Here is a 288,358-nt window from a genome sequence, read left to right on the forward strand (position 1 = left end):
CATTAACATCGAGAGGGAGGAGGTATTGGCGGTTTTAGCAGGCCTAAAAATGGATAAATCCCCAGGCCCGGACGAAATGTATCCCAGGCTGCTGTGTGAGGCAAAGGAAGAGATTGCGGGGGCTCTAACACACATATTCAGAACCTCTCTGGCCACAGGGGATGTGCCAGAGGACTGGAGAACCGCTAATGTAGTTCCATTATTCAAGAAGGGGAGTAGGGAAAAACCGGGGAACTACAGGCCAGTGAGCCTAACATCAGTGGTGGGAAAATTATTGGAAAAAATTCTGAGGGACAAAATTAGTCTCCACTTGGAGAGGCAAGGATTAATCAGGGATAGTCAACATGGCTTTGTCAAGGGAAGATCATGTCTGACTAATTTGATTGAATTTTTTGAGGGGGTGACTAGGTGTGTGGATGAGGGCAACGCAGTGGATGTGGTATACATGGATTTCAGTAAGGCCTTCGATAAAGTCCCGCACAGGAGACTGGTCAAGAAGGTAAGAGCCCATGGAATCCAGGGTGCCTTGGCACGTTGGATAAAAAACTGGCTTAGTGGCAGAAGGCAGAGGGTGATGGTCGAAGGTTGTTTTTGTGACTGGAAGCCTGTGGCCAGTGGGGTACCACAGGGATCGGTGCTGGGTCCCTTGCTGTTTGTGGTCTATATTAATGACTTGGATATGAATGTAAAAGGTATGATCAGTAAGTTCGCGGATGATACAAAAATTGGTAGGGTGGTAAATAGCGAGGAGGGTAGTCTCAGTCTGCAGGACGATATCGATGGGTTGGTCAGATGGGCGGAACAGTGGCAAATGGAATTTAACCCGGAAAAGTGCGAGGTGATGCACTTTGGGGGGACTAACAAGGCAAGGGAGTACACAATGAATGGTAAGACCCTAGGCAAGACGGAGGGTCAGAGGGATCTGGGTGTGCAAGTACACAGATCCCTGAAGGCAGCGGAACAGGTGGATAAGGTGGTAAAAAAGGCATATGGGATACTTGCCTTCATTAGCCGAGGCATAGAATATAAGAGCAAGGAGGTTATGATGGAGCTGTATAAAACACTGGTTAGGCCACAGCTGGAATACTGTGTGCAGTTCTGGTCGCCACACTACAGGAAGGATGTGATAGCTTTGGAGAGGGTGCAGAGGAGATTCACCAGGATGCTACCAGGGCTGGAACGCTTCAGCTATGAAGAGAGACTGGGCAGATTGGGTTTGTTTTCCTTGGAGCAGAGGAGGCTGAGGGGGACATGATTGAGGTGTACAAAATTATGAGGGGCATAGATAGGATGGATACTAAGGAGCTTTTTCCCTTAGTAGAAGGGTCAATAGCTAGGGGGCATAGATTCAAGGTAAAGGGCGGGAGGTTTAGAGGGATTTGAGAAAGAACTTTTTCACCCAGAGGGTGGTTGGAGTCTGGAACTCACTGCCCGAAAGGGTAGTGGAGGCTGGAACCCTCACAACATTCAAGAAGCATTTGGATGAGCACTTGAAATGCCATAGCATACAAGGCTACGGACCAAATGCTGGAATATGGGATTAGATTAGACAGGGCGTGATGGCCGGCGCGGACACGATGGGCCGAAGGGCCTCCATCCGTGTTGTATAACTCTATGACTCTATGACTCTATGACACGCTTCATTCTTTTTTGCAAATAGCCACATTGACTAAATAGCAGGTGGTCCCAATACTACTCCAAGTGATGTATTTTTCAGGACTAGCTGACTCCCAATGAAATGTACCTTCTGGGAGAGATAAATTCCTTGTTAGCAGCTTATTCTGAATTGCAGATGGCTATTAGAATACATTGATGAGAACAAGCAGAATAACTAAGTGGGATAAAACAAGTTCAAAGAACAGTTATTTGGAAATTTAGTTCTGATAAATGAAAACTGAAGAATTGTATTTGACACAAGAAAACACAATGCAGGAACAACAGAGCATCGGAAGCACCTTCCACACCAGTGTCTACTTTTTCCTCAACCAAGGATTCCCCTCCACTGTGGGTGACAGGGCCATCTACCATGTCCATCCCATTTATTGCACTTCTGCTCTCATCCCTTCCCTTCCTTCCCAAACCACAATAGGGTTCCCCTGGTGCTCAACTTCCACCCCACCAGCCATCACATTCAATGGATCATCCTCCGCCATTTCCACCACCTCCAGCAGGATGCCACCACCAAACACATCTTCCCCTCCCCTTTCAGCATTATGGAAGGACCGTTCCTTCCGCAACACACTGGCCCACTCTTCCATCACCCCCAACACCCACTCCCCTTCTCACAGCACCTTATTTTGCAAGCGCAGGAGATGCAACACCTGCCCTTTCACCTCTTTCCTTCCCACTGTCCAAGGCCCCAAACATTCCTTCCAGTACTTCTTTCAATTTAGTATACTGTATTCGCTGCTCGCAATGCAAGCGGTGCTTTGAGTGTAAGCAGAGTTTGGTAAGTGGGAGAAAAAGTCATTTAAATTGTGTATTTACTGAATTTTAGTGAGTGAAAAAGTTAATTATTTGAAGTAAGTTAAATTTTTTAGAGTAAATTAAGCTGTTGGGGAGTTTAAACTGGAAGTAGAATCCGGGTATAAAAAGGGGCGGGCTTAGTGCGGCTGCACTGAGTGTAAGCAGAGTTTGGTAAGTGGGAGAAAAAGTCATTTAAGTGTATTTACTGAATTTTAGTGAGTGAAAAAGTTAATTATTTGAAGTAAGTTAAATTTTTTAGAGTAAATTAAGCTGTTGAGGAGTTTAAACTGGAAGTAGAATCCGGGTATAAAAAGGGGCGGGCTTAGTGTGGTGCATTGAGTGTAAGCAGAGTTTGGTAAGTGGGAGAGTTCGGGCAAGTGGGAGGTGAGGGGGTGTTTGTGCTCTGTTTTGTTTCCCACTCTCAGGCTAATCCAGCATTGTGGAAGCGGAGCAGCGAGACAATTCAACCGGACAGGCCCCACAGACAGCATTCAAAAGGGAGGTTGGTAATCAGCTGGTTGGTAGGTCCTTTTCCTTCTCTTCTATACCTTTAATTTGGTAAGTCCTATTAAATAGTGGTGTAATATTATCATCTATTTCGGGGCAGAGGGCCTTCATAACTAATAATAAGAAATTTAACTAATTACATAGATATGGGTGAACAGGTGATGTGTTACTGTTGCGAAATGTGGGAGCTGGTGGACCCCTTGAGGCACACGGTGATTACATTTGCAATAAGTGTTTGCTGCTAGAGGAACTCAGACTCCGTGTTAAAGAGCTTGAGACCGAGCTTCAGACACTGCGACGCATCAGGGAGGGGGAGAAGTTCCTGGACTCTATGTTTCAGGAGGTAGTCACACCTATGAAATTAATTAATGCAGATGTAGTCCATGGTCAGGGACAGGACAGAGTGACTACGAGTGAGGCAGGTACAGGGATCCAGGAGGTAGTGTTGACGGAGACGCAGCCCTTGCTCTTGTCAAGCAGGTTCGAGGTTCTTACTCCCTGTGAGGGCGGGAGCGGGGACTGCAGGGAGGATGAGCAACCTGGCCACAGCACCATGGAACAGGGGGCCATTCAAGTGGAGGGAGTAAAAACAAATGTTGTAGTGGTTGGGGATAGTATCATTAGGGGGATAGATAGGGTTCTCTGCAGTCAAGAGCGGGAGTCCCGAAGGCTGTGTTGCCTGCCTGGTGCCAGGGTTAATGACATCTCTTCTGGGCTGGAAAGAAACTTGGAGTGGGAGGGGGAGGATCCAGTTGTCATGGTCCATGTTGGTACAAATGACGTAGATAGGACAAGGAAAAAGGTTCTGTTAAAGGAGTATGAGCAGCTAGGGGTCAAATTAAAAAACAGAACCTCAAGGGTAATAATCTGGATTATTACCTGAGCCACGAGCGAATTTGGCTAGGATAAATAAAATTAAAGAGTTAAATGCGTGGCTCAAAGACTGGTGTGGGAAAAATGGGTTTTGCTTCTTGGGACACTGGCACCAGTACTGGGACAGGAGGGAACTATTCCGTTGGGACGGACTTCACTTGGCCAGTGCTGGGACTAAAGTCCTGGCGAATCATATAACTAGGGCTGTAGAGAGGGCTTTAAACTAATTAGTTGGGGGGAGGTTTCTAGAGAGCAAATAATAAAAATGACAACGGAGAAGGTCATAGACTTAGGTAGCAGTGGGGGAATTAAAAAACAGAACGTGTCAGGAGGGGACAGAAGGTATGGAGTAAAAGGTAAAGTAGTAAAAGGGGAAAAAACAGGAACTAAGTGTCACAAAACATATTTGAAAGTTCTTTATCTGAATGCATGTAGCATTCGCAACAAAATGGATGAGTTAACGGCACAAATAACTACATATGGGTATGATCTTGTGGCCATTACAGAAACATGGCTGCAGGGTGACCACGACTGGGAATTAAACATACCAGGTTATTTAACAATCAGGAAGGACAGGCAGGAAGGAAGGGGAGGTGGGGTGGCTATGTTAATAAAGGAAGGAATCACTATAATACAGAGAAATGATATTGGGTCAAAGGAGCAGGATAGTGAAACAGTTTGGGTGGAGATAAGGAATAATAAGGGGAAAAAAACACTAGTGGGCGTAGTCTATAGGCCTCTGAACAGTTGCAACTCTGTTGGACGGAGCATTAATCAGGAAATAGTTGAGGCTTGTAATAAGGGAACAGCTATAATTATGGGGGATTTTAACTATCATATTAACTGGACAAATCAAATTGGGCAGGGCAGCCTTGAGGATGAGTTCATTGAGTGTATTAGGGATGGGTTTCTTGAGCAGTATGTAACTAAACTGACCAGGGGGCAAGCAACCTTAGATTTGGTCCTGTGTAATGAGACAGGATTAATTAAAAATGTCCTAGTAAAGGATCCCCTTGGAATGAGTGACCATAACATGGTTGAATTCCATATTCAATTAGAGGGTGAGAAGATTGGATCTCAAACAAGCGTGCTGAGCTTGAATACAGGAGACTATGAAGGTATGAGGGTGGAATTGATTAGAGTGGACTGGGAAAATAGATTAAAGGGTAAGACGGTACATGATCAGTGGTGTACATTTAAGGAGTTATTTTACAACTTCCAAAAAATATATATTCCACTGAAGAAAAAAGGGTGCAAAAGAAAAGATAGCCATCCGTGGCTAAGTAAAGTAATTAAGGATAGTATCTGACCAAAAACAAGGGCATATAAGGTAGCCAAATCTAGTGGGAGGATAGAAGATTGGGAAGTCTTTAAAAGACAGCAAAAAATAACTAAAAGATTGATTAAAGGGAAGATAGATTATGAAAGTAAATTAGCAAAAAATATAAAAACAGATAGCAAAAGTTTCTATAGTTATATAAAAAGAAAAAGGGTGGCTAAAGTAAATGTTGGTCCCTTAGAGGATGAGACCGGGAAATTAATGGTGGGAAGCATGGAGATGGCAAAAGCACTGAACATATATTTTGTATAAGTCTTTACGGTAGAGGATACTAAGAATATCCCAACACTGGACAAACAGGGGGCTCTAGGGGGGGAGGAGCTAAATACGATTAAAATCACTAAGGAAGTGGTACTTGGTAAAATAATGGGACTCAAGATGGATAAATCCACTGGACCTGATGGCTTACATCCTAGGGTCTTGAGGGAAGTGGCGGTAGGGATTGTGGATGCATTGGTAATAATTTCCCAAAACTCCCTGGACTCAGCAAAGGTCCTGGCAGATTGGAAAACTGCTAATGTAACACCCTTATTTAAAAAGGGTAGTAGGCAGAAGGCTGGAAAGTATAGACCTGTTAGCCTAACATCTGTGGTTGGTAAAATTTTAGAGTCCATTATTAAGGAGACAGTAACGGGACATTTGGATAAACATAATTTAATAGGACAAACTCAGCATGGTTTCATGAAGGGGAAGTCATGTTTGACAAATTTGCTTGAGTTCTTTGAGGAAGTAACATGCAGGGTGGATAAAGGGGAACCAGTGGACGTAGTGTATTTAGACTTCCAAAAGGCATTTGACAAGGTGCCACACAAAAATTATTGCTCAAGATAAAAAATCACGGGATTGGGGGTAATATTCTGGCGTGGGTGGAGGACTGACTCTCTAACAGAAAGCAGAGAGTTGGGATAAATGGTTCATTCTCAGACTGGCAATCAGTAACTAGTGGTGTTCCGCAGGGGTCAGTGCTAGGTCCCCAACTCTTTACAATCTATATTAACGATTTGGAGGAGAGGACCGAGTAACATATCAAAGTTTGCAGATGATACAAAGATGGGAGGGAAAGTAGTGAGTGAGGAATACATAAAAAACCTGCAAAGGGATATAGACAGGCTAAGTAAGTGGGCAGAGATTTGGCAGATGGAATACAATACTGGAAAGTGTGAGGTTATGCACTTTGGCGGGAAAAATCATAGAGCAAGTTATTATCTTAATGGCAAGAAACTGGAAAGTTCTGTAGTACAAAGGGATCTGGAGGTCCTGGTGCACGAAACTCAAAAAGTTAGTATGTAGGTGCAGCAAGTAATCAAGAAGGCCAATGGAATGTTGGCTTTTATTGCTAGGGGGATAGAATATAAAAACAGGGAGGTATTGCTGCAGTTGTACAAGGTATTGGTGAGACCGCACCTGGTATACTGCATACAGTTTTGGTGTCCATACTTAAGAAAAGACATACTTGCGCTCGAGTCAGTACAAAGAAGGTTCACTTGGTTAATTCCGGGGATGAGGGGGTGGACATATGATGAGAGGTTGAGTAGATTGGGACTCTACTCATTGGAGTTCAGAAGAATGAGCGGCGATCTTATTGAAACATATAAGATTGTGAAGGGGCTTGATCGGGTGGATGCGGTGAGAATGTTCCCAATGATGGGTGAAACTAGAAATAGGGGGCATAATCTTAGAATAAGGGGCTGCTCCTTCAAAACTAGATGAGGAGAAACTTCTTCACTCAGAGGGTGGTAGGTTTGTGGAATTTGCTGCCCCAGAAAGCTGTGGAAGCTACATCATTAAATAAATTTAAAACAGAAATAGATAGCTTCCTAGAAGTAAAGGGAATTAAGGGTTACGGGGAGCGGGCAGGAAATTGGACGAGTCTAGGTTCAGAATGGTCGTGGCCCTGTGGGTAGTGGAGCGGGCCCAGTGGTCGTGTAGCCTGGTTCTGCTCCTACTTCTTGTGTTCTAATTCTGTTAGATTTCAGGAGATGGTTTTATTGCTGTTCCTGGCTGGGGTGGAGATCGCCTTTACAGAAGGTAAGTACTGTAGAAAATATAGGGACAGAGTGATCTCCTGGACGAGTTTCGATCGCCTAGATGGGTCGGAGAGTAATTTCCCAGATTTTTTCTCCCAAATTGGCCATTGTTTTTTTTTTAAATCTGGTTTTTCACCTCTCCCGGGAGATCATATGGGTTCGGGTGGGATGGAGAGCGATAGTATATTTGAGGTTAGGATCAGATCAGCCATGATCTTATTGAATGGTGGAGCAGGCTCGAGGGGCCGATTGGCCTACTCCTGCTCCTATTTCTTATGTTCTTATGTAATGCAGTCTCCTCTCTATTGGGGAGACCAAATGCAGATTGGATGATCACTTTTCTGAACACCTCCATTCAGTCTGCAAGCGTTGTAAGATTCTGAAAATTGTAATAAAACCACTGCTACCATGTGGAGATCGAAGTTCAGAATGAATTGTGAAATGGCTACAGACAGATTCAAAATGTAGGAAATCAGCATGTGTTCTTTGTTTGTGAAGACACAGAATGGTGGAAGTCAGCAGGGGTTCCTTTGCCTGGTGGTCAGCATTTCGTCCTTTGTTTGAGAGGCCACTTGGACAGGAAGGAGGTACATGATTGACAAGGAAGTCCCGCCCCCACACACCTCACAGGAACATGAACGTGTCATGCAGAAGGAACTCCAATCAGGGAAGGTTTAGAGTGAAACTGACATCTCAGAGGGAGGCAGGCAGTGATATACGAGTGGGGCCGGCAGAAAGACCCTATAACAGAAGTAACCCAGGGGCGGGATATTCAGAACGCAGAAGGGACAAAGAAGACTGAACGGAAGAACAGACGAAGCTGGCCAGTCTACATTTCAACTTACAACTTCTCTGGATTGATCACCCAGAGATAAAAGAAATGTATGAAAGTTAGACATAGAGCTTAGATACTGTTAAAAGGGGTACTTTTATGTATGGTTGACTTGGAATATAAATTGCCCAGAGGTACTGTGTAAATTGCTGGGAAATACTTTAATGTACGGGTAAATTGGGCGCATATTGATTGCGACGTACACTTGAATTTTGAACTATAGTGTGAATAAAGACCAATTTTATTGATCACAAACTTCTCTGTTATTGATCACAAACTTGTCTGTCATTGTTACGTTTATTTGTAATTCTCATGTAGTAAGAGAAAGGTTTACAGTGTGACCCTAAGCTCCGGTCGCTTGCCATTTTATTCCTCTGTCCCACGTGCACTCTGACCTCTCCGTCCTCAGCCTCCTCCACTGTTCCAATGAAGTTCAACAGAAGCTTGAGGAACAGCATCTTATCTTTCAATTAGGCACTTTACAACCTTTCCGACTAAACATTGAGTTCAATAACTTCAGATCATAACCACTGCTCCCATTTTTACGGACAGCAAGTGCTGGTCATGGTTCTGCTGATGCCATTTACAACTCCTCCAGACCCATCTTTTATTTCTTTACTTGTCCCACTATTACCCCCTTTTTCCTTGCACCATCATCCCTTTTGTCATTTAATCTCTCCTGCCTTCCACCCTATCACAGACCATCTATATTCTTCCCTCCCCTCCCCCCTTTACTCTGGCTCTGTACTTGCTTATAAACTGTTAAATTTCTGTCTTCTCCCAGTTCTGACAAAAGGTCATCGACCTGAAATGTTAACTTTGTTTCTCTCTCCATAGATGCTACCTGACCTCCACAGAAGATATTTGCTGAGTATTTCCAGCATTTTCTGTTTTCCTTTCAGATTTCCAGCATCTACAGTATTTTGCTTTTGTGAGAGCCTCAGGAATTGAAGTGTACCCTGTGGAAAAATATTTGCTCATCCAGTAGCTTAGTGGGTTTGGTACCCGGTGTATCATCTGGTGTAGTACTGAGCCATGCAGATAGGAAGTTTCTTGGTTAAATTCCCAGTCTGTACTCGGCTAACTGATCTCGACTAGGGTGGTAGTAGGGATATTAAAATTGGCCTTTGCTCTCGAGGCTAGAAAGTGGAAAAATCAACTTAACTTCTTACCCTTAATCACCATCAAGCTACTGCGGCTACAGTAAAAATTGGGTGGGTGAGGTTAGTGCCCGTGGAGCCATACGCCAGAAGGACATATTGCTTTCAGGAGACAAATTAGGAAAATAAAAGATAAATGTGTTTGCAAGAGTCTAAACAGACTGAAAATCAAGAGCTTAAAGTTAATACTGTCCTAGAAGTGGTTTGCCTGTCTGATGACACACAGCAACCAGGAAGTAGGAGAAACAAAAAAATCTTAGGGAAAAATTTGTATTCAAAAGGCAACTTCAGCAGCTTAGGTATTTATAAGAAGTATAGGAAGAGATAAGCATACATAATATGGCAAACTCAAATGAAATGAATGCTTTGATCTGAAAGAATGATCAACTGATGATTAAATGAACATAAGGCTAAGGTGATGGCTATGTGACAATACAAAATGACAAACTGGATGGGAGAAGATAGACATGATGAGAAGAAATGATATGATGTGAATTGAAAGAGTAACTTTACAATTCAAGAAGATTGATGAGGTACAATACTATAAACCAACTAATGAGTTATGTAACTGAGAAATCAATTGTTATGACACACGAACTGTATTATCAAATGAAACTAATGACATATGGAAATGTAATACGTCACTAGTGCGATACAATGCACTGTGATTGACAGTGCACAAAATGAACAATGAGATCACAAGATTGTAAGAAATAATCTCACATAAAGCTATGAATGAGGTGTGCTGCCATGAAAATTGACCTACAAGATGGAACAAAAGGATTGAAACGATTACATACAAATATGATCAGATGGAACAAATCCAGGAGCATATTTTCTTTATTCAGAAATAAGTACTAAAGTTCACTTATTTCTGGTCATATGCAGCAACTGTCAATCAAAGTGGGTGTTGGCTCTGGGTTTTGTCCTGTCAAATTCATGCCTCACAGTGCATTGTATCCCAGCAAAAATTAGACAACTAATGTGTATCTTCGCTACTGATCATTTTCATTCTTCTCAAGCACTTACCCAGCTGCTTAATCACCACTTCTTGTGAAGGAATGGAAATACCGTTGTACAGTGCAGAAATCAGAATGCTCCAGAGATGGCTATGTGTACTATTCATAAACTATAGTATGTGACCTGACCATTCTTCTTGAGTTACTCAATGAAAAGCAAGGCAACCCTTCCAGGTCTCGAGGGTGGCCTAATAATCAAGCTTATTGTCAGCCTCCTTACACTGAAAAGCGTCAAGGTAATTTAAAATGCTGCAGGTTTTAATATGAACTGTGAACACATACTTAGTGTGGCAGTTGAAGGTAGTCAAATATATTTCAAAAAGATAGTCCTGCACTTGCACAGATATAATTAAGCAAAGAATGTCCTAATGAAGGTGTAAGTTTACAAAAAAGGGCGAGGGGGGTCTCACCAAATTTACATTGTAACCTTTAATTTAAGAATCCTTAGCAAGGACACATTTTGACTCACTTTTGTCAATGTGTTTCAGAGCAAGAGAAAGACGCAGAGTAATGGTAAAATGGGCTAAATGTCTGTCACATTTTGGGATCTGTCCAAACCTTTTTACGCTATCTTATTTTGGCTCATATTTCAGACCACTTTCATTGGAGAGTCCCCACCCCTGCCCCAGCCTTCAAGAGTGTCTATCTTTGCGTGGAACTCTAGGAAAGTGTTTTGGTAATGTGCCTGGGTTAACCAACAGAGAACTCAGTTTAATCATTGCTGTTAGTTCCTGGACTATTTACTGCTGCCATAAGATTTCCATTCACAAAGTGAATTTACCTTATAAATGAACAAAAGAATAATCTATCTGTAGGATTATTATTTAAACACCTCTGAATGAGTCATTACAAAACTGTACTACAAAGCTACACCTTATTAACATGTGCTGAAATTACTGGGGAGAAATTGGCGTAGTGTTGCATAATGGCGCGAAATAGGCATCGTGATTGGAACACACACCTGAAGATGCGGCCTGAGGTTCATTGGGAATTGGGCCTTGGGCCTCATCTGCATAAATCGAATATTTTGATGCAGCTTGCCAGTCGGGGCCTTAGGAAATTCATTCGGCTCCAACATCAAACCAGCCTGTAGGTAGGTCCTGGGGTTGGGGAGGCAAACTGAACAGGGGTAGGGAGGTGCCCGGACCATCAGGGTCTCGCGGTATTGTTGCGAAGCCAGCAGGAGCACTTACCTTTTTGTAGGCACCCTAAAGTCGTCCATTCCAGGACCGCTGGTTAGGCAGCTAGAGACCAGAAACAACTGAGCAGAGCATGTCTGGGGGTAAGCTCCACCTAGTTGATGCCGAATTTGGAGTGGGGTCTTGATTTGCATTCGGAAGGCGCCGAATGCCTGTTTCAAGTGGACACCTGCGCACTTCAAAGTCACCGACTTCCAATTTGGCAGCTGTCCACTACTGGGGGAGATCAGGCGCGAGAGATCATGATGTGAAATTGGTTCTCCCAACATTACTTTTTGACCCATCAAACGGGCATAACGATGAGCAGTTTCTCCCCCTTCGGATCAGAAGCCGATCTGGTCATCGAAGCAGTCACAGTCAGCCCAATCCTGCCCTCACCAGACATCCTCACATAAGAACTTTCCAGCAAGAGCAAATTAATAGCAACAAAGAGCAGGAATCCAGGCTGATTTTCTCCTTTCCCAGTCCAGGAGTGTTTAGACCAATTGTAGTACCCCAGCTGCTGTTCAAGTTCAAATCAACTAACACAGCACAGAATTAATCTGCGCCTTTAGACTAGTACGACTAATATTACAGCAGGGCATATCATTACAATGTTTTTAGCACAAGTCATTTTTAAATGCATCTAGCTGTCTTCTATTTGGTTGCAAGTGCATCCCAATTTATTGTTCACAATGCCTTTAGGTTACATGACAGGAAGAGGAATTAATCTGCAATTGTCTTGAAATTGTTTTTCACTCTTCAGCCTTATTATTTCATTTTATGGTCATATACCAGGCACTCAATAGATTATCAGCTATGTAAACATGTCTGCTCTGTACTTTACATTCCTTGTCTGGCACAAATGGCTTGATAAACAAATGAAAACGAGTGCACCAAGATAGCAGCAATCTGATTTTTATAATAACGATGTTCATTATTGTTTGATCTACAGAATCCTTTTTTCAGTTTGGTTTTAGGGGGTAATTTTCCACTTTGCTGCCTGGAGCAGTAAGGATTGCTCAACGAGATGAACATCGGGTGGGTTCTACAATGGGTGGGTGATCTGCTTTGTCAGATTATTGCTCAGGAGGTGAAGGTTGGTGGGTTTGATGCTAGCCTTCGCCCCCCAGCCCACTCAAAACCTGCTCCCAGTTAAAATCCCTCCTGCAATTAAACTGGAATAATGTAACATCTCTGTTAAAATAGTTCACAGAGGAACTTTATAAAAACCTCCCAAGCACTCGTACAATAATAAAACAAAATGCAATTTCCAGCCATTTTTCTATATTACAACAGTGACTACCTTTCAAAAGTACTTCATTAGCTGTAAATCACTTTGGGATATCCTGAGGTCATGAAAGGCGTTATATGAATGAAAGTTCTTTCTTTCTTTCTTTGCTGCTGGAAAACTCAAATGCAAGGGATAAGAAAGGTCCTAAAAATGAAAATGCAATACCAAAAGAAGCTCTGGCAGTGTGTGATCCCAGCAGCAGATGCACCTAAATGCTCGCTATAGATTTTCTGCTTACCTTCAGTATCCTCATTCATCACATTAAACCTTAGCCGTGGCCCATGGGGACAAGTAAGCAAAAAATGAAAACGTAAAATACACATCAGGCTTTCAAGTGTCTTGTACAGCAACAAAATACAATGGGAACATGGCATGCCTTGTTCTTTAGCCACGCTATACATAAATGCTGCTAGAAAAGAACAGATTGTTTTTGGAACATTGATAAATCTGCTGCTATTCTGAGTCATGTTCTCTGTCTCTTGAAGCCCCAGTGCAGTATTCTGTAAATGCTTGTTTCAGTTTTCATTGTTTTGCAATCTATTCAGGTGTTACATTTAATCTAGGTAGGATTTCACCCTTTTAAATGAAAAGTTGTATCAAAGTTAAAATAGTTTCTTACAATGGTGCCTCTTGCTCTGATGCTCTGTGTAGGTTGCAAGTGAATATAATAAATTAAAAGTTCACAGTCATTGATTATGTCGGACTAAGCAATATCAAAGATTAAATTTAGCTTCAAACAGTTCTGGCTAATAAATATATCTTAATGTCAATTGCAAATGAATTCAATGAGTACAAACAAGTTAATGACCTGTATACGTTATATTGATAAAATGAGCAATTATAATATTGAGAATTGTGAAGTGGGTCATACATGGGAAACATCGGATCAATCTTAATAAACCTCTGCACTGAATCTGATGCAGCGAAATGTAAACATGCAATAAATAGAGGCTCCCTGACTAATGGTGGAAAGTTATGGATGATTTTTTTTCCCCACAAGTCTGTAAAGAATAATAACTCACAACTGGGACAGGCTAAGTGAATTGTCATCATTCATATGTGAAAGACTGTTTGGAAATTGTCAATCGCTAGTGAGATGTAGATGTGTTCTGAACAGTAGTGAGGTATTATAAACATTTGGATCAAAAAGGGTGACAGGGAAAACTCACAAACCAAAAAATTGCAAAGGAGCTAATGGCATTTTCAATTCTGGAAATATCATATTTCACTAGTGACTAGGATATATTCTGCTTATACCACACTTAAACTAATATTTTAAATGCCATGCTTTTATAATATTTTGCTGCAATGATGTTAGAAACTGTTTAGTATAACCATTATATAACCTTCACTCAACTTTCTGCACAAGCATTTGACCCCTTTAAAATCGCACTTAGCAATTCTGGTGCAGAGCTTCATGCAAGAGGAACTCGGCATCTAAACTCCTGCTACGTGTTTCAGCCCTGCAAAGCACTGCATCTGGGGCACTGCATAATAAAGTCTAGCCCAAATCCTGAATATCTAAAAAAAAGAGGATTTCTAACAGATTAATCAGGTGGCTGTGGAGAAGCTGATTCATAAAATCTGTAGGGACAGGTGTAGGTGCAAATGATAGGCTGAGGAAAGCACAGCTCAGTTTTCCAGCCATTAAGTAAAGTGCACAACTTGGGGAAATGGGATAGGTTTTGCTGTATTGGGGCCTCTAACAGTGCCTGCCGTTAGTTAGATCCTGCACCCTTCAGCTCAAAACATTTTTTTCCCACAAAGTTGCTGAAAGTATGAGTTGATAACAGGACAGTGAAAGAAACAGGGCATCTGGGACCTGAGTGAACAGGGAAACCAACAGGGTATCTCCTTCACCAATCAGATTTAAGGATTGAGAAATAAACAGTGGAAGGACTGAGAAGGAGCGTGAATTAAAGGGGGGGTGAATTCAATGTCAAATCAGGTACAGAAAGTGAAATAAAGAGAGGGAAAGAAAGATTAGATTAAGAGAGACAGAAAAAAAGAGAAAGATTTGACGTTTTTAAAAACTCCCCAAAAAATTCAAAACCTGAAGGAATGAGACTCCACACTTGTAATAGTTAATTTTCAGTGCCAAAGAGGTTGATTCGCAGTCATTCACAAATATCACATCGATAAAAGAATACTTACACTTGTGAGTATTAGCCCTAAATATCTGTGCTGGGCTTAGTTCTTATCTACTGCGCAAATACAGCAACTTCATGACATTCAATGTGAGGCAGACAGTGAAATGCCGTTGTAGCAAAGCCAACAGCAGTGCGGCGCAACTTGGACAGCAATTTTTGGATATTCGCATTTTGCTCCTTGTCTGAAGTTGCTGTACCATTTACGCATAAATAACAGTGAGCGCCATGGGTTATTTTGACAGCAAACTCTGGCCCAATAGCTATTCCAGTAGCGCTATCACCTGGTTACTCATCCACATTAAGACACTCGCAATTTTCATTGCCTGTGTATAGCCATGGAAGAGAGTGAAAAGTATATAAAACTCTACTTCAAATGAGCAGGTTTTTTTTCATGCACAATGTGCACACAGTAGTACTCCACTGAGCTGAAGACCCATTGGACTTTACTGACAAGGGCAAGCTTTGTTGATGACAGGGAGTGGGCTTTTGATACATATATTTAGAATATTCCAAATATTAAATAATTTAACAAATGTAGCATAGATTCAATTTAAATTTTGATTCATAAATATATTACAGTCACACTGACAAGTTACCGAGGTCAGTTGTAGTCACAAGGGCTGACAGAAGAATAACAATGTAATCCTCAGCTGATAATGTCACAAATGAGTAGATATGAAAATAATCTCTACAAATCCCTTACCACACATAGGGAATACATTCTGTTTGGTCTGCAGATGTGCAATGCAGGTCTTGAGTAGGTCATTAAACAGCTCTTTAAATAAATTCTCAGCCATCTAACTATCAGCCACTGAGTGACATTTCCCATTTATGAGTTATCTTTTTGATTGCTATACTAGTTAATCTTTCATGACTTGGCTCACAAGTACATTGCTGGAGCACCGTTGCGATGGTTAGCTGCCCAAATAGAGCAGTGTTTAAAATGGCCTGTCTCTTTAAGGACACTGCTCAAGTACTCCCCATGGGGAAGTGGTTTAAATAGGCAAATCCAGGTAATTGCAGTTGCTTATGAACTGCTGACATGAATCAGAGGGGACTTGTAGAAGCTTATAAATTTCTGGCTCTGGGTCAGAAGAACCCATTATGAAATGACTGTATTTCTTTCTCTTTATATTATACGTGTGTAAGATAGCATTTCTGCAGACACCAAAATTACGACTAATTCCTAAAGAATAATTAAACATGTCTTGAGTATTTCAGTGTTACTCAGCGACCATTATATCATGGATGATAAATCCCTTTTAATTGTCTCAACTTGGCTGTGACTTATATGGAGCTAATTGTGGGGCACCACTATTCCCTGAGTAACATCATTAGCATTGAACTAATGCAGTCCATTTGTAGCACAACAGCTAGTAACTCTGTTCCATGACAGCAGTCATAACATGTAATATATTTTATTGACTATTTTATTGCAATATAAAGTCATCATTTGGGGGAAATACTTTACATGCTAAAGCAATGTTTCCAATATCCTTGCTCATCACATAAATTCATGTATTGGCCCAGAGGGACACATAAGTCTTTGTATTTCCTTTTATCCTCTGATGTTATCTTCATCTTTTTGTTAAACAAAGTAATAAAAATTGAAGACAGAAAGAACAGGGATGCAAACAGTGGAACAAAAGGGAAAGTCATTTTTTAAAGTATTTACTTTAATGCTACATTAATGAAACTACTGCAGCCACCAAGAAACATTATTACTGTGTTTAATGAACCCTACCGCGCTTGATTCAACTTTCACCGACTAAGGATCCACGATGAATTTTTCAGGGATAATCGGAGTTCCCGATGCAGAGCCTCACTTGCCAGGAGCACCTATTGTGAATTTGGGCAGCTCCCTACAATTTTCCATCCATTAAAATTAACAATAAGAAAATCATGGGGAGCACACGCTCAAATTCCCAAAATGCACGCCTGATGGATAGTGCTCTGCGGCAAGAACAGACATTCTTAAAATTGGCCCTTTTGTTCACTTCCATTGGGAAAAAAAAATTCTCCAAGATACAGCCATCTTGCCAGTTCTTCACCTATTAATTAACTCCAAAATAAATGTCAAATGATTAATGCTTCAAAATACAACAATTCACAACAATAATTTAAAGCTATAAACTTTTACTTCCCACCATCCAATTGCTTGAATGTTCCCTGCCCATCCCCTCCAAAATTAACAGTTTTAACCCCTTGTAAAACTCGGTCCATATTCCAGTACTCCAGTGCTTGGCTCCCTTCAGGCTTTATATGTACTAAGATCTCAAAGTGAAAAATGCATGCACATGTGTAGCAGATTGAAGGCATGTGTATGCTGACTACTCTGTCCCTTCCGACCCTCCATTGCTGGCTTCAGTTGCCACGCACTGTGCTTTTCATCCCACACTGCAGTGCTGTAGGATTTGTATTAACCTATTTACACTGGTTTATGGTAAAAACAACATTTAGTAACCTCACACATACCAATTGAACATTTAAAATAATTAATGTATCTCTGCATATTTACCATCCAATTTATATCTTGCTTAGAATTGCTATTATATAATTAACTAGGCTTTCCTTGGGGAAATATTTTAATTGTGTTATGGAATCTTAAGAATGTAAGCCAAACAATGTATTTCAGTGACAGTTGGAGTCATAATTAAAAAAATGTAATTCATGATCATATTTTTGATTATTTGACCGCCTAGCTGTCCAACACCAGATCTGACTGGACCATCTCAAACTGTACTAATGATCCCTCACCTTTAGCAAACCTGCTTCCTACTCCAAGATCATTCTAGAAAGTAGAAACCACTCCAAACTACTCTTCTCCATTACTAACCACTTCCTCCACAGCCCTCCCCACACATCCTCACCTCAGACACTTAGGTGCAAGAAACCTAGGGACTTCTTTGTATCCTAAATTGAGGCCAGGCAACTGTTGCTACCTCCTCTAATTGTTCCTCAATTTGCTCTTCCTCCTCAACTCCCAGTTCTTCATCCTATTTTCCTCCCAACTGATCCATCACCCATTCTATTCACTCATATTTGTCCTCCATTTCCCAACAGACTTATGCAATTTGTGAAACCTACCACCTGCTCGTTCAATCATCTCCAGTATCTCTTGACCACCCAACTACACTGCCTGAGCCCTATGCTAACAGACATCATCAGGCTGTCTCTATTTTCCAGCATTCTCCATCTCCTTCAGGACTGCCATCCTCACCTCTGTCCTCAAGGAAGACAACCTTAACCCTTCCACTCTCTCCAGCTACCACCCTACCTCCAACCCTGCCCTTTCTCTCCAAAATCTAGGAAATTATCATTGCCTCACAATTATCCATTCGGCATTCTTTATTCAAAATCATCCAAATTTGCTGCTGCTCCCATAGCAGTGAGATAGCATTAGCCAAAATCATAAATGACATCTAGGCCGCGATTTCGCCAGCGGAGGTGGGATCGGGGAGAGAGCTGGTTGGCGGTTTCCAGTCCTGCTCCCGGCTGCAGCCGCTCTGTGAAAGGGATTTTCTGTTAATAGGGCTTGTTAAGCCCGCCCCTGCGGGGCTCCCAACCAATTAAAAGGAAGTGGGTCTGATGATGTCATTTGATGACGCGCCATCAGCCGGTTTCCTTAAAGGGGCCATGTCCAAATTGATTTTGACAGTTGTGCTGTCAGTGTTCTACAGCATTGAGGTGCTGCAAACACTGACAAGCACTGCACAAAGGTGCACGTCTGCACCCAGGCTCTCGCATGACTCCCTCCATATGCTTATGGATGGAATCACTGCACGCAGGGAGGTCTCTTCCCTTCCCATGGGCGGAAGAGACCTCCCCAGGACACCATCGCAGCCTGGTTGCACATTGCACTGGAGGGCAAAAGCAGGGATGTCGTCAGGAGCACCTGGCTGCAGTAGATCATGAAACGTTACTGCAAAGCTACACTCAACCTTATCCTGCTGTGCCACTCATTACACCCTCATCACTCTGCCTTCCCTATCCTACTCCTGCACATCCTTACCCACACCAACTTACCTTGCACCTCCACCCATCCCTCTCTATCTACATTATCACTTCCCCATCTCACTAGTCACCCCTCACACTCACCCTCATCCTAGTTCAATCATACCAACTAACAACACACAATGTTCATTTTCGGTTAATGTGATGTCAAACATTGAAATCTTTATTTTCAACACTTTGCCTTATTGTACAGGTCTGTGCTCACCTTTGGAAATGTCTTAGTGAATTGCAGTGAAAGTTGAGACATAACGGTATCCCCCACAATGGTGATGAGTGTGAAAGTAATGGCTTGGTCATTGTAGGAATGCTTTATGATGCTGGTGTGGGGTGGTGCCAACCTGGCGCATCATGTGGAAGCCATATAGGTGTACAGCGTTAAGTGAAGTAAATCTGGCCATGGTGATGCCATCGCTGGGCTCCCGGTCAACAATGTGATTGGGTGCTGATGCCCTGTGTCCTGTGCAGCTTCAGGTGATTGCAGAGAAGGCTGGTGTTGTTGTTGTTGATGTTGATGTGCTTGGTAATGTTGGTGTTGGGGCTGATCGTGGTGGGATTCAGAGGACCAAGGTGAGATTTTTTCAAGGGCACCGATGTTGCTGGAATAGATGGCAGCTGAAGTTGAGATGACCGAAGCGATCTGTCAATGGTGAGAGAGCTTGCTCCAAGGAGGTGACAGTGGATAGACAGTTTACTCCAAACACTTCCAAACTGCATACAGCTCAAAAGTGTCTTCCAAGTCCTGAAGGTTCAAGCTTCTGACATTGGAATGTGACCAGCTGTGAAATGATAGCGTTCATACCATTTTTGCAGCTGTCACCTATTCACAGCAATGGGGAGACAGAGAACCCGACCTACTTAACTGACGTGATCTCCGAACGACATGAACCCCATTAGAAATGTGAGAAAATAGAGAAAGGCTGGCAAAATAGTAGTTAACAATCACTTAAGTCATGGGGCTAGATTTTCAGTTGCTTGCGCCAGCAGTTAGCGCCTTAAGAGAAGTGATTTCCGGGCGCTATGCGTGTAGCGCCCGGGCGCAGCGCAGTTTGCGCCCCGCCCCAAATTAAGTTGCCCGTTAGCGCCGGCGCAAAGTTTAGCGCCCGCCCGGATGCGCGCGCAGAAAATGACGTCACATCCTCGTGCAACGCCCTTTGGCCGCCCCGATTGCAAACTTCAGTCGGACCGCCCCATTGTGCGGCGGGCGGCCGGAGCGTTTGGAAAAAGGAACGCAACACAACCAGCGCGGGCCCCGGGGGGCGCTAATTAAAGGGAACGTCCTCTCCAGTATAAAGGCCATCCATTATTTCAGAAAACAGTCTTGTGCCACGCATTTCTGGAGACACAACAAGGAGGATAGCTAACTGGTTTCAAGCAGCAAGAGCCAGGTATTTTTGGACTCAGGCAACAGCGCTGCAAGTGGCCATTTGGAAATTAGAGTGTTTGCCAGGATTTGATGGGGGTTGCATGGGGTGCCAACGCGGAGCTGCAGCTCCATGTCCGTAGGGCTCGCAGACGTATTGTGAGAGGGGCAGCCCTGGCTAGAGGCAGAGGGGGCTACAGGCGTCGGCCACGTAGGCCTTACCCAGTCAGGCTATACCGCCAGCAGCGCTCCTACCTAAACATGAGTGCCGCGCGATGTGTTAAAAGGCTCCGATTCCGGAAGGGGATGATTGCAGAGATCTGCCACCTGCTTCGCCGAGATCTGCGGCCAAAGCTCAGGTGCAGGACGTCTCTGTCGGTGGAAGTGAAGGTGACAGTGGCATTGAACTTCTATGCCACCGGCTCCTTCCAATACGCTGCTGGGGACATAGCAAACATCTCCCAGTACGGCGCGCATCGCTGCATCCGCCAGGTGACCGAAGCACTGTTCAGAAGGAGAAGCCAATTCATTTCCTTCCCCATGGCCCTGGAGAGCCAGCATCAGCGCGCATTGGGATTTTCCAGACTCGGGGAATTCCCCTTGGTGCAGGGCGCCATTGACTGTACGCATGTGGCTTTGCGGGCCCCTCTGGAGCATGGCGAGCAGTATCGCAACAGGAAGGGCTACCATTCTCTGAATGTGCAGCTGGTCTGTGACCACAAGCAGCGCATCATGGCAGTCAATGCCAGCTTCCCAGGCAGCAGCCACGATGCCTTTATCCTGCGGCAGAGTACTGTGCATGACATGTTCCAGGCACAGCCTCCCCCAAGAGGATGGCTACTCGGGGAAAAAGGCTATCCTTTGTGCACCTGGCTCATGACCCCGCTCCGCGCGCCCAGGACAGCTGCTGAAGAGGCCTACAACGAGAGCCATCAAACCACCCGCAACATCATCGAGCTAACTATTGGGGTCCTCAAGCAGCGGTTCCGCTGCCTTGATCGCTCCGGAGGAGCTCTCCAGTATTCGCCGGACCGGGTCTCCCAATTTGTGGTGGTTTGCTGCATGCTACACAACCTGGCTATCCGCAGGACTCAGGCACTGCCACCTGACGTTGGACCAGCACCTCAGGAGGAGGAGCAGGAGGAGCATGAGGAGGAGGAGGAGGAGGAGGAGGAGGAGCAGGAGTACGTTCCCAGGAGGGAGCGACCAGGGCCAAGGGCCGCACGACGCCACCTTATTACACGGTACTTCTAAGCCCCCTGTCAGGGAATGGCCAGGGGCCATGAGGGAAGATGAATGCAGCCGCTCCGCAAGCCCTCAGCCGGCGAAGCCAACAAACACGAAGAAGAACAACCATGGAGACTGCATGAATAAAGATAATTTTTTATTAAACAAAAATGAAAAGCCCTTCCCACATGAATCCCCAAAAACAATAAACGGGCCCCACAAAAAGCCCAACAAACGACTCACTCCCACAAACTGGGGAGGAGCCACTCCACCTTTATTGAAACCGGGCCTCAACGTCGGCCTAACGCAAAAAAAAAGCCCTCCAAAAGCACAACCATGGGCAAAATAAAGATGGCCACCGCCATATTAAAGGAAAGCTGGCCACACCCTCTACTGAGTGGCCCACGAGGGCGAGACCTTGGCCAGCATTTTGCCTCCCCTGCCCTGCCTGCTGCTCCTTCGCAAGCTCTGCCCAGTGGCTGCTGCGAGGCTGGGGGAAGGCGCCTGAGGCTCAGAAGCCCTTCCGCCAGATGCCGCTGGGGGGCGGCCTACACGGCGTTTGGGCCTCGAGGGGCCGTCTCCTGAGTGGCGCGCCTGAGCCTGGCCACCATCAGCTGCAGCCGCTTGCCCTTGACGCCCCAGAGGGGGAATGGCGGCGACGGATGGTGCAATGTGGGCCAGCTGGCGTCTGGGATGCGCTGGCTGGTGCTGTGGCGCGGTGGCACTCGGCCGGGCCCGCACTGCAGGATCCGCAGCAATCAGCCGACGGCCGGCTTGCTGGGATGGTCCAGCGCGGCGCCTGCCCTGGCGATGCCTGCCTGAGACAGCGCGTGTGGCAGCAGTGAGTGGCCCTGTGGTCCTGGTGTGCGCGCGCATCACATCCGCCAGGGTCTTGACGGCATCAGTTAGCATGCGGCCAGTCGCGGCAGTTGCTGCCCCGAACTCGCGCACACTGGTCGCCAGCGACTCGATGGCCTCAGGCATGCGCCCCACCACGCTCATGAGCTCCGTGTGGCGCCGGTCCGAGTCGTCGGCCATCTGATCGAGCTTCCGCACCTCCTCCGAAGTGAAGGTGTCCGGACTGGAGTCGCGACTCTCCCGCTGGGGAGGAGGGGGCCGAACTAGGGGACCCTTGCCGCGTTGGTGACGGCGAGTGTGCCGAGCAGCAGCACTCCCCTCTGATCCTTCCCCCCTTTGGGGGGAAGGCCGCGGGCCACGCGCACGGCTGCTGGGTGGCTGGACGCCACTGGTCCCAGAAGCTGCATTGCCCTGCGACAGTTCCTCCAGGCACTCGTCCAGTGAGGAGGTGTCGAGCATTTCCTCCTCTCCTGCGGGACGTGACTGTTCCCCCGAAGGTCCGGCTTGCTCCTCCTCCTCCTCCTGGTTGGAGGTGCTGTCACTGGCAGCCTCAGGGTCCTGGTCGTCACCAGCTGAAAGCAGGAATGCACACGAGTAGCTTCAGAGTGAGGAGACGGCGTCAGCGAGGGAGTTAGGACTGGTGGGATTCAGCGCATTGGTGGGACAGTGGCAAAGGAGGTAGCTCGGATGGGCCAGTGCGACGCGAGAGGGCCAAAAGGCGAGGTCCTTACCATTGCCGGGCAGTGGAGGGTCGGATACACCGCACGCTGTGGGGACAATCACACGTGCTCCCATGAGCACACACACGCGCTCCTCCAGCCGAGTGAGCTTCTGCAGCTTGGCGCGGCCACCCCTGGCACGGGCCTGGCGATTAAACGCTACTTTAGCCTGCAAGAGAAAGGACGGGCTGTAAGTGCGCAGTGAAGCCCTGATGTAGTGTGCACTGCCTCCCATGGTGGAATAGCTTGGACAGAGTGAAGCCCTGATGTAGTGAGCACTGCCTCCCATGGTGGAATAGCTTGGACAGAGTGAAGCCCTGATGTAGTGAGCACTGCCTCCCATGGTGGAATAGCTTGGACAGAGTGAAGCCCTGATGTAGTGTGCACTGCCTCCCATGGTGGAATAGCTTGGCCAAAGTGTAGAGTGCCGAATGGCCATTTGATGCTCATGACTGTCCCAATGCTGCTGGCTGAGGGCTGGCCAAAAGGACTTTCAGGTCCCTTTGCCCATCATGTCAGGTGTACATGCAAGAATGAGGAGGAGACTGGAAAGGCTACTCACCCTCACAATCCTGGTCAGATCGTTGTACTTCTTACGGCATTGTGTGTGGGTCCTGGGGGCCTCGCCGGTGAACGTCACCCTCTGGGCGATCTGCTTCCAGGCTTTGGTGTAGTCGTGGTGGGTTGGATTCCTCCCACTGTCTGGAAACAAGATCTTGCGCCTCACCTCCAGAGCTGTGAGCATGATGTCCAGATCACCCTCTGAGAAGCGCAGGGCACGCTGACGGGCCTTCTCTGGCGTTGCCATGACTCCCTGGGGCTGAGCAGTAGTGTTGAGGCCTCTTTGCAAGGCTGCAGTGTGCAGGGCGTGGCAGCAGACCAATTCGTCCCTTCCCCCTTTAAGAGCTGGTCGGCACCACGGGGTCTGCTGTCAGTGCAAAAATGACCGCACCCGTGCTGCGCCCCGCCTGGGCGCTATCCCTCTGGACCGCCGGCTTAGCGCCTAAAGAGAGTAGTGGAACGCCTCTTTTAGCGCTCCACCAACCTCTTAGGGCGAAGCCACTGAATTCCCGGCAACGGGGCGGTACTTTGGGGCGGGCGCTAACTTCGGGCGGGCGCTAAAGCTAGCGCCCCAAAACTGCCTAAACTGAAAATCTAGCCCATAGAGTCATAGAGTCATAGGGCTAGATTTTCAGTATAGACAGTTTTGGGGCGCTAACCTTAGCGCCCGCCCGAAGTTAGCGCCCGCCCCAAAGTAGCGCCCCGTTGCCGGAAATTCAGTGGCTTCGCCCTAAGAGATTGGTGGAGCGCTAAAAGAGGCGTTCCACTCCTATCTTTAGGCGCTAAGCCGGCGGTCCAGAGGGATAGCGCCCAGGCGGGGCGCAGCGCGGGTGCGGTCATTTTTGGACTGACAGCAGACCCCGTGGCGCCGACCAGCTCTTAAAGGGGGAAGGGACGAATTGGTCTGCTGCCACGCCCTGCACACTGCAGCCTTGCAAAGAGGCCTCAACACTGCTGCTCAGCCCCAGGGAGTCATGGCAACGCCAGAGAAGGCCCGTCAGCGTGCCCTGCGCTTCTCAGAGGGTGATCTGGACATAATGGTCACAGCTCTGGAGGTGAGGCGCAAGATCTTGTTCCCAGAGAGTGGGAGGAATCCAACCCACCACGACTACACCAAAGCCTGGAAGCAGATCGCCCAGAGGGTGACGTTCACCGGCGATGCCCCCAGGACCCACAAACAATGTCGTAAAAAATACAACGATCTGACCACGATTGTGAAGGTGAGTAGCCTTTCCAGTCTCCTCCTCATTCTTGCATGTACACCTGACATGATGGGCAAAGGGAGCTGAAAGTCCTATTGGCCAGCCCTCAGCCAGCAGCATTGGGAAAGTCATGAGCATCACATGGCCATTCGGCACTCTACACTTTGTCCAAGCTATTCCACCATGGGAGGCAGTGCACACTACATCAGGGCTTCACTCTGTCCACGCTATTCCACCATGGGAGGCAGTGCACACTACATCAGGGCTTCACTCTGTCCACGCTATTCCTCCATGGGAAGCAGTGCACACTACATCAGGGCTTCACTCTGTCCACGCTATTCCACCATGGGAGGCAGTGCACACTACATCAGGGCTTCACTCTGTCCACGCTATTCCACCATGGGAGGCAGTGCACACTACATCAGGGCTTCACTCTGTCCAAGCTATTCCACCATGGGAGGCAGTCCACACTACATCAGGGCTTCACTCTGTCCACGCTATTCCACCATGGGAGGCAGTGCACACTACATCAGGGCTTCACTCTGTCCACGCTATTCCACCATGGGAGGCAGTGCTCACTACATCAGGGCTTCACTCTGTCCACGCTATTCCACCATGGGAGGCAGTGCACACTACATCAGGGCTTCACTCTGTCCAAGCTATTCCACCATGGGAGGCAGTGCACACTACATCAGGGCTTCACTGCGCACTTACAGCCCGTCCATTCTCTTGCAAGCTAAAGTAGCGTTTAATCGCCAGGCGCGTGCCAGGGGTGGCTGCGCCAAACTGCAGAAGCTCACTCGGCTGGAGGAGCACGTGTGTGTGCTCATGGGAGCCCGTGTGATTGTCCCAACAGCGTGTGGAGTATCCGACCCTCCACTGCCCGGCAATGGTAAGGACCTCGCCTTTTGGCCCTCTCGCATCGCACTGGCCCATCCGAGCTACCTCCTTTGCCACTGTCCCACCAATGCGCTGAATGCCACCAGTCCTAACTCCCTCGCTGACGCCGTCTCCTCACTCTGAAGCTACTCTTGTGCATTCCTGCTTTCAGCTGGTGACGACCAGGACCCTGAAGCTGCCAGTGACAGCACCTCCGACCAGGAGGAGGAGGAGGAGCAAGCCGGACCTTCGGGGGAACAGTCACGTCCCGCAGGAGAGGAGGAAATGCTTGACACCTCCTCACTGGATGAGTGCCTGGAGGAACTGTCGCAGGGCAATGCAGCTTCTGGGACCAGTGGCGTCCAGCCACCCAGGAGCCGTGCACGTGGCCCGCGGCCTTCCCCCCAAAGGGGGGAAGGATCAGAGGGGAGTGCTGCTGATCGGCACACTCGCCGCCACCAACGCGGCAAGGGTCCCCTAGTTCGGCCCCCTCCTCCCCAGCGGGAGAGTCGCGACTCCAGTCCGGACACCTTCACCTCGGAGGAGGTGCGGAAGCTGGATAAGATGGCCGAGGATTCGGACCGGCGCCACACGGAGCTCATGAGCGTGGTGGGGCGCATGCCTGAGGCCATCGAGTCGCTGGCGACCAGTGTGCGCGAGTTCGGGGCAGCAACTGCCGCGAGTGGCCGCATGCTGACTGATGCCGTCAAGACCCTGGCGGCTGTGATGCGCGCGCACACCAAGACCACAGGGGCACTCACTGCTGCCACACGCGCTGTCTCAGGCAGGCATCGCCAGGGCAGCCGCCGCGCTGGACCATCCCAGCAAGCCGCCCCTCGGCTGATTGTTGCGGATCCTGCAGTGCGGGCCCGGCCGAGTGCCACCGCGCCACAGCACCAGCCAGCGCATCCCAGACGCCAGCTGGCCCACATTGCGCCATCCGTCGCCGCCATTCCCCCACTGGGGCGTCAAGGGCAAGCGGCTGCAGCTGATGGTGGCCAGGCTCAGGTGCGCCACTCAGCAGACGGCCCCTCGAGGCCCAAACGCCGTGTAGGCCGCCCCCCAGCGGCATCTGGCGGAAGGGCATCTGAGCCTCAGGCGCCTTCCCCCAGCCTCGCAGCAGCCACTGGGCAGAGCTTGCGAAGGAGCAGCAGGCCGGGCAGGGGAGGCAAAAGGCTGGGCAAGGTCTCGCCCTCGCGGGCCACTCAGTAGAGGGTGTGGGCAGCTTTCCTTTTATATGGCGGTGGCCATCTTTATTTTGCCCATGGTTGTGTTGTTGGAGGGCTTATTTTTTGCGTTAGGCCGACGTTGAGGCCCGGTTTGAAGAAAGGTGGAGTGACTCCTCCCCAGTTTGTGGGAGTGAGTCGTTTGTTGGGCTTTTTGTGGGGCCCGTTTATTGTTTTTGGGGATTCATGTGGGAAGGGCTTTTCATTTTTGTGTAATAAAAAATTATCTTTATTCATGCAGTCTCCATGGTTGTTCTTCTGAGTGTTTGTTGGCTTCGCCGGCTGAGGGCTTGCGGAGCGGCTGCATTCATCTTCCCTCATGGCCCCTGGCCATTCCCTGACAGGGGGCTTAGAAGTACCGTGTAATAAGGTGGCGTCATGCGGCCCTTGGCCCTGGTCGCTCCCTCCTGGGAACGTACTCCTGCTCCTCCTCCTCCTCCTCCTCATGCTCCTCCTGCTCCTCCTCCTGAGGTGCTGGTCCAACGTCAGGTGGCAGTGCCTGAGTCCTGCGGATAGCCAGGTTGTGTAGCATGCAGCAAACCACCACAAATTGGGAGACCCGGTCCGGCGAATACTGGAGAGCTCCTCCGGAGCGATCAAGGCAGCGGAACCGCTGCTTGAGGACCCCAATAGTTAGCTCGATGATGTTGCGGGTGGTTTGATGGCTCTCGTTGTAGGCCTCTTCAGCAGCGGTCCTGGGCGCGCGGAGCGGGGTCATGAGCCAGGTGCACAAAGGATAGCCTTTGTCCCCGAGTAGCCATCCTCTTGGGGGAGGCTGTGCCTGGAACATGTCATGCACAGTACTCTGCCGCAGGATAAAGGCATCGTGGCTGCTGCCTGGGAAGCTGGCATTGACTGCCATGATGCGCTGCTTGTGGTCACAGACCAGCTGCACATTCAGAGAATGGTAGCCCTTCTTGTTGCGATACTGCTCGCCATGCTCCAGAGGGGCCCGCAAAGCCACATGCGTACAGTCAATGGCGCCCTGCACCAAGGGGAATTCCCTGAGTCTGGAAAATCCCAATGCGCGCTGATGCTGGCTCTCCAGGGCCATGGGGAAGGAGATGAATTGGCTTCTCCTTCTGAACAGTGCTTCGGTCACCTGGCGGATGCAGCGATGCGCGCCGTACTGGGGGATGTTTGCTATGTCCCCAGCAGCGTATTGGAAGGAGCCGGTGGCATAGAAGTTCAATGCCACCGTCACCTTCACTTCTACCGACAGAGACGTCCTGCACCTGAGCTTTGGCCGCAGATCTCGGCGAAGCAGGTGGCAGATCTCTGCAATCACCTCCTTTCGGAATCGGAGCCTTTTAACACATCGCGCGGCATTCATGTTTAGGTAGGAGCGCTGCTGGCGGTATAGCCTGACTGGGTAAGGCCTACGTGGCCGACGCCTGTAGCCCCCTCTGCCTCTAGCCAGGGTTGCCCCTCTCACAATGCGTCTGCGAGCCCTACGGACATGGAGCTGCAGCTCCACGTTGGCACCCCATGCAACCCCCATCAAATCCTGGCAAACACTCTAATTTCCAAAAGGCCACTTGCAGCGCTCTGGCCTGAGTCCAAAAATACCTGGCTCTTGCTGCTTGAAACCAGTTAGCTATCCTCCTTGTTGTGTCTCCAGAAATGCGTTGCACAAGAGTGTTTTCTGAAAAAAGGCTGGCCTTTATACTGGAGAGTACGTCCCCTTTAATTTGTGCCCCCCGGGGCCCGCGCTGGTTGTGTTGCGTTCCTTTTTCCAAACGCTCCGGCTGCCAGCCGCACAATGGGGCGGTCCGACTGAAGTTTGGAATCGGGGCGCACAAAGGGCGTTGCACGAGGATGTGACGTCATTTTCTGCGCGCGCATCCGGGTGGGCGCTAAACTTTGCGCCGGCGCTAACGGGCAACTTAATTTGGGGCAGGGCGCAAACTGCGCTGCGCCCGGGCGCTACACGCATAGCGCCCGAAAATCACTTCTCTTAAGGCGCTAACTGCTGGCGCAAGCGACTGAAAATCTAGCCCATAGAGTTTTACAGCACAGAAAGAGGCCCTTCGGCCCATCGTGTCTGCGCCGCCCATCCATCCCTGTCCAGTCTAATCCCATTTTCCAGCATTTGGTCCATAGCCTTGTATGCAATGGCATTTCAAGTGCTCATCCAAATGCTTCTTGAATGTTGTGAGGGTTCCTGCCTCTACCACCCTTTTAGGCATTGAGTTCCGCATTCCAACCACCCTCTGGGTGAAAAAGTTCCTCCTCAAATCCCCTCTAAATCTCCTGCCCCTTACCCTGAATCTATGCCCCCTTGTTATTGACCCCCTTACTAAGGGGAAAAGTTCCTCTTTGTCTACCCTATCTATGCCCCTCATCATTTTGTACACCTCAATCAGGTCCCCCCTCAGCCTTCTTTGCTCCAAGGAAAACAACCCCAGCCTGTTTAGTCTTTCTTCATAGCTGAGGCGCTCCATCCCAGGTAACATCCTGGTGAATCTTCTCTGCACCCTCTCCAAAGCAATCACATCCTTCCTATAGTGAGGCGACCAGAACTGCACACAGTACTCCAGCTGTGGCCTCACCAGCGTTTTGTACAGCTCCATCATAACCTCCCTGCTCTTATATTCTATGCCTCAGCTAATGAAGGCAAGTATCCCATATGCCTTTTTAACCACCTTATCTACCTGTTCCGCTGCCTTCAGGGATCTATGTACATGTACACCAAGGTCCCTCTGACCCTCTGTACTTCCTAGGGTCCTACCACTCATTGTGTACTCCCTTGCCTTATTTGTCCGTCCAAAATGCATCACCTCGCACTTTTCAGGGTTAAATTCCATTGCCACTTTTCCACCCATCTGACCAACCCATTTATATCGTCCTGTAGCCTGAGGCTTTCCTCCTCGCAATTTACCACCCCACCAATTTTTGTGTCATCTGCGAACTTACTGATCATACCTTTTACATTCTCATCCAAATCATTTATGTAGATCACAAACAACAAGGGACCCAGCACCGATCCCTGAGGTACCCCACTGGACACAGGCTTCCAGTCACAAAAGCAACCTTCGACCATCACCCTCTGCCTCCTGCCACTCAGCCAGTTTAGGATCCAACGCGCCAAGGCACCCTGGATCCCATGGGCTCTTACCTTCTTGACCAGTCTCCTATGCGGGACTTTGTCAAAAGCTTTACTGAAGTCCATGTAAACCACATCCACTGCATTTCCCTCATCCACCCCCCTAGTCACCCCCTCGAAAAATTCAATCAGATTTGTCAGACATGATTTACCCTTGACAAAGTTATGCTGACTATCCCCGATTAATCCTTGCCTCTCCAAGTTGAGACTAATTTTGTCCCTCAGAATTTTTTCCAATAATTTCCCTACCACAGATGTTAGGCTCACTGGCCTGTAATTCCCTGGTTTATCCCTGCTACCCTTCTTGTATAATGGTACTACATTAGCTGTTCTCCAGTCCTCTGGTACATCCCCTGTGGCCAGAGAGGTTCTGAAAATTTGTGTCAGAGCCCCTGCAACCTCCTCCTTTGCCTCCCACAGCAGCCTGGGATACATCGCGTCCGGGCCTGGGGATTTATCCACTTTTTGGCCTGCTAAAACCGCTAGCACCTCCTCCCTCTCGATGCTAATATGTTCAAGTATGTCACAGTCCCCTTGCCCGATTTCTATGTCTGCATCGTCTTTCTCCATAGTGAACACAGATGTAAAAAATTCATTTAAAACCCCGCCTACATCATCTGGCTCTACACACAGATTGCCACTTTGGTCCCTAATGGGCCCTACCCTTTCCCTGGTTATCCTCTTGCCCTTAATATACTTATAAAACATCTTAGGATTTTCCTTTATTTTGCTCGCCAGTGTTATTTCATGGCCCCTCCTCGCCCTCCTAATTTCTTTTTTAAGTATGCCCCTGCACTTTTTATACTCCTCTAGGGCTTCTTCCGTCTTTAGTCTTTTGTAACTGCCAAAAGCCCCCCTTTTATTTCTAATGCATTTTTGTATATCCCTTGTCATCCAAGGTTCCCTTTGCTTGTTGGCCCCACCCTTGACCTTCACAGGAACATGTTGGCGTTGTACTCTCTCTATTTCCCTTCTGAAAGTCTCCCACTGTTTTGATGTGGATTTTCCTATAAGTAGCTGCTTCCAGTCCACTTTGGCCAGATCCTGCCTTATCATATTAAAATCGGCCTTCCCCCAATTTAGAACCCTTATTTCCGGGCCGTCTTTGTCTTTTTCCATGACCACCTTAAATCTCACCGAATTATGGTCACTGTCGCCAAAATGCTCTCCTACTGATACTTCCACCACTTGCCCGGCTACATTCCCCAGAATTAGGTCCAGTACCACCCCCTCTCCTGTAGGACTTTCTACATGTTGGCTCAAAAAGCTCTCCTGGATGCACTTTAAGAATTCTGCACCCTCTAAGCCTTTCACACTCTGACTATCCCAATTAATATTGGGGAAGTTGAAATCCCCCACTATTATTACCCTATTATTTTCACACTTCTCTGAGATTTGCCTACATATCTGTTCCTCTATCTCCCCCTGACTGTTTGGGGGCCTATAGTACACTCCCAGCAAAGTGCTTGCCCCCTTTTTGTTTTTAAGTTCTACCCATATGGCCTCATTAGAGGAACCCGCTAATATATCATCCCTCCTTACAGCAGTAATTGACTCCTTAATTAATATTGCAACACCCCCCTCCCCTTTTACACCCCCCTCTGTCTCGCCTGAAGATTCTATACCCCGGAATATTGAGCTGCCAGTCCTGACCCTCCCTCAACCATGTCTCCGTGATAGCAACAATATTGTACTCCCATGTGTTCAACAACAACTTCAGTTCATCCACCTTATTCGCAAGACTCCTTGCATTAAAATAAATGCCTTCCAGCCCTGCCATATTCCCTTTTGCCTTCACATATTTGCTCTGCCTTCCCAGCTGACTTGTTTTTTCCTCTGTATTTGGCTGTAAATCACCCCCTACTATAGCTCCACTCTGTACCCCATCCCCCTGCCAAGTTAGTTTAAACCCCCCCCAGCAATGCTAGCAAACCTCCCCGCAAGGATATTGGCTCCCCTCTGGTTCAGGTGTGAACCGTCCGACTTGTACAAGTCCCACCTTTCCCAGAAGCAGACCCAGTGATCCAGGAAACTAAAGCCCTCCCCCCTGCACCATCCCTTTAGCCATGCATTCATCTGTTCTATCTTCCTATTCCTATACCCACTAGCACGTGGCACCGGCAGTAATCCAGAGATTACAACCTTTGAGGTCCTGCTCTTTAATCCTTCACCTAGCTCCCTAAATTCTTGCTGCAGGACCTCATCCCTCTTTTTACCTATGTCGTTGGTACCAATGTGGACCACGACCTCTGGCTGTTCACCCTCCCCCTCCAGAATGCCCTGCAGCCGCTCAGTGATATCCTTGACCCTGGCACCAGGGAGGCAACAAACCATCCTGGATTCACGTCTACGGCCACAGAAACACCTATCTGTTCCCCTTACTATAGAATCCCCTACCACTATTGCTCTCCCACTCTTTTTCCCCCCTTCCTGGGCAGCAGGAGCACCCCCAGTGCCAGGAAGTTGGCTGCTGCTGCCTTCCCCTGGTGAGTCATCCCCCTCAACAGTATCCAAAGCGGTATACTTGTTTGAGAGGGGAACTGGTTAACAAGCAGTTAACTATCTTAAATGCCTCCCCTGCTGCTTGGTGTCGGGTCTGTTCTGAAATCGCAGACCTGGCACTTTGGAAACTTACTTGGAGGTGGGTTCAGAGCAGGTTCTCAATCACTTCAATTTTGACAGCGAACCCGCTTCCAAACCCGTACTCTGAGCACCGGCAAAATTCAGCCCCTTGTGTCACTTTGACCATAGATTTTGTCACTCCTCATCCTCTCTGGCCTCTCTTCTGTCTCTGATACCATTACTAATTCCTACTCTACTTCATTCCTCTGCAGTTCATTTCTGTGGTATGGCTCTCTACTGACTTGGCTTATGACCCACTACACAATCATTTCATTGCCTCCAACAGCTTTTTTTCTTTTGCATGTACAATTACCTCTAGACTCGGTCCCTTCTCTTCACCATGCTATCCCTGGGCAACGTCATCTGGAAGCATCAGGTCAGCTTCCACATTAATGCTGATGTCCACATCTCTCTCTTTGCCTCCACCATTGATCCAAAGGCTGTCATTACGCTCTCCACTCCCTGCTCAACACCAAGACCTGGGTGAGCCAAAATATCCTCCCGATCAATGTTGGTTGAACTGAAACCTTGAAGTGACTGGACGCATTAACCTCCCCCAGCTTCTAACTGAAACTGAGTCAGCCACGAGCTTATCTTCCTCCACCATATCCATTCCAGTACCAAGACTGCTGTCCTTCACCTCAGCAACATTGCTGGTCTCTGGCTCTAAATCTTCTCACATTGCAAAAACCTTAGACCATTGCTTCAACATATTAAGGCTTTTTAAATGTTTTACCAACCGACATCTCTACCTCAGCCCTCCACAAGCTATGATGTGGAGATGCCGGTGTTGGACTGGGGTGGACAAATGTGAGAAGTCACACAACACCAGGTTATAGTCCAACAGCTTTATTTGAAATCACAAGCTTTCGGAGCGCTGCTCCTTCGTCTACAACTCATTCAAAATACATCCTCACCCACATGATGTTCTGCACTTCCATCATCCTTGTCCTCCCCAAGCTCCCCTTTCCCTACCAATTTGACATCAAAATTTTTGCCCTCATTTTCAAATCCCTCCTCCCTTATATCCTTGCATGCATCCTTCATTCCTCTAATACAGGGCATCACCTTGTCCCTCACTTCCTCTAGTCTACCAATAGTGGTTGCCTGTTCAATTGCTACACTCCTGTCCTCTGGAACTCACTGACCAGTCCCCTGCGCCTTGATACCTCCCTCCCTACTTTTAAAAATCTCCTCAAAACCCTTTTCTTCAATCATGTCTTTTGTTCTACAACCCTGTCTATTTTTCTCTTTCCACATCCCCTTACGCTCAACATCCATTGTTTTGTCCTCATAGTGTTAGATACTTTGAGATATTTTCCTGCATGTTAAGAGTACTATCAGTGCTAATGATGGCAAATAAGGTTACATTTTCTACTTCTGTTCTCCTGGATGAAAATCACAAGCTGGAGGCATATAGTTTCCTGGTGTTCACCCACAATTTGTGCAGTAGCTTCAAAGCAGAACATATCTTCTATTATTCTACTTTTGGACACTACGCCACCATCAGAAACCCTCAATGCATTTAAAAAGTACTTGGATATATACTTGCAGTGCCGTAACCTACAAGGCTACGGATCAGGAGCTGGAAAGTGGGATTAGGCTGGATAGCTCTTTTTCAGTCGGCTCAGACACGATGGGCTGAATGTCATTCTTTTGTGCCATAAGTTTCTATGATTCTACGAAAACTGCCATTGTACAATATCTATCAGCCTCAGACTATAGCTTGTGAAATAGATCCCACAGACCAGAATTGTACTGCTGACTGTGAATTGTTGGGGTCTTGGACTGATCTCTGCGCAAGGAAATGTGTCGTGAGAGCATGGAGGGACAGTCCAGATTATCATAACATTAAAAAGACTGCAGAATTTTGGTAAGTACCCAAGCTGCCCTGTGAACTGCCTGGACACGTTTTAAAATCATCTTCACATCAGACGTGAGTTATACATGGATTCAGTGCAGTGACAGAGGGATCTGAAACCACCTACTGGAAATAGTTTTACTCTCAAATCAAAATTGACTGATTGGACTCTTCAATTATACTACTGATTTTGCATAAATGCAAAATGATACTTTAGCACCAGCCAAGTCTTACAGTGTATTAGGTATGTAGATATTATTTAATACACAAAATACTGAAATTGAGTTTAAAAATGCCTTATATACATATATGACAAAATGGAGGAAAATATTATGATACATATATCTGTTTGGGGAAAAATGTATTTCCAAATATCTGTTCTGTTTAAATATAATGAAAACGTTACTTGAATTTTCATTTTTTCCTGACGATTAAAAATGCCAACTATTTTGCTGTCAAACACCATGTCAGTTAATCTCACTGCTGTCAGTGACAATTATCTACACTAGAGATGGTTTCTAGTGCTGACATTGAGCACAAGTAACTGAAATGAACAATACATGTGCTGCTGACAGATTAATACAATGCCTGGAAGCTAGAACATATAGACAGAAAGACCTTTATGCTCAACTGAAAGATACTGCTACAAGTAGCAATAAACCTACAGCAAAGTTAAGCCACAGGCGTTCCAAATGGGTATATCCATACATGCGCTGACATTTGTTCTGCCACAGTCACTGACATTCATTCAATCGAGTGATGTCAACAGAAATAGCAAGAGAAAACCTTCAGCATAAACATGTTATCAATGCACATGTATTGGACAATAAAACGTGAAACATAGAAACATAGAAACATAGAAGATAGGAGCAGGAGTAGGCCATTCAGCCCCTCGAGCCTGTTCCACCATTTAATGAGATCATGGCTGATCATCCAAATTCAGTACCCTGTCCCTGCCTTCTCCCCATATCCCTTGATCCCTTTAGCCTTAAGAAATATATCTAACTCCTTCTTGAATATATTTAATGAATTGGCCTCTACTGCCTTCTGTGGTAGAGAATCCACAGGTTCACCACTCTCTGGATGAAGAAATTCCCCCTCATCTCTGTCCTAAATGGCTTACCCCTTATCCTTAGACTGTGACCCCTGGTTCTGGTCTCCCCGGCCATTGGGAACATTCTTCCTGCATCTAGTCTGTCTAGTCCTGTTCGAATTTTATAAGTTTCAATGGCAGCACGGTGGCATAGTGGTTAGCACTGTTGCCTCACAGCACCAGGGACCCGGGTTCGAATCCGACCTCGGGTGACTGTCTGTGTGGAGTTTGCACATTCTCCCCGTGTTTGCATGGGTTTTCTCCGGGTGCTCTGGTTTCCTCCCACAGCCCAAAGATGTGCGGGTTAGGTTGATTGGCTATGATAAATTGACCCTTAGTGTTCGGGGGATTAAATACATGGAGTTACGGGGATACAGTGGGATATGTGTTGGTGTAGGGGTTACGGGAATCGGGTGGGATATGTGTCGGTGCAGACTCGATGGGCCGAAATGGCCTCTATCTGCACTGTGGGGTTTCTGTGATTCTGTGTGAGATCCCCTCTCATTCTTCTAAACTCCAGTGAGTATAAGCCCAATCGACCCAATCTCTCCTCATACATCATTCCTGCCTTCCCAGGTATCAGCCTGGTGAATCTTTGCTGCACTCCCTCCATGGCAAGAACATCCTTCCTCAGATAAGACGACCAAAATTGCACACAATACTCAAGATGTGGTCTCACCAAGGCCCTGTACAGTTGCAGCAAGACATCCTTGTTCCTGTACTCGAACTCTCTCACTATGAAGGCCAACATACCATTTGCCTTCTTAACCGCCTGCTGCACCTGCATGCTTACCTTCAGCGACTGGTGCACAAGGACACCCAGGTCTCGTTGCACTTCCCCTTCTCCCAATCTATTGCCATTCAGATAATAATCTGCCTTCCTGTTTTTGCCACCAAAGTGGATAACCTCGCATTTATCCACGTTAAATTGCACCTGCCATGCTTCTGCCCAATCACCCAACCTGTGTCTCCCTCTGCAGATGCTGTCCGACCTGCTGAGTGTTTCCAGTATTTCTGTTTCTATTTGTAAATTTCCTGCCTGGTTTGTCACAGCACACTTCAGGTATTATAGGGCAGGGGTCCCCAAACTGTAGCCTGCGGCTCACATAGAAACCTTGACCCCTGGCAGCTCAGTCTTATTTACTTGTATTTCTTAGGCTGGTTTGTTCTGTTTGGGTCTTTAGGGCCTGAAGATTTGCAAAGCACAGTTCTGGGTGTTGCTGTTTCAGTGGTGGATGAATCCCAAATCAGAGCAACAAGATTTTGCTTCAAATCTGTTATATCACTAAAATTTTACAGTTCTGATGAAAGGTCATCGACCTGAAACGTTGACTCTGTTTCGGTCTCCACAGATGCTGCCTGACCCACTGAGTATTTCCAGAATTTTCTGGTTTGTTTCAAATTTCGAGCATCCACAGTGTTTTGCTTTTGTATTACAATATCTTTACCTACATTCTTACGAACAGATCTAAATTTTATTTCTCCTTATTACTAAAATAAAGCTGTACACCATAAAATCTCCTGAATTATCATAATGCCAGGAAGCATGCAATGAGAAAAGGCCATTTAGCACACTGAGCCCAAGACTCCCACAGCCCATGTACACTCTCCCCATCACAGACTCTAACCACCCATTTAATCTCCTCCCACAGCCCATGTACACTCTCCCCATCACAGACTCTAACCACCCATTTAATCTCCTCCCACAGCCCATGTAACCTCTCCCCATCACAGACTCTACCCACCCATTTAATCTCCTCCCACAGCCCATGTACACTCTCCCTATCACAGACTCTAACCACCCATTTAATCTCCTCCCACAGCCCATGTACACTCTCCCTATCACAGACTCTACCCACCCATTTAATCTCCTCCCACAGCCCATGTACACTCTCCCCATCATAGACTCTAACCACCCATTTAATCTCCTCCCACAGCCCATGTACACTCTCCCCTATCATAGACTCTAACCACCCATTTAATCTTCTCCCACAGCCCATGTACACTCTCCCATATCACAGACTCTACCCACCCATTTAATCTCCTCCCACAGCCCATGTACACTCTCCCCTATCACAGACTCTACCCACCATTTAATCTCCTCCCACAGCCCATGTACACTCTCCCCTATCACAGACTCTAAGCACCCATTTAATCTCCTCCCACAGCCCATGTACACGCTCCCATATCACAGACTCTACCCATCCATTTAATCTCCTCCCACAGCCCATGTACACTCTCCCCATCACAGACTCTACCCACCATTTCACCCAGTGGTAATCAATAATAATTTGACGAACTTGGATAAAACTTTCCTTCTGTCTAATTGGTTTCACAGCTTTTGTTCACAGTCTATCCCAGGTTAACATGACGTAGTCCAGTTGTGTCAGGGACACAGCAGTGCAAGACTGCAGTTTTAAAAAGTGAGGCGAGTGCACTCGATTCCAGAAGAAATACTCCTGATAACACCTTTTTATTCGAATACTGGAGAAATTAGGGTAAGGAATATTAAAATAAATGACGGTCCAAATTTCCAGCACATAGAAACATAGAAGATAGGAGCAGGAGTAGGCCATTCGGCCCCTCGAGCCTGCTCCGCCATCTAATGAGATCATGGCTGATCATCCAAATTCAGTACCCTGTCCCTGCTTTCTCCCCATATCCCTTGATCCCTTTAGCCTTAAGAAATATATCTAACTCCTTCTTGAATATATTTAATAAGTTGGCCTCAACTGCCTTCTGTGGTAGAGAATTCCACAGGTTCACCACTCTCTGGGTGAAGAAATTCCTCCTCATCTCAGCCCTAAATGGCGTGCCCCTTATCCTTAGGCTGTAACCCCTGGTTCTGGACTCCCCGCCATCGGGAACATCCTTCCTGCATCTAGTCTGTGTAGTCCTGTTAGAATTTTATAAGTTTCAATGAGATCCCCTCTCATTCGTCTAAACTCTAACGAATATAAGCCTAATCGACCCAATCCCTCTTCATACGTCATTCCTGCCATCAGTCTGGTGAATCTTCGCTGCACTGTCTCCATGTCAAGAACATCTTTCCTCAGATAAGGCGACCAAAACTGCACACAATACTCAAGGTTTGGTCTCACCAAGGCCCTGTACAACTGCAGCAAGACATCCTTGCTCCTGTACTCGAATCCTCTCGCTATGAAGGCCAATATACCATTTGCCTTCTTAACCGCTTGCTGCACCTGCATGCTAACCTTTAGCGACTGGTGCACAAGGACACCCAGGTCTCGTTGCACTTCCCCTTTTCCAAATCTATGGCCATTCAGATAATAATCTGTCTTCCTGTTTTTGCCACCAAAGTGGATAACCTCGCATTTATCCACATTATACTGTATCTGCCATGCATCTGCCCAATCACCTAACCTGTCCAAATCATACTGGAGTTTCTCTGCATCCTCCTCACAGCACACACGCCCACCCAGCTTTGTGTCATCTGCAAACTTGGAGATATTACATCTAGTTCCCTCACCTAGATCATTAATATATATATTGTGAATAGCTGTGGTCCTAGCACTGATCCTTGCGGTACCCCACTAGTCACTGCCTGCCACTTGGAAAAAGACCCATTTCTTCCAACTCTTTGCTTCCTGTCTGCCAACCAGTTCTCTATCCAAGTCAGTACCTTACCCGCAATTCCATGTGCTTTAAACCTGCACGCCAATCTCTTATACGGGACCTTATCAAAAGCCTGCTGAAAGTCCAAATACACCACATCTACTGGTTCTCCCTAATCTATTCTACCAGTTACATCCTCAAAAAATTCTAGCAGATTAGTCAAGCACGATTTACCTTTTGTAAATCCATGTTGACTTTGTCTGATCCTGTCACTGTTTTCCAACTGCTCTGCTATTACATCTTTTATAATGGACTCTAGCATTTTCCCCACTACCGATGTCAGGCTTACTGGTCTATAATTCCCTGTTTTCTCTCTACCACCTTTTTTAAATAGTGGGTTTACATTAGCTACCCTACAATCCATGGGACCTATTCCAGAGTCTATAGAAATTTGGAAGATGACTAGCAATACAGCTACTATTTCTAGGGCCACTTCCTTAAGTACCCTAGAATGTAGATTATCAGGCGCTGGGGATTTATCAGCCTTCAATGCCATTAATTTCCCTAACACCATTTCCCTACAAATACTGATTTCATTCAATTCCTCCCTCTCATGAGACCCTATGATCCCCGACATCTCTGGAAGGTTATTTGCATCCTCCTTTGTGAAGACAGAACCAAAGTATGCATTTAATTGGTCTGCCATTTCTTTGTTCCCCATTATAAAGTCCCCTGATTCTGACTGCAAGGGACCTACGCTTGACTTCACCAATCTTTTTCTCTTCATATATCTATAGAAGCTTTTACAGTCAGTTTTTATGTTCCCTGCAAGCTTACTCTCATATTCTATTGTCCCCCTCTTAATTAATCCCTTTGTCCTCCCTTGCTGAATCCTAAACAGCTCCCAATCCTCAGGTTTGCTGCTTTTTCTGGCCAATTTATATGTCCCTTCCTTGGATCTTTTGCTATCCCTAATTTCCCTTGTTAGCCATGGTTGAGTCACCTTTTTTGTTTTATTTTTATACCAAACAGGGATGTAGTTCATGCATGCGATCTTTAAATGTTTGCCATTGCCTATCCACTGTCAACCCTTTAAGTAATGTTCCCTAATCCATCCTAGCCAACTCGCGCTTCATACCATCGTAGTTTCCTTTATTTAAATTCATGACCCTAGTCTCTGAGTCAACTTCTTCATTCTCCATCTTAATGAAGAATGCTATCATATTATGATCGCTCCTCCCCAAGGGGCCTTGCACAACAAGATTGCTAATTAATCCTTTCTCATTACATAATAGACAGTCTAAGATTGCCTGATCTCTAGTTGGTTCCTTGACATATTGGTAAACCATCCTGTATACACTCTAGGAATTCCTCCTCTACAGTATTGTTACTAATTTGGTTAGCCCAATCTACATGTAGATTAAAGTCACCCATGATAACTGTTGTGCCCCTGTTGCATGCATCTCTAATTTCCCATTTAATGCCATCCCCAACCTCAGCATTACTGTTTGGGGGTCTGTAAACAACTCCCACTAACTTTTTCTGCCCCTTGGTATTTCTCAGCTCTACCCATACAGATTCCATAACATCAGAGCTAATATCCTTCCTTATCATTGTGTTAATCTCCTCTTTAACCAGCAATGCTACCCCACCTCCTTTTCCTTTTTGCCTGTCCTTCCTGAAAATTGAATACCCCTGGATGTTGAATTCCCAGCCTTGGTCACCCTGGAGCCATGTCTCCTTAATTCCAATTACATCATATGCATTTACATCTATTTGTGCAGCTAATTCATCCACCTTATTACGAATGCTCCTCGCATTAAGACACAACGGGCTGGATTTTGATTCTGGAGATGTGTAGGAGGCGGGATTACAACTTTCGGGGTTGTAGTCCCGCCTCCATCGAGTTGTGGCCAACCCACGCGATTTTCACTTGATTGACCTTGTTGAGCCTGCCCAGTGGGCTCAGCAGGCCAATTAAGGGCCATCCGGCAACAGGTGACGTCACAGATTGACATTTCATCTGTCAAGAGCTTTTGACAGATGAAATATCAGCGTTTGACAGCTCTTTGAAGTTATCAAACACAGACAATCTGTACAGTAAATTAATTCCTTCCTCTCAGGATGATTTAGAGATATCTCCAGAACAGAAAGCTATATGCTGCAACTTTTGATAGCTTGCGGCCATTCTGCTTTCTGTGCCGGTGAGATGAGGGACTCCCAAGACCTGAAGGAAGGAAGGCTGTAAAGGTAAGTAAAACTTCTTTAAACACTTTACACACACCAAACACACTTACCTCTTCACTCATGCTCCCATCACTCACCTGAACACCGGACATCTCGAACCCTCCAAGTCCTTCAGCCCGACGGCCCACCTCGCTAACTTAGTGTGGTTTGGAGTTGTCGGGAATCCCACACTTCAGGAATAAAAATAGGGATTAGGCTAAAAACTGCCTGTTAACTCCCTGTTAACAGGCAGTTAATTGGCACAAATCCCCTTCCCGCCTCGGGGAGACGGCTCCCAGTACAGGTCGGGTATCCACCTCCTTTGAAACTGGCATGGAGGCGGGTTGGGGGCTGGATGGGTTCGTGCCCCCCCGATTTTGAGATTTTAACCCCCCACATGCCTCCAATCCCGCTCCACTGCCCAATGAAAATCCTGCCCAAAGCCTTCAGGCTTTTTTTTTAACACTCTTAGTACTTTTAGAATTATTATGTATTGTAGCCATGTTTGATTTACACCCTTGATTTCTCTGCCTTCCACTTTTGCTTTTCTCCTTCCTGTCATTTGTTTCTATCCTTGCTTCCCTTTCCTCTGTCTCCGTGCACAGGTTCCCAACCCCCTGCCATTTTAGTTTAAACCCTCCCCAACAGCACTAGCAAAAACTCCCTCAGGACATTGCTCCTGGTCCCGCCCAGGTGCAAACCGTCCAGTTTGTACTGGTCCCACCTCCCCCAGAACTGATTCCAATGTCCCAGGAATTTGAATCCCTCCCCCTTGCACCATTCCTCTAGCCATGTATTCATCTGAAATATCCTTCTATTTCTACTCTGAATAGCATGTGGCACTGGTAGCAATCCTGAGATTACTACCTTTGAGGTTCTATTTTTAAATTTACCTCCTAACTCCCTATATTCTGCTTTTAGGATCTCATTCCATTTTTTACCTATATCATTGGTACCTATATACACCACGACAACTGGTTGTTCACCCTCCCCCTCCAGAATGCCCTGCAGCCACCCCAAGACATCCTTGACCCTTGCACCAGGGAGGCAACATACTATCCTGGAGTCTTGTTTGCAGCCGCAGAAACACCTATCTATTCTCCTTACAATAGAATCCCCTATCACTATAGCTCTCCCACTCTTTTTCCTCCCGTCCTGTGCAGCAGAGCCACCCATGGTGCCAGGAAGTTGGCTGCTGCTGCCTTCCCCCGATAAGCCATCTCCCTCAACAATATCCAAAGTGGTACATCTGTTTGAGAGGGGGATAGCCACAGGGGACCCCTGCACTACCTGCCTGCGCCTACTACTCTGCCTGGTGGTCACCCATTCCCTTCCTGCCTGTGCAGCCTTTACCTGTGGTGTGACCAACTCCCTAAATGTGCTATCCACGATGTCCTCAGCATCGCAAATGCTCCAGTATGTATCCATTCGCAGCTCCAGCGCCGCAATGCGGTCTATCAGTAGCTGCAGCTGGACACACTTCCCGCACATATGGTCATCAGGGACACAGGAAGTGTCCCTGATTTCCCACATAGCGTAGGAGGAGCTTGCCACAGGGCCGAGCTGTCCTGCCATGACTTACCCTTTAATTAATTTAAATTAAATTAAATCAAATCAATACCACTAATTACACTACGATTAAATGATATACTCAAGGGCCCTTGGTTACTAGCACGCCCCGCTACACAGCAGAGACCTTAGAAACTATAACCACAAAAATTAAGACCGTCTAAATTTTATAAACTATTAATCTTAACTGTCAAATTATAGAGTAGCATAAATTCTCACCTGGCCGTACTCACCCAATCAGCTGCTTCCTCTTGCCCGCGTCACTTTTTGAATCGTGACGTGGCTCCGGAACGCCGCCGCTGGTCTGTGAGATTGGTAAGCCTCTGTAAAAAAGCCCACGAAAGTGAGTTTAAGTACTCACTGTAAATCCGCTCTCTGCTCCTCCCGACACTGGCCTCTGTAAAAAAGCCCACGAAAGTGAGTTTAAGTACTCACTGTACCGCCACTCTCTGCTCCTCCTGACACTGGCCTCTGTAAAAAAGCCCACGAAAGTGAGTTTAAGTACTCACTGTACCGCCGCTCTCTGTTCCTCCCAAGACTGAACCGCTAAGTACTAGCACCACATTGTATTCTTTTTAACCTTTTATTTTAATATATTTCAATTAAACTATGAACAAAATTAATTTAAAAAACTTTTTTCTCAATGATTTAAGAGTATTTTTGTAATCTAGCAATGAGTTAATTATTGATCTTTAGCTTCTGGGACAATAGGAAAATACTGCGGATGCTGGAAATCAGAAATAACAACAGAAAATGCTGGAAATACTCAGCAGGTCAGGCAGCATCGTGGAGAGAGAAACAGAGTTAACGTTTCAGGTCAATGACCCTTCATCAGAACTGGAAAAGGTTAGAGAAGTAACAGATTTTTAAGCAAGTGTGGGGCAGGGAAAGGGGGTAGGGGGAGGAAGAACAAAGGGAAGGTCTGTGATAGGATGGAAGACAGGAGAGATTAAAAGGCAAAAGGGATGATGGTGCAAGGCAAAAGGAAATGGTAATGGGACAAGTTAAGAAACAAAAGATGACTCTAGATGAGATGTAAATGGCAATGGCAGAATTATCAACAGCTGCCATGTGAGAGAAAAAATAGACCAAACGCAGATTAGGTGACCAATTTGCGGAACCCCTGCATTCAGTCCTTAAGCGTGATGCCGAGCTTCTGGTCACCTGTCACTTTAATTCTCCACTCCACTCCCACTCTGATCTCCCCGTCCTTGGCCTCTTACACTATTCCAATGAAGCTCAACGTAAGCTCGAGGAACAGCACCTCATCTTTTGATTAGGCACTTTACAGCCTTCTGGACTCAACATCGAGTTCAACAATTTCCTCGGGCCCTATAATTTTTTACTTTTTTTTTCTTTTTTCTTTTTTTCTGTTACTTCTCCAACCTTTTCCAGTTTTGATGAAGGATCAGCATTTTCTGTTGTTATTTTTAACTTCTGGGACTTGGGTTCAACTTCAGCCTAGTCTTATGAGATGGAAATTTCCTCTGTCTACTGGATGTAATGGTCTTATATGAATGAATTTGGACTATTTTAACTGCCTATTTGGCATGCGTCCACAGCACAAAACCACCCTAATGCAGCACTAATTGGCAATACTGGGCAAGAGCTCCATTCTGCACTCCTGACATATACCAAGAGTACATATTACAAAACTGTACACTTCTAGCCCATGATTTTTCATCCATTAATTTTGTGTTATGCATTGCCAGTGACAAGGTGGAACTTTTATCCCTTAATTGGCAATCTCAATCAGAGAGGGTTTTGTGACAATCCGACAGCTTCATAATACCAGCAGAGTTTTGGATGAGCTGAGGTTTATGGAGAGTGCCAGAACTGCATTAAAATAGTCGACAAAGGCATGGGTGAGGATTTCAGCAGCAGTTAGGCTGAAAAAGGGGCAGAGACGGGCAATGTTACAGGTTGTAGAGTGGGCAAGGAGGACAAGGAGGGATAATGGTCACAGTCACGGAGAATATCATTCATGACTTTGATTAAGCCAGTTTTGATGCTGTGAGGGGATGGAAACCTAATTGGAGAGATTCAAACAGGCAACATGTCAAGGACTTGAAAGGAAAGAGAAATTGGAAATGGGGTGTTCATTTTCAAGCACAGAGGGGTTAAGAGTGGGTTTTTTAAGTGGGGGTGGAAATTGATGGTGTTTTTCAGAAGGATGAGGACAATGTATGAAGAGCGAGAACCATTTACAATATAATTTAGCTTGGGAGCCAGGAAGACAAGTTGAATGATTATCAAATTACTGGGAATGGGGTCAAGGGAGAATAAAGTGAGTCTAATAGATGAGATGAGACATGCTCGGAGAGGAGGGCATGGAGGGAGATGGGAGAGAAACAAGAGAGACACAGGGTTTCAGTGCTAGATTGGTGGATGATTTGGCTTGGTAGGCAACAAGAACAGGGAAACAGCAGATGCAGCTGTTGGTGACAAAGAAGTCCATGAGCTCCTCATACTTGCTGCATGAGGTGAGAGTGGAGGGGACTTGGGGAAGAGGCTTAAGGAGGCAGTTGATAGTGGAGAAGACAGGGGTTATCTTCGCTCTCAAGGTTGATCCTAGCGTAGTGGGTGGTTTTGACAGAGGAGAGTGAGGTCCAGCAGACCTTGATGTGGAGATGAATGGTTAAGCCAATTGTGCACCAGATATACTCAGATCTCCACCTCTTGGACTTGAAGGAGTGATGATGGGTGCCGTACCAGTGAGAAATAATCTAGATGGGAGACAGGGAAGGTTTCTCTGAGAACTAGGGCATCAAAGGTGAAGGTATAGGAGTGGTGACCACTCAGCAGCTGCAAGGCATTGCGGTGAATGGAGGGCCAAAGTACCAGCAGTTGGAAGTTTGAAAGTGCAGTTGTAAATGACTTGGGGGAGAGTTTTTGAACACTTTGTCAGAGATATGCAAGGCCCTTTTCTGTTTTTGTTTCTATTTTTATGTTTGATATGATGTTCTTTTAGAACTGTGATTCTAATCAAATAGATTAGTGTTAACAAATGTTGGCATTTTGATCAAATGGATAATGTTTCAAATTTGTGGCTGAATGGTTGTTCCACTGAAATATTCAACAGTGACAGTAACTTAAATTTCAGTTTGGGGTGCTTACCTAAGTATGGGCTATTCTAAGTACAAAAGATTTGGTTATGAGAACTTTATGATATTGACAACCCTTTAGTGGATGCATGTTGCTATCAGGGTACTTTGAATCCAACTGTTAAAGTACCTTTATAATTGTGAGGACCACATCATATTAAACTACATTTCTAAAGGAAAGACATGTACAGGCAAAAAACATAGATATATTACTGAAGTGTGATCACGTCTGGTTTCTACCACAATAAATGAAACAAATAAACCTTACACATCACTTTCTCATAATGCTGCAACCAGACATATTGCTCCAAGCTGTTGAACAGTTCTGTCGTGATAACCCTGCTGAGTAAATGATTGATTCTACCAATCTTCAGATTAAATTGGGAGACCATTAATTTAGGAATGCTCTCTATTTGGTGACTCCCTTGTAAGGTGCAGGAGTTATGAACAAGAAGGCTGACAGAGATGCTGATGAAACTGTTCAGATTGAATTTCTCTTCCCTGACAACAGGATGTCTGTCCAATAATAACCATTATTTTAAGCTGTCAATGGAAGCCTGCAGCAAATGAAGATACTTCATTCAATATCCTTTTCTTTTTTTCTTGCACAACTATTGTAGTGTCTGTCTGAGACACCAGTTGTAAGCCTACTGCACAAAGCAGTCCCTAGAGGACAAGGAGAAAGATTGCTGGGAGGACAGCCACAATGCAGACCAAGGCAACATGGCTCAGTAGGCTGTCCAAGGTTGGTGGGGCGGGGGGGCGGTGGGGAGGAGAGCAGAATAGAAATGTGGTAGTGATAGAGGATTCTGTAATTAGGGGGATAGCTAGCATCCATTTGGAAAGGGAGGGGGTAAATCCTGGTCCATGTCGGAACAAACAACATAGGTAGGAACAGGGAGGAGATCCTGCTGAGGGAGTATCAGGAGTTAGAAGTGAAATTAAAAAGCAGGACCTCAAGGGTAATAATCTCTGGATTAATGCCTGAGCCACATGCAAATTAGCCTAGAAGCAGTCAGATCAGAAGAATTAACACGTGGCTAAAGGGCTGGTGTGGGAAAGACAGATTCCTTATCATGGAACACTGGCACCAGTACTGGGACAGGAAGGAGCTGTACCGATGGGATGGGCTCCACCTGAACCGGGATGGGACCCGTGTCCTAGCGGAAAGGGTAAATAGGTGTCAAAGGCTTTAAACTAGTAAGACGAAGGGCGGGATCTACAAGAAATTAAACCAGCCTAAATATTTTTAAAAACAGGAAAGGAGAGCATAGGAAAGAATAAAGTAAGGGAGGACATTGATGGCCAGGGAATAAATAGAGTTATAGAACAGGAGTTTAAAAAGATGGTTAAAAATAAAGTGAGAGGAACTGCTATTAAAAATGAGTTAAACTGTCTGTACAACAATGCATACAGTGCCCACAATAAAACAGGGGAGCTGGAGGCAACCATGCATTGCGAGGTACCAGACATAGTAGGGATTACTGAGACATGGCTATAGGCAATTGAACATTGCAGGGTAAAATATATTTAGAAAAGATAGAGAGGGAAAAGGGGGAGGGGGAGTAGCTGTACTTAATAGGGATAACATAATGGTAGTAGAAAAAAGTGACGCAGCTATCAGCAAAACAAAAATAGAATCCATGTGGATAGAGATAAAAGATAATAAAGGATCAAACACGCTAATAGGGATAGTCTACAGACCACCTAATAGTGGAAGGGAGGTGGAGGAAGAAATATGCAAACAAATTAGGGAAATGAGTAAAAGACATAATCATGGGAGATTTCAACTACCCTGATATTAATTGGACAGAAGAGGTAGGTAAAGGGAATAAGGGAATAGAGTTCCTACAACGTATACAGGACTCCTTTCGAACCCAATATGTAAGAAGCCCAACAAGGGTGGTTTCGCTATTGGATCTAGTAATGGGGAATGAACTAGAGCAGATAAGAGAAGTAAACGTAGGAGAACATATAGGCAATAGGCATATAGGCAATAGTGACCATAATATAATACGATAGCTAACTGGCTTCAAGACAGAAAGCAGAGAGTAGGGGTAAAGGGTAACTATTCAGAGTGGCAGAAGGTGGGAAGTGGTGTTCCACAAGGATCAGTGCTGGGACCACCATTGTTCACAATTTATATTAACCATTTAGACTTTGGAATCAAAAACACAATTTCTAAATTGGGGGAGATAGTCAATACTGAGGAGGACTGCAACAAATTACAGGAAGACATTAATAAACTTGCAGAATGGGCATATAATTGGCAAATGAAATTCAACACAGATAAATGTGAGGTATTACATTTTGGTAGGAAGAATAGGGAAGTCACTTATTACTTGGAGGGTGCGAGTCTGGGTGGGGTAGAGGAACAAAGGGATCTCGGAGTACAAATACACAAATCACTAAAAGTAGTGACACAGGTTAGCAAGGCCATAAAAAAGCAAACTAAGCACTAGGGCTTATTTCTAGAGGGATAGAATTGAAAAGTTGTGAAGTTATGCTAAACCTGTATCGAACCTTGGTTAGACCACACTTGGAGTGCTACATGCAATTCTGGTCGCCATATTATAAGAAGGATATAGAGGCACTGGAGAGGGAGTTACAAGGATGATACCAGAAATGTAAGGGTTTACCTATCAGGAAAGGATGAGCAGGCTGGGTCTTTTTTCTCTTGAAAAGAGAAGGCTGAGGGGTGACCTAATAGAGGTCTTTAAAATTATGAAAGGTTTTGATAGAGTAGAGACAGAGAGTGTGTTTCCTCTTGTAGGGAAGAGCATAACTAGAGGCCATCAATATAAGATAGTCACCAGTAAATCAAATAGGGAATTCAGAAGAAACTTCTTTACCTAGAGTGTGGTGAGAACGTGGAGCTCGCCACCACAGGGAGTGGTTGAAGCGAATAATATAGATGCGTTTAAGTGGAGGTTAGATAAGCGTATGAGGGAGAAGGGAATAGAGGGTTATGCTGATAGATTTAGATGAGGAAAGACGGGAGGAGGCTCATGTGGAGCATAAACATCAGCATGGGCTGGTTGGGCCGAATGGCCTGTTTCTGTGCTGTATATCCTATGTAATCCTGTGTAATCATTGTGGAATGAAATACAGCACATATGAGGTATCAGCTTCTGCACAAACCAATTGAACATCTAGATATGATATATCATATAATGTAATAAACAACTTCAATCTTCGCATTTATTTTTTTTAAATCAGAAGTTTGCTAGCTGAAGATTATGTTTAACAAAGCTTTTATTTTCTGTCCATTCAGCGAATTGTGAGCAGTTAGCAACTGTTGTAGTCCACTCTTTAGAACAGTTTCTATTGTTTTACCCTATATTGACTGTTCTGGAATTATTACATGCAGATAGCACCCGCTAGTGGTAGTTATTGTATAGCAGTGTTAGTGTATAGCAGTATGTTATTTGACCTTCTTCCTGTTTGACCCAGAAGTAGTATTGCAGGGAGTGTTTCTGCTGAGTTATGAAGACAGCCACATGAGGGATTCTCAATCCTGTTGCATCCCTTCTTATACGCTAGGCAAGACGCAATGTCTGTGAGTATCCTTGTTTAGTAACATGATAACAACCTTGTCAGTGTAGTATTTTGACAATACTTTGTCTATAAGAAGTTATTAGCTGTTAGTTACCGAGGTTTAGCTTCAGTGCTATTTAGTTATACAATTAGTCTATTCTGTTGTCATAAACATGTTTATATCTTATGTAACATCTAATGTATAGTACTCAGTTCTATGTACAAAACATACTTTGTCTTTGTTTACAGTTTCACAAATTTGTTCAAGTAAAGCTTCAAAACAGCAACCTGCTTCTCGGAGGAATTATTTGAATGACTGTTTAGCTGGCTGGTAACTAGATAGGAGCACGTCTAGCAAGACCAGTACAGTGAAAAGACAGCATTACGGCTAGCTGTGAAGAGAGGAGATCCTCCACGTGGAGCAGCAAGGACTCAGAGTTAAGTGGCTGTCATCAAGGCGCAGAGTAAGCCATCACGACAGAGCCAGCTTAATCTTCACCTTGTACACCACACTTACCTCACATCAACATGGCAGAAGGTAATACCGAAAACACTACTCAGCGAGTAGAAGACCTTAAACAGTTAGATGAAATTGAAGAAAGTGACAATCTGTCTATAAGCTCTCGTTACTACAGATCGCCAGCTGGTTCTAGATCGTCAGCTGGTTCTAGGTCATCAGTCGGTTCACGGTCGTCAGGTGGTTCTAGGGTAAGCATGGCCATCGCCAAAGCACGGGCTAGGCTAGAAGCAGCCTAAGCCAGAGCTGCTTATGCCAACAAAGAAATAGAAATCAAAGTTGACCAGGCCCGTCTCCAAGCTGAACACCAAGTTGAACAGGCCCGTCTCCAAGCTGAACACCAAGTTGAACAGGCCCGTCTCCAAGCCACATTAGACGCTCTGCAGGAAGAAAAAGAGATAGATGCTGCATTAGCTGAGGCACAAGTATTGGAGGCAGTTTTGGTGGAAGCTGATCCTGAGGCAGCTAACAAACTTTTAATTCCCGTTCCGCGGCAGAGTCGACTACAGCGCACCAGAGATTACGTGAGCAACCAAGCCGACACACAGTTTACGAGAGAGAGAGATGAAGACCCGCACATCTCTACAGAATCAAGCACTTCATATAACATGCCCCATGTCACCAACCAAGGTCAAAATGGACAGCGTGCCTCAAGTCACAGGATCCTCCCCTGCAAAACAGAGGACACGGTGCAGAGGAATGGGGCATTGAAGAGAGAAAGTCAGCAGCAAACCCCCCTCTCGTTTCCTTGAGACCCCCAACAGAGCCCCTACTCAAGGCAACCCTGGCACAGGTCCCACCACCTACGACCTTGCCAAATACCTTGCACGCAGCCAGCTGGTGACTACAGGGTTAACCACGTTTGATGATAGACCAGAGAATTATTGGGCTTGGAAGTCCTCCTTCCACGGTGCCATATCGGGCTTAGACCTGTCAGCAGGAGAAGAGCTCAACCTCCTTATCAAATGGCTCGGCCCAGAGTCCGCCGGACAGGCACGCAGGATAAAAGCAGTCAATGTGGGACATCCGCCAGCTGGGTTGAAGATGGCTTGGGCGAGGCTGGAAGAAAGCTACGGCTCGCCTGAAGCCATTGAAAGGGCTCTCTTTGCCAGGTTGGAGAACTTTCCGAAGTTGACAAATAAGGAACCCCAGAAGCTCCGTGACCTTGGAGATCTGCTGTCGGAACTCGAAGCCGCAAAGCAGGATTGCAACCTACCCGGCCTATCGTACTTAGACACTTCCAGAGGGGTAAGTCCAATCATTGAGAAGCTTCCATTTAACCAGCAGGAGAAGTGGATATCGTTCGGGTCAGAGTTCAAGCTAAAGCACAACGTTACCTTCCCACCATTCTCTGTGTTTGCCAACTTCATCTGTAAAGAAGCCAAAGCCAGGACCGACCCCAGCTTCAACCTCTTCTCCTCCCACACAGCACTTGCCAGGAGAGACAAGTTTGACAGACATGGAAAGACACCAATATCTGTCCACAAAATGCAAGTGTCTTCAACCGAGAACACGAAGGATCAGAAGAAATCTGAGGATATGAGCAAACAGTGCCCCATCCACAACAAGCCCCATCCATCAAAGAAGTGCAGAGGCTTCAGAGAGATGTCCCTGGAAGACCGCAAACAGTATCTTAAAGAGAACTCTATATTTTTCAAATGCTGCTCTTCCACGAACCATCTCGCCAAGAACTGCAAGGTGGATGCAAAATGCACAGAATGTGAAAGTGATCGGCACATTTCAGCACTCCACCCAGGCCCAGCTCCTTGGAAGTCAGAGTCGTCTCCTCCCGCCTCAGAGCACGGCGGGGAGAGAGAGGGAGCTGCCGGTCCGGAGATTACATCCAAGTGCACTGAGGTGTGTGGAGAAGGAGTGAGCGCAAGAGCATGCTCCAAGATATGCCTCGTTAATGTGTACTCTGTAGGACGTTGCCAGGAATCTGAAAAGATGTATGCCATACAAGACAAACAAAGCAATCGTTCTCTAGCAAGATCCGAGTTCTTCGACATCTTCAAGGTCAAAGGAAGTCCATCGCCTTACACGCTGAAGACGTGTGCTGGACTTTCAGAGACAGCTGGCAGGAGGGCCTGTGGTTATGTTGTTGAGTCAGCCGACGGGAAGATTAGTCTCCTCCTTCCTACACTCATCGAATGTAATCAAGCCCCCGACAACCATTCTGAGATTCCCACTCTGAATGCAGCTCATCACCACCGTCATCTGAGACACATTGCAGACGAGATCCCACCTCTTGATCCAGACGCAGACATACTTCTGTTGTTGGGAAGGGACATCCTGAGGGTACATAAGATAAGGAAACAGATTAACGGTCCACATTACGCCCCTTTCGCCCAAAGGCTAGACCTCGGCTGGGTCGTTGTTGGAGATGTGTGCCTCAGGGGTGTTCACATGCCATCTCAGGTGAGCACACTCAAGACTTCCATCTTGGAGAACGGTCGTCAAAGCTACCTTACCCCATGCAGTAGTCAGATCCGAGTGACAGAGAAGTTCAGTCATACGGCCCAGCCTCAGAAACCCCCAGCGCTGATCTCCGCAGACAGCACACAGATGATGCTCACTGGAGAGAACCCGGGTCAGTCAGTCTTCTGTCGCACCGCCAATGACCACAAACTTGCTCCATCGATCGACGACATGAGGTTCCTCCAGATTATGGACAATGAGGTCTCTCGTGACAGCTCCAACAGCTGGGTTGCACCCTTACCCTTCCAGGACCCCAGACGATGGCTGCCGAACAACAGGGAGTATGCCTATAATCGTCTTAACTCACTCTGTCGCACACTAGAGAAGAAGCCAAAGATGAAAGCACACTTCCTAGAGTTTGTCAGGAAAATGCTTGTCAATGATCATGCAGAGCTAGCTCCTCCACTTCAGGAAGGCCAAGAGTGTTGGTACCTCCCCTCCTTCGGAGTCTATCACCCCAAAAAGCCGGATCAGATCCGCGTGGTGTTTGACTCCAGTGCACCATATCAGGGAGTCTCTCTCAACGATGTGCTCCTCACAGGGCCCGATCTCAACAACAGCCTCTTGGGGGTACTCATGAGATTCAGGAAAGAGCCCGTCGCCATCACTGCCGATATCCAGCACATGTTTCACTGCTTTGTGGTGAGGGAAGACCACAGAGACTTCCTCCGCTTCCTGTGGTATCGCAACAATGACACCAACAGAGACATTGTGGACTACAGAATGTGTGTCCATGTCTTCGGGAATAGCCCATCCCCTGCTGTCGCCACATACGGACTAAGGAGGGCTGCCAAGGAAGACGAAGATGACTTTGGTAGTGATGTGAGAAGGTTCATCGAATGAGAGTTCTATGTCGACGATGCACTGAGGTCATTCCCGACCGAAGCAGAGGCCATCAGTACCCTTGGACGAGCTCAGGAACTACTTGCACTATCCAACCTCAGGCTACATAAGATAGCCTCTAACAGACCAGCAGTGATGGAGGCATTCCCCCCTGAAGATCGTGCTAAGAATTTCAAGGATCTAGACCTCTTCACTGATGATCTCCCCCTACAGCGTAGCCTAGGAGTGTCTTGGAACATAGCAACAGACACGTTCACGTTCCAAGCCTTAGATGACAAGAAATCCTTCACACGTAGAGGAGTGCTCTCTACAGTCAACAGCCTATACGACCCTCTCAGCTTCTTAGCCCCTGTCACCATACAAGGCAGGCTGCTGCTCAGGGAACTCTCCACACGCACTGAAGAGTGGGATTCACCCCTCCCTGAAGAGATGGAAGCAGAGTGGGACAGATGGAGAGACTCACTTCAAGACTTACAGGAGATCCGAATACTTCGCTCCTATATGTTCTTCTCTCCCTCAAATGCCCAATTCAAAGAACTTTGTGTCTTTGCAGACGCATCCGCTAAGGCCATTGCAGGTGTGGCTTATCTGAAGGTCACCACTCAAGATGGACAAAGCAAAGTCGGCTTCGTCTTTGGTAAGGCCAAGTTGGCACCCCAGCCAGACCTCACCATACCCAGATTGGAACTGTGCGCAGCAGTATTAGCAGTTAAGATTGCAGAGTTCATAGTAGAGGAGATTGATCTGAAGTTCGACAGCATCACGTATTATATAGACAGCAAAGTGGTGCTAGGATACATCCATAACCAAAGCAGATGGTTCCACGTATACATGAACAACAGGGTCCAACGTATTCGACAGTCCACATCCCCCGACCAGTGGAGGTACGTCCCTACAGACCTGAACCCAGCTGACCATGGGTCTAGATCTGTAACAGCGTCCCTTCACAGCAGCACGACTTGGCTGTCAGGACCTGCTTTTCTTCAGGATCAGTCCCTGCACTCCTCTGAACTCAATGAGTCATTCGACCTCCTCAACCCTGTTTCTGACTCCGCGATACACCCACAAGTCACAACAAATGTTATTCAAATCTTTAAGGACCTGATGAGCACCAAATGCTTTGAGCATTTCTCCAAATGGAACATTCTCATAAAGACTATAGCACGCCTAACCCACATAGCTCATACCTTCTCCCAGCCATGGGTGGCACATCTGTCGTAAGAGTCCCTCTGAAGAGGAGCTCAAGAGAGCCAAAATCCTTGTGATGAAGAGCGTCCAACATGGCTGTTACTCAGAAGAGTTGAAGTGCATAGCAGCAGAACGCAACCTACCCGCTCACAGCAGTCTACGGAAGCTGCATCCTATCGTCGACACCGACGGACTTCTCTGAGGTGGTCCTTCTTTTGTTGTCAGAGGACTCCAGTGACAAGTAGAGTTAGGATTATGTGGGGTCGTCGACCCCAGACGGGGAGTGTTCTGGACTTATTACATGCAGATAGCACCCTCGAGCGGTAGTTATTGTATAGCAGTGGTAGTGTATAGCAGTATGTTATTTGACCTTCTGCCTGTTTGACCCGGAAGTAGTATTCCAGGGAGTGTTTCTGCTGACCCGGAGGTAGTATTCCAGGGAGTGTTTCTGCTGAGTTATGAAGAAAGCCACATGAGGGATTCTCAATCCTGTTGCATCCCTTCTTATACGCTAGGCAAGACGCAATGTCTGTGAGTATCCTTGTTTAGTAACATGATAACAACCTTGTCAGTGTAGTATTTTGAAAATACTTTGTCTATAAGAAGTTATTAGCTGTTAGTTACCGAGGTTTAGCTTCAGTGCTATTTAGTTATACAATTAGTCTATTCTGTTGTCATAAACATGCTTATATCTTATGTAACATCTAATGTATAGTACTCAGTTCTATGTACAAAACATACTTTGGCCTAGAAATTCAGTTGGCTGCGCCAGCCGTTAGCGCCTTAGGAGGAGCAGATCTCGAGCGCTAGGCGCTTAGCGCCCGGGCGCAGCGTGATCTGCGCCTCGCCCCAGCTTCAGTAGACATTTAGTGCCGGCGCAAAGTCTTTGCGCGCGCTCATTTGCGCGCGCAGCTCATGACGTCATTTCGTCGTGCAACGCCCTTTGTGCGCCCGGAACCGGAACTTCACTCGCGCCGCCCCATTGTGCGCCGGGCGGCCCTAACGACTGTTGAGTGGAACAGTACAGAGCCGAGGCGGGCCGCGGGGAGCGCAAATTAAAGGGCACTTACCCTGCACTATAAAGGGCAGCCATTTTGCAGCATTCACTCTTGTGCAACGGATTTTTGGAGAGAGACCAAGGAAGAGAGCTTACTGCTTTGGCCCAACATTAGGACAGGTATTTTTGGCTTCAGGCCAGAGCTTTGCAATTCTCTTTGCCTTCATTGAGATCTCAGTGTTTGCCAGCATATTATGGGGGCTGCATTGGGTGCCAACGCTGAGTTTCAGCCTTATGTCGGAAGGGCTTACAGACGCCGTGAGAGAGTGGCAGCCCTGGCTAGACGCAGAGGGGGCAACAGGCGTCGCCAAGTGAGGCCTTACCCACCCAGGGTATACCGCCAGCAGTTCTCCTATCTCAACATGTCTGCCGTGCAGTGTGTTAGGAGGCTGCGATTCAGAAGGGAGGTGGTTGCGGACATCTGCCAGCTGCTTCACAAAGATCTGCGTCCACAGCTGATGCGCAGGACGTCTCTGTCGGTGGCAGTGAAGGTGACGGTGGCTCTCAACTTCTATGCCACCGGCTCCTTCCAATCCGCTGCTGGGGACATCGCTAACATCTCCCAGTTCGCCGTGTATTGCTGCATCCGCCAGGTGACCAATGCCCTTTTCAGAAGGAGACGTCAATTCGTCTCCTTCCCCATGACCCTGGACAAGCAGCAGCAGCGTGCAGTGGGATTTGCAAGAATAGTGGGCTTCCCCATGGTGCAGGGCGCCATTGACTGCACGCATGTGGCTTTGCGGGCACCTCTGGAGCATGCCGAGGATTACCGCAACCGGAAGGGCTACCATTCCCTCAACGTACAGCTGGTGTGTGACCACAGGCAGCGCATCCTAGCTGTCAATGCCCGCTTTCCAGGCAGCAGCCACGATGCCTTTATCCTGCGACAGAGAACTGTGGCTGACATGTTCCAGGCACAGCCTCACCCAAGAGGATGGCTTATCGGGGACAAAGGCTATCCTTTGTGTACCTGGCTCATGACCCCGCTCCGCACGCCCATGACCCCTGCTGAAGAGGCATACAACGAGAGCCATCAAGAGACCAGGAACCTCATCGAACAAACAATCGGCGTCCTGAAGCAATGGTTCCGCTGTCTGGATCACTCCGGGGGAGCCCTCCAGTATTCGCAGGAGCGAGTCTCCCAATTCGTCGTCGTTTGCTGCATGCTGCACAACCTGGCTATCCGCAGGACTCAGGCACTGCCACCTCACGTTGGACCACCACCTCAGGAGGAGGAGCAGGAGGAGCATGAGGAGGAGGAGGAGGAGGAGTACCAGCCCAGGAGCGAGGCAGAAGGTCTAAGGGCCGCCCGTCGGCGGCTTATTGAACGTCACTTCTAGGCCCCCTGTCAGGGAATGGCTTGTGCCAATGAAAGAACAGGATTGCAGCCGCTCCGCAAGACCTCAGCCGGTTAAGGCAACAAACACTTCAAATATCAAACATGGACAATGTGAGTAAATAAAATTGTTTATTGTACAAACTCAGGGCCCTTCCCACATGAAAACCAAAAACACACGAAACCCCCAAAAAACACTCACACACATGACTCACTCCCACAACCTGGGGAGGATTAACAAAAGATGTAAACAAAAATGGCCTTCATCCTCGGCCTTCACAAAACACCCATTCCAAAAAACAAAACATTTGGACACACCCTCTACTTTGTGGCCCGCGAGGGTGATGCCTTCTGCAAACTTTGGCGGCCCCTGCACGCCCTGCTGCTCCTCCTCAAAGTGAGGCCAGTGGCTGCTGCAAGGCTGGGGGAAGGCTCCTGAGGGGCACATGTCGTGACGGCAGATGCCCTTGGGGGTCGGCCTAGACGAGGTCTGGCCCTCGAGGGGCCGGCTGGTGAATGCTGCAGCTGTGGCTGGGCAGCATCATTCGCTGCAGCAGCTCGTGGCAGCTCCACTGGGGGAGTGGCAGTGGCGGCTGGAGGAATGGGGACAAGCTGGCGGATGGCAGGCGCTCGCTGGTCGCCTGAGACACTGGCACTCGCCCGGGCCAGCACTGCAGCATGCGCAGCAATCTGCCGAGGGACAGACCGCTGTGCTGCTGCAGCGCACCGGGTGCCCTGGCGATGTCTGGCTGACACAGCGAGTGTGGCAGCAGTGAGTGCCCGTGTTCCCCTGTTCTGTGACCGCATCACAGCAGCCAGTGACTGCACGGCACCACTGATCACCTGGCCAGTCGCTGCCTGAGCTGCCCCGAATTCCGCCAAACTGGTGGCCTGTGAGGCCCCGAATTCGGTCACACTCCGAGACAGGGACTCGATGGCCTCAGGCATCCGTGCCACTACCCCCATGAGCTCCGTGTGCCGGCGCTCCGAGTCCGCGGACATGTCCTCGAGGCGGCGCATCTCCTCGGCGTTGACCGTCTCTGGACTGGAGGCCGGACCCTCCCTCTGGGGAGAAGGCCGCCGAGCTGGCCGACCCTTCCTGCGTTGCTGGACGCCACTGGGCCCAGCAATTGGACTCCCCTCCGACCCTTCCCCCCTCTGGGGAGAAGGCCGCTGAGCTTCCACCCCCCTCCCGCGTTTCTGCAGGCCGCTGGTCCCAGGAGCTACACTCCCCTCCGACACTTCCCCCAGGCTCCCCTCCAGGGAAGACGTCTCCCCTACATTGGCATGGTTTGCCACGGCTGAGGGTTCCCCTGATGGGCCGCCTTCCTCTTGCTCCTCCTCCTCCTCCTCTTCTGAGGGGCTGTCACTGGCAACTTCAGGGACCTCCTCCTCACCATCTGAAAGCAGGAAGGCACAAGAGTAGCTTTAGAGTGAGGAGAGGGCATCAGCGAGGGATGCATGAGTGGTGGCATTCAGCGCATTGGTCGGACAGTGGCAAAGGATGTAGATCTGATGCGCAAGTGGGACGAGAGAGGTCCAAAAGGTGATGTCCTTACCATTGGTGCCCAGAACAGGGTCGGCATCTCCAGATGCAACGGGGCCAATCACCCGGGCACCCATGATGCGCTCCACGCGCTGTTGCAGCTCGGTGAGCGGCTGGATCTGGGGTCCGCCTCCCCCGGTCTCAGTCCGGCTCCTCTTATTATTGGCCAGCTTGGCCTGCCAGAGAAAGGACGGCCTCTAAGTACAGTGTGTAGCCCTGATCTTGTGTGCACTGCCTCCCATGGTCGAATAGCCTGGCCAGTGTGTTAAGTGCACAATGTGCAATTGATGTTCATGACTGTCCCATAGCTGCTGCATGAGGGCTGGCCATTAGGGCTTTCAGGTCCCTTTGCTCATAATGTGAGGTGCACATGCAAGGATGAGGAGGACACTGGAAAGGGTACTCACCCTGACAATCCTGGCGAGGTCATTTAGCTTTTTGCGGCATTGTACAGCGCTCCTGGGGACCTCACTGTTGGATGTCACCCTGGTGGCGACATGCCTCCAGGCTTTCTGGTAGACACGGGCCGCCGGCTTCTTCCCATTGTCCGGAAACAAAATATGGCGTCTCTTCTCCACAGCGCCAACCAGCACCCTCAGATCATGCTCTGAGAAGCGCTGCGCTCGTTCACGGGCCTTCTCCATCCTTTCAGGCGCTATTTGGGTCCAGCAGCAGTGTTCAGGCCTAGCTGGAGGGCTGCAGTGTCCAGGGCGTGGCAGCAGACCAACTCGACCCTTCCCCCTTAAGAGCTGGCTGGCGCCAGGGTGTCTGCTGTCAATCAAGAAATGGCCACACCTGCGCTGCGCCCGGCCTCGGCGGTATCGCTCAGCACCTCCGGCTTAGCGCCTAAAGAGAGCCGTGCATCGCCAGTTTTAGCGCTCGAGCAAACTCTTAGGGCGAAGCTAATGAATATCGGCGAAGTGGCCTCGAATTTGCGCCGGGCGCAAACTTTAGCGGCCGCCCGACTTTACCGCCCCAAAAGTGGCTATAATGAATTTCTAGGCCTAAGTGTATCTATACTTTATTTATATAGATCCTGCTTAAACTGTGCTTTTTGAAGTTGTATTTGATGCATCATTAGTTATTGTAGTTTACAATGTCTAATAGTAATCAGTCACAATCTATTACCGTGAGGTAACTACTGAAGAGTTTCAGAAAGTCTTTTTACCCACTCCTTTAGAGTGTGGTGGTTATTTCTAATCTTTCTATTTAAACAATACACGTTAAAATAATATTTTTTAGGTTGTGTTAAGGTGCTGAAGGAACTAGAGTGGAATATTATGATGCCTTCTGAAAGACTCTTTGGTACTAGAGAGATATTATAACAATGGAAACAAACAAACATGGAACTGTTTTTAAAAAGGGGAAACAAATCTGATTCAAGAGATGTCAATGTACTGGTCTCGCTAGACGTGCTCCTATCTAGTTATCCAGCCAGCTAAACAGTCATTCAAATAATTCCTCCGAGAAGCAGGTTGCTGTTTTGAAGCTTTACTTGAACAAATTTGTGAAACTGTAAACAAAGACAAAGGCCTAGAAATTCATTATAGCCACTTTTGGGGCGGTAAAGTCGGGCGGCCGCTAAAGTTTGCGCCCGGCGCAAATTCGAGGCCACTTCGCCGATATTCATTAGCTTCGCCCTAAGAGTTTGCTCGAGCGCTAAAACTGGCGATGCACGGCTCTCTTTAGGCGCTAAGCCGGAGGTGCTGAGCGATACCGCCGAGGCCGGGCGCAGCGCAGGTGTGGCCATTTCTTGATTGACAGCAGACACCCTGGCGCCGGCCAGCTCTTAAGGGGGAAGGGTCGAGTTGGTCTGCTGCCACGCCCTGGACACTGCAGCCCTCCAGCTAGGCCTGAACACTGCTGCTGGACCCAAATAGCGCCTGAAAGGATGGAGAAGGCCCGTGAACGAGCGCAGCGCTTCTCAGAGCATGATCTGAGGGTGCTGGTTGGCGCTGTGGAGAAGAGACGCCATATTTTGTTTCCGGACAATGGGAAGAAGCCGGCGGTCTGTGTCTACCGGAAAGCCTGGAGGCATGTCGCCACCAGGGTGACATCCAACAGTGAGGTCCCCAGGAGCGCTGTACAATGCCGCAAAAAGCTAAATGACCTCGCCAGGGTTGTCAGGGTGAGTACCCTTTCCAGTGTCCTCCTCATCCTTGCATGTGCACCTCACATTATGGGCAAAGGGACCTGAAAGCCCTAATGGCCAGCCCTCATGCAGCAGCTATGGGACAGTCATGAACATCAATTGCACATTGTGCACTTAACACACTGGCCAGGCTATTCGACCATGGGAGGCAGTGCACACAAGATCAGGGCTACACACTGTAATTAGAGGCCGTCCTTTCTCTTGCAGGCCAAGCTGGCCAATAATAAGAGGAGCAGGACTGAGACCGGGGGAGGCGGACCCCAGATCCAGCCGCTCACCGAGCTGCAACAGCGCGTGGAGCGCATCATGGGTGCCCGGGTGATTGGCCCCGTTGCATCTGGAGATGCCGACCCTGTTCTGGGCACCAATGGTAAGGACATCCACGTTTGGACCTCTCTCGTCCCACTTGCGCATCAGATCTACATCCTTTGCCACTGTCCGACCAATGCGCTGAATGCCACCACTCATGCATCCCTCGCTGATGCCCTCTCCTCACTCTAAAGCTACTCTTGTGCCTTCCTGCTTTCAGATGGTGAGGAGGAGGTCCCTGAAGTTGCCAGTGACAGCCCCTCAGAAGAGGAGGGGGAGGAGGAGCAAGAGGAAGGCGGCCCATCAGGGGAACCCTCAGCCGCGGCAAGCCATGCTAATGTAGGGGAGACGTCTTCCCTGGAGGGGAGCCTGGGGGAAGTGTCGGAGGGGAGTGTAGCTCCTGGGACCAGCGGCCTGCAGAAACGCAGGAGGGGGGTGGACGCTCAGCGGCCTTCTCCACAGAGGGGGGAAGGGTCGGAGGGGAGTCCAATTGCTGGGCCCAGCGGCGTCCAGCAACGCAGGAAGGGTCGGCCAGCTCGGCGGCCTTCTCCCCAGAAGGAGAGTCCGGCCTCCAGTCCAGAGACGGTCAACGCCGAGGAGATGCGCCGCCTCGAGGACATGTCCGCGGACTCGGAGCGCCGGCACACGGAGCTCATGGGGGTAGTGGCATGGATGCCTGAGGCCATCGAGTCCCTGTCTCGGAGTGTGACCGAATTCGGGGCCTCACAGGCCACCAGTTTGGCGGAATTCGGGGCAGCTCAGGCAGCGACTGGCCAGGTGATCAGTGGTGCCGTGCAGTCACTGGCTGCTCTGATGCGGTCACCGAACAGGGCAACAAGGGCACTCACTGCTGCCACACTCGCTGTGTCAGCCAGGCATCACCAGGGCACCCGGCGCGCTGCAGCAGCACAGCGGTCTGTCCCTCGGCAGATTGCTGCACATGCTGCAGTGTTGGCCCGGGCGAGTGCCAGTGTCTCAGGCGACCAGCGAGCGCCTGCCATCCGCCAGCTTGCCCCCATCCCTCCAGCCGCCACTGCCACTCCCCCAGTGGAGCTGCCACAAGCTGCTGCAGCGACTGATGCTGCCCAGCCACAGCTGCAGCATTCACCAGCCGGCCCCTCGAGGGCCAGACCTCGTCTAGGCCGACCCCCAAGGGCATCTGCCGTCACGACATGTGCCCCTCAGGAGCCTTCCCCCAGCCTTGCAGCAGCCACTGGCCTCACTTTGAGGAGGAGCAGCAGGGCGTGCAGGGGCCGCCAAAGTTTGCAGAAGGCATCGCCCTCGCGGGCCACAAAGTAGAGGGTGTGTCCAAATGTTTTCTTTTTTGGAATGGGTGTTTTGTGAAGGCCGAGGATGAAGGCCATTTTTGTTTACATCTTTTGTTAATCCTCCCCAGGTTGTGGGAGTGAGTCATGTGTGTGAGTGTTTTTTGGGGGTTTCGTGTGTTTTTGGTTTTCATGTGGGAAGGGCCCTGAGTTTGTACAATAAACAATTTTATTTATTCACATTGTCCATGTTTGATATTTGAAGTGTTTGTTGCCTTAACCGGCTGAGGTCTTGCGGAGCGGCTGCAATCCTGTTCTTTCATTGGCACAAGCCATTCCCTGACAGGGGGCCTAGAAGTGACGTTCAATAAGCCGCCGACGGGCGCCCCTTGGACCTTCTGCCTCCCTCCTGGGCTGGTACTCCTCCTCTTCCTCCTCCTCATGCTCCTCCTGCTCCTCCTCCTGAGGTGGTGGTCCAACGTGAGGTGGCAGTGCCTGAGTCCTGCGGATAGCCAGGTTGTGCAGCATGCAGCAAACGATGACAAATTGGGAGACTCGCTCCTGCGAATACTGGAGGGCTCCCCCGGAGCGATCCAGACAGCGGAACCATTGCTTCAGGATGCCGATTGTTTGTTCGATGAGGTTCCTGGTCGCTTGATGGCTCTCGTTGTATGCCTCTTCAGCAGGGGTCGTGGGCGCGCGGAGCGGGGTCATGAGCCAGGTACACAAAGGATAGCCTTTGTCCCCAATAAGCCATCCTCTTGGGTCAGGCTGTGCCTGGAACATGTCAGCCACAGTTGTCTGTCACAGGATAAAGGCATCGTGGCTGCTGCCTGGAAAGCGGGCATTGACAGCTAGGATGCGCTGCCTGTGGTCACACACCAACTGTACATTGAGGGAATGGTAGCCCTTCCGGTTGTGGTAATCCTCGGCATGCTCCAGAGGTGCCCGCAAAGCCACATGCGTGCAGTCAATGACTCCCTGCACCATGGGGAAGCCCGCTATTCTTGCAAATCCCACTGCACGCTGCTGCTGCTTGTCCAGGGTCATGGGGAAGGAGAGGAATTGACGTCTCCTTCTGAAAAGGGCATTGGTCACCTGGCGGATGCAGCAATGCACGGCGAACTGGGAGATGTTAGCGATGTCCCCAGCAGCGGATTGGAAGGAGCCGGTGGCATAGAAGTTGAGAGCCACCGTCACCTTCACTGCCACTGACAGAGACGTCCTGCGCATCAGCTGTGGACGCAGATCTCTGTGAAGCAGCTGGCAGATGTCTGCAACCACCTCCCTTCTGAATCGCAGCCTCCTAACACACTGCGCGGCAGACATGTTGAGATAGGAGAACTGCTGGCGGTATACACTGGGTGGGTAAGGCCTCACTTGGCAACGCCTGTTGCCCCCTCTGCGTCTAGCCAGGGCTGCCACTCTCTCACGGCGTCTGTAAGCCCTTCCGACATAAGGCTGAAACTCAGCGTTGGCACCCAATGCAGCCCCCATAATATGCTGGCAAACACTGAGATCTCAATGAAGGCAAAGAGAATTGCAAAGCTCTGGCCTGAAGCCAAAAATACCTGTCCTAATGTTGGGCCAAAGCAGTAAGCTCTCTTCCTTGGTCTCTCTCCAAAATTCCGTTGCACAAGAGTGAATGCTGCAAAATGGCTGCCCTTTATAGTGCAGGGTAAGTGCCCTTTAATTTGCGCTCCCCGCGGCCCGCCTCGGCTGTATACCGTTCCACTGAACAGTCGTTAGGGCCGCCCGGCGCACAATGGGGCGGCGCGAGTGAAGTTCCGGTTCCGGGCGCACAAAGGGCGTTGCACGACGAAATGACGTCATGAGCTGCGCGCGCAGATGAGCGCGCGCAAAGACTTTGCGTCGGCGCTAAATGTCTACTGAAGTTGGGGCGAGGCGCAGATCGCGCTGCGCCCGGGCGCTAAGCGCCTAGCGCTCGAGATCTGCTCCTCCTAAGGCGCTAACGGCTGGCGCAGCCAACTGAATTTCTAGGCCTTAAAATCTTACTGCTCCTATTGCCAAGTGTGGTAAGAAAGGGATTGCAAAAACTATATCAGAACTAGCTCTGTTGAAAAGATGGAACAAAAGGGGTGATTTTACCCTGCCCGCCTGTCAGATACTGAGCATGCAGTTAAACTTGCCTGTAGGACTTACCTGCTCTCTTCCCTCAGGTTCTGATTTTATCCTTCTCTTTTAAGCAGGCGGGAAGGACGCCTGTTGGAAACTAGCGGGGTCTTTCTTTAAATATGCAGATTGGGCACCGATAACGTCATTGAGGTCGACTGTTATTTTAACCAAAGGCCTTTGTGCCTTTCCTGCCAGGCCAAACTAATTGGAAGAGGAGTTGGTGCCAAAAGACCAGTGAAGCATTTTATTAAAACCATCTGTTATGAAGAAATTTGAGTTTTTATAGTGGCACCCAACTTAGGAAGGTATACTTTTTGTAATCTTATTGTAGACTGTTGCTCTTTGACCTTATGATTGTTGATTGGAAAAAAATTAAAAGCAAAGAACAGAAGTTAGTCACTTAAGAACACAATCCACGCCTTCCTTGAATTGAAATCTACTGTGAACATTTGGATATCTTTATGATGGATGGCACTACAAGGAGCATTTTTAACAGGTAGGCTCGATTACCTCCTGCCTATATATTGAGGGAAATCATTTTCAGACATCTGCTAAGGTTTAATCTAACTGTGTATAAGGTGATCTGAATTCATCATCTATATCCTGTGGGAAATTGTATTCTTGGAGCCATTTTTCAATTGCAACCAACACAGTGCCTTTATTTTGTTAAGCTGTGTGAAATTAATGAAACAAAAAAAATGATTTCCTGGAAAAGACTACATAATTATTTGATTATTTTTAAACTTATTATAAAGATTATATTTAATCTTAATTCATCTCATAATCAACCAAGTGATTCAGCCAATGCCTGACAGCATTGAAAGTGATAAGACAAAATCAAGGGACAGTCACTAAACGTCAATTAATATATTTGTAACTAAAGGGACTTTATTTGTGTGTGTACATCAGTGTATGAATGCATATATGTATTCACATCTGTAAAACAAAAACTAATCAACAGAAGTTTTATATATACTATTGCACTTAAACAGATTGATTGCCTTAATGTGCATCTGTTACCTAAATTATAACAACAATAACTTGCATTTATATAGCACCTTCAACATAGTAAAACATCACAAGCTGCTTCACAGGAGCATTATCAAACAAAATTTGACACCGAATCACATAAGGAGATATATGGGCAGATGACCAAAAGCTTGGTCAAAGAGGTAGGTTTTAAGGATCATCTTAAAGGAAGAGAGAGAAGTAGAGAGATGGAGAGATTTAGGGAGAGAATTCCAGAGCCGAGGCAGATGAAGGCACGGCCCCCAATGGAAGAGCAATTGAAATCGGGGATTGAAATGAGCGATTGAAATCTAACCCGTGCTGTACCTGCCCTGGGACTGTTTGTTGGGAAGCATTGCTGGACCAGAAGCCAATGTAGGTCAGCGAGCACAGGGGTGATGGGTGAACAGGTCTTGGTGCGAGTTAGGATATGGGCAGCAGAGTTTTGGATGATCTCAAGTTTATGGAGGGTGCAAGTTGGGAGACCGGCCAGGAGAATAGCCAAATCTAGAGGCAACAAAGACATGGATGAGGGTTTCAGCAGCAGATGAGCTGAGGCAGGGGCGGAGACAGGCAATGTTAAGGAGCTGGAAGTAGGCAGTCTTCATGATGGAGCAGATATGGGGTCAGAAGATCATCTCAGGGTTAAATAGTTTGCCAAGGTTGCGAACGGTCTGGTTCAGCCTCAGACAGTGGCCAGGGAGAAGGATGTAGTCAGTGGCTAGGGAATGGAGTTTGTGGTAGGGACCAAAGCCACGGGGGGTAATTTTCTGGGGGGTCAGTGGGCACAATCAGTGGAAGGTCAGGTAGGAGCCCGCCGCCACATGCCTTTGCCAAATGTTGGATCTGTCAGCGCAGACCCGACATGCAACGGCGGGGGAGGCAATTAAGGTCATTATGACCTTGTTAACAGAGCATTAAGAACCATTTTCAGCTCACCTTCAGAATTTACCAGGTTGCCCACGGTTTCCACGCTGCTCGGGGATCACATCAAGTAAGCAGGGCGGGAGTTGTATGACCATGGAATCATCTCATTACTTGACAGCTGCAAATGTGCTATAAAAGCTTCCATCTCACAGCTGTTCACTTTCCAAGCTCAGAAGCTGTTGCTTACTGCATTTGGAAGACAGATTGAGCTTTATGCAGGTTGCAACTGTTTGGAGCAAACTCTCTATCCAGTGACACCTCATTGGAACAACCTCTCTTACCATTGACAGATCGCTTCTGTCATCTCAAGTTCACCTGCCATCTATTCCATCAGCATGGTTATATTGTTTCACCTTGGTCCTCAGAATCTGACCACGATCAGCTGCAACACCAGCATTACCAGGCACACCAGCAGCACCAACAACCACACCAACCATCTCCGCAATCACCTGATGCTACACAGGACACAGGGCATCAGCACCCAACCACATTGCTGCCCGGGATGCCAGGGATGGCCTCACCATGGCCACATTTACTTAACTTGATGCTGCACATGCTGACTGCCACATGATGTGCTAGGTTGGCACCACCCCACACTAACAACATAAATAATCCCTACAATACCCAAGCCATTCCTTTCACATTCATCACCATTGTGAGAGGTGCCGTTATGTCTCACCATTCACTGCAACTCACTAAACCACTTCCAAAGGTGCACACAAATCTATCCAAGAACGCAAAGTGTTGAAAATAAAGATTTCAATGTTTGACAACACATTAACAGAACTTCACATGAACATTGGCTAAAGCACACAAGTGCATACACTTGTGTGATGTTAGTTGGTATGATTGGACAAGGATGAGGGTGAGTCTGAGGGGTGGCTAGTGAGATGGAAAAGTGATAATGTAGATAGAGAGGGATGGGTGGAGGTGCAAGGTAAGTTGGTGTGAGTAAGGATGTGCAGGAGTAGGGTAGGGAAGGCAGAGTGATGGGGATGTGATGAGTGGCACAGCAGGATGAGGGCGAGTGTGGCTTTGCAGTAACGTTTCATGATCTACTGAGATCATTGAAAGGTTTATGCCACTGCAGTCTGGTTCTCCTGACACCATCCCTGCTTGTGCCCTCCTCTGCAATGCTCAACCAGGCTGCGTTGGTCTCCTGGGAGATCTCTTCTGCCCATGGGAAGAGGACCTCCCTGTGTGCTGTGATATAAGCCTTTCTCTTACTACTGTTCGAACTTTGAGAATTACGAATAAGCATAACAATGACAGATAAGTATGTGATCAATAAAATTGGTCTTTATTCATACTACAGTTCAAAATTCAAGTGTACATTGCAATCAATATGCACTTAATTTACCCGTACATAAAAGTACCCCCCCAGCAATTTATATGCTACCTCCTGGCGATTTATATCCCAAGTCAACCGTACATAAAAGTACCCTTTAACAATATCTAAACTCTATGTTCGACTTTTATACATCCTCCTTTATGGCTGGGTGATCAGTCCAGAAAAGTCGTAAGTGAAAACATAGACTGGCCAGCTTTCTTTATTCCGCTATTCTTCCACTTCTGCCTTCTTTCTTTCAGAATTTTCCACCTCTGGGTCACTGCTTTTATAGGGCCTTTCTGCCGGCCCCACCATCTGCCTACCCCTGATAGGTCAGTTTCACTCCAAACCTTCCCTGATTGGAGTTCCTTCTGCATGACACGTTCATGTTCCTATGAGGTGTCTGGGGGCAGGACTTCCTCGTCACTCGTGTTTCTCCTTCCTATCCATGTGGTCTTATAAACAAAGGACCATGCTGACCACCAGGCAAAGGACCCCCCTGCTGACTTCCACCATTTTGTGTCTTCACAAACAAAGGAACATGCTGATTTCCTAGTATTCCATAACCATTTCACAATTCGTTCTGAACTTCGATCTCCACACAGTAGCAGTGGGTTTATTAATTTTTTTTAGAATTTTACAGTGACTCCCTCCATAAGCATATGGAGGGAGCCATGAGAGAGCCTGGATGCAGTCGTGCACCTCTGTGCAGTGCTTGTCAGGCCCGCTTCCTTCAATTGGCCGGCAAACACACTGGGCGGGCTTAACAAGCCCAATCATGGGAAATCCATTCTACAGAGTGGGCTGGAGCCAGCAGCGGGGTCGGGACCCGCCACCGACATCGCCCGCCACGGACCCTCCAAGGTAGGGGAAATCGCAGCCCATGTCTTTGGTCTTCTCAATATTTAGTAGGAGGAAGTTTCTGCACATCCAGCACTGGATGTCGGACAAGCAACATGACAAATCAGAGGCAGTGGTGGGGTCGAGAGAGATGGTGGTGAGGTAGAGCTGGGTGTCGTCAACGTACATGTGGAACCTGACGTCGTGTTTTTGGATGATGTTGCCAAGGGCCAGCAGGTAGATGAAAACTAGGAAACACCAGATAATAAGAAGCAGAGAGCAGGAGCGTATTTCAACCTGAATAATTAAATAGATTACACAGAATCCTGCAGACCATTTCTTTTTCTGACAAACAAATAATGAAGTTCTGCAATGTTATTGCGTGTGTATTCGTGCTCAGGTTCCCATACCGGCAGCTAACTAAGTCTCCGAATAAACCTGACTGTATTCAGTTCACAGAGAAATGAATCTGTACACAAATGACACAATGATTTTGGTATTTTGTAAATGAATGGATCTCTTACTAATTAACTGGTGATTAAAATTGACTAGTGAATATTAATCACAGCCCAGAGAAATCATTGTCCTTGATGTGCTTCATGAGGACACTCTGTGGCCTTCAAGAGAAAGGTAGATTTCAGCCTCTTAATGCATAAATCTTGAAGGATGTGTTTGATATTTAAACTTATTATTGTATGAGGTTACTCAATATTATAGTACTATTTTTGATCATCTGCTATACATGGCTTCATCATTGCTTGTTGGTTCTAGTAGTAAGTACACAACTTGCATTTAACAAAAAAAAACTTAACGGTAGTGTAATCAAATAAACTGGATGCTGAGCCAAAGAAGGAGATTTTAGAAAGATTACCAAAGGCTTGGTAAAAGAGTATTCTAAAGAGGGTTTTCAAAGAGGAGAAGGAGTTGGAGGGAATTCCAGAATGAGGCACAGCTACCAATGGTCGGGCAATGGGAGAGGGATCTGCAAGATGCCAGAATCAGATGAACTGAGAGTTCAGGAGAGGGTCATATAGCTAGAGGAAGTTACAGAGATAGTGCAATGTCATAGAGAGAGTCATAGGGCTCGATTTTGCCATTGGGGGCGGGCTGGGGCGTGTCAGGTGGTTTACGTGTCAGGACCCCAACTCCAATGTGAAGTGGGAAAAAAGTGCGATTTTGCCCTAATTGGGCACTTGATTTCCAGCGTGTGGAAACCCCTGGCCCAATGAGTCTTTTCATACAGAAAGTCACCTCTGATGATGTCATCAATGCTGCTGGATTTAAGGCCTGCAAGCAGCCTTGCTTCTTCTGGAGACTTTAAACTTAATGCCCATTGTTGTGATTGCTTCATTCAGCAACTATGTCCAGCAGTAGGCCAAAGTGTGCTCCAAGGTTCGATGAGGCCTCACTCCAAGCTCTGGTGGAGGGAGCAAGATCAAATAAGGAGGTGCTCTTCCCTTCCTCAGGGAGGAAAAAGCCTCCCCAGCAGACTAAAGCTGTGTGGCTGCAAGTGGCCCAGGAGGTGAACTCAATCTCTATGTGCCGCAGAACCTGGCTGCAGTGCAGAAAGAAGTTTCATGACCTTCTCCGCACAGGAAAAGTGAGTATTACTTTCCCATCACCCTCAATCTGATCCCCATCACCTCACCTCACCAGCACTCTGCTTTGCCAACCTCTTCCTCCACATCCCACTTGACACTTACATCCCTGCACCCTTTCCCATTCCCTATCTCTATCACTGTGATGCAATGACAACAACTTACAACACACAGGGAGGGCCCTTTGTCTCCTTCTAAGCATCTATGCTATGGATTCTCTACACTCACTCCTTCATTCTCACTCAAACTCCACTTATGTCCCTCATTGCAGGAAAAGAGAGCCCACAATAAGAGGGAAAGAGCGAGGACAGGAGAAGGGCCACCCTCAGTAGCCCAGCTCACCACCTCGGAGGAGGCGGCCCTGGAAATCGCCGGTGTCGAAGAATATTCGCAAGTGGGGGATGGACAGACGGGCGCATCACAGCAAGCTGGTGACAGAATAGTTTGGCATCTCATTGACATTGCATGAGTGACTGATAATGATTCTGATGCTGTAACAGATTGACTTACGATCATATGCACAATTAAATGTGCATGCAATCTTTACCTCACATCTCTAACTCTTTCCTTTACTCCCCCACAGGACCATCGACAGCCCCCGTCCCCACTGTCCAGGAGGAACAGCCTGAGCTTCAAGATTCCTCAGAGGAAGCTGCAACATCTGAGGGCGCAGCGTCAGCAGAATTCAACGCACACAGCACCAGCACAGACACTCACACCTCGGTGGGACCTTCCCGAGATAAAGTGGTGTTGTCACCTGGTGTATCACAGCTCACAAGTGAGCATCAGCAGATGATGGCGACAGGGACAGCAGTGGAGAGTCTTCGTTGGAGGGCGCAGGACTCTGCCAGCTTGGCTCAACTGCATGTCGACCCTGGGCCTCCAGGTCCATCCAGAAGGAGAGTGGTGCTGGAACTCCAGGAACAGGTGTAGAAATCCTTGGCTGGCTTTGTCTCCAGGGTCACTGCGAGTGTGGAGCGAATGGAGGAGACCAACACGAACATGAGCAGAGCCTTTGTGGAAGCATTGGCGCATGAACGCATCACCACGGAAAGGATGGCAACCTCCGTGGAAAGGATGGATACGGTAGAGGAGAGGATGGCTATGGCCATGGAGGAGCTAAGTCGCCAGAGTGTTGAAAACATGGTCATTGTTCAGAATAGACTGGCATCTCTTGAGGAGCGATGGTCAGCTATTGAGCATAGAAACCAGACCTTCATGGAAGTCCTCTGGAGTAGGACATCCAGTGCAGAAATGGGTCCTCATGGCCCCCCTGAAGTGCAACAAGGTGCTGTCAAGCCACTTGCTAGCTCTGAGGTGAGGCTGACCCATGCGAGGGATGTTGGTGGCAGACAACAAGGAAGTGGAGGCTCCTCTCCAAGCGCTCACACGACCATGCCACTGCAAAGCCCTCGGTCAGAGCCCTACCAGAGTCCTCACTCAACTGAGATCGGCGTCTTATCCCCTGCACAGCTGTAGGAGCAGCAGACAGTTGCTGAGCCCTCACAAGTTCGCAACCCCAGAGGACAGCCACCAAAGGCGTCGAGACAAGAGCAGCAAGAAAGTGAGCCAGGGGCCTCCACATCTGCTGAAGCCACAGGGGAAGTACCACGTAGGAGCACACATAAGAGGAAGATAATGCACAAGTAGTCACAAGGGTAGTAACTTGGGTGTTACATTGTGCTTATTTTTGAAATGCCATCAGTTGCTTGTTGTGATAAAAAAATTCTGATGGCAAACTGTTGAAGTTGTGGCCTGTGTCATCTCGCAAATGAGACTTCCACATTGAGGGCTTAGAGTGACTTGCAATTGTCAATATGTTGGTCAGAGTGATAGGAATACGCAGGTTCTTGTCCATTGTCGATGCTCTGGTAAGAAGGTGCGAGGCAAAAGTGTTTGATTGTGCAGGCTAAGCAAATCTGGCCAACATGAGTGCATCCCTTGCATCCCGGGCAGCAATGTGGTCGTGCCCTGGTGCCTTCTCTCCTGTGCAGCTTCAGGTGGGTGAGCAGCAGCTTAGCGCTCCTGTTGTTGCTGCTGCTATTGATGCTGCTGTTGTTCATGGTTCTGCTGCTGCCACAGCTGGTCTTTGTCCGAATCTGATGTCCAGGAGGAAAGGAAATAAATGGTTCCCATGCTTCTGGTATATGTCTCAGTTGAGGAAGCGCTCAGTCAAGGTGAGGAGAGGGGTTTCCCAGGAGGTCACACTGGAGATGGGTGTCAGGCTCCAAACTTCCACAACAATGAGTAGGCCTGCTAAAAGTTCCCCCAGACCTGGGACAACAAAGTTCTGTCACCTGCAAATGATGATTGGTGAAAACTCCATTTTAATGGTGGAACTGTCAGCAATCCACTTGTAAGGCCACCAGGATTAACTGATATGTTCCAGAGGAGGCATGCAGGACGGGGGGAAATGTTAAAACCAGAAAAGCCTCTCAAAATGGGATTATAGAGGCAATTAACTGGTTGTTAAGGGCCTATCCCACCTCTTGGAACCCCGATTCTGGGAAAATTGCTCGGAGATGGGCTGGAGGCGGAATCAGAGCCGCCCGCCATTTTTTGTGATTATAACACCTCATGCGCCTCCAATCTCGCCTCCTCGGGCCTGGCAAATTGAGCCCTCAGAATCATCGGCCGGAGTTTACCAGCGCTCAGGGGGCGGGTTTGGAGGTGGGACATCTGGCAAAATCGCAAAGAACGAAAGTGGGTAGGAAACCCGCTGTCAACCTGCCTCGATTCAACCTTCCCAAGTGTCGGGTCCCCGATTTGCACATGGACTCGACACCTCGCGGCGGGAAGAGGATTATAGCTACTTAACTGCTTGTTAACTGGTTGTTACCAGGCAGTTAAAAGGCTTTTTCCAATTTTGACACTTTTACTGCCAGCTTCCTGACATCCGGACACCACGCCAGGGTAAGTGTGGTGTGTTGTGAGTCTGGGTAATGTTTATGCATTGATGACAACTGCAGAAGTGGTGTGAAGGATCCAATCATGCACTGGTAAGTTTCAGAGGTAAGAAAATGTTGGGAAATTCATGCATTTAGACTTTTCTGTAGGTAACAAGTTTTAAATTGTATGTGTAGTCCCACCTCATTGGGAGAACCACTCTCAACAGTGACAGATCGCTTCTGTAGCCTCACCTGCAGCTGCCATCTGTTCTAGCCTAAGGAGGGAGTCACTGGAGAGCCTGGGTGCAAGAGCTCACCTTTGTACAGTGATTGTCAGTGTTTGCAGCACCTCAATGCTGTCAAACACTGAAAAATCAACTGTCAAAAAAAATTGTGCGTGGTCCCTTTAAGAAAACTGGCAGATGACGCGTCATCAAATGATGTCATCTGACACCGGCTTCCTCTTAATTGGCCGGCAAGCCCGCAGGGTAGGATTAACAAGGCCAATTGACGTAAAATTACGTCTGTGGGCCGGATGTAGTTGGGGCGTGACAGGAACCCGGAAGGCAGTTGACCCAAGCCCAAGCCGCCTCAAAGCAGAAAATCATGGACAAAGAGTTATAACAGCACAGAAGGAGGCCATTCGGCCCATTGCGTCTGTGCCGGCTCTCTGTAGAGCAATCCAGTCAGTCCCATTCTCCCCCTCTATCCCTATAGCCCTGCAAGTTTATTTTCCTCCAGTGCCTACCCAGTCTCCACTTGAAAAGATTGAGTGTCTCCGCTTCCACCACTTCCATTGGCAACGAATTCCAGGTCATCACCACTCGCTGTGTAAAAAGGTTTTTCCTCACATCCCCCTGCATCTCTTGCCCAAAACCTTAAATCTGTGTCTCCTAGTCCTTGTACCATCAACTAGTGGGAATAGCCTTTCTCTGTCTAGCCTATCCAAACCCGTCATAATCTTGTATACCTCTATCAAATCACCACTCAACCTCCTTTGCTCTAATATAAACACATCCAGCTTCTTCAACCCATCCTTGTAGCTATGATCCCTCATCCCCGGTACCATTCTGATAAATCTCCTCTGCACCCTCTCAAGGGCCTTCACATTCTTCCTAAAGTGTGATGGCCAGAACTGGATGCAATACTCCAGTTGTGTACTAACTAGCACTTTATAAAGGTTCAGCATAACTTCTCTACTTTTGTACTCAATACCTCTATTTATGAAGCCCAAGATCCCATATGCTTTGCTAACCACTCTCTCAATATGTCCTTCCACCTTCAGGGACCTAGGCACATAACTCCCAGGTCCCTCTGTCCCTGCACACTCTTTAAAACTGTGCCATTAAGTGTATATTGCCTCTCCCTGTTCCTTCTGCCAAAATGAATCACCTCACACTTCTTTATATTAAATTCCATCTGCCACTTGTCTCCCCATTCTGCTAGCCTTTCTATGTCCTGTTGCAGTCTCTTGATATCATCATCACTGTTTGCCATACCCCCAAATTTGGTGTCATTGGCAAATTTAGAAATTCTACTCTGCATTCCAATATCCAGGTCATTTATATATATCAAAAAAAGCAGTGACCCCAGCACTGATATAGGGGGGCATCTTTTCTGTGGTTTACGGTAATTTACCTGGTCAAGCAGCTTTTTGCTGCTGCACTCTGACCAATCCCAAACAGTGGTTTCGAATCGCTAAACCACCCCTTCCAGTTCTGACTGGAGGAACTTATAATTCATGATATATTAAAATGGACAAATGATCTGGATGCGAGAAAGTCAAACTTTATTAACTAAATAAACTACACCACACGATCAAAGCAATAAAGAAACTACACCACACGATCAATGTAAAATTGCTTAACAGGGGAAGGCAGACGGCAAAAATGAGGGATAAATGGCTACAATGTAAGTCTTACAATCTTAGCAATTTCCCTTAAATTACCACCCCTCTAACTCCTTACTAGATTGCCTTGTTGAGGAGTCAGAAACCTGCTCACCTGTGGTCCAAAGAGAGAGAAGAGCTCGCCTGCAGTCCAAGGAAATAAGAGAGAGATGCTTCTGAGAAGCTATCTTTATATCCTGGGAGCTCCTGCTGTTTTGGCGCTGAAAGTGTCTGTGTGCAAATTTGCGCCAAAAAGTTCGAATACACAAGAGAAAGGCCATGATTGGCTGATTCAAACGGGCTATTTCCCAGTGGCCAAACTGCTCCCATTGTCTGGAATGGGTTTTGAAAAAAGCTTGGAGTGGTTTGAATGTGTCTACATTCTGGGGCTGAAATGTTCCTGCCCAAATCCACGTTCATCTGGGCTAAAACAAAAGGATCCAACTGCCCTATTGTCTGGGTATTGGGTGATTCAAACCCATTAAGTTTAAACTGTTCCCTTCCTCAGTTTGAGCTGAGCCTTCGAACCATCTCCATTCAGCCTGATGGGTTTTGAATGGGGTTGGATTACTATGTAAACAGAAACCCATTCATTGTGGTCACTGAAACTGCAGTCTCAAGTGGTTTAATCCTTGTGTCAACATCCTGCAGCAGTTTCTGTAAACAAACATAGATTGCTTCTGTAGGGAAGGGAAACTCCTTTTTTTGATTGACAGAATTTGACTGCCATTGCTTGATCCTCCCCTTTTCACAGACATCCTCAAGCTGCTTTCTTTTGTCCTTGGCCATGCTTTTCTGACGGCCATTTTTAAACCCCTTTGCAATTTACACAGTTCAAAACTCAAGAGTACAATTATTTTTAATACAATGTGCTGTCTTAAAGTGTGTGAATTTTTCCACGAAATTCCTCGATTCCGGTGTTGTCTACATGCTGCCCAACTCAACGCAGCCCCCCTGCGATTCAGGGTATGTTTAAAACATTGTCCAACCCAGAGGCAATTTCCATGATGTAGATTAATATTTCCCGATCTTCGGGGACTGAGGATTTTTTTGCGAACCCCAACATTCTTGCTGACCCCCCCCACAAGCAATCATCCCCTGTATTTACCTATAGCTACCTAGCACTGATCCCCCGACCCATCTATTTACCTCAAATCCGAGAAAGGCCGTGGCACGGTAGGCATCTACAGATACATCAGTTACAAAATGTTACAATAAGGGTCTCATACCCCTGCACCACTTGTTACATTATAACGTATTACAAAATGTTGCAATCTTGGTTATACAATGTAACCAAAATTATTCCAAGCACGGAGAGGGTCCTACGCCTCTGCACCACTTGGAACTGTAAAACAAGATACAAAAATCTCCATTAAACATTTGAAACAAAATGCTGAAACATTTGAAACAAAGTGCTGAAATAAACCCCGGCCATCACGTGCCAATGATGGGTCGCGAAATTTGAGTGGGTATTGCTCCTCCCACCCGGGCAGTAAATGTTCCTTCCACCCCACTTTAATGGTCTTAAACTTTTAAAACATGCAGAATGGATTTTTCAGAACAGTCTGCTCCGCCAGCCCCGAGCCGTTCCCTTGTCCCTTTGTGGAGGCGGGGTACCCCTTATGTTTTGCAGACTGAGACCGGAGAGTATGGGATCGCGACTCCCAGTCCCTCCCCCTCCCGTCTACCCTCGACTGACTGCAGAAAATGATGGGCGCCTGTGTGGCTGCTCTCACTGGCCCCACACTCAAACTTGGATCCCAGATCTGGCCACCCACTCATCCTCCCCAGCCACACTTACACTCTAACTTTGCCCATGGGCCCCGGGTGAGTTCCTCCCTTCCCCGAACACACCCACGCAACTCTTGGGTCTCCCCCTCCCCTTTACAATCATTCCTGGGCCATCACCACCCACTCCCGGGGAACGCGTCCCTATCTGACAAGGCGCCCGCGCTTCCCCACCATGACTCCTCAATAGCGAGGTCTCCCGCAAGTGAACTTCAGTCAGGATAGTGCTGGGTGGGACCATCTGTTCCACATAGGATGAGTAGGCAAGTTCCTCTGGACCCTGTCCAGTTTCTCCCGAAGGTTGCTGCGGGGTCTCCCCCTGAATTTGTCCAGTGGCAAGGTGATCCCCAACATTCTGTATCCATATCTTCTTTCGATGCCCAGCTCGGGCTGGGCGAACAGGGCTGCTCCTTGGTCCACTCTCCTGTAAAAAAACTTAAAAGGACATGCAGCCAGGTCTCTCACTGACCTGCTGCCTTAAGTGGAGGCATGGTCAGGTCCCTCGACCTCAGGCCAAAATACAAACACTTGGCACACTTCCAAACTTAAACTTTACACTGAAACTCAAAACTACTAGTTATATCAAAACATACAATTTAAACACCTTAAAAGCAAGCTATAAACATTGGTTACTTAACACAAAGCTATAATACAAATGCCGCCCATCTCCGGACGGCCAGGCTAATCTCTGGTGTCACTGTCACAGATTACTGCTGCCTGCAGCGAAGCTGGACTGATTCCAGCTTCTGGTCCCTCGCAGCTTATGGCTGCTGATTGGGGACCTCTGCCCTTTGGCTTCTCCCTGGTTCGGGAGACCGCCCTACTCCACTGTAAAGTGGGTGACCATGCTTTCTTGGGCTGGGGCACCCGAAGAGACCTTCTGAGGGGCTTCTCTGTGGGGGAAACTTTGGCTGACGGACCCTGAGCCTGGGTCACAGCCCTAGCTGGCTGGGAACCTTCTCCCTCTGGTGCAAACAGCCCGGACTGTACAATATACCTGGCAGCCTGCCGGTACTCCGGGTTTGTCTCCTTTTCCCTATCCACTCCTGTACTGGGGGCAGGTATCCGCTCACCACCCGCTGCTGATGGCTGAAAATCTTCCTCTCCAGGCCCAAAACCTGGTACCAGCTCCCCTGCAAGAGGGATTGCTATCCCTTCCTCCCCAGAGTCCCACACCATGGGGGGAACCAGTCTAGAAGTGGGCTGGGAAGCTTGTCCCTTTAAACAGGCGCCTGTGCCTGCGTGAACATCCTCCCCAGAGTCCCCCGGCAGAGGCTGTGAAACCTCTGTATTCAAGCAGGCGACTGTGCCTGCGTGAGAAAACTGAAAAAGAGCTGCTGTGGTCCCGCAGGCAATTGTGACTGCACGAGCAATCTCTTCACAGGGCTGGGGAATCGCTACACGATCACAGGCAACCGCGCCTGCACGTTCGATTTCTTTGAAAAGGGTAGGAAGAACCGTTGGGTCTTCCAAGCAGGCTACTGCACCTGCGCGTTTAGACTGAGAAGCAGGGACCTTTAAGCGGCCGACTGCACCTGCGCGCGTGGCCTCACGGTGAACAGGAGCTGCTGGGGGCTCCAAGTCCACGACTGCGCCTGCGCGAACCCGGTGTTGGGAAACCTCTCCGCTCAGGCACGCGACTGCGCCTGCGCGGGAAAACTGAAGAAGAGCCGCTTGGGTCATGGGCTGGGGAACTGCGCCTGCGTGAACCTCTTGTTCAAAAGACTGGGAAATTTCTGTCTCCAGACCAGCGACTGCGCATGCGCGGGCAGTCTCTTCTGTGAATGAACTCGCAGCAGCCTGCAGATTTCTACTCTCAGGCAGCTGTTTCTCTGTTTCTGAGCCAAATAACGGGTTCAAATTTAAACTTTGGTCAAAACTTAGGTCCCATTGGGGCAGGGAAGTGTCCCAATTGGGGGGCCGGACAACTTTTCCCTTGGAACAAGCCACAGTGCCTGTCTTTACGGCCTGTGAACTTGAACTTGTAGGGTCAGATTTATACAATTTTCCCTGTGTCCCATCCCTGCCTGTAATCACTGCCACTGGCCCGGACATAAAAGGGTCCCAGAAAGTGCTTGCACGTACACCCTCCTTGGCCAGCATATCAGCCAGTCATTGTGGGGAGGCAGAGGTGGGCGAGGGGGCTGCAGCACCACTGATGGTTGCTACCTTTCCCTGATTGGCCCTGAGGAAAGATTTTATCGACTCCATGATGGACTCGACTGTATCGGGAGGAGATTCTGTCTCTGCCTTCTGAGTTGGGGCTGCGGGGGCCCTGGCTTTATCGTCTCTCCCAGGCTTTTTACAATCACTGCGCCAGTGGCCATCTCCCTGCACCTGTAACAAGTGACCTTGTTCTGGGAGGGACAGCTCCCCTCCTGGCGCCACTCTTTCTTGTATTGAGCCCCAGGCTTAACCTCGTGGACCTTACCCTTTTGCTGGGGGGTCCCACTATTCCTACCATTCCTATATGCTACTGTGAGCTGCCGGATTACAGTCTCTTCGGTTGCTAGGGGGTCTCGGTGGTCAAACCAAGTATCAGCCTTTGCTCTTATCTGGGGCAGGCAATTGGACACCAGGCAACGAAGCCATTGGGTCCGCTGCTGCTGGTTCAGTTGTGCCCTATTTTGTCCCCCTGTACACGCGCTGTTGTAAACTGGCCACAGCCTGTCTGCAAATGTCTGTGGGGTCTCCCCTTCCTTCTGCAGTGTTTTCCCTATGCGATCGAACGGATTGCCGTCGTTCGCACCCATGGCTTCCAGTATTTCCTCCTTTAGGTCCTCAAAACCCTTCTGCCCTCTCTTAGCCTCATCTGAAAGGGTTTGATGGAGCTTACTATCTACAGAGAAAAGCAACATTTTGGCTTTCTCTTCGTCATCACAGCCGTTAACACAGGCTGCCTGTTCTATCCCCTGGAAGTGCACTGAGTGGTCTCCCTTTTCAGAGAGCAGGGGAATATGTTTCACCAGGCCTCTGAGCTGTTGGGTATCATAGGCTACCAGATAGGTATGCTGAACAGCCCCATGGTCATTATCGTTCACGGGCAGACCGTACCTCCGTTGTCAGAGGGGGTACACTGGTCCTGGTCCCCGCCTGCCTAGCAGGACCTGCTGGTGTTCTCCTACCACCCCATTGTCCACCCCTTCTTGATGCCAGAGCTCCTTAAAACCCGGAGCTGTGGGCTGCGGTCTTGTGATCTCTAATTCCCTAGCCAGCCTTTCCCTGGGTGTTGCCTGTGGGACGGTTTGATTTGGGCTGCTGGTACTGTCCGACGGACTCCCCTTCAAACTTATGAGACATACCATCCCCTTAGTCCTCCTTAACTCCATACCCAAACTCTCTATCTTTCGGTTACATGAGGTATGATCTGCTCCACTAAACCTTTGGTCGCAGGCCAGCTTATAAGCTGCCTTTACCTCCCTAACCATTTCCTCCTGCTCTGTTACTTCTGAGGCGAGGCGGGCATTCTCTTCCCACAGTCTCATCTCGTTACTCCTTGCTTCTGTAAACTGGCACTTTAGGAACTCTATCTTGTGCCTCGCATGGCTTTTGCCCTCACTAGCTTCTTGGGTGAGGTGTGTGTTTTCCTCCTGTAGCCTCATCTCACTGTCCCTAGCCTCTGTGACTTCGTGCACAAGGCGCTCTATCTCTGCCTGGCATTTTGTGACCTCTAGTGTGGGGCATGCATTTTCTTCCCGCACACTCATCCCACTATCTCTGGCCTCATTCACCTCTCTTATGAGGCATTCTACCTCCGCCTGGCATTTTTCCAACTCGGAATCCTGATTCTTGGCCTCTGTAACCTCCTCCCGCACCCTCATCTCACCCTTCTTAACCCAGCCACCTATACCATAATAGGTCAGCTTACACGCTGCCGCTAACTTCTGCAGGGCTACCCACAGACTAAAAACAAGAAAAGCAAAAGCTGATGCTTTCTCCAGATCCAGACCACTTATCATATCAAAAACTGCCTCCAGTCCTGTCGCGGTCGTCAATTTGAAGGGGGGCATCTTTATTGTGGTTTACGGTAATTTACCTTCCTTTACCTGGTTTACGGTAATTTACCTGGTCAAGCGGCTTTTGCTGCTGCACTCTGACCAATCCCAAACAGCGGTTTCGAATCGCTAAACCACCCCTTCCAGTTCTGACTGGAGGAACTTATAATTCATGATATATTAAAATGGACAAATGATCTGGATGCGAGAAAGTCAAACTTTATTAACTAAATAAACTACACCACATGATCAAAGCAATAAAGAAACTACACCACACGATCAATGTAAAATTGCTTAACAGGGGAAGGCAGATGGCAAAAATGAGGGATAAATGGCTACAATGTAAGTCTTACAATCTTAGCAATTTCCCTTAAATTACCACCCCTCTAACTCCTTACTAGATTGCCTTGTTGAGGAGTCAGAAACCTGCTCACCTGTGGTCCAAAGAGAGAGAAGAGCTCACCTGCAGTCCAAGGAAAATAAGAGTGAGATGTTTCTGAGAAGCTATCTTTATATCCTGTGAGCTCCTGCTGTTTTGGCGCTGAAAGGGCCTGTGTGCAAATTTGCGCCGAAAAGTTCAAATACACAAGAGAAAGGCCATGATTGGCTGATTCAAACGGGCTATTTCCCAGTGGCCAAATTGCTCCCATTGTCTGGAATGGGTCTCGAATAAAGCTTGGAGTGGTTTGAATGTGTCTACATTCTGGGGCCGAAATGTTCCCGCCCACATCCAAGTTCATCTGGGCTAAAACAAAAGGATCCAACTGCCCTATTGTCTGGGTAATGGGTGATTCAAACGCATTGGCCTAGAAATTCAGTTGGGCGCGCCAGCCGTTAGCGCCTTAGGGGGAGTAGATCTCGAGCGCTAGGCGCTTATCGCCCGGGCGCAGCGCGATCTGCGCCTCTCCCCAACTTCAGGACACATTTAGCGCCGGCGCAAAGTCTTAGCGCGCGCCCTGCTGCGCGCGCAGATCATGACGTCATTTAATAGTGCAACGCCCTTTGTGCGCCCCAAACCGGAACTTCACTCGCGCCGGCCCATTGTGCGCCGGGCGTCCCGAGCGACTGTGAAGTGGAACGGTACACAGGCCAGCCGGGCCGGGGGGAGCGCTAATTAAAGGGCACTTACCCAGCAGTATAAAGGCCAGCCATTTTGCAGCATTCACTCTTGTGCAACGGTTTTTTGGACAGAGACCAAGGAGGAGAGTTTACTGGTTTGGACCAACACTTGGACAGGTATTTTTGGCTCAGGCCAGAGCTTACCAATTATCTTAGCCTTCATTCAGAGCTCAGTGTTTGCCAGCATATAATGGGGGCTGCATTGGATGGCAACGCTGAATTTCAGCCTTATGCCAGAAGGGCTTACAGACGCCGTGAGAGAGTGGCAGCCCTGGCTAGACGCAGAGGGGGCAACAGGCGTCACCAACTGAGGCCTTACCCACGCAGGGTATACCGCCAGCAGACCTCCTATCTGACCATGTCTGCCGCGATGTGTGTTAGGAGGCTGCGATTCCGAAGGGAGGTGGTTACAGACATCTGCCGGCTGCTTCAGAGAGATCTGCAGCCACAGCTGATGCACAGGACGTCTCTGTCGGTGGCAGTGAAGGTGACGGTGGCTCTCAACTTCTATGCCTCCGGCTCCTTCCAATCCGCTACTGGGGACATCGCTAACATCTCCCAGTTCGCCATGCATTGCTGCATCCGCCAGGTGACCGAAGCCCTTTTCAGAAGGAGACATCAATTCATCTCCTTCCCCATGACCCTGGACAAGCAGCAGCAGCGTGCAGTGGGGTTTGCAAGAATAGCGGGCTTCCCCATGGTGCAGGGCGCCATTGACTGCACGCATGTGGCTTTGCGGGCACCTCTTGAGCATGCCGAGGATTACTGCAACCGGAAGGGCTACCATTCCCTCAATGTACAGCTGGTGTGTGACCACAGGCAGCGCATCCTAGCTGTCAATGCCCGCTTTCCAGGCAGCAGCCACGATGCCTTTATCCTGCGACAGACAACTGTGGCTGACATGTTCCAGGCACAGCCTCCCCCAAGAGGATGGCTTATTGGGGACAAAGGCTATCCTTTGTGTACCTGGCTCATGACCCCGCTCCGCGCGCCCACGACCCCTGCTGAAGAGGCATACAACGAGAGCCATCAAGCGACGAGGAGCCTCATAGAACAAACAATCGGCGTGCTCAAGCAACGGTTCCGCTGTCTCGACCGCTCCGGGGGAGCCCTCCAGTATTCGCAGGATCGAGTCTCCCAATTCGTCGTTGTTTGCTGCATGCTGCACAACCTGGCTATCCGCAGGACTCAGGCACTGCCACCTCACGTTGGACCACCACCTCAGGAGGAGGAGCAGGAGGAGCATGAGGACGACGAGTACCAGCCCAGGAGGGACGCACAAGGTCCAAGGGCCGCCCGTCGTCGGCTTATTGAACATCACTTCTAGGCCCCCTGTCAGGGAATGGCTTGTGCCAATGATAGAACATGATTGCAGCCAGTCCGCAAGCCCTCAGCCGGTTAAGGCAACAAACACTTCAAAGATCAAACATGGACAATGTGAATAAATAAAATGCTTTATTGTACAAACTCTGGGCCCTTCCCACATGAAAACCAAAAACAGAGGAAACCCCCAAAAAACACTCAAACACATTACTCGCTCCGACAACCTGGGGAGGATTAACAAAATAGGGCAACTAAAATGGCCGTCATTCTCGGCCTTCGTCCAAAACAAACATCACATCATCGGCCTTCAAAAAACAAACATCCAATTCTCGGCCTCAAGAAACAAACACAAATGAAGGATTAAAGAGCAGGACCTCAAGGGTTGTAATCTCTGGATTACTCCCGGTGCCACGTGCTAGTAAGTATAGGAATAGGAAGATAGAACAGATGAATGCGTGGCTAAAGGGATGGTGCAGGGGGGAGGGCTTTAGTTTCCTGGATCACTGGGTCTGCTTCTGGGAAAGGTGGGACTTGTACAAGTCGGACGGTTTACACCTGAACCAGAGGGGAACCAATATCCTTGCGGGGAGGTTTGCTAGCACTGCTGGGGGGGGTTTAAACTAACTTGGCAGGGGGATGGGGTACAGAGTGGCGCTATAGTAGGGGGTGATTTACAGCCAAATACAGAGGGAAAAACAAGTCAGCTGGGAAGGCAAAGCAAATATGTGAAGGCAAAAGAGAATATGGCAGGGCTGGAAGGCATTTATTTTAATGCAAGGAGTCTTGCAAATAAGGTGGATGAACTGAAGTTGTTGTTGAACACATGGGAGTACGATATTGTTGCTATCACGGAGACATGGTTGAGGGAGGGTCAGGACTGGCAGCTCAATATTCCGGGGTATAGAATCTTCAGGCGAGACAGAGGGGGGTGTAAAAGGGGAGGGGGTGTTGCAATATTAATTAAGGAGTCAATTACTGCTGTAAGGAGGGATGATATATTAGCGGGTTCCTCTAATGAGGCCATATGGGTAGAACTTAAAAACAAAAAGGGGGCAAGCACTTTGTTGGGAGTGTACTATAGGCCCCCAAACAGTCAGGGGGAGATAGAGGAACAGATATGTAGGCAAATCTCAGAAAAGTGCGAAAATAATAGGGTAATAATAGTGGGGGATTTCAACTTCCCCAATATAAATTGGGATAGTCAGAGTGTGAAAGGCTTAGAGGGTGCAGAATTCTTAAAGTGCATCCAGGAGATCTTTTTGAGCCAACATGTAGAAAGTCCTACAAGAGAGGGGGCGGTACTGGATCTAATTCTGGGGAATGTAGCCGGGCAAGTGGTGGAAGTGTCAGTAGGGGAGCATTTTGGCGACAGTGACCACAATTCGGTGAGATTTAAGGTGGTCATGGAAAAAGACAAAGACGGCCCGGAAATAAGGGTTCTAAATTGGGGGAAGGCCGATTTTAATATGATAAGGCAGGATCTGGCCAAATTGGACTGGGAGCAGCTACTTATAGGAAAATCCGCATCAAAACAGTGGGAGACTTTCAGAAGGGAAATAGAGAGAGTACAACGCCAACATGTTCCTGTAAAGGTCAAGGGTGGGACCAACAAGCAAAGGGAACCTTGGATGACAAGGGATATACAAAAATGCATTAGAAATAAAAGGGGGGCTTTTGGCAGTTACAAAAGACTAAAGACGGAAGAAGCCCTAGAGGAGTATAAAAAATGCAGGGGCATACTTAAAAAAGAAATTAGGAGGGCGAGGAGGGGCCATGAAATAACACTGGCGAGCAAAATAAAGGAAAATCCTAAGATGTTTTATAAGTATATTAAGGGCAAGAGGATAACCAGGGAAAGGGTAGGGCCCATTAGGGACCAAGGTGGCAATCTGTGTGTAGAGCCAGATGATGTAGGCGGGGTTTTAAATGAATTTTTTGCATCTGTGTTCACTATGGAGAAAGACGATGCAGACATAGAAATCGGGCAAGGGGGCTGTGACATACTTGAACATATTAGCATCGAGAGGGAGGAGGTGCTAGCGGTTTTAGCAGGCCAAAAAGTGGATAAATCCCCAGGCCCGGACGAGATGTATCCCAGGCTGCTGTGGGAGGCAAAGGAGGAGATTGCAGGGGCTCTGACACAAATTTTCAGAACCTCTCTGGCCACAGGGGATGTACCAGAGGACTGGAGAACAGCTAACGTAGTACCATTATTCAAGAAGGGTAGCAGGGATAAACCAGGGAATTACAGGCCAGTGAGCCTAACATCTGTGGTAGGGAAATTATTGGAAAAAATTCTGAGGGACAAAATTAGTCTCCACTTGGAGAGGCAAGGATTAATCGGGGATAGTCAGCATGGCTTTGTCAAGGGTAAATCATGTCTGACAAATCTGATTGAATTTTTTGAGGGGGTGACTAGGGGGGTGGATGAGGGAAATGCTGTGGATGTGGTTTACATGGACTTCAGTAAAGCTTTTGACAAAGTCCCGCATAGGAGACTGGTCAAGAAGGTAAGAGCCCATGGGATCCAGGGTGCCTTGGCGTGTTGGATCCTAAACTGGCTGAGTGGCAGGAGGCAGAGGGTGATGGTCGAAGGTTGCTTTTGTGACTGGAAGCCTGTGTCCAGTGGGGTACCTCAGGGATCGGTGCTGGGTCCCTTGTTGTTTGTGATCTACATAAATGATTTGGATGAGAATGTAAAAGGTATGATCAGTAAGTTCGCAGATGACACGAAAATTGGTGGGGTGGTAAATTGTGAGGAGGAAAGCCTCAGGCTACAGGACGATATAAACGGGTTGGTCAGATGGGCGGAAAAGTGGCAAATGGAATTTAACCCTGAAAAGTGCGAGGTGATGCATTTTGGACGGACAAATAAGGCAAGGGAATACACAATGAGTGGTAGGACCCTAGGAAGCACAGAGGGTCAGAGGGACCTTGGTGTACATGTACATAGATCCCTGAAGGCAGCGGAACAGGTAGATAAGGTGGTTAAAAAGGCATATGGGATACTTGCCTTCATTAGCCGAGGCATAGAATATAAGAGCAGGGAGGTTATGATGGAGCTGTACAAAACACTGGTGAGGCCACAGCTGGAGTACTGTGTGCAGTTCTGGTCGCCTCACTATAGGAAGGATGTGATTGCTTTGGAGAGGGTGCAGAGAAGATTCACCAGGATGTTACCTGGGATGGAGCGCCTCAGCTATGAAGAGAGGCTGGACAGGCTGGAGTTGTTTTCCTTGGAGCAAAGAAGGCTGAGGGGGGACCTGATTGAGGTGTACAAAATGATGAGGGGCATAGATAGGGTAGATAAAGAGGAACTTTTCCCCTTAGTAAGGGGGTCAATAACAAGGGGGCATAGATTCAGGGTAAGGGGCAGGAGATTTAGAGGGGATTTTAAGGAGGAACTTTTTCACCCAGAGGGTGGTTGGAATGTGGAACTCAATGCCTGAAAGGGTGGTAGAGGCAGGAAACCTCACAACATTCAAGAAGCATTTGGATGAGCACTTGAAATGCCATTGCATACAAGGCTATGGACCAAATGCTGGAAAATGGGATTAGACTGGACAGGGATGGATGGGCGGCGCAGACACGATGGGCCGAAGGGCCTCTTTCTGTGCTGTAAAACTCTATGGCCTAGAAATTGGGTTTTGGCGCAGCGACGGCTTTAGCGCCGGAGGTTAGTGCCGGAGCTAAGTCGCGCTGGGCGGGCCAAAAATTCACTAGTTCTGCGCCCAAACGGCTGCCGGCGCTGCTGAAAGCTGTTTGCGCCTGAAAACTGGCGCTACGCGCTGAATTGCGGCGCTATTCCGGCGCTGCGGCGCCCGCTGCGGTGCGGCAGGTTCAGGAAGTGCAGGCTTCCTCCTTCCCTTAAGGAGGAGCTGCCTGCACCCGGCCGCGGCCCGCGAAAATCATTGTAAAAATGAGCCCGGCACCTCGGACAAGTGCCGGGCTTGCATCTGTCCCGGGGGGGGGGGCGGGGGAGAAGTCCGGGGAGGGAGCTGCGGCCAGGCGGCCGGCGGGAAAGCGGCCGGCCGCCGCGGGGCCTTTAACGCGCCGGCGCAAAGTCCAGTAAGGCACCTCTGCCAGAACGTTGCTTGCGGCTGCCACGGGCGAGGCGGCCACAAGTCAATTTCGGAGTTCGGGCGGGTTACCATGGCAACCGGGACGCTGCGCACACCAATGACGTCATCGGTGCCGGCGCAGCGCTAACGGCCTAACGCCGATTTAGGGACCCACTCAATTTCCAAACTGGCCATAACTCCGGCGCTAGGCCCTCTAGCGCCTCAAAAGCGGCGCTAAGCCTACCGAATTTCTAGGCCTATGACTCTATGACTATGACAAATGGCCACACATTCGACTATTTGGCCCGCTAGGGCGATGCCTTGGCCATCTTTGGGTGGCCCCTGCCCACCCTGCTGCTCCGCCTCAAAGTAAGGCCATTGGCTGCTGCAAGGCTGGGGGCAGGCTCCTGAGGGGCACATGTCGTGACGGCAGATGCCCTTGGGGGTCGGCCTAGTCGAGGTCTGGGCGTCGAGCGGCCGGCTGTTGATTGCTGCAGCTGTGGCTGGCCAGCATCAGTCGCTGCAGCAGCTCCTGGCAGCTCCACTGGGGGAGTGGCAGTGGCGGCTGGAGGAATGGCGGCAAGCTGGCGGATGGCAGGCGCTCGCTGGTCGCCTGAGACACTGGCACTCGCCCGGGCCAGCACTGCAGCATGCGCACCAATCTGCCGAGGGACAGACCGATGTGCTGCTGCAGCGCGCCGGGTGCCCTGGCGATGCCTGGCTGACACAGTGAGTGTGGCAGCAGTGAGTGCCCGTGTTGACCTGTTCACTGACCGCAGCAGAGCAGCCAGTGACTGGACGGCACCACTAATCACCTGGCCAGTCGCTGAAAGATCTGCCCGGTATTCCGCCTGACTGGTGGCCTCCGAGGGCCCGAACTCGGCCACACTCCGAGAGAGGGAATCGATGGACTCAGGCAACCGTCCCACTGCTGCCATGAGCTCCGTGTGCCGGCGCTCCGAGTCCGCGGACAAGTCTTCGAGGCGTTCCATCTCCTCGGCGAAGAACATCTCCTGACTGGAGGCCGGACTCTCCCTCTGGGGAGAAGGCCGCCGAGCTGGCCGACCCTTCCTGCGTTGCTGGAGGCCGCTGGGCCCAGCAATTGGACTCCCCTCTGACGCATCCCCCCTCTGGGGAGAAGGCCGCCGAGCTTCCACCCCCCTCCCGCCTTTCTGCAGCACGCAGGTCCCAGGAGCTCCCCTCCCCTTCGACACTTCCGCCACGCTGCCCTCCAGGGAAGACGTGTCCCCTACATTGGCCTGGGTGGCCGCGGCTGAGGGTTCCCCTGATGGGCCGCCTTCCTCTTGCTCCTCCTCCTGCTCCTCCTCGGAGGGTCTGTCACTGGCAAGTTGAGGGACCTCCTCTTGACCATCTGAAAGCAGGAAGGCACAAGAGTAGCTTTAGAGTGAGGAGAGGGCGTCAGTGTGGGATGCATGAGTGGTGGCATTCAGCGCATTGGTCGGACAGTGGCAAAGGATGTAGATCTGATGCACAAGTGGGACGAGAGAGGTGCAAAAGGTGATGTCCTTACCATTGCTTCCCAGAACAGGGTCGGCATCTCCACATGCAACGGGCCCAATCACCCGGCCACCCATGAGGCGCTCCACGCGATGTTGCAGGTCGGTGAGTGGCTGGATATGGGGTCGTCCTCCACCGGTCGCAGTCCGGCTCTTGCGATTATTCGCCAGCTTGGCCTGCAAGAGAAAGGACGGCCTCTAAGTACAGTGTGTCACCGTGATCTTGTGTGCACTGCCTCCCATGGTGGAATAGCCTGGCCAGTGTGTCGCCATGATCTGGTGTGCACTGCCTCCCATGGTGGAATAGCTTGGCCAGTGTGTTCAGTGCAGAATGTGCAATTGATGCTCATGCCTGTGCCATAGCTGCTGGATGAAGGCTGGCCATTAGAGCTTTCAGGTCCCTTTGCCCATAATGTGAGGTGCACATGCAAGGATGAGGAGGTCATTGGAAAGGGTACTCACCCTGACAATGCGTGTGAGGTCATTTAACTTTTTGCGGCATTGGGCACTGGTCCTGGGGACGTCGCTGTTGGCTGACAGCTTGCTGGCGACATGCCTGCAGGCTCTCCTGTAGACGCGGACCGTCGCCTTCTTGCCATTGTCCGGGTACAAAACATGGTGCCTCTTCTCCACAGCAGCAAGCAGCACACTCAGATCATGCTCTGAGAAGCACTGCGCACGTACAAGGGCCTTCTCCATGTCTTCAGGCGCTATTTGGGTCCAGCAGCAGTGTTCAGGCCTAGCTGGAGGGCTCCACTATCCAGGGCGTGGCAGCAGACACAGTCGACCCTTCCCCCTTAAGAGCTGGCCGGCGCCAGGGTGTCTGCTGTCAGTCATGAGATGGCCGCACCTGCGCTGCGCCCGGCCTCGGCGCTATCGATCACCACCTCCGGCTTAGCGCCCAAAGAGAGGCGTCCAACAGCAGTTTTAGCGCTCGCCCGAACTAGTAGGGCGAAGCTAATGAATATCGGAGAAGTGGCCTAGATTTGGCGGCGGCCGCAAACTTTAGCGGACGCCCCACTTTAGCGCCCCAAAAGTGGCGTCAATGAATTTCTAGGCCATTAAGTTTAAACTGTTCCCTTCCTCAGTTTGAGCTGAGCCTTCGAACCATCTCCATTCACCCTGATGGGTTTTGAATGGGGTTGGAATTACTATGTTATCAGAAACCCATTCATTGTGGTCACTGAAACTGCAGTCTCAAGTGGTTTAATCCTTGTGTCAACATCCTGCAGCAGTTTCTGTAAACAAACATAGATTGCTTCTGTAGGGAAGGGAAACTCCTTTTTTTGATTGAGAGTTTGACTGCCATTGCTTGATCCTTCCCTTTTCACAGACATCCTCATGCTGCTTTCTTTTGTACTTGGCCATGCTTCTCTGACGGCCATTTTTAAACCCCTTTGCAATTTACACAGTTCAAAACTCAAGAGTACCATTTTTTTTAATACAATGTGCTGTCTTAAAGTGTGCGAATTTTTCCATGAAGTTCCCCGATTCCGGTGTTGTCCACGTGCTGCCCAACTCAATGCAGCCCCCCTGCGATTCTGGGTATGTTTAAAACATTGTCCAACCCAGAGGCAATTTCCACGATGTAGATTAATATTTCCCGATCTTTGGGGATTGAGGATTCTGTCCTTAAGCCGATTCCTTATCCAAGCTGCCACTGACCCATCTATTCCATGAGTCTCAATTTTTTTAGCCAGCCTTCTATGTGGTACTTTGTCAAACGCCTTCTGAAAATTCATGTGGACAACATCCATTGCATTCCATTCATCAATCCTTTCTGCTACTTCATCAAAAAATTCAATTAGATTAGTCAAACACGATCTTCCTTTTACAAACCCATGTTGGCTCTCCTTAATTAGCTTAAACCTCTTCAAATGCCCGTTAACTTTTTCCTTGATTATCATTTCTAAAACTTGACCGGCCTGTAGTTACTAGGATTGTCCTTACATCCTTTCTTGAACAATGGTGTCACATTTGCCACTTTCCAATCCCCAGGCACCTCCCCCGCATCTAGGGAAGATTGGAAAATTCAATGAAAAATGAACAATGTATCTATTGTTAGAAGATTTCAAGAGAGCGATGCATAGCCAAAGATATATGGTCTCCTGGTAATGATAACAAAGGTTCCTGAAATGCTGAGTAATATTAGTTTTTGTATCTAGCTGAAGAGGAGTTATCAAAATAATGGGTTAGAATTCATTAATAACTGTTCAAAGGCAGGCATAATTTTGAAAGGGACAAATTTAATTTGACTCAGTATGGGGTTAAGAAGTTGGAACAGATTTAAAACAACATTTATTAGGAATTTAGGGGGAAAAATTGGCTGGTTTGCACCTCTCATTAGCACCCCCGGCGCAAATCTCCTAGCAGCCAGGGGCACTAACGAAATTCAGTGGGAACTTAGCGGCGGCGGTAGCCGATAGCATCCCATGGTACTGCACTGCCGGCGATGATGTCATTGCCGTGCGAAGCATTCCTGCTTGCGCCCCAGCCGCAAACTTCCCTTGCGCCCCCTGACCTATCGCCGGACGATATGTCCGACAGGATCAGGGGGCGTATTTGCAGCGGCGGCTGCGCTACTTAAAGGGCAGGTGTCGGGCGGACATTTTTATTTTGGCTGACTGCCAGCACCTGAGGTAATGACCAGATAATCTGCTTTAGTGATGTTGGTTGAGGGATAGATATTGTGGAAATCAGATGGTAGTTACTTGAGTTGAGGAGTATTGACTGGATGAGTTCCACAGAGATCAAGTCTGAGACCTCTGGCCTCTGGGCTGGAGAGCTACATCGGGATGTCAGTATGGTGCTGCAGCCCTCTGCATATATGTTAATGAGGCCTGGGCTGCGATGCTGGGTGGTTGTTCAGCACACTCCATCGGTTGCCCGCCCAACATTTGATGCATAACCCTTGGTCTGGATAAGGCGTGACCCCCGACAAGGTACTTCTGCCAAAACCCCACTTAGCTCAATAACATAGCATGTCCCCATACAACACTAATTTTCTGTATTTACATCCAAAAATTTCAGCGCAGTGCAGCCCAAGTTGGTGTAACTAAGATTTCTGGAGTTTGATAGCAATTTTCTGCACCATTTATTTTGAATTTTGAAGAGGAGCAGCAGAGACAGGAGGCTTGGGATGTGAGGCGTTGTGACAGAATACAGCACACTTGATTTTATACTCACGCTATTACCCCTATTGGCGGTGCTGCATTTGCAATTGTTTTATGCCAGTTTTTACATTCAGGCATAAGCAAGTAAGATCCAATGAAAATTTGGACGCAAGTTTCCTTCATCAAGATTGGTGCAGAAATTGATGTAAATTTTGGCAGAATTTCAGTTCAAATGGAATTGAGGAAATTCTGGGCCTTAAAATAATAGGCTGTATTTTGCGGGCCCTACGGGTGTGTAGGAGGTGCGCATGCACCCATAGGGGCTGTGCAAGTTCTGGGTTTAAGCATGTGAAGCGCATGCGCTAAAACCCAGAACTTGCGATCTGTCAAGAATTCTCTTGACATACCCTCCGCATCCCCGGGAGATGGGCCTCTGTTGCGCTATTTACCCAACTTCTGCCCACTGAATGCCTGTGAAATTCTTACGCCTGCGTAAGGCCTGCTTTTACCAGCATAAGAGTTTTAAAATTTTATCACTCATTTATACATTAAAAACCCTTATCCAATAAGGCAAGTTTATTTTTAGCCCCGTTAAAACATATAAATTATTTTTTCAAAAAATTAAATTTTCATTTAAAATATTTAATTCAATGGCATTTTAATTCATTTGAAATCTGTAATTTAAAAAAGAAATTCATTTGTGTTGGTGTATATTTTTTAAGTGATCCCCATTCATACTTATGGGAGTTCCATACGTACGGAATTCCCCTAAGTATGAATGGGGATTCCCTTCTTTTATTGGTTGGGCCCGCCCACGTGATCCCAGGGGCGCTTGCGAACTGCCTGCGCCCCTGGGATATGCGGGCCTCTGACCGCGGGTACCTGGAGAGGCCCAGGATCGCAAGCCTCCGTATCTCCTGGGCCACCAGGTAAATCTGTAGATTTTTTACAGGTTGGAGGCATCCACCCACGGGAAGCCTCCGATTGTAAATGTTGGGCCCTTATGTAGTGATGTGTCACGTAATTCGATGCCATTCATTGTGAATAAGTACTGGCCTGGATTTTCCGGGGCCTATGACCTGTGTACGGGGCCGCAAGTGCCCCGCAAGTTCCGGGTTTCCGCATACGCTGCGCATGCTCAAAAACCCTGAACCCTCATCCTCATGCGTAGGAAATGGACATTCACTGGCAGAGAGTTGGGCTATTTGCTGAACTACTGCCCAGCAAATGCCCACAAAACATTTACGCCTGGTAAAAGCAGGCATAAGACCTTCTTCTACCAGTGTATGGGTTTAAATAAATATTGAAATAAAAATTTTAAAATCATTTAAACATTATACAAACTGTAAAATTAGTTTAGGCCCCTTTAAAAATGTTTACATTGACTTTTCAAAAAATTAATTTTTTTAAAAAATGTTTAATAAATTGCGAACCGCATGCGTCCTGGGATATGTGGGCATTTACGGAGGTGAAAGCCTGCAGGCCCAGGACCACAAGAGTCCGAAGATACGGAGGCACCAGGTAGGTGGGAACTTTTCTTGCAGATCGGAGCCATTCACTCGCGGGAAGCCTCCGACCACAATTTCAGGTCCACTTGTCTTTTACTGGGTTGAATACTAATCTTAAATGTTGTGTCCAACAGCAGCTCTCTGCACCTGCTAAATAAGATTTACATTCACTAGGTTACTGTAGTAATATAAAGTATTCAGGATTTGATAGAAGAGAAAATAAAAGAAGGAAAAACCATAACCGTGAAAACAAGGTCTTAAATACAAGCAGGTGCTGATTTAAATTAGGAATCAGTGCAACCACGGGGAAATAAAACCAAGCCAAGTATACTCGCCTTCCCATACCTTTTCTTTAATATTTATTACCCATGACTTAATTTCACATTAAATTCACTGCTTGTTTCTCACCTTAATTCCTTTTCTTTCCCCCTCCTTCATATATTTTGTACTTTTATGTTACTTTTACTTAATTCATTATTATAAATCACATTGGAAGCCACAACCATTGAGGTCATTGTAAAGTCTGTGGGTTGTGCAGTTAATAAATACACAGACTTCAGAAGTAACAAACAAACAGGTCTTTACTATTCGAAGGTCCGGGCGAATCTGCCCCAGCAATCCTGCTACAACACTTATATACTGGTGTGGTCACTATCGGTATTACAGTATACAGAAGCCAAACAAATAGTGCCACACCTAAAGTAGTTCCCTTAAAGGTGAACGGTTACATTCAATAGTTCCCTTAAAGATAGACGGGTACATACACTACAATCCTCCTTTTTTAGCTTATTACTTACAGAGTCCCCGTTAAACATACATATCTTCAACTTCCTATAAAACAAATTACAGTTATAATCTCGGTGGAGTCAATGTCATATAAAACAATTTACAAATATAATCTCGGTGGAAACAGTTCACAGGTTCAGTCTCTGCGGAAACAGTTCATAGATTCAGTCTCTGATCTTGACTCGTTTCGAACAACATTTCTTTGGTGTAGCCGGTTCACCTGGCTAGCGTGACTCCTCCATAGCCTTTTCTTGACGTAACAGCTTGAACTTTCGTCCTGTTGAACCAGCAGTGCGGACTTTTACAACCAACTGGCTGTCTTGACATTTTCCAGTTTTCCAACTGATTTAGCTCCTTTCATAATGTCCCGCCTGGAATGGTAGATGTGCTAATATTTTAGACAGTTATTATCTTCTGCTTCTTCTTTTTCTTTTCTGCCTTTTTGAAACTCTCGGAGCTGCTTTCTCGGCTGCCAGCTGTAGCGCCACCAATTCTCTATGTTCCTTAGACCTTAAGTGCTTCATCCGGATTTCAGCACTTTGAGAGTTTTCATCACAAGCTGGGCAGACCACATCCTCGTAATATTCAGTGTCACTCAACAGGTCATGGTAATATTCGGGTTCGTCCTGAGTTAGGCCCGCTAGAGAGACTTCTTCTTCCTCCTCACCCGTCTGGACGTTAGCTGACGGTGGTTCCTTCCCTAAACATCTTTCTTGAAAAGCCTTCTGCATGCATTCATATTCATCCCGCTCTTCCTGGGTTATCTGCCATTCCTTCACGACGGACCTCATTTGTGAGTTCAATACCCTCCTTTCCATCGGTAATTGCGTTATCAGGCTATTTAACCCTTCTACTGCAGTAACGGTTTCCACATTCTTCTGTTCACCTTGACGTGATTCAACGTACTTTTGGCATCCTTGTAAAATTTGTGTTGCCACCTCAGCTATCTCCGTGACTTTTGAGAGCTCCGAACTCGTTCCCCTTGAAGAGTGAAGCTCGTGTTCAGATTGTTCCCCTTGCAGAGTCTTGTCCTGCAGCATATGAAGGAGTTGGCTGACCGTTAACTCTTCCCTGGGAACACGGTGGATCAGAGTCTTCTCCATTTCATCCACCTCTTTCTCCAATACTTCCACCTTACGTTCCTCTTGAACTTTGGCTTCCAGCGCTCGGAAAAATTGCGCCCTGATGCTCTCTAGTTCATGTTCAGGGACCATTCTTACAGTGTCCTGTTCTTCCACTGAAAGGGTTCCCAGTTGAATCTGTTCTTCAAGTTGTTGAACCTCGGTCATTGCCGCCTCATATTTGTCTTGGGTGTCCTTCAATGTTTTTATAAGTTCTTGGACATCCTGTCTTTCATGCTCTGCCATGATTTTCACCTCTAATTGCTCATCTATGGATGGAGCTTTTATCGATGAGTCTGTCTTGGCCTTGAGCTCATCAAGAATTTCCTGCAGCCTTTGGACTTCTTGCTCATGTTCAGCCTTTAGTTGTTCATAAGCTTCTACTGGAACTAGCTTTTCGGAGGCTGCCGAGTTAACCCCCTCCAGAATTGTAGCCTGGGCCTGTTCATACTGTTCTTTCAACTTCTCACACTCTGCTTGTAAGGAGTCGTAGAGAAGAACTGGAATAAAATCCTGGCTCCCTGAAGATTCCTCTTCCTTTGGTTCATTCTGTAAATATTCTGGTTCCTGAACAGCATCAGGGGAATGTGATTGGTATTTGACCACGATGGCTCTATGGTCGCTCTCTGCTTGAGCTAGCTGTCTCTGTAGTCTTTCCAGGTTCTCCCATTCGGTGTCCCAGAACTTTTCCATATTTTTCATCTCTTGTACAAGACGGTCACTCAACTGCTCTAATTGTTGTCGTACTTTGACATAAGTTTGCGTCCGAGCTCGGTGTTCTTCCGTCCTGGATGAATCCTTTGCTTGAACAGGCTCAGAATTCTCTGTCAACCTGGAGTTCTGCTCTGCAGCTTTATTCTTCTTGGTAACATAAGTCCTTCTGCATGTCTTCGTTTTCTTTCCCATCGTCGGCAAGTCCCTTTTTGCCTTGTCTTCCATATTCGACTTGGTCTTATCATCATCCATTTCAGAATCTGAGCTAATAGCTTGCACCGAGTCCTCCCTCATTATGGCTTTTAGGTAATGCCATTCCATGTCTATTTTCTTAATCCACTCCCGTCCTAGAAGTGGTGGTCCTCCCTCAGGTAATACGTACAAGTTCATTCTTGGGTGTTCTGTACCCCTATCTCTCACCTTGACTCTTATTTTCCCCACGGGGTATACGTTATGCCCTGTGTATGTCTGTAATACGAACTTGGTATTTCTTAAAGGTATGTGAGAGAATAGCCGGTGGTAGTCCCTTCGGTTGACGACTGATAGAGCTGATCCAGTGTCCAGCTCCATTCTTACTTGGACTCCAGCTATTTTTAGTATGACCCAGATGGTCTGTAGATCCGTTTCTTTACCCACATTGTGGATTCTCAGACTACCCAGCTCCTGGTTGTTTGGGTCTGAGTCTGAATTCTGTTCGTCTGAACTCTTCTCAGCCACCTTGTGTACCTTGTTGTACTTTTCTTGGGGTGGCTTCCTTTGATTATTGGTCTTTTTCCCGGACCGGCATACCTTCGCGATGTGACCCAGTTTGCCACATTTCCTACACTCTTGGTTCTTAAACCAGCATTGATTCTGGTCATGCGTTGTCTGCCCACAACGGTAGCATTTTGTTGTGCTTGAAGTAATTTGGTCCACCCCGAGTGCCGCCGCCTTTAGTTGCATTTCCGCCGTTCCTTTCGCTGCGGCTTCGTGCGATGCAGCTATAAGGACAGGCCTGTCCAGTGTGAGGTCGTTCTCTTCCAGTAGTCGCTTCTGCGTCCCTTCTTTGGACAATCCGCATACGAACTTGTCCCGCAGCGCTTCTGTCAGATTCCCTCCGAACTGGCAGTATTTCGCTAGCCTACGCAGTTCGACCAAGTATTCCGCATTGCTTTCGTCTTTCTTCTGCGTTCTTGCGTAGAACTTGAATCGTTCAGCCAGCATCAGCGGTGTGGGGTTCAAGTGGTCCTTCAGCACAGCCACAATCTCTTCGAAGGTCTGATCCGCTGGTTTATTTGGTGCTATTAGATGCTTCAAGAGCCCGTATGTTTTTGCCCCCATCGAGTTTAGCAATGTTATCGCCTTGTCGTCTTCCTCTATTTTGTTGGCTTCGCAATAGATCTCTATGCGTTCCACGTACGTGGCCCAGTCTTCTATTTCAGAATTAAAGTCGTTAATATTCCCTCGCTTAGGCATCTTTCTTCCCTTGGGAGCAGCGCCAGTATTTCTTTAAGTATTCTTATTTACTTGTTTGTTTCTAAGATGGCGGTTTTCCTGCGAAATCGGCGGTTTCCCGCTCTTTCCTTCTCTCCCCGCCCCTTCAATGGCGGTATGTCAATCAAGATGGCGGTTTTCTCGCGAAAATGGCGGTTTCCCGCTCTTCCTTTCTCGCCCCGCCCCCTTCAATGGCGGTTTCCCGCTTCTGGCGTCTTCTCCGCCTAATGGCGGCTTCCCGCGTTTCTTCCCGGTGGAAGGGGTACGCTTCCCCCACAGCGGACAGGTTCAGCCGCTGGCTGGCTACCGCACAGCTCCCCTTACTCGGCTATGTCTTTTCCTCCCGCCCGCACGGCTCTACCGGCGCTGGGTACACCCCGTTAACGGAGGACAGTTCAGCCGCTGGACTGGCTCTCGCGCAGTCTCTCTCTCCGTACCCGGCTCTGTCGCTCTCTCACCCGCATGTTCGGTGTTACCGGCCCTGGGTACCCCGTTGGTGGAGAACAGCTCAGCCGCTGGACTGGCTCTCGCGCAGTCTCTCACCCCGTTTTCGGCTGTGTCTCTCACCCACTCCCGCACGTTCGGTTTTGCCGGCTCTGAGTACCCCGTTGGTGGAGAACAGCTCAGCCGCTGGACTGGCTCCTCGCAGTCTCTCTCTCCGCACCCGGCTCTCACCCGCACGGTTCCCGTTCGCCTCCCCAGCCCTCTCGCAGACCGGTGTTTCCCTCCCCGGCTGCGGCTGGGTTTCTCTTCCCGCGCCTACTCGCAGGCTCAGCGCTTCGTGGCTGCGGTCGCTGCCCGGATTTTTTTTTTCCGCCGATCGCGGTCCGGCTGTCACCCGACGCCGTTGGACCCGACTTTTGGCCGGCACAGCTCCCCCTCGACCGAGGTCGAGTGCTCTGCCCTTATCCTTCGGATACTTCTACACCTTCCCCTACTCACAGTCTCTTCGGCCACCTTGTTTCCTGCTGGTCGGCTCACTCCGCACCGTGGCAGAAGGGTAGTCAGTGCCTGTTGCTGATGCAGCTTTTGTTGTTAGTCTTCCTGCTTTCTGTTGTTGCAGCCTCGTGTTTTCTTTTGGTAGCACGACGAGGGCGGTTGTCTCTCTTCGACGCTCTTCGTTGCTTTTGGTAATCTTGCCGCAGGGTACGATCGGACTCGTCGCCACTGTAAAGTCTGTGGGTTGTGCAGTTAATAAATACACAGACTTCAGAAGTAACAAACAAACAGGTCTTTACTATTCGAAGGTCCGGGCGAATCTGCCCCAGCAATCCTGCTACAACACTTATATACTGGTGTGGTCACTATCAGTATTACAGTATACAGAAGCCAAACAAATAGGGCCACACCTAAAGTAGTTCCCTTAAAGGTGAACGGTTACATTCAATAGTTCCCTTAAAGATAGACGGGTACATACACTACAGTCATAGCATTGGCTGATGTGGGCTTACATCTTATAATGAAAGGAAGGGGGGTATTCCACAGCTGATCATTCAGTTTTGATTCAAACAACTGAAGCAATAGCATGATCCTATTTTGACTCTTGCTAAATGCAATCGCACCAAATTAACTGTTAAAGGTTTTAGCTTATCTTATCTATCTATATTTGTATTATTTATATTATCTATCAAAATATTAGTTTATGCCATAAGCTGAGAACTTATTAATGGAAATAACATTTGTAAAATACTAACAACAATTTTAAAAAAGTACAACATTTTCAAGCAAGTAGTTAAATGTACTTATGCAATAGTGTTTGAGATACCTGTAATGCAACCCTCAGTAATTCATTTCTGGGACCTGGATTCAAATCCAGCCCAGACTGATGGAATGAAAGCCTCCTCTGATGGCTGTAAAATTTCTATATGAGACGAGTTTGGCAGTCTCAATTCAGTTCCGAGTGTGAGTATGTCTACAGTACAAAACTGATGCTAATTCACCACTCATTGCCAATGTCACTCAGACAGGCCTGGGATGGTCGGTGAGGAAAATGGAGAAAATACAACACTGCTGCAGTAAAGGCTGCTCTGCTGAGGTTAAAGTTGAAGCACACTGGTGGGTTGGGTGAAGGCAGCTTTGCTCAACACCGAGCTGTGCAATGCTTGACCTGCGGTGCTTCATGCTGACACTTACACCCCAGTTTTAACTGAGGGCTGGAATCAGGTGGGTGGGAGTTTAATTCCCGGGCCTCATCTGCATGGTCAGCTTTCTGCCCAAAACCAGCACATTGTCGGGCGATAGGAAACCGTCACCAGGGACAAAAAGAATGGCCCATGTCACGGGGAGGGGGGAGCCTGAACCAGAGGAGGTCTCAACTTTCCTTGTGGGGCCTGGAGGAACAGGAGTGCCCCACCTAGACCCAGAGGGAAAGTAAAAAAAAAAGTTAAAAAGACTTGCTTCTTTGGGTCGCCTCTGACTCCTCTTCCCACTAGGTTGACCTGGTGGTTAAGCCACAATAACTTCCCCACTCAGGCCCATGGTTAAAATAGCAGTCACATCCCAATGATGTCATCTGAGCCTGACCTGTATATTTAAAGAAGGACCCCGCCAGTTTCTGACGAGTGTTCTTCTCGCCTGCTCAAAAGAACAGTTTGAAATCGAAGACTGCGGGAACAGAACAGGGAGTCGGCAGTTAAGTCCCCTGGGTGATTTTAACTGCCCACCCACATGGTTTCCATTTCCTCTCTTGCATCTCTCCCCAGTAGGAACACTGGAATTGGAACTCTAGTAAACCTTGAAAGAAATACTTATCAAAGGATAACAGATGAATCATTTGGAAATTCACCGTTCCTGCCTAGGCAGTGTTAGATGCCTCAATTCAGCTCACAAAATTGTCTTACATCAATCAGTTCAGATTATACTAACATTTACACTACCAACCCAATCCCCACATTAGGATACATACAAGCTACTGAGCGAACAAATTAACCCTTTTCTTGCCAAACCATCAAAGAAGTCAGACCATAAAGTCATTAACTAATATTTCTTTATTATCACCCTTATCACAAATAACAGCATTTAAATTTTGAACATTAAGTATGCAAATTCTTTAGTAGATATCATTAACTGACAGAATGAGTAATGAATAATGGAGGTTACAAAGGCAGTTCAGCTATGCCACAGTAATTCATCATTAACCAGCTTTGCTGATTATAAGTTGATTTTTAAACTCAGTGTCTGAGATTAATCGTAAACTAATGTCACCAATTTATATCAAACTCCTCGTATAACTGACAAGTGAATAGCATTAGATACAAATGTATTGGATATCTTAAAGTCTTAATTAGTTCAACTTCTTATTGATATTTTCACAATTTTAGCAATGATTCCAGGAACCTAAAGGACCTTGTCCTTCTGAGTTAACAAGATGGAGTTGGTTGCCTCCCCTTCCTCTGGACTGATGTTGTTTGCCGCCTAAGATTGAAAATGATGTAACTCCATTTTGTAACTATGATGCTCATTCCCTCTGGAGCCTCTGCTCCTGGGCAGCTCCTCCTTATGTGGTGGCAGATGTATTTGAACCAGCTGGCTCAAATCTCACACCTCTTTATCTCAGGTAAACATCTCATACATCTTATTGACATGCTAAATGTCTGCCTATATCTGGCTGATACAGCCATAATCTTTTGACTTCCACCTTCTTCACAAATGTGGAATGTTTCAATTAAAACATGAAACTAAAGTTTAGCTTTTTCTTGGCCTTCACAATAAAACTCCATGCACTAAATAGATGAATAGTAAAGAATTGCTCCCTATATTACTGGGAATTTACTTATGTATTTATCTATGTACAGTACTTATTGTATTATTATAGTACTACATATATCCCAGAAACAAATCAAAATATCACTCTGGGGATATCTCTTGCAGACTCTGATTTAAATTCTTTCACGGCAGCACCTCCCAAACCCGCGACCTCTTTCCCCTAGAAGGACAAGGGCAGCAGGCGCATGGGAACACCACCACCTCCAAGCTCCCCTCTAAGTTACACATCATCCTGACTTAGAAGTATATTGCCAATCCTTCATTGTCGCTGGGTCAAAATCCTGGAACTCCCTCCCTAACAGTACTGTGGGTGTACCTTCACCACACGGACTGCAGCGGTTCAAGAAGGTGACTCACCACCACCTTCTCAAGGACAACTAGGGATGGGCAATAAATGCTGGCCTTGCCAGCGACGCCAACATCCCATAAAAATGAATATAAAAAAATATATATCCCCCCCTCCCCTCAACAGTCTAATCTCTAGCACTCCGTGACTAAGAGAGATCTGCAAGTGTGTATAAAAGTTTTGAGACATGTCCATCACACTTTAGATATGACATTGGTATAAAATGTCAACAAAAATCAAACATAAAGATTATTTTAAAACAAATTATACAACAAGAGAAAGAAAGCCAAACATTCTCAATCTGGCTTTTCTAAACCTCATGGGCGAGTAATTCAACTACTTACTGCCACTCCGTAGCACCATGAAATGGTGAAAACATTTTCCTTCCTCCCTTTGCGCTGCCGGTAACTTGGCAGTGCCCTGGGAAAGAAAGGACGGTGTGGTGACGTCAATCGGCGTGCAACGCTGACTTAACGTCACCACTCCGAACTTCGACCCTAGCGCTGAATTCACCGCTGGGTCCTAAACACTTCAGGTAAACCTAATGTACAAGCAGGCTGACAATGGCGGTGTCAGCACCTCTTAAAGGGACACACACATCTTTCAGGTAAGTTTGGATTTACGCTTTTGTATTGGGTTTTTAGATTTTATTGAAGTAGTGACTTGCTGCAAAAGATGTTAAAAGTTTTTTAAGTGTGATCGGAATGCTGTTGGATGCTTGCAAGACCTCGGATGGTAAAGGAAGGCCTCTGAGAAGACAAAAAAATGCTGCAAATACTCAGCAGGTCAGGCAACATCCATGGAGAGAGAAACAGAGTTCACGTCTCAGGTTGAGATGCTACCTGACCAGCTTATGCTAGCATTTCAGATTTACAGCATCCACTTGCAGAGGGAAGAGGAAGACACAGAAGAGGAAGAAGCCGAAGAGGAGGAAGGAGAAGGAAGGATGCGACCCAGACAGCCCCTTTCTGGCCGGGATAGCCGGGATTGAATCATCCGCCTACGGTAACAATGATGACAACCCCAATTCCCCTTTCCACATTAGTCCCACACCTTACCTTCACTCTGTTACTGGCCATCACAGCATCCTCTTGGTCAAAATGCTGGAATAAAAGCCACTACAAAGCAAACCTTCCAATCCAACTTTATACATCTATCCATTCAATATGACATCAAGAAATCAACTCATCATCCTTATGCATTCTGTTAGCGATTGTCTTGTGTGTGCCTTTGCCTATCCTACTGGTATCACGCAGTGCTATCCCAGTGGCTGCAGCATGGATGGTGGAAGTTTGTTAACTTTCAGTGGGGGACACTGCAAATGGCCTTACTGGCCAACCTTGAGGAGCTGGTAGCTGGGAGTGTCAAATCAAGTGATGGTGTTTCTTCATCTTCTTCTTCTTCAGTCTCCTCTCCTTTTCCTTGGTCAACCACTGGCTGGGCAGGCTGCATTTCTTGGGTATGTGAAATGAGGAAGGCACAAGGGTGGAGTTGTGGTAAGGGGAGGGCAGGAAAGCAAGAGGTGCATGCCAGAAGGAGGATAACGTATGAGGTTACCAGCATCTTGTATCCTTTCAGCCCCACCGCTGGCCAAGGGCTCAGCCATGCCCCTGCCAAAAATGGCCAGCACTGTCTCCTCCAAGGGGGTGAGGTGAGGCTAGGAATGGGAGATGTGCCTCATGATTGGTGTAGATTGTTGGTAGGTGAGTGATTGGGGATGGGGATCATACATTGAGCAGTGTGTGAGGCTAGTGTTGCAGTTGGTAGGAGACAGCTTTTGAAGATGCATTCACTGACCCTGACCAGTGATTTGAGGTCATGAAGCTTCTTTGGGCACTGGAGCCAGGTGGCGGGGGTAACACTGCTGATAGTGACGGCCTTGGTGGTCCCACATCGTTCTTTCTGGAGGGCCAGTCTTGCAGTGTTGACCCCCCTGCACAAAGCTGGTGTAAGATTCAAAATTTTCAGCAAAAATCACGCAAGAAAACCGGATAAAATAAGACTGTTTATTGACCAAAGTAAGCTTGCACAGAAAAACCTTTGATAAAAGGGCATACAAAATGGCCGCCGGGCCCCGTGATCAGTTTCTGAACCATTTTATTTCTGTTACTGCAAGCCAGACAGGCTTGTGGATTGAAGACAGTAAGCCCGCGAAAACCAGTATCTGGGAACCGAAACTCAGAGAAACAGCATACATATTCAATGAATTCTAAGTACAGGATGGGGCCCATCAAGATATGGGCGGACAATGCAAAAACACTTATACCCATTTATTGTACAAAGGAAAAACCGTTTAGCAGCCATCAAGGAAAATCTCCGGACCGATCAATATGCGAACCGAGTCGCGATGACAATGTAAAAGACATTAAAAGACATTATCGGCCAGGAAGGCCAGTTTAAGTTACCACCGGCTCCGTTACAAGACAAAGCGCCCCTGCAGAGATTTCTGCCCGCCAAAATTAATACAAAGACAGGACTATGATTTGGCGGGAGATAAGGCTGTCCCAAAAGAGTATAACTATGGATTGAAAGTCCATCTAAGGTACTTCACTTCTACTTGAACAACTTCGGACTTCGGACTTCTTCTTCGACTTCTGCTACGTTGAACAACTTCAGACTTCTACTTTCTTCAAGGACTTCTTCTACAAGGAACGAACGAAGGACGGACGGTGCCAGGCTAGGCGCCTCTTCCACTTCGGCAGATGCGGAATCGATGAAGACGTTTTCGTCTTTTTAAAGACGGACGACTTCGGTGAAAAGACAACGTGGTCGGTGTTCAGCCGAACAAGGCTCGGCCACGACGAGAAGACGACGAGGGTGGCCCGGGTACTGGGGTCGGGAGATCATCGACGACCCAGGCCGACGGAGAAGAAACCCTCTGGAGAACCGGCGATCCAGGCCGGAAAGATTCTTCCATGTACATGCACTTCTTCAACAGCCTGCATCTGAGGTCTGCTCCATGAACCCAAATCCACGATAGTGGATCTCAACCTTGACGAGCGCTCATCGAGGCTGTGTCTACCCCACCGCCTCGAGGGAGAGAGAATATCGACTGCGCCAGAAGCTTCCAAATCCACGTGACGACGGAAAGCGGTGCCAAAAGGCTGCGAACCCCCTTTTTCGCGATTACAAGAGTGGTGAGCATGATTCCAAGTTCCCCAGGTCGAAACTTAGTTTAGGTATAGGGGAGGGAGTTAAGGGTAATCGTAATGTGTTTCCCCTTTTACGATGTGCCGTGTGTTCCCCATTTCCATAGAGTTAAGTTCATAAATTTGTGTATGATTGTAGTAACTTTAATCTGTGCCTATGACATGTATTTTGTAATGCTTCAAACTGTTTAAAAATAAAAGCATCCATTTCGTGCTATTCAACCTGGTCTACTGAGTTCTTTCTCTGCACTACTGTTCTCTGCATCTAAGTCCAAGGTCTAGAACCGTAGGGGGAGTGGGTCGAACCACTCAAGGGTAATTATTGCACGAAGCCTGGCAGGAGACCAGAACGAGCAAGAGAAACCCCCTACACTGGAGTGCTGCATGTGAGACCCTGGGTGCCGCTTCCCTGGCTTGCTGAGCCATTTGTGTTAGTGCTGAAGTAGTTTGTCCATTTTTTGAGGTTCGGAAGGGAATTCAGGTTTAAGAGCTGAATATTTACATTTGGGACTTACTTTTAAAATTAATTATTTTTTGAAAGGCAGTAAGGGCTGAAAACGATAGTTTTTCACTGCATTTTAATTTGTATTACTTCTGAGTGCATTGCCCTTTAATTCATAGCCCTTTTAATTGCCCTCCATTCCCTGCAAGCTCCACAGCCTCGCTCCCAGAGGCTGTGCGAAGCTCGAACACCACTTCAGGATGGGAACTGCACCTCGGAGGTCTCCACTAACACCAACAGGAGGGCGTTGCAAGGAAGGTTAGCGCTGCACCACCAATCTCCAGGCCCCCCCAGACGCATTTATTCTCCTTAGCATTGCGGCCATTTTCAGCGGCCATTAACTTCACCGGCAACATTTGTGGCAAACACAAATTTCTAGCCCAAAATATCTTGGGCTTTCCCCACAGAGAACAGCTGCCAAACTGGAGCAAGTTCCAACGGCAATATTAATTAGCCTCTAATTACCTCTCGATGTATGTAGTTAGTCAATATTTCCACAGCAAGCACCTGAGAACTGGCATTAAAATGACAGGCCAGGCTAAACATCGGGGGCCAGAAATTCGGGTCTCCATGGGTGAGTACGCGCTGTGTACTCACGCGTAGGGCCAACGAAAGTGCCGGTTTCGTGCATGCACTGCGCATGCGCTGGAAACCGGAACTTCCGTTCCCTTGAAGGAAGGGGTTCACAGGTCGAACGCGTGCGCCGGAGAGGCAGCGCGTACGCCTGGTACTTCTGTTTTTTTTACAGGTTTCTCCGGGATGGTAAGTCTCTAGCAACTACGCCTTTACAAAGCAGTCGCAAGGTCTGCTTTTAACAAGGTAAGTGGTGAATTAAGTAAATTTAAAACATTTTTTCCACAGGTTTATTATTTTTAAATACTTTAAAGAAAGGTAAGTTTATTTTTAGCCCTGTTAAAAACTGTAATTAATTTTTTCAAAAATTTAAATTATTGTTTAAAATAGTTATTTTATGTAATTTATAGTTATTTTAAAAATGTGATTTTTAAAAAATTAATTTGAAGTTTTAGTTAGGTTTTGGGGCCAATTTCTATTCATAGATTTGACAGGTCTTCCTGTCAAATCTATGAATAGAGATTCCCTGCTACCATTGGCTCTCCATGGCCCACATGATCCCAGGGGACGCGTCGAACTAACTGCGCCCCTGGGATACGCGAGCACTGCGTGCCGGCAGCTGGAGCAGGCCCAGGATCGGAATCCCACACGGGCCCACAGCACAATGGCCGGCACGCTAGGTAAGTGCAGGTCGGGGGCTTGCACCCACGGGAAGCCGCCGACCTGAATTTCTGGCCCCATAACACTCCAAATCCCAGACTACCCCTACAGATAAGCTATATGTGTGTATGTGTCTGCAAGTATGTGTGCGTGGATTAGTCTTGCAACATGTGTAAATCTATATGGCAAAGAACTGTATGTAGGACTTGGGTTTGGAAAGATGCTTCTGTCCCAGAAAATCATGATTGGTTCAAATTTCCCATTAATTAAAAAAAATCGCTCAACTAAACCAGACTGATTCACAAAAATGTCCCATTCCCTAAATATACACCATTCAAGCTACTCGGCATTCATCAAATCTTTTTACAGGCATTTGCATTAATTTAAAAGCAATAATAAAAAACTGAAAAAGCTACTATCAACTATATCAAATCACTCAAACAACTTTTGCATCAGGTCTTATTTTAGGGATCTGCTGGTATTTCTAATATAACGCCTTGGGCTAGAAGTTCATTATAGGAATGGGCGGTAAAATTAGAAAAGTTGGAGAATTAGCGCCAGGCACTAATGCTTTAGACTGCACGCAAAATTCATTCTCACTGCTCAAAGAAATGATTGGGGCACTAAATCAAGTCTTAAAGCCCTAGCTCAGTGGCGTTACACTCAAAGGATGGACCAATATGTCGGGTGCAGTCTAATCTCAACTCATCATTGCCACAGGCTTTTCGCAGTACTTAAAGGGGAGGTTCATTGATACTGCAGCACCTCCTCAGCATTGCTGGCAGTGCAGCTGCCTCAGCCAGGAGAAGCACAACAAGGAGAAGGAGCCGGAGGACTGAAGCAGGTTTGCTCATGGCAGATCCACCTCAGTCAGGTGGTCAGGGTGATTGAATACTTCAACAAATGTTACATACCACCATCTGTACCACAAGCTTCACACACTGCCTAAAGCACCACTCCCCCAGCGCTCACCCACCAACAATCTCTACCTACCAACACTCACATCTCATGCCTTGCACACAATGACAGCTATTCAATTACGGCAGGCACAAGGGTCATTAGTTATTAAAATGAATGTGATCTGTGTGATATGTTTATGCATAAATGTATTAATGGAGTTTGCAATATTTTCTGGTCTCTCTCATTTCACCTTTGCACCCAGGAGGGCACTGTGATATGGCACGACACAGGGAAGGTATGATGGGCAAAAGGGATCTGGGGTTTAAGTCATCCTGCTGTGAGGCTGGAGGTCTGTATGGAGGAGGTGGCAGAGTTTTGTGACCACCTCCTTGGTGATGTGGAGCCTTCTAATACACTGCTCCTCGCTTAATTGCAGGTAGGAGAAGTGGTCTCGGAATATCCTCGGAGGGTAAGGCCTCCTGTTGAGAGCCTTGATGGCCCTCCTCCTCCCTCTGGCCACATGTTCTTTCTCGCTGCCTCCGCCCCCTCTACTGTAGATTCAGGAGGGCCAGGTAGACTGCCAGTACAGCCCCCATTAATGTAAGCTAAGTGTAGCACTTTCATATTTTTAAAGAAAAAATGTAACTACTTTTTAGTTACCACAATTCTCCTGATACAAAAGAACCTTTAAATTACTGAATTAAACAGTTGCACAATGTCAAACTGACAAGAAAGCACTGAAACTCCACTAACCTGACAGCTGCGACTCATTACTCATGATCTCTTTAAATACCATCCCTGGAGCCGGCATCCGCCTGCATGATGCCTCCTCTCCCTGTCGCTGTCAGGGCGAGGCGCTAAGGTAGGTAGTGAAAATTAATTTTGCAGATCGGGCGCCCTCACTGACATCACGATCCGCCTGGCGTTGAAGTCCCCGGTGGTACCTCGTACCGGCGGCGCAGTGGGGGGGAGTGGATTTGCCATGCGTCGCTGGATTCGCCTCGCCCCGGCGCGACTGTATCAGCGCCTCGTTAATGCCAGCTGCTGGAACTAACGGGAGGCGCTAACCAACTGAACTTTTCCCCCATATTCTTGTACAATTTCTCTTGCAGAGGGGACAGGAACTAATGGCTGGTTTTAATGACAGGCCAACTGGTGAAGCACTGTATGGGGAAGGAAGTCACAGGAACAGCCCTTCCATTTCCTGGGAATAAACAGGAAAAAGGCAAGAAGTGAATCAGCCAGTCTGCAAGCTCTGGGGAAGAAACTTGGCTCAGTGAGAGAAAATGTATTTACCTTAAGGCAAGAGCCAATCAGAATCGGAACGCTGATCAGGAAATGGTAAAGCAAGCCCACAATTAGGTATAGTGAGGCTTATTTTGATGATTTTTCTTGTTTTGAAGAAGGGCTCTGTAATTAGTTGAATCAAAGCAAGTTGGCCTGACATTTCCACTCGATCGCGCTCGTCTTTTTGGCACAATTTCTCCGATATCGGCATAACCAGTGCAAAAGCTTGCGGAACTTTAAGTGCAAATTGCATTCGGTGCAACTCAAGTTTCCATGATCTTTTGCGCTGGTTTTAAAAACATCACGCTGGAAGCAGGCCCCGCCCACAAATCTGGCCATGCCCCCAGGGTGGATTAATCAGCATTGGGAGTTTTCGCTAATTGTGCTCATTTGCAGGCTTTTGAGGAGACTCAAAGTTAAGCTGGATCTTTTGGGTGCAAGGACACTAATAGGTACGTTTTCAAAGGTTTTGAATTTTTTTTTTCATTTACAAAGCAACTCACTGCTGTACCCCAATCTAACTAGAAATTGGTTTTGTATACTTTATAAAAGTCGCTTACAGTCATTTAAAATCAGGGTACTCCCTGGTGGTGGATTGACATTGTGATTAAAAATGCATATTTTTTTGTGACAAACCCATTTTCAGCTATTTTACTCAAACTGCACCAAGTTACCATCTTAAATATATCAAGGAATACTTTTTAAAGCAATTTTTTTTATCACATTTTTAAATGCTGCCCGATTGCGCTGGTTCATGGCAGATTTTGTGTTCGGTGATAAGCAAACTCGGGGGAAAAAACACTTTTCAAAACAGGCGCCACTTTACGAGCAATTTGTGCCAGAATCGCTGATTGCATCCAATGCGGAAACTCTACCCCCTTATGTTCACTTGCTGTCTGTAAAATAAAGCAGTTTAATAAATCATACCTGGCTCTATCTCGCTTACTGTTCCAGTCCACCTTCGGAAAGATAGGCGAAATGCACATGAAAGCACATGCAAAGCATACAATATCAGATCACAGGGGTCCCATTGTTACACACTTGGTTGCATTATTCTATAACTAGATATTGGGCTGTATGGACACACTCTTGAACACAAGCCTTGGCCGGAATTTTCGGAAGAATGGCGGGTTGGGGGTGGGGGTGCTCCGATGCGGTCGGGAAACCCAGAAGACCGGGTATCCCGCAGGCCCTGTCAACTATAACGGCAGGGCCTGATTGGAGGCTGGCAAGCTGTGGGTGGGTCGGCCTGCGGCAGCACGGAACAATGATGAGGTGTTCACATGAGGGCCGGGCCAGGCCGGGCAATAGATCGGGGAGGGTGCGGGGAGAGAGGATCCGGGGCCAGACAATGGATTGGGGTGAGGGAGGTAGGATCGGGCCGGGGAAGTATCGGGCGTGAGGTCGGGCAGAGATTGGGGGGGGGTGCGGAAAGAGATCAGGGCCAGCCACCGGAGGATCATGGTCAGCCTCAGCATCATTGGGGGGGGGAAGGCCTGGGGGAGGCCTGGGGAGGTGATCAGAGGCCTGGGAGGGGGGGGCAGGACCCTGGATCCAGGAGGTAGGTATAAAGCCATTTACCTCCTGAATCCAGCAGGCCCCGTCTTGCTTTAACTGCCAGGTTTCACGAATTGCGTGAAACCGAGCCACATGCAGTTAAAAACAAAATGGAGGTTAGAAAAGAGGCTTCCAGCCTAATTATAATATTTAAATTGACGTTCTGGCCTGGGTGCGGGTTGGTCGCCCGGCCCCTATCCCACCACGTCCCGCCTCTGTTAAAATCAGAAGTGGGCGGGACGTGACGAGATCAGGTCGGGAATCTCATTTTTAACAATTTAACTAACTCCACGCTCCAAACATGTTGTGTCTGTATAATAAGACACAGACTGCAGGAGAAACGGTACAACAGGTGTTTACTGAATGAGGGTTACTCTAGAACTAACTGTACAGATCATTACTCAGGGTTTATATACAGGTGTGGTCACTGCCGGTACTACAGTATACAGGAGCTGTAAAAAGTAGCTCTCTCCCTTAAAGGTACATACATTACAATTCCTCCCCTTTTAGATTAACAGTACCATAACACTCATTTTACAATTAAATATCAAACTAATTACAATTAACACTTTTAACATGCAACATTAGCTGAAAATAGTCTATTTATAAATTCAGTCTTTGGGCAGTCTTTGGGGAGGCTTCCTGATTCTTTCTGGATAACGCCTTTCCCGAGTGTCTCGCTCTTGGTGCGGAGGCGATTCTAGCACCCTGTCGTCAGTTGATTCATCAGCTTCCAATGCTATTGTTTCTGAGGTAGATGCGACCTGTACGTCGGGTTCCTCACCAGGTACGTATGGCCGAGACATGGGGTTCACTCGTTCCTGTGACTCTGGGATCTGGTCAGCATGGCGTCTCACAATGTTCTCCCCAACATCCACTGTGTACATTAGTGGCCCCTGCCGTGTGCATATCGTTCCTGGTTGCCATTTCTCTGTTCGGTAGTCGCGGGCCAAGACTGGTTGCCCTACATTGAAGCTCCTTGTCGGCTTCTCATTGATGTGCTGGAATTGCTTACTCTCAACATCTCTTCGTACATTTGGTCTGAGCAAATCCAGATGAGATCTCAACCTTCGGTTAAAGAACATCATGGCCGGGGCCTGGTTGGTGACTGCATGTGTCGCATTTCTGTAGGCTAACAGGAAATTGTCCACCTTATGCTGCAGTGGAATGTCGTCATCGCACATGGCCTTTACTGCTTTTTTAAAGGTTTGTACGAACCTCTCAGCCAATCCATTTGTGGCTGGATGATATGGGACAGATGTGTAATGCCTTACCCCATTCCTTTTCATAAATCTTCGAAACTCTTCGGACACAAACTGTGGTCCGTTATCAGAGCAAATCTGCTCTGGCAAGCCGTTCCTGGCAAAAATGGTCCGTAGGACTGCAATAGTTTTCTCCGTGGTGGTGGAGGACATTTTGATCACCTCAGGCCATTTCGAGTGCGCATCCACGGCTATTAAAATCATTGAGTCCATGAATGGACCAGCAAAATCAATATGCACCCGTTGCCATGGAGATGAGGGCCACTCCCATGGGTGTAGAGGGGCATGTGGTGGTGCATTTTGGACCTTCTGGCATCCTGAGCAGCTCTTTGTCAGCTCCTTGATTTGCTGATCGATCCCCGGCCACCACACACTAGCCCTAGCAAGGCTTTTCATTTTCACCCTCCCAGATGACCTTCGTGAAGCTCATTGAGCACTCTCTCCCTTAACTTGGGTGGAATTACCACTCGGGATCCACACATCACTGTCCCCTGGCATACTGACAGCTGTTCTCTTCTGGATGAGAATGCTGGCAACAGTGAGTCGCCATGTGCTGGCCATCCCTTCACCGTCAAATCATATACCCGAGACAGTGTCGGGTCATTTCGGGTCTCCTTCTCTATACCAACGTTAGTTACTGGCAAGCATTCAATTATAGTCGAAATAAATATTTCGACAGGATCCACTGCTGGTGCTTCCTCTGCAGTAGGCAGTGGCAGGCATGATAGCCCATCAGCATTTCCATGCTGCTTCGTGCCCTTACACTCGATTTCATATTGGTGCGCCCCGAGAAAAGGGACCATCTTTGTAGCCGTTGCGCAGTCATCACCGGAACGCCCTTCTTTGGATTAAAGATAGAGACAAGTGGTTGGTGGTCAGTCAGCAAGGTGAACTTCTGCCCGTGCAGATAGTGATTGAACTTTTTCACTCCCCACACTAGGCTGAGGACCTCCCTGTCAATCTGGGCATAGTTACGCTCAGCTGAGGTTAGTGACCGAGACGCAAAGGCTACTGGCCTCTCCGAGCCATCTGGGAATTTGTGCGACAGCACCACTCCAATGCCATAGGGTGATGCATCACACGCCAACCGAATTGGTAGTGCTGGGTTGAAATGAGCCAACACCTCTTTTGATGTGATGAATGCTTTGCTCTTCTGGAAAGCTCGTTTACATTTGTCACTCCACTTCCATGGTACCCCCGTTTGCAGTAGGGTGTTCAGTGGGTGTAGTACTGTAGACAAATTCGGCAAGAACTTATGGTAGTAGTTCACCAGCCCGAGGAACGACCTCAGTTGTGACACATTTTCCCGTGCTGGAGCCTTGACTACTGCCTCAATCTTTTCAGGGGACTTATGTAACCCCTCTTTATCAATAACGTGGCCACAATACGAGATCTGCTTCTGGAAAAACTCGCATTTGTGGCGATTAGCTCGGAGCCCATATTCCTTCAATCTAGTGAGCACCTGCTCCAGGTTGGCGAGCTGATCACTGTCCTTTTTGCCCGTGACCAGGATGTCGTCCAAATAACACTGGGTCCCTGGAATCCCTTGCAGGACTTGTTCCATTGCCCTTTGCCAAATAGCCGGAGCTGATGCTACCCCGAACACCAGCCGATTGTATTGGTAGAGACCTTTATGAGTGTTGATCGTGAGGTACTGTTTCGAGGCTTCTTCTACCTCCATTTGCAGGTACGCCTGGGCCAGATCAATCTTAGTGAAGCGTTTCCCTCCAGATAGCGAGGCGAAAATATCTTCAATCCGCGGAAGCGGATATTGTACAGTGTGAAGGACTGGGTTCACTGTCGCCTTAAAGTCCCCACAGATGCGAACCTTCTTTGGTTCCCCAGGCATATTACTCAACGACCTCTTCATTACAGGAACGATGGGTGCAGCCCACTCGCTCCAGTCCACTTTGGACAGTACTCCTGAACGTTCCAAACCTTCCAGCTCTGCTTCGACGGCTGGGCGGATTGCATAAGGTACCGGTCTGGCCTTAAAAAACTTTGGGCTTGCATTTTCCTCTATTTTGATCGTCGCTGTTATGCCTTTTAGTGTTCCGAGTCCCTGCTGGAACGCTTCTTGTGCGTCAGTTAGCATTTTTGACAGTCGTCCAGGTGTGACGTCGTCATCCTTTTTGGCATCTACAGTCAGTGCTTGTATGGAATGCCAATCTAGCTGTATCTTCCGGATCCATTCACGTCCTAGTAGTGGTGGTCCTCCATCTGGCAATACATATAGGTCCATTTTTGGTGTTTCCTTGCCGTTATATATAACGTTCACCCTTATTTTTCCTTTGGGGTAGACTTTTTGCCCCGTGTACGTCTTCAAGACAATCTTTGTATCTCTCAAGGGTATATGTGAGAATAGCCGCTTGTAGTCCCTTCGGTTTATGACTGCTAGGGCTGATCCTGTGTCCAATTCCATTTTCACTTGGACTCCTGCTATCTTGAGCGTGACCCAGATAGTTTGGTGATCCTCCATTTTGATCACATTATGTAGTTTCAGACAACCCAGCTCCTTGCTTCTGGAGTCTGTATCACTTTTCTGTTCGTCTGAACTACTCCCCGTCACCTTATGTACCTTCTTGTACTTCTCCTGTGGAGATTTCTTGCTGCTGGTTTTCTTTCCTGACCTGCAGACTCTTGCTATTTGTCCTACTTTTCCACACTGTCTGCACACTTTGTCCTTGAACCAGCAATCATTATGGTCGTGTGTTGTTCTGCCGCAGCGATAGCACTTCACTGTTCCGTATGACATTTCATTTGTGCCATATTCTTGCGGTCTCCGTTGTATCTCTGCAGCGCCCCGTGCTGCTGCTTCATGTGATACTGCAATGCTGAAAACCTTGTCCAGCGTAAGATCCTTTTCTGATAGAAGCCGTTTCTGGGTTCCTTCACTTTGAAGCCCACGCACAAACTTGTCCCTTAAAGTATCTGCTAGTCCCGTTCCAAACTGACAGCGTTTCGATAGCTTGCGCAGTTCCGTTAAATACTCAGCATTACTTTCATCTTTATGCTGGTTCCTTTTGTGAAACTTAAATCTTTCTGCTATCAGCAGCGGTGTGGGGTTTAAGTGGTGCTGTAGGATTGACACTATTTTTTCAAAATCCTTTTCTACTGGCTTCTCTGGGGTTACTATGTTTCGTAGTAAGCCATACGTTTTTGCACCCATTGAATTCAACAATACCAGCGCTTTCTTGTCATCTGGCACTTCATTCGCCTTGCAGTATACTTCTATGCGTTCGACATATGTCATCCAATCTTCGACTTCATTGTGGAACGCTATGATACTGCCACTCTTCGGCATTTTTGGGTGTGGTTAGACTGGCTTAAAATGGCGTCTCCCGCGCATTCCTTTCTTCCCCGCTGCGGCTTAAAATGGCGTCTCCCGCACTTTCCTTTCTTCCCCGCTGCGACTTAAAATGGCGTCTCCCGCGCTGCTGCCAACACCGCTCTCGGCGGTCCTCATGGCAAATGGCGATGCCCTGTGGGTTTTGTGCGCTGCTCCTGCGCTGCTGCCAATGCCGCTCTCTGCGGTCCTCGTGGCAATGGCAGCGCCTCGCGTTTTCATGCACGCCTTTCTCCCCCGTTGACACTGCTCGGCCCTTGAACACCGGCTGCGCTCTGCTCTCTCTCGTCTTTCTCCCCCGTTGACGCTGCTCGGCCCTTGAACACCGGCTGCGCGCTCTGCTCTCTCTTGCCTCTCTCCCCCGTTGACGCCGCTCAGTCCTACACACCGGCTGCGCCCTGTGCGCTCTGCCCTCTCTCTCTCCCCCATCGACGCTGCTTGGCCTTTTTCTGTGCCGCTCGGTCAACTCTAGCCGCCGCTGTCCGGGAAGGGTCTGCGCAGTACCTGTTGCCAGCCCGTTTTGCTGGACCACGGTGACTGGAAAGCCAAGCCTGGCTCTCGACAGCCTCCCCGGCAATGCTCAAATCTCCGCTGGATGACTGGGCGGTTGCCCGTGGTCGACGCCTGTGCTTCTGGACTCGACCTACTTCCACTGTTCTCCAGGAGCGAATCCCTGGGAGGTGATGCAGAGTTGCAGGTAGGTTCGAATCTGCTCATCGCCAATGTTGTGTCTGTGTATAATAAGACACAGACTGCAGGAGAAACGGTACAACAGGTGTTTACTGAATGAGGGTTACTCTAGAACTAACTATACAGATCACGACTCAGGGTTTATATACAGGTGTGGTCACTGCCGGTACTACAGTATACAGGAGCTGTAAAAAGTAGTTCTCTCCCTTAAAGGTACATACATTACAAAACCCACCCATTTTTTTAGGTTAAAATTCCTCCTTACAGCACCACTGTACCCGAAAGAATGCCTAAGACAGACCTGAAACTTGTAACAGTGCATTAGCACAAATGCAGTCTGTAACTTGTAGAGTCCTATATCGCTGAAAAAATCCTATGGTTGATATTTAAAAGTCCATGCATATTTAACAATGATTCTAGAACCAGCAGAGAATCCATTCACATTCAATTGGTACATAGTAATTCATTTAAAATTCTGAAATAAATTTACAATTTTGTTTAACCTTTTTATTTTTGTATGTAACCATTCTTCAATTGTAGCATTATGCTACTTCACATTGTTGGTATACAGTGCATTCGACAGTACCACAAGAAATAGCATTATGCAGTCATGACCCTGACAGCTTAGTGTTTCTATACTGCTATTTTTTTTAATGCTTGCTCAAGCTCCTCTCCCATTTTTGAAGAAAGCATCCTTGTCATGTTTCATTAGTTGGGTGCCTTGCTCTGCATTTGGGCTGCGCTGATGATAAAGAGTTTTATTGTTATTGACAATCAACCAGGAACACTGATCAGATTTTGAAGCATAACTCAAAGTTCAGTTAATATGTGATTTATTTTCAGACCAAGTGTTTTGATCCAGTTTGGCTTTGGAAAAGGACCATGTGAAGGGCGGGAGAGGCGTGGGTTGGTCTCCTATTTGTTGTCGCTTCAGTGAGTTGCACCGTCCAGCAGTGATTGGGAGAACTTTTTCCAGCTCAAAACTAGCAAGACTGAAACATCCTGTTTGATTTCCACGAGCAACTTTGCATCATAGTCCTTGATTTGACCCTCCGTCCCAGCTACTTGACTCCAATGGTGTGCAACCTACATATCCCAATTGACCCTGACCTTGAACTTAAAGACTCACCAAAAATCTGCTTATGTTTCTCCATAACAGAGCTTACCAATTTGTTCAAGGCTCAAGCAGTAAAACAAACTTTTCACAATTCTCATTCAGCTATTTTCTTCTAATATTGTTAATTAATGACCTTTGCATCTACAGTGGTTAATTAGCTCATTAGCTGCTTGACAAATGTTAAAGTATCATTATTGCAAGTATAACCTGATTGGTTGATATTTTCATGTAGTCATGGATAAATTGCATTTTGGGGGAATTTCACATTTCAAAACCCACATGTTGTGTAATTTTATTATTAGATAGCAAATTAAAACAAAATAAAAAGGATGTTTCTTCTGTTTCTCAGAAAGTGAGGAAAATGTAGCACAAAGCAACTAAGTAAAAGGAAACATCACAACGGTAACGAGACAGGAAAGTTGTTTAACTATATAATTCAATAAACACTTATGACACCCTTTAGAAGGTGATATATTTACTAAAAATCAATTAAAGAGCAAAGAGAGCAATATTCTAAATACAGTGAACAAGTAGTTAATTGCCGCCACATGTACGACTCTGAATTGCATTTAAAAACATGAAAACGGAAAACGTGAAGCAAAACGTTGTCGAACTGAATGCTCAGATGCATTTTTTTTGCAGAAATGGTATTTTGAAATAAAGGAAAGGTGAATGCAAAAATAGCCTAGTAATCCATACATGAATGGCTCTTAATCAATGACTTGTGTTTTTATTCATGTTCACTGCAAGCAAGTGACAATGCAAAATTCTTAGGACATGAAAAATCTCCTCATGGAGAAATATAAACTCCTCCAGGGAGAAATTTTCCTTTTATTAAGTAATTCCTATTAGGAAAGTAAAATATACAGGAATTAATTGGTGTGAGGATATAGCTTCCCTTTAAATGAATATTCCCCTTAACAATGAGCTAGTAATATGTACTTGTGGTGCAATAGCCAGCTTGCCTTTGCTATATTTGTTACATAAGTTAAGGACATTTTTTTTTTAATAGGAAAGATGTCCAGTGTTGTGAAAACACAAATATACCAAAAGAAAGCTTGTCTAGGAAAACCCATTTTGTTAAAAAAAAAGATGCCTACTTTATAATGATTACCTGCAACCAAAAAGCATCCTTAATGAATCACATCAATTCAGACTTTAATAGTGCGATCCTCCTGGAACAAGGTCATTGATGACATTTAGAATTTCAAGTCTGCAGGGGCTTTGCTTTATTTTTTAGTTTGTCTTGCAAATTAGATGACGTAAATAATTAACGGCCTTTCCTTAAAGATGCCCAGATGCATTTGAGTTAGTGAAAATTTCTCTGCAAATTCAATCTGGGTTCAAGTCACTATTCGTTATTCTATCCATGTTCCCAATTCATTCTTCTTCTTCTCCACACAGCATTGATTTTTTCACAGCATTCTGGAAAAATCTATTGCGGTCAACTACGATAATTTCACAACTGCGCGCTCTCTACATAGGTTAATCTGACAAAAAAATCTTGGCAAGCAGATTAACGATTATTAGTCAGACTATTATACACTGTTTACTGAATATTAGGAATAGTTTCAGATAAAACAGTGTGTAAAATAGGAGAGATTCTTAAAATATAACAAATACATTACTGAAAAACAAGAATATAAGAAAATGCACAGGCAAAAAAAAGCCCATTTGGCCCTTCAGAGTATATTCCTCATGTCTAAATGGTTGCCTATGGTAACGAGGGGCCAAATACCTGTTTCGCATCCCCAATCTGATAGTTGGCAGGACTGGGCGGGATATGCGCATGATGTGAACATCAATAATCAGAAGTGGAATGTTATATTTTACACAATATTTAAGGCCTTTGTTAGATGTTGGCCCAATTATAGAGGCACTTTGTTTTGATACAGCCAATGTATTTTGTGGACCGAGACCAAAATCCTGTATGACCAAAGGCCAGCTGAGGCCTAGGGAGTGGCTTTCTGCAGGGTTTGCCTGCTCTTCTGCCGTAATGTCAGAGGAGAAGGTGCAGAAATCCCTGAAAAATGACTGGTTTTCCAAGGTTTCCACGGCTTTTCCACCAAGGTTACGGCAGAGATTATAGAATTTCACACCCAAACAGTCTGTATTGAATAAAAGGTTCCAACTTGTGCCTTAACCCCTTGTAGAAACATAAAAGATAGGAGCAGGAGTAGGCCATCCGGCCCCTCGAGCCTGCTCTGCCATTCAATGAGATCATAGCTGATCATCCAAATTCAGTACCCTGTCCCTGCTTTCTCCCCATATCCCTTGATCCCTTTAGCCTTAAGAAATATATCTATCTCCTTCTAACTCTAGTGCTCCTGTTTTCTCTCTTGTGTTATCATATGATGTAAAAAACTTAGGGGGAAAAATTTGATACCTTAGCGCCACCCATTAGCACCAGCAGACAGTGCTAACGGGGCGCATGAGCATTATCACCGGGGCGAGGCAAATCAAATGGTGCACGCCAAATCCCGCCCGCCTGCAGTGCCACCAATAACAGTTATTGCTGGGAGCCTCAACACCAGGTGGATTATGATGTCAGTGAGTGAGCAATGCTCACTGACCACCCGATCTGTGAAATTGATTGTCACCACCTACCTTAGCACCTGGAGTAAACAGCGACAGGGAGAGCTGGCATGAAGCAGCAGGAAGCCGACTCCAGGGATGTTATTTAAAGGGGTCATCAGTAATCAGTAATCACTTACAACTGTCAGGTTAGTGGAGTTTCAGTGATTTTTTATCAGTTTCACATAGTCCAAAGGTTTAATTCAGTCATTTCAAGGTTATTTTGTATGAGGAGTGCTGTGGCAACTAAAAAAGTAGCTACATTTATTCTTAAAAAAATCAAACTGCTACACTTGGTTACGTTAATGGGGGCTGTACTAGCAGTCAACCTCGCTCTCCAGGATCTACGCCGGAGGGAGCGGAGGCAGTGAGAAAGACTAGAACATGTGGCCAGAGGGAAGAGGGCCATCAGGACTCTCAACAGGAGGCCTTACCCTCCGAGGGTATTCTGAGAGAACTTCTGCGACCTCCAATTAAGCGAGGAGCAGTGTATTAGAAGGCTCAGCTTCACCAAGGTGGTTGTAACAGAACTCTGCCACCTCCTGCAACCAGACCTCCAGCCTCAGATCAGGGCGATCATGGCTCTCTCAGTGGCAGGTAAGGTCACCGTTGCCCTCAATTTCTTCACCAGTGGATCCTTCCCATCTGCAATAGGAGACATAGCTAACATCTCACAGTTTGCCATCCATCACTGCATCTGGGAGGTCATAGAGACTCTCTACAGTAGGAGAAGGAACTACATTTTCTTCCCCATCACCAGAGAGAAGCAGGACAAGCGTGCGTGTGGCTTTGCCAGGATAGTGGGATTCCCCATGGTGCAGGGTGCCATTGACTGCATCCACATGACTTTGCGGGCGCCACATAACAATCCTGACATCTTTAGTAACTGCTAAGGCTGCCACTCACTTAATGTGCAGTTGGTGTGTGACCACAGACAGTGAATCCTCAATGTGAATGCCCGCTATCCTGGCAGCAGCCATAATGCCTTCATCCTGCGCCAGACCAGTGTGCCAGCACTCTTCCAGCCACCACGTCATGCTTGTGCTTGCTGGTCAGAGACAAGGGCTATTCCCCTCTCCACCTGGCTCATGACTCCCCTCCGCAGCACCAGCACTCCTGCTCAGCTCTCATATAATGACAGCCATGGTGTCACCAGGAACATCATTGAGTAGACCATCGGAGTGCCCAAGCAATGGTTCCACTGCCTTGACCACGCGGGAGGAGCCCTCCAGCACTTGGCTGAGCGGGTCTCCCATTTTGTGGTGGTCTGCTGCATGCTCCACAACTTGGCCATCATGAGGGCCCAGCCCTTGCCACCAGGGATTGTGGGATCACAGGAGGAGGAAGAGGGAGAGGAGGAGGAGGACGAGGAGGAAGAGGAAGATGAGGATGAGAAGGAGGAGGAAGAGGAGCGAGGGAGGAGGCAGCAACTCAATTGGTCTTCTGGAAGGGCAGTCCGTGATCGCCTCATCAGACTGCTGTTAAAAATGAATAAACCCCAGATCCCCATTGCTCACCGCATCCCCATCATTCCATACCTGTCGCAGGCCATATCACAGCGCAAAGCTGAAATGAGGCACACCACAAAAGAATCCAAGCTGATTTAATAAATTTATCAAATATCAATAAACACATATTTACAACAACAATATTAACTATTCACCCTTGTGCAACCCCTTAGTGCCTCTCGTTACTATGCCTTTGCCTACACTGGTGCTCCAATGAAGTGGCTACAGCAGGGCTGGTGGAAGACTGCTGAGTGTCAGTGCGGGAGACTTCAGATGGCCTTGTAGGATGCCCTCGACCAGCTCTGGGCCTGGAAGGCCCGGCTGTAGATTGCACCACCTCAGCATGGGCAGCAGCAGTCTGGGCTGGCTGGATGACAGGCAGCGACACGGGCAATGGCAGCGAGGCAGTGGTTGGAGCAGGAATGCTGTCATCCTGAGAGATGACAGTAGGTTCCTGCTCCACTGACCCACTGCCACTCCCCCAGGGCAGCACCTCAGTATCCCTACCAATCTGCTGGAGCACAGATTGCTGGCCTGCTGCGACACAGTGAAAGCCCCGGTCAACGGTGAGAGACCCAGCAATGACGGCAGCAGTCAGAGCTTGTGTGGCATCAAGCTGAGACTGCATAAGAGCAGTCTGAGATTGGATGCCACCGAGCATAGACTGCATCACAGCACTAAGACGTTGCATCGCTTCTGCCTGCGCCGCAATGGAAGCTGCCAGATCGCCCATCACACGTGGCGTCAGGTCTGAGAATGAGGTTCTGCAGCATCAATGAACCACCCCTTTAAGTACTGAAAAAAGCCTGTGGCAATCATGAATTACAATTAGACTGCAACTGATATTTGTCCACCCTTTGAATGTGACGCCAATGAGCTTGGGCTCAAAGAATTGAATTAGGACTCCAATCATTTCTTTGAGCAGTGAACACAAATTTTGCATGCAGTCTAAAGCATTAGCACCTGGTGCTAATTCTCCAACTTTTCTAATGAATTTCTAGCCCATAGCCTTTTTTTGGTATGATTGCCCTTAAGCTCCTGGGAAAATTGAAAAAGAAACAGAAAACCCCAGACAAGCCAGGTTAATATATAGAATGGGAGAAGTTAAATCATTGCCCCCACCTGCCCTTCCAGCTGGATCGCATGGCACTATTCAGAGAAGAGCAGGAAGTTCTCCCTGTGCCCTGGCCAATATTTATCCCTCAAGCAACACCACCAAAAGCAAATTTTCTGGTCATTATCTCGTTGCTGTTTGTGGGACCTTGCTGGGTGCATATTGGCTGCCGTGGCTCCCTACGTTATGATAGTGATTATACAGTACTTCAAAAGTACTTCATTGGCTGTGAGCACTTTGGGATGTCCTGAGGTCATGAAATATCCTATGTATATGCAGCTTCTTTCTTTACTATGTCAGTTTAATCTAACCGGGTCTTGTGAAGATGCTGAGAACTTTGCTTTTGATGTCAAGATATCGGACACGTGGAGCATAGAGGGTAAAAATGAACTGGTGCAGGTATTTGTGTTTGTCTGTAACATTATGATGATATATTCATGTGCATGCTTAACGCATTGTCAAGCTAGGCTGTGCGCCTATAATCTGTGAAGAATGTTGAAGGAAGAAGTACAGTACCTTCTTATTTTAAGTGATGTTTCAATGCACGGAGAATAGCATTCATAAAAATGTAAAAACAAAATGATCAAAGAACATGAATGAAATAAAATGTTATATTTTTTCCAGATAAAATATTAATGCTCGCCTTGCACGAATAATCAATATCCAGTATACACCAAAAACCTTCTTAAACAGGAGGAGGTGTCCCATTAAACATTTGAGTAGAATTTAGGACTTTTTACACTAATCCTAACAAGTTAATGAAGAAGATCCTGTAAGTGTAAAGGGTATAACAGTTGTACGCCAATGTAATAATAAATGTTGTATTGCTGTAGAGAGAGTGCTTTGGAAGAAACTGTAAATGCTGAGGAGAGGATATATGTTACCATGTTACACGAAAATTAACCTGAGCACATATTGTAACAAATGGCCAATTCATTATACTATTTATGATGTGAAAGCACTAACAAATGTAACTATTTTCTTAAATAAAGGATCTGGCTCAGTATTGATAAAAAGGGAAAAAAAGTACTTCTCAAACTTTGAACAGATCCGCAAACAATAAATTGTGGTATACAGCTTTCTTACGCGTAGAGAGCAAAAATTCAAATTTCATGAGCGACCAAAAAATGGTATCAACCAACCACAATACACGTACAGTCATGATATTTTCAGGCTTTTGAAGCAGCTAACATCAGACCAATATAAACTTGGAAAAGACTAACTTCGTCCTCGTGTTGTGCAAAGTAGCTGTGAAAATAGCACAACAGGGGCAACGTAAGGGCAATTTCATCAGGAGAGGCTCTGTAAGTGCTGGTGGCTGTAGTTATAGGTAGACCAGGGCACATTTGTGATGGGGAAGAGAACTCCCGGCATGCAGAGAAAGCACCAAGTGTGGTACATTTGTCAGCCATGGCTTAGTGGTGGCACTCTTGCCTCTGAAGGCTATGGGAGTACTGAGGGAGTGTTGCACTGTTAGAGGTGCCGTAATTCAGATGAGACATTAAACAGAGGCCCCCAACTGCCTTCTCAGGTGGATGCAAAAGATCCCATGGCACTATTTCAAAAAAGAGCGGGGTAGTTTTCCCAAGTGTCCTGGCCAAATTTATCCCTCAACAACATTAAAACAGATTATCTGGTCATTATCATATTGAGGTCTGTGGGATCTTACTGTGCGCCAATTGGCTGCTGCTTTTCCTACATCACAACAGTGGCTTCGCCTCATTGGCTATAAAGTGCTTTGGGATATCCTGAAGTTGTGAAAGGTGTTATATAAATGCATGTCTTTCTTTCAATATGTCAGGGCTGGTCTCCTCCACTTGGAGACAATGCAAGAGTTCAAGAAAAAGATGCTTGATTTAAAGAAAATCACAAGGGCAAGGCACAAATATTACTGTGAGGTAAGAACAGGAGGCATTCATGGAGATGAGGGAAAGCCATAGCAGTAGAAGGTATAAACAAATAATTCTCTACTGATGGAGCACAGTGATAATAAGAATGTAACAATTCTTAAAGGTCTCAAAATTGCATTATGTACTGTCAATTATAGAATTATTTGACAATGATAAAAGAAAGTCAAAAGATAGAAAACGGATTTTAAAAAAACTACATCTGGATGTTTCACTGCTCTTGCTTGCAGTCGCTTCACAAGTGACAAAACTATTGAGGTAAGACGTTAAAATAATAACAAGAGCAGAGCTGCTAAAACACCAACTGCGATAACAGATTGTAAGTGAACAAAAATCATTACGCTTAGGTAACCCCAATTAAAGGCAGCCAGAAATCAACAAGTTAACAAAAATCTTCAAGCTGTTGGGTAGGTAATTTTAATTATAGGGGAGCAGATATCACTAATGAAGAGTTTATCTTTGGAATTAATAACTACATTCTCTCCAGACTGAATTTCCATGGCTTCTCACAGTTTCCACTGCAATTCATATTGAGTAGGAACAATCAATCTGGCTGCATCGAACTTCAGCTTATGACCTTTTTCAACTGATCAATAAAGCTGTCAACCAGTCAGCTTCACAGCCTACAAAATTGTCTTTGGTACTGCAAGAAGTCATCTTATTCTGTTAGTATTAGTATGGTGTTGGGGCCTCTGTAATCATATTGATCTCTTTTACATTGTGTCCATGGTTTTCTTAGATTTTGCCCTCAGGATTCATAGCTAACAGCCACATAATTATGTGCAGTGTGGTCCTAATAGTGACATATGGTCACACTACAAGTTGCACAAATTGCATACAAAATTACCTGAAATATTACCCGACATGTCAAAAATATGTCAAAAAGAGGACAGTATTGTGGTGGCTGGTTCTATTTAGAGTCAGCCATATTAACATAATGCAGAGGATAGAGATCAATTAAAGAGGGTAGTTTTGACTTTGCAATAGTGTAACACCAGATGATAGTGAATTGGTCGCCCATTTTACATCTCTCCTGGTTTCAATGGGAATAAAATTCGAGAGAGATGTAAAAGGGGCTGCCGATTCACTGTCACCAATATAACACTATAGCACAAAGTCAAAATTACCCCCAAAGATTTTTCACTAAGCTGTCATATTTAGAGTTACATGTAATGACATTTTTGTCTTAAAGTGACCAAAACATGGTCTATGCGTTTTCTGGGGAATTTCACCTGAAGAATCCATTAATCTCATAAAATGTTATAACTATATGTTAGTTATGCCCATATGCTGCTCCAGAGCTTCCTGATGCATGCTTCGTTGTGACTGCAATTGGTTCTTTTTATTTCACCCAGTGGTAATCAATAATAATTTGACGAACTTGGATAAAACTTTCCTTCTGTCTAATTGGTTTCACAGCTTTTGTTCACAGTCTATCCCAGGTTAACATGACGTAGTCCAGTTGTGTCAGGGAAACAGCAGTGCAAGACTGCAGTTTTAAAAAGTGAGGCGAGTGCACTCGATTCCAGAAGAAATGCTCCTGATAACACCTTTTTATTCGAATACTGGAGAAATTAGGTTAAGGAATATTAAAATAAATGACTGTCCAAATTTCCAGCACATAGAAACATAGAAGATAGGAGCAGGAGTAGGCCATTCGGCCCCTCGAGCCTGCTCCGCCATTCAATGCGATCATGGCTGATCATCCAAACCCTAGCACCCGGTCCCTGCTTTCTCCCCATATCCCTTGATCCCTTTAGCCTTAAGAAATATATTTAACTCCTTCTTGAATATATTTAATAAGTTGGCCTCAACTGCCTTCTGTGGTAGAGAATTCCACAGGTTTACCACTCTCTGGGTGAAGAAATTCCTCCTCATCGCAGTCCTAAATGGCTTACCCCTTATCCTTAGACTGTGACCCCTGGTTCTGGACTCCCCCGCCATCGGGAACATCCTTCCTGCATCTAGTCTGTCTAGACCTGTTAGAATTTTATAAGTTTCAATGAGATCCCCTCTCATTCTTCTAAACACTAGCGAAGATAAACCTAATCGACTCAATCTCTCTTCATACGCCATTCCTGCCATCCCAGGTATCAGTCTGGTGAATCTTCGCTGCACTCCCTCCATGGCAAGAACATCCTTCCTCAGATAAGGCGACCAAAACTGCACACAATACTCAAGGTGTGGTCACACCAAGGCCCTGTACAACTGCAGCAAGACATCCTTGCTCCTGTACTCGAATCCTTTCGCTATGAAGGCCAACATACCATTTGCCTTTTTAACCACCTGCTGCACCTGCATGCTTACCTTCAGCGACTGGTGCACAAGGACACCCAGGTCTTGTTGCACTTCCCCTTTTCCCAATCTATTGTCGTTCAGATAATAATCTGTCTTCCTGTTTTTGCCACCAAAGTGGATAACCTCGCATTTATCCACATTATACCGCATCTGCCCAATCACCCAAACTGTCCAAATCATACTGGAGTGTCTCTGCATCATCCTCACAGCACACACGCCCACCCAGCTTTGTGTTGTCTGCAAACTTGGAGATATTACATCTAGTTCCCTCGTCCAGATCATTAATATATATTGTGAATAGCTAGGGTCCTAGCACCGATCCCTGCGGTACCCCCTAGTCACTGCCTGCCGCTCGGAAAAAGACCCGTTTATTCCAACTCTTTGCTTCCTGTCTGCCAACCAGTTCTCTATTCAAGTCAGTGCCTTACCCCCAATCCCATGTGCTTTAACTTTGCATGCCAATCTCTTATGCGGGACCTTATTGAAGCCTTCTGAAAGTCCAAATACTCCACATCCACTGGTTCTCCCTTATCTATTCTACCAGTTACATCCTCAAAAAATTCCAGTAGATTAATCAAGCATGATTTACCTTTTGTAAATCCATGTTGACTTTGCCTGATCCTGTCACTGTTTTCCAAGTGCTCTGCTATTACATCTTTTATAATGGACTCTAGCATTTTCCCCACTACCGATGTCAGGCTTACCGGTCTATAATTCCCCGTTTTCTCTCTACCACCTTTTTTAAATAGTGGGGTTACATTAGCTACCCTCCAATCCATGGGAACTAGTCCAGAACACTTCCCGTTGGAAAGCATCTCGGGGCTGATTTCAACATTTGGCACAGAATGGTCCATGGGTGGGTGGAGCTTGTTCACAAATTGTCGTCGCCAGGGAGCCTGAGGCAATTGGAAGTCTGAATATTTTAGCTTGCATCATCTGAGTTTCAGTCTTGTTAGCTATACAAGGGACAGAGCCAACCTTCTCATAGTTGAAAATCAGCACCAAATATCTGTTCAATTCATCTGCTATGCCCTTGTCATCATTTATAATCCTCCCCAAATCAGCTTGCAATGATGCTATTTGCTGTTACTGGCCTCTGACTCCCAACGTAAGCAAAATTGCTTTTTCATTATTTTGACTATTTTCTACTCTCCAGATTCATTTTAGCATGCCTAATACTTTTTCTTTGTTGGCATTAGTCGCTTTTTACACCTTTTTCCTATCTGAAAGACTATTATTACTGTTGTATAGGTCTCCAAATACCTCTTTTTGAGCTCAGTTTGCCAAACTAATTCCCCACAAAGCAATTGTGCCTTTCTCTCTTTATTTACTGTTCCCCTTCGCAGAGGGTTATATAAGGTTTCGTAACCTTTCAAGATTTTTTTTTAAGTATCCTTTTTTTTGCGTTTTAGTCCTCTGTAGCTAGCTCCCTCTCCCACTGAATTACCACTAAGGGGGTCATCGTAACCTATCCCGCCCGGCAGGAAACTGGTGGGATTGGGTCGGGCGCCTTTATTACACCGCCCTCCAGCCCCCACCCCGGCTTTTACTTTCCATTGACAGGGTGTAAAACACGAGGTCAACTCGATCTGCTCAGGTTCCTGCCAAGTGGGTTAAAATGACCTCCACCACCCACCCCCCCACTACCCACACAAGTCTTTCTTCCTTTCTGTAAACTGAGAAAAGAAAGAACTTCCATTTATATAACACCTTCCATAACCTCAGCATGTCCCAAAGCGCTTCAGAGCCAGTTAAGTTCTTTTTGAAATGCAATCACTGCTGCAATTTAGGGAAACAGGCAGCCACTTTTGTGCAGAGCAAAGCCCCACAGATGGCAATGCGATAAGGACCAGATAATCCATTTCAGTGGTCTTGGTTGAGGGAGACATGTTGGTCAGGAGCTTTTTAAATTATAGCACCCTAAACTTACTACAGCCTCATATTTTAAATCTTATCTAGGTTTGATCCATGATACATGCTAACCTAACCAATTTCAGCTGACATGGCATTGGCTCCTGCATTCCTGGATTAGGGAGAGAAAAATCAGCCATGATTTGCACTCCCATCCAGTAACTGCCAGAAATGTCTGTGTGTGGGCATCTGATAGGGATAGAGACTTCCAAAAAGCATTCAACAAAGTGCCACATAATAGGCTTGCCAGCAAAGTTGAAGCCCATGGAATAAAAGGGACTATGGCAGCATGGATACAAAATTGGCTAAGTGACAGGAAACAGAGAGTAGTAGTGAACGGTTGTTTTTCGGTCTGGAGGATACAGTGGTATTCCCCAGGGGTCAGTACTAGGACCACTGCTTTTCTTGATATATATTAATGACATGGATGTGGTGAGAATCACAGAATCACAGAATCACAGAAACCCCACAGTGCAGATAGAGGCCATTTCAGCCCATCGAGCCTGCACCGACACATATCCCACCCGATCCCCGTAACCCCTACACCAACACATATCCCACCCTATCCCCGTAACCCCACGTATTTAATCCCCCTAACACTAAGGGTCAATTTATCATAGCCAATCAACCTAACCCGCACATCTTTGGACTGTGGGAGGAAACCGGAGCACCCGGAGGAAACCCACGCAAACACGGGGAGAATGTGCAAACTCCACACAGACAGTCGCCCGAGGCCGGATTCGAACCCGGGTCCCTGGCGCTGTGAGGCAACAGTGCTAACCACTATGCCACCGTGCTGCCCTCGCTACCACAGGGCGTGGTTGAAGCGACTAGTATAGATGCATTTAAGGGGAGGCTTGACAAGCTTTTGAGGGAGAAGGGAATAGAGCGTTATGCTGATAGATTTAGATGAGGAAAGACAGGAGGAGGCTCGAGTGGAGCTAAAACCCGGCATGGACTGGTTGGGCCGAATGGCCGGTTTCTTTGCCATATATCCTATGTAATCCTATGTGGGTGAAAAGGCACAATTTCAAAATTTGCAGATGACACTAAACTTGGAAGTATAGTGAACAGTGAGGAGGATAGTGATAAACTTCAAAAGGACATAGACAGGCTGGTGGAATGGGAGGACATGTGGCAGATGAAATTTAATGCAGAAAAAAGTGCGAAGTGATACATTTTGGTAGGAAGAACGAGGGGAGGCAATATAAACTAAAGGGTACAATTCTAAAGTGGGTGCATGAACAGAGAGACCTGGGGATATATGTTGAAGGTGGTAGGGCAGGTTGAGAAAGCAGTTAAAAAAGCATACGCGATACTGGGTTTCATAAATAGAGGAATAGGGGCAAGAAATTGGCCATGTTAGTGCCTCCCGTTATCGCCTCCGGGGGGGCACTAACTGGGCGCTAAGCACTTACTGACCAGGTGCAATAAGAAGATTGACTCCCGTTATATTTGGCGGGAGGTTTGTGGTGGCGGTATGACGTTGCGCCTCGATCTCCTTCACCCAGAGATCATGACGTCATCGCCGTGCGCATCGCCCCGGTAGCGCCTCAGACCCGAACTTTGGTTCCGCCCCCCTGCAGCATCACCAGGTGAAAACACCGGCAGCTGCAGGAGGCGTTAATTGGGAGGCTGGGCGATTCGGGGGGCGAGGTAAGTGGAAAAAATTCTCAACTGGTCTTTCAGGTTTTTTTTAATTTTTCTTCGCCAAAGATCAATCAGACCAGCACTCTGCTGCAGTGCATCGGGCTGATCGGGCCAGATCACGGCTGCCATCGGGGACCAGGTAAATTTTTTCCTTGCAGAGCCTGCAGCGATGGCCCTTCCTTTTAAGGGAGGGAAGGAGCCTTCCAACATGGCAGCGCTTCACACCTACCGCCCCGTCTGCTGCCTGTTGCGCTTGATTTAGTGCTCCACTTCCTTCCTGGAGCACAAAACCGAATTTTTAAAAGTTGAAAAACATTAGCGCCTGGTGCTAACTTTTTCAACTTTTAAAAGTTAGTGCACCAAACGGGGCTGTAATTAATTTCTTCCCCATAGAATACAAAAGCATGGAAATTATGATGAACCTTTTTTAAAACACTGGTTCAGCCTCAACTGGAGTATTGGGTCCAATTCTGGGCACCGCACTTTAGGAAGTATGTGAAGGCCTTAGAGAGGGTGCAGAAAAGATTTACAAGAATGCTTCCAGGGATGAGGGACTTCAGTTACGTGGATAGACTGGAGAAGCTGGGGTTGTTCTCCTTAGAACAGAGAAGGTTGAGAGGAAATTTGATAGAGGTGTTCAAAATAATGAGGGGTCTAGACAGAGTAGATAGAGAGAAACTGTTCCCATTGGTGGAAGGGTCAACAACCAGAGGACATAGATTTAAGGTGATTGGCAGAAGAACCAAAGGCGACATGAGGAAAAACTTTTTTACGCAGTGAGTGGTTAGGATTTGGACTGCACTGCCTGAGAGGGTGGTAGAGGCAGATTCACTCATGGCTTTCAAAAGGGAATTGGACAAGCAACTGAAGGAAAAAAAATTGCAGGGCTGTGGGGAAAGGGCAGGGAAGTGGGACTAGCTGAATTGCTCATGCAGGGAGCTCGATGGGCCGAATGGCCTCCTTCTGTGCTGTAACGATTCTATGATTCAGTGGGTGAGAAATTGATGTCCTTACCGCCACCTGGTAGCACCAGCGATGCGAGAAAAAATGGCTGCCGCTGCTCTTGCACCAGGTGGAGGCAGTCCCGGTGGCCGCTGCCATATTGGTCACCCCCTTTGCGGTGCTGGTAACTGGTAGTGCCCTGAAAAATAAATGGCAGCATGGAGACATCAGTCAGCGTGCAATGCCGACTTAACGTTACCTACGGGAACTTCGACTCTAGTGCTCAAGTCAGCGCTGTGTCCTAAGCACACCAGATTAACCTGGCGTGCAAGCAGGCTGACAGGGGTGATATCTGCAGCTGTTAAAGGGACACACCAATCAATCAGGTAAGTTGGAATGGAAGGGTTTGGACTGTTTTATTTTATTTTATTGAAGTGGTGGTGAAGGGATAATTACAAGTCCTAGCCCTTTTCGGGCTACCCCAGATCAGGCTTATTCCCCAGACGTTCACCTTCAACTAAAGTTGGAGATAGCCGAATTCTATAAGATGCTTAATTGGGTCTAAAGGTCCAGGCTATCTCTCCCTAAAGGAAAGGAATGACCTGAAGATATTACCATCCTCCAGATAGCACTTTTAATAAGTTTAACTAGACTGTAACCTTCCGGATATTATGAGGGTCCAGAATACCCCCCTGAACTCTGCAACTCTTCACCAAAGAATGTAGAAATTTGAGATCGTGAGTTTGATACAGAAATATTAATTTGAGACAATTCTAAAAATATATAAATTTATTAAAGAACCTACATGTAGTTAACAGCTGGTGAGTCCATCGCAACATTACAGTTCAAAAACAAATAGCTTACATTTCTTATTTCTCTGAGATCCTTATTTTCAAATCTTAACTTCATTACATTTCTACATTTCTTACTTATTTCTAAATCCAGAACATCCACCAAAATCAAATACCTCGATTACCCGAGACTCAAAGTTAAAAACTTACAGAGCGTGCCTATGAAGTTGAGAATTGCTTGGCCCATTCAGCAACTTCTGACTTTTCATCTGAAAAGCTTTATCTTTTGTACTTTTCTTTAGTGGTTTATTCTTTGAAGTTTCTTGCTGATGTAAGCTAATTGTCTTATTCATTCTCTCTGTTGAATTCTTACTGATATTATTGTCAATTTAGCTGCTGCATGCATAATTATGTCTCTACCTTTAGGTGTTCAATAGTTTCTGTTTGATGCCATTTTTACAAAATTCTTTCATTCAATTCTTAATATTGGCTTAACTGGTTTTAGCAGATGTTGTGACTCCGTGGTGTTCCAAGTTCAATACAAAAACAATGTAATTGTTTGGTGTATCTATTGAAGTCATATCTTCAAAGTGTTCTATAGGTATCATATTTACAATATGTAAATTAAAACCACTTTAACCAGGGTGTTTCATGCATTTCTTGTCAAGGTTGCTGTCACGGGGCCATGTAGACACGGGGCCGTGCTACCCGGGCGAGGTAGGTTCTGGACCCAAGTGCAGACAGACGAGGCGAGAAGCAGATACGCAGTCTTAAATAACAGTACTTTACTAGGATCCCACAGGTAAACAGTTACAAAACATAGGAGCTCTAGACAAGCTACCACATAGGCAAATGGCTAGTCAAGATAGGAACTCAAGACAAGCTACCGTGAGGCAACCGGCTTGTCCAGATGGAGCTCAAGACAAGCTACCCCAGGGCATCCGGCTTGTCAAGATAGGAACTCAAGACAAGCTACCGTGAGGTAACCGGCTTGTCAAGACTGAGCTCAAGACAAGCTGCCACAGGGCAACTGGCTTGTTCAAACTGAGCACCTTATCAAGACTGAGCAACTTGTCAGCACCTTGTCAAGACCAAGAACAAAGGGAAGAACCACAGAACTTAAATACAAGCAGAAACATAACACAGATAAACAGTTATAGACATAGGAGCTCAAGACAAGCAACCGCTAAGGCAACCGGCTTGTCAAGGCAAGCTACCACATAGGCAAATGGCTTGTCAAAAGAGAGCACCTTGTCAAGACTAACTCCCTTATCAGGACTGAGCCCCGAGAGAAGAAACCACAGAACTTAAATACAAGCAAAAACAGGTGAAACCAATAAACCAGATAAAAGGCAGTTAAGTAATAAACAGGAGAAACAAGTAACAATTAACAAAGGGAAACCAACCAGTGAAGGTGCCATCTAGGGGTTACTGAAGGAACTGACCGGCACCCTCACATTTCTAGCTATCGCAATTGGTTGCATATCAGACTTCGGGACTCCATATTTCAAGCTTAACATAAAAACTATTTGACCAGCAGGTGTTTCTTTTACTTGATGTCATCTTTTCAAAGGCACAAGGTTTTTTAATATTCTGTTCCTGTTTCCCTGAGTGTTAGCTTATAACACTTTAAACTGGGTCTTTTCATTGTGTTGGTTGCAAACCGCAGACCTTTCGGAAGCAAGCCTTTGCTATTTCAATAGGGCCTTTGTATTAGCATTAACAATCAATTCCCATTTCAAAGCTTGTGGTGTTTACAACTTTGTTATCAACTGATCTTTATCTCAGAAACCTGTATTTCTGTTTACAGCTTGTGTCTCTGAGGTTTCTTAGATTTTTAAACCCAGTTTCATGTATTAATGTCAGAAATCATAGGATGGTGTATTTTTCTGAAATATGGCTTATTCCTTCACAGTGGCTTGCTGCAATAGATGTGAAAAGTTTTTAAAGTGTTTTAGGAGTGCTGCTGGATTCTTTCAAGAGCTTGGATGGTAAATGAATGCCTTTCAGAAGACAGAACATGCTGCAAATACTCTGTGACCTCCTGGATACAGCGACGGAGGGCGAACTGCGAGTTGTTAGGTATGTCTCCTGTTGCAGACTGGAAGGATCTGCTGGCGAAGAAATTGAGGGCAATAGTGACCTTGGCTGTCACTGAGAGAGCCGTGGTCGCCCCAATCTGAGGCTGGAGATCTGGTTGCAGGAGGTGGCTAAGTTCTGTGACCACCTCCTTGGTGATGCAGAGCCATCTAATACATTGCTCCTCGCTTAATTGGAGGTAGAAGAAGTGCACTCAGAATACTCTCGGAGGGTAAGGCCTCCTGTTGGAAGCCCTGATGGCCCTCCTCCTCCCTCTGGCCACATGTGCCACTATTTCTCGCTGCCTCCGCTCCCTCTGCCATCGATCCTGGAGGGACAGGTCGACTGCCAGTACAGCGCCCATTAATGTAGCCAAGTGTAGCAGCTTGATATTTTGTAAGAATAAATGTAATAACTTTTTAGTTATCACAGCACTCCTGATACAAAAGATCATTTAAATTACTGAATTAAACTGTTGCACAGTGTCAAAACTGACACGAAAGCAATGAAACTCCAATAACCTGACAGCTGCAACTCATTACTCATGATCTCTTTAAATAATGTCCCTGGAGCCAGCTTCCACCTGCATGATGTCTCCTCTCCGTCACTGTTGGGGCGAGGCGCTAAGGTAGGTGGCGAAAATCAGTTTTGCAGATCAGGTGCTCACTGACGTCACGATCTGCCTGGTGTTGAAGTCCCTGGTGGTACCTCGTACTGGCGGCACGATGGGGGAACAAATTTGCCGTGCATTGCTGGACTCGCCTTGCCCCGGCGCTACTGCATCAGCACCCTGTTACCGCCCTCTGCAGGCGTTAATGTGAGGTGCTAACCAACAGAGTTTTTCCCCCCTGATGTTGAAGAACTAAGTGTCTACATTATCTATGCCACTAGCAGCAACACCAGCAGCCGTGAGAAAGGTATTCGTACAAAACTTATGATCAATGACCAATATATTGATATGTGTATCGACACGGCGGCGGACTGCTCTATCATGAGTAAGGACAGATATGAGAGTAAGTTTAATCAAATACCACTTACAAAGAGTACCGTAGATTTAAAAACCTACTCCGGAGAAATCCTAGCGACATGTGGACAAATGGAATGTACAGTTTAACACAATGGCCAGTCAGTAAAGCTGTCTATTATTGTAATGAGCTACCACAACAGGCCAACTCTCATGGCCAAAGACTGGTTGTGAAAGTTAAAACTAGACTGGAAAAATGTCTTCAGTGTAGATGCTTCAAAGAAGCGACTCAACACAATGCTGAAGAAGTACGAAAGCATGTTCTCAGGCAGTTATGAGGGCATCACTGGGTATGTTGCGCATATCCACATCAAGTCCAACGTGAAGCCTGTCTATTGCAAAGCAAGGCGTTGAAAAGTCAGGTGGAGGAAGAGCTAGTGAAGCTGAGAGAGAATGGAGTGCTAGTAAAAACTGACAAAAGTGAATGGGCTACCCCGATTGTGGTAGTGCCCAAAGCAGACAAAACTGTACGCTTGTGCGGTGACTACAAAGTTACTATCAACCAAGCGATTGACGATGAGCAGTACCCATTACCTACATCGCAAGATTTGTACACAGCACTCTCTGGCTCAAAGGTTTTCTCCAACTTGACCTGTCGCACGCTTACGCTCAGCTGAATGTTGACAAAAAGAGTCAATAGTATCTCACTATCAACACACACAAGGGACTGCACTCATACACCAATCAGCCATATGGTGTAAAGTCCTCCCACAAAATCTTCCAGGCTACGATGGATATGATTTTGCAAGGAATTCCAAATTGCTTATGCAATCAAGACGATGTGCTCATCGCAACAAGCAGCGAGGATGAAAATCTAGCAGTGTTAGATTTAGTGCTTCAAAGGTTGAATTCCCACAATGTCAAATTGAAAAGGAGCAAATGTATTTTTGTGCAGCCTGAGGTTGTGTACCTTGGCCTGAAAGTTGATGCAAATTGCTTGCAACCAGTTAAGGAAAAGGTTGATGCTGTCATCAATGCTCCAAAGCCACAGAACGGGCTGGATTTTAATTCAGGGGCAGGCTGGGGTCGTGTAATCTGCACTTCGTGTTATCCACACAAATCTAAATTGATGTGGGCGATTGATGCAAATTTAACTTCATTGGCCAATTGAGTTCCAGCGTGTGGGAACCCATGGCAAATGAGTTTTCCAGTCTGAAAGTCGCCTCCGATTACGTCATCATTGCTGCTGCATTTAAGGTCTGCAACAAGCCTTGCTTCTTCCGCAGACTGCCAACCTTTTGGCCTTTCATGCTACAGGGACCTGGAGGCAGAATGGCCAGTGAAAGACCTAGGTCTGCTCCAAGGTTAGACGACGTTGCCCTGCAGGCTTTAGTTGAGGGAGCAAGAGCTCATAAAGAGGTGCTCTTCCCTTCTTCAGGGAGGAAGAAGCCTCCCCAGCAGACCAAGGCTGTGTGGATCCAGGTGGCAGACGAGGTCAACTCCTACCTCCTACCTCCACCTGGACCATGACCCCACTACCGAACATCAAACCACCGTTTCCAAGACTGTCACTGACCTCATCTCCTCTGGAGATCTTCCCCCCGCTGCCACCAACCTCATAGTTCCCCAACCCCGCACAGCCCGCTTCTACCTCCTTCCCAAGATCCACAAACAGGACTGCCCTGGTAGACCCATCGTTTCAGCCTGTTCTTGCCCTACGGAACTTATCTCTTCCTATCTTGACTCTATCTTTTCTCCCCTTGTCCAGTCTCTTCCCACCTACATCCGCGACTCTTCGGACGCCCTCCGCCACTTTAACAGTTTCCAGTTTCCTGGCCCCAACCGCTTCCTTTTCACCATGGACGTACAATCCCTCTACACCTCCATCCCCCACCCGGATGGCCTGAGGGCACTCCGCTTCTTCCTTGAACAGAGGCCCGACCAGTCCCCATCCACCACGACCCTCCTCCGCCTGGCTGAACTTGTTCTCACATTGAACAACTTCTCCTTTAACTCCACTCATTTCCTCCAAATCAAAGGTGTTGCCATGGGTACCCGCATGGGTCCTAGCTATGCCTGCCTTTTCGTGGGCTATGTGGAACAATCTTTGTTCCAGTCCTACTCGGGTCCCCTCCCTCACCTCTTTTTCCGATACATTGATGACTGTATCGGTGCCGTTTCCTGCTCTCGCCCCGAACTTGACAATTTCATTCACTTTGCCTCCAATTTCCACCCTTCCCTCACCTTCACATGGTCCATCTCTGACTCTTCCCTTCCCTTCCTCGACTTCTCCATCTCCATCTCTGGGGATAGGTTATCGACCAATATTTACTACAAGCCCACTGACTCCCACAGCTACCTGGACTACACTTCCTCCCACCCCGCTTCCTGTAAGGACTCTATTCCATTCTCCCAGTTTCTCCGCCTCCGCCGTATCTGCTCCGACGATGCCACCTTCCACACCAGTGCTTCAGACATGTCTTCCTTTTTCCGCAACCGAGGATTCCCCTCTACCGTGGTGGACACTGCCCTCGACCGTGTCAGTTCTATCTCCCGCACCTCTGCCCTCACCCCTGCCCCTCCCTCCCGGAACCACGATAGGGTTCCCCTTGTCCTCACCTTTCACCCCACCAGCCTCCACATTCAACGGATCATCCTCCGGCATTTCCGCTACCTCCAAAGTGATCCCACCACCAAACGTATCTACCCCTCCCCTCCCCTTTCAGCATTCCGCAGGGACCGCTCTCTCCGAGACACCCTAGTCCACTCCTCTATCACCCCAAACAGCCCTTCCCCTTCGCCTGGCACCTTCCCGTGCAAGCGGAGGAGATGTAACACCTGCCCCTATACCTCCCCCCTCCCCACTGTCCAGGGCCCCAAACACCCCTTCCAGGTGAAACAGCGATTTACTTGTACTTCTCGCAATCTAGTATACTGTATTCGCTGCTCACGATGCGGTCTCCTCTACATTGGGGAGACCAAACGCAGATTGGGTGACCGCTTTGCGGAACACCTCCGTTCAGTCCGTAAGGGTGACCCCGAGCTTCCGGTCGCCTGTCATTTCAATTCACCGCTCCATTCCCACTCGGACCTCACCGTCCTTGGCCTCTTGTACTGTTCCATGGAAGCTCAACGTAAACTCGAGGAACAGCACCTCATCTTCCGATTAGGCAGTCTGCAGCCTTCCGGTCTCAATATCGAGTTCAACAATTTCAGATCATAACCTCGGCCCCCATTTCATTTTTACTTATATTTTTCCACTCCTTTCCTCCCCCCCCCTTTCCTTTTGTTTCTCTCTCACACCTGGCAGCTATCTTTTGCCCTGCCAGTACACTTTACACCTAATCCCAGCCTATTACCATCTCGTCTAGCTTCTAATCTCTTTTACTTCTTTTGGTTCTTTTATTCTTTTGTCCGATCGCAGCCCTGCCTTCGATCTAGTTCCTTTTCTCTCCAGTTTTGAAGAAGGGTCAAACCCGAAACGTCAACTCAAATTTCTCTCCACGGATGTTGCCTGACCTGCTGAGTTTTTCCAGCATTTTCTGTTGTTATTTCGAGGTCAACTCATTATCAGTAACCCGCAGAACCTGGATTCAATGCAGGAAGAGATTTTATGATCTTCTGTGCACTGGAAAAGTGAGTATGAATTTCCCATCACACTCAATCTGATCCCATTGCCTTTACTCACCAGCACTCAGCTTTAGCAATCTCTTCCTCCACATCCCACTTGACACTGGCATCCATGCACCCTTACCCATTCCCTCTCTCTCTATGATCACATTCACCTAACTATTCGACTAAGCAGCCCTCACACTCCCAATCACTGGGATGCTATGAAAACAACTGACAACACACAGGGAGGGCCCTGGATCCTACCACCTCACTTCCTCTTTATCTCCTTCTAAGTATCTATGCTATGGAATTTCCACACTCACTCCTTCATTCTCACTCAACCTCCACTTGTCACCCTCATTGCAGGAAAAGAAAGCTCACAATAAGCGAGAAAGAGCGAGGACAGGAGGAGGGCCACCCTCAGTAGCCCACCTCACCCCCTGGGAGGAGGCGGCCCTGGAGATCGTAGGAGTGGAGGAAGATGCGCAAGTGGGGGACGGACAGAGGGGTGCATCACAGCAAGCTGGTGACAGAATAGTTTTCCATCTCATTGACATTGCATGAGTCACTGATAATGTTTCTGAAGCTCTAACAGATGGACTAATGATCATCTGCAATATGCAATGTGCATGTAACCTTGGCATCACATCTCTGACTTTTTCCTTTACTCCCCCACAGGACCATCGCAAGCACCCGTCCCCACTAGCCAGGAGGAACAGCATGAGGCTCAATACTCCTCAGAGGAAGCTACAACTTCTGAGGGCGCAGCGTCAGCAGAATTCAGCGCTCCCAGCACCAGCGCAGACACTCACACCTTTGGGCCATGGAGTAGTGTTGTCACCTGGTGTATCAAAGCTCACAAGTGAGCATCAGCAGATTGTGGAGACAGGGATAGCAGTGGAGAGTGCTAGTCGGAGGGTGCAGGACTCTGCCAGCTCGGCTCAGCTGCATGTCAACCCTCTGTCTCTGGGTCCATCCATAAGATCAGCGGTGCTGGAACTCCAGGAACAGATGCAGGAGTCTCTGGCAGGGTTTGTCTCCAGGGTCGCTGCAAGTGTGGAGCGAATGGAGGAGTCCATTGCGACCATGAGCAGAGCCTTTGTGGAGTCAGTGGCGCATGAACGCATCACCATGGGAAGATTGGCAACCTCCATGGAGGTGATAAGTCGCCAGAGTGCATAAAACATGGTGAGTGTTCAGAATAGAATGACATCTCTGGAGGAGCGATGGTCATTGTTATGTATTGTGTGTTCTCCTCCCACCTGTGGTGGCGCTGTCACAGCAGATAAATGGTTGGGTGTTCTCTTGGTTAAGTTTAGCTCTCGTTGTTCGGAACTTTCCAGAACTTTGTTTCCTTCCTGAATAAAGCACTTCATGTTTGAATCTCTGAGTTCTGAGTCCTAAATTGTGTCCAGGTGGAAAGGTACCGACACAACAAGTGGCGACGAGGATCAGATGAATCTGCGTTGTGGGAACTTTCTTGTTTTCGACTACAAAACACTCGGAACAGAGATTGCAGCATCACATTAACGTTACGGCAGTGAGTAAACAGAAATTTTAATTTGAAACGTGAGATGGCTACTATATTAGGAAACATCGGTGATTTTGATGAAAATGTGGAGCAATGGAGCGCATATACAGAACGTTTTGACTATTTTGTATTGGCGAATGCGGTGGCAAATGAAAAGGTCGTGCCTACCTTTTTGAGTGTAATGGGGCCGAAGACATTCAATTTACTTCGCAGCCTCGTGCAGCCAGATAAGCCAGGGACTAAAACATATAAGCAACTAATGGAAACTCTTGGAGCACATTTTTCACCAAAACCTCTGGTTATTGCTGAGAGATTTAGATTTCACAAACAGAATCAAGAGGAGGGGGAATCAGTGACGATGTTTATTGTTGCTTTAAAAAGGTTGTCAGAACACTGCGAGTTCAAGGAGGTGCTGAAGGACACCATTAGAGACAGACTCGTGTGTGGTCTGCAAAATGCAGCCACACAGAAGCGCCTTCTTACTGAGGACAACCTTACTCTTGAAAAGGCCATTGAAGTTAGTGTCTCCATGGAGATGGTGGAAAAGGAGGCTAACCAGTTGAGTTCAACAGGGAGAGTTCATAAGGTGTCGTCTGAGCCTAAAGGTGCGTGGAACGGCACATGTTACCATTGTGGGAAAACGGGCCATCACGCTAATGACTGCTGGTGTACAGAGCTGGAATGCCGAAATTGTGGCAAAAAGGGTCACATTGAACGCGCCTGTAGAGGTAAAAAAAAGAACAGACAGAGCTGGGAAGCATGAAAGCAAAATGTCTGTATTTGGACAAGAGAGGAAAAGGAGTGTTCATTCAGTGCAGTATGATGGAACAAGCAAAACAGAGGGGAGCGACACCTCTGAGGAGGAAGAGCTGCACATACTGATGGTTGCAGGTGGTTCAAATGGCTACTGGGTATCACCACTGGTGGAGGGACAATCAGTGCGGATGGAGGTGGACACAGGCGCAGCTGTGTCCCTTGTTTCAGACACTGTCTACAACAAAATGCTAAAGTGTTATGTTCATTAATAAATTGACATTCTTATTATGAACACAGATAGCTTTTGCTAGACACTTTTATTGAGCACATGTGGATTTGTACAGCATCTTGTAGAGGCTTCCAACTTGACTGCTGCCTTGTGGGTAGCCTAGCCTCATGGGTAATGTAGTCTTAATATAATATATAGCTGGGTAGTGTAGTCCTATACATACAGCTATATACAGCTCTACTGCTCCACCTAGTGTCCACCACAGAATGACATGTTATTGATCACTACATCCTCCTTTCTTTGAGGTTTAACAAAATCAATATCAATCAACTTTCAAGAAAACAATAAAGATAATATCAGTAACACTTTTGTTAGTGCTCTATAAACATAAACATTTTCAAAACAGTCAACACATTTTCAAAGCTTTACATTGTACTCAAAGATTAAGTCTATCAGGCTCTTTTACTTCACGTGTGGATCTTCTCTACACGGGTAAGTCTGATGTGTCTTCATGAGATTGTTCTGACGGTGAATGACAAGATGCTGTTGCGGCATTGTCATCGATCTGCTCTTGTATAGATCGAGGTCTCCTTGCGATCTTTGCTTGGAGAGGGTTTCAGTATTTCCTTCACTCTTCATGCCATAACTCTCAATGTAGTCAATGCACTCTCGAAAAACTGCTGGCAGTTGGATCCCATCATACAGCATAGTCCTCTCAGCAGCCTCGGCTAATGGAACACCAAAGATTGGCCTGAGGGAAGAAGGAGTATCCACTGGAACTGCTTCCTGCTCTGGTGCAGGCTTCTTCTTTTTCTTTTTCTCTTTCCACTGCTTAACAACATCTGCTGCGGTTATATCTTTGGACTTTTTCTCCTTGTGTTTTTTCTCTTTGTGCTTTTCTTCCTTTGGCTTCTCTTTGACCTTAAAGTCTTTTTCTTTCTTCTTGGAGAAACTAGGCTTTTTGAAGACATGGATACCCTTTGGCCTTTTCATCCTTGATGGGCTCTCTGATTCATCACCTGAGTCATCTGGTCAGCTTATGGCACAGTTTATACGGTAGACTCTCTTGACCAGTTCTAAGTCTTCACAAGCTTTGTCACCTAGTATCGAATCAAGTCGTTCAGCCACAACAGAAAACATGAGATGATGCACTTTGTCTTTGACTGTCACTTTAAGTCTGCATACACCTAAGCTATCTATTTTCTGTCCATTATAGTCCTTCAGTAGTACTGACTTTTTCTGTATTTTGGGCTTTTCTTTCATATTGTTAATGTCACTCATACTGATTAAGTTTGCTTTTGCCCCAGTGTCCAGTTTCAATGTAACTAATGCTCCATTTATCTGCAGTGGGATCATCCATTTGTCCTCTTTTACTGCATTAACTTTATGTTCAGCATTGTCTATTTCTGAGTGCTGCACATTTTCTGTATCATTTTTGATATCGTCCCATGACACCATTCCTACAAAAAATGTCTCACTTAAATCAGTGTCCTCAATCACATTAACTTGTTGACCTTTCATCGTTTTTACTTTTGAAAAGCATTGTTTGGCAAAGTGATTCTTTCCATTACACTTTGTGCACATTTTTCCAAACGCTGGGCATTGTCTTAACTGGTGTTTGTAACCACAGCGTTTACAATTAAAAATGTCATCCTCCGATTGCTTTTCATTTCTGTTCTGCCCACGTTTCTTCCCCTTGTAGGACACAGCACCGACAGCAGCATTATCACTCATTACATTCGCATCATTATTGATTTCACTGAAAGTCTTTGCGTGATTTCGAGCTAGCTCGCTGGCTTGGCATATTTTCACCGCATTTTCCAAATTTAGTTCGGTTTCTCTCAACAGACGTTCCCTGACTTTTTTATCATGAATACCAAACACAATCTGGTCACGAATCATGGATGCTTTGAGCTCAGAGAAATTACATGTCTGTGCTTTCAGTTTCAGATCAGTTATAAAGCTATCAAAAATCTCATTTTGTTGCTGTGTCTGAGAACGGAAGGTGTATCTTTCATACGTCTCATTCTTTTTGGGAGAGCAATGTGCATCAAATTTTTTTAGCACATCTTCTAATTTTTCTCTGTTCTCCGCTGGATTAAATACAAATGTATTAAATACCTCTATCACCTGTGGGCCTGCAACTGTAAGCAGCAACGCTATCTTCCTTGCATCTGGCTTCGTACCAAATCCGATGGCTGCAATGTAGAGTTCGAATTGCTGTTTAAAAGTCTGCCAATTGTAGTCGATTTTTTTCTGTGAGATTCAAACGCTCTGGTGGCTTCAAATTCTCCATTTCGCTTTTCACAATTTTCAGCAGATCTTCACCACCCTGCTACCATGTTATGTTCATTAATAAATTGACATTCTTATTATGAACAAAGCTAGCTTTTGCTAGACACTTTTATTGAGCACATGTGGACTTGTACAGCATCTTGTAGAGGCTTCCATCTTGACTGCTGCCTTGTGGGTAGCCTAGCCTCATGGGTAATGTAGTCTTAATATAATATATAGCTGGGTAGTGTTGACTGCTGGTGTACGGAGCTGGAATGCCGAAATTGTGGCAAAAAGGGTCACATTGAACGCGCCTGTAGAGGTAAAAAAAGAACAGACAGAGCTGGGAAGCATGAAAGCAAAATGTCTGTATTTGGACAAGAGAGGAAAAGGAGTGTTCATTCAGTGCAGTATGATGGAACAAGCAAAACAGAGGGGAGCGACACCTCTGAGGAGGAAGAGGTGCACATACTGACGGTTGCAGGTGGTTCAAATGGCTACTGGGTATCACCACTGGTGGAGGGACAATCAGTGCAGATGGAGGTGGACACAGGCGCAGCTGTGTCCCTTGTTTCAGACACTGTCTACAACAAAATGCTAAAGCATCTTACCCTCCAGCCAACAAATATTGTACTAAAGACGTATACTGGCGAACCTGTGGCCATGAGAGGCACCATTGAGGTGACAGTTAAATTGAATGAACAGACTGCGAAACTGCCACTATATGTGGTAAAGGGAAATTACCCATCACTACTGGGACGTGCGTGGCTAGAGAAAATCACGCTGGACTGGCCTGCAGTCCGCATGATGTCAAAAGGGGAGTCAGGTCTGACTGCAGTGTTAAACAAACATGCAGAACTCTTCAATGGGGAACTTGGGAGCATGAAAAAGATCAGCGTGAGACTGGACATTAAACCTGACAGCAAGCCGAAGTTTCACAAAGCCCGACCTGTACCCTATGCAATTAGGCCAAAAGTTGAGGCTAACTTGGAGGCCTTAGTCGAGAATGGAGTCCTGGAGCCTGTGAGCGTGAGCAAATGGGCCACACCCATTGTTCCTGTCCTGAAAAAGGATGGATCTGTTCGAATCTGCGGGAATTTTAAAGTGACTACTAACCCGGTGCTGTCTGCGGAACAGTACCCTCTTCCCCTCATTGATGATCTTTTTACGGGCCTGGCCGGAGGGCAAAAGTTCAGCAAAATAGACTTATGCCAGGCTTATCTACAAATGCATGTCGATGACAAATCAAAGGAGCTGCTGACAATTGTGACACACAAGGGGCTATACAGGTACTGCCGCCTTCCGTTTGGAATTACGTCGGCCCCTGCTCTATTCCAAAGGGCAATGGATCAGAGTTTCAGTGGACTGCCAGGAGTCAGTGCTACCTGGACGACATCCTTGTCACTGGGACAAATGAGGAGGATCATCTTCTGAACTTGGATGCAACACTACAACGACTGAAAGATTACGGACTCAGAGTTCGTAAGGACAAATGTGAATTCTTGCAGTCTTCAGTTGAGTACCTGGGGCATGTGATTGACGCTAATGGCCTGCATAAGGCGCCGTCAAAGGTCAAGGCGATCGTGGAGGCCCCAGCACCCCAGAATGTGAGCCAGTTACGTTCATTTCTGGGGCTACTGTAAGGGGCTTTCCTCGAGAGGTTTCCCTGAGGTTTCTCTCTCTAGAGGCCTCTCTCTCTTACACAGTAAACCTTGAGTGGTTCGACCCACTCGCCCCTTAGATTCTGTACTCTGGGCATCGGCGCAGGAACTACAATGTAGAGATAACTCGTGTAGACCAAGTTTGATGAAACAAAATGAAATTTTATTGCATAAGGAAAAATATCAAATCAAATGCAAGCAGATAAGGGAGTACATGGGAGGGAAAAACACACAAACAAATCATAATGACACAGTACTAACTAAAGCAAATACAGGCATCTTATACTCTGCAAAGATTATCATGAAATAAGGAAACACACGGAACATCGAGGGACAACAACTCATGTTAATTGTACCCTTAAATCCACCCCCTTATTAAACCTATCTAGATCTGATTGTGAAGGGCCAGAAACATGCTCACCAATCCCACTAGGAAGTGTAAGGTTTTGAAATCGAGTCTGTGTTTGGTCCTTTCAGGCGTCTCGTCTCCACGTGGATCGTGGAGCCCCTGCAAGCTGCACCACACCTCTCTCCTGAGGTGGGGGTCAGGGGCAGCTGGACACCGGCGGGCCTGGATGTCGGCGGGGTCGATGATCGTCGGCTCGACCCTGGTTAGAGGAGCCTTGGGCTGGCTCCCATCGCTTCTTCAGGTTCCTTTCCTCTCTTCTCCCGAGCCGGGGTGGCTGGAAGGTTTCTTCGTTTGGGACCTTTATTTTTTGTTTCTTCTCCCAATTTGGGTCGATGGCCTCTTGTTCCGGCAACGGCCCGGGGATGGTCGATGATCTCCCGATGTGCTTCCCTGGGGCGGAACGCCGGTTTCGAGACGGCCTTCTCGATGTTGGCTTTCTTCTTCCTCCTGCGATTGACTGCTCCTTCTTCTGGGTATCCGGATTCAAGCTGCGTGTTTCCAGCTCTCCAACCCGGCGTGTCTGTGTGTCAACCTGCGTGTCCTCCAGCTGCCAGCTTGTTCGGAGTGCCTTCTGCTGAAAAAGTCTCCCAGATATACCTTTCTTCCAGTGGTTCACTTCCCGCCCAAAATCAGGTTAGTCTTTGTTTTAATTTTGGCGGGCCGCGAGCACAGTGGGGTAGCCATTATATTTTAAAATGTCTTAAACGGCTGGTAACAGGCCCATCTCTGGTCTGGAATTACCTCCATTGTTTTTAATGGCCTGCTGATCTCGTTATCTAGTCCTGGGTGCTGTTCTCATGAATATGAAATTGTCCCCTTTTGTCTGGGTCAACATTTAGATGGCCTCTGTCTCCAGGCCAATCTTGACTAGATCTGCATCTAATCCATATGCATACCTGTGGGTCTGGTTTCGTTCTCTCAGAAACGGCTTCCAGAACTTACTGTGGGTTGAATCCACAAATCTGACTGAGGTTGCGCAGGAACCATTTTAAAGTGTCCCAATAAGCTGATCACATGGTATGGCAGCCATTTTGTATGCCCCTTTTTCTGGGCTTCTTTTAAAACAGTCTTTAAAATCACGGCCTCTTCTGCCATTTGACCCTTATAAATATAAAATCCAATTTTGCGAATCCTACACTACTTAACTACTATGGGAAGTTTATTCCAGACTTAGCAACATTGCTGAAGCCGTTACATCAGTTGCTATGTCAAGGCAAAACATGGAAATGGACTGAACTGTGCAACGAAGCTTTCGCCCAAGCAAAGAAAGCATTGCTGAAATCGGAGGTCCTGACACACTTCGACCCAAAGCTACCCGTGCAGCTAGCATGTGATGCATCACCATATGGTGTGGGGGCAGTCATATCCCACACCATGCCTTCTGGTGAAGAGAAACCTATCGCCTTCGCATCACGCACCTTGAACAAGGCCGAGAGTAACTATGCACAGATTGAGCGCGAGGCCTTGAGAAACGTTTTTGGAATTCGAAAATTTCATCAGTACCTGTTTGGGAGAAGGTTCACATTCCTGATGGACCACCGTCCATTGATTTCAATCTTCGGGCCCCACACCGGAATTCCGTGGACACACATACCACATCAAATATCGCAAATCAGATTTGCACGGCAACGCAGATGGTCTCTCGAGGCTACCCTTGCCTGTTACTCCCCCAGAGCCTCATCAGATAGACATCTTCTACTTTCGACAAGTGGAGGGAGCACCTGTCACGGCAGTTCAGGTGCGAAGGTACACCCGCAACGATCCAGTCCTGTCTGAGGTAATGGACAATGTCATTCGAGGGAGAGCTATAGGAGATTCTTCTAGTTTGAAACCTTACATTTCAAAAAGAAATGAGCTCTCCGTCCAGGCAGGTTGTCTTCTTTGGGAACGCCGTGTCATAATTCCGCCACCTCTGAGGGAACCTATACTGCAACAATTTCATACAGGCCACAGTGGGATGGTTCGGATGAAGGAAATGGCAAGAAGCTACTTCTGGTGGCCAGGTCTTGATGGAAATATTGAGGAGAAAGCCAAAACATGTTCCCCATGTCAATGTTCCACAGCTGGCAACCCTACACTCCTGGGATTGGCCTGCAGAAGTGTGGCAGCGAATACATATGGACTTCGCCAGTCCTTTCGAAGAGAAGATGTTTATGGTGGTTGTGGACGCTCGTAGCAAGTGGCCGGAGGTTGCTGTGATGAGGTCTACCACGGCAGAGAAAACAATTGAGAAACTTGGTGAGATGTTCAGCCGTTATGGCTCACCGGAACAACTCGTAAGTGACAACGGTCCACAATTTGTATCACAGGAGTTTGCAATCTTCCTGCATGTGAATGGTGTCCAACACATCAGGTCTGCGCCCTATCATCTCTCTACTAACGGCCTGGCAGAAAGGTTCGTGCAAACTTTGAAGCACACCTTGAAGGCATCGCAAGGTCAGGGCTCCATCCACCAACGTCTGAACAGCTTCCTGTTGTCCTACAGGAACGAGCCGCATGCCACAACCAAAACTTCCCCCGCTTCGCTTATGATGAAGAGGCAGTTGCGGACAAGTTTTGACTTACTCAAACCTCCAAGGGCAGAACAGGTTGTCCATTGTCAACAACAAGCTCAAGTTGAAAAGAGAGAGAAAAGAGCCAAGGAGAGACGGTTTCACCCTGGAGAGCACGTCCTAGCTCGAAACTACAACACTGGACTGAAATGGGTTCCTGCTACGGTGATTGCGCAGACGGGCCCTGTGTCTTACACGGTTGAGACTGCCGAGGACGTCGTCTGGAGAAGACACACAGATCAACTGTTGCTAGGAGCAGAGACAGACACAGAGGCTCAAATGGCTGGTTGGCCTGAACTGTTTCCGGATGATACCGCAAACCAGCATCCTTTGCCACAGTGCTCTTCTCCAACACAGGAAGTCATAGAGACTGTTCCACCTGTGCAAACTCCTGACTTTCAACTGACACAGGCACCTTCTCCATCCAGGCCTGTGTCAATGCCTACTGCTGTGGAAGCCAGCGATGACCGCCGGTATCCTGTCAGGGAGCGGCGGCCTCCAAGACGCTTGGATCTGTAGGCTTAGTGACTTACCCACAAGACTGGGGCAGAATAAACCCCAGGGTAAAGTCAGGGTTTGAGGCAGTCTACCTCTACCCTTGGTTAGTGAGTGCATTGAAAGTAACTTACCTGCTGTGGAATCATGTGGACCTTTCATTTAAGAGGGGAGGAATATATTATGTATTGTGTGTTCTCCTCCCACCTGTGGTGGCACTGTCACGGCAGATAAATGGTTGGGTGTTCTCTTGGTTAAGTTTAGCCCTCTTTGTTCGGAACTTTCCAGAACTTCCTTTCCTTCCTGAATAAAGCACTTCATGTTTGAATCTCTGAGTTCTGAGTCCTAAATTGTGTCTAGGTAGAAAGGTACCGACACAACAGTCATCTATTGAACAGAGAAACCAGACCTTCATGGAAGTCCTTCTGAGTAGGACTGCCAGTGCACTTGGCACAAACATGCAAAATTTCCTTCTTGTGATCACACACCAGCTGAACGTTAAGGGAGTGGGAGCCCTTGCGGTTGACAAAAATACCTGGATTGCGGTGGGGTGCCTTAAGGGCCACATGTATGCAGTCAACGACGCCCTGCACCCTTGGAAAGCCTGGCAGATTAGCTAATCCAACCACACGCGCCATGACACTTGCTTGATCCTTGGTGAAATGGATGTGATTGTGTGCGATGGCAAAGAGGGCATCGGTTACCTGCGTGATGCAAATGTGTGCGGCCGCCTGGGAGATGTCGCTGATGTCTGCTGCTGATCACTGGAATGAGCCTGAGGCAAAAAAGTTGAGTGCGGTGGTGACTTTGACGGCCACTGGTAAGGGTTGTCCACCTGGTCCTCTGGCCTGCATGTGTTGTTGCAGCATTGCGCAGATGTCACCCACTACCTCTCGCGAAAGTCAGAGCCGCCTTTGGCACTGCTACTCAGACATGTTCAGGTAGCTGACCCTGTGTCTGTAGACCCTGTTTGGGGTATTTCTCCTGCGCCGACGGGCTTCCAGGTGCTGGCCCCTTCTGGCCTGTGCAGCTTCAGATGGGTGAGCAGCAGCTTGGCGCACCTGTTGTTGCTGCTGCTGTTGGTGCTGCTGCTGATTTTGGTGCTGCTGTTGTTCCTGGTACTGCTGGTGCCACGGCTGGTCTTCGTCCCAATCTAATGTCCAGAAGGGAAGGAAATAAATGGCTCCCATGCTTCTGGTATATGCCTCAGTTGAGGAAGCGCTCAGTGAAGGTGGCGAGAGGGGTTTCCCAGGAGGTCACACTGGAGATGGGTGTCAAGCTCCAAACTTCCACAGCTGTGGTTATGCCTTCTAAAAGTTCCCCCAGACCTGAGACAACAAAGTCCTGCCACCTGCAAATGATGACTGATCAAACCTCCTCTTTAATGGTTGAGCTGCAGCTGTTAGTCAGCAATCAAATTGTGCTACCGCCAGGTTTCACCGACGTATTTCAGGACAGGCGTGTTTCACATGGGAAAAGGGTTAAAATTGCAAAGGCCTTTCAAAATGCATTGTAGAGGCAATTTAGTGCTTGTTAAGGGCCTTAACGGCCTATCCCGCCTCTTGGAGGCGGGACGGAGACGGGACCATTGGACTCGAATTAATGAAAATTGCTTGGAAGTGGGATGGAGGCGGGGTTGGGCCCGCACAGCAGTTTTTGCAATTTTAACCACCCACACGCCTCCAATCCCGCCTCCACGGCCCAATGAAAATCCTGCCCAACATGTCTGAGTTAAGATTTTTCCTTGGAATGGTCCAGTACTACGCAAGTTTCTTACCTGAGTTAGTAACCATGTTAGCTCCATTACACAAACTCCTCAAGAAGGATGTCCAGTGGAAGTAGACAAAAGCGCAACAGCAAGCTTACAACGCTTGTAAGAGAAGTCTCTCTCGCAATGCTCTACTTGTGCACTACGACACAGAGCTAGCGTGTGATGCTTCCAGCTATGGTGTGGGCACTGTCATAAGCCACGTAATGGATGACGGCCAAGAGAAACCAATCGAGTTTGTTATGTCCGTGTATCTTAATGTTGTGTCCTTCAATAATCAGACAACAGACTGCAGGGAATGATTCAACAGGTGTTTACTGAATGAGGGTTACACTAGAACTAATTATACAGATCACTACTCAGGGTTTATATACAGGTGTGGTCACTGCCAGTACTACAGTATACAGGAGCTGTAAAAAGTAGTTCTCTCCCTTAAGGTATATATACATTACATACATTACAATTCCTCCCCTTTTAGATAAACAGTACCATAATACTCATTTAACAATTAACATTTTTAATATACAATGTGATATGAAAATAGTCCATTCATATATTCAGTCTCTGGGGAGGCTTCCTGATTCTTTCTGGATAACGCCTTTCCCGAGTGTCTCGCTCTTGGTGCGGAGGCGATTCTAGCACCCTGTCAGTTGATTCATCAGATTCCAATGCTATTGTTTCTGAAGTAGATGCGACCTGTACGTCGGGTTCCTCACCAGGTACGTATGGCCGAGACATGGGGTTGACTCGTTCCTGTGACTCTAGGATCTGGTCAGCATGGCGTCTCACAATGTTCTCCCCAACATCCACTGTGTACATTAGTGGCCCCTGCCGTGTGCATATCGTTCCTGGTTGCCATTTCTCTGTTCGGTAGTCGCGGGCCAAGACTGGTTGCCCTACATTGAAGCTCCTTGTCGGCTTCTCATTGATGTGCTGGAATTGCTTACTCTCAACATCTCTTCGTACATTTGGTCTGAGCAAATCCAGACGAGATCTCAACCTTCGGTTAAAGAACATCATGGCCGGGGCCTGGTTGGTGACTGCATGTGTCGCATTTCTGTAGGCTAACAGGAAATTGTCCACCTTATGCTGCAGTGGAATGTCATCATCGCACATGGCCTTTACTGCTTTTTTAAAGGTTTGTACGAACCTCTCAGCCAATCCATTTGTGGCTGGATGATACGGGACGGATGTGTAATGCCTTACCCCATTCCTTTTCATAAATCTTCCAAACTCTTCGGACACAAACTGTGGTCCGTTATCAGAGCAAATCTGCTCTGGCAAGCCGTTCCTGGCAAAAATGGTCCGTAGGACTGCAATAGTTTTCTCCGTGGTGGTGGAGGACATTTTGATCACCTCAGGCCATTTCGAGTGCGCATCCACGGCTATTAAAATCATTGAGTCCATGAATGGACCAGCAAAATCAATATGCACCCGTTGCCATGGAGATGAGGGCCACTCCCATGGGTGTAGAGGGGCACGTGGTGGTGCATTTTGGACCTTCCGGCATCCTGAGCAGCTCTTTGTCAGGTCCTTGATTTGCTGATCGATCCCCGGCCACCACACACAAGCCCTAGCAAGGCTTTTCATTTTCACCCTCCCAGATGACCTTTGTGAAGCTCATTGAGCACTCTCTTCCTTAACTTGGGTGGAATTACCACTCGGGATCCACACATCAAGGTCCCCTGGCATACTGACAGCTGTTCTCTTCTGGATGAGAATGCTGGCAACAGTGAGTCGCCATGTGCTGGCCATCCCTTCACCGTCAAATCATATACCCGAGACAGTGTCGGGTCATTTCGTGTCTCCTTCTCTATACCAGCGTTAGTTACTGGCAAGCATTCAATTATAGTCGAAATAAATATTTCAGCAGGATCCACTGCTGGTGCTTCCTCCGCAGTAGGCAGTGGCAGGCGTGATAGCCCATCAGCGTTTCCATGCTGTTTCGTGCCCTTACACTCGATTTCATATTGGTGCGCCCCTAGAAAAGGGACCATCTTTGTAGCCGTTGCGCAGTCATCACCGGAACGCCCTTCTTTGGATTAAAGATGGAGACAAGTGGTTAGTGGTCAGTCAGCAAGGTGAACTTCTGCCCGTGCAGATAGTGATTGAACTTTTTCACTCCCCACACTAGGCTGAGGACCTCCCTGTCAATCTGGGCGTAGTTACGCTCAGCTGAGGTTAGTGACCGAGACGCAAAGGCTACTGGCCTCTCCGAGCCGTCTGGGAATTTGTGCGACAGCACCGCTCCAATGCCATAGGGTGATGCATCACACGCCAACCGAATTGGTAGTGCTGGGTTGAAATGAGCCAACACCTCTTTTGATGTGATGAATGCTTTGCTCTTCTGGAAAGCTCATTTACATTTGTCACTCCACTTCCATGGTACCCCCGTTTGCAGTAGGGTGTTCAGTGGGTGTAGTACGGTAGACAAATTCGGCAAGAACTTATGGTAGTAGTTCACCAGCCCGAGGAACGACCTCAGTTGTGACACATTTTCCCGTGCTGGAGCCTTGACTACTGCCTCAATCTTTTCAGGGGACTTATGTAACCCCTCTTTATCAATAACGTGGCCACAATACGAGATCTGCTTCTGGAAAAACTCGCATTTGTGGCGATTAGCTCAGAGCCCATATTCCTTCAATCTAGTGAGCACATGCTCCAGGTTGGCGAGGTGATCACTGTCATTTTCGCCCGTGACCAGGATGTCGTCCAAATAACACTGGGGCCTAGAAATTCAGTTGGTTGCGCCAGCCGTTAGCGCCTTAGGAGGAGTAGATTCCGGGCGCTAGGCGGCTTGCGCCCGGGCGAAGCGCGAACTGCGCCTCGCCCCAACTTCACTAGAGATTTAGCGGCGGCGCAAAGTCTTTGCGCGCGCTCAGCCGCGCACGCAGATCATGACGTCATTTCCTCGTGCAACGCCCTTTGTGCGCTCCCAACCGGAACTTCAGTCGCGCCGCCCCATTGTGCGCCTGGCGCCCCTAGCGACTGTTAAGTGGAACGGTGCTCAGCCGATGCAGGGCACGGGGGGCGCAAATTAAAGGGCACTCATCCTGCAATATAAAAGGCTGCCATTTTGCAGCACACCTTCTTGCGAAACGGATCTTTGGAGAGAGACCAAGGTAGATAGCTTTCTGCTTTGGCCCAACACTCGGACAGGTACTTCTGGCTTCAGACCACAGCTTTCAAAAAGTTTTTGCCTTCATTGACATCTCATTGTTTGCCAGCATATTATGGGGGCTGCAATGGGTGTAAACGCTGGCTTTCTCAATTACTTCCAAAGGGCTCAGAGACGCCATGAGAGACTGGCAGCCCTGGCTAGACGGAGAGGGGGCAACAGGCGTCGGCAAAGGAGGCCTTACCCACCCAGGGTATACCGCCAGCAGTTCTCCTATCTCAACATATCTGAGGAGCAGTGTGTTCGGAGGCTGCGATTCAGAAGGGACGTGGCCACAGAGATCTGCCAGCTGCTTGCCGGTGATCTGCAGCCACAGCTGAGGTGCAGGACGTCTCTGTCGGTGGCAGTGAAGGTGACGGTGGCTCTCAACTTTTATACCACTGGCTCCTTCCAATCCGCTACTGGCGACATTGCCAACATCTCCCAGTTCGCCGTGCATTGCTGCATCCGCCAGGTGACCAATGCCCTTTTCAAAAGGAGACGTCAGTTCATCTCCTTCTCCATGGCCCTTGACAAGCAGCAACAGCGTGCAATGGGCTTTGCAGCATTCGCGGGCTTCCCCATGGTGCAGGGCGCCATTGACTGTACGCATGTGGCTTTGCGGGCACCTCTGGAGAATGCCGAGGATTACCGCAACCGGAAGGGCTACCATTCGCTGAACGTACAGCTGGTGTGTGACCACAGGTAGCTCATCCTAGCTGTCAATGCCCACTTTCCAGGCAGCAGCCACAATGCCTTCATCCTCCGACAGACTTCTGTGGCAGACATGTTCCAGGCCCAGCCTCACCCGCGAGGATGGCTTATCGGGGACAAAGGCTATCCTTTGTGTACCTGGCTGATGACCCCGCTCCGTGCGCCCAGCACCTCTGCTGAAGAGCGATACAATGAGAGCCATCAAGCGACGAGGAACATCATCGAACAAACAATCGGCGTCCTGAAGCAATGGTTCCGCTGTCTCGATCGTTCCGGGGGAGCACTGCAGTATTCGCCGGAGCGAGTCTCCCATTTCGTCGTCGTTTGCTGCATGCTGCACAACCTGGCTATCCGCAGGACTCAGCCACTGCCACCACACATTGGAGGACCACCTGAGGAGGAGGAGCAGGAGGAGGAGGAGGAGGACCAGCACAGGAGGGAGGCACAATGTGCAAGGGCCGCCCGTCGCCGGCTTATTGAACATCGGTTCTAGGCCCCCTCTCAGGGACTGGCTTGTGCCAATGTCAGCAGATGAATGTAGCGGCTCCACAAGCCCTCAGCCGAGCAGGCCAACCAGGACTTAACCAAAAAACCATGCACACTGCAATTTAACAACAAAAATTTATTGAAAACCTCTGCCCTTCCCACATTACATGCTCATGTGGAGAAGCCCCCTCCAAAAACACAAAACTACCAGTCTCGGCCTTACAAAAATAAAGAAAGACACCAGTCTCGGCCTTACACAAATAAAGAAAGACACCAGTCTCGGCCTTACACAAATAAAGAAAAACACCAGTCTCGGCCTTACACAAATAAAGAAAGACACCAGTCTCGGCCTTACACAAATCAAGATATACACCAGTCTCGGCCTTACACAAAAACAGATGGACACCAGTCTCGGCCTTACACCAAAACAACTGCACAAGTGTCGGCCTTCCAACAAGCACCAGGCATTTGTGCATACCTCTACTTTTTGCCCTGCGAGGGCGATGCCTTGCGCATCCTTGCCTGGCCTCTGCCCGCCCTGCTGCAGGCACAAGCCAGTCCCTGAGAGGGGGCCTAGAACTGACGTTCAATGGGAGCCCAGTGGCTGCAGCAAGGCTGGGGGAAGGCTGCTGAGGGGCAGATGGCGAGACGACAGATGCCCTTGGGGGTCGGCCTGCACCAGCTCTGGCCTTGGAGGGGCCGGCTGCTGACTGCTCCAACTCTGGCTGGGCGGCAGCAGTGTGTCCAGCAGCTCGTGGCAGCTGCAATGGCAGAGTGGCAGTGTCGGCTGCAGGAATGGTGGCAACCTGGCAGATCGCAGGTGCTCGCTGGTCGCCTGACACATTGGCACTCACACGGGCCAGCACTGCAGCATGCGCAGCAACCAGCTGAAGGACAGATTGCTGGGCTGCTGCTGTGCGGCGAGTGCCCTGGCGAGACCTGGCTGATCCAGCGAGGGTGGCAGCAGTTAGTGCCCGTGTGGCCCTGGTCTGTGTCCGCAATACACCAGCCAGTGAATGGACGGCACGACTGAGCACTTGGCTAGATGCCGACTGTGCTGCCGTGAAGTCCTGCAGACTCGTGGCCTGTGCTGCCACGATGTCCTGCAGACTCCTGGCCTGTGCTGCATTGATGTCCTGCACACTCCTGGCCTGTGCTACATTCACAGAATCACAGAATCACAGAAACCCCACAGTGCAGATAGAGGCCATTTCGGCCCATCGAGCCTGCACTGACACATATCCCACCCGATCCCCGTAACCCCTACACCAACACATATCCCACCCTATCCCTGTAACCCCACGTATTTAATCCCCCTAACACTAAGGGTCAATTTATCATAGCCAATCAACCTAACCCGCACATCTTTGGACTGTGGGAGGAAACCGGAGCACCCGGAGAAAACCCACGCAAACACGGGGAGAATGTGCAAACTCCACACAGACAGTCGCCCGAGGCCGGATTCGAACCCGGGTCTCTGGTGCTGTGAGGCAACAGTGCTAACCACTATGCCACCGTGCTGCAGACTCCTGGCCTGTGCTGCACTGAATTGTTGCAGACTCCTGGCCTGTGCCTGTGCTGACCCGAATTCCTGCACACTCCTTGCCAGTGACTCTATGGAGTCAGGCATCCTTGCCACTGCAGCCATGAGCTCAGTGTGCCTGCGCTCAGCCTGGACGGCCATTTCCTCTAGGAGGCGCACCTCCTCTGCGCTGACCGTCGCAGGACTGGAGGCCGCACTCACCCTCTGGGGAGAAGTCCGCCGAGCTTCCCCACCCCTCCCACGTTGCTGCAGGCCGCTGGGCCCCGGAGCTTCACTCTCCTCCGACCCTTCCCCCCGGCTCCCCTCCAGGGAAGATGTGTCCCCTACATCGGCATGGGCTGGCGCGGCTGAGGGTGGCACTGATGGGCCGGCTTCCTCTTCCTCCTCCTCGTCTTCCGAAGGGCTGACAGTGGCAGCTTGAGGGCCCGCCTCCTCACCTGGTGATTCACCATCTGAAAGCAGGAAGGCACAAGAGTAGCTTTAGAGTGAGGACAGGGCGGCAGCGAGGGAGGCATGAGTGGTGCCATTCACCGCATTGGTCGGACAGTGGCAAAGGATGCTGATCTGATGCGCAAGTGGAACGAGAGAGGTCCAAAAGGTCATGCCCTTACCATTGGTGCCCAGAACAGGGTTGGCATCTCCAGTGGCGACGGGGCCAATCAGCCGGCCTCCCATAATGCGCTCCACACGCTGGTCGAGGTCGGAGAGCTCTTTGATGTCAGGACGGCCTACCCCGGTCTCAGTTTGGTTGCGCCGGTTGTGCGCAACCTTGGCCTGCAAGAGAAAGGACGGCCTCTAAGTACAGTGTGAAGCCCTGATCTTGTCTGCACTGCCTCCCATGGTCGAATAGCTTGTACAGTGTGTAGCCCTGATCTTGTCTGCACTGCCTCCCATGGTCGAATAGCTTGTACAGTGTGTAGCCCTGATCATGTCTGCACTGCCTCCCATGGTCGAATAGCTTGGACAGTGTGTAGCCCTGATCTTGTCTGCACTGCCTCCCATGGTGGAATAGCTTGGACAGTGTGTAGCCCTGATCTTGCCTGCACTGCCTCCCATGGTCGAATAGCTTGCACAGTGTGTAAAGTGCTGAATGTGCAAGTGATTTTCATGCCAGTCCCATAGCTGCTGGATGAGGGCTGGCCATTAGGGCTTTCAGGTCCCTTTGCCCATAATGTGAGGTGCACATGCAAGGATGAGGAGGACACTGGAAAGGGTACTCCACCTGACAACCTGAGTGAGGTCGTTAAACTTCTTCCGGCATTGCACAGCAGTCCTGGCAACCACGCTGTTGGAAGACACCCTGTTGGACACCTCCCTCCAGGCTTTCCGGTAGGCGCTGGGCAGCAGCCTCTTGCCACCTTCTGGGTACAAAACATGGCGCCTGCGCTCCACTCCGCCAACCAGTACCCTCAGGTCACCGTCGCTGAAGCGCTGCGCTCTCTCCCTGGCCTTCTCCACAGTCCTGGGCGTTGTACAGGTGAAGCTGAAGTGGTCAGGCCTAGGTTGAGGGCTGCAGTGTGCAGGGCGTGGCAGGCAAACAAATCGACCCTCCCCCTTTAAGAGCTGACCGGCGCCAGAGTGTCTGCCGTCAATCAAAGACTCGCCGCACTTGCGCTGCGCCCGGTCTCGGGGGTATCGCTCAGCACCGCCAGCTTAGCGCCTAAAGATAGTCGTGCATCGCCTGTTTTAGCGCAGCAGCAACCTCTTGGGGCGATGCGACTGAATATCGGCGAAGGGGGCGCGACTTTGCGCCGGGCGCAAACTTTAGCGGCCGCCCGACTTTACCACCCCAAAAGTGGCTATACTGAATTTCTAGGCCTGGGTCCCTGGAATCCCTTGCAGAACTTGTTCCATTGCTCTTTGCCAAATAGCCGGAGCTGATGCTACCCCGAACACCAGCCGGTTGTATTGGTAGAGACCTTTATGAGTGTTGATCGTGAGGTACTGTTTCGAGGCTTCTTCTACCTCCATTTGCAGGTACGCCTGGGCCAGATCAATCTTAGTGAAGCGTTTCCCTCCAGATAGCGAGGCAAAAATATCTTCAATCCGCAGAAGCGGATATTGTACAGTGTGATGGACTGGGTTCACTGTCACCTTAAAGTCCCCACAGATGCGAACCTTCTTTGGTTCCCCAGGCGTATTACTCAACGACCTCTTCATTACAGAAACGATGGGTGTAGCCCACTCACTCCAGTCCACTTTGGACAGTACTCCTGAACATTCCAAACCTTCCAGCTCTGCTTCGACGGCTGGGCGGATCGCATAAGGTACCGGTCTGGCCTTAAAAAACTTTGGGCTTGCATTTTCCTCTATTTTGATCGTCACTGTTATGCCTTTTAGTGTTCCGAGTCCTTGCTGGAACACTTCTTGTGCGTCAGTTAACATTTTTGACAGTCGTCCAGGTATGACGTCATCATCCTTTTTGGCATCTACAGTCAGTGCTTGTATGGAATGCCAATCTAGCTGTATCTTCCGGATCCATTCACGTCCTAGTAGTGGTGGTCCTCCACCTGGCAATACATATAGGTCCATTTTTGGTGTTTCCTTGCCGTTATATATAACATTCACCCTTATTTTTCCTTTGGGGTAGACTTTTTGCCCCGTGTACGTCTTCAAGACAATCTTTGTATCTCTCAAGGGTATATGTGAGAATAGCCGCTTGTAGTCCCTTCGGTTTCTGACTGTTAGGGCTGATCCTGTGTCCAATTCCATTTTCACTTGGACTCCTGCGATCTTGGGCATGACCCAGATAGTTTGGTGATCCTCCGTTTTGATCACATTATGTAGTTTCAGACAACCCAGCTCCTTGCTTCCGGAGTCTATATCACTCCTCTGTTCGTCTGAACTACTCTCCGTCACCTTATGTACCTTCTTGTACTTCTCCTGTGGAGATTTCTTGCTGCTGGTTTTCTTTCCCGACCTGCAGACTCTTGCTATGTGTTCTACTTTTCCACACTGTCTGCACATTCTGTCCTTGAACCAGCAATCATTATGGTCGTGTGTTGTTCTGCCGCAGCGATAGCACTTCACTGTTCCGTATGACATTTCATTTGTGCCATATTCTTGCGGTCTCCGTTGTATCTCTGCAGCGCCCCGTGCTGCTGCTTCGTGTGATACTGCAATGCTGAAAGCCTTCTCCAGCGTAAGATCCTTTTCTGATAGAAGCCGTTTCTGAGTTCCTTCACTTTGAAGCCCACACACAAACTTGTCCCTTAAAGTATCTGCTAGTCCCGTTCCAAACTGGCAGTGTTTCGACAGCTTACGCAGTTCCGTTAAATACTCAGCATTACTTTCATCTTTATGCTGGTTCCTTTTGTGAAACTTAAATTTTTCTGCTATCAGCAGCGGTGTTGGATTTAAGTGGTCCTGTAGGATTGACACTATGTTTTCAAAATCCTTTTCTACTGGCTTCTCTGAGGTTACTAGGTTTCGTCGTAAGCCATACATTTTTGCACCCATTGAATTCAACAATACCAGCGCTTTCTTGTCATCTGGCACTTCATTCGCCTTGCAGTATACTTCTATGCGTTCGACATGTGTCGTCCAATCTTCGACTTCATTGTCGAACGCTGTGATACTGCCACTCTTCGGCATTTTTGGGTGTGGTTAGACTGGCTTAAAATGGCGTCTCCCGCACTTTCCTTTCTTCCCCGCTGCGGCTGAAAATGGCGTCTCCCGCGCTTTCCTTTCTTCCCCGCTGCGGCTTAAAATGGCGTCTACCGCGCTTTCCTTTCTTCCCCGCTGCGGCTTAAAATGGCGTCTCCCGCGCTGCTGCCAACGCCGCTCTCGGCGGTCCTCGTGGCAAATGGAGATGCCCTGTGGATTTCATGCGCTGCTCCTCCACTGCTGCCAATGCCGTTCTCTGCGGTCCTCGTGGCAATGGCAGCGCCTCGCGTTTTCCTTCGCGCCTCTCTCCCCCGTTGACGCTGCTCGGCCCTTGACCACCGGCTGCACTCTGCTCTCTCTCGTCTCTCTCCCCCGTTGACGCCGCTCGGTCCTGAACACCGGCTGCGCACTGTGCGCTCTGCCCTCTCTCTCTCCCCCGTCGACGCTGCTCGGCCTTTTTCTGTGCCGCTTGGTCGGGCTCTAGCCCACCGCTGTCCGGGAAGGGTCTGCGCAGTACCTGATGCCAGCCCGTTTCGCTGGACCACCGTGACTGGAAAGCCAAGCCTGGCTCTTGACAGCTTCCCCTGCGATGCTCAAATCTCCGCTGGATGACTGGGCGGTTGCCCGTGATCGACGCCCATGCTTCTGGACTCGACCTCCTTCCACTGTTCTCCAGGAACGAATCCCTGGGAGGTGATGCAGAGTTGCAGGTAGGTTCGAATCTGCGTCGTCGCCAATGTTATGTCCGTGTATCTTAATGTTGTGTCCTTCAATAATCAGACAACAGACTGCAGGGAACGATTCAACAGGTGTTTACTGAATGAGGGTTACTCTAGAACTATATGTACAGATCACTACGCAGGGTTTATATACAGGTGTGGTCACCGCCGGTACTACAGTATACAGGAGCTGTAAAAAGTAGTTCTCTCCCTTAAGTTATATATACATTACATACATTACAGCGTTTGCATCGCGAACCGGCACAAAGAGCAAAAGTAACTATGCACAAATTGTAAAGGAAGCACTCGCCATAATGTTTGGAATCAAGAAATTCCAACAGTTCCTGATCGGCAGAAAGTTTACCCTAATAACTGATCACAAACAATTCTTAACAATGTTGGGGCCCAAATCTGCAATCCCTGCAATGGCCGCATCAAGAATGCAATGTTTGGGCAGTGTTGTTGTCACAATATGACTACACAATTGAATATTGCACTTCAAAGCAAAATGCAATCGCAGATGCCTTGTCCAGTTTGCCACATGAAGACTCATGTTTTGGGAGCGAAGGCGAGATTTTCACACTTGGTGCAGTTGACAAAGTCTTTCCCGTGAATGCAACTGAGATTGCAAATGAAACTCAAAAGGACTCAGTACTGAAAAGAGTGTATGAAAACACCTTGAATGGATGGATTGATCAGTGTCTGGACAGAGTTGAAACCATTCCATAACCATTGTACTGAATTGTCTTGTGAGCAAGGTTGTATCAAGTGGGGAAACAAGAGTTGTGGAACCTACTTATTTGAGTTCGGAACCAGAACAAAACAGCCCGAAAATAGTTTCTACACCAAAACCTTCTTTAAGGAGATCCCGAAGGCTCCGCAAACCTGTTATTAAACTGGATTTATAGTTCATTTGTAGCATTTGTAGTTGATTTTTAAAAAAACAGGTGTTTTTGTTATGTGGTACTTATATGGAACTCCCTCCCTCACAGCACTGTGGGAGTACCTTCACCACACGGACTGCAGTGGTTCAAGAAGGCAGCTCACCACCACCTTCTCAAGGGCAATTAGAGATGTGCAGTAAATGCTGGCCTTTCCAGCGATGCCCACATCCCATAAATGAAAATAAAATGTAATGCTGGGAAAGGTAGGACCATAGTTTTGTTGTATTTGAGAGGGGAATACATACATTTTTTTAAGGGGAAAGCAGTGTAATGTATTATCACATGGTTTGTCACATGGTTTAGTATGAGCGTGCTCAGTTTGCTCTGGCCTAGTAAACAAGCACCTTGACTAGCAACTCATCCTGTCTCTGTTCTTCATTTGTTCTACCCACATATATTACAATACTTAAAGGATGGTCTCTGAGGCAAGATATCAGTAGACTGGTGTCAGCCATGGCTCTGTTGGTAGCACCCCCCCGACCTCTCAGTTAGAAGGTTGTGGGTTCAAGCCCCACTCCAGAGACTAGGCTGACATTCCAGTGCAGTACTGAGGGAATGCTGCACTGTTGGAGGCGCTGTTTTTTGGATGAGATGTTAAACTGAGGCCTGGTCTGCCCTCTCAGAGGGACATAAAAAGATTTTGTGGCACTATTTCAAAGAAGAGCAGGGAACTGCTGCCTGGTGTCTTGGCCAACGTTTATCCCTCAATCAACATTACTAAAAAACAAATTATCTGGTCATTGTCACATTGCAGTTTGTGGAAGCTTGCTCTGCGCAAATTGGCTGCCGTGTTTCCTACATTACAACAGTGACTACACTTGAAAATTACTTCATTGCCTGTAAAGCACTTTGGGACATCCTGAGGTCATGACAGGCGCTATATAAATGCAAGTCTTGCTTTTTTTTCAACGCTCTTGAACGCATACCAAGGATTAGTCACTATCTCTCGGAGAGGAAGAGTAAGGGAAGAATGTGGGAATGGAAGAAAAAAAAGATAGCTGCTAGAAGTGGAAATGGCGTATCAGATTAAGATAGCACAACATCTACTAGAAGTGATTGTTACTGAGAACCATAAAAGGTTGAAATCAATATTCAGCATTGTCAATAACAACCATTTACTAATATGATATGATTTAAGATTCCTTTAGTATAGGAGACAGGAAAAAGGCTTGTATCTTTATGTAGAATCATTGTGACTAACAGCATATTAAATGGTCCCAAGGTAAAACACTTTAAGGTCAGAGGCTTTCACATGCTAAGATACTCTGCAATTTATTGATTACTTTTCTTTCCGTTTACATTTGGTTCTCGAGTTTTTTTCATTTTTTGAGGTCACAGAAATCACAGAAACCCCACAGTGCAGATAGAGGCCATTTCGGCCCATCGAGCCTCGTAACCCCTACACCAACACATATCCCACCCTATCCCCGTAACCCCACGTATTTAATCCCCCTAACACTAAGGGTCAATTTATCATAGCTAATCAACCTAACCCGCACATCTTTGGATTGTGGGAGGAAACCGGAGCACCCGGAGGAAACCCACGCAAACACGGGGAGAATGTGCAAACTCCACACAGACAGTCACCCGAGACCAGATTCGAACCCAGGTCCCTGGCGCTGTGAGGCAACAGTGCTAATCACTATGCCACAGGTGTGGGCAGGTTTATTTAAAGAAGCTGTACCCCTGCAGTTGACCTAAAATTGCACAAACCTCTTTTATTGTCACTTATAATTTTCTAGTCCCAAAAGTGATAATAAGTGGTGAGTGACAATAATGGGGCTTAAATTTACGCTGTGTGGTGTTTCACACAAGAGGACGTTTTCACCAGGGAAACACTTAAGAAACATTTTGTTCCAAAACAAAGTTGACAAAAGATAATTAATTCACTATTTTGTAGGGAAAGTTTGTAAGTTTAACATAGAAACATAGAAGATAGGAGCAGGAGTAGGTCATTCGGCCCCTCGAGCCCGCTCCGCCATGTAATGAGATCATGGCTGATCATCCAAATTCAGTACCCTGTCCCTGCTTTCTCCCCATATCCCTTGATCCCTTTAGCTTTAAGAAATATATCTAACTCCTTCTTGAATACATTTAATGAATTGGCCTCAACTGCCCTGTGTGGCAGAGAATTCTACAGGTTCACCACTCTCTGGGTGAAGAAATTCCTCCTCTTCTCAGTCCTAAATGGATTTCTCCTTATCCTTAGACTGTGACCTCTGGTTCTGGACTCCCCCGCCATCGGGAACATCCTTCCTGCATCTAGTCAGTCTAGTCCTGTTAGAATTTTATAAGTTTCAATGAGATCCCCTCTCATTCATCTAAACTTTAGCGAATATAAGCCTAATCGACCCAATCTCTCCTCATACGTCATTCCTGCCATCCCAGGTATCAGTCTGGTGAATCTTCGCTGCACTCCCTCCATGGCAAGAACATCCTTCCTCAGATAAGGCGACCAAAACTGCACACAATACTCAAGGTGTGGTCTCACCAAGGCCCTGTACAACCGCAGCAAGACATCTTTGCTCCTGTACTCGAATCCTCTCGCTATGAACGCCAAAATGCCATTTGCCTTCTTAATCACCTGCTGCACCTGCATGCTTACCTTCAGCGACTGGTGCACCAGGACACCCAGGTCTCGTTGCTCTTCCCCTTTTCCCAATCTATTGCCATTCAGATAATAATCTGTCTTACAGTTTTTGCCACCAAAATGGATAAACACATTTATCCGCATTATACTGCATTTGCCATGCATCTGCCCAATCACCCAACCTGTCCAAAACATACTGGGGTTTCTCGGCATCCTCCTCACAGCACACACGCCCACCCAGCTTTGTGTCATCTGCAAACTTGGAGATATTACATCTAGTTCACTCGTCTAGATCATTTATATATATTGTGAATAGCTGGGGTCCTAGCACCGATCCCCGCGGTACCCCACTAGTCACTGCCTGCCACTCGGAAAAAGACCCGTTTATTTCAACTCTTTGCTTCCTGTCTGCCAACCAGTTCTCTATCCAAGTCAGTACCTTAGCCCCAATCCCATGTGCTTTAACTTTGCATGCTAATCTCTTATGCAGGACCTTATCGAAAGCCTTCTGAAAGTCCAAACACTCCACATCCACTGGTTCTCCCTTATCTATTCTACCAGTTACATCCTCAAAAAATTCCAGTAGATTAGTCAAGCATGATTTACCTTTTGTAAATCCATGTTGACTTTGTCCGATCCTGTCACTGTTTTCCATGTGCTCTGCTATTACATCTTTTATAATGGACTCTAGCATTTTCCCCACTACCGATGTCAGGCTTATCGGTCTATAATTACCGTTTTCTTTCTACCACCCTTTTTAAATAGTGGGGTTACATTAGCTATCCTCCAATCCATGGGCACTGTTCCAGAGTGTATAGAATTTTGGAAGATGACCAGCAATGCATCTATTATTTCTAGGGCCACTTCCTTAAGTACCCTAGGATGTAGATTATCAGGCCCTAGGGATTTATCGGCCTTCAATCCCATCAATTTCCCTAAAACCATTTCCCTACAAATACTGATTTCATTCAATTCCTCCCTCTCATTAGACCCTATGTTCCCCGACATCTCTGGTAGGTTATTTTTGTCCTCCTTTGTGAAGACAGAACCAAAGTATGTATTTAATTACTGCCATTTCTTTGTTCCCCATTATAAATTCTCCTGATTCTGACTGCAAGGGACCTACGCTTGACTTCACCAATCTTTTTCTCTTCACATATCCATAGAAGCTTTTACAGTCAGTTTTTATGTTCCCTGCAAGCTTACTCTCATACTCTATTTTCCCCCTCTTAATTAATCCTTTTGTCATCCTTTGCTGAATCCTAAACTGCTCCCAATCCTCAGGTTTGCTGATTTTCCTGGCCAAATTATATGTCCTCTCCTTGGATCTTATGCTATCCCTAATTTCCTTTGTTAGCCACGGTTGAGTCACCTTTTTTGTTTTATTTTTATGTCAAACAGGGATGAACAAATTCTGTAATTCATCCATGCGATCTTTAAATGTTTGCCATTGCCTATCCACCGTCAACCCTTTAAGGAACGTTCCCCAATCCATCCTAGCCAACTTGTGCCTCATACCATCATAGTTTCCTTTATTTAAATTCAGGACCCTAGTCTCTGAGTCAACTACTTCACTCTCCATTTCAATGAAGAATTCTTACATATTATGATCGCTCCTCCCCAAGGCGCCTCGCACAACAAGATTGCTAATTAATCCTTTCTCATTACATAATACCCAGTCTAAGATGGCCTGATCTCTAGTTGGTTCCTCGATATATTGGTCCAGGAAACCATCCCGTATATACTCTAGGAATTCCTCCTCCACAGTATTGTTACTAATTTGGTTAGCCCAATCTATATGTAGATTAAAGTCACCCATGATAACTGGTTTGCCCTTATTGCATGCGTCTCTAATTTCCCATTTAATGCCATCCCCAACCTCAGCATTACTGTTTGGGGGTCTGTATACAACTCCCACTAACGTTTTCTGCCCCTTGGTATCTCTCAGCTCTGCCCATACAGATTCCACATCATCAGAGCTAATATCCTTCCTTACTATTGTGTTAATCTCCTCTTTAACCAGCAATGCTACCCCACCTCCTTTTCCTTTTTTCCTGTCCTTCCTGAATATTGAATACCCCTGGATGTTGCATTCCCAGTCTTGGTCATCCAGGAGCCATGTCTCCGTAATCCCAATTATATCATATCCGTTTACATCTATTTACGAATGCTCCTTGCATTAAGACACATTTTTATTATGCTGCCAATTTGAAGCGGTCACTTTTCATTTTCAGCGAGTTATAAATACGTACTTCCATTTTGCTTATTAAAATGCAGTGACCTGAACACAAATAGACCAGTACAGTCTGTCCTTTTTATAACACAGTTTCTGACTCCTGCAGCGAATGCAACTAGATATGACTGACTTAAGCACCACTAAAGTTTCTAGCTGCCAAGCACGCTTATGCTTTCTGTGCTGGACATTTGGCACAGGGACAAAATGGAGGTATATAGATACCAGGTCAGGCTAAGGTTGACACAATCGAGCTGATGTCCAAAATGGGTTTCACTTAATTTTGCTTTGCACCAGTGGCAGTGCTGCAGCAAATGTGGAGTCTGCTTTTCAATTTACCTTTTTTGTTTTGTTATTAAATTTGATGATACAGCCTTTCAGTTTCTAATAATTGAAAAAAGTTGACTATTCTAGTAGTTCTTATTTAATCAATAGTAACTAGGTTGGGTCAAAGGCTACTAATCAGTGCTCTATGCAGCCATTTTAGTATGAAGAGCCTGCCTTCACCCATTTCAGAATGATGCAAGTCGTCAATATAACTAGTGTTTCCAGTCACAAAGTTGCTCAGCTGTTGTTGGCACTGCCTTGTTAGGTGCAGTATAATGACAGCATTAAATACAATGTGCACATTAACAACATTTGGTTGTTGTATAACAAGGAGAAAAATCAATGCAAAAATGTTAATTTGCTCTCATCAATGTTCTGGTAGATAGCAAGCAGTGAAGTTAGCAGTGCAAAGAAATAAATAAAACTGGAAGCAATGTGTTCTGCTCTCCTTACTTACGTGAAAGAGCCAAGGTTCCCGATCCCCTCTACTAGAACTGTTCTAAGCATCTAACTTGAATTATTTACTAAATGATTCTCTTGATTTCGGGTGTCAAGGAATCGCATAATCAGATTTTATTAATTATTTTAAAATCTCAAACTATCAATTAATCTAGCAATGCCCCAGTTGTAGACTGACCCAGTGTTTATACAAAGCTACAATTCCTAGCACTTAATTCAGCCTTGAAGCAAGTAAGCATTATGCAATCTATGCAAGACCCATAATTGAAATTCTCAGACAATTCCATACGCCCAGACTTTGTGAATAACTCTTCCACAGAATTTTGTTTATGGAATTTAGTAGCATCAGTGACACAGAATTCAAACAAATCAAGAGGTTTTTGCTTTTTTTGTAAGTTTCTTATTAATGTTAAAAATAAATATGAAACAATGAGGAATGAGATTGCTATAGATCGCAACATTCTTTAGATTAATGCATCGCACCATTGCTATATGGACTCTGGGACTAAACCTGGCAATTTATTTAGCACATGTGTTTTATATTGTGTGATTACTGATGATGATTTGCAGATGCCATCACAAAGTCAGAGAATTAGCCACTTTTGTCAGTAAATCACAACATTTTGTGATCCAGCATTAATTCAGGTAGGTACCAGGTTAGCCACTGATTAGTCATTCCCTGATGGTTTCATATAGGTAAGCTCATCTCTTTTTTTTGCTATAGTTTGTGAGATGTTGTAAAAATAAAAGGGGGGAAAATTCAGTTGGTAGCACCACCCGTTAGCGCCTTAAGAGGGCGCTAAGTGGGGCGCAAACCAACTAGCGCCCGGACGCGGCGATATCTGCGCGTCTCGCAAAATTGACTGGACATTTTGCAGCGGCGCTAAACACTACCACCACGATCTCCTGCGCCGGCAGATCGTGACGTCAGTCGAGTGCGCAACGCCCCGCACTGGAAATTGAGTGGCGCCCCCTGCATTAACGCCTGCCGCTAGCAACGACAGGTTGAGGGGAGCGTTTTGCAGTCGGGAAGGGACTGGGGGAGCGCTATTTAAAGGCGACCGTGTCCTGCCTTTTTTTGTTGGTGACATTTTTGCACCATGCATTCTGAGAGAGAGAGAGACTTCTGGAGAGATTCTACACTGTGTGAAGGAGTTTTGCATACTGAGCAGCACTTTGCAGGTTCATTTTGATTTGCCCTTCCTTGTATCTATTTAGAAGAGACTGTGGGAGCTGCACTCTGAGCTCTTTCCCTGTGTCTCTCCATTGTTCTTTCCAGCAGATTTGATGTACAGGTCTCTCCAGGCTGAGACTCAAGGCTGCAATGAACAGGATGTGGATGGAGACCAAGATAAACCCTCCCCTTTAAGATATAAACAGAAAATGCTGGAGAAACTCAGCAGGTCAAGCAGCATCTGTGAAGAGAGAAACAGAGTTAACGTTTCAGGTCGATGGCCATTCATCAGAACTCCCCTTTAAGAATTGGCCGGTGCCAGTGTGTCTGTGTTCCATTGCTGACTGACATCACATGAGCTTCGCCAGCGCTGTGAGTTAACGCCTCCTTCCTTGGCCTTTGTGCCTTAAGACAGATGTGAAGCACCTGATTTAGCGCTCCAATCACCTCCAGGGGCGATAAAAGCCAAGTTTGCAGTCAGAGGCGATAATTAGCGCCAGGCGCTAATCTTTGCGCCCGGCCGATAATTGCGCCCCAAATGGGGCGATGTTATAGCAAGATCTGATTGTAAAAGCAACCTCCTGCAGCATTCCTGTCACATGAATATCTGGTCTTGATGCTGTAACAATGGCTTTAACAGCTAAATTTAATTTACCTATTACCTGCAAATTAAATAAGCTAGCAGAATATATATTTTAATGCATAAGGGTGTATTTTTTAAATATAAGGGCCTAGAAATTCGGTGGGCTTAGCGCCCAGTTACAGCCCAAAGAGGGCTTCTGCGCCAGTAGGGATGGTAGCGCTGATTTTGAGGGCCGCGGTAATGGCGGCGGTAGCCGGTAGCGCTGCGCCGGCACCGATGACGTCATCGCTGTGCGCAGTGCCCCGGTTCCGCCCCGCTACCGCCCCGACCCCCATCTTCAGTAGCGGCCGCCTCTTCCGTGGCGGCCGCTAACAACATCGGGAGACCGGGTCCTTACTGCAGCCTTAGCGGGGCGCTTTAAGGTGGAGGTGTGGCCAGCCGCTTTTTCAGCGGCCGCCTGCCCGCACCTCCTTCCCCGGCCTCCTCCACCCCCCCCCCCGCGGCATTGCCGGCTGGTTTCCGTGGAGCCCGGCACTTCTCCGTTGTGCCGGGCTCTTTTGCCGGCACTCGCGATCGGGGCTCCGGCCATTGCAGGCACCTCCTCCTTAAGAGAAGGAGGAGGCCTGCAGTACCGCAGCCTGCCGCACCGCATCGGGTGGCGCAGCGGCAGCTAGAGCGCTGAAATTCAGTTTCAGCGCCCCAAGCGGGGGCGGGCACACCCTGGAATAGTGCCCGGTTCCGACTTGGGGCGCTAAAACTGAATTTCTGACGGTCGCAACTGGCTCCGCGCCCAGCGCTAACTTTTGGGCGCTAGCCAGCTGGCGGACCCAAACTGAATTTCTAGGCCAAGGATGTTGAACTGGAGTTTTAAATTGTTTAAAGCCTCCATTGTCATCAAACTATCTATCTGCTAATAAATAAGTGAACTGGGCAATTCCTTTGAAAAAGTAATATATTCCTTTAAAATGTTACATTAAAAAGTTGGGGGGAGAAATTCGGTATCGCCCCGTTTGGGAGGCTAAATTTTGAAAGCTGGAAAAATTAGCGCCAGGCACTAATCATTCTCAGCTTTCGGTAAATTCAGTGTTAGCGCTCCAGGAAGGAAGCAGAGCACTAAATCAAGCGCTACCACCTCCCTTCTGGAGTGTTAAACCAAGCAGGGGGTTCAGTAGAGGTGCAGTGCTGCACAATGACCACTGCAGCGCTGTCGAGATCCGAGGGCTCCTTCTCTCCCTTAAAGGGAAGGGCCGTTGCTGCAGGCTCTGCATTTGAATGATCTCCCTCATCGCCAATGGCAGCCGGGGTCCTCGCCGATCAGAGCGCAGGACTGATCAATCGCACCATTTAACAATTTTCATAACGCACCCTAAAGGAAGGAAACATATTTCTACTGAAGACCAGCGGCCTCACCTTTAATTAGCACTTCCGAAGCACCCGGCCTCCTGAACAACGCTTCCTGCAGCTGTCGGTGTTATCGGCCAGCGATGCTGCAGGGGGCGGAACCAAATTTCGGGTCCGGGGCGCTGCACAGCCGGATGACGTCACGATCTCCAGGCGCAGGAGAATGTGACGCTAGAGGTTACCGTCACCAGAAATCGGCAGGTGAATTTTGCGGGTGGTGGTACTATCGCCGCGACCGGGCAGTACGTAGTTAGCACCCCATTATCGCCCCCTGGAGGTGCTAATGGGAGGTGCAAAGGAGGGGAATTTCTAGCCCTTATGATCTAGACTAGATCATCTGGAGGATTGATTTAACATATGGCCTAATATAATAAAATGAGGGAAAGGAGTTTAATAGATCCAGCAGCTATAGAGGCTTGTAGATCTCTTTAAATGGGAAGACCGAAGCCATTGTCTTCGGGCCCCGTCACAAACTCCGTTCCCCAGCCATCGACTCCATCCCTCTCCCTAGCATCTGTCTGAGGCTGAACCAGGCTGTTCGCAACCTTGGTGTCATATTTGACCCTGAAATCAGCTTCCGACACTGGATTCGTCTCGCCCTGGAGCTACTGTATCAATGTCCTGTTAGTGCCAGCACTAACGTGAGGCGCTAAGGAACTGAATTCTGCCCCCAATTATGTCTATTGCACCTACCATTCAACCCCTACCATAAAAATACTGTGCATACATATATATTACATATATTATATATAATATTTTTAAGTTGTTTAAATGGTCAAGTATCCCACCGTGCTTTGATCCAGCATTTTAGCCAGAGAGTGAATATGAAGGAAGGGGATTAGGGATGGAATATTGGTCTTGGTGCTTGCGAACAAAGGAAGCTTAGAAACAGAGAATGCTGATGTTTCCTTTGGCTGTAACTCCCAGGTCAATAGGTAAGCCATACCTAGATAAGAAAGCTGGTTGCTTGGAGGTCCACATACCCAACATGGGAAACTATTCTCACTTGCAGGATTTGACTACCATAAAATAACTAATGCTTTGATAATATAATGGACCGGAATTTGCAGTCGGAGGCATACCGCCGGAGTGCCCCTTCGACCCGAACAAAAATCTGAACCTACTCGCTTGCTCCCGGGCTTCGGATACTTTGGGTCCTGAGACTCCAGACATAAGCCTGCGTAAAGTCCCACGGATCCCAGAGATGCAGGCAGTTTGAAAGCGTCCCTGGGATCGCATGGGCCAGGTCCTCCTATCAGAAAGGAGATTCCTCATATGCTTATGGGGATTCCATTTACGAACAGATTCCCCATTAGCATATCATGAATCCCGAAATAATTAAATAATTTACACAACTGCAATAAAAATACATGTTCCCATCTTCAAATTTAATTAAAAGTCCCTTTAATGAAGCATTTAAAATAAAAATTGAATTTTTTGAATAATAATTTTAAACATTCTAATCCGGGCCGAAATTTAAAAAGCTAATTTTAAGGCCGAGATTTTCCAGGGGGGTCAGCGGGCGTGATCAGTGGAAAAGTGTTTTTTTCCCCCAGCAGGACGGGACCCCACCGTGAACCCGCTACCATGCGCCTTTCCCTGATGTCAGGTCTGTCAGTGCTGAGTAGACCCGACACACAGCAGTGGCGGACCCAATTCAGGTCATTATGACCTTTGTTTAAAGATCATTAAGAATGCATTTGAGCTCGCCTTTTGACTTTACGTGCTCACCCACGGGGTCCTCGCTGCTCGGGGATCACATCTGTCAAGCTGAGGTGGAAGTTCATTGGCCATTGAATCAACTATTAAGCTGACAGCTTCAAATTTACAGTAAAAGCTCCCACCTTATAGAGATATCTTCCCTCAGTCGCAAACACTTCCTCACTGCATTTCTACAACAGATTCACCATGCTGCAAGTCTTTACACAAGTCTCCATCCAGTCTGACCTCATTACCTCTTTCAACATTGACAGATCGTTTCTGTCATCTCTACTTCACCTGCCATCTATTCCATCAGCATGGGTGTCCTTTATATTCTCTCACCTTGGTCCTCAGAATCCCACCACGATCAGCCCCAACACCAGCTGCACAAGGCACACCAGCAGCACCAACAACACCACCAACCTTCTCCAGAATCAACTGATTCTGAACAGGACACAGGGCATCAGCACCCGACCACATTGCTGCCTGGGATGCCAGGGATGGCCTCATCATGGCCAGATTTACTTAACTTTACACTGTACACCCTGGCTGCCACATGATGCGCCAGGTTGGCACCACCCCACACCAACACCATAAAGCATTCTTACAATGCCCAAGCCATTCCTTTCACACTCATCGCCATTGCAGGGGGTACTGTTATGTCTCACCATTCACTGCAACTCATTAAGCCACTTCCAAAGGTGCACACAAATCTGTCCAAGAATGCAAAGTGTTGAAAATAAAAGTTTCAATGTTTGACACCGCATTAACAGAAACTTCACGTGAACATTGCATAAAACACCCAAGTGCCTACCCTTGTGTGTTGTTAGCTGGTATGATTGGACTAGGATGAGGATGAGGGTGAGGGTGAGTGTGAGGGGTGGCCAGTGAGATGGAGATGTGATAATAGAGATAGAGAGGGATGGGTGGAGGAGCATGGTAAGTTGTCATGAGTAAAGATATGCAGGAGTAGGGTAGGAAAGGCAGAGTGATAGGGATGGGATGAGAGGTACAGCAGGATAAGGTTCAATGTGGCTTTGTACTAACTTTTCATGATCTACTGAGATCATTGAAACATTTGCGTCACTGCAGCCTGGTCCTCCTGATGACATCCTTGTTTGTGCCCTCAATCAGCAATGTGCAACTGATGCGCTATTAATTACTCATAAAAGACGGAGAGTTAGGAGGGTAACTAAAAGGCTTTTATTAGCAAAGAACAGAGCATGCCTCTCATGGTTGACTGGGTTCCAAGAAGGCAGGGGGCTGCAGAGCAGTCACCTTTATACCTGGGCCTGTGGGTGGAGCCAGGGTGGAGCCAGCAGGGACATGCTGAGGCATGCATAGGTACAACAGTGTGCAACAATAACAACAACGGTGAACAACAATAACAGTGGTTTACCACATTCACCCCTTGTTTAAAATTGAGTCTGGCGGGGTGAAGTGTACTAAAGGTTCGTGTAAGTAAGTCTATCAGGTGGCCTTGTATGCCGTCCTGATCGTCGTGGTGGCGGCGGTGATGGTGCAGCATCCAACGTTGAACCTGGCGTCTCATTGAGTGGTTGGGTGGACAATGACGGGTCCTGGGGCTGCGGCATGCCGTCTAGCGGGGTTGGGTTGTGGGTAGTGGTGGATGGCAATGGTAGTGTTTCGGGGCACCCGAAGGTGCGAGATCTCGTGTGGAGGCTGTGTCCTCCCGCCCGTCCGGGTACGCTTCGTAAGCGTACTGGGGGTAGGCGTGGGTAGTGGTGGGTGGCGAGGGAGATGTTTCAGGAGCACCCGAAGGTGCGAGGTCTCGTATGGAGACTGTGTCCTCCCGCCCGTCCGGGTACACCACGTAAGCATACTGAGGTTTGGCATGGAGGAGGCTCACCCTCTCGACCAGGGGGTCCGTCTTATGGGACCTCACGTGCTTCCGCAGTAGGACGGGTCCTGGAGAAGTCAGCCATGTCGGTAACGAGATCCCCGATGTGGACTTCCTGGGGAAGGAGAACATTCTCTCGTGAGGGGTAGCATTGGTGGCTGTACAGAGCAGTGACCGAATGGAATGGAGCGCCGCAGGGAGGACCTCCTGCCAGCGAGAGGTCGGAAGGCCCTTAGATTTCAAGTTTAAAAGGACTGCCTTCCAAACCATCGCATTCTCCCTTTCCACCTGGCCATTCCCCCGGGGGTTGTAGCTGGTGGTCCTGCTTGTAGCAATACCTCTCGCGAGCAGGTACTGCCGAAGTTCGTCGCTCATAAAGGATGAGCCCCTGTCGCTATGAATATAGCTAGGGAAACCGAACAAGGCGAAGAGGTCATTCAGACATTTAATGACCGTGGTACTGGTCATGTCTGAGCAAGGGATGGCAAACGGGAAACGGGAGTACTCGTCAATTATGTTGAGGAAGTACACATTGCGGTCGGAGGAGGGGAGGGGCCCTTTAAAATCGACGCTCAGCCGTTCAAAGGGGCGCGTGGCTTTGATCAGGCTTGCTCTGTCTGGCCTATAAAAATGCGGTTTGCACTCGGCACAGATTTGGCAGTTCCTGGTCATGGTCCTGACCTCCTCGATGGAGTAGGGCAGGTTACGGGATTTGATGAAGTGAAAAAACCTGGTGACCCCCGGGTGGCAGAGGTCATTGTGGAGGGTCTTCAGTCTATCAACCTGCGCGTTGGCGCATGTACCACGTGATAGGGCATCTGGGGGCTCATTGAGTTTCCTGGGCCGGTACAAGATATCGTAATTGTAGGTGGGGAGTTCGATTCTCCACCTCAAGATCTTGTCATTCTTGATTTTGCCCCTCTGCTTATTATTAAACATAAAAGCTACTGAACGCTGGTCAGTGAGCAGGGTAAATCGTTTTCCGGCCAGGTAATGCCTCCAATGTCGCACAGCTTCCACAATGGCCTGGGCCTCCTTTTCGACAGAGGAGTGTCGAATCTCGGGGCCCTGGAGGGTCCTTGAGAAAAAGGCCACGGGTCTCCCCGCCTGGCTAAGGGTTGCAGTTAGGGCAAAGTTGGATGCGTCGCTCTCCACTTGGAAAGTGATGGACTCATCCACTGCGTGCATCGTGGCCCTTGCAATATCTCTTTTTATGAGAGTGAAGGCTGCACAGGCCTCTGCTGTCAGGGGGAAGGAGGTGGACTTGATGAGGGGTCTGGCTTTGTCCGCATAGTTGGGCACCCACTGAGCATAGTACGAGAAAAACCCTAGGCATCTCTTCAGTGCTTTTTGGCAGTGAGGGAGGGGGAGCTCCATAAGGGGGCGCATCCTGTCGGGGTCGGGGCCGATGACTCCGTTCTCCACTACACAGCCAAGAATGGCAAGGCGCATGGTACGAAACATACACTTGTCCTTGTTGTATGTTAGGTTCAGCCGCTGGGCTGTACGGAGGAATTTCTCTAGATTAACATCATGGTCCTGCTGGTCGTGGCCGCAGATGGTGACATTGTCTAGATAAGGGAAAGTGGCCTGGAGCGCGTTCTGGCCAACCATCCGGTCCATCTCCCGTTGGAAGACTGAAACCCCGTTGGTGACGCCGAAGGGAACTCTGAGGAAGTGGTAGAGACGACCGTCAGCTTCAAAAGCTGTGTACTGGCGGTCCTCAGCCCTGATGGGGAGCTGGTGGTGTGCTGACTTCAGATCAATCGTCGAGAACACCCGGTATTGTGCTATCTGATTGACCATGTCAGATATGCGGGGGAGTGGGTATGCATCTAGCTGGGTGTAGCGATTGATCGTCTGGCTGTAGTCAATAACTAGGTGCTGTTTTTCGCCAGTCTTCACTACCACCACTTGTGCTCGCCATGGGCTGGTGCTACTTTCAATAATCCCTTCCTTCAGGAGTCTCGCTACCTCGGATTTAATGAAGCTCCTATCCCCGGCACTGTAACGCCTGCTTTTGGTAGCGATGGGCTTACAGTCGCGGGTGAGGTTAGCGAACAAGGAGGGGGGGGGACTTTAAGGGTGGAGAGGCTGCAAATGGTGCGTGGCGGGCGATTTAAAAGCTGCTGGCTGCAGACTGTGAGTGGGGGGAGGGGTCCGTCGTACGCTAATGTGACACTCTTAAGGTGGCACTGGAATTCCAACCCCAGTAGAACGGCAGCGCAGAGATGTGGCATGACCAGAAGTTTAAAATTTTTGTATTCTGTGCCCCGTACTGAAAGGGTCACTACACAGTAGCCAACGACGTCCGCTGACTGGGCTTTGGAAGCCAAAGAGATCCGATGGCGCGTCGGCAGGACCGGGAGAGAGTAACTGCGCACCGTGTCGGGGTGGATAAAGCTCTCCGTGCTCCCGCTGTCAAAAAGGCAGGTAGTGGCGTGGCCGTTTACCGTAATGTCCATCATGGACCTGGACAGTTGATGAGGGAGAGATTGGTCCAGCGTCACGGAGGCCAGCGTATGGTCGAGCGAGTCGATGTGGTCGTCAGATGAGGCGGTGGTTGAGTCCGGGTCCCCCGTGGTTGAAGTTGGAGACGTCCAAGATGGCGGACAAAATGGCGGCGCCCATGATCCCGATCCCCACGCGGCTGGGGGAGCCCAAGATGGCGGACAAGATGGCTGCCCCCACGGTTCACACGCGGCACTGCTGGCGTTAGCGGTTTTACCTTTGCAGGTGCTGACATAGTGTCCTTTCTTCCCGCAGCCGGAGCAGATAGCGTTTCTCGCCGGGTAGCGTGCTCTGGGGTGTTTTGCCTGGCCACAAAAATAACATTTCTGTGCCTTGGACATCGCAGCAGCAGTTGAAGGTGGCGGTCCCATGACCCAAGGTTGTGGCGTCCACGTTGCGGAGCAGTTAGGGGAGAAGGCGTCCAGATTCCTGTGGGCCGCGTCGAGCGAGAGCGCGAGGGACACTGCCTTTCTCAGGTCCATTTCTCCCTTTTCCAACAGTCTCTGCCGGGAGTAGTCGGACCTTAGACCCGCAATGAAAGCATCTCGGATCAGTCCCTCCGTGTGTGCTGCGGCTGATACTTCTTTGCAATCGCAGCCTCGGCCGAGTATCCGTAGTGCCCGTAGGAAGGCCTCCACCGATTCCCCGGGCTGCTGTCTGCGGGATCTTAAGAGGTGCCTGGCATAGACCGTATTTACCAGGCGTGCGTATTGCCCTTTTAGCAGATCGATAGCTGCCACGTAGGTCGTCGCGTCCTGGATTATTGTATAAACTTGGTGGCTCACCTTTGAGGCCAGGATTTCCAGCTTGTTTTCATCCAGGGTCACGGTTGAGGCTTGCAGGTAGGCCTCGAAGCAACGCAGCCAATGCGAGAATTTGGTAGCCGAACCCGCTTCTTGGGGGTCTAGGTCCAGGCATGTTGGTCTGAGGGCTCGCAGCAGCTCCTGCTGCTCAGCGTTTGGTGCAGCAGCCTGCTGCTCAGCGTTTGTTGTCGACATTTTGTTTTTGCTAATAAAATTGATGCGCTATCAATTACTCATAAAAGACGGAGAGTTAGGAGGGTAACTAAAAGGCTTTTATTAGCAAAGAACAGAGCATGCCTCTCGTGGTTGACTGGGTTCCAAGAAGGCAGGGGGCTGCAGAGCAGTCACCTTTATACCTGGGCCTGTGGGTGGAGCCAGGGCGGAGCCAGCAGGGACATGCTGAGGCATGCATAGGTATAACAGTGTGCAACAACAACAACAACGGTGAACAACAATAACAGTGGTTTACCACAGCAACCAGGCTATGTTGATCTCCTGGGGAGGTCTCTTCTGCCCATGGGAAGGGAAGAGGACCTCCCTGTGTGCTGTGACTCCCTCCATAAGCATATGGAGGGAGTCATGGGAGAGCCTGGGTGCAGCCATGCACTTTTGTGCAGTACTTGTCAGTGTTTGCAGTACCTCAATGCTGTAGAGCACTGACAGCACAACTGTCAAAATAAATTTGGACATGGTCCCTTTAAGGAAACCGGCTGATGAAGTGTCATGAATATCGTCACCAGACCCGTGTCCTCTAATGGCCGGGAAATGTGCTGGGTGGGATTAACAAGCCCAATCAACAGAAAATCATTTCACAGAGAAGGCTGCAGCCAGCAGTGAGGTTGCAACCCACCAACGACATCGCCCGCCACGCACCCGCCTGTAGTGTATGTACCTTTAAGAGGAACTATGTTTTTGAAGCCCTTGTATACTGTAGTACCAGTAGTGACCACTCGGGTATATAAGCCTGTGTAGCGTCTTGTGTTGTTAGTTCAACTCCAGACTTTGTTCAGTAAACACTTATTAAATCAACTCCTGCATTCTGTGTCTCCATTAACACACGGATCTAACAGTGGCGACGAGTTAGAATGAACTTACCTGCAATTTGGCAGCATCTCCAGGGGATCGATTCCTCAGATGAAGGTCGAAGACAGAAGCAAGAAAAAAAAAAATAACTCGAAGAAACTCGAAAACGAGGGCCAGGCTTGGTCTCCAGTCTGTGGTTTCCCCAGCTAAACGGGCTGGTGGCAGGTAGTGCACTGATCCTTCCTGGGCTGTGGCGGGTTAGAGCTCGATCGGGTGGCTCTGCAACGGGGCCGGGCAGCGAGTCGGGAAGCAGAAGCAAAGAGAGAGAGAGGGTGGAGCACTCAGGGCGCGGCCGTGCTGCAAAGCAGGTCAGCGTTCGGACCGAGCAGAGGGAGGGGAAAGTCCCAGAGGGTCCACTCCACGACGGGAACGGTTCTCCAAGTAACGGAGAAGCTATTGAAGTGATATATATAAAAAAATAGAAATACCGCGAAAAGCTGCAGGTCGCAACGGGAACTGTGGAGAACAGTGTTGGCAGCAGCGGCGGCGGCGGGTAAGCACGGGAGGCGCCATCTTAACTCGGCGGGGAAGAAAGCATGCAGACAATGCGGAAAGATGGGACACATTGCACGTGTATGCAGATCTGGAAAGAAATCCACTGACAGTAAAAAGGTCAATAAGGAAAAGTACAGAAAGGTAAAAATTATGACGGACAGTAGCTCCGAAGACCAGAAGAGCGATAGCGACTCCGGAAACAAGAGACTAAGCTGTCTCAAATTACATAATGTAATTGCCAAAGAAGATTACCAGACCATTTGGGTTGCCCTCACGATAGCGGGGTCCCCAGTCAAAATGGAGCTAGATACAGGATCAGCTCTGACCGTCATGAGTCGACGGGATTACGAGCGGCTATTTCTGCATATACCTTTGAAAGACACATCCATTGTCTTGAAGACATATACGGGGCAGAAAGTATACCCCAGAGGGAAAATAAGGGTGCCTGTTGTATACAACGGCAAGGAAATACAGAAGTTGTATTTATACGTTCTGCAAGATGGCGGTCCACCGTTGTTGTGACGTGAATGGATCAGGAAGATACGTTTAGACTGGCACTCCATTCAGGCACTGACGGTGACCAGTAAGAAAAAAAACGATGATGACGTCATACCTGGACGATTAAAAGAAATCTTGGCTGACACCAAAGAAGTGTTTCAACAGGAACTAGGAACCCTGAAAGGCGCCACCGCCTCAATAAAAGTGGAAGATGCGGCAATTCCCAAGTTTTTTAAGGCAAGGCCGGTGCCATATGCAATTCGTCCAGCAATCGAGGCAGAGCTGGAGAATTTGGAAAAAGCAGGCGTGTTATCCAAGGTAGATTGGAGCGAGTGGGCAACACCCATCGTCCTGGTCATGAAGAAAACGTTGAATAATGATAAACCTGAAGAACAGAGAAAAGTTCGCATCTGTGGGGACTTCAAGGTGACTGTAAATCCGGTTCTTCACATGGTACAGTATACTCTTCCGAGGATAGAAGATATTTTTGCCTCACTATCCGGAGGGAAACGTTTCACCAAAATTGACTTAGCACAGGCATATCTACAGATGGAGGTTGAGGAGGCCTCTAAAAAGTATCTCACGATAAACACACACAAAGGCCTGTACCAGTACAATCGACTGGTTTTCGGAGTGGCATCAGCTCCGGCTATCTGGCAAAGAGCTATGGAGCAAGTCCTGCAAGGGATTCCGGGGACTCAATGCTACCTAGGCGACATCCTTGTAACAGGAGAAAACGACAACGAGCACCTTGCCAACTTGGAGCAGGTGCTCACGAGGCTGAGAGAATGGGGCCTGCGAGCAAATCACCCCAAATGCGAATTTTTCCAGAAACAAATATCATATTGTGGCCATATCATTAACGAAGAAGGGTTGCATAAGTCACCTGAAAAAATTGAAGCGGTCGTAAAGGCCCCAGCGCCTGAAAATGTCTCACAATTAAGGTCGTTCCTGGGATTAGTAAATTACTATCATAAATTTTTACCAAACTTGTCGACGGTTCTGCACCCGCTTAACGCACTGCTACAAACGGGAGTAGTTTGGAAATGGAGCGAAGACTGTAAACGTGCCTTCCATAAATGCAAAGGCTTGATCACATCCAGGGAAGTGTTGGCTCATTACAACCCATCACTGCCAATCAGACTGGCGTGCGATGCATCCCCTTACAGCGTGGGAGCGGTATTATCGCATAGATTCCCTATTGGCTCGGAGCGGCCGATAGCTTTTGCGTCACGCTCATTGAACTCAGCTGAGCATAACTATGCCCAGATCGACAGGGAGGCACTCAGCCTGGTGTGGGGGGTGAAGAAATTCAACCATTACCTAAACGGACAAAAGTTTACCTTGTTGACTGACCATCAACCCCTCGTCTCCATATTCAACCCTAAAAAGGGCGTTCCCATTATGACAGCGCAGAGGCTACAGAGGTGGTCCCTTTTCCTAGGGGCAAACCAATATGACATAGAGTACAAAGGAACAAAACAGCATGGGAATGCTGATGGGTTATCGCACCTACCGTTGCCAACGGTGGAAGAGGCGCCTACAGTGGACCCAGTGGAGATATTCCACTCGACCATAGTGGAATGTCTACCGGTGACAAATTCTACCATTGAAAAGGAAACGCGAAATGACCCGACTCTCTCATGAGTCTACGATTTAACGGTGAAGGGATGGCCAGCACATGGCGAACCACTGTTGCCAGCATTCTCGCAAAGAAGAGAACAGCTATCAGTGTGCCGAGGAACCTTGATGTGTGGATCCAGAGTGGTGATTCCACCCAAACTCAAGGATAAAGTGCTAAAGGAGCTTCACGAGGGGCATCTGGGTGGAGTGAAAATGAAGAACTTAGCCAGAGCGTTTGTGTGGTGGCCAGGTATCGATGGAGACATCGAAGAAATGACCAAGAGCTGTCTAGGATGCCAGAAGGTCCAAAACGCCCCACCACAAGCCCCTCTACATCCATGGGAGTGGCCCTCATCTCCATGGCAAAGGGTACATATCGACTTTGCTGGTCCATTTATGGACTCAATGTTCTTAATCGCGGTGGATGCACACTCCAAGTGGCCGGAGGTAATAAAGATGTCCTCCAACGCCACGGGAAAAACCATCACAGTATTAAGGACCATATTCGCCAGGAATAGGCTGCCTGAACAGATCTGTTCTGATAATGGACTGCAATTTGTATCCGAAGAATTCAGGAAGTTCTTAAAAAGCAATGGGGTTAAGCACTACACGTCCGCCCCATACCATCCCGCCACCAATGGATTGGCTGAAAGGTTTGTCCAGACCTTCAAGTAGGCCATAAAGGCCATGGGTAATGAAGACATAAATCTACAACATAAGATAGATAACTTCTTGTTTGCGTACAGGAATGCAACACATGTGGTTACAAACCAAACCCCCACCATGATGATTTTCAATAGAAGACTAAGATGCCGGCTGGATTTGGTCAAGCCAAACGTCAGAAGGGACGTAGAGAACTGGCAATTTCAAAGCATGAATGAAAGGCCAACTAGAACCTTCCAGATAGGTCAACCAGTTTTGGCCCGGGACTACCGTACTGAGAAATGGCAGCCTGGAACTATTTGCACACGACTAGGACCGCTGATGTATACCGTGAACATTGGAGAAAGCATAATAAGGCGCCATGCTGACCACATCATAGAGTCATCCGAAAAAGGACAACCTACACCACAACTCTATACGCCTAGTGATGAAGCAGAGATACCCATAGTATCTACCTCCGATCCGGTGATACTGGAACCAGATGAACCCGACACTAGCATTGAAGCCGAATCGACCTTGCCAAAAGAACCTACTACACCACCGAGGCGTTATCCGGACCGAGTCAGGAAGCCTCCAGAGAGACTGAATTTGTAATTGATTAACGTCAGCAAATGTGTATATTATTGTTCTTGGAAAAATGTTATTTAATGATTACTTAAAATGTTATGTACTATTTATCTAAAAGGGGAGGAATTGTAGTGTATGTACCTTTAAGAGGAACTATGTTTTTGAAGCCCTTGTATGCTGTAGTACCAGTAGTGACCACTCGGGTATATAAGCCTGTGTAGTGTCTTGTGTTGTTAGTTCACCCCCAGACTTTGTTCAGTAAACACTTGTTAAATCAACTCCTGCATTCCGTGTCTCCATTAACACACGGATCTAACACCGCCGAAGTTAGCAAAATCGTGGCCTCAATATTTGTGGATGATTTTTAATTTTTAAATATTAAATTTAACATTTATATTAACCCTTACGTTGGTGAAAGCAGGCATTTACCAGGCGGAAGGGTTGCACGAGCATTTTCTTGGCAGTAGTTGGGCAAATTGCGCAACTCTGTGCCAGCGAAATGATTTTACTTTCGGTTCGGTAGATCTATCAAGGCGAACCTTCACAGATTGCAAGTTCGGGGCATTCGCGCATGCGGAAACCAGGAACGTGCGGGGCCTTTTACTCTGTGTGTGCGCTGTCATCGGCCCCACAAAATCTGGGCCATTATTGTACATTTCAGTGGGGCACCGACTGTAGGGGTGAAGTTGGGTATCATCCTGTTTGGGGCACTAACTTTGGAAAATTTGAAAATTTAGTGCCAGGCGCTAAGGATTCTGAACTTTTACTAAATTGGGTGTTAGCGTCCCAGGAATGAAGTGGGGCACTAAATCAAATGCTAATGACCTCAGTGGGGCACTACAGGGGCGCTACCAGCAGAGCGCTAATGAATTTCAGGTGCAATGCATTCAGCAATGATCCTTCACATGGGTTCCTTCCAGCTCTTAAAGGGGAGGTTGCATCATTGTGCAGATGCTCATTTTCAGCATTGCTGACTTTAAGACGACCTGCGAGCAAGTGAATCCCCTGATGGCGATGGCTGTTCCCACTCCCAGGGAGAGAGCTCGTCAGTTCACATATGTGGCATTGGTCACGGGAGTGGAGCGAAGGAGGGCAATGCTGTTCCCGGCCACTGGAAGCAGGCCATCGCCTCAGGTGTTCAGGGCAATGTGGAGGGAAGTGGCCCAGGCGGCCTCAGCCAATAGTGTGGTGGAACGCAGCCTGACAGAGTGCTGCAAGAAATTCAACAACCTCAGTCGGGCGGTTAAGGTGAGTACATGCTTCAACAGCTCCTACACACCAGCATCTGAACCTCAGTCTGTGCACACTGCGCAAACAACCAAACTGCCACCACTCACCCACCAAACACCTTCACCAACTCAAACTCACAACCACATCTCACGCCTTGCCTACAGTCACAGCTATTCAACGACGGCAGGCGTATCTCCCAAACAATAGCTGGAATCTGACTGTACCACATTTGTTTCTCTTGCGGGCCAAGGTGGCCCACAATAGGAGGGAGCAGCAGAGAACAGGCGGGGGTGATGCGCAGCTCCAGCAGCTCCCAGACCTTGAGGAGTGAGTGCTGCGACTCATTGGGCAGCAGGTGGTGGGCGCCATGGCCGTCGGCAATGTCGACCCCGTCGGGGGTAAAAACGGTATCTTCAGCCCCTCTCCTTCTCTCATCCCACTTCCCCCTCACACCACAAACCTTTCTCACTTTCCACCTCCTGAAAATGTCTGCATTCCTTGCTCCATTCCTGCCCCCCTGCCCTCACCTTAACGCGAGTATTGTGCCTTTGTGCTTTCAGGTAATCAGCAACCAGATGACCAGCCTGTCCCTGAGCCTCCCAGTGAGAGTGAGGAAGGAGAAGAGGAGGAGGAGCAAAACACTGCATGTCTCACCCACAGGCACCACCTCAGATACTGGCACTACACGATCTTTAGGGGCAACTTTAGTAAAGGGGTCTGCACTGGGTGATGCACCGGGGGCGAGCGGGCTGCAGCAAGGCCAGGGGGAATGGGTAGCTCGGGAGCCAGCTCCCCGGGGGGCGAGTTCGCACGCAAGTTCTGCTGTACAGGACTCAGATGAGGACCTCGATGGGGAGGCATTCATAAGAAGGGTGATGGGCATGCACACCAAGACAATAGGTGCAATGGCAAAGGTGCCCGAGAGCCTGTCGGCAATGGTAAGGAGCGTGGAGGAGTCCACCTCCAACATTGCACAGAGCTCTGTGTACATCATGGAGCCCATCATTTCCACTGTTCAGAGGATAGTGGCCCCCCAGAGAAACAGTGCCGATCCAGACCTTTGGGCGCAAGTCATGGGCGATGTGGTAGCTTCCATTGCAGCACAGGCGGAAGTGACGCAACAGTGCTGTAATGCAGTAAATGGTTGCTGCCATCGAGTCTCAGACCGCTCTCATGTAGTCTCAGCTTGATGCCACAAAAGCTCTGATTGCTGCCATCGTCGTTGGATCCAACTCAGTCCACCGAGGATCTCTTGGTGTCACAGCAGCCCAGCAATCTGTGCTCCCATAGACTGGTAGGGATGCTGAGGTGCTGCCCCGGGGGAGTGGCAGTGGGTCAGTGGAACAGGAACCTGCTGTCCTCTCTCAGGATGACAGCATTCCAGATCCCACCACTGCGGCTCCGCCATTGCCCGTGTCGCTGCCTGTCATCCAGCCAGCCCAGACTGCTGCCACCCATGCTGAGGTGGTGCAGTGCACAGCCGGGACTTCCAGGGCCAGAGCTGGTCATGTTGGATTTATATGTATCATAAGGCCATCTGCAGTCTCTGGTACCGACACCCAGCAGCCTTCCACCAGCCCTGCTGCAGCCACTGGGGAGACACTATGTAGGAGCACTAGATTAGGAAAGGTGACTGTAAAGAGGGGAGGGAAGGGTTTGGACAAGGGTGATTAGTCAATATTGCTCTTGTATATATGGGGTTAATGGTTTTTGATAAATTTATTACTGGAATGTTGCAGATTTGCTGCTGTGTCTCATTTCAGTTCTGGGGTGTGGTTTGGAATCACAAAGTGATGGAATGGTGGTGATGTGCTCATCAACTGGAACGAGGACTCGAAGTCACTGGAAACCAAGTCTGATGAGGCGGTCACGGATCAGCCTTGCAGAACGCTGATTGAGTGGCTGCCTCCACTGTCGCTGCTGTTCATCCTCCTGCTCCTGCTCTTCTTCTTCCTCTTCCTCATCCTCATCCTCCTCCTCCTCCTAAGGTGGTGGAGTTATGCTTGGTGGCAATGGCTGCGCCCGCATAATGGCCAAGTTGTGCAGCATGCAGCAGACAACAGCGAAAAGCGACACCCGCAGGCGCCAAGCAGGGGGCAAGAGGGAATTATTCATTCGGGGCGATACCGGGGCATTGCGCATGGCTATGACGTCACGATCTCCAGGCACATGAGATTGGAGCGCAATGTCTTACCTCCGCCGATAAACTCCCACCGAATTTAGCAGGAGGCATTGATATTGCCATGCCCAGTCGCAAATCCTTTTAGCCAAGCCCTGTTAGCGCCCGCCCCCCCCCACCCCCCGAGAGGTGCTAATGGGAGGTGTAAAGGAGCCCAATTTCTAGCCAAGATTTTTCAGGACAATTGAAAGTCCATAGCCACGAAGGCAGCCTAGAGAGCCAGAACCGATCACTCCAGGCCTAGGAACCAGGTTGTATTACTTGCTCATCATTTTCTTGCTCATCATTTAATACAATACTGTAGAACAGTTGTATAAGAATAGTACGGTTATTATTCAATATATATATATATATATATATATATAATAAAAGGTTGTTGTTTGAAACCTTGAAACCACTTGAGTCAGAATCATGCGGATGTTATTGTTGCAGGACTAACAACTCTTTGTTGTGACAGTAACCATGGTAGAATTAATGTAATGGTCTTATATATATATATACTAGCTGGAGGAGCCCGGCTTTGCCAGGGCTGTTTTGGGCTGGGGGAGCCCGGCTTTGCCAGGGCTGTTTTGGGCCGGGCGGTTTAAATCGAGTGCCAGGCTTTGGGGCCTCTCTGTGAATCTGCTGCCGGGCAACATTTTAAATCGAGTCCCAGGCTTTCAGGCCCTGTCTGTGTCCCTTTGTGAATCTGCTGCCGGGCAACATTTCTACCTTTTAATAGCTTGAAAGATGAAAGTGAAAGTACTTATAAAAGGTTTTTGGTAAATCTTATGTTATTTTTAAAAGAGATACTAACTTTCAAAGTAGTTTGAGCTGGAAGCTGAAGTCATGGCAGTGAAACAATGGCTGCCAGATCCCCGAGATGAAAACGATTAGTCCCGCCCACACACACACACACCGATTGGCCAACCATCAGGGGACCATACTGTAGGATTGGTCAATCGTGACGGCACAGGATTGGTCGAACCTTGACATCAGTCAATCAATACTAGCAGATAATGAGTTTAATTCTGAAGGTTTTTTGCATAAGGCGCGAACAATTTTCATCCGACCGAAAAGTAAATACGCTTACGAGCGTCCCGGAAGCATAAGCTTTCTTCGGAGGTAACGCGCGCGTAGGTACGCGGTATAACTTTCGAGCGCATAGCCGGACAGACGCACACCCGAGGACAGACAGAAGGACAGACAGAAGGACAGACAGATCGACTCCTTTACATATATATAGATATATATATATATATATGATACATATGAATCCAACATGACTAGAGTCCCCTAAGGATAATACAGATAAAAGGTTACATTAATTTTCTAGTCCTCATTGAATTGGTGATTATTTAAAAACCTTGATCCAGTTTGGCTATGGAAGGTATTTTTAATTTTTAATCCAAATGTTTTAAAATCAGTAATGGAGGAATATCCATTGGTTTGCCTGTACATTTTTAACACTTCATTTTTAAACATAATCTGAGTGATTATCCCAATGGTTCTTCACTAGCATTAATTATTCAACTAACGTTTTAATGTCAGTGAGCAGTGCCGTGCACATGGATGTGCGTGTGCAGGACTCTGCTTTGCTTGACTAGAGTACGATGCATCTGGCAGTAAAACTCTGCGCTGCCAACTTCACATCAGTGTAAAGCAAATGCCTGCAGCATATTACTGTACTTCGCCATCTGATGGTATCTTGCACATGAGTATATTATAACATAACTAATCTAAAACAAGAGCACTTCTGTTGCATGCTACGTAGCTAGAATGTAAGCATTTAAACACATTTTTACTGCCATGTAAATTGCGTATGATTCCAAGTACTATTAGCTTGTGGATGGTATTTTTTGCTTAGATGTACGCTGTGTCCTGTGAGCATGAGCAGTGCAATTTCATTGTTGATTTTTGATTCAAAAGCCAACAAGAGGCGGCTTAAAGTGGCACTAACTTGTGAGGGGAGAATAAATGTTGAAGGTTACAATTCTGAATATTGTAACAGTAAAGGAATTGCTAATTATGTGCTATTGATTAAGCTTTTAAATCCATATTTATAATATAAGCCATAGGGTTCATCCTCTCTAGTGTGATTACAACTTAAATTAAGCAATACCATAAGTGCATCATGGCTGTGAAAAGAAACCATGTTGGTGTTGAGTATAATTAAAACACGAACCCTAACGCAAACAATGTAAGCTTCTTTTTTTTTAAATGTGGTCTTGAATAGATGGCTTATAGCCATATTTTTTTGATTGCTCTTTGCTATTTTACAAGGTAACCACCACTCTGAGACAAGCTCAATAAATCTGTAAAGTTAGTTAAAATGAAAAGTAAAGCTGACAGAAGCCTGATTCTAATCAAGGTGCAGCAATTGTGTTCCACATATCTAGCATATAAAAGCTGACAATTCATTCGGGTTTGATGATGCATGTCCAGAGCTGTCAACATTTGGCAAATTTTAGGTGTGCAATTTTCAGTAGCTAGGCAGAAATGAAATTAATGTGCAGCCTCGTGCCAAACATATAAAACCCCTCCGTATTCCCTAATGAAGTATCAGTCTTGGCTCTGGGGTAGCACTCTTGCCTCTGAGACTGAAGGTTCAAGCAGAATCCCAGAGACTTGAGCACATTACCTTGGTTGACACTTCTTTGCAGTAGTGAGAGAGCACAGATGTTAAACTGAGGCCCTATCCAACCTGAAATTTAACGGCAGGGCCTGATTTGCATTTGAAACCTCCGTTTCCCACCTGCAGCCAGCCAGATTGAGAGGCTGGCTGGCTGCGGGCGGGTAGGCCTGCGGCACTAGGTCACAGAGAGGAGGGCGGGAGGGAGGGATCAAGTGGGTCCGGGGGCTGATCGGGGGAAGGGGGAGCTGCAGCATGATTGGGGGGCCAGGGGAACATGGGGTGGGGGCGGGGGGTGGTGGCGGGGGATTCCAGAGGAGCACAAAGCAGGGGGAAGCATGATTGGAGGGCCGGAGGGGCACGGGGGAGGAGGCAGATGATATCGAGAGGGGGCGGAGGAATTAATTAGTAATCTTGTTGTAAGAGGCCCCTTGGGTCGGAGCGATCATAATATGATCGAATTCTTCATTAAGATGGAGAATGAAGTAGTTGACTCGGAGACTAGGGTCCTCAATTTAAATAAAGGAAACTATGATGGTCTGAGGAGTGAGTTGGGTAGGACTGATTGGGGAATGGCACTCAAAGGGTTGACGGTGGATAGGCAATGGCAAACATTCAAAGACCGAATGGATGAACTACAGAATTTGTTCATCCCAGTTTTGCATAAAAATAAAACAAAAAACGTGACCCAACCGTGGCTAACAAGGGAAATTAGGGATAGCATAAGGTCCAAGGAGAGGGCATATAAATTGGCCAGAAAAAGCAATAACCCTGAGGATTGGGAGCAGTTTAGGATTCAACAAAGGAGGACAAAGGGATTAATTAAGAAAGGGAAAATAGAATATGAGAGTAAGCTTGCAGAGAACATAAAAACTGACTGTAAAAGCTTTTATAGATATGTGAAGAGAAAAAGATTGGTGAAGTCAAGCGTAGGTCCCTTGTAGTCAGAATCGGGGGAATTTATAATGGGGAACAAAGAAATGGCAGACCAACTAAATACATATCTTGGTTCTGTCTTCACAAAGGAGGACACAAATAACCTCCCAGAGATGCCGGGGAACATAGGGTCTGATGAAAGGGTGGAACTGAAAGAAATCAGTATTTGTAGGGAAATGGTGTTAGGAAAATTGATGGGACTGAAGGCCGATAAATCCCCAGGGCCTGATAATCTACATCCCAGGGTACTTAAGGAAGTGGCCCTAGAAATAGTAGATGCATTGCTGGTCATCTTCCAGAACTCGATAGACTCTGGAACGGTACCCATGGATTGGCGGGTAGCTAATGTTACCCCACTATTCAAAAAAGTTGGTAGAGAAAAGGCGGGGAATTATAGACCGATAAGCTTGACATCGGTAGTGGGGAAAATGCTAGAGTCCATTATAAAAGATGAATTGCAGAGCGCGTGGAAAGCAGTGACTGGATCGGACAAAGTCAACATGGATTTACAAAAGGTAAATCATGCTTGACTAATCTACTGGAATTTTTTGAGGATGTAACTGGTAAAATAGATAAGGGAGAACCAGTGGATGTGGTGTATTTGGACTTTCAGAAGGCTTTCGATAAGGTCCCGCATAAGAGATTAGCGTGCAAAATTAAGGCACATGGGATTGGGGGCAAGGTATTGACTTGGATAGAGAACTGGTTGGCGGACAGAAAGCAAAGAGTTGGAATAAACGGGTCGTTTTCCGAGTGGCAGGCAGTGACTAGTGGGGTACCGCAAGGATCGGTCCTAGGACCCCAGCTGTTCACAATATATATTAATGATCTGGATGAGGGAATTGGATGTAATATCTCCAAATTTGCAGACGACACAAAGCTGGGGGGGAGGGTATGCTGTGAGGAGGATGTCGTGAAACTCCAGCACGATTTGGACAGTTTGGGTGATTGGGCAGAAACATGGCAAATGCACTATAATGTGGATAAATGTGAGGTTATCCACTTTGGTGGCAAAAACAGGAAGGCAGATTATTATTTGAATGGTAATAGTTTGGGAGAAGGGGAAGTGCAAAGAGACCTGGGTGTTCTAGTACACCAGTCGCTGAAGGTAAGCATGCAGGTGCAGCAGGCGGTTAAGAAGGCAAATGGTATGTTGGCCTTCGTAGCAAGAGGGTTCGAGTACAAGAACAAGGATGTCTTGCTACAGTTGTACAGGGCCTTGGTGAGACCACACTTTGAGTATTGTGTGCAGTTTTGGTCGCCTTACCTGAGGAAGGACGTTCTTGCCATGGAAGGAGTGCAGCGAAGATTCACCAGGCTGATACCTGGGATGGCAGGAATGACGTATGAGGAGAGATTGGGTCGATTGGGCTTATACTCACTGGAGTTTAGAAGATTGAGAGGGGATCTCATCGAAACCAAAAAATTCTGTCAGGCCTGGACAGACTAGATGCAGGAAGGATGTTTCTGATGGTCGGGGAGTCCAGAACCAGGGGTCATAGTCTAAGGATAAGGGGTAAGCCATTTAGGACTGAAATGAGGAGGAATTTCTTCACCCAGAGAGTGGTGAACCTGTGGAATTCTCTGCCACAGAGGGCGGTGGAGGCCAGTTCATTAAGTATATTCAAGAAAGAGTTGGATATATTTCTTAAGGCTAAAGGGATCAAGGGATATGGGGAGAAGGCAGGGACCGGGTACTGAATTTGGATGATCAGCCATGATCTCATTGAATGGCGGAGCAGGCTCGAAGGGCCGAATGGCCTACTCCTGCTCCTATCTGCTATGTATCTATGTATCTATGAACATCAGGGTTGGGGGGGGAGGCGATCAGACACCTGGGGGTGGGGGAAACGGAGACCTGGGGGGGGCAGTTTGAAGGCCTTGTGGGGGTTCTCCGATCGCGGGGAGTGGGTTAGGCAGGCACGCTGGATCCAGGAGGTAAGTGTAAAGGCACTTACCTCCTGGATCCAACAGTCTTCCATTAGCTGAAGTGTTTCACAAGGCCTGCAAAACTCAACCGGCCACTGTTAAATTTAAAATGGTGGTTAAATCTGTGGCACGCCAGGCTCATTATAATATTTAAATGGATGACTTGCCTTCTGCGAGCGGGTTGGCTGTCTGCACCCCTTCCGCCTCCACTAAAACCGGAAGTGGGCGGGTTGGAGGCGGTTTCTCGTCGGGATTTAGATTTTTCACACTTTAAATTGCCACCCGACCCCAGCCCACCTGTTTTTTGGGGTTAAAATTCCCCCATGGTTTTGCCACAGCATTTAAAAGACTGCAAGGGCCAGAAGCAATTGAAATTGAGGAAGGGAGAACCAACAGAGGTCTCAAATTGCAGAAAGTGGAGCCGCCTCAGGGATGCCCATTGGGACATCCCAAATATTCATAAGCACCCATGGAGGTTCTGTTGGCAGAGATATCAGATTAAGGGACCCGTGCGATAGTATAAAAGGGTGATGGCAAGTCAGCAGCCTATTTTACATCTCCGCAGATTTTTATTTCCATTGACTTCCATTTGGCATCCAAGACAAGGAGCCCCAGAACAGGGTGGTGCAGCTGATATGGAGCGAGGTGGTCCAGGTAATCACCCCATGTGCAGTAACACAGTGCCGGAAAGGGTTTAATGACCTCACAAGGGATGGGGAAGGGTCAAGGCTGACAGTACCCTTGTCTGGCTGGTCATCAGAAGCAAACACTTGAGTCCTTTTTTTGCAGAATTGCAGTAGAAGGCCACAACACTTTATTTCCCTTACTTACTACCACTAAACCGCCTGAAAAATGAATGAATCTTGCAAGGAAAATTCAGGCCAATGTGCCATTTAAAACTATTAATTAATGATTTTATTGTTTTACCAATATATGCATTAAAAAGGAAAAGAAGTATAGCAAATTTCAAGTTTTACATAACTAAATTATTTAGAATGTAATTTTCTTAGTTTTGGCTTGTCTGATCTCCAGATTTGAAAACACATCCACCTCAAGTTTTCATTTTCATAGTGTTTTCTATGAATGCCTAGGATATAATGGTATTGTTGTATTGTAGCTATAGCACAAAAAAGCACTCTCATAAAATGCATTAGGGTGCTAATAAGCACACTGCTGTTTTGTACCATTGTTTCTACTTTCCTTCTTTTGCACCTTCACTATCTATTTGTAGAAGAACTTGCCGAGTGTTACTCCATTAATGGGCTTTAATGACTCCCCTTGTGCAGGGGTCAGGGCCATTGATTTAAAGTGTAGAAAGAGGTTGTGACATTGGGAATTACCCAGGGAACAACTGTGTGATAACTGGAGATTTTAGCATTAGTGATCATTGAAGTGGATCTTTACTGTTAGCAAAACCAAATCCTTGGGATCAGCTGAAAATCCTAACCTAACAGCTTTTGGAGATTTATATATTACAAGCTCTGTGACAATCTTCAGATAGCTTTGCTTCTCAATAACTAAGGAATCAGTGTTCACCAATCCCCTTTGTAAATAGTTTAATTAATTTATAATATATAGAACGTCTGTGTGCTGCTCTGCTTTTTATTTAACAGACACTGGTATAGTATTTCTTAGCTTTAACATACTATGGAAAAATCCAGCCAAACATACTAAGCATCATGGCCCGGATATTGCATTAAGAATAACGACGAGGATATCAGCGCTCACCGTTATTATGGAGTAAATCAGATAGCAACTTCCGGAGCCCGCACATGCGCAGTTAAACGCGGAAATCCGGCCGTTACTCTCCGAGTTGCCTTGCTCCTCCACAAGCTACTCTACACCGGTACCTCATCGATAGACTCGGCATTGAAATCCATGTAAGGGCGTGAAGTTGCTGTACTTACCCATTAGTTACTCACTAAGCACACCAGAAATAGTTAAGACTGTTGCATTCAGGTGTAAGTGAATTTATATCAGTGTGATAAGCCTTAATTACTGAAAATCAACCTCTCTGGCACTGAAAATTTAATTTTATAATTGTGGAGTCTCATTCTTTCAGAATTTAATTATTGTTGGAGATTTTAAAATATATATATTTTTTTTACTTTTCTTTCTGTCTCTTTTATTTCTCTCTCTTAATCCCATCTTTCTCCCCCTCTCTCTATTTGTTTTGTTTTTACAATGAATTAAATATTTTAATTTATACTTCGTGGTTTAGACTCTGCGGGCTGGATTTTGTCAATGGGGATGTGATGGAGGCTGGACTCCCACTTTTTGGGTTGTAGTCCCACCTCCATCGATTTGTGGCCAACCCATGTGATTTTCCCTTGATTAACCTTGTTGAGCCCACTATGCGGGCTCAGCAGGCCAATTAAGGAATACCCGATTACAGGTGACGTCAGGGATTGACATTTCATCTGTCAAAAGCTTTTGACAGATGAAATATCAGCGTTTGACAGCTCTGTAAAGCTGTCAAACACTGACAATCTGACTTCTAACTTGAGTCCTTCTCCACAGACTCAGTTAGAAATCTCTCCAGAACAGAAAGCAGAATGCTGCAACTTTTGACAGCTCGCAGCCATTCTGCTTTCTGTGCCGGTGAGATGAGGGACTCCCGAGACCTGAAGGAAGGAAGCCTGCATTAGTAAGTAAAGGTAAGTAAAACTTATTTAAACACTTTACACACACCAAACACACTTACCTCTGCACTCATGCACCCATCACTCACCTGAACACCGGACATCTCGAACCCTCCAAGCCCTTCAGCCCGACGATCCGCCTCGCTAATTTGGCGTGGTTTGGAGCCGTCAGGCAGCCCACACTTCAGGGATAAAAATAGGGATTAGGCCAAAAGCTGCCTGTTAACTATCTGTTAACAGGCAGTTAGTTGTCACTAATCCCCTTCTCGCCTCGGGGAGGCGGCTCCCAGCACAAGTCGGGTACCCGCTTCCTGGGAAATGGGCACAGAGGTGGGTTGGGGGCAGGAAGGGTTCGTGCCCCCCAATTCTACAATTTTCCCCCACTCCCACCTCCAAACCCGCCTCCACAGGGCTTGGAATTTCGAACCCTGCATGTCTCAGTGAGGATTCTTCAATCTGGTTGGTTGAACAGACACGCTGTTGCTCATCCTGCTCACACAGGTCCCAGATCCCCTGTAGAGGGCACCATGCTGGAATGGATCTATAGCAACCACAGGTTACTGCTCAAAAGCCTACAAAAAGTCTGTGGCACCTGTAAATGTGACAAATGGTGAAAGCCGTTGATTCGCCGCTGAACGCAAAATCCAGGGGAGTAACGCCTTTTCACATACTAGGCACAAGTGCATTGTGCTATTCTAAATTTGTAACTGCATATGTTTCTTAAATAATCAACTGTACAAAGGGAATTAAAAAACTATGGGAGTTACTTTTTGTTTATGGTATATCCCTGTTTTATAGAAGAAAATAACATGAATTGTTTTGCTGTTTTAGTAACACTTGAAAGCTGATTACTAATCATCGAGTTGGGTCTTTTTTTTTGTTGAGACGCTCCTGTGATGTCAATGATAAGGGATATCCCCAAGTGCCCTGGAAGGATTTTGTATGGAAAGAAAGGGCCCAGAAATGGGCTGAGAGGTACTTTGGAATAACTCAACTTCTAAAAACCACGCTAAAGGTTTGGTTTGAAGTCACAGTTCCATTAACTCCTGAACTAATTGAGTTGCTCTCTTCCCACAATGTTACTGGAGCAGTCTTACAGCAAGAGTGTTCTGAATTGAAAACCTACATGTCAATAAGAAACCTGATAGTTTCACAAAACTATCAGAAAAACTCTGATCAGGTCATTATTTTCCTCTATAAAATAAGCAAGTAATTAGAACAAAAAGGATTCTCTCTAAACTTTCCCTCTCCAGGAGTGACCGTACTTACCCAGTACAACCATTTATACTGTGTATTATTTAGTTGTATCTATATAAAAAGTACCTTGTAGAATTATATTTTCTATTTTTTTTCCAGTTTTCCCTTCAACCTCTCTTCCCTACTCACCACTCCTGAATGTAGTCACTTCTGCTTTGTGCAGTTCCACAGGCAGCAGTGGCTTTCTTCTGCTCTGTCCAAATGGCTATACTTCCTATGTAAGCCTGTACAGTGTGTATCAATTGACTATTTAACTATGGGGCCATCGTAGCTGAGCGAGGTCCTATCCTCACCCAATTTTCAATAGGGTCTCATTGAATGGCAATCATGAGTAGTAAGCATGACTCATTCTTGTCCTCCTAACCTCAGACTCTGAGGGCAACTGAAATGCCCCATAATCATAGCTAAAGTACGCTAATTCAGCATAGACCAAGAGTCCAACCTGAGATCAACCTGGTTCTTATGACTCATTGTCCACACCATGCAATGTGGTTACCTATTGAGGCATTAAGCAAGCCAGATAACCACTAACCTGTAAAAGCATGCAATAGTGTAAATCTATGTTATAATTTATTTTTAAATGCTTTTGGTATTTGTCGTATAGTTAAATTATAAACATGCCACCATGATATTTTTCCCGAAGGGATGGGATAATGAAAAGAAAAAATGAACCACTTTGTATTTTGACACCATGAACTGTAAGCAGAGAGGGCCTCCCATGAATATGTTGAATCTTATGTAGATAACTGGAGTTTTGGTTCTGGATTTGCATGTGCACATATCCTGACAGCAGAGCTATGAAAATCTGGTTAACCAGCTAAAGGGTATAGAGCTAGTTTGTAAGGAGGTTTGAGTGCCTACAGGACTAGAGTACTACCACATTCCGAATTCATTTGTTAAAATAGAAATGGAACCATTCTGAGTTGTTGAGTAAACCATCTTATGGTTTACTCCGTTTAAATTTTCATGTCCGAAATTTACAGTGAGCCAAAATAAAGGCGTTTAATTATGTCATAAATAGAATCATGTGTTCTATTATTTCATAACAGACTCCATTAAATTAAGTTGTCTTTCACACTAGAGGCTATTCTAATGTCCTCTTTATGATGTCATAAATAAAGCAAACGGTTATTTTACATTTTAAGCAAATTATGTCATAATGTTGACCATTTCTTAAATTGAAGCTTAATGCCCCTATTACTCTAACACTCCCATTTAATTTCATTGAAATAGGTAGGATGTTATGACTGCTATCAATCACTGTTGCAGAGACACACTGCATCACTAAACAGGGACTGACAGTTCCAGCTTGCCAGTGCGTCTTGTGGTGGGGGGGGAATCTGAAAATACTGCAACACAGTTTGCTTTAAAAATGTCTTAAAGGTTTCTTGATTAATCAGATATTACCTTTAATTACCCATGAATTAATTTGAAACTCTCACATAGCCTGTGTGGAATGCAGAGCAAGGTAATAATGAATCTGCACTTTATTTAAAATCACTCATTTGATGAATGCACAGCTTTAGTAGAGGATGGTATCAATGTTGCTGATATTATTTGGACTGGAAAGTTTTTCTCAAGCTCATAAAATAAATTACTAGTTGATCATAATTATTCAGATATGAAAAAAAACGTGGAAATTACTTTCCTTTTTTTAAAATCAAAAATGTAATTTTCTTTGCATATTTTTGAAGCCTCAAGAGGGCTGTGGATGTGGTTTAAAGAGAATGGGCAGAAAAGTCCAGTAACAAGATTTTTGTAATATACAAAGTGAGGATACTGCCAGTGTCATCTAAAATGTTTACAGTCTTTTCCATTGGCTGTTGAAATCAGATGGCGAGAAACAGGTGGTTTTCTTCAGGAAGAATAGATTTGAAAGGCAGTTATTTACTTCTAGTTATACTTGGCATTCGTTTGTGAACAGCCGGTGCAGCTGTGCAAGTAAAGTCACTGTATTCCCATATTTTTGCATACCCACTACATGGACGTGATAGCAGCAAGAAATGGATGTCATGCCAATTGTTGGCTATCATATTGTGGAGAAGCAGATGGAGGAGATTGTAGTAATGGAATGTTCAGGACTAGAAGCTTCACGCTCTGCCAGCTAACTACCCTAGGGTGAGGTGCTTCAGTTCTGGGCACAGCTACCTGGACTTTATTGAAGAGCGGTATTTGATAAGGCTCAAACTGAGTATGGATACTGAGTTATGACCGAGTTGTACCACCCGGTTTACAATGATTTGCAGGCATAGCCAAGAACTGTCCCATTAGTGGAAGTGAAGGAGATCATTACCCTCAACCTTTACGCCACTAGTAACTTCCAGGTACCCTTGGAGATGTCACAGGAGCAATCCACTATGCCATGACCTGCTGTAATATGGATTTGTCTAAAATCTTGTATTGGAATTGCACTGTTAAGTAAGTTTTAGTCATAGCCACCAGCATCACAAATATAGACAGTTTGCTTGCTTTCTTTCACCTGTTAGCTTCTCCAAAGTGCAGAGTATTATAGATTGCATGTATGTTGCCATTCATGTACAGGAAACTCTTGTTTAAATGGCACCTAAATATCCGGAATTCTCTATTAACTGGCAAAATTCTCGCTCCGAAAACAACACCTCAATAACCGGGAATGTTGCCGAGTCCGAGTCCAAGTCTTCCACGGTGGCTGAGTTAGTCAGTGGGGGTAGTTCTCCAAACTGCCACTACTCGGCTTCCTGGCGCTGTCGGGAGTCAGAACACCTCAATACCCCTGTAACAGTATTTCCGCGACCGGTGGGCGCCGCGGGGACTGGAGTGCATCATCAACACAGATAACCAAATTTTAATTTGATTTGTTAAGCTTTAGTTGAACTTTTGTTTATTTACAGTCGAATTGGTTTTTTTTGGGTCCAAATAAAAGAGTACCCCTGTAACAGGAGTCTGACTCTCCCGCGCTGCTGGTAGTCTCTTCTGATCCGCCATTTTACAGGGGTACTGTGTGTCTCCCACGCTGCTGGTAGTCATTGCATTGCATTATGGAAATCCCAAAAGTTGGTCCAAGCAAAAGGAAGAGAGTGATGTTAACTTTAAAACAGAAAATCGACATATGCCAACAACTAGAAAGGGGAGAGAAGCGTATCAACATTATGAATGAATTCAAAATCGATTCATCAACAATCTATGACATCAAATCACAGAAGGGTAAGCTGCTCAAGTTTTATTCAAGCTTGGAGACATCTAAGGGTGTAGAGAAACGGCGTACGCTTCGTAAGCCTAAGCTTGAAGAGCTGGATACCGTGCTTTATGAGTGGTTTTCTCTTAAGCGTTCAGAGGGTGTTCTGGTTTCCGGACCCATGCTAATCGAAAAAGCGAAGGATTTCTACGCAAAGATGGAGCTCACTGACAAGTGTGCTTTCTCCGAGGGATGGCTAACGTGCTTCAAGGTACGGCACGGGATACGACGACTCGATATTTCCGGGGAGAAGAAATCAGCTGATCACGACGCCGCAGAAGAATACTGCAATTATTTCAATCGGATTGTGCAGCAACATGATTTGTCGCCAGCACAGCTATACAATGCCGATGAAACTGGCTTATTTTGGAGGTTTTTGCCAGAATCAATGCTTGCTGGGGTTAGTGAGGCTAATGCTTCAGGTTACAAGAAAAATAAAGATCGTGTAACCGTGCTAACATGTGCAAACGCTGCTGGATCACACTGGGTTAAACTTCTTGTCATTGGGAAGTATAAAAATCCCCGTGCATTTAAAAATGTGAGGCACTTGCCTGTTGAGTACAAAGCTCAAAGAAATGCTTGGATGGATAAGGAAATCTTTTCGAATTGGTTCCATCATATTTTTGTTCCATCTGTGAGGGAACATTTCCGTAGAATAGGGAAACCTGAAGATAGCAAATGCATTTTATTGCTTGATAATTGTAGAGCCCATCCGTATGAATCCGAGTTGGTTTCGGGAAATATTTTCACCATTTACTTGCCACCAAATGTAACTTCTCTCATACAACCCATGGACCAGGGCGTTATCCAAAATCTCAAATGTCATTACAAGAAAGACTTCCTACATAAACTGATAAGCCAAGATGACAATATTCACGCATTTCAGAAGGAATACAATCTTAAAGATGCCATCTTTAATGCTGCATGTTCCTGGAACTTGGTGAAAGGTCACACTTTGAGACAAGCCTGGTGCAAATTGTGGTCTTCTGTAATGTTTGCTGAAGGTTCTTCTTCAGAGGAGGAATTTCATGGGTTCAACGTTCGTCCCAAGAGGAGGACAGTAATGGAAATGGCTGGCATGGTGAAAAATGTAGGCCCAGCAAACCCTCTACATCACCTCAGTGAAAGTGATATTGAGCAGTGGGTTGATGCAGATAGAGAAGTTGCTGTTGTGCATATGCTAAGTGATGATGAAATAATGGAGAATGTTTTGAATCCAAAGAAAGAAAAGGAAAGTGAGATGGAAAGTGAAGAGGATGAGATTTCTGAAGAGAAGAAGATTTCTTGGGCTAAAGCTGCAGAAGGATTTGCTTTATTCCTCAAATTTGCTGAAAGGCATCCTTGCTATTCTGCCCAAGAAGTTATGCACCTCCATATTCTGCATTCCACCTCTCTACAAAAAAGGCAAGAGTCCACTAAGCAAGTAGACATCTGGGACATGTTTAGGAAAGCTTCCAAAAGAGTTGAAGCAGTGGAAGTGCCTGAAGAATCTGTTGAAGTGCATGATCCTGATGACCCAGCTGGCATGGATATTCCTGATGAACCAGTTGACTTGGAATAAGTGTACAGTCAACTACAGTACTTTATACTGTACTGTACAGTCGTTTATAAGTTTTGTTTTACTGTTAAGTAATTAAAGAGTTATGGATTACCCTCAACTGGCAGTACTGTACTTAATCAAGCATCTTCCACCATCCAGTTAACACAACATTCTGCAGGTGAGTACCCAATTACTGCATACTGCACATTTCTTGATTTTTTTTATTTTTCTGTGTTAAAAATAGCCTCGGCAGATAACCCTCTCCGTCATCCGGAAATTTTGATAAACTGGCAACACGCCGGTCCCGTCGGAGCCGGATAAAAAACAGTTTCCTGTACTTGGAATTCTGGATGCATGTTATTCATGGCCTTGATCTATGTTCTCTCCTAGCTGAAGAAGCAGAAGTGGTATACCAAATTAGTACTTTACAAAGATCAGCAATATGTCTATCCATTATATACCTTTATTAGTAACCAGGAATATTCTTTGCATATATTCTTGCTTACCAAATTTCCCCTTTGTCCTGGCACAGAGCTCACACTGCCCCTTTGTCTTTCAGGTGCTCTTAGGCAGTTGGATGCTTTGCACTGAGAGGGTATCTCCCCAGAATATAAGTACAGAACTAGAAAAGACCATTTGGATCCATTTTTCCCATTCCAAATTTCAAAAAAAGTCTCATATTATACTCTGAGGAGATTTTCGACTAATACTTTAAGCGCTAAAGTGGTAAAGAGGTGGGCAAGATGAGGTCTTAAGCTGAAATGCCAATTTAGCCCATGGTTAGCGCAAGATGCCATCTTGGTAAAGGATTTGAAGCTTGCGCTAGGAATAGTCACTTGGAGGCATGTTGCTGATTACCACTTAAAATGCCTGCTAGAGCTCATTAAAGAAGCTGCAAGGCATTTTTGAGGCTAGTGTTTCAACTAATGCCTTCTCCGAACAGTGACCAGCTGTTTGGGAAGAAACATGGCGTTGATGTCGATTTCAAACACTACTTAAAGGGATACTCACCACTTAAAGGGATACTGACCAATTCTCTGAAACACATCGGGAGACTTTCTGGGACACTTTGTCAAGACTTCACCAACACTCTATCAACATTTATTCTGGAAATTCTCTGAGGACTTCACCTAAAAAGAGAAAGTGATGTGCTATTCCACCTTACAGGAGTCACCAAGAGAAAGGGAGTGCTTGGTCATGGGCATCTTGCTAGGAGTCCCCCTTGGTCTGGACAAGGAATAAGAGGAGGACATGAGGCCAGGCAGAGCAGGACCAGCTGCTGCAGGAGAGAAGGATAAGAGGGTGAGGTTGCATCCTTCTTCCACTGCCACTGTCCCCCACCACCGCGGGTACAGGACATCCCTCCTCCACCAGGACCTCCTCCACCAGGACCTCCTGTGCCGTGTCTGAGAACCTGTGCGCCCTCTCCTTCAGCCTGGGAGCCATCCTGCAATGTGCCGCTGTATGCCAGCCAGAGCACGCCACACCTTCTGTGGAAGTGGGTACTACTTTTAGCGCCCCGGAAAAATTAGCAACCCCGCGCCAGAAATTGAGTGGTTGTGCCCCAAGAGGGAAGTGGGGCGCTACTGGAAGCGCCCCGCATCCCTCTTGGGGCACTGCGAGTCAATATCGCGGTGCTATGTGCCGCAGTATTGCAGGCCTTCCTCCCCTTCTTAAAGGGGAGGGGCCTTGCGCAGCGCGACCCGGGGCCCAGCTGGCCCCCGGGGATTGGGAGTGCCAGCAAAAGAGCCCGGCACTCAAGAGAAGTGCCGGGCTCTTGGAGCGTAGCCGGCACTCCGTGGGGGGGGGGGGCGTTCAGGAGGCTGGGGATGGGAGCGCAGGCATGTGCTGGCAGGCGGCCAGCAACAAAAATGGCCACCCCGGACCTCGCCTTTAAATTGCGCCAACCCCGGCCGCAGGTAGGCTCCCCTGACCCGGTAGGACATAGTGTCTGGAGGCAAGTCAGGGGGCGCTCCCGAAGATCGCGAGCGAAGCGCTGCACACGGCAATGACATCACATCGCCGGTGGCACAGCATCACGAGGTGCTACCGGTTAGCGCCGCCGCTAACCTCCCACTGAATTTCGCGGGAGGCATGGGCAGCGCTACGCCTGGGCGCTAGTTGCTTTGCGCCCCATTAGCGCCCAATTGGGGCGCTAATGGGAGGCACAAAGCAACCCAATTTTTCCCCCCAGGTGCCTGTTTACTTCCTCCAGGCAAGTTCAAATTAAGGCAATTAGGACCGAAATTGTGTACTAAATCTGGACCTTCAAACAGGCGTGTCTTATTAGCACTGCACCCATTTAGCGCCTGTTTTTACCTTTTGTCCAAAATAACCACCTCCATCTCTTCTACCCCTCAATCTCTTTTGCCCAAAAAGCTACCTAGCTCCCTCTTGAGTTTGCTGACACTGCCAACTTCTACTGACTCGATGAACAGTCAGTTCCATATATGCACCATCTTTTGCATGGTTAGATCGAGTTAAATCTAGAAGCAGTTAAATCTAAAAGCCTGCACTTGCAATGGCATTAACCCATTTATTTTAAACTGGTTAATTCTGGCATTAAAATAACAGAGTGAAAAATCGAGGCTAAACAATCTTTTCACCTTCCCTCTTCTGACCGTTAGCATACACCCCTGGTTACAAAGTCTGTGTTTATGTCAAACAATATATGAAGATTCAATGCATCTAAAGTTGTTAGAATCTTGAAAGTTTCAGTAAGATTTCCCTTGAGCTTTCTTTCCTCCAGTGTAAACTTTCTCTACATCCTTCGTCTCCCCTCATCGCTCAAGTGCCAAGTTCCTGTATTAGTTTAATTACCCTCCCCTGTACTCACTCCATCACTAGGACATCCCCATTGTAGAATGGTGCAGAATGCGCATTGATTTGAAAGAGAACAGAACAATAAACAGCCATGAGGTTCTTGGTGATTGCCCAAAACCCGTCTGATGGATTCCATACCCAGGTTACTGTGGTGACCACAGCACTTGCAATTACTGCTGGCCCCTCAATAATAGCTGACTGTATTACAGATAACCTTTCAACCATCCTTTCAGATATAGCAGGAACAGAGTCACATGATGCACGTATTGAATAAGCCTCCGTTGGAATGAAGGAACACTGAACAATTCAGCCATAGGACCCTAAGCAGGAGCATGCAAGTCACTGGACCTCCACTCTGCATCTATTGGTCCCTCATAAACCACCATCGCTTCTGTTCCTTCATCATCACTATGCAGAATTACACCCAGTGTGTTATTATGCTCCTTACTCTCTTTAAATCCCAAGGTGCTTGGATGCAGGCTGATGCTAAATAGTGACACATTATCTGTGAAGCAAGCAGAAGGTACATTTACTAGCACATAAACACACTTGCACAATGTACAGAACTGCAAAATGGTCTTACTCAGCGTGAGAGCACAAGAAAATTAATGTTACCTGTTCTGCAAATCTGAAGAAGACAGCATGAATTTTGTACATACCAGCTGGTCTGTACCTCCCTTCTAATCACTCAAAAGGAGTGCCTTCCATGTCTTCGTGTCTAGGTTTATACTCTTTGTTCAAAGTCTGTCAGGATCTTGTGCATGAAGCAAACTTTTCCAGGGGCAGCCTAGAGTCTCCTTTTTCTGGAAAGTGACATGAGCAGATATTAGCACATGGTCAATTCAGCAATATATAAGTAATGCTATGTTAAATTCTCTATACTGTCATGACATGACAATGCAAATGTTATGAGACATCCTTCTTAAAACTTCTATCTTCCTTACGAGATCTTTGCTCAATTACAACTCTGAGTACAGTACTATCACTTTCTGTCACTAATTTTCAATATCCTAAACTGTCATATTTAAATATGTCCTTGCAGTAGCTCGTAAAGTAGACAGAATTTGTCTCAAATGGTGGAATATTTTTCTGACGTTGTTCCAAAGACTTCGGGCAGGATTTTAACTCAGGCGCGGGATGGTGTCGTGTTATCCGCATTTCGTGTTATCCACCCGAATCTAAATGGCTGTGGGAGATTGATGCAATTTTAACTTAATTGTCCAATTGATTTCCAACATGTGGGAACCCTTGGCAAATGGGTTTTTCATGACTGAAAGTCACCTCCGATGACGTCATCATTACTGCTGCATTTAAGGTCAACAGCAAGCCTTGCTTCTTCTGCAGGCTTCCAAGCTTTCTCCATTTGGTGCAAGAGGGACCTGCAGGAAAGAAGACAAGCGGGAGGCCCAGATCAGCTCCTCGTTTTGACGAGGTGGCCCTGCAGCCATTGGTGGATGGGGCTAAGGCCAACAGGGAGGTGCTCTTCCCTTCCTCAGGGAGGAAGAGGCCTCCCAAGCAGACTAAGGCAGTGTGGATGCAGGTGGCTGAGGAGGTCAACTCCTTGGAAGTCACACGATGAACCTGGATTCAGTGCCGGAAAAGATTTCATGACCTTCAACGCACTGGAAAAGTGAGTATGAATTTCTCTTCACCCTCAATCTGACCCCCATTGCCTTTCCTCACCAGCACTCAGCTTTAGCAATCTCTTCCTCCACATCCCACTTGACACTGACATCCATGCACCCTTACCCATTCCCTCTCTCTCTATGCTCACATTCACATAACTATTCGACTATGCAGCCCTCACACTATCACTCTGATGCTATGAAAACAACTGACAACACACAGGGAGGGCCCTTGGTCTTGCCACCTTACTCCATCTTTGTCTCCTTCTAAGTATCTATGCTATGCAATCTCTACATTCACTCCTTCATTCTCACTCAACCTCCACTTGTCTCCCTCATTGCAGGAAAAGAGAGCTCACAACAAAAGAGAGCGAGCGAGGACAGGAGGAGGGACAGCCTCAATAGTCCACATGACCCCCTGGGAGGAGGCAGTACTCAAAATAGTGGGACTGGAGGATGATGCGCATGTGGGGGACGGATAGACGGGTGCAACACAGCAAGCTGGTGACAGAAAAGTTTCCCATCTCTCTCTTTGACATTGCATGAGTCGCTGATAATGATTGTGAAGCTCTAACAGATGGACTTATGAGCATCTGCAAAAAGCAATGTGCATGTAGCCTTGCCATCACATCTCTGACTCTTTCCTTTACTCCCCCACAGGACCATTATAAGCATCCGTCCCCCCTAGCCAGGAAGAAGAGGCTGAGCAGCCAGACTCCTCAGAGGAAGCTGCAACCTCTGAGGGTGCAGCGTCACCAGAAATCTGCGCACCCAGCACCAGCGCAGACACTCACACCTCGGTGGGACCTTCGGAACATAGAGTAGTGTTGTCACCTGGTGTATCACAGCTCACAAGTGAGCATCAGCAGATTGTGGAGACAGGGACAGCAGTGGACAGTCCTAGTCCGAGGGCGCAGGACTCTTCCAGCTCGGCTCAGCAGCATATCGACCCTCTGCCTCTGGGTCCATCCATGAGATCAGCGGTGATGGAACTCCAGGCACAGATGCAGGAGTCTCTGGCAGGTTTTGTCTCTAGGGTCGCTGTGAGTGTGGAGCGAATGGAGGAGTCCATAGTGAACATGACCAGAGCCTTTGCGGAGTCATTCGTGCATGAACGCATCACCACGGAAAGGATGGCAACCTCCATGGAACGGATGGCTACCGTAGACGAGAGGATGGCTACAGTAGAGGAGACGATGGCTACGGCCATGGAGGAGCTTAGTCGCCAGGGTATGGAAAACATGGTCATTGTTCAGAATAGAATGACATCTCTTGAGGAGCGATGGGCATCTATTGAACAGAGAAACCAGACCTTCATGGAAGTCCTTCTGAGTAGGACTGCCATTGCAGATATGGGACCCCATGGCCCCCCTGATGTGCAGCAAGGTGCTCTCCAGCCACGTGCAGGCGCTGAGGGGGACCTGACCCATGAGAGGGAGTTTGGTGGCAGACCTCAAGCAAGTGGGGGCTCCTCTCCAAGCGCTCACACTTCCATGCCACTGCAGAGCCCTTGGTCAGAGCCCCACCAGAGTCCACACCCAAGTGAGATAGGCGTCTCAACCCCTGCACAGCCGCAGGAGCAGCAGACTGTTGACGAGCTCTCACAGGCTCGCCACCCCAGAGGACGCCCGCCAAAGGTGTCGAGACAGGAGCAGCAGCAAAGTGAGCAAGGGGCCTCCACATCTGCTGAAGCCACAGGGGAGGCACCACGTAAGAGGAAAATTCTGCATAAATAGTCACAAGGGTAGTCACTTGGGTGCAATTTTGTGTTTACTGTAAAAATGCCATCACTTCGTTTTTGTACATAAAATTTCTGATGGCAAATGTTGTAGTTGTATCGGCTGTCATTTTGCTATTGGGACTTCCACATTGAGGGCTTAGGCATACTTGCAACTGTCGGTATGGTGGTCAGCGTGCTAGGAATCCTCTGGTTCTTGGCCATTGTCAATGCTCTGGTAAGAAGCTGCGAGGCAAAAGTACTTGATTGACTAGGCTAATCAAATCTGGCCAGGATGAGTGCATTCCTTGCATCCCAGGCAGCAATGTTCTTGCGTAATGCTGCCGCTGGTTGATGGGCCTCTGCAGGATGTTTGTTTTCACCCTTCTCCTCCTCCTCCTCCTCCTCATCTGAGGAGGATATGTGAGGAGCCACTTGGTCCTCAGGAACCTGCAAGCCACGATGCTGTGCCATGTTGTGAAGTGCACAGCAAACCACGATGATTTTGGAGACCCTGGCTGCTGAGTACTGCAGGGCTCCACCTGATCTATCCAGGCACCTGAAGTGCATCTTCAGCAAACTGATGGTTTGCTCGATTATGGCTCTGGTGGACACATGTGGCTGGAGTTGTAGCTCTCCTCAGCTTCGTTGGATGGTCTCCTCAACAGCGTCATTAGCCACATCCTCAAGGGATAGCCCTTGTCTCCAAGTAGCCATCCGTTAAGTTGGTCTGGCGGACTGAATAGCGGAGGCACACTACACTGGCGCAGTATGAAGGAGTCATGGCAACTGCCAGGGTACTTGGCACAAACATGCAAAATGTCCTTCTTGTGGTCACACACCAGCTGAACGTTAAGGGAGTGGAAGCCCTTGCGGTTAACAAAAATACCTGGATTGCGATGGGGTGCCTTAAGGGCCACATGTGTGCATTCAACAATGCCCTGCACCCTTGGAAAGCCTGCAAGATGAGCTAATCCAACCGCTCGCGCCGTGTCACTTGCAAATGATGGCTGATCAAATCTCCTCTTTAATGGTTGACCTGCAGTTGATAGTCAGCAATCCAATAGTGCTCCCGCCAGGTTTCACCATCGTGTTTCCCACCAGGCGTGTTTCACGTGGGAAAAGGGTTAAAATTGCAAGGGCCTTTTAAAATAGGATTATAGAGGCCATTTACTGCTTGTTAAGGGCCTTAACAACCAGTCCCGCCTGAGTTAAAATTGCTCGGATTCAGGAACCAGGCGGGGGGGAGGTGTCCTGCACGCCAGTTTTTGTGATTTTAACCCCCCACACACCTCCAATCCCGCCTCCATGGCTCAATGAAAATCCTGCCCTTCATGTTTCTAAGCCAGAGTTGACTGTCACTGTGTTATCCAACAAGCCGTCAATGAGGACACCCAGACCATAGTTTCAACAATGGTGTTTGTGATCAATCTACACAGCCATCATTGGAACCTTTGGACTTTCTCCAGCTATAGCTAGATTTACAACAGTTTCACAGCAAATGTTAGTTGAGCAGCTCATTAGCTGCTTGAGAAGTGGGAAACTGACTATGAATAGACACATTGGCCAGGTCTTGGAGCAACATGAAACCACTAGAAGAAAACTCAGTAGCAACCAGGAAAGTGAGTACTTTCTCACTTCACAAAAAATTAAGAAAATGTACCCCATAATATCTAAAATAACACAGTATCAGGGTTATATGTTTTAATTTGTACTCAACTGCCTTAAGTTAGCCTATCCTATTTAAATAGATTGATGCACAGCTACTTAAAGACAGATAAACACTAAGGGCCATCACCCGGCAAGTAACTTTGGTGGGTAGATTGCACCACTAAGGTAACTAAGCAATGAAAATGATTACTGACATGACCTTTTGGTAGAGGTATATTTGTTTTCATAGGCTAATATGTTTGGGTTCATGACTAAAGATAAAGAACTGACATTCATATGGTGCCTTTCACACTCTCAGAACATCCCAAAGTGCTTCACAGCCAGTAATTTACTTTTTATCTACAGTCGCTGATGTTATGTGCCTTCTTCATGAGTGTAGGTCATATCACTGGAATCTTCTCTCTAAATCTCTGTGTCGCCATCACTTTCTCCTCCTATAAGACCCTCCTTAAAACCTTTGGCCGGGCTTTTGATCCTCTATCCTACTTTGGTTGCTGTCCATTTTCCTCACATCTCTTTGAGGTGCTTTGGGATGTTTTCTACATTAAAGGTGTTACATAAATGCAAGTTGTTGTGTCGGTAAATGTAGCAATTTGTTCAAAACAAGGTCCCACAAACAGCAATGAGATAAATGACCAGATAATCTGTTTTGTTGGAGAGAGGAATGTTGGGTGGGATATTGGGAAAACCCTTGCTTGTCTTCAAATAGTGCCAAAATGACTTTTTATAAGATGCTTAGTTTAAGTTCTCATTTGCAAAACGGCACCTCCAAAAATGCCATACTTCTTCAGTATTGCATTGGTCAGCCTAGATTACATACTCATCTCCTGGAGTGGGCCTTGAACCCTAAGACAGCAGCAAGATTGCTATCAACTGAGCCACATTGATATTTCAATTTATAGTGGACTAGTACTTGTGGTATAGCCACAATCAGAGTTTGAAATGGAGTCAATCACACTTAAGAACATTTAAAATTAAAGAAGATTTCTTATGGAAATTCTTTGGTAACAAATATTTAATTGTTCCTATTAAAGTGGAACTTTAGTGTATGACTAAGTATTAGGAATGGTGTATCCTTACTGCAAATCCCTCTGCTGTCTATATGCTAAAATAGACAGAATCCCATAGGATCCTGTTTATTTTAGCATATAGACGGCGGAGAAAAATAAAAGGAAATTCCAAACAACTGGTCAGTGATCAGACTGACCCCATTGACATCAGCGGTGTAGAGTGGATGTGCTATGATGGGATTTCTTTTCCATTCGCAATGCAGCAAGTTTACTTTATTAAAAAAAGGAAGAAATTTAGAACGTGATAGGACAAGACTTGCAAGGATGATTGTTGTAAAATGACCAAAAATAAATTGCCCTGATTTTTGTAGGATTAAAATGTATCACTCCTATTTAATTCAGTGCTAAAATAATTATTTTGAACAAACACGGAACATTTTGCCGAATTAATTGTTGCTTCAGCAAGTTTCCACTTTAAATAAATGCGTTTTAGTTGTCATATATTACACTATCATATTAGTGGTGATGGTGCATGCACCAGGGACTGATGTTTCAAAAAATGTTTCAATCATCAATTGCTTCTAATTTATCGCTGTGCTCTGAGAGCCTCTCTGTTATGGTTTTACTTTTATATCATTAAATTTATGTGAAAGTTAAGCCGCATGACCTTTTAAAATCTTTAGGCTCCAGGGCAGCAGACCTTTGTAGTGCATGTTTTCATTTGTTGATGTTTTCCCTTTGCATTTTCTAAATTCTCCTTGACAAAATGCTAAATATTGTTACAGAGCTCCATCTAGAGGGCTGCAGCAGTTTGAGGAATGTTTCTGGATGGCTGGTTTGAGAAATGTCAAAAGAAATCATCACATTTAAAGGCCCGGATAGTTTTTTGAATACCTTAATGTTGTATTTGTGATGAAGCTGTCAGTTTGCTGTATTTTCTATTTTAAGTGCAATATATTTGCTGATGGTAAATTTAATCAAATACAAGATGAAATTATGAAATCACATCACATTAATAACTGTAAAAAATGTCACTGACACTTTAAAATAAATTAAGCGTTTTTTTTATTGATAGTAAGAATCAGGACAAAGTTTGGGGGAGGGGAAAGCACAATACAAATTGCACCTAAAAGAGATCAAATTGGATCTTGGTGTACAAGAGGTTTTAAAATTGAATGAAGCCAGAAATGGCTCATATAAACAAAGCATGACACCAAACATCACTTAAAAAAAGCAGATTATTTGGTCATTATCACATTGCTGTTTGTGGGAGCTTGCTGTGCGCAAATTGGCTGCTGCGTTCCCTACATTACAACAGTGACTACACTTCAAAAGTACTTCATTGGTTGTAAAGCGCTTTGGGACGTCCTGAGGTCGTGAAAGGTGCTATATAAATGCAAGTCTTTTTTTTTAATAACCTAGCAGAAGTTAGCCAATCCCAGTCATCGCAAACCAAAGGAGATTGAGAGTACTGCAAGAAATGTCCAGACAGTATAAAAAAATGATCCCCTTTTACTGGAGCTTTGGCATGTTGCTGGAGTAGGAACATCAGTGTTAAAAATACCCATACTGATGGCAGAGATAATGGCAGAGTTCTTCACAGTGGAGAGTGTGAAGAGTGAGAGATAGAGTGGGACCTGCTCTAGTGAACTTCAAGATTGAAGACTCTTTTAAAGAGTGTATTTAAGCCAATATAAAAATGTCACACTTTATAAAGATACCATTGGTTGCAATGAGAATAAAAATTGGGATGAACTGGAAGATGTAATATAAAACATTTATTACTTATTTAAATGTATAGTGTTCCTTCATATTCCTCTTCTGGCGTATTGTGTTTAGGGAGATGTGTTTGGCATATCTTTTGCATTTGTTTTCAAATACACATGGTAATGCAAAATATATCGTGGTGTCAAAATGCATCACTTGCATGGGATATCATTGCAAAGGTTTTCTGGCTCTTTTCTCTCCACAAGAAAAGAAGGTTTGTTAAACAAACACGTTTCCTGAATTTAGTGTCCTTTAAAACAAAGCTCAATGTCATAAAATATTTTCAGTGTTGAATATTGGGCATTTCATCAGAAATCAGAGTGATATCCTTTGAGGTGATGTCAGATCATAACCTACAGGCATCCACAAGTGAGTCACATTGTGAGCTTTGGTGAAGAGGTAGACAAGATGGAACAATGTCGGTACTCAATGATCAGAACGAGGTACTGTTAGTTATTCATCCTCCTAGATTATTATATACAGTGGGTAGAGCCCATGATAATACCGTTTATAAATGGCATATTAGAAGCAGACTCGATAGTGATTTTTTTCTAGTTACATCCTATTTTATGTACTTAGCACATCTGCTGCACTTGAAGTTCCACTTAAACTGTAAAAAAAAAGTTAATTTGGGAAGTTCCACAGGTCAACCAGCACATAAAAGTAGGAGGAGCTATCGTATGCCACCTGTTTAAAAATAAAGTAGGATACATAAAGCACCAAGATCAAGGGTTGTCATATCATTCTCTCAGGCTTCCTGAAGTTATAAGGAGCAGGGAGTGCACAGCTTACTATGGGTATGGAAGAAAGATACATAACCGTGCAAGCCAAAGAGACTTGTCTGTCCAAGTTAGCTCACTCAGCAGCCTATTGACACACCTGTCAACTCCTGGCTGCAATCCTCCATGCAGGTCAGACATTTGCTAGTCAGGTATCCTCTGAGTGTGCAGGTAGCTTTGCAATACAAAGTGCGGAGGCAGCTTCAGATGCCACTGTGAATGAAGTGCTACTTAACTCTGAGGATGATTCTGTACAGATTACTAGTACTGATCTTTAGGCTCAACTGCACTTCAGGCAGTCTAGTGCTGTTATCTTCACGAATGGAATAGAAAAGCAAAAAAATTTCGGCTTTATATTTTATTTATAGTCATTTCAAAAAACCAAAATGCATTTCGTAGTATTGTTTAATGGTGAAATTATTCTTGTTGAAATATCAGTTTCTATTTGCATTTTCTTTGTGTAGCTTACAAAGTCTTTTTTGTTATACAGCTACTGACTACTGTCAGAGTACCTGTTGCAAATTATACATTTTACATTTGTGAACAACCATTTTTAAGGAGAAGTCTCAATTTTTAACTATTACCGAACTACTTAAAAGTATCTAAAACAAAAGAGAACTTTCTTTTCACTTTTGTTATAACGGGGTTCTTTCAAATGCATGTGAGCATGAGGCCAGTTTCATTCTCAGTCCCTGGTGTCAGCCTAGTCTCAGTGCTAGCACTTTTGTCTCGGAGACTGAAGGTCGTTGGTTTCGAGCCCTACTCCAGAGACTTGAACACATAATCTAGGCTGGCACTTCATTGCAGTACTGTGGGAGTAATGCACTGTAGCAGGTGCTGTCTATTACAAAGCATCACAACAATTTTTTTTTTAAGTTTAATTTACTGTTCATCATTTTAAATGTTGCTTGGAAACAATTGCTTCTCTGTAGTCTCAATATATTTCAGGAAGCAGTAAAATATAATCTTGAACTGGGCCAATATTTCCTCTGTACGCGATGTGTACAGAAAAAATATTCACCCAGTTTATTACCGCTTCCTAAAATACCAGTTTATTAAAGATGCACTTAAAATGTTACTATATATAGCACACAGGGGAAAATTCCATAGAGGGTAAAGTTTTACGGGTATATTTTGGGGGGGGGGGGCTGCTCCCAGCGCTAGATGCAAGTAGAAGCTGGGCGTCTCACATTGGCAGCAGAGGTTTGCAAAATTTGCTGCTATGGATTTTTCACTGTTGCTGAGAATGTCTGAATTGTCCATTGGAAAGGTTGGTTGGTGATGTGTCTTCATTGAACTCATCATTTAATGTTATGTTTATAGTGCTTGTGAGTCATTCCAGATCAAAATAGCTCACAGAATATTTATTCTCTGCACTACCAGGACAGCAAAAAGAAAGACAGACTTGCTTTTATATAGCGCCTTTCACGACCACCGACGTCTCAAAGTGCTTTACAGCCAATGAAGTACTTTTGGAGTGTAGTCACTGTTGTAATGTTGCATGTGCACAGAGCCTGTGGTAGAAGTATGAGCAAAACACCCAAGAAGCTCGACACCATCCAGGACAAAGCAGCCCGTTTGATTGGCACCCCATCCACCACCTTAAATATTCACTTCCTCTACCACCGGCGCACCGTGGCTGCAGTGTGTACCATCTACAAGATGCACTGCAGCAACTCGCCAAGGCTTATCAGCAGCACCTCCCAAACCCGCAACCTCTTCCACCTAGAAGGCCAAGGGCAGCAGGTGCATGGGAACACCACCAACTCCAAGATCCCCTCCAAGTCACACACCATCCTGACTTAGAAGTATATCACCACTCCTTCATTCTCGCTGGGTCCTGGAACTCCCGACCTAACAGCACTGTTGGAATACCGTCACCACACGGACTGCAGTGGTTCAAGGCGACGGCTCACCACCACCTTCTCAAGAGCAACTAGTGATGGGCAATAAATGCTGACCTTGCCAACGACGTCCAGCTCCAATAAGCGAATAAAATAAAAAAAATCACTGCAATTTTTATGCACTATCCTGCACAAAGGCTTAAGACAACCCTCATTTTTATTCCTTTAAAAAAAATCTAAGCCCGGTTAATAATGTTGTATTATTGGAACTACATATATAGCTTACCTAACCCTTCATTCAGTTTCCTTTCCCTTCCTTGGAGAATTCATTTCAGCTCCACTTGGCACCTCCACAGACAGCGCCTGCTGAGATTGGGAACTCACCATCTGGGAAATCTCAGGCACAAATCTCAATCTACCACTTCATGGCATGGAGTGATTCATTGTTAAAGAGGGAATATAAGCATTCCTTAGTCCAGGCATGGAGAATGTGTGCCACACTGTGGTAGGAACATGCATGACATCAATGTGCCTCGAGTTACACTTCATTAAGATGGTTCTCTTTTGAAAGCTTTGCTTAATAATGTCCAGCAAATTCTACTTATAATTAGATGCATTTAAAATTACTATTCATTCAAAAAGTAATTTCAAGCATCTCTTCACTTTCTGATAAGAAATGATACAATTTCCAAATATGAGCAGATTATCTGCTGGCAGCATTACCGATACCTGTTCATGTAAAGATTGCAAATGACAGCACAGCTGGTGAGGAGTGAATAATATCTCAAGTCATTTTCATTAATCAGTTTCAATTATATCTTGTTGCAAAATATTAAAAGTGAGCATATTCCTTAGCACGTATTAATATCCCACAATTACTGTAGGCTACTTATTTGATATTATCTTGTTATTTATTGTGCCCTGGAGGTCTCCTAAAGCTAACTGGATGCTACATAGGGGAAACGTTTTAAATGAATATAAATAATGCAATTCTAATCCCAAATCTTTAAACCTATATCTAAACCTTTCTCTGTGTTTATTTGATTCAGTCCATAGGCAACAGTCATCAGTTGAGAACCTGGCAGTGGTTTCCAATGGTAAGTTACATACAAACTTTTCTGTACCTATTTTTAAAACATCTATCAAATATACATTACTTAACATAAGTTTAAAACGTTTGAGCATTTCATACACTTCTAGGAGTAGAAAAGAATATAATGGCCTGGAAATTGCAGTCAGCAGCGAACGAATGGTGCTCGCTGTTCATTGCACTTGCACTTGGCCACAGGCTTACTTTGGGCTTTTATACTATGATTTGCAGTAATTAGGAAGCCAAAACAGCGTGGAATCTGAGACCTGTGTGAACAGGACAAGCAACAGCATGGCCGTGATTTTTCCGCTCGATGCGGCTTGAGGGCGGGACAGTTGTCTTCCGGGTTCCAATCCCGGGCCCAAAACGATGTCCGGTGCACAGATGTGATTTTGCGTCAATTGGCCTTTTTAAGCCCGCCCTGTGAGCTTGCCGGCCAATTAAGAGAAAGCCGGTGTCAGATGACGTCAGTTGATGATGCGTCATCTGCCGGTTTTCTTAAAGGGGCCATGCACAATTTTTTTTGACAGCTAATTTTTCAGTGTTTGACAGCATTGAAGTGCTGAAACACTGACAATCACTGTACAAAGGTGAGCTCTTGCACCAAGGCTCTCCAGTGTCTCCCTCCTTAGGCTAGAACAGATGGCAGCTGCAGGTGAGGTTACAGAAGCGATCTGTCACTGGTGAGAGAGGTTCTCCCATTGAGGTGGGACTACACAAACAATTCAAAACTTGTCAGCTTCAGAAAATACATTAAAAATGATTTTCCCAACATTTTCTTACCTCTGAAACTCACCAGTGTACCACTGGATCCTTCACACCACTTCTGCAGCTGTCATCAATGCACAAACATTACAGTATATCCACAGCACGCCACACTTACCCGACGTGGTGTCCAGACGTCGGGAAGCCCGCAGTAGACCTGTCAAAATTGCAAAAAGTCTCTTAACTGCCTATTAACAACCTATAATCTTCTTCCCGCCGCTAGGTGTCGGGTCCATGCGCAAACCGGGGACCCGACACCTGGGAATATTGATTGGAGGTGGGTTGACAGCGGGTTTCTGACCCGCTGTCAACCTTTGCAATTTTGACAGATGTCCCACCTCCAAACCTGCCCCCTGAGTGCTGGCAAAATTCCCCCCCATGTCTCTTCAACCAATCAGATTGAAGAATCCTTACTGAGCCATGCAGAGTCTAAACCAGTGTAAGCTAGAATATTTAATTTAATGTAAAACCATGTTCAGAAAGAAAAATAAAGAGAGGGAAAGAAAGACGGGATTAAGAGAGAGAGATAAAGAGACAGAAAGAAAAAGTAAAAAAAGTTTCATTTTAATTTTTTGATTCTCTTAAATTTTCAACCATAATTAAAATCTGAAGAAATGAGACTCCGCACTTGTAAAAGTAAATTTTCAATGTCAGTAATTAAGACTTGCCACGCCGTTAAAATTAATTTACACTTGAATGGACAAGCCCTAACTTTTTCTGGCATGTTTAGCGGGTATCTAGAGGGTAAGTACCGCAACCTCACGCCGTTGCACGCATGTGCATACTGAATCTCTTGGTGAGGTACTGATGTAGCGAAGCTTGTGGAGGAGCAGGGAAACTCGAACAGCAACTTCCTGATTTTCACGTTTATCTGCATATGTGCGGACGCCACACTTGCTGTCCGATTTACAAATTAATAATGGTGGAGCGCCGTTATTCTTACTGCAAAATCCGGGCCCGTGGATTCACTTCAGCAGATCAAGGAGCACACATGAGGTGTTTTTGCAGGTTACTGTCTGGTATATCTGTGGAACTTATTCGTCTATTTTTTAAATTAAATGAAATTTAACCCTAAAGTATAAGAATCGAAATTACTTGCACCAACCAGAACAATGTGATTTCTTTACAGCTAACGACGCAAAATGAAACCTAAAATTAAGGCAAATGGAACAGAATAAGATTGTTTTATTATATATAAAACCAGCTGCTGATGTCTCCAATTCTTCCAGTATTACTCACTGGGAGATGAAAGGATCTACAGCAGGTAAGACAGCCAAATCCAACAACAAATCTCTACTCATTCAAGATACTTTTCAGAATTGTTACCGTTAAGCTAAGCTTTATTTGTGAGTCATATGCATGTCTCCTGAACATTATATTGAAGCTCCTTGGATTTCTTATGACCCTTGATAATGATTAATGAAAGTTAAAGGGTGAAATTCCTTAGTTAATGAAAAGTAGTAAAGTGTCTGTTTTTCCCTCTAACTGTCAGGCTGGGAATGTGTCTGTGGAAATAAATGGCTTTGATACGTCTCACTTCTGAGGATGCAATTTTGTTAGCAAGCTATTAATTAATTTTTCTAAACAAGGAATTTCACCTCAGTTTTCATTGGCCTGCTGATGCTGTGTTCATAATTTATTGTCCAGCGCACAACAATATCATGCCAAATTATCCTGACATTAAAACATCCTCAAAATATTTCATGGTATAAATCTATACATACACACTTCCCATGCATTAATTGTAGTGCAAACCCACCTAGTATTTCATTTTAGGAGGGGGAAAAGATATGTAGCAAACACTTTAACAAGTACTTAGAAAAACTGTTAAAGATGTAGAGATAATACTAATGTTGCACAGTTGACATTTGTCACATTACTCTAACAGATGTTTTCTTTTGCATAGTAATCCTATAATTGTTACTATTGCCCTCTTTCCATGAGCCATACTGAGTAAGGTTCCATGGCAGAACTAGCGCAGTGGCCGATTATTTTTATGACTTATTGGGTAGATTTATGGCTTTACTGCCTGGGCGATAATCTAGTGGAGCCGATCGCCCGACCTTTATAGAACCCAAATTAATTTCAATCGTACACAAGATCACTAAAAGCTCGTGCGCAGGTACAAAAAAGTAATTAAAAAGGCTAATGGAATTTTGGTCTTTATCTCAAGAGGGTTTGAATGCAAAAGTGAGGAAGTTATGCTTCAGTTTTACAGAGCCTTGATCAGACACCATCTGGAGCACTGCATTCAGTTTTGAGCTCTGAACCTCAGGAAAGATATATTGGCCTTGGAGGGGGTACAGTGCAGATTCACCAAAATGATACCAGGGCTTAAAGGGTTAAATTATGAGGACAGATTGAATAAAATTGTTTTGTATTCCCTTGAGTTTAGAAAGTTGAGGGGTGAGCTAATCGAGGTGTTTAAAATGATTAAGGAATTCGATAGGGTAGATACAGAGAAACTATTTCCTCTGGTCAGGGAATCCAGAACAAATGGGCATAATCTAGAGCTCGACCATTTAGGAGTGAAATCAGGAAGCATTATTTTCACAGGAAGGGTAGTGGAATTCTGAAACTCTCTCCCCCAAAAGGCTGCGGCTGCTGGGACATTTAACATTTTCAAGACTGAGATCAATAGATATTTGCTAGTGTTAGAAATTAGGGTTACTAAAAAATATATGGTTACGCGAATGAAATTGTGATGCGAATAATACTGTTTTTAAATGATTGTATTAGAGCTCGAGACAAGCAAGGGGTTAATGTATAAGTTGTGTTTTAATGGAACTGCATAAGTTTACATAAGAACATAAAACATAAGAACATAAGAAGTAGGAGCAGGAGTAGGCCATACGGCCCCTCGGGCCTGCTCCGCCATTCAATAGGATCATGGCTGATCCGAATCTAGACTCACGTCCACTTCCCTGCCCACTCCCCATAACCCCTAATTCCCTTATGTGCTAGGAAACTGTCTATCTCCGTTTTAAATTTATTTAATGTTGCAGCTTCCACAGCTCTCTAGGGTAGCAAATTCCATAGATTTACTACCCTCTGAGTGAAGAAGTTTCTCCTCATCTCAATTTTGAAAGGGCAGCCCCTTATTCTAAGATTATGCCCCCTAGTTCTAGTCTCACCCATCAGTGGAAACATCCTCACCGCATCCACCCGATCAAGCCCCCTCACAATCTTATATGTTTCGATAAGATCGCCTCTCATTCTTCTGAACTCCAATGAGTAGAGGCCCAACCTACTCAACCTTTCCTCATACGTCAACCCCCTCATCTCCGGAATCAACCAAGTGAACCTTCTCTGAACCGCCTCGAGAGCAAGTATATCTTTTCTTAAATATGGAAACCAAAACTGCACGCAGTATTCCAGGTGTGGCCTCACCAATACCCTGTATAACTGCAGCAAGACTTCCCTGTTTTTATACTCCATCCCCCTTGCAATAAAAGCCAAGATTCCATTGGCCTTCCTGATCACCTGCTGCACCTGCATACTAACTTTTTGTGTTTCATGCACCAGGACCCCCAGATCCCTTTGTACTGTAGCACTTTGCAGTTTCTCTCCATTTAGATAATAACTTGCTCTTTGATTTTTTCTGCCAAAGTGCATAACCTCACACTTTCCAATATTATATTCCATCTGCCAAATCTCTGCCCACTCACTTAGCCTGTCTATGTCCTTTTGCAGGTTTTTTATGTCCTCCTCACTCACTGCTTTCCCTCCCATCTTTGTATCGTTGGCAAACTTGGATATGTTGCACTCGGTCCCTTCCTCCAAATCGTTAATATAGATTGTAAAGAGTTGGGGTCCCAGCACTGACCACTGCGGAACACCACTAGTTACTGATTGCCAGCCCGAGAATGAACCATTTATCCCAACTCTTTGTTTTCTGTTAGATAGCCAATCTTCCACCCATGCCAGTATATTACCCCCAATCCTGTGATTTTTTATCTTGATCAGTAATCTTTTGTGTGGAACCTTGTCAAATGCCTTTTGGAAGTCCAAATACACAACATCCACTAGTTCCCCTTTATCCACCCTGTATGTTACGTCCTCAAAGAATTCGAGCAAATTTGTCAAACATGACTTCCCCTTCATAAAACCATGCTGACTCTGTCCTATTAAATTATGTTTATCCAAATGCTCTGTTACTGTTTCCTTAATAATGGACTCCAACATTTTGCCAACCACAGATGTTAGGCTAACTGGTCTATAGTTTCCAGCTTTTTGTCTACTTCCCTTCTCAAATAAGAGTGTTACATTAGCAGTTTTCCAATCTGCCGGGACCTTTCCTGAGTCCAGGGAGTTTTGGAAAATAATCACCAATGCATCCACAATCCCTACCGCCACTTCTCTCAAGACCCTAGGATGTAGGCCATCAGGTCATGGGGATTTATCCGCCTTAAGTCTCATTATTTTACCGAGTACCATCTCCTTAGTGATTTTAATCGTGTTTAGCTCCTCGCCCCCCCATTGCCCCCTGTTTGTCCAGTGTTGGGATATTTCTAGTGTCCTCTACTGTAAAGACTGATACAAAATATTTGTTCAGCGTCTTTGCCATCTCCATGTTCCCCACCACTAGTTTCCCGGTCTCATCCTCTAAGGGACCAACGTTCACTTTAGCCACCCTTTTTCTTTTTATATAGCTGTAGAAACTCTTGCTATCTGTTTTTATATTTTTTGCTAGTTTACTTTCGTAATCTATCTTCCCTTTCTTAATTAATCTTTTAGTTATTGTTTGCTGGCTTTTAAATGCTTCCCAATCTTCTATCCTCCCACTAGATTTGGCTACTTTATATGCCCTTGTTTTCCGTCAGATACTATCCTTTATTACTTTACTAAGCCACAGATGGCTGTCTTTTCTTTTACTCCCCTTTTTCCTCAGTGGAATATATTTATCTTGAAAGATGTGAAATATCTCCTTGAATGTAGACCACTGCTCTTGTACCGTCTTACACTTTAATCTGTTTTCCCAGTCCACTTTAGTCAATTCTACTCTCATAACTTCATAGTCTCCTTTATTTAAGCTCAGTACGCTGGTTTGAGATCCAACTCTCTCACCCTCAAACTGAATTTGGAATTCAACCATATTATGGTCACTCATTCCAAGGGGATCCTTTACTAGGACATTTTTTATTAATCCTGTCTCATTACACAGGACCAGATCTAAGATTGCCTGCCCCCTGGTTGGTTCAGTTACATACTGCTCAAGGAACCCATCCATAATACACTCTATGAACTCTTCCTCAAGACTGCCATGCCCAATTTGATTAGTCCAGTCAATATGAAAGTTAAAATCCCCCATGATTATAGCTGTTCCCTTATTACAAGCCCCAACTATTTCCTGATTTATACTCCGACCAACAGAGTTGCAATTGTTAGGAGGCCTATAGACTACGCCCACTAGTGACTTTTTCCCCTTATTATTCCTTATCTCCACCCAAACTGTTTCACTATCCTGATCCTTTGACCCAATATCATTTCTGACTATTGCAGTGATTCCATCCTGGATTAACATAGCAACCCCACCTCCCTTTCCTTCCTGTCTGTCCTTCCTAATTGTCAAATACCCTTGTATGTTTAGTTCCCAGTCATGATCATCTTGCAGCCATGTTTCCGTAATGGCCACCAGATCATACCCATGTGTAGTTATTTGTATCGTCAACTCGTCTATTTTGTTACAAATGCTGCGTGCATTTAGATAAAGAACTTTCAAATATGTTTTCTGACAATTTATTACTGCTTTTACCCCTTTTACTACTTTACCTTTATCATTATACATTCTGTCCCTTCCTGACACACTCTGGTTTTTAATTCCCCCACTGCTACCTTGCTCTATTGCCTTCTCCGCTGTCATTTTTATTTTTCACTCTCTTAAAACCTCCCCCCTACTAATTAGTTTAAAGCCCTCTCTACAGCCCTAGTTATTCGATTCACCAGGATTCTAGTCCCAGCACTGGCAAAGTGAAGTCTGTCCCAACGGAACAGCTCTCTCCTGTCCCAGTACTGATGCCAGTGTCCCAAGAAGCAAAACCCATTTCTCCCACACCAGTCTTTGAGCCATGCATTTAACTCTCTAATTTTATTTACCCTAGCCAAATTTGCACGTGGCTCAGGTAGTAATCCAGAGATTATTACCCTTGTAGTTCTGCTTTTTAATTTGGCCCCTAGCTGCTCAAACTCCCTCAGCAGAACCTCTTTCCTTGTCCTATCTATGTCGTTGGTACCAACATGGACCAGGACAACTGGATCCTCCCCCTCCCACTCCAAGTTTCTCTCCAGCCCAGAAGAGATGTCCTTAACCATGGCACCGGGCAGGCAACACAGCCTTCGGGACTCTCGCTCTTGGCTGCAAAGAACCCTATCTATCCCCGTAATGATACTATCCCCTACCACTACAACATTTCTTTTAACTCCCCCCACTTGAATGGCCCCCTGCTCCACGGTGCTGTGGCCAGGTTGCTCATTCACCCCGCAGTCCCCGTTCCCATCCTCACAGGGAGCAAGAGCCTCAAATCTGTTGGACAAGAGCAAGGGCTGCGGCTCCTCCAACACTACCTCCTGGATCCCCGTACCTGCCTCACTTCTAGTCACACCATCCTGTCCCTGGCCATGGACTACAACTGAATTAATTAATCTAATTGGTGTGACTACCTCCTGAAACACAGAGTCCAGGTAACTCTCCCCCTCCCTGATGTGTCTCAGTGTTTGAAGCTCGGACTCCAGCTCTTCAACACGGAGCCGGAATTCCTCGAGCAGCCAGCACTTACTGCAAATGTGATCACCGTGAGCATCAATGGTGTCTACCAGCTCCCACATATTGCAGCAGCAACACATCACCTGCTCTCCCATTCTATGTAATTAATTAAATTTATTAATATTATTTTTAAATACCCTCCGCCCCGATTCTAGATGATGAATATCACACCTTAGAAACTATAAACTACAGAGTTTAAGTTTAAAAAGAGAGAAATACTCACCACCAATCACTTACCTGCTTTCTGGTGACGTCACACTTCGATTATTTTTTTCCTCTCTCCTTCCCTCTGAGTTCCGAGTTCGAAGATTAGTAAGCCTTACCTGGTCTCTGGAGCCTTTTATAGCCCCGCTGACGCCGCTGAATTCCCACCGACGCTGTGAGGCCTTACCTGGTCTCTGGAGCCTTTTATAGCCCCGCTGCCGCCGCTGAATTCCCACCGACGCTGTGAGGCCTTACCTGGTCTCTGGAGCCTTTTATAGCCCCACTGCCGCCGCTGAATTCCCGCCGACGCTCTGAGGCCTTACCTGGTCTCTGGAGCCTTTTATAGCCCCACTGCCGCCGCTGAATTCCCGCCGACGCTCTGAGGCCTTACCTGGTCTCTGAAGCCTTTTATAGCCCCGCTGACGCCGCTGAATTCCCGCCGGCGCTCTGAGGCCTTACCTGGTCTCTGGAGCCTTTTATAGTCCCACTGCCGCTGCTGAATTCCCGCCGGCGCTCTGAGGCCTTACCTGGTCTCTGGAGCCTTTTATAGTCCCGCTGCCGCTGCTGAATTCCCGCCGACGCTCTGAGGCCTTACCTGGTCTCTGGAGCCTTTTATAGCCCCGCTGCCGCCGCTGAATTCCTGCCGACGCTTTGAGGCCTTACCTGGTCTCTGGAGCCTTTTATAGCCCCGCTGCCGCCGCTGAATTCCCACCGACGCTTTGAGGCCTTACCTGGTCTCTGGAGCCTTTTATAGCCCCGCTGCCGCCGCTGAATTCCTGCCGACGCTTTGAGGCCTTACCTGGTCTCTGGAGCCTTTTATAGCCCCGCTGCCGCCGCTGAATTCCTGCCGACGCTTTGAGGCCTTACCTGGTCTCTGGAGCCTTTTATAGCCCCGCTGCCGCCGCTGAATTCCCGCCGACGCTCTGAGGCCTTACCTGGTCTCTGGAGCCTTTTATAGCCCCGCTGCCGCCGCTGAATTCCCGCCGACGCTCTGAGGCCTTACCTGGTTTTGTTTTCCTGGAAACTTGTATTACAGCTTGAGACAAAGGGCTGGATTTTAACTCAGGTGCGGGATGGTGTCGTGTTATTCGCATTTCATGTTATCCACCCGAATCTAAATGGATGTGGGAGACTGATGCAATTTTAACTTAATTGTCCAATTGATTTCCAACGTGTGGGAATCCTTGGCAAATGAGTTTTTCCTGACTGAAAGTCCCCTCCGATGACGTCATCATTGCTGCTGCATTTAGGGTCTGTAACAAGCCTTGCTTCTTCTGCAGACTGCCAGCCTTTTGGCCTTTCATGCTACACGGACCTGGAGGCAGAATGGCCAGTGAAAGACCTAGGTCTGCTCCAAGGTTAGACGACGTTGCCCTGCAGGCTTTAGTTGAGGGAGCAAGAGCTCATAAAGAGGTGCTCTTCCCTTCTTCAGGGAGGAAGAAGCCTCCCCAGCAGACCAAGGCTGTGTGGATCCAGGTAGCAGAGGAGGTCAACTCATTATCAGTAACCCGCAGAACCTGGATTCAATGCAGGAAGAGATTTTATGACCTTCTGTGCACTGGAAAAGTGAGTATGAATTTCCCTCCATCCTCAATCTGATCCCCATTGCCTTTCCTCACCAGCACTCAGCTTTAGCAATCTCTTCCTCCACATCCCACTTGACACTGACATCCATGCACCCTTAACCATTCCCTTTCTCTCTATGGTCACATTCACATAACTATATGACTATGCAGCCCTCACACTCCCTATCACTGTGATGCTATGAAAACAACTGACACACAGGGAGGGCCATTGGTCTTGCCACCTCACTCCATCTTTGTCTCCTTCTAAGTATCTATTCTATGGAATCTCTACACTCACTCCTTCATTCTCACTCAACCTCCACTTGTCTCCCTCATTGCAGGAAAAGAGAGCTCACAATAATCGAGAAAGAGCGAGGACAGGAGGAGGGCCACCCTCACTAGCCCACCTCACCCCCTGGGAGGAGGCGGTCCTGGAAATCGTAGGAGTGGAGGAAGATGCGCAAGTGGGGGATGGACAGATGGGTGCATCACAGCAAGCTGGTGACAGAATAGTTTTCCATCTCTCTCATTGACATTGCATGAGTCGCTGATAATGATTCTGAAACTCTAACAGATTGCAATGAGCATGTAACCTTGGCATCACATCTCTGACTCTTTCCTTTACTCCCACACAGGACCATCGCACACAGCCGTCCCCACTAGCCAGGAGGAAGAGCCTGAGCATCCAGACTCCTCAGAGGAAGCTGCAACCTCTGAGGGCGTAGCATCAGCAGAATTCAGCGCACCCAGCACCAGCGCAGACACTCACACCTTGGTGGGACCATCGCGAGATAGAGTAGTGTTGTCACCTGGTGTATCACAGCTCACAAGTGAGCATCAGCAGATTGTGGAGACAGGAACAACAGTGGAGAGTCCTAGTCGGAGAGCGCAGGACTCTGCCAGGCTCAGCTCAGCTGCATGTCGACCCTCTGCCTCTGGGTCCATCCATAAGATCAGCGGTGCTGGAATTCCAGGAACAGGTGCAGGAATCTCTGGCAGGTTTTGATCCAGGGCCACTGCGAGTGTGGAGCGAATGGAGTCCATAGCGAACATGAGCAGAGCCTTTGTGGAGTCACTGGCACATGAACGCATCACCATGGAAAGGATGGCAACCTCCATGGAGGTGATAAGTCGCCAGAGTGCAGAAAAGATGGTGAGTGTTCATAATAGAATGACATCTCTGGAGGAGCGATAGTCATCTATTGAACAGAGAAACCAGACCTTCATAGAAGTCCTTCTGAGTAGGACTGCCAGTGCAGATACGGGTCCCCATGGCCCCCCTGATATGCAGCAAGGTACTCTCAAGCCACTTCCAAGCGCTGGCCCCTTCTGGCCTGTGCAGCTTCAGGTGGGTGAGCAGCAGCCTGGCGCTCCTGTTGCTGCTGCTGTTGTTGGTGCTGCTGTTGTTCCTGGTTCTGCTGGTGCCGCGGCTGGTGCTCAAGCTCATCTAATGCCCAAAAGGGAAGGAAATAAATGGCTCCCATGCTTCTGGTATATGCCTCAGTTGAGGAAGTGCTCAGTGAAGGTGGCGAGAGGGGTTTCCCAGGAGGTCACATTGGAGATGGGTGTCAGGCTCCAAACTTACACAGGCGTGCTTAAGCCTTCTAAAAGTTGCCCCAGACCTGAGACCACAAAGTCCTGCCACCTGCAAATGATGGCTGATCAAATCTCCTCTTTAATGGATGACCTGCAGTTGATAGTCAGCAATCCAATAGTGCTCCCGCCAGGTTTCATCATCGTGTTTCCCACCAGGCGTGTTTAATGTAGGAAAAGGGTTAAATTCACAAGGGCCTTTCAAAATAGGAATATAGAGGCTATTTAGTGCTTGTTAAGGGCCTTAACGACCTATCCCGCCTGTTGGAGGCGGGACGGAGTCGGGACCATTAGGCACGACTGAGTTAAAGTTGCTCGGAGTCGGGAACCAGGCGCACGCCAGTTTTCACGATTTTAACACCCCACATGCTTCCAATCACGCCTCCATGGCCCATTGAAAATCCAGCCCAAAGTGTCTTCCGACTGGTATTAGATTAGATTGATAGATGCATAACATCCCACACAAGGGCAGCCACATATGGCCTTGCCTCCCAGGCTAGTTGTCTGCTGTTTGTAAGTTAGGTTTTTGACTTTGTTTAATGAATCTTGAATTTGGCCAACTAAGGCCCAACTTATGTTTCTTCCATTATTGCAAATAACCATATTATAATGTTATGTTTTACGATTTTGACTTCGTTTAACAAAATTGTTTGCTAAGATGTGTAAGTTAACCAGTGTGTGAGAATAGAATAGAGGATATCTTTGGGAGTTTAATGATTCATTTCATGGTACAATAGTCTGATAATGAAATAAAACAGTTAGTTTGCCCAGCCAGCTGCATGAACATAAATAATTGATAACAAGCAGTTCCAACAACGGGGCTTCTGACTGAAGGAGTCTTAAAGCCAAACTTGGTATGTCTGGTTGCTGACTCCAGGCTGGGGAGGACAAGCCAGGATGAGATAAGAGAGGGGAAAAATTCAGTATCAACCATTTTGGGGTGCTAACATCACCTGGGTGCTAACTTTAGCGTGGCGACCGTGAAATTGAGTTTTAGCACCCCAAGAGGGAAGTTGAGCGCTAAATCAAGCACTCGCTTCCTTCTTGAAGTGCAATCGGCGGCAGGCAGGGCGGAGACTTCAGCAGCGCTGCACACTGGGCCGTGCAACGATGCCGCGTTCAAAGGCTCCTTCCCTCCCTTAAAGGAAAGGGCCATCGCTGCAGGCTCTGCAATAGAAAAATTACCTACCTGGACCACCAAGGCAGCCGCGATCTCGCGCAATCAGCCCGGCACTCAAGCAGAGCTCCGGGCTGATCGCTCGTGGGCAGGAGCCCGCGAAAAAAACTTCAACAGAAAGGGTAAGTTTTTTTTCCACTTACTTCGGCCACCTCGCCTTTAATCATCACCCCCGAAGCAGCCAGCCGCCCAATGAACATCTCCTGCAGCTGTCGGTGTTATCAGGCTGCAGGGGGCAAAAGTAATTTTCAGATCTGGGGTGCTACCAGGGCGATGCGCATGGTGATGATGTCACAATCTCTGAGAGAAGAAGATCAGGGTGCAATGCCATAGCACCGCCGCAAAACTCCCGCCGAATATGGCGGGAGTCGATGTCAACACCACGCCCGGTTGTAAGACCAACCGCGCCCTGTTAGCGCCCCCCGGGGGCACTAACGAGAAGCACAAAGGCACCCAAATTCTAGCCCTGTAGCTTTGGAAGGAAAGGGCTGGATGAGATAAGGGAAAAACAGCCCTCAACATGCTGTAAGGCCATGATTGGCTGGGTACATGTGTAATGGCTAAAAAGGACCCCTGACAGGTGGAAGATAACAGGAGGTTTAACCCTTTATCCATGATTTAGACAAAGTGAAGGGATAATTACAAGTCCTAGCCCTTTTCAGGCTACCCCAGATCAGGCGTACTCCCCAGACGTTCACCTTCAACTAAAGTTAGAGAAAGCCAAATTCTATAAGATGCTTAATTGGGTCTAAAGGTCCAGGCTATCTCTCCCTAAAGGAAAGGAATGACCTGAAGATATTACCGTCCTCCAGATAGCACTTTTAATAAGTTTAACTAGACTGTAACCATCCGGATATTATGAGTGTCCGGAATACATATAGTTAACAGCTGGTGAGTCCATCGCAACATTACAGTTCAAAAACAAATAGCTTACATTTATTTTTTTTTGTAGCTAGCTTACATTTCTTATTTCTCAGAGATCCTTATTTTCAAATCTTAACTTCGTTACATTTCTACATTTCTTACTTATTTCTAAATCCAGAACATCCACCAAATCAAATTAAAAGTACCTCTTTGATCCCCAAGAATCAAAGTTAAAAACTTACAGAGATGCCTCTGAAGAGTGAGAAAATCGCTTGGCCCGTTCAGCGACTTCTGACTTTCTGTTTGAAAAGCTCTTATTTTTATATTCTTTTTTCGTGGTTTCTCCTTTGACGTTTTTGCTGATGTAAGCTAATTATCTTCAGCGATACCTCTGTTGAATGCTTTCTATTCTTACTGTCATTTCAGCTGCCAACTCTCAGACTTCTGTCTCTACCTTTAGGTGTTCAATAGTTATCATAAAAACAATATGACAGCAATGGTTTCTGTTTGATGCCATTTTTACAAAATTCTTTAATTCAATTCTTAATATTGGTTTAACTGGTTTTAGCAGACGTCATGACTCCTAGCTGCTCCAAGTTCAATACAAAAACCATGTGATTGCTTGGTGTATCTATTGAAGTCATATCTTCAAAGTGTTCTATAGGTATCATATTTACAATATGTAAATTAAAACCACTTTAACCAGGGTGTTTCATGCATTTCTAGCTATCGCAATTGGTTGCATATCAGACTTCGGGACTCCATATTTCAAGCTTAACATAAAAACTATTTGACCAGCAGGTGTTTCTTTTACTTGATGTCATTTTTTCAAAGGCACGTGCCTCTTTTAATGTTTATGTGTTTCTGTTCAAAGTGTTGGTTTTTAACACTTTACTTGGGTCATTCTATTGTGTTTCTCCCAAACTCCAGACCTTTTGGAAGCGTCAAACTGCTATTTCAATAGGGCCATTGTTTCTTGGTCAATAACCCATTCCCATTTCAACAGCTTGTGGTTTTTACAACTTTGTTACCAACTGATCTTTATCTCAGAAGCCTGTATTTCTGTTTACAGCTTGTGTGTCTGAGGTTTTTTAGATTTTTAAACCCAGTTTCTCATGTTTTAATAATATCAGAATTTTCATACGATGGTGTATTTTTCTGAAATATGGCTTATTCCTTTACAAAAGAACTCAACATACCATTGGGCACCTTGTTTTAACAGGTTAAATGGTCTTGTCAATATTCTATACCAGGTCCACCCCTAAAAAGAGAAAAAAAGAGAGACATGGAAAGCCCCTAGCACAGACGGTGAAGAAAGGACTCCTGAGCATGAAGTTAATGCTGACTTCAGTCTAACACTCTTGGGCAGTTCAGGAAGAGAGAGGAAGAAGAAGAGTTGTTCACGCACACCAGCCATCTATCCCATCGGGACCGGTACCAGCTATTTGTTACGGTCGTATGTTTTTGCTATATAACTTGAGTGTTATATCCGTCTGTAGCTCCGATTAAACACAACATACCCATCATATTTGGTTTGCACTCGATCCTGATTATTTGAAAGATCAGAAATAAGCTAATCTCATCACTAGGTAAGGGCATTAAGGACTATGGAGAAAAGTGGGTAAATGGAGTCGAGGTACAGATCAGCCATTATGTAATAGAATGGTGGAACAGGCTCGAGGTGGCTGAATGGCCTACTCCTGTTCCTATATTCTTATGTACACCATTATGATTATGGTTTGGTTGCCCTGTTGGTTATTGTTAGTTATAGTCTGTAGTTTATGCTCTGGTTAATTGCACTGATAACCAACTGCTGACATTCCTGTTGATTGATTAGTTGTCTCCTAGCTATGTGTAGGTTGATCACTTCCTCTACTGACTAGTTGCTTGATCTCTGTTGACGAGTTGTATTCTTCAGTTGACTAATTGTTGTATGAATTAACTGATCTCTATTTGATTTCTAGCTAATTTCCAGAATGGTTGCTTTGATGATTTGTTATGATCAGTAGCGGAGAGGCTGATCATTTATCATGCTGGTAGGGCAGTTGCCTCAAGTCCATCAAATTTACAACATATGATTACCCCATCAGCCTACATAAACTAGTTACAAGAGGTTAAGTTAGTGTAGCTGCATCTTTTTATATTAAACACCAATTGTGATTTATCCCTTTGATCGGGCAGGTGATGGCCAGAATGACAGGAACACGCAATATCTTCTGCTCTGAAATTTTAAGCGTGCTACTGTCCCACCCTTGTCTTAAACAGGGATAAAAACCCAGACCTACATCCCAACATGTCCTGGAGCGCTGATAGACCCTGTGAACAGTTGAGTATCTGTGTAGTTCCTACCAATGTCACTAATAGTTTGTACATATGGCTTGCATTCTGCTTCCACATCTTTGTTTTTGAAAGGTTATTGAGTTAGTCAAATTTTCAAAAGAGGTAAATGGCAAACAAGTTTTACACACTTGTCAATAAAGATGATTAGCAAGATTCATAAGTGATCATTTATTATATTCTGATTCATGATGCAGTGCTCCCTGCTGCGTGCTGAAGTGTGAAATATAGATGAAAGGTACACTGAGCCACTATGTCTAATGAAGTTGGACCATTAGGTGAAAAAAACTCAGTATCTAAAAACTGAATATTTCCTGCAGATTTTCAGCATGACTACAGCGTAAGTTTGGGATTGCGCGTTTTTTCCGAGGAAATTCACATATACGCTGATTTTACAATGTAACATCGATATGTGCAATGTTCCCTGATTGTTTGCACCAAGATATGTGCTCCAAAACCCTCTGCTGCTCATTTACATAACCCCGCCCCCATATAAAAGACCAGCTCACGCAAGTTTCCTGCATTTATGCCAGTAATGGAGATTTACACCCCAGAATTTAGGCGCAGGATTGCCCAAAGTTACCTGATATCAGCATAAGTGAGATTTCTGGAGTTTGATGGCGATTTTATTTGCAATTGTTTTGGGATTTTGTCTTACTGAGACCTGGACTTTTCTTAGCCAAAGTGCTGTCAATCTCAGTGCATCCAAAATGTTTAGATCCCCGCCCCCCATAACTTCAGAAGGACTAAGCAGCTGGTACGGTTGTTGCTTTCTCCTCTTACCCCAGGGAAACTGTGGCTAATTACAATACCTCAGTGCCGCCTTGGCTAAGATCAGCTAACTCAGCACGAAACATTGAGTGAACTGTGTAGGTCAGTACTGCAGCAGGTGGTGCTTTTACCAATTGAGCCATTGAAAGAACTCAGGAATTGTATATATTTAACATCAAAGTATCAACTAAACTGAAATCAAATATAATGTTTTTAAAAATCATAATTCAAATGACTTACACTCAGCTGGGGTTATAGAGCAACATTATTCAGCAAATTGTCTACCCTTTTAAAATTTAGCACAGAAGCACCTTTCATTTCATTTGGCTGAATCTCAGTTTGATTTTCTTAATCATCACCTCTAACTTTGCAGTGGTTCGGGAAGATTTACATGTCACCCACTGTCTCTTTAATTGTAACAGCAGCAGTAATTAATATTCCTGTACTACAAACAGGGATAACTTTCTTGGAGGTTTAATACTATGCTCCCGTTGTTCTTTCCAGGATTCCTCGACTATTTACTGAGGGAGGGTACGGTTCCATGGGCACTATTCAATCTCTGCGCTATGATGGCAACACAGCAGAGCTCAGTCGCACCCTCATTTGCCCTCACCTATCGGATGATTCCATTTGTGTCAACATTCAAAGTAAAATAGCTCAGACGGAATTTTATGCAAACAGGCTAATGATTGCACTAAGAGTAGTGCACAAAGGGAATGAACTGCACCGATGTCTATTCACTTGTCGGGGGCAAATTTTCACTTTTACAGCTGGAGCAGATCGGCCACCTGTTTTACACCTCGTCCCATTGTCGGTTCCATTGAGCTCACAAGCAGCCAAATCCGATAAAGCCCATTTTACAATATTGGCAAAAGTTAAAATGACCGCCATAGTGTCTAAAGGGGGTCACTGGATGGATGGCAATCAGCAGTAGGAGCCCTGCCTAGATTGGGTCTACCGAGGCCAACTGTAGTGACCCCACTGAGATCAACAAACTGATTACAAAGCAGGGACTGAACCTTGGGCCTACCTGACATGGATGGCTCAGTACTACACCATGCAGAGCAAATACCCACTGAGCCATTTTGGGAACCCTGAAGGGGGTTTTTAATGTTAGAAAATAACAAGAAGGCATTTATAGAGATAAAATAAATAAGTTGTTCAGAAGAGGAACACAAAAAACATAATCAAACCAAAAGAATATCACAGACAGAAAAGATTACAACCTGTCCTGCTTTTAAACTGACAATAAGTTGACAGGAGATAGAAAACAGAACCAGAACATCAACTATCTGACAAAATACATTTACCATTGACCTTTACCAGATAATGTCTTACGAACACATTAAATGTTAAAGGGGTGGTCTTATCATGCTAAAGTGATGCAAATCACATTGCCATATTTATACAGAGGTGAGTTAAGGACAATGGTGTTGTCAATCATGTCATGAAACCTGTTTGTTGTAATCTATCCATTCTAGTTTAGAGTTGTATCGAAAAAACTAAGCTGAGCTACAAAAACTACATTTGACAGGTTTGCCATACAACAGAGTTGTCAAGCAAGCTATCCTAAGACCTAATATAAAGAATGACACTGCCCATTTAATAATGGGCCGTATATTCCGATGCCTACGGGTGTGTACGAGCTGTGTACACACCCGTAGGGACATCGGAAATGCCGGTGCCAGGCATGCCAAGCGCAAGTGCTGAAAACCAGCATTTCTGATCTGTCAAGAATGCTCTTGACAGATCCTCCAGCTGCCCTGGAGAAGGGCCTCTGTGGGTGGATAGTTCCGCTTTCTGGAGAACCTCCGCCCGCAGAAAACCCTTAGAAATCTTACACCTGGTAAAAGCAAGCATAAGGCCTGCTTTTACCAGCATAAGAGTTGAAAAAAAGGAAAAAAAAATTCACTCATTTATCATTTAAAAATACTTTTAAAAAAGGTAAGTTTATTTTTAGCCCCGTAAAAAACTTTAATTATTTTTTTCAAAAAATTAAATTTTTGTTTAAAATATTTAATTTATTGTAATTTCAACTAATTTAAAAAATGTGATTTTTTTAAAATTAATTTAATGTTTAACAGTGTTTTTGGGGTGATCTCCATTCATATATTTGACAGGTCTGTCTGTCAAGTGTATGAAGGGAGATACCCTTCTCCTATTGGCTCCCCATGGCCCATGTGATCCCAGGGACACTTGCGAATTGCATGTGCCTCTGGGATACGTGGGCCCTGCGCATTTCGAGTTGGAGAGGCCCAGGAACGGAAGTATATGCACCTCGGGAACCCTCAGGTAAGGGCATAGATTTTTTCCAGATCAGAGGCCGCCGCACGCAGGAAGCCTCCGATCGGAAAATATGAGCGTTTAAATTAAACAAATAGAAAATGCTGGAAATACATAGCAGGTTCACCAACATCTGAAACGTGAAAAGATAGGTTGATATTTCTGGGATAGGCCCTGTATCGAAACTGGAAGGGAAATGGGTCCCTTAGTTGAACAGAACAAAATGGCGGGGGAGGGGGGAAGGTGGGGTGGCGGGGAAAGAACAATAGGTGCAAGACATGAATCAGGAAAGAAGTGAGATTAAATATACGTTGTGAAAAGATCATCTCACTGAGGCAATGATAAGAGTCATAGGGGGAAAAATTGAGTCGCGACCCCTTTGGGGAGTTAACCTCACCGTGGCGATACTTTTAGTGCCCTGAAAAAATTAGCGCCCCCGCGGCCGAAATTCACCAGTAGCACCCCAAGAGGGAGGCGGAGTGCTACTGGAAGCGCCCCACCTCTCTCTTGGGGCGCTGCGTCACGTCGCGCCGCGGTATTGCAAGCCTTCCTCCTCTTCTTAAAGGGGAGGGGAATAGCGCAACCCGGGGCCCAGCTGAGCCACCAGGGATTGGAGTGCCGGCTAAAGAGCCTGGCACTCAAGAGAATTGCCGAGCTCACGGAGCGCAGCCGGCACTCCGCGGGGGGGGTGCTTCAGAGGATGCCGTGGACGTCAACGGGGGCAGGTGCTGGCAGGCGACCAGCAACAAAAATGGCCACCCGGCACCTCCCTTATAATTTGCGCTGCCCTGGCTGCAGGTAGGCCCCCCTGATCCCGTTGGAAATAGGGTCTGGTGGTAAGTCAGGGGCGCTACCGGAGATCGTAGACGGGGCGCGAGCGGGGCGCGAGCGGGGCGCTGTGCACAGCAATGACGTCATTGCCGCAGGGCACTAACGGTTACCGCCGCCGCTAACCTCCTGCTGAATTTCACAGGAGGTGTTTGTAACGCCATGTCCAGGCGCTAGTTGCTTTGTGACCTGTTACATGACGCTAACGGGAGGCGCAGAGCGACCGAATTTTTAGGCCATAGAGTCATAGGGGGAGAAATTCGGTTGCTTTGCACTTCCCGTTAGCGCCCTAACAGGGTGCAAAGCAACTAGCGCCCGGGTGCGGTGCTGCCAACGCCTCCTGCAAGATTCAGCAGGAGGTTAGCGGCGGTGGTAATCATTAGCGCCCTGTGGCACTGCGCCGCCGCCGATGACCTCATAGCCTTGCGCAGCTCCCCGCTCGCGCCCCAGCCATGATCTTTGGTAGCGCCCCGACTTACCACCGGACGCTATGTCTGACGGGGTCAGGGGGGCCTACCTGCAGCCGGGGCGGTGCTATTTGAGGGCGAGGTGACGGGCGGCCATTTTTGTTGCTGGCTGCCTGCCAGCACCTGCCTCCGCTGCGGTCCCTGGCCTCCTGAGGCCCTCCCCCCCAGCCCGCGGAGTGCCTTCTGTGCTCCATGAGCTTGGCACTTCTCTTGAGTGTGAGGCTCTTTTGCCGGCACTCTGATCTCGGTGGCCCAGCTGGGCCCTGGGTCGTGCTGCGCAAGGCCCCTCCCCTTTAAGAAGGGGAGGAAGGCCTGCAAGACTGCGGCATGATATTACCTCACAGCACCCCAAGAGGGAGGAGGGGTGCTTCCAGTAGCGCCCCGCTTCCCTCTTGGGGCACTACCCCTCAATTTTGGCTGCGGGGGTGCTAATTTTGGCGAAGTTAGCGCCCCAAAGGGGGTGCGACTCAATTTTATCCCCCATAGAGTCATAACGGCACAGAAGGAAGCCATTCAGCCAATCGAGTCCATGCCGGCTCTCTGTAGTGCAATCCAGTCAGTCCCATTCCCCCGCTCTATCCCCGTAACCCTGCAAGTTTATTTCCCTCAAGTGCCTATCCAGTCTTCCCTTGAAAAAATTGAGTGTCTCCGCTTCCACCACTTCCATCGGCAGCGAATTCCAGGTCATCACCACTGGCTGCATAAAAAAGTTTTTCCTCACATCCCCCTGTATCTCTTGCCCAAAACCTTAAATCTGTGTCCCCTTTTCCTTGCACTATCAACTAGTGGAAACAGCCTTTCCCCATCTAGCCTATCTAAACCCGTCATAATCTTGTACACCTCTATCAAATCACCCCTCAACCTCCTTTGCTCCAATGAAAACAAATCCAGCTTCTCCATCATGTCCTTGTAGCTAAGATCCCCCATCCCCAGAACCATTCTAGTAAATCTCCTCTGCACCCTCTCAAGGGCCTACACGTCCTTCCTAAAGCGTGTTGACCAGAACTGGATACAATAATCCAATTGTGGCCTAACCAGTGCTTTATAAAGGTTCAGCATAACTTCTCTACTTTTGTACTCAATACCTCTATTTATGAAGCCCAAGATCCCAGATGCTTTGTCAACCACTCTCTCAGTATGTCCTGCCACCTTCAGGGACCTATGCACATTAACTGCAAGGTCCCTCTGCCCTACACACTCTTTGAAACTGTGCCATTAAGTGTATATTGCCTCTCCCTGTTCCTTCTGCCAAAATGCATCACCTCACACTTCTCTGTATTAAATTCCATCTGCCACTTGTCTGCTAACTAAGACATTAAATGAATAAAAGGACTTGGAAATAGATAAGTAAAGGGTGGAAAGGCATGGGTAAGATGCAAGACAATGGGAGAATTTTTTTTTGTTGAAATGCTGCGGTGGAAATATCCACTCCACCACCCACCCACTCCTATGTAGGATAACAATTGACATCTACTTCCTCTGATCTAGTGTGCTGTATTGGCTGCTTATGGTGCAGTTTCCTCTACTTTGAGCAGCCCAAAAGCAGACTGAATGACCACTTTGCCGAGTACCTCTTGTTATAAATCTCATCATTCATCAAGAAACTACTCGTGAAATAATGCTGGACGGCCAGCTGGTGGCGCTGTCCAAGGAGTATAAATACTCGGGCGTGGGCCCAGCCCGCCAGGGACATTTTGTAAGACAAGGAACTAGTGAAGTACAACTAGACCTCCATGTTCTGAAACAAGTTGATTAAAGCCTTGCTCAAACCAAGTGCGTAGTGAGTTTTATTACGTCACCTCTGTTTTGTCTGCAAGTGTGACCGTGACTTCCTGCAGCTCACCCTTTCACTCCGCATCTCCATCTTCACCTCCTACATTATTTCACCCAAGCTCAATTCTAGCTTCAGGAACAGTGGGGTAGATTTTTACTCTCCCCACCCCCACCCATCCCCCCAAGCAGTGTTTGGGCAGCCAGTGGGCAAAGTCCACCGGCCGGATGCTCGATAGTCAACATCGAGTTCAACAATTTCAGACCATAACCTCTGCCCCAATTTTTTTTCTCTCTCTCACATGGCAGCTGTCTTTCATTCTGCCAGCGCCATTTACACTTCATCGAGAGCCATCTTTTGTTGCTTAACTTGTCCCATTACCATCTCCTTTTGCCTTGCACCATCATCCTTTTTGTCTTAAAAACCTGTTCGATCTCCAGCTTTTTTCCAATTCTGATGAAGGGTCGTTAACCTGAAACGTTGACTCTGTTTCTCTCTCCACAGATGCTGCACTGACCTGCTGAGTATTTCCAGCATTTTCTGTTTTTAGTTCGATAGTCCTGTTGGGAGGTGCGGTCTAACAGACTACAGGCAAAAAGATTGAGAAAGGGAGTTCCAGAGGGTGGGTCAAGTTGGCTATGGAATGCCCACAGAATACATAGAACCACAATTGCAACATAAACAACAATTTCAATTTATATAGCACCTTTAATGCAGAAATAAACACTCCAAGGCACTTCACAGAGGCATAAGTCAAAATTGGGAATAAAAACAGAAAATGCTGGAGATACTCAGCAGGTCAGGCAGCATCTGTGAAGAGAGAAACAGAGTTAACGTTTCAGGTCGATGACCTTTCGTCAGAACTGGAAAAAAGCAGGAAATGGAACAGATTTTTAAGCAACTGAAGAGGCTGGGAAAGGGGGGGGAGGAGATGAAAGAACAAAAGGGAAGGTCTGTGATAGGATGGAAGGCAGGAGAGGTTAAGAGACTTTAAGAGATATTCAAGGCAAAAGGAGATGGTAATGGGACAGGTTAAGAAACAAAGGATGGCTCTAGATGAAGTGTAAATTGTGCTGGCAGACTGAAAGACAGCTGCCATGTGGGGGAGAAGAAAAAAAGATACAGATAAAAAGTGTGGATGAAAGATATATATATGAAGGAGCCGAGGTTATGATCTGAAATTGTTGAACTCTATGTTGAGTCCAGAAGGCTGTAAAGTGCCTAATCGAAAGATGAGGTGCTGCTCCTCGAGCTTCCGCTGAGCTTCAGTGGAACAATGCAAGAGGCCGAGGACGGTGAGGTCTGAGTGGGAATGGAGCGGTGAATTAAAGTGACAGGCGACCGGAAGCTCGGGGTCCCCCTTATGGACTGAACGGAGGTGTTCCGCAAAGCTGTCACCCAATCTGTGTTTGGTCTCCCCAATGTAGAGGAGACCGCATCGTGAGCAGCGAATACAGTATACTAAATTGCAAGAAGTACAAGTAAATCGCTGTTTCACCTGGAAGGGGTGTTTGGGGCCCTGGACAGTGGGAAGGGGGGAGGTATAAGTGCATGTGTTGCATCTCCTGTGCTTGCACTGGAAGGTGCCGGGTGAAGGAGAAGGGCTGTTAGGGGTGATTGAGGAGTGGACCAGGGTGTGGCGGAGGGAGCGGTGCCTTCGGAATGCTGAAAGGGGAGGTGAGGGGAAGATGTTTTTGGTGGTGGGATCACGCTGGAGGTGGCGGAAATGGCAGAGGATGATCCATTGAATGTGGAGGCTGGTGGGGTGAAAGGTGAGGACAAGAGGAACTCTATCGTGGTTCCGGGAGGGAGGGGCAGGGGTGAGGGCAGAAGTGCAGGCGATAGAACGGACACGGTCAGGGACCGTGTCTACCACAGTAGTGGGGAATCCTCGGTTGAGGAAAGAGGAAGACATGTCGGAAGCACTGGTATGGAAGGTGGCATCATCAGAGCAGATGCGGCAGAGACGGAGAAACTGGGAGAATGGAATAGAGTCCTTACAGGAAGCGGGGTAGGAGGAAGTGTAGTCCAGGTAGCTGTGGGGGTCAGTGGGCTTGTAGTGAATGTTTGTCAATAACCTATCCCCAGAGATGGAGGCGGAGAAGTCGAGGAAGGGAAGGGAAGGGAAGAGTCGGAGATGGACCATGTGAAGGTGAGGGAAGGGTGGAAATTGGAAGCAATGTGAATGAAATTACCTAGTTCAGTGCGAGAGCAGGAATCGGCACCGATACAGTCATCAATGTACCAGAAAAAGAGGTGAGGGAGGGGACCCGAGTAGAACTGGAACAAAGAGTGTTCCACATATCCCACGAAAAGGCAGGCATAGCTTGGATCCATACAGGTTCCCATAGCAACACCTTTGATTTGGAGGAAGTGATTGGAGTCAAAGGAGAATTTGTTCAATGTGAGAACAAGTTCAGCCAGGCAGAGGAGGGCAGTGGTGGATGGGGACTGTTTGGGCCTCTGTTCAAGGAAGAAGTGGAGCGCCCTCAGGCCATCCTGGTGGGGGATGGAGGTGTAGAGGGACTGTACGTCCATAGTGAAGAGGAGGCGGTTGGGGCCAGGAAACTGGAAACTGTTAAAGTGGCGGAGGGCATCGGAAGAGTCGTGGGTGTAGGTGGGAAGAGACTGGACAAGGGGAGAAAAAATAGAGTCAAGATAGGAAGAGATAAGTTCCGTGTGACAAGAACAGGCTGAAACGATGGGTTTACCAGGGCAGTCCTGTTTGTGGATCTTGGGAAGGAGGGCTGTGCGGGGTTGGGGAACTATGAGGTTGGCGGCCGTGGGGGCGGGGGGGGGCAGAGGAGATGAGGTCAGTGACAGTCTTGGAAACGGTGGCTTGATGTGGGGTCATGGTCCAGGTGAAGGTAGGAGGAGGTGTCGGAGAGTTGGCGTGCAGCTTCCGCGAGGTAGAGGTCGGTTCGCCAAACAACAACAGCACCACCCTTGTCAGCAGGTTTAATGACAATGTTGGGGTTGGATCTGAGAGAATGGAGTGCTGCAAGTTCAGAGGCAGATAGGTTGGAGTGAGTGAGGGGAGCAGAGAAGTGGAGACGGCCGATGTCACACCGGCAGTTGGCAATGAAAAGATCTAGAGAGGTTAAGAGGCCAGAGGGAGGGGTCCAGGTAGAATGAGAATTCTGAAAGCGGGAGAAAGGGTCAGCCATGCAGGGGGAAGACTCCTGGCCAAAGAAGTGGGCATGGAGACGAAGGTGGTGAAAAAAGAGCTCAACATCATGCCGAGCTCGAAATTCATTGAGGTGGGGGCATAAGGGGATGAAGCTCAGGCCTTTGCTGAAAATTGGGAACTGAGCAAAAAAAGTTGAGTGGTTTGTTATGTTCTTTCTGAAGTGTTCAAACAATTATCAGAAGAAAAACATTCTGTGCAACAGATTCGATAGTTAACTGATATTACTGTCCTATTTAGTGTAACAATGATTCAAATGCAATGTTTAAATGATGTGAAGAATGCCATGAACTGAATTTCTTTCAAAAATAAGAGTATTGTAGCAGTTCGTGTTCACCTAGGTAGGTATCGGACGAATGATTACTAAATAATCGAGTTCGACTTCAGGAGAACAATCTAGAAGTTGTTTATTTACAAGAACAGACGAAATACAGCAGGTAAGGCGGCTAGATGCAGGAGCACTGTGAAGTAGGTCTTTCCCGAGCAGGGACGCCACGAGGACTGACTCCGCAGTCCTGTGGAGAGCGTGATGACATCATCATGCTCGGTCGCGTTTTCCCACGCTTAGGTGGTCACGTGACCACATCGTGACGTTAGCGCGTTTGCCCGCGCTTGGGTGGTCACGTGACCTGCGCCGTTGCGTCGGCGCGTAGCTGTGGCTGGCCGTTGTGGCCGAAGTCGCGAGAGCTGGCGGCCGAACCGGGCCGGCGGCCATCGCGGGCGCGGGAGGCCGAACCGGGCCGGTGGCCACCGCAGGAGCAGGAGGCCGAGTTGTGCTGGCGACCATCGGGAGAATGTAAGGCTGAGCTGGGTCGGCTCGCATCTCGGTGTGTTACGCGACGTGCGGCGTGACGTCAGTGCGTTACGTCGTGTTCTTAAAGGGGCAACGGCCCAAACAGGTAAGTAATATACATACAGTTAGGTTAAAGTGAATTATGTACATTATATATGTAAGGGACACCCGGTGGAACCACCACAGTATCGTATTTCCATCTTTATTTCTTATTGGAAGTAAAATACTTGAGTGGTAGGGTCTGAGAACCAAATAATTTTTAGAGGCTCTTTTCTAAAACACAATAGCTGGCAATGCACAAATATAAAGGAAACAATAGTGATCTTGTTAGCATACTATCCCATACTAGGTCTTGCTCACCCATCACCCCTGTCCTTGCTGACCTCTATTGGCTCTCCATACCCCAACACACAGAGTTCAGAACCCTTGTCCTTGTTTATAGGGCTTGCACTATCCAAATCTGCAACCTTCACCAGCCCTCCATTCCCGTCTTAACCCAATGGTCCTCTGACTCTGGAATTCCCTTCCAAGTGTTCCTCACCTGGTAGCAGAGCTTTCTGTCATCTGGAAATCCGTCCCTAATCCACTTTGCCTTGCTACTTCCCTCCCTGCTTTTAAAAACCTGTTTTATTTAAAGACCTTTACAACCACTACATTAAAAAAATGTTATTCTTGGCTGACAGCTTAGTGGTCTGAGAGTTGGAGGTCTGAAGGTCATCAAAGCTTTCCAGCTAGGGTCAACTTGCTCATGTGTTTTTATTCACCCTTGTTCAGTTAGCACATTGCAGTAAGTGACTTTCTGCATTTAAACATAGGTGGAAATTTCAAAGTTCTTCCCGGAGATTACTTTAGTGGATTGTACCTTGTGGCATGTAATTGTGAGTTAGAAGTCAGGAATTGTAAGAATTCCCCAGTTAGTAGACTCCTTCCTCGGAACCATTATCCTAGAGCCAGAGACATTTTTAGCCATCCCCAGATAGTGCAGCTGCAGCACACGTTCCATCTGAAAGCAGAGGTTGTGTCCTTTAGCAAGCTCTTTGCAGTTATCTGAATGAGTTTTTAGAATTTTCAGTCAGTGCGGCTAATGCCATTGACGTAAAATAAGATTCTCCCTGTTACTAATGCCAGACATCATCAAATTGTTCAGTTTGTTATTCCTCACCACCCCAAAGGGTTTTTTTTTTAATGGGATTATTCATAAAATGCATAGAATAGGATTACATACAATGTATGCAAATCTTTAAAAGTGCTTAATTTTTGTACATTTATATCTTTGCATTTGGAACTGCTAAATACTAAAATGCCTTTTCAACTTCAAATTAGCATCCACAAGTAATACACTTACAACTTGTACTGATGCCTATTACAAAGTAGGATTAGCAGAAGATACAGTGCTACAGACTTGTTTTGATTTGCATAATTTGTAGAGTAAACCTAAAAATTATCATTCTTTTGTATTTTTTGAGCCGAATTGCTATTGTTTTCCTGAAGGAGCTGGCCTACATTTAAGAGATAGCGAGGTAGATTTTCCTCAGAGTGGCTGGCGGGACGGACAGCTAGTCCTGCCGAGAGGCCCGGACCACTTTAAGGATGAGCCTCCCTTGTATCGGACTGGCAGGCTGCAGCTGGAAACCGAGTGCCCCTGGGGCAGCCTGCCAGCTCTGAACCACAGCAATATCCGGCTTCCCAAGCGGCCTCCGAACCAAAGGATGGTTGGTTCCTGGCCGATCTGCAGGAGCGAGGAACAGGAGCAGCAGTGACCTAGGCTGGGCTTGTGAGACTGGGAGGAGCACTCCTGCTCAGTGCTCCTCCCGGCCCCACAAAAAATGAAGAGGAACTCACCTTTCGGGTCCTCTGCGAGCGGGCCGCCATACTCAACCTCATCCTGCTATGCCGCTCATCACATCCCCATCACCGTGCGCACGTTCCAGCCAGTACCAGTCCAAAAATGGTAATTGGGGTCCTATTGATGTCATAAGATCCTGATTTGCATTTTAAATGGACCTACCACCTGACTCCGGGCGCCACTCGGCCCCTCAAGTGCTAGGCCCCAGTGAACATTGCTGCAGCCATAGCAACGGCGGCAATGGGCCGGTAGGTCATCGCCGGCCATTTTCGTGGTGCCACTGCTCCGATTCCAACAGGTGGGAGGTCCCAGAATTCACCCCATAAGCTGTACTGCTGGATCACCACAAGTGAATGGAAACTTTTTCAAACTTTAACCAAGATTTCTGTTTGTATTACACTCGTGAGTGTCATTTGTATTCGAGTTTGCTGTTTTACAGTGACTCGCTGTTCACTCAGCGCCCGGAGTGAATTCACAATAGGCTGCCATCAGACCACTTCCATTCTTGTACAACTCGATGGGCAGCCGTGCCAGTCTGCACTTCTGTTTTGTTGAACTGGAAACAACTAATTTAATGGTCAGCTTCCTGGGGGGAACAATGGAGGTAATTTTAGCTGGGATTTTGCTCACCTCGGCAGGTCCGGGCGGGCGGTGTCGGTGATGGGTCACGGCCCCACTGCTGGCTCCATCCAGCTGTCCAAAATGAATTTACGTTGGTAGGGCTTGTTAAGCCCACCCAGCGCATTCCCTGGGCCAATGAGAGGAAGTGGGTCTGGTGACGTCATTCATGACGCATTATCAGCCGGTTTCCTTCAAGGGACCATGGCCACCTTTCTTTTGACATTTGTGCTGTCAGTGTTCTACAGCATTGAGGTGCTGCAAACACTGACAATGACTGCACAGAGGTACAGGGCTGCACCTACGTTCTCCTATGAAACCTCATCTTCCGATTAGGCACTCTGCAGCCTTCCGGACACAATATCGAGTTCAACAATTTCAGATCATAACCTCGGCCCCTATTTCATTTTTTCTTGTAATTTTTCCACTCCTTTCTCCCCCCCCCCTTTTCCTTTTGTTTCGTTCTCACACCTGGCAGCTATCCCTTGCCCTGCCAGTACACTTTACACCCAATCTCAGCCTATTACCATCTCGTCTAGCTTCTAACACCTTTCATTGTCTCTTTTTTACTTCTTTTGTTTCTTTTATTCTTTTGTCCGATCGCAACCCTGCCTCCGATCCATCTTTTCTTTCCAGTTTTGAAGAAGGGTTTTGACCCAAAACGTCAACTCAAATTTCTGTCCACGGATGTTGCCTGACCTGCTGAGTTTTTCCAGCATTTTCTGTTGTTATTTCCCCTATGACTGTCTCCATTTGCTTCTGGAGGGAGTCACAGCACACAGGGAGGTCCTCTTCCCTTCCCATGGGCAGAAGAGATCTCCCCAGGAGACCAACGCAGCCTGCTTGCACATTGCACAGGAGGGCACAAGCAGGGATGTTGTCAGGAAGACCTGGCTACAGTGGCACAAACCTTTCAATTATCTCAGTAGATCACGAAACGTTACTGCAAGGCCATACTCAACCTCATCCTGCTATGCCACTCATCACATCCCCATCACTCTGCCTTCCCTGCCCTACTCCTGCACATCCTTACTCACACCAAATTACCTTGCACCTCCACCCATCCCTCTCTATCTACAAGGGCCCATAATTTCCAATAGGAGGCTTCCTGCGTGCAGATGTCTCCTATCGGGAAAAAATCTACGCCCTTACCTGAGGGCTCCTGAGGTCTGGACACTTCCGATCCTGGGCCTCTCCACAGTCGAAATGCGCAGGGCCCACGTATGCCAGGGGTGCATGTGGTTCGCAAGCGTCCCTGGGATCACGTGAGCCAGGCGAGCCAATGAAAGAAGGGAATCCCCCTTCATACTTTTGACACATAGACCTGTCAAAAGTATGAATGGGAATCACTGAAAAAAGGCACTAAAACATTAAATACATTTTTTTTTAAATCATGTTTTTAAAATGAGTTAAAATTACAATAAATTAAATATTTGAAACAAAAATTTAATTTTTTGAAAAAAATTATTAAAGTTTTTTACAGGGCTAAAAATAAACTTACTTTTTTTAAAGTATTTTTAAATTATAAATGAGTGTTAAAAACTTTTTTTTACTTTTTTAAACTCTTATGCTGGTAAAAGCAGGCCTTACGCCTGCTTTTACCAGGCGTAAGATTTTTAAGGGATTTCAGCAGGCGGAGGTTCTGCAGAAAGTGGAACTCTCCCCCCGCAGAGGCCCTTCTCCAGGGCAGGCATCCGATCTGACAAGAAGATTCTTGACAGATCGGAAATGCCGGTTTTCAGCGCATGCACACCTCGTACACACCCATAGAGATCCGAAAATACGGGCCATATTATCACTTCCCCATCTCACTAGCCAGCCCTCACACTCACCCTCATCCTATTGCAATCATACCAACTAACAACACACAAGGGTAGCCACTTGGGTGTTTTATGCAATGTTTATGTAAAGTTTCTATTAATGTGCTGTCAAACATTGAAACCTTTATTTTCAACACTTAGACCGATTTGTGTGTAGCTTTGGCAGTGGCTTAGTGAGTTGCAGTGAATGGTGAGACATAATGGTACCGCCCGGAATGGTGATGAGTGTGAAAGGAATGGCTTGGGCATTGTAGGAATGCTTTATGGTGTTGGTGTGGGTTGGTGCTAACCTGGTGCATCATGTGGCAGCCAGGGTGTACAGTGTAACATTAAGTAAATCTGGCCATGATGAGGCCACCCCTGGTCTCCCGGGCAGCAATGTGGTTGGGTGCTGATGCCCTCTGTCCTGTGCAGCATCAGGTGATTGCAGAGAAGGTTGGTGTTGTTGTTGGTGCTGCTGGTGTTGGGGCTCATTGTGGTCCGATTCTGAGGACCAAGGTGAGACAGTATAAATGGTATCCATGCTGATGGAATAGATGGCAGGTGAAGTACAGATGACAGAAGTGATTTGGTAATGAGGTGAGAGTGGATGGAGACTTGTGGAAAGACTTGCAGCATGCTGAGCCTGTTGTGGAAATGCAGTGAGGAACAGCTTGTGGCTGAGGAAAGTAATCTCTGTCAGGTGGGAGCTTTTACTGTACATTTGAAGCTGTTAAGTAATCAGCTGGAGCAATGGTCACTGAACTCCCGCCTCAGGTTGACAGACGTGGTAACTGAACAGCGTGGTCCCCTGGCCATGAAGCTAAAGTTAAAAAGTAAGGTAAAAAAAAGCCTGTTAACGGTCTGGTAAGTACATTATAATGATTGGGTCACCCGCTGCTGTCTGTCGGGTCTGTTCAGTGCTGACAGACCCAACAATGGGAAAGGCACGTTGCAGCGGGTTGACAGCAGGTTCCTGACCCGCTGTCAAAAAAAACACTTTCCCACCCGACCCACCACCGATCCCGACCGCTGACACCCCGGAAAATTCCGGCCTTTAACTTCAGACTAGAGTGTAAAATGTGCACTAGCTTCTTAACCATCTGTTAAACACCTCCTGATTTTAGTTTCCATTGACTGCCATAGAAACAAAAACTGAGAGGTGTTCAACGAGTGGCTAATCCGATATTGCACATGTTACACTATTGTCTAAAGTCAAAATTATCCCCAGTGTAACTTAAAAATAATCTTCCAATGTGGTCTGTTGGATGTAATTGTAGTCCAGCCTCAGCAATCAAACTACTTGACTGCTTTATGGAGCTGCCTTGTTCATAGTGCAGGGTATTTCTTTTGACACAAGAGGCACCAAAATTAAAATTCAAATACACATTGAGCCACTGCGATATTTTTGCTGGCACCAAGTGACCGCTCAACAAAAAGTTCTTCCCTTGCTTAACAGCTCGTTTCAGGATAGTAAAATAAAAATTATAACTACTTTTTTAACCGTTTTTAGCTTCTGTGGGATGAGAATGAGTTGCAGGGTTTCAAAAGAGTCTGTTTGCCAGTTTGCAGTGTTGGAATTTCACGTGCCTCTGAAACTGCCCGGGGATCTGAAGTACCTCTGACAGGGTACTCACTGATCCGGATGCTGATTTGGATGCTGAGATATTACTTTGATTACAGGAAAAAAAGACATGATCAGGTCAAGATTTCTGGATTGCTGTCCATTTTGTTTGCATGTATAAACACAAAAGTGGAATTGAATATGAAAATTGTAGTGTATGTACCTTTAAGAGAGAACTACTTTTACAGCTCCTGTGTACTGTAGTACCGGCAGTGACCACACCTGTATATAAGCCTTGAGCAGGCATCTGTGCTGTTAGTCTTTAGACTACCCTCCTCCAGTAAACACCTGTTGATTGTTAATCTACAGCCTCCATCTAGTTATTGAAGAACACCATACCTCAAGATTTACGGATTCAACAGTGGCGACGAGGTCGATTCGAATCTACCTGCAACTCTGCATTTCCTTCCAAGGATTCGCTCCGGGAGGACGGTGGAAGAAAGTCGAGGCCAGAAGCACGGGCGTCGACCACGAGCAACCGCCCAGTCATCCGGCAGAGAGAGTGAACATCACAGGGGAGGCTGTTGAGAGCTGGGCTTGGTTCTCCAGCCACGATGATCCAGCAACAGACTGGCAACAGGTACAGCGCAGACCCTTCCCGGACAGCAGCGGCTGGAGCCGACCGACGGCACAGAAAAGGCCGAGCAGCGTCGACGGGGTAAGAGAGAGGGTAGAGCGCACAGGGCGCAGCCGGGGGTTGAAGACCGAGCGGCGTCGACGGAAAACAAAAAGAGAGAGAGGGTAAAGCACAGCCGGGGTTCAGGACCGAGCGGCGGCAACGAGAGAGGCGCACAGGAGAACACGCAGAGCGCAGCCAGGGCTCAAGGGCGGAGCAGCGTCCGCGGGGAAAGAAAGGGAGTGCGGGAGACGCCATTTGAGCCGCGGAGAAGAAGGGAGAGCGCGCCATTTGAGCCGCGGAGAAGAAGGGAGAGCGCGGGAGACGCCATTTTTGAAGCCGCAGCGGAGAAGAAGGGCGAGCGCGGGAAGAAAGGAAAGCGCAGGAGACGCCATTTTGAGCCAGCGGAGAAGAAGGGAGAGCGTGGGAGGCGCCATTTTAGAAAGTCTAACCACACCCAGGGATGCCGAAGAGTGGCAGTGTCACTGCGTTCGACAATGAAGTCGAAGATTGGGCGACATATGTGGAACGCATTGAGGTGTACTGCAAGGCAAATGAAGTGCCAGATGCCAGGAAAGCACTGGTTTTGTTGAATTCCATGGGTGCAAAAATGTATGGCTTACTGCGAAACCTAATAACCCCAGAGAAGCCAGTGGATAAGGATTTCAAAAGCATAGTGGAAATCCTACAGGACCACTTAAACCCCACACCGCTGCTGATAGCAGAAAGATTTAAGTTCCACAAAAGGAACCAGCAGAAAGACGAAAGCAATGCTGAGTATTTAACGGAACTGCGCAAGCTATCGAAGCACTGGCAGTTTGGAATGGGACTAGCAGATACGTTAAGGGACAAGTTTGTGTGTGGGCTTCAAAGTGAAGGAACCCAGAAACAGCTTCTATCAGAAAAGGATCTTACGCTGGACAAGGCTTTCAGCATAGCAGTATCACACGAAGCAGCCGCACAGGGTGCTGCAGAGATACAACGGAGACCGCAAGAATATGGCACCAATTAAATGTCATATGGAGCAGGGAAGTGTTATCGCAGCGGCAGAACAACACATGACCAGAAGGTTTGTTGGTTCAAAGACCAAGTGTGCAGACAGTGTGGAAAAGCAGGACACATAGCAAGAGTCTGCAGTTCAGGGAAGAAAACCAGCAGCAAGAAATCTCCACAGGAGAAGTACAAAAAAGATACATAAGGTGATGGACAGTAGTTCAGATGAACAGAAAAGTGATACAGACTCCGGAAGCAAGGAGCTGGGTTGTCTGAAACTACATAATGTAATCAAAATGGAGGATCACCAGACTATCTGGGTCACGATCAAGATAGATGGAGTCCAAGTGAAAATGGAATTGGACACAGGATCAGCCCTAACAGTCATAAACCGAAGGGACTACAAGCGGCTATTCTCACATATACACTTGAAAGCTACAGAGATTGTCTTGAAGACGTATACGGGGCAAAAAGTCTACCCCAAAGGAAAAATAAGGGTGAACGTGATATACAAAGGCCAGGAAATACCAAAAATGGACCTATATGTATTGCCAGATGGAGGACCACCACAACTAGGATGTGAATGGATCCGGAAGATACAATTAGATTGGCATTCCATACAGGCACTGAAGGTTGAGGCCAAAAAGGATGATGACGTCACACCTGGACAACTGTCAAAAATGCTAACTGACGCACAAGAAGTGTTCCAGGAGGGACTCGGAACACTAAAAGGCATAACAGCGATGATTAAAATAGAGGAAAATGCAAGCCCAAAGTTTTTTACGGCCAGACCGGTGCCTTATGTGATCCGACCAGCCATCAAAGCAGAGCTGGAAGGTTTGGAATGTTCAGGAGTACTGTCCAAAGTGGACTGGAGTGAATGAGCTACACCCATCATTCCTGTAATGAAGAGGTCGTTGAGTAATACGCCTGGGGAACCAAAGAAGGTCCGCATCTGTGGTGATTTTAAGGTGACAATGAACCCAGTCCTTCACACGGTACAATATCCGCTTCCACGGATTGAGGATATTTTTGCCTTGCTATCTGGAGGTAAACACTTCACTAAGATTGATCTGGCCCAGGCGTACCTGCAAATGGAGGTAGAAGAAGCCTCGAAACAATACCTCACGATCAACACTCATAAAGGTCTCTACCTATACAACCGGCTGGTGTTCGGGGTAGCATCGGCTCCGGCTATTTGGCAAAGGGCAATGGATCAAGTCCTGCAAGGGATTTCAGGGACCCAGTGTTATTTGGACGACATCCTGGTCACGGGCGAAAATGACAGTGATCACCTCGCCAACCTGGAGAAGGTGCTCACTAGATTAAAGGAATATGGGCTACGAGCTAATTGCCACAAGTGCGAGTTTTTCCAGAAGCAGATCTTGTATAGTGGCCACGTTATTGATGAAGAGGGGTTACATAAGTCCCCTGAAAAGATTGAGGCAGTAGTCAAGGCTCCAGCACCGGAAAATGTGTCACAACTGAGGTCGTTCCTCGGGCTGGTGAAGTACTACCATAAGTTCTTGCCAAATTTGTCTACAGTATTACACCCACTGAACACCCTACTGCAACAGGGGGTACCATGGAAGTGGAATGACGAATGTAAACGAGCTTTCCAGAAGTGCAAAGAATTGATCACATCAAAAGAGGTGTTGGCCCATTTCAACCCAGCACTACCAATTCGGTTGGCGTGTGATGCATCACCCTATGGTATTGGAGCGGTGCTGTCACACAAATTCCCAGATGGGTTGGAGAGGCCAGTAGCCTTTGCGTCTCGGTCACTAACCTCAGCCGAGCGCAACTACGCCCAGATTGACAGGGAGGCCCTCAGCCTAGTATGGGGAGTAAAAAAATTCAACCACTATCTGCATGGGCAGAAGTTCACCTTGCTGACTGACCACCAACCACTTGTCTCCATCTTTAATCCAAAGAAGGGCGTTCCGGTGATGACTGCACAACGGCTACAAAGATGGTCTCTTTTTCTAGGGGCGAACCAATATGAAATAGAGTATAAGGGCACGAAACAGCATGGAAACGCTGATGGGCTATCATGCCTGCCACTGCCTACTGTGGAGGAAGCACCAGCAGTGGACCCTATCAAAATATTTTATTCGTCGATAATTGAACGCTTGCCAGTAACTAACGCGGATATAGGGAAGGAGACCCGAAATGATCCGACACTGTCTCGGGTATATGATTTGACGGTGAAGGGATGGCCAACACATGGCGACTCACTGTTGCCACCATTCTCATCCAGAAGAGAACAGCTGTCAGTATGCCAGGGGACAGTGATGTGTGGATCCTGAGTGGTAATTCCACCCAAGTTAAGGGAGAGAGTGCTCAATGAGCTTCACGAAGGCCATCTGCGAGGGGTGAAAATGAAAAGCCTTGCTAGGGCTTGTGTGGTGGCCGGGGATCGATCAACAAATCGAGGACCTAACAAAGAGCTGCTCAGGATGCCAGAAGGTCCAAAATGCACCACCACATGCCCCTCTACAACCATGGGAGTGGCCCTCCTCTCCATGGCAACGGGTACATATTGATTTTGCTGGTCCATTCATGGACTCAATGTTCTTAATAGCAGTGGATGCGCACTCGAAATGGCCTGAGGTGATCAAAATGTCCTCCACCACTACAAAGAAAACAATTGCAGTCCTACGGACCATATTTGCCAGGAACAGCTTGCCAGAGCAGATTTGCTCTGATAACAGACCACAGTTTGTGTCTGAAGAGTTTCGGAAATTTATGAGAAGGAATGGGGTAAGGCATTACACATCCGCCCCGTATCATCCAGCCACAAATGGATTGGCTGAGAGGTTCGTACAAACCTTTAAAAAGGCAATAAGGGCCATGTGCGATGATGACATTCCAATACAGCATAAGGTGGACAATTTCCTGTTAGCCTACAGAAATGCAACACATGCAGTTACCAACCAGACCCCGGCCATGATGTTCTTTAACCGAAGGTTGAGATCTCGTCTGGATTTGCTCAGACCAAATGTGCGAAGAAATGTTGAGGATAAGCAATTCCAGCACATCAATGAGGAGCTGACAAGGAGCTTCAATGTAGGACAACCAGTCTTGGCCCGCGACTACCGAACAGAGAAATGGCAACCCGGAACGATATGCACACGGCAGGGGCCACTAATGTACACAGTGGATGTCGGGGAGAACATTGTGAGACGCCACGTCAACCAGATCCTAGCGTCACAGGAACGAGTCAACACCATGTCTCGCGTACCTGGGATGAACCCGACATACCGGTAGCATCTACCCCAGAAACAGTAGCCGCGGAAACTGATGAACTAACCGACGAAAGGGGGCCACAATCACCTCTGCACCAAGAACAAGACACTCAGGAAAGGCGCTATCCAGAAAGGATCAGGAAGCCGCCCCAAAGACTGAATCTATAAATGGACTATTTCAGTTAAATGTGCATATTAAGGTGTTAACTGTTATTTGAATGTTATGGGTACTGTTAATCTAAAAGGGGAGGAATTGTAGTGTATGTACCTTTAAGAGAGAACTACTTTTACAGCTCCTGTATACTGTAGTACCGGCAGTGACCACACCTGTATATAAGCCTTGAGCAGGCATCTGTACTGTTAGTCTTTAGACTACCCTCCTCCAGTAAGCACCTGTTGATTGTTAATCTACAGCCTCCGTCTAGTTATTGAAGAACACCATACCTTAAGATTTACGGATTCAACAAAAATATTCTCCCTTACACCCCATATTTTGGTTTGCTTTCTGTACTTTTAAGCATTGACCTGCGAATGGGTAACAATTTGCACTCTTAGGAATAAATTATGGAATGATGAAGAGAACCACAGTCTAGAAATTGATGGTGATGCACTAATCGGGTTAACTAAGTGTTAATGTAGGCAGCAGTGTATAGAAAGCTTAACACCTGATTTTAATGAATTTGAATAACTAGAATGTGCACTTTATACCCTGCAGAGTGGGCCATCCAATGGGGAGTTAGAGTAATTATTACAGAATATTTCTGGTTAAGTGCACTAAGCATCCATATAGACTCCTGAAATAGTGCAGGGGAGGTCAGTACAGCTGTTAACTCTGGGATTTTATAGCAACATGCAGTGTGCAGGGCCCAAGGAAAGCCACTCCAGTTACCTAGGCACTACTTGAAGGAGGGATATAGTCAATCGAATAGATAGCCAATGCTCCCTGTCCTCCCTGAAGCACCTGGTGCAGCAAGCATGAGAGGAAGAGGCAGAAAGGATGAATGCTACCTCCTGCACCTGGAAGGGTATCAGATAGATGTTAGGTTTGAAGAAATCTGCTAAGACAAGCCAAAGTACTGCCACAAGTGGATCTGCAAGAAACTGATGCACAAGGAATTCCAATCACAGTTTCGATCATAACTAATGTGTTAGATTGACCTGCACTTTACCACCCGTATTGTGGCTGATTCTGGAAGGGCGGTGGAGGATGGTAGGGTGGAGTGGCTGGGTGTCGATTACCTTCTAACCCAAAACCACTTTACAATTTTCTTTTGCCATGTCCCCCTTAATATAGGCAGCCTGCACCGTCCGCCCACAATCAGCCACATTTCCAACATACCATATGCAAATGAGATTCAAATAAGCCCCTGAAGCACAACTTTACATTTTCCTCCTCCACCACCTGTGGACCACCTTAAAAAAAAGCTGTCTGTATAAAAGAGGCGCTGCTGGTTGTTAGGTGGTGCTAGCCTGTGTGAAGAACTGTTAAAGGTCACTTAGTCAAATATTGAATCATAGAATCATAGAAATTTACAGCACAGAAGGAGGCCATTTGACTCATAGGGCTGGATTTTATCTATGGGGGTGCATTGGGGGCGGGACTGCTGCTTGTCAGGTTTCAGTCCCGCCCCCAACAACGTCCGGCCAACCCACGCTATTTTCCCTTGATTGACCTTGTTAAGCCCGCCCTGCGGGCCTAGCTGGCCAATTAAGGGAAAGCCGGTGACAGAGGACGTCAGCGTATGACGTTTCATCTGTCAAAAATTTTGAGAAGCTGTCAAATACTGACAATCTCTCTTCAAAGACTGAAGACTTACCAAACCTCTCTCCTTAGCAGAAATCAGATGGCTCCTGCATCAGAGAATGCAGCAGCCATTCTGTCATCTCTGCCATTGAAATGAGGCACCTCCGGATCCCCAAGAGTTGAAGCCTGCCGAAAGAAACAAAGGTAAGTAAACTTTTTCTAACACTTTGCACTCACCTCTCATACTTGCCTGTCCACACTTGCGCCCATCACTCACCTCCACAGCGCACTTTCTGACCCCTCTCACCCCCGCAGACCCACTGCTCGCCTCGTTGACCCTGATGAGGTTTGCAGCCGTCGGGAAGCCCGCACTTGTGTGGGTAAAATGGGGATAAGCCTCTTAACTGCCTGTTAACTACCTGTTAACAGGCAGTTAAGTGGCTTTAATCACCTGCCCGCCTCAAGGAGACGGGTCCCTGTGCGAGTCGGGGACCTGCCTCCCGGGAAGATGGCATGGAGGCGGGTTGGGAGCGGGGTTGATACCCGTTCCCAGTTTCTGCCATTTTCCCGGCAGTCCCGCCTCCATACCCGCCTCCCCTGGGCTGGCAAAATTCCCCCCATCGTGTCTGTGCCGGCCAAAAAAGAGCTATCCACCCTAATCCCACTTTCCAGTTCTTGGTAGCCTTGTAGGTTACGGCACTTCAAGTGCATATCCAAGTACTTTTTAAATGTGATGAGCACTTCTGCCTCTACCACCCTTTCAGGCAGTGAGTTCCAGACCCCACCATGCTCTGGGTGAAAAAAGTTCTCCTCAAATCCCCTCTAATCCTTCCACCAATTACTTTAAATCTATGCCCCCTGGTTATTGACCTCTCTGCTAAGGGAAATAGGTCATTCCTATTCACTCTTTCTAGGCCCCTTATAATTTTATACACCTCAATTAAGTCTCCCTTCAGCCTCCTCTGTTCCAAAGAAAACAACCGCAGTCTATCCAATTTTTCCTCATAGCTAAACTTTTCCAGTCCTGGCAACATTCTCGTAAATCTCCTCTGTACCCTCTCTAGTGCAATCACATCTTTCCTGTAATGTGGTGACCAGAACTGTACACTGAACTCTAGCTGTGTCCTAACTAGTGTTTTATAAAGTTCAAGCATAACCTTCCTGCTCTTATATTCTATGCCTCGGCTACTAAAGGAAAGTATCCCGTGGTGCCTTCTTAACCACCTTATCTACCTGTCCTGCTGCCTTCAGGGATCTGTGAACATGCACTTCAAGGTCACTCTGTTTCTCTACGCTTCTCAGTATCCTACCATTTATTGTGTATTCCCTTGTCTTGTTAGCCTTCCCCAAATGCATGACCTCACACTTCTCCAGATTGAATTCCATTTGCCACTTTTCTGCCCACCTGACCAATCTATTGATATCTTCCTGCAGTCTATAGCTATCTTCTTCACTATCAACCACACGGCCAATTTTTGTATCATCTGCAAACCTCTTAATCATGCACCCTACATTGAAGTCTAAATCAGTGATATGTAACACAAAAAGCAAGGGGCCTAGTACTAAGCCCTGTGGAACCCCACTAGAAACAGCCTTCCAGTCACAAAAACACCCGTCGACCATTACCCTTTGCTTCCTGACGCTGAGCCAATTTTGGATCCAACTTGCCACTTTCCCTTGAATCCCATGGGCTTTTACTTTTCTGGCCAGTCTGCCATTGCTGCAAAAGAATCTTTTTTTTCTTTTGAGGTTTATTTTAACTGTAGTTTTGCTGTTAGCTTCTGCATTGCTGCCAATGCTGTGGAGATTTCTTTAGACCTTCAGCCATGAAGCACAGTGGTGGTTCCATGAGGGAATCCCCTTTTCCTATATTATGAAGATGAGGAAGAGGAAAGTGGTGAAGGGTGGCAAGCTAAGTAGCCGAGGCCCCGCTTCAGAAAAATGCTGCCCAGGAGTAAGAGACACCTTGACATAAATCATTCATACCAGCTGCAAAATCATGGTCCCCATTTAGCAAATACATCAACTCATTCATTTGCTGATCAGAAGTTCTCCTGCACAGTTACCAAAGCTGCAATTTGTTTCTTTTTCCCACTGCACCCCACATCACTCTGAACACTGGTGGCAGAAGTGTTGCCTGGAGAGTTTTTATCCGCCTGAGGGGAACAGGATCTCCTTCTTCCTGACCACCGCCTGCACCAGTGACATCAGTGAAACTGGGTGCCCTGCCTGCACCTCTTCCAGCCATCTTCTTCAATCTGGACAGTTCCCCTGCTGTCTGCAGCACAACGTGCATCTCCCCTTTAAGAGGTGCTGGCTGCCTTTGCATGACGTCAGTTAAGCCAGATTTCCCCTCCCCCCCAACAGGCGAGCAAGCAATGAATAGTGCTGGCTGCACGCCTGCCACATTCTGGTGAGGTCTCAGCATCAAATTCACGGGCTGGCTGGGACCAGGCTAACAGGCGTGTGAATTGCAAGCTCCTCTGTTTTTTGGGTGTGATCGAATTTCTAGGCCCATGCTTCCAGGAAGCTGTGATTGCAGGGAACATGGGTCGGAGAATCACGGTGACAATGTTATTGCCCTGTCATCAATCCGCACTCTCGTCAAGCATGACTTTCCCACTGGGAGTGTAAAATTAGTCCTATCCAAAGACAGAAGTTATGAAAGGTGTGTTTATTATGCAGGCAAAATTAAAAAGAAAATTGTTAAATTACTGAAAAACATGAATGAAAATAATATACAATAATGGGAAATCATGAAAATCCACAACAATGAAACAAGCAATGCAAAAGCTAAGAGCTCTCAACGTCGTTATCTTTCCACTCAATCTCTGGGACAGCTTCACTACACTGCTTCAAGCTTAATAGTGAATGGTTGACTTAAACTATGCTTTAGGTCACTGAAGATTAGCCTTCAAAAGTTTCAAATGATAGCATTCAGAAGAATGTGGCACTGATCGAAATTTCCTAGCGGGTCCTGATTATTGCCTGCTTCACTGGTTTGACTCTTCCAAAATGTTACTTTCTTGCTTTAATCAGTTTGAAGATAGATATCTCAATGGGGATGGAGAGAAATATCACTTTCCTATATAGGCAAGTACTTTCCAGCTGCAGTTAGTCTTTTGGCATTAGTTCAACTCAGTTACTGGTAAAATGTTCTGTTTTTGGTTAGTAGTGTAATCCAATGGAGATGTGCTGACATTCCAGGGTAATTTCACATTTCTGAACAAAAGACAAAAGAAAGTGAAGCCATGAATGAGAAGAAGCCATTTCCATTGAAGCTGATCCCACCTTTACATGTGGAATCGGCCATGTTGCTCTTTTCTGTGCCCTTTCAAATGTGAGTACCTTTTTCCTGGTGTGGGGGTCAGAACTGAAAGCAGTGCCATAAGAACATAAGAAATAGAATCAGGAGTCGGCCATTTGGCCCCTCGAGCCTGCTCCGCCATTCAATAAGATCATGGCTGATCTTCTACCTCATCTCCACTTTCTTGCACTATCTCCATATCCCTTGATTCCCCTTAATATCCAAAAATCTATCAATCTCTGTCTTGAATATATTCAACCACTGAGCATCCACAGCCCTCTGGGGTAGAGAATTCCACAGATTCACCGCTCTCTGAGTGAAGAAATTTCTCCTCATCTCAGTCCTAAATAGCCGAGCCCTTATTCTGAGACTGTGACCCCTGGTTCTAGACTCCCCAGCCAGGGGAAACATCCTCCCTGCATCTACCCTGTCAAGCCCTGTTAAGAGTTTTGTATGTTTCAATCACCTCTCATTCTTCTAAACGCTCTAGAATATAGACCTAGTCTACTCAATCTCTCCTCATAGGACAACCCCCCCATCCCAAGAACCAGTCTGGTGAACCTTTGTTGCACTCCCTCTGTGGCAGGTATATCCTTCCTTAGGTAAGGAGATCAAAACTGTACACAATACCCTAGGTGTGGTCTCATTAGGGCCCTATTTAATTGCAGTAAGATGTCTTTACTCTTAAGCTCAAATCCTCTTGTAATAAAGGCCAACATATCATTTGTTTTCCTAATTGCTTGCTGTACCTGCATGTTAACTTTCAGTGATTCTTGTACAAGGACACCCAGGTCCCTCTGAACACCAACATTTCCCAATCTCTCACCATTTAAAAAATACTCTGCTTTTCAATTTTTCCTACCAAAGTGGCTGACTTCACATTTCTCAACATTATATTCCATTTGCCATGGTCTTGCTCACTCACTTAGCCTATCTATATCTCCTTGAAGCCTCCTTGCATCATTCTCAAAACTTACATTCCCACCCAGCTTTGTATCATCAGCAAACTTGGATATATTACATTTGGTCCCCTCATCCAAATCATTGATGTAGACTGTGAATAGCTGAGGCCCAAGCACTGATCCTTGCGATATCCCACTAGTTACAGCCTGCCAACCCAAAAATGACCCGTTTATTCCTACTTTCTGTTTTCTGTCCGTTAACCAATCCTCAATCCATGCTAATATATTATCCCATGAGCCCTAATTTTGTTTAGTAACCTCTTGTGTGGCACCTTATCGAATGCCTTCTAAAAATCCAAATACACCACATCCACTGGTTCCCCCTTATCTATTCTGTTAGTTACAACCTCAAAAAACTCTAACAGATTCGTCAAACATAATTTCCCTTTCATAATCCGTGTTGACTCTGCCCAATCCAATTATTATTTTCCAAGTGCCCTGTTACCACGTCTTTAATAATAGATTCTAGCATTTCCCTACTACTGATGTCAGGCTAAGTGGTCTGTAGTTCCCCGTTTTCTCTCTCCCTCCTTTCTTAAATAGTGGGGTTACATTTGCTAACTTGCTAACTTGCAATCAGCAGGAACTGTTCCAGAATCTATGGAATTTTGGAAAATGACAACCAATGCATCCACTATCTCTATAGCCACCTCTTTCAAAACCCTAGGATGCAGGCCATCAGGTCCAGGAGGTTTATTGGCTTTCAGTCCCATTAATTTTTCCGATACTATTTTTTACTAATACTAATTTATTTCAGTTCTTCATTCTCGCTAGAGCCTTGGTTCTCCACTATTTCCAGGAAGTTTTTTGCATCTTCTTCCATGAAGACAGACACAAAGGGCTGGATTTTCTCAATGAGAAGTTTTTGGAGGCGGGACTGCTGTTTGCCAGCTCTCAATCCCGCCTCCATCAGCTTCTGGCCAACCAGCGAGATTTTCCCCTGATTGACCTAGTTAAGCCTGCCCAGTGGGCTCTGCAGGCCAATTAGGGGGAAGTCACTGACAGAGCACGTTAACATCTGATGTGCCATCTGTCAAGATTTCTTGAAAGAAGAAATGTCAGTGTTTGACAGCTCTGTGAAGCTGTCAAACACTGACATTCTGTGTAGTTTGATGAGTTCTTGTGTTCAGGACCATTCAAACCTTTCAACTTTGCAGAAATCACCTGGCTGTTGGTTGGAGGATCCAACAGCCAGTTTGTGAAATCTACAAAGAAGATGTCGGGACTCCGGATCCACAGCGGCTGAAGGCTGTAGGCAGAAACAAAGGTAAGTGAACATTTTATAAAACTTAACACTCACCTTACATACTTACCACTCCACACTTGCACCCATTACTCACCTCTACATCGCACGTTCAGACCCCTCCGACCCCCGCAGACCTCCTACTCACCTCCTCCACCCCGGTGGGGTTCCCCGAAATCGGGAAGCCTCCACTTGGAAAGGTAAAATGGGACTAATCTTATTTTCTGCCTGTTAAGTATCTGTTAACAGGCAGTTAATAGGATTTAATTCTTTTCCTACCTCGAGGAGACGGGACCCGGGGCAGGACGGCTTCCCACCTCCTGGCAAAAGGACACGGAGGCGGGATGGGGGTGGGTTTGCTAGCCGCCCCCACATTCTGCAACGTTACTGGTAGTCTCGCCTTCATACCCGCCTCCTTGGGGCTGACAAAATCCAGCCCAAAGTATTTGTTTAATTTAGCTGCCATTTCCTTATTCCGCATTATAATTTCTCTTGTCTCAGCCTGTAAGGGACTCATATTTGCATTCGCTAATCTTTTCCTTTTTTTATATTTGTTTGTGGGATGTGGGCGTCACTGGCAAGGCCAGCATTTATTGCCCACTCCTAATTGCCCTTGAGAAGGTAGTGGTGAGCCGCCTTCTTGAACCGCTGCTGTCCGTGTAGTGAAAGTACTCCCGCAGTGCTGTTAGGTAGGGAGTTCCAGCATTTTGACCAAGCGACGATGAAGGATCGGCGATATACTTCTAAGTCAGGATGGTGTGTGACTTGGAGGGGAGCTTGGAGGTGGTGGTGTTCCCATGCGCCTGCTGCCTTTGTCCTTCCAGATGGAAGAGGTTGCGGGTTTGGGAGGTGCTGCCGAAGAAGCCTTGGCGAGCTGCTGCAGTGCATCTTGTAGATGGAACACACTGCAGCCACGGTATGCTGGTGGTGGAGGGGGAGAATGTTTTAGGTGGTGGATGGGGTGCCAATCAAGTGGGCTGCTTTGTCCTGGATGGTGTCGAGATTCTTGAGTGTTGTTGGAGCTGCACTCATCCAGGCAAGTGGAGATCATTCCATCACGCGCCTTGTAGATGGTGGAAAGGCTTTGGGGAGTCAGGAGGTGAGACACTTGCTGCAGAATACCTAGCCTCTTACCTGCTCTTGTTGCCACACTATTTATGTGGCTGGTCCAGTTAAGTTTCTGGTCAATGGTGACCCCAGGATGTTGATGGTGGGGGATTCGGCGATGGTAATGCCATTGAATGTCAGGGGACGGTGGTTAGACTCTCGCTGATTGGAGACAGTCATTGCCTGGCACTTCTGTGGTGCAAATGTTACCTGCCACTTATCAGCCCAAGCCTGAATGTCATCCAGGTCTTGTTGCATGCGTGCATGGACTGCTTCATTATCTGAGGAGTTGTAAATGGCACTGAACACTGGGCAGTCATCAGCGAACGTCCCCATTTTGACCTTATGTTGGAGGGAAGGTCATTGATGAAGCAGCTGAAGATGGTTGGGCCCAGGACACTGCCCTGAGGAATTCCTGTAGCGATATCCTGGGGCTGTGATGATTGACCTTCAGCCACCATAACCATCTTTCTTTGTGTTAGGTATGACTCCAGCCAGTGGAGAGTTTTCCCCCCGATTCCCATTGACTTCAGTTTTACTGGGGCTCCTTGATGTCACACTCAGTCAAATGCTGCCTTGATGTCAAGGGCAGTCATTCTCACCTCACCTCTGGAATTCAGCTCTTTTGTCCATGTTTGGACCAAGACTGTAATGATGTCGGGAGCCGAGTGGTTTTGGCAGAATCCAAACTGGGCATCAGTGAGCAGGTTATTGGTGAGTAAGTGCCGCTTGATATTGGGGAAACACTGTGTGTATGTAGGTAAACCTGTGTAATCCCCTTTTAACTGCTGTATTCCCCTCCCCCCGCAAGACAGTTGCAAGCTGAGAGGAATAAGGCACGTTCAGACTTGCCTGCTGCTGATAGAAGGAAAACCAATCAGGTTCCAGCAGGTGACCAATCCGTGAGTCATCACAGGTTCGCGGACTTCACGAATTCAGTACTGTATTGTGAGAGTTGGACTAAAGACCTATTTCTTGTAGCTCGCTGTGTTGCCTATTTCTTTACACGGGAGACCGTAGTCCCCCACATTGGTGACCCCGAATGTCGGCGGCTGAAGCCCCCGACTCACGCAGCCCTACAGAGGCAAGCAACGACCCGATGGCAACCAGCAGCAGCCTGATGTCGGCCGGCGCCGCGTCCTTGAAGCTCCCCACCTTCTGGGAACACCAAGCACCAGCTTGGTTCGCGCACTCGGAGGCCCAATTCACCCTTCGCAGGGTTCAAGGCGATGAAGAAAGGTACCTCCACGTAGTCTCAGCACTAGCAAGCTCTACCGCCACCGAAGTTCTCGACCTGCTGGGGAACCCACCACAGGCCGGCAAGTACTCAACCATTAAGGGCCGCTTGCTGCAGGCCTACGGCTTGTCCAAGGAGGAGAGGGCCCACAGGCTTCTCTCACTACCAGGCCTCGGCGATTCTACCCCGACCCAGTTGATGAGCCGGATGCTTGCACTCCTGGGCTCTGAACCGCAGTGCTTTTTGTTTCGGGCCATTTTCCTCAGCCTGCTTCCTCAGCAGGTACAGACTGCCCTTGCGGGGTCCCCGATCACGGACTGCGTACAACTGGCAGCCGCCACGGACAAAGTTTTCGCCGTCGCCCAACTCGGCTGTGCAGCCGCGGGGCTCCCCGACACCACCGAGCGCGCGCCGCCACGCCAGGCCGCAGAACTATGTTACTACCACGCGCGTTTCAGCCACAAGGCCCAAAGCTGCAGAGCACCCTGCTCTTTCGATCAAACCAAGATGGCCGCCCGGCCCAACGCACCAGCCCCGCGCCGCCGCCTAGGCCCGCTCGACTGCACCCCCGCCCCCACGATGGCCATCGGCACCGCAAGTAAACTGCTGGACATAACCAACTCTCTTTCAGGGCGCAGATTCCTTTGCGACACCGGAGCCCAATGCAGCATAATTCCTGCCTCCCAGCTCGACGTCCAGGCAGGCCGCAGCGGCCCACCCCCCGTGGCGGCAAATGGCGCAGCCATAGCTACTTTCGGAAAGCGACGGACCGAGGTTTGTTTCAACGGCCAGCGATTTACGTGGGATTTCGTGACGGCCTCGGTGGCACATCCTTTGCTGGGCGCCGATTTTCTTTGCGCCCACAGACTCCTGGTCGACGTCCGCGATGGGCGCCTGATCGACGCAGCAACTTTCGCTTCACTGGCCTGCCAGCAGAGCAACAGCCCGGCCCTCGTCGGGTCCTGCTCCGCCCCGGCGCATGACGACTACGCCCGCCTGCTTGCAGATTTCCCGAGGCTCACACAACCGACCTTCTCAGCCGCGGCAGCCAAGCATGGGGTTGAGCACCACATCGCCACTACGGGACCACCAGTGTTCGCTCGAGCCAGACGCCTGGACCCAGCCAAGATGGCGGTGGCCAAGGAAGAATTCGCCACGATGGAAAAACTGGGCATCATCCGCCGCTCGAACAGCCCTTGGTCGTCCCCCCTCCACATTGTGCCCAAGCCGGGTGGTGGCTGGCGCCCCTGCGGCGACTACAGACGGCTCAATGACGCCACCACGCCCGATAGATACCCCATTCCGCACATCCAAGACTTCTCGGCACACCTAGCAGGAAAGTCCGTCTTTTCCAAGGTCGACCTGATTCGTGGCTACCATCAGGTCCCCGTCCACCACGCAGACGTCCAGAAGACGGCGGTCATCACCCCCTTTGGACTGTTCGAGTTCCTGCGCATGCCCTTCGGGCTTAAGAATGCCGCACAGGCCTTCCAACGGCTCATGGACTCCGTCCTACGGGACCTGAGCTTCCTGTTCGTCTATCTGGACGATATCCTCGTGGCCAGTACCAACAAGGCCGAGCACATCGCGCATTTGCGCTCCCTTTTCCAGCGCCTCAGCCAACACGGGCTAATCGTCAACCTGGCCAAATGCCAGTTCGGAGCAGCCCAAATTGACTTTCTCGGCCACAGAATCTCGCCAAGGGGAGCCATTCCCCTACCTTCCAAGGTGCAGGCGGTGGCGGACTTTCCCCAGCCCACCTCGGTTAAGGCGCTGCAGGAATTTTTGGGGATGGTCAATTTCTATCACCGGTTCGTGCCCAAGGCCGCCGCACTCATGCGCCCCCTCTACGAAGCCACCAGGGGCAAAACGGGCAAAGAGCAACTCACCTGGTCCAGCGAGATGGCGACAGCCTTCCACCAGACCAAAAGCGCCTTGGCCAACGCCACACTACTGGCCCACCCCATCCCGGGCGCCAAGACCGCCCTCACCACGGACGCCTCGGATTACGCCATCGGCGCCGTCCAGCAACAGTGGGTCGAAGGCGCGTGGCAGCCACTGGCATTTTTCAGCCGACAGCTGCGCAAGAACGAGTAGGCTTGGACTGCTTCATTTTCTGGACTCCGCAAGGATGTGAGAGACTGGACCAACACATGCGTGCCGTGTCAGCGCGCTAAGGTCCAGCAGCACACCAAGGCGCCATTGGAGTGTTTCCCGGTGCCCGAGAGGCGTTTCGACCATGTCCACGTCGATCTGGTAGGCCCCTTGCCGCCGTCGCACAGTTTTACACACCTGCTCACGATCGTCGACCGCACCACCAGATGGCCCGAGGTGGTTCCCCTCGCCTCCACCACCACGACCGACGTCGCGCGAGCATTCGTCTCGACATGGGTGGCCCGGTTCGGCGTGCCGACCGACATATCCTCGGACAGAGGCCCCCAGTTCACCTCCCACTTGTGGAATGCCATCATCGCCGGCCTCGGCACCAAGTTGCACAGGACAACAGCCTACCACCCGCAGGCCAACGGGCTCTGTGAGCGCTTTCATCGTTCTTTGAAAGCCTCCCTCCGCGCCAGCCTGGTCAACACCAGCTGGATCAACAAACTACCCTGGGTTCTCCTGGGATTGCGTACCGCGCCCAAAGAGGACCTCCGTGCCTCTGCGGCCGAGGTGGTCTACGGCCAACCGCTCAGAGTACCAGGCGACTTCCTCCCCGACAACGGAGCCGTGGTCGGCCGCCAGACAGCTTTCCCTGCACCAGGACGCGGCCCAGCAATTCCGTCCAGTGCCCACTTCGCAACACGGCCCGCAGCCGTCCTACGTGCCTCGAGAGTTACGACATGCGGAGTTCATCTTCGTGCGCCGGGACGCGCACAGAGGCCCGCTGCAGGCACCATACACCGGCCCCTTCCCAGTATTGGAGACGGGGGACAAAGCTTTTCTTATCGATGTCGGCGGGAAGCCGGACCTTATTTCAGTAGACCGCCTCAAACCGGCGCACCTGGACCTCAGCTTTCTGTTTTGGCCGGCTCTTCCCCCACGGCGGGGTAGACCTCCCGCGTTGGCGGCGGCCCCACAAGAGGACCAAGACACGCCAGAACCTTACTTTCCGGCCGCCACCCCACCTTCGCCGGCAGCCCGTCCAGCCAGCCCACCGGCAGACCAGCCACCAGACCTGCCGATGAACCAACTGGCTGACCTCCCAGACAGCCCTCCTCACACGCCAGATGGCTACTACAGCCGCTACGGCCGTTTGGTCAAACCTCCGCAGAGACTGACTTTTACAGTTAACGAGGATTCTGGGGGGGCGTATATGGCGTTGCCACATTGGGGAAACACTGTGTGTATATGTAGATAAACCTGTATAATCCCCTTTTAACTGCTGTATTCCCCTCCCCCCGCAAGACAGTTGCAAGCTGAGAGGAATAAGGCACGTTCAGACTTGCCTGCTGCTGATAGAAGGAAAACCAATCAGGTTCCAGCAGGTGACCAATCCGTGAGTCATCACAGGTTCGCGGGCTTCACGAATTCAGTACTGTATTGTGAGAGTTGGAGTAAAGACCTATTTCTTGTAGCTCGCTGTGTTGCCTATTTCTTTACGCGGGAGACCGTAGTCCCCCACAATAGCACTGTTGACGACACCTTCCATCACTTTGCTGATGATTGAGAGTAGAGTGATCGGGCGGTAATTGGCTGGATTGGATTTGTCCTGCTTTTTGTGGACAGGACATACCTGGGCAGTTTTCCACATTGTCGGATGGATGCCAGTGTTGTAGCTATACTGGAACAGTTTGGCTACAGGCATGGCTAGTTCTGGAGCACAAGTCTTCAGCACAATAGATGGGATGTTACCGGGGCCCATAGCCTTTGCTGTATCCAGTGCGCTCAGCCTTATCTTGGTATCCCGTGGAGTGAATCGAATTGGCTGAAGACTGGCTTCTATGATGGTAGTGACCTCAGGAGTAGGCTGATATGGATCATCCACTCGGCACTTCTGGCTGAAGATGGTTGCAAACGCTTCAGCCTTGTCTTTTGCACTGATGTGCTGGGCTCCACCATCATTGAGGATGGGGATATTCATGGAGCCTCCTCCTTCCGTTAGTTGTTTAATGGTCCATCAGCATTCAAGACTGGATATGGTAGGACTGCAGAGCTTTGATCTGATCCATTGATTGTAGGGTCCCTTAGTCCTGTCTATAGCATGCTGCTTCTGCTTTTTAGCATGTATGTAGTCCTGTGTTGTAGCTTCCCCAGGTTGGCACCTCATTTTTAGGTATGCCTTGTGCACCTCCTGGCATGCTCTTCTACACTGCTTATTGAACCAGGGTTGGTCCCCTGGCTTGATGGTATTGGTAGAGTGAGGGATATGCTGGGCCATGAGGTAACAGACTGTAGTGGAATACAATTCTGCTGCTGCTGATGGCCCACAGCACCTCATGGATGCCCAGTTTTGAGCTGCTAGATCTGTTCTGAATCTATCCCATTTAGCATGGTGGTAGTGCCACACAACACGATGGAGGGTGTCCTCAAAGTGAAGACAAGACCTCACCTCCACAATGACTGTGCAGTGGTCACTGCTACCAATACTGTCATGGACAGATGCATCTGCGACAGGTAGATTGGTGAGGATGAGGTGAAGTAGGTTTTTTCCTCGTGTTGGTTCTCTCACCACTTGTCACAGGCCCAGACTGGTAGCTATACCCTTCAGGACTTGGCCAGCTCAGTCAGTAGTGGTGCTACTGAACCACTCTTGGTGATGGACATTGAAGTCCCCCATTCTATGTACATTCTATGCCCTTGCTACCTTCAGTGCTTTTTCCAAGTGGTGTTCAACATGGCAGAGTACTGATTCATCAGCTGAGGGAGGGCGGTAGGTGGTAATCAGCAGGAGGTTTCCTTGCCCATGCTTGACCTGAAGTCATGAGACGTCATTGGGTCCTGAGTCAATGTTGAGGACTCTTTCCTGACTCTATACCACTGTGTCACCACCCCTGGTTGTCTGTTCTGCTGGTGGGACAGGACATACCCAGGGATGGTGATGGAGGAGTTTGGAACATTGGATGAAAGGTATGATTCTGTGAGTATGACTCTGTCATTGACTAGTCTGTGGGACAGCTCTCCCAATTTTGGCACAAGTCCCCAGATGTTGGTGAGGAGGACTTTGCAGGGTCGACTGGGCTGGGTGTGCCGTTGCCGTGTCCGCATCTGGTGCCGAGGTCAATGCCGGGTGGTCCGTCTGGTTTCATTCTTATTGTTGTGGGGCAGAAATTCCGATCCCTACGGGTGGGTACGCGCTGTGTACCCACCCGTAGGGACATCGGAAATGCCGGTTTCAGGCATGTACTGTGCATGCACTGGAAACCGGCATTTCCGATCTGTCAAGAAAGCTCTTGACAGGTCCTCCAACTGCCCGGGAGAAGGGCCTCTGCGGGTGGAAAGTTCCGCTTTTTGGAGACCCTCCGCCCGCAGAAAACACTTACAATTCTTGCGCCTGGTAAAAGCAGGCATAAGGCCTGCTTTTACCAGGATAAGAGTTCAAAAAAGTTTTTTTTTAAATTCCCACTGATTTATCATTTAAAAATACTTTAAAGAAAGGTAAGTTTATATTTAGCCCCATTAAAAAGTTTAATTATTTTTTTCAAAAATTAAAATTTTTGTTTAAAACAGTTAATTTATGTAATTTCAAGTCATTTTAAAAATATGATGTTTTTTTAAAAATTTATTTGAAGTTTTACTATGTTTTTGGGGGTGAGGTCTTCCTGTCAAATGTATGGAGGGAGATTCCCTTCTCTGATTGGCTCCCCATGGTCCACGTGATCCCAGGGACCTACCTGCGCGTCTGTGATACGTGGGCCCTGCGCACCGGCAGTTTGGAGAGGCCCAGCAGCGGAACTCTGTGCCTCCTGGGAGCCCTCAGGTAAGGGCGCAAATTTTTCCAGATCCCAGCCCTCCGCCCGCGGGAGGCCTGCGATCGGAAAATCTGGGCAATTGCGTTTTGTCGCGGTTTGTTACAACTGATTGGCTTGCTAGGCCATTTCAGAGGGCAGTTAAGAGTCAACCACATTGCTGTGGGTCTGGAGTCACATATAGGCCAGACCGGGTAAGGACGGCAGATGTCCTTCCCTAAAGGACAGTAGTGAACCAGATGTGTTTTTACAACAATCTGATCGTTTCATGGTTACCATTACTGATACTAGCTTTTTATTCCAGATTTATTTAATTAACTGAATTTAAATTCCCCAGCTACCCCTCCTGCTTTTCCATTTTGCCTATCTCTTCTAAAAGTTAAGTATCCTGAAATATTTAGTTCCTAACCTTGGCCACTTTGCAACCACGTCTCCCTTATGGCTATTAGACCAAACCTGTTCATTTCTATCTGCGCTATTAATTCATCTATTTTGTTGCAAATGCTTTGTGCATATAGTGCCTTTAGCTTTGACTTATTTCTATTTTTCCCTGATGTCACCTTAGTCAATGATGCCTTGTTACCTTTGTTACTCTCTCTGTCCCTTCCTGACCCACTCTGTTTATTTTTACCCAAAACTCTACTCTGCTCTAGAGTCTTGACATTTCTCTTGCTGCTTTTAAATGAACTCTTTCCTGAATCCTCCCACTCCCCCTTCATTAGTTTAAAGCCCTGTCTACTGCCCTAGAAAGCAGTGCCATCAATGTGGATAATTGTAATCTGACAATGCAATTAATGTTGATTTTAAGATGTACAATATTAATCCAACAGGCAGTGAAATTATCAATCACACTCCATAAATGAAAGGATACATTTTATGATAACATAACTGCAATAAAATGATTTTCTGCAAATGCGCTGCAGAATTTAGCATGAAGAATGAAATTAAACAATATTTTCTAATATTGCTTGAAAAAAATAAGAGTGTTAGGTTACTGCACAAATGTTGAGGTTGAAAAAGCGCAGTCCTTTCAGCAGACTCTTACTGTAATTTTGGCGGGCCAGAACAGCTGCCATCTCCACCAGTACTGGATATACCACTACGCATCTCTCCAAGGCCATTGATCTAAGGAGGGTGATTCCAGAGGAAGATTGAGTATTCCTGGCCCTAGTCCCTCAGTTGGGCCCCAGTGTTGGGTCGGCGCAGCTACCCTTGGTCTTACCTAGGTCTCATCGCACTAATGGGGCAGATGTCGGATGCTCCTTCATACAAGCTGCAATCTAAGCGGCTCTCATCAACTCAGCTTTTAGTGTATTAACTGTGAGTAGCAAACAAGTCCCCATTTCTCTTAGATTAACTATCACGTTTTAACCTTCACAAAATCATGCACAGCAAAATGTGTGGAAAAAAAGTGCATAGTGAGAATTTGCTTTTCTGCCATAATAAAGTCACTTTGAAACATTGTTATTATCTAATAACATTGTCAGTGGTGACCCCCAACAGCATAAATCAACTAAAATTAATAGAGCTACAATTATTAGCCGAGTCCTTCAATGGCTATATACCAGCTGCCTCACACTGATGAACTCAATAATTCATTCAAACCAGCTGCATGATGATGTCATTAGCAGTTATTGTAAAAAATATCTAAAGAGTATCAAATAAACCAGGAGCTGGTAATAATAACCATGGTGTTGATTCTTAAAAGACGTAATGATTGTGAAACTAATTTCTTTATAATTTCTAAAGATGGAACGTTAATTATGGTTTCCACTTCAAGTAGGTTAGAACAAGCCTATGATCAAAATGAGAAAAATCAATAGCTACAGAACACACATCAGGAAATTAAGAAAGGAATAACATTTATACATCTAAAGGACATCTCAAACCCATCACAAACAGCCATGGGGTGGAAACAGAGAAAATGCTATCGAGTGTTATAAGGTTGCACCTGAGATGAGGACTAAGCTGGAAATGCTTGGGGAGAGCAGCAGGGCTGGAGAAAAATGAGGCAGCTGAGTGGATAGTCTCACTTTTGGAGATAAAGAAAACCAGGAACTCCTCAAAACTAGGTTCAAATGTGAGTGGGGAGAGAGCTCAAAGGAGATGGCTAGGGTGATAGCGACTGAGTTGTAGCATCTGCTACAATCTGACCTGCAGACTACCTCCACCACAAGGACAGCAGTGCCAGTGGCAGTCATGATCACCACTGCGCTGAATATTTATGCCTTCAGTTCCTTCCAAGCTACATCAGGAAACACTGCAGCATCAGTTAATACACAGTACACAGAGGCATCTAGAAAACCACAGATGCTTTGTTCACCAGAGCAAGTACCTTCATCATTTTCCAAATGGAGAAGCAAGAGAAAATGATAAGGAACTGCAATTGCAGAGTTCCCCTAGTAGTTATTCATGAACCATAAGGCTTTTCACTCCATCAGTGATCAGCAGCACACAATCAGGTAAGTCACAAGTCTATTATTTGAGGCAATTCTCTGTGCCTGGTTTATTTGAAGAAGAAAGTGAACTTAAAGGTTTACTCCTAGGGGACCAAGGCTATCCTCTTCAGCAATGGTTAATGACACCACGGACAGAACCTGAATGCAGACATAATAAGGCCCTTGCAGAGGTATAATAGAAGAAACTGCTAACAGACTGAAGCAACACTTTCTGGACAGATTAGGGGTGACACACAGCTCCACAGAGGTCCCAAAGATCATCAATGTCTGCAGCAAGCTCCATAATTTTACCATCCAAAGGGCCTACCCATAGAGGTTGTGCAACAGCAGGTCTATCTACAAGCAAGACAGTTTCATGACACTGACAGTGACCCAGAGAATGCTGCTATTGAAACAGTTTTGCAGACTGCAAGAGTAGTACATCAGGCTGTCATAAAGGAGACATTCATATAAGTACCTGAGCAACCCAAGGAGCCAATAGCTGTGTGCACATGTGCACTATGCAGTGGGCCAGTATACCTTCAGCAGCACTATCCTCTGCACTACCTCAATTACCATGAATGCCCATCCTTTGATTGCATCAATCTTATTTTCCACCATCAGGCCTATCTTCTTTTATTTAAGCAGGACACCTGGATAGGCCAAATGTTTAGTTACCCTTGGAAACAACAGCAATATCCATGCCTACTCCAGGTATCGCCCTGCTGTTGGGCACTCCTCCAGTATGTTCACTGATCTGTGTGGGAGCAGATCTTAAGCAGCCATGAGGTTTATGTAAATCCTGTGCAATGGCTCTCTCAATCTAATTCCTCAACCTGTTAAAGCCAGGCAAGAGAGCCTGCCATAAATGTGAGCTCAATTTGTCTTTAGTAGTATTGTGAGCATTGATGATAAGTATTCTGACTCGGCTCAGAACATCTGTCACTGTGGCCACGGCTGCAGATGCTTGTGAAGTTGCCACGTGATCCATGGTGGACAAGGTAAGCCAGCATGCAAAGCTACACAGGCACAGCAAGTGAATTGCTCCACACTCATTGACAGACCTTGCAGGATATTATGCACAGTTTCAAATCACACAGAGGATGATCATGCTCAGATACAAACCTTTTATTTTATGCAGGCCTCATGAGATCGGAATACATGGGCTGTGCGGCCGAGAAAAGTTATGAGCTGGCACTTCAACCAAAAGATTCCTGTTCCTCCCCTGTCACTCATGCTCTATGATTCAAACTACCTCCATGCTTCAGGGTGGTGTGCTTGTGGTGGTACTTGTGAATGTTGGAGTATGTGATGTGGACTGCTATGAGGTGCTAGCTACCTCTACAGCTCTGTGATCTGTGTCTGGTTCTTGTGGGATGCCTATAGAAACAGAAGAGGAAAATATGTTAGAATGTTGGCTGTAAGATAACTTTTCAAATCTTACATGGTGCCATGGTATTGTGCTTGAGTGCATGGTTGAGTGTGAGTGAATGGGTGAGTGATTATGGGGAGAAGAAATAACAGGAAAAATATGATAATAGCCCTCAGTTTGGGGGGCAGGGGTTTGGCTTCACCCATCTACATGTCCTCTATACTTTCTTCATCAACATTTTTCTCATCAAAGGTGCTTAAGGACTTAAAATTGAGAGGCCCTCATCTGTGCAGTTCTGCTCTGTCCTGTATGTGATGACTTGTCCTGCAAGCAGAATTGCAACATGGAGATGCTAGCAGTCTCAAGAGCACATACAGTGATTCCCCAAGTGCCCATCCTGCATTCTTGTATGTGTGTGTGTGAGAGTAAATGAACATGCACCATGCAGCTAGGTTTCGATGGAAAACGCTGTACGTGTGACAAGATTTCCCAGGTGGAAAGCATGACCTACTGCAGTATGGGCATGCATGTGAATGAAAGAAAGAGGTCTACAATTGTATGAGCACTTTACATGCAAGCATATTCAAACTAAAATGGGTTGAGAGGAAATTTTTGTGACATGCATGCTTAGTATTGGGAAAACATTGGATAGCCTTTACTTGGTAGATTTTTTGATGCCTGTAAAACTCGTGCCTCTGCTTACATGTGCACTGTGTGGTGCTGTTGGTGTTCAGGTGGCTCTCATCTCCTTCCAGGGTATCTGGAATCGTCTCCTCTGAGCGACATGTCCTTGAGTGGTAAACAGAGCAACCATACTTTGATGCACTTCCTGCGACATTAGCTGCAGTTCTAAATCTGAAATTGCAGTTTCCCCTTGATGACAGATCCATCACAGCATCACTTTGAAAACCACAGCCTGTACCTGTAGGGTCCGCGCCTTAATAATACACGGACTGCAGGAGAACAATAAAACAGGTATTTACTGAACAGAGGGTAGTCTTTTTGTTCGTACCAAAAAAAAACAAATTGACTGTAAACAAAAGTTCAACTAAAACATAACAAATCATATTAAAATTGGGTTATCCGGGTTGATGATGCACTCCAGTCCCCGCGGCGCCCACCGGTCACGGAAATACTCAAGCACACCGGCGGACACCGCGTGCTCCATCTCCAGGGCCACCCGGGCGCGAACATGGCCGCGGAAGAGAGGCAGGCAATCCGGCTGGACGACCCCCTCGACCGCCCGCTGCCTGGACCAATTGATGGCTCTTTTAGCCAGGCCCAGGACCAGGCCCACAAGGAGGTCCCCCAACCTGTCCGCTCCCCTCCGTACCGGGTGACCGTAGATCAAGAGCGTGGGACTGAAGTGCAACCAAAAATCGAGGAGCAGCCCCTTCAAGTAGTGAAAGAGGGGCTGCAACCTCTCACACTCCATATAAACGTGAAACACGGACTCCTCCAGGCCGCAAAAAATGCAGGCGGCCTGGGAGTCCGTGAACCTACTTAAAACCTTATTGCACGGGACCGCTCCGTGCAACACCCTCCAGGCCAAGTCCCCGATGGAACAAGGGAGGACTCCCGCGTAGAGAGCCCTCCATTGGGGACCTCCGCCACCGCCAGTCGGCAAGACGCCACGCCAAGGCGTGTCCGGACGGTAGACGAAGATGGCAAAGTGGAGAGTGTGCAGGAGCAACCCGTACAGGAAACCCCTCCGCGCGGAATGAAAAGGCAAGGAGGGTATTTCCTCGAGATGGCTCAAGTTGTGAGGCGCCGGTTCCCGAGGGGAGTTTCGGGGCCGGGCGCCGATGAGGAATTCCGTCCGAACGGGGGTAAGCTCGGATGGGATCGCCCCACATGCTTGAGCCGCCTCGATGCACCTAGTGGAGTCGGGGCCCAGTGCCGCTTTCACCGATTCGATGGCTTCGACCGCGAGCCGGACGTTGGCCCAGGACAGGCGCCGCGCTAACTCCTCCGGCGCCATCCAGCCCGCTCCTCCGCCATCGAGCAGGTCCCCGACTCTGGTCACCTTACCAGGCACAGCCCTGCCCTCCGTCAGCCGCCCGAAACTGCGTTCGTGGAGGTGCGGATTCCTGAGCAGCGGCTCCCGAAGGAGAGCCACCGCTCCTGACGGGGGAGAGCTCCGTCTGGAAGTGACGTAGTTCCAAACCCATAGTAGTTCCTGGTAGAAGACAGGCAGCTCCTGCAGGCTGGCACGCCTGCCGCCCACTTTCGGGAACAGGAGCTGCGTGTCGTAATTGAGGCCGTGCAGCTGGCGGAAGAAAAACGTCGCCAGCGCACACCATCTCGGAGGATTCTCGACGTACAGGTATCTCTGCAGCGTCTGAAGACAGAAAGTCACAGCCTGGGTGCAAAGGCACACCAGCGCCTGACCGCCCTCCCTAAGCGGGAGACACAGAACCGCGGCAGAGACCCAGTGCTTCCTTTTGTCCCAGAAGAAGTCGATGAGCTTCTTCTGCATCTTGGCGACAAACGCAGGGGGAGGGATCAAAGTGACCAACCGGTACCACAACATGGCGGCCACCAGCTGGTTTATGATCAGCGCTTGACCCCTGTAGGACAACACTTGGAGCAGTCCTGTCCAGCTCTTGCCAGTTCGCCGGCCAGGCGTCCTCGGCAGGGCTAAGGTAGACTCCCAAATAGAGGAGGTGCGTGGTGCTCCAGGCGAAAGGCCTGAACTCCTCCGGCAGGGAGTCCACCCGCCACTGACCCACCAGGAGTCCGGAACATTTCTCCCAGTTGATCTTGGCGGAGGATGCGTCCGAATAAATCTGCTGGCATTCCCGCATCCTCCGCAAGTCAGCGGGATCCGTGACCGTGAGGAGCACGTCATTGGCGTAAGCCGAGAGGACCACCTCCACGCCCGGCCCTTGCAGAGCCAGTCCCGTCAACCTCTTCCACAAGAGGCGCAGGAATGACTCCACGCAAATGGCATATAACTGACCGGACATGGGGCATCCCTGACGCACCCCCCTCCCGAAGCGAAGGGGCGCCGTCAAGGACCCGTTAACTTTAATCAGACACTCTGCGGCGGTGTACAGAAGTCGGATCCGGGCGACGAAATGCGTCACGAACCCGAATGCGCGCAGAGTCCCGAAGAGATACTCGTGATCCACCCTGTCGAACGCCTTCTCCTGATCCAGGGAAAGGAAGGCGACTGACAGACCAGCCCTCTGGGAGTGGTGGACCAGGTCCTGGAGCAGATGGATGTTATCGTGGATGGTCCGGCCCAGGACCGTGTAGGACTGGTCGGGGTGGATCATGTTGGCCAGCACGGTGCCAAGGCGAGCAGACATGGCCCTGGCAAAGATTTTATAGTCCGTGCTGAGGAGGGAGACCGGGCGCCAGTTCTTAAGGAGGCGGAGATCACCCTTCTTAGGCAGCAGGACAATGACCACCCTGCGCCAAGAGAGGGGCATCTCACCGGTCGCCAAACTTTCCCCCAGGACCCGCGCGTATTCGCCCCCCAAGACGTCCCAGAACGCCCTGTGGAACTCCACGGTCAGCCCGTCCAGCCCCGGGGGCTTTCCCCTAGAGAGCTGGCGAAGGGCGCCGGTCAGCTCCGACAGGCTTAGCGGAGCGTCCAATTTTTCGGCGCCCTCCGGGCTGACCTTCGGCAGGTCCTCCCACAAAATTCTGCGCGCATCCTCGCTGGACGGATCCGGAGAGAACAGAGCCCCATAGTAGGCGCGGGTCTCCGCGCTGATTCCCTCCGGATCTGAGACCAGAGATCCGTCATCAGCCAGCAGCCCCAAGAGCTGAAGAAGGGGGAGCCGCGGTCCAGGTCCCGCAGGAGCTGGATCCGCGACCTCGCGTACACGCCTCGGGACCCGACTAGCTGCAGGTCCTTCAGCGCGCCCTTCTTCTCTTCGTACACCTTCCGCAGGGCTGGGTCCTCGACGACCTGACCGAGACGGGACTCCAGGTCGAGCACCTCCTTCTCCAACCGCCCAACCCGGGCCTCCCGCCTCTTGGTCGACCCCTTCGCGTACTCCTGACAGAAGAGACGGATGTGAGCCTTGCCCGCATCCCACCACAGCCTCAAGGAGGGGAAGCCCCCCCGCTTCCTTCTCCAGTCGGCCCAGAACAGACGAAACGAATCCCGGAACCGCGCGTCCTCCAGCAGCAGGTTGCTAAAATGCCAGTACGCGGACCCCCCCCCCGCGCGCGCAGCGGAGCGAGCTCCGCCCACACCAGGTGGTGGTCCGTGCACGGCACCGGCCGCATGGAAGCCGCCGGAACGCAGGAGACGTATGCCCGGGAAATGTAAAGGCGGTCAATTCTGGACCTTCCTCCCCCAGACCTCACGCTAGTGAAGGCGCTGGAGTCGGGGTGGAGATTTTGCCAGACGTCCAAGTCGAAGGACCCAACCAGGTCCTTCAACTTCTCCATCGCCGCCGGGCTTCGCGGGGGACATGAGCGGTCCCTCGCCTCGAGGGTGCAGTTAAAATCCCCCCCGAGGATGACGCACTCGCCCACGTCGATGGAGCCCAACAGAGCGGACACTTCTTCGAAGAAGCGCACTTGCTGCGCACCGGTCTGAGGGGCGTACACGTTCACTAGATGGAGCGGCACGCCCCCCAGGCGAAGAGTGACCTGGAGCATGCGGCCCGGCACGTGCTCCTTGAACCCCAAGATCTCCGGCTAAAAATGCGGGGCCAGCAAGATAGCCACCCCGCTGGAATTGTTGGAGAGGTGACTCATGCTGACCCCTCCTTGCCACTCCAGGAGCCACGTGGCTTCGTCTCCCAGAACGGTGTGGGTTTCTTGCAGGAAGCACACCGCATACTTCCCGTCCCGAAGGGCCGAGAAGTTATTGAATCTGCGGCGCGCCTCCCTGCTGCCATTGATGTTGAGGCTGGCTATGGTTATCTTCATGTCAGAAGCATAGTGCAACCTCTACCTACACCTAACGGGGGGAGGAAGCGCAGCCGCTGGTCAGCCGCCACTTCCTCAGCAGCCCAGTGAGAAACGTTGTGAGCTGACGCAGCTCGAGCGGGTTCACACCCTCGTCCGCGCCCATGATCTTAGCGGCGGCGCGGACGGATACGCTGTGCAGCGCCAGCTCCGACCACCTGTCGAGGGCCAGCCGGACCTTATTGCGCCGACCCAGGCACGTGGCCATAAAATCCCGGAGTTCCCTTACGGGAATGAGGGGAGACTCGGCAAGGGGCACGAGGTCATCCATCGCCTCGTCGGCGCTGGAGTCCGAATCGTCCTCCGTGCCCATCACCGAGTCCCCATCCTCCTCCAGGGGGTCGTCACCAGCGGCCGACCCGTCCGCCGCGCAGTGCGAAACGAACGGCTCAGCCGCGCCAGCCAGCCCCGCCTCCGCCCGGATCCCACCCCCAGGATCGGCGGCAGAGGATTTCTCCCTGGGCTCCTCTAGGGGCGCTGGGCCAGAAGACGGCGGCGGTTCAGAGCTCCCCTCCGCCTCAGACGCCGGAACCACCGGTGAAACCGGGGAGAGAACAATTCCCAGCTCCTCCAGTATGTCCGGCACCAGAGACGCAGCCAGGGGGCCATCCTCCTCCCCGCCGCCAACCTCCGACCCAGCGGATGGGGGGTTTTGAATTAAAAGCTCTACCAGGACGAGCAGCCCCTGGGAGATGTCCGGGTCGCATTGGCCGAGCTCATTATCCTCGAGCTCGCCCGACCCAGACCCCAGGCCGCCCAACCCGGCGAGGGGTAACGGCACCGATAGAAGGTCAATTTCAATTACCGCCGCGGGTTGTTCCGCGACCCCCTTCCAAACAGTTGGTAGTTGTTGGTTGTTTCTCTCCCCTCTCTCCTGGAATGGAGGCCAATTTGGGGAGGCAGTAATGGGAAAGGCCTCTCCCCTGGTTGGTGTTGTTGCTGGCCTCCCTTCTCCTTCTCCTCCTCTGTCCTCTCTCTCCAGGCACCTCAGTTGCTGTGATGATGGTGGAGGTGGAGGTGGTGGTGGTCTAACAATATCCTCCTCTTCCTGGTCAGGAGACCACCACTTTACACTCTCCACTCTCCTGGTTTGTCTGCTCCTTCTGCTCCTGCTGAATGAGGCAGCTGCACAGGCAGGAAATGCTGGAACAGAGGGTACTCTTTTATTTGGACCCAAAAAAAAACCAATTCGACTGTAAATAAACAAAAGTTCAACTAAAGCTTAACAAATCAAATTAAAATTTGGTTTTCCGTGTTGATGATGCACTCCAGTCCCCGCAGCGCCCACCGGTCGCGGAAATACTCAAGCGCACCGGCGGACACCGCGTGCTCCATCTCCAGGGCCACCCGGGCGCGAACCTGGCCGCGGAAGAGATGCAGGCAATCCGGCTGGACGACCCCCTCGACCGCCCGCTGCCTGGACCAATTGATGGCTCTTTTAGCCAGGCCCAGGAGCAGGCCCACAAGGAGGTCCTCCAACCTGTCCGCTCCCCTCCACACCGGGTGACCGTAGATCAAGAGCGTGGGACTGAAGTGCAACCAAAAATCGAGAAGCAGCCCCTTCAAGTAGTGAAAGAGGGGCTACAACCTCTCACAATCCATATAAACGTGAAACACGGACTCCTCCAGGCCGCAAAAAATGCAGGCGGCCTGGGAGTCCGTGAACCTACTTAAAACCTTATTGCACGGGACCGCTCCATGCAACACCCTCCAGGCCAAGTCCCCGATGGAACAAGGGAGGACTCCCGCATAGAAAGCCCTCCATTGGGGACCTCCGCTACCGCCGGTCGGCAAAACGCCACGCCAAGGCGTGTCCGGACGGTAGACGAAGATGGCAAAGTGGAGAGTGTGCAGGAGCAGCCCGTACAGGAAATCCCTCCGCGCGGAATGAAAAGGCACGGAGGGTATTTCCTCGAGACGGCTCAAGTTGTGAGGCGCCGGTTCCCGAGGGGAGTTTCGGGGCCGGGCGCCGATGAGGAATTCCGTCCGAACGGGGGTAAGCTCGGACGGGATCGCCCCATGTGCTTGAGCCGCCTCGATACACCTAGTGGAGTCGGGGCCCAGTGCCGCTTTTACCGATTCGATGGTTTCGACCGCGAGCTGGACGTTGGCCCAGGACAGGCGCCGCGCCAGCTCCTCCGGCGCCATCCAGCCCGCTCCTCCGCCATCGAGCAGGTCCCCGACTCTGGTCACCTTGCCAGCCACAGCCCTACCCTCCGCCAGCTGCCCGAACCCGTGTTCGTGGAGGTGCGGATTCCTGAGCAGCGACTCCCGAAGGAGAGCCGCCGCTCCTGACGGGGGAGAGCTCCGCCTGGAAGCGACGTAGTTCCAAACCCATAGTAGTTCCTGGTAGAAGACAGGCAGCTCCCGCAGGCCGGCACGCCTGCTGCCCACTTTCGCAAACAGGAGCTGCGTGTCGTAATTGAGGCCATGCAGCTGGCGGAAGAAAAACGTCGCCAGCGCACACCATCTCGGAGGATTCTCGACGTACAGGTATCTCTGCAGCGTCTGAAGACGGAAAGTCGCAGCCTGGGTGCGAAGGCACACCAGCGCCTGACCGCCCTCCCTAAGCGGGAGACACAGAACCGCGGCAGAGACCCAGTGCTTCCTTTTATCCCAGAAGAAGTCGATGAGCTTCTTCTGAATCTTGGCGACAAACGCAGGGGGAGGGATCAAAGTGACCAACCGGTACCACAACATGGCAGCCACCAGCTGGTTTATGACCAGCGCTCGACCCCTGTAGGACAACACTCGGAGCAGTCCTGTCCAGCGTCCTAGGCGAGCGGTGACTTTGGCCTCCAGCTCTTGCCAGTTCGCCGGCCAAGCGTCCTCGGCAGGGCTAAGGTAGACTCCCAAATAGAGGAGGTGCGTGGTGCTCCAGGCGAAAGGCCTGAACTCCTCCGGCAGGGAGTCCACCCGCCACTGACCCACCAGGAGTCCGGAACATTTCTCCCAGTTGATCTTGGCGGAGGATGCGTCCGAGTAAATCTGCTGGCATTCCCGCATCCTCCGCAAGTCAGCGGGATCCGTGACCGTGAGGAGCACGTCATCGGCGTAAGCCGAGAGGACCACCTCCACGCCCGGCCCTTGCAGAGCCAGTCCCGTCAACCTCTTCCGCAAGAGGCGCAGGAAAGGCTCCACGCAAATGGCATATAACTGACCGGACATGGGGCATCCCTGACGCACCCCCCTCCCGAAGCGAAGGGGCGCCGTCAAGGACCCGTTAACTTTAATCAGACACTCCGCACAGAAGTCGGATCCGGGCGATGAAATGCGTCCCGAACCCGAATGCGCGCAGAGTCCCGAAGAGATACTCGTGATCCACCCTGTCGAACGCCTTCTCCTGATCCAGGGAAAGGAAGGCGACCGACAGACCAGCCCTCTGGGAGTGGTGGACCAGGTCCCGGACCAGATGGATGTTATCGTGGATGGTCCGGCCCGGGACCGTGTAGGACTGGTCGGGGTGGATCATGTGGGCCAGCACGGTGCCAAGGCGAGCAGACATGGCCCTGGCAAAGATTTTATAGTCCGTGCTGAGGAGGGAGACCGGGCGCCAGTTCTTAAGGAGGCGGAGATCACCCTTCTTAGGCAGCAGGACAATGACCGCCCTGCGCCAAGAGAGGGGCATCTCCCCGGTCGCCAAACTTTCCCCCAGGACCCGCGCGTAGTCGCCCCCCAAGACGTCCCAGAACGCCCTGTGGAACTCCACGGTCAGCCCGTCCAGCCCCGGGGACTTTCCCCTAGAGAGCTGGCGGAGGGCGCCGGTCAGCTCCGCCAGACTTAGCGGAGCGTCCAATTTTTCGGCGCCCTCCGGGCCAACCTTCGTCAGGTCCTCCCACAAAATTCTGCGCGCATCCTCGCTGGACGGATCCGGAGAGAACAGAGCCCCGTAATAGGCGCGGGTCTCCGCGCTGATTCCCTCCGGATCCAAGACCAGAGATCCGTCGTCGGCCAGCAGCCCCAAGAGCTGCTTACGGACCCCCCGTCTTTTTTCCAGCGAGTAGAAGAAGGGGGAGCCGCGGTCCAGGTCCCGCAGGAGCTGGATGCGCGACCTCACGTGCGCGCCTCGGGACCCGACGAGCTGCAGGTCCTTCAGCGCGCCCTTCTTCTCTTCGTACACCTTCCGCAGGGCCGGGTCCTCGATGACCTGACCGAGACGGGACTCCAGGTCGAGCACCTCCTTCTCCAACCGCCCGACCCGGGCCTCCCGCCTCTTGGTCGACCCCTTCGCGTACTCCTGACAGAAGAGACGGATGTGAGCCTTGCCCACATCCCACCATAGCCTCAAGGAGGGGAAGCCCCCCTGCTTCCTTCTCCAGTCGGCCCAGAATCGACGAAACGAATCCCGGAACCGTGCGTCCTCCAGCAGCAGGTTGTTAAAATGCCAGTACACGGACCCCCACCGCGCGCGCAGCGGAGCGAGCTCCGCCCACACCAGGTGGTGGTCCGTGCACGGCACCGGCCGCATGGAAGCTGCCGGAACGCAGGAGACGAACGCCCGGGAAATGTAGAGGCGGTCGATTCTGGACCTTCCACCCCCAGACCTCACGCTAGTGAAGGCGCTGGAGTCGGGGTGGAGATTTCGCCAGACGTCCACCAAGTCGAAGGACCCAACCAGGTCCCTCAACTTCTCCATCGCCGCCGGGCTTCGCGGGGGACCCGAACGGTCCCTCGCCTCGAGGGTGCAGTTAAAATCCCCCCCGAGGATGACGCACTCGCCCACGTTGATGGAGCCCAAGAGAGCGGACACTTCTTCAAAGAAGCGCACTTGCTGCGCACTGGTCTGAGGGGCGTACACGTTCACTAGATGGAGCGGCACGCCCCTCAGGCGAACAGTGACATGGAGCAAGCGGCCCGGCACGTGCTCCTTGACCCCCAAGATCTCCGGCTGAAAATGCGGGGCCAGCAAGATAGCCACCCCGCTGGAATTGTTGGAGAGGTGACTCATGCTGACCCCTCCTTGCCACTCCAGGAGCCACGTGGCTTCGTCTCCCGGAACGGTGTGGGTTTCTTGCAGGAAGCACACCGCATACTTCCCGTCCCGAAGGACCGAGAAGTTATTGAATCTGCGGCGCGCCTCCCTGCTGCCGTTGATGTTGAGGCTGGCTATGGTTATCTTCATGTCAGAAGCATAGTGCAACCTCTACCTACACCTAACGGGGCGAGGAAGCGCAGCCGCTGGTCAGCCGCCACTTCCTCAGCAGCCCAGTGAGAAACGTTGTGAGCCGACGCAGCTCGAGCGGGTTCACACCCTCGTCCGCGCCCAAGATCTTAACGGCGGCGCGGACGGAATCGATGAGCAGCGCCAGCTCCGACCACCTGTCGAGGGCCAGCCGGACCTTATTGCGCTGACCCAGGCACGTGGCCATAAAATCCCAGAGTTCCCTTACGGAAATGAGGGGAGACTCGGCAAGGGGCACGAGGTCATCCATCGCCACGTCGGCGCTGGAGTCCGAATCGTCCTCCGTGCCCATCACCGAGTCCCCATCCTCCTCCAGGGGGTCGTCACCAGCGGCCGACCCGTCCGCCGCGCAGTGCGAAGCGAACGACTCGGCCGCGCCAGCCAGCCCCGCCTCCGCCCGGATCCCACCCCCAGGATCGGCGGCAGAGGATTTCTCCCTGGGCTCCTCTAGGGGTGCCGGGCCAGAAGACGGCGGCGGTTCAGAGCTCCCCTCCGCCTCAGACGCCGGAACGACCGGAGAAACCGGGGAGAGAACAATTTCCAGCTCCTCCAGTACGTCCGGCACCAGAGACGCAGCCAGGGGGCCATCCTCCTCCCCGCCACCAACCTCCGACCCAGCGGACGGGGGGTTTTGAATTAAAAGCTCTACCAGGACGAGCATCCCCTGGGAGACGTCCGGGTCGCATTGGGCGAGCTCATTATCCTCGAGCTCGCCCGACCCAGCCCCCAGGCTGCCCGACCCGGCGAGGGGTAACGACACCGATAAAAGGTCAACTTCAATTACTGCCGCGGGTTGTTCCGCAACCCCCCCCACGGGCAGGGTCTCATCCCCATCCCCGGGAGGCACGTGCTGGACAGACACATCTGCCTCAGCCTCCCGAGGGACAGGCGACCCCTGCCGATTGCTGGTGATGACGACAGCGCTGGGGGGGCGGGGGGGCGCAGTACCCGCTGCGGGCGACGACTCCCCCTGCTCGGAGGGACCTTCCTCCTCCCGGTCCTCCTCCTCATCCAGGGGGTCGCGCCTTCTTTTTAGCACGGAGGGAGCGAGGGAGACCTCCATGTCTGCAAAGGCCTCCTCCTCGACTCCCTCCGGCGGAGCAGGTTTGTCGGGTTCCTCGGGCCCGAGCCCGGCCGCAGGTATTGGCATTACCGCTGCGGCGGTTGCGGCCACAGGCTCGGGCACGGGGCCCCTCCCGCTCACATCTTCCCTGATCAACTCCGCGAGGAGCGCGGGTGTAAGGGGCTCAAGGGGCAAGGGCTCACCATCCACGGGGGGACCTGCCCTAAGGTGCTTCTTTTTTCCCCGCGCCTTCTTTCCGGCCGGACACGCTCCCTCCCCCCCGCCGGAGGCCTTGGTGGCATCGGCCCCCGACGTCAACCGCGCATCAGACGTACTTGACGCACGGGCAGATCCGGGGGGAAGGGCGGCGGCGGCGGCGCCAGCCTCGGCCGCACGAGATGATCCGGCGGCCTTGGAGGCAGGGCAGTTCCTCCTGATGTGCCCCACCTCCCTGCAGGCATGGCACTTCACACCGTCCGACATCCAAAAGGCGCGGTAGGCGGTCCCCTCGTGGAGGACGACGAACGCCCCTTCAGTGTCCTCCTCCCGCGCCAGCTGGATAAACAGCTGGCGCCGGAAGGAGAAGACGTGGCGAAGGCTGGCCTCCCGGAAGCCGAGCGGGATGGGCGTGATCCCCGACCTCACCTCCCCAAGTTGTCGCAAATGGGGAAGGAGGAGCTCACCAGGAACATAGGGCGGGACGTTGGAAATAATGATCCTCTGCACGGTGGCCTCGAGAGGATCCACCGGCAGGAAGGTCCCGCCCACGGTGAGCCCCTTGGCGACAGCCAGGGACACCGCCCGCTCCGACCCCAGGAAGAACACAGCCTTCCCATACATTTTCGAGGCCGCGACGATGGCTGAGGGGCCGACAACCCCAGCCATGGCCTTGACGCAGGCCTCGATGGTCATAGTGGGGTGAGTGTAGCTCTTCACCCCAAGCTTTTTTGTTATTAATCGAAAAGGTGACGGGGCAGCAGGAACAGCGGGAGCAGCTGTGGCTGTGGCTACCACTCTCGCATAGGTCCCGGCTGGCCCCGCCACCGGCGAAGATGCAGTCGCCATTCTGGGGTGCTTTTTTTAAGGGCTACACTCACCCCAAGTCACAGGCCTGAAGGTGTTAATGGCCTCGGTGTATATATATATTTTTTTGTCCTCTATTGAGCAGAGGGAGCTGATTAAAATGAGGACACACCTCTCTCCTTATTGATTTAAATTGGGAGAGGAGCCCTCGCCCCTCTGCTCAATTGGCAATTAATAAAATAGATGAAACTAAGGTGCCTTAGAAAGACAGGCAGAGAGAGACAAAGAGAGAGAGAGAGAGAGAGGTGGGGGGGTGGGAAGGAGGGAGGCCGCAAAGGGCAGTGTTGCCACTCAGGATGGTGGGTGGGTGTAGGCAGGGTTGCACTCTCCGATGGAAAAAGTCTTTGGTGATGGTGGTCTTCTGGCAGGGGGAGAAGACGTCTTCACCTGGAAAAGCTGGAGAAGCCCAGGCTTAGTCCTGCAACAGGTCTTAACGATGTAATTAAATTAAATTAAGGACTTCACCTTGGGCAGCTCCAAGCTCTCCCAGGGCAGGCAATAGAAGGGATGCTAATTAGTGGTGTGTGTGGCCTAGCTTTTAACAAGAGCACACACACACAACACCCCTTGATGATCCGGCCTTGCTTCTTCTTTTCTCCCCCCACCTAAAATACAAAGTCTTGGGAGAGTGCCCCAAATAACACCCACCTGTAGATGTTCCGGATGAAGTTTTCTTCCCTCCTTTCAAGCAGTTGGTTTCTCTCCCCTCTCCTGAAGTGGAGGCCAAATTGGGGAGGCAGTGATAGAAAGGCCTCTCCCCTGGTTGATGTTGATGTAGGCCTCCTTTCTCCTTCTCCTCCTCTGTCCTCTCTCTCCAGGCACCTCAGTTGATGTAATGATGGTGGAGTTGGTGGTGGTGGTCCAACGTTCTCCTCCTCTTCCTGGTCAGGGGACCACCACTTTAATCCACTCTCCAAAGTCTGGCTGCTCCCTCTGCTCGTGCTTGCAGCTGAACAGAGGGTAACTTAAGACTGAAGTATAGAAGCCTGCTATGGCTTTATATACAGGGGTGGTCACTGCCGGTACTGCAGTATAGAATCAGTTCTTCTCTTAAAGGTACATACACAACAGTACCCACATTCATTGTGCAGCAAGGAGCTTATCTTTAAATGTATATTGAAGCAGTTTAAATTGCTGCAATTTATTTAAATTTCACCTTCCTCCGAATTGTGTGACCTCCCAATTGTAGGCCCAAATCATGCTGGGAGCTCGCTCTGCATACTTAATGAGCCATGACCTTTAAAGCTGGAGCTAAGAGACACGTGCCGAATTCTAGTGGGTGCAAATCATGCATCGGACTGTTGCCACTGGTCTGCGTGACCTCATCCTGTTCTCAACATCTGCAGATGTGCACTTTCCAACAGGGGTCACTGGATAGGAATCAAGAGCAGGAACCCTGCTCTATTTTCTCCTGATTTTCTCCACTTTTCCCAATTCCTCTCCTTAATGCCCTAATTCATGTTGGGGTACAATTCCACAATACAGGGATGCTAGCAGCCCTCTAGTACCTTACCCAATGGCCCATGTTATCAGCAGACTATTTAGCATGAGGGTCATCACAACCAGGTTTGATTTTGTTTCGACCTGGTATTCACACTCATTACCTTGAATTTTTATGGTTCTTGTGTCAACATGCATTTCTTTACATTTCCCATATAATGTCTTCTCCATCTGTTACTTAATCTCACCTGCAAATTTCAAATTACTGGATAGTCACCTTCTTCATAATATGTATAAATCATGCTAACAGCAGAGGATCCAAAGCAGACACTTGTGGAGCATGAGTCATTGCTCCCTAGACAGACTGTATCCCATTTATCATCTTTATTTTCTGGTTCCTATTGCCAAGCTGATTTCCAATATAGTTGAGTATATATAAAATGTATATGTATAAATAAATGAGATCCAATGAGAAGGGCAAGCGATCTGGTTCAATGTAACATCCCATGACAAATCTGGTGAATTGCTACACTTACTATGCAGAATAGTGGAATTTACTGCCCAAGTGCTACCAATTTGCATAAAAGAGGCAGAGAAAGCACCAGTTTCTGCACAGATCTGAGTAATAATAAATCAATTGCTACAACAAATTACTTGTCCTAGCAATATGTTGGATTTTAAAGTGTTTTGCATTTGTTGGGTGGATTGTTTTTCTGTTTCAAATACACTGTTTGTACTAATTTGAAGAATGGATCATTATCAAACATTGGCTAGAAGTACTTCTAATCTTTAGATTCGCTTAACGTTTGCTGTTTTTACTTTAATCATGCCCTTTAGTTCTGTGATCACAGTGTGTGCTAATGTCCACATTATGTATGTTCCTTGTGATTTTGAAGAGCCAAAGTCTGTCCCTTCAGAATTTTCGTACTCCAATAAAAACAGATTGGCCCAGAAATTCAGGTCGGAGGCTTCCCGCGGGTGCAAGCCTCCGACCTGCATTTACCTAGCACACCGGCCGTTGAGCTGTGGGCCCGCGTGGGATTCTGATCCTGGGCCTGCTCTAACTGCCGGCGCGCAGTGCTTGCGTATCCCAGGGGCGCAGTTAGTTCGATGCGTCCCCTGGAATCACGTGGGCCATGGAGAGCCAATGGTAGCAGGGAAATGCCCATTCATAAAATTGACAGGAAGAGCTGTCAAAACTATAAATACTATAAGCCCCAAAACATCACTAAAACTTCAAATAAATTTTAAAAACATCACATTTTAAAAATAACTATAAATTACATAAAATAACTATTTTAAATAATAATTTAAATTTTTGAAAAAATTAATTACATTTTCTAACAGGGCTAAAAATAAACTTACCTTTCTTTAAAGTATTTAAAAATAATAAACCTGTGGAAAAAATGTCTTAATTTTAATTAATTCACCACTTACCTTGTTAAAAGCAGGCCTTGCGCCTGCTTTTTACATGTGTAACTCCTGGAGACTTACCCTCCCGGAGAAACCTGCAAAAAAAACGTAAGTTCCATGTGCACGCGCTGCCTCTCCGGCGTACGCGTTCAAACTCTGAACCCCTTCCTTTAAGGGAGCGGAAGTTCCAGTTTCCCGCGCATGCGCAGTGCGTGCACAAAACCGGCACTTCCGTTGGGCCTACGGGTGAATACCCCGTGCGTACTCACCCATGGGGACCCGAATTTCTGGGCCATTAAGTTTTCTGAATCTAACTTTGTAACACTATAATTCCCAGAATTATCTTGGTCACTCTTCTCAGGCTGCTGTCCAACTTATCATGCTCTTTCAAAAGTATTGATCTAGATTTTCCTCTTTATGATGGTGTTCTGGCAGAAAAGGACATTTACACGCTCCTCCTTCACTGCAGCAACTCCGACCCATTTTCCTGTGTCAGGGTCCATTACTCATGCTGCCAGCAGGGTTTCCAGCACCTAAGGAAACCTCACCAGTGCTGTGCCACTGATGCCACTACGGCATCATAGGAGTCAAGAAGGAACCATAAAGGGGAAGAATAGTGCTGAACACAGCAGGAGCTGCCACCTAGTGGTCCTCAGCAGAGACTGATGTCTATACAGGTAATTGGGGGCAAGATTGGAGGGACCAGAGGCCTCTTCCAGGCCCCCTGCCTCCATTTCTGCGCTTTGGGTACAGTTCCACTACCCCGGGTTTATCGCTACCTTCCACCAAGTGGTCCTGGTGGTTACAAGGGTGGGTGTAAGGCTGAGCTCTATTCACCCCCCACCGGCACTTACATGTGGAAGCAGCAATAGGCCTCACTGCCCCATTTTCCTGCTACTTCCATTGCTATTCCACCTGATTTCAGGCAGGATAGCAGAGGCAAATTCAGCTCATCGTGCCCAAAGCTACAATAATAATGGTCAAATCCTTAAGGGGTTTTTATGCCCACTATTTTAACAGAAGTATTAATACATTCGGGTCAAAAACTCTAAGAGAGTGGTCTATAAACCCATTAAGTGTTAATTTGTTTTTGTTGCCAACAGTCATTTCTATCCTCATATTCTAAATGTCATCTTATCATTGAGTTATACAGGGTTAAAAAAATGTTTTATATTCAAATACCCTGCTGCTCATTATTATTTTACTTTTGTGTATTTGAGATTAAATAACAGGGAAAAAGAAACTGGTCACACAATAAACTTCCATCCTTATCAAGGCAGGAGTATTTTTTTTCTCTTAAATGGATTTTCTCTTCAACTATCAGTGCCAACTCACTTCACAAGGATATATATTTGCAATTTCCTCCCCTATTCCTCCCCTCCTTTCTGGATGTGCCAATTTCTGGTGCGCTGCAGTGGTACGTGTGCCCACTACCCTTTGTATTTCATCCAACTGACCATTCTTCATGTGTGAGCCTTGAAAGTGCGTGCGGGCAGTGTATTTGACCACGGAGAGACATCACAGCTGAGCCTCAACTGACATCTACACACATGCAACTGCCAACAAAATTCTCTGGATTGTGATCAGGAGCGGGATGCAAATGCTAAACATAAATGCCCGGGAACTTTACTTTGCCATTTCTTTGCTGCTGTTAGGTCGGAGAACACTCTGATTCCAGGCAGTTGTGAGATTTCCCTGCCTTTTCCCTAGAGGCCAGGGGTTAGCTGTATAGGCCCTGTACTAATGTGCCAACAAAGACACCATGGTTTTGTGATTTTACCCAGGGGAGCATCAGGACAAAATGAAATGCAAGTGATATAATCAGCAACAAAAGTAGCAGCTATTAGCTACTTTAATAACAAATCAATACAGAGCTCCTAACTGAGTTACATAGCCAGCAGGCTTGTAGGAACAAAAAAAACATCTTTTTACATTCCATTGTTAGAGTCATTTATAGCACTAATAGCAAATAAACTAGACAGAAAATGATACAAGGAGCAATGGGAAAAGAAGCAGGACTAGAATTAATAAGGAGCTGTTTTTGTAGTTGATTATAACCTGGATATATACTTAAGTAGATATATGATAAGAAAACTTCCTGAGTAAGTAATGATATTAATATTTCATATACACGGAGTTACTGGCCTCATTTCCCAGAAGGCAGAAAGTAAGTGAATCCTGTGGGGGATACAAATCGTTCCACCATTTCCATTTTTAATACTTTACTTTCTCACTTGAAGTAAGGAAAGTAAAGACCAAGCTCAGATCAGTAGGGATATTATTTAGAGATGACCATCTATATTGCCATAACATCACAGGCCATGGCCTTATTAATCACTGGAACATTAGAATGTTGCTAGTGTTGGATACTGCAAAAGACAAACCATTTGTAATCCTGAATAGGAACATAACCACCGAATGAGTTTTATAATGGGCTTCAAGAAAGAACTAGACGGGTTCTTTCAACAAATGGGATTCAGTTTTATTAGAAATGCACCAAGGGAATACTGTGGATAGGTGGGCTGGACAGGCCAAAAGCCTTCTCCTGCCAGAAACTATTACTCTGTCCAAGATTTTAACACCCTCCCCCCACCCCAACGGGCAGGAAAGGGTTGGGCAAGTGGTTACAATGGTGGAAATGGTGATCCAGCCTTCAACCCGCTGTATTCCCGGCTGCCAAGATATTAACGGCGGTGCGTATTGGGGCCGAAGAGTCTCCTGCTATGGAGAGGTGGGAGGCTAATGAATATATGCAAATTGGGGTCCTATGATGCAATTAGGACCTCAATGTTATGTTAACAGCAGCTATTTAATGCAACATAGGAAACATGGAGGTTGCAAACCCTGGGGGGATTGGACCAGCACTATACCATGTGCTGGGTGAAATGGGATACAACTGATGAAAATACAACTATAACAGTTGTCCATGCCTTTGTTACCACTAAACTTGAATATTTCAACGCACTCCTGGCCGGCCTCCCACATTCTACCCTCTGTAAACTTGAGGTCATCTGAAACTCTTGTGCTCTACATGGGGTCCCGGTTAAGCAATGCCTCAGTTTAAAAATTCTCATCCTTGTTTTCAAATCCATCCATGGCCTCGCCCCTCCCTATCTCTGTAATCTCCGCCAGCCTAACAACCCTCCGAGATATCTGCGCTCCTCCAATTCTAAGAACATAAGAAATAGGAGCAGGAGTAGGCCAATCGGCCCCTCGAGCCTGCTCCGCCATTCAATAAGATCATGGCTGATCTGATCCTAACCGCCAATCTACTATCACAGAACCATCTCCTGAATCTAACAGAATTAGACACACGAAATAAGAGCAGGATCAGGCTACACGGCCCTTGGGCCCGCTCCGCTACCCACAGGGCCATGTCCGATCCGAACCTAGACTCATGTCCAAATTCCTGCCCGCTCCCCGTAACCCTTAATTCCCTTTACTTCTAGGAAACTGTCTATTTCTGTTTTAAATTTACGTAATGATGTAGCTTCTACAGCTTTTTGGGGCAGCATATTCCATGGACCTACCACCCTCTGAGTGAAGTAGTTCCTCCTCATCTCAGTTTTGAAAGAGCAGCCCCTTATTCTAAGACTATGCCCCCTAGTTCTAGTTTCACCCATCATCGGGAACATCCTCCCCGTATCCACCCAATCCAACCCCTTCACAATCTTATATGTTTCAATAAGATCGCCTCTCATTCTTCTGAACTCCAATGAGTAGAGTCCCAATCTACTCAACCTCTCCTCATATGTCCATCCCCTCATCCCCAGGATTAACCGAGTGAACCTTCTTTGTACTGACTCGAGAGCAAGTATGTCTTTTCTTAAGTATGGACACCAAAACTGTATGCAGTATTCCAGGTGCGGTCTCACCAATACCTTGTACAACTGAAGCAATACCTTCCTATTTTTATATTCTATCCCCCTAGCAATGAAAGCCAACATTCCATTGGCCTTCTTAATCACTTGCTGCACCTGCATACTAACCTTTTGAGTTTCATGCACCAGGACCCCCCGATCCCTTTGTACTTCAGTACTTTCAGTTTCTTGCCATTAAGATAATAACTTGCTCTACGATTTTTCCTGCCAAAGTGCATAACCTCACATTTTCCAGTATTGTATTCCATCTGCCAAATCTCTGCCCACTTACTTAGCCTGTCTATGTCCCCTTGCAGGTTTTTTATGTCCTCCTCACTCACTACTTTCCCTCCCATCTTAGTATCATCTGCAAACTTTGATATGTTACACTCGGTCCCCTCCTCCAAATCGTTAATATAGATTGTAAAGAGTTGGGGACCCAGCACTGACCCCTGCGGAACACCACTAGTTACTGATTGCCAGTCTGAGAATGAACCATTTATCCCAACTCTCTGCCTTCTGTTAGATAGCCAATCCTCTATCCATGCCAGAATATTACCCCCAATCCCATGATTTTTTATCTTAAGCAATAATCTTTTGTGTGGCACCTTGTCAAATGCCTTTTGGAAGTCTAAATACACAACGTCCACTGGTTCCCTTTATCCACCCTATATGTTACTTCCTCAAAGAACTCCAGCAAATTTGTCAAACATGACTTCCCCTTCATAAAACCATGCTGACTTTGTCCTATTAAATTATGA

This window comes from Somniosus microcephalus, chromosome 17 (genome assembly GCF_052327205.1).
Source record: "Somniosus microcephalus isolate GS21.2 chromosome 17, FLI_Smic_1.0, whole genome shotgun sequence".
NCBI classification, from domain to species: domain Eukaryota; kingdom Metazoa; phylum Chordata; class Chondrichthyes; order Squaliformes; family Somniosidae; genus Somniosus; species Somniosus microcephalus.